General features: G+C 41.7%; 3 protein-coding genes across 6 annotated transcripts; all 3 read right to left on the bottom strand.

Annotated features, from left to right (window-relative positions):
- Window positions 1-8,091: 8,091 nt before the first annotated feature.
- Window positions 8,092-30,904, bottom strand: LOC128831597 (MARVEL domain-containing protein 3-like). The gene is made up of 4 exons (XM_054018174.1): window positions 30,698-30,904; window positions 28,543-28,703; window positions 23,483-23,652; window positions 8,092-9,004 (listed from the first exon to the last, which is right to left on the bottom strand). The coding sequence occupies exons 2-4, from the start codon at window positions 28,656-28,658 to the stop codon at window positions 8,307-8,309; spliced, it is 984 nt and encodes a 327-aa protein (XP_053874149.1). The 5' UTR covers window positions 28,659-28,703; window positions 30,698-30,904; the 3' UTR covers window positions 8,092-8,306.
- Window positions 30,905-66,265: 35,361 nt separating this feature from the next.
- On the bottom strand, window positions 66,266-194,703 carry BCL2 (BCL2 apoptosis regulator). 4 transcript variants are annotated; one of them, XM_054018173.1, is made up of 4 exons: window positions 194,397-194,476; window positions 194,104-194,136; window positions 192,979-193,728; window positions 66,266-71,718 (listed from the first exon to the last, which is right to left on the bottom strand). In XM_054018173.1, the coding sequence occupies exons 3-4, from the start codon at window positions 193,543-193,545 to the stop codon at window positions 71,584-71,586; spliced, it is 702 nt and encodes a 233-aa protein (XP_053874148.1). In that variant the 5' UTR covers window positions 193,546-193,728; window positions 194,104-194,136; window positions 194,397-194,476; the 3' UTR covers window positions 66,266-71,583. The 4 variants fall into 4 exon arrangements, with proteins under 4 accessions (XP_053874148.1, XP_053874146.1, XP_053874145.1 ...); XM_054018171.1 differs by having other exon boundaries at window positions 194,104-194,703; XM_054018170.1 differs by lacking the exon at window positions 194,104-194,136 and having other exon boundaries at window positions 192,979-193,525; window positions 194,397-194,703.
- Window positions 194,704-211,090: 16,387 nt separating this feature from the next.
- Window positions 211,091-246,385, bottom strand: KDSR (3-ketodihydrosphingosine reductase). The gene is made up of 10 exons (XM_054017532.1): window positions 246,168-246,385; window positions 240,797-240,886; window positions 238,960-239,016; window positions 233,986-234,051; window positions 233,728-233,823; window positions 229,691-229,882; window positions 228,690-228,773; window positions 217,539-217,622; window positions 215,095-215,196; window positions 211,091-214,769 (listed from the first exon to the last, which is right to left on the bottom strand). Exons 1-10 carry the CDS (start codon window positions 246,276-246,278, stop codon window positions 214,650-214,652), a joined length of 1,002 nt encoding a protein of 333 aa, XP_053873507.1. The 5' UTR covers window positions 246,279-246,385; the 3' UTR covers window positions 211,091-214,649.
- Window positions 246,386-276,479: the final 30,094 nt, after the last annotated feature.

The raw sequence follows: 276,479 nt of genomic DNA, 5'->3' as shown, positions 1-276,479 counted from the left end.
CTCTGGTTCTCAACCGTATGCAGCCCACAATGATAAATAGGTTGAGAACCACTGGTGTATATACAATACATGTGGGAATTCATGTTTAATTAAGGATACTTCATATATCTAATTTGCTTAAGAGTTGAGGTTCCAACTTGCATTAAGAGCAGATGGGCAAGTTTGAACTCTTACTGTTTTTGCTCATATTCATCCAACCTCAACTTGAAAGCCTGTATGGAATACAGGAAGCACAAGTTTTCGGGTATCTACTGTTGTCTAAACAATATTTTATTCATCACTAAAAGGAAGGTATTGTATATGAATAACGTAGTGTATCTGAATCTTAATTGAGTTACCCAAAGCACATTTAAAACATCTATGTCCCTTACCTATGTGTATCTCATGAGCCTCTCAGAATCTTTTTGAAAAATTATCTACAGACATTGTGTACACATTTTCCTCATTTAAGCTGCTCAACATGCCATGAGAGCTTCTGAAAGTCCAGTAGCAGCTGCATTTCTCAGTATAAATGGGATCAGTATAAATCAATCTAGACCATTTGTATTATTGAAGGGCATCCTCTGACTTGCTTGTCTTGCATTGTCACATGCCAAAACCAATCACATCAAATATGTTGACAATCTGCAAGGAGCCTGTTTTATTTATGATGGGTGATGGGGAGCATCTGCGACAGTTTTCATGCTGTGCTGGCATAATGCTTCTTAATGCATTGAATGCCGCCCTTTCTTAGAGTGATGCTGTGGAAGAGATGAGTAAAAATGAATGTTTGTCATGTCTGTCATGAGTAACATGATTTCTATTTCTTTTTTAATAACTTATCTGAGATTTTAAAGAAAATGTTCATGAAAGTTCAGTAAATACAATCAAGCAATACCAAAAAGACCGAATCATCAATATATGTTTATGTATTTATGTAAAACTAAATTATACAAAGAATAGAGAAGAAAAGCAAGAACAGAGAGACTAACTTAAATACAAGGGAAAGATTACAAGTGTGAGCAAAATACATTCTTTATTCATTAACATTTGTCCACATGTACAATCAAACTGTTCTTTAATGCATTAATCTATACAAACATTTTCATTTAAAGATGCATCAACGATTCAAATGGTAATCCAGAGTTTTATGTTAGGCTTTGAGTGTGATTTCCAGTGTTGTACAATTATTTGCTTGCATTCAGTACTTCTTCCACATTAAATGCAGACTATTCCAAAACATATTGAAACGAATGTATAGTACTCCAATCCTGACAACTTAGAATGCATACCTTGGTGAAAGAGACTAGGAAAACTTTTCTGTATTTATGGATCTTATTACTCAGAGAGGCAATTTTCAGGTAGATCGTTACAAGGGTACGTCTGCCTACTTGCAGCTTGGGTGGGGGAAGAGCTAGACCTGCAAGTCCCTGGTGGGAGGGGGAGTACCCTGCTTCCTGAAGTTCTCTTGAACTAACCTCCACAGTCAGGATAATTCATATCTATTTTTCTAGAGTGAGGAAAAAGCACAATTTCTCTTACTGCAGACCACAGCAACAAACCAAATCCAATTCCCATCTCTATTCTGGATGTTCCATATGTCTCCACGCTGGGGCAGACCTATGGGCCTTATTACGCAAAGAAGGTATATTTTCAGGTAAGCAGATGAATGTTCTTATTTGTTGTTCTAAGGCACACAGATTCATTGTCATGAGATTTTCACAGATGGGAAGCTTGGTCGTTCTTTAAATATGTACCAGCTGAGATATTAGTCCCCAGGGGAGGATATATAAAGTACAACACTGGGTGTCATCTGAGAAAGCTCCCAATTTAAATATTCATCTGATTGAAGACAGTAGCTATTGGGAGCTCTGCTTTAATGGATAGGAAGTAGATGCATTGTGTGCAGGAGTTTGATTTAGATAGATGCTGAAGGAGCAGAATGAGATTCTAAGGTTATGTTTTCTGACCTTTATTGGGCTGGAATAAGCATTGATGTCCTAAGGAAGCATTTAATGCTGGGATTGGTACCAAGCTTACTTTCCTTGAACATGAAAACATTATAGAGATTTACCTTTCTGCTTGGACACTTATACACCCACATTAGCCCTCCTGGAGGAATTCAAGACTATGTTTTACATGGTAGTTAAACTATGGGCTTTGCACCAGCCAGCAGAATTTGTTTTTGTTGAGTTACTTTGAGTCCATGAGAGTGATAATGAGTTCCTCCATTTTTAACCTGTCTGAACCCAGACGAATTGCTTTTTTCAATGGCAGACGGCCTCTGTGACATAGAGGCATCAGACGATCCAATGCTAGTTAATTGCCTGAGATCCATAGCCTCTTCATCCACAAAGGCAAAAACCGTGTCACTGCCATGCTCTCCTTCCTATCTTTTGTATGGTCCTGGGCAACAGTGGAAAGACACATAGCATACACGTTGCCCAATTTTGTGAGAGGTCATTCACCACCTCAGAATCTAGGTCCTGACACATGGAGAGGCCAATATGGCTTTCTGTTGTTTCTAGATGCAGATGTCAATCACTAGCTCACCAAGTTGACTGAGTGAAGCTATTTCTGGGTACACATTCCACTCTGCTTAATCCAACTTCTGTCATAATAAATCTTGGTATTTATCTTTGCTCTCGATGTGGAGTGGCCAGGACAGGATAAGTTGATTTTTTTTTTTTTCTTTCCTTCCTGAATTGGAATGATCATGTTCCCCCTAGTTTATGTAAAACTCCCTCAGACACATTGATCCTCAAGTAGAATAAGTCTTTTATCCTTGGAAAGAACAGCACTCTGAAACTTTAGTAAATCATTGTTTCAACTGGTGGATGCTCTGCACTCTTTCAATCCAGGGGAAAGGTACGAGAAGAAATTGAGACCTGAATGAGCCCCCTGCATTACCCCAGCTGGCATTTTGATATTAGGCTCACTCTTCCTGATGCACTAATGGGTGGATCCCTTAAAAAAAAAAAAAAAAAGTTTTGTCTACATTTGGTTGAGGGAGTGGAGAATATATGATAGGGCCTTGATCCCATCACATCCGTTGGCAGAGATGAGATGCAAGGGAATAGCAAGAATTACTGATCAGGTCTCATAGGAGCTCTGTTTCTTTGAAGCACATCTGTCATGAGATCAACATTCTCAATAGACTCCAATAAGAACTGGATTTTTTCTGAGACACCACTCATTTTCCTTTGTGGACATAATCTTCTGAGATGAGAGCTGGTACCTGATAGTATTCATAGTCAACCCTCCTCTTTGCTTGGCTTGCTCTGTAAAGCATGCATGGGCACCAGCCGTTGCACAAATACCTCAGAAGGGGGAGCGGAGTGGAGGAGACAATCACCCCCAGAAAAATCAAATGCAGCCTTTGGATACAGCTGGGAATTACAGAACCACTGAGCCAAACTGTTAGTCTAAACTTCTGAAAAAGTTTGGAGTTTCTGAGAAAAGCTCTGCAGCAGAGAGGCCTGCCTGAGCTGCCGGGCACTGGAGAGTGCCTGACAGGTCTTGGCTGCTGTACCCATTGTAATGTGCTAAGGTCCACAGATACAATGCATGTATTGAATGAAAAAAGTCTGTTGCTAAACAGGACAAGTAGGACAGTGAAATCAATATGAAAAAGGGGGGAGAAAAATACTAGCCAAACATATCTGAAGTTGGAACTAGCTGGGCAAGGAGACTGGGGCTGTGAACTAGTTTGGCTGAGGGCAGGAGGTGAGAGGAGCTAGATCTGGTAAGGAGTTGACATGCATGGGAGACTGGGACTGGCTGGGCAAAGAGAGTAGGACAAGTAGCCAGGCAAGGGGGGATGCTGAGATTGCATGATTCAGAGTGGTAGCCGTGTTAGTCTGTTTCAGCAAAAACAACTAGGAGTCTTGTGGCACCTTAAAGACTAACGAATTTATTAGCGCATAAGTTTTTGTGGGCTATGACCCACTTCTTCAGATGTATGGAGTGAAAAATACAGTAGGCAGGCATAAATACACATCAGGGAGGGAGATTGGGACTGAGCCAGTGGGGATAGGAAACATGGAAGTGGGTGAGATGACTGGAGGATAGGGCTTGGGAGAGATGGATCAGGTGAGGAGCCAGAAGAAAGGAGATTAGAAGTGGCTGGGCAGGGAGACTGGAATGAGGGGACTGGCATTAACTAGGTGAGGAGAATGGGTCTGGGACAATGAGCCTGGGGTGGGGAAGAGGAAGCATTTGAATACACAAGAGGGGACAAGGAAGAAAGTTCATGCTGTGGGGAGAGAAGGGAATAGACCACTAAGAGCGCACACTTCTCCAGAGCCTGGAACGAAACCCTCATTCCTGAGTCTCACCATTCCTCTGCTCTCAGCAAACAGCTGTGAAAACCACTGGCAAAGTGTCCCATTCCCTGTTAGTGTTGGTCCATGCAGAGGATGACAGCCTACTACTGCCATAATTTATTCCATTAATGCAAGTGATAGAGGTCTGTGTGGCAGACCTAAGGGTTCCAACACTGCTGGTGGCCCATGTAAGTGTCAATATGATGCCACATGATGGAATTTGCTGCTCTTTTTTTTTTTTTTTTTTTTTTTTAAACCTAGGAGATTACATACAAAAATCTGTTAAAATCATAATGTTGCAAAGTCAAGCTGTCAAAAGTTAGGAAATACCAGATTTAAGGTTGACTGTGCAATCTTAACTTGACCCCCTTGTGATTATGCATTATGATAGTCCTAATTCATTATTCTATTTTCCCCCCACAGGCAGTGCACAGGTGGACTTGCTCTGGGAATGAATCAGGGTTGTGTAATGGAGACTGTTGTTTGTAGGACCCCTGTTTCATTTATTTCAGAAGTTGGAAGATGTGTAGCGTGAAGGGATGGTCTCATGGTTAAGCCAGTTAAATGCTGCCCTGGAAAATTGGGTTCTATCCCTGCCTCTGCCACACAGTTTCTATGTGATGCTGGGTAAGTTGCTTAAACTAAACTTTTCACAGGTGGTCTCTATTTGTGTGTTTCTCATTTTCTGGGTGCCAGGCTTGAGACCCCGGGATCTGATTTTTGCAGAAGTGCTAAATGCTCACAGCTTCAAGTGAAGTCAATGTGAACTGTGCTTGGAACATATAAAGTGCTATATAAAGTACTCTGGAAAAAACAGGTCCTAGGCATCTCTAAATTAGTGGATACTTTTTGACCTTAAGCTCTTTGTACCTCAGTTTACTATCTGTAAAATGGGGATAATACCACCTCATGTCAGGGGCATTGTGAAAATAAATTGTTTGTGAAGCACTTGAATACTGCAGTGATAAGCACCATACAAAAGCTGATGAAGAAATTATTTAAATAATAATAAATATTTAATTAAGTAAATAGCCCATGAAGCCATAGATTTGCATGAAGAGAAAACAAGCTATTGAATAGCTGTTTCTTCAGTGAGCACTGTCCATTCTACGTACTGAATAAGGCAGAGTTTGGGTGGACAAAAACGTATGTGATTAGACTCTGTCATAGTACATATGCAGAGCAAGATCAAATTAAAGTTGCATAGATGACCTTAATTGTGGCATTTCCTAACTTGCCAGTGTTTGATAAGTGCAACCTTTGTTTTCTTAACATATTTTTTGTGTGTAATTTTAAAAGGTATAGAACATGATCATGTAACTACAGTCTGTACCACAGTTGATATGCACAATGGGGCAGCAGACTAAGAGAGCTTGTGCAGCCTTAAATTGGGAATATCCTGATTCAAGTGCAAAATTGAGTTGCTATGGGTATTATTCCTAGTAATAGCTTCGCCAGTGGTAGACTGTTATGCCCACACAGAACACCAGTGGAAGGCATTCTGGTCTGGAGCAATAATAACAGGGTTGGAGGTTAAGAGGTTCTGAGTTCTAATCCTCTTTCTGCCACTGGCAGATTTATTGAGGGGCTTGGTTAAGTCACTTCACCTATGTTTCCCAGTCTGTAAAATGGAGATTACATTTATCCACCTCATAGGAGTGTTCTGAGGTTTAATTTAACATCTGTTCAGTACTTTAAACACATACAGTTTTATATAAACACTAAATATTATTGCAAAGTCCATTCAAACACATCTGCACAGTCCAGAACTTAATATTAACATCTTGTTTGTATGGATTATACATCAAATATCACTATATTTATTGTAATTTATGGGGGTGCATATCAAAAAACTATTTCCAGTATGAAAAGAGGGCTTCATCTGAATGACTCTCATCCAGGCAAAACTGAAAGCAAAGAGCACAGCCAGGATCATAATAGCCTTTTCCACGTGTTGACATAAATCATGATGTGATTCAACAACGCTTTTGCTTAGCCTTTCATCTGTGCTGTACAGTGATCTGTTTGCTTTCTTCAAACAGAGGATTCTTGAAGATGTTTTCTTAACCCAGGGAGTGTCTGATTATTGCTGTGCATCAGAGCTTTTCATGCAAAGATGTTAGAGGGGCATGTGTGTTTGTCACTCTGTTACAGCTTTTTTCTGGGGGAAAAAACTGTTTTTAGTACCCAAGAAGAGTCAGTATGGTCAAGTGTATTTATTTGTCTAGCATTCATCTCCTCATTCCTGTGTTTTGAAGTTTGCAAACTGCTCCTTCATTCAGGGGAATACTGACTCAGACCTATCAGGCCCAGTTCTGATGTTTCACGGTTCGTAAATTCAGATCAACTCCACTAGGTTCAGAATTATATGGACATAAAAAACCAGTGTGTTTGGAACTGTAGTTAAGGCCTGTCTGCAAAATTCCTCAGGGAGCAGTGTGATCAGGGTGTGTAAATATGGGTGACTTGGGATCAATAGTGGGAGTTTAAAGCCTTTCCCTAGATTAGTAGCATGGTAGCAACCCAGGCAAGGGAGCTGAGTTGTAATTTAGGCCCTGATTCAGTGTGATCCTTAGAAACATTCTTATCTTTGTTAGTAGACCCACTAGGGTTACCATATTTAACAAATAAAAAAAGAGGACCCTCCACGGGGCCCTGGCCCCGCCCCAACCCTGCCCTAACTCCGCCCCCTCCTCCCTCCCACTCCCAGCCATTTGAAAAGGGCTGTCCGAGCACTACCGGCTTCACGGTTTGCCGGGCAGCCCCCAGACCCTGCGCCCCCGGCTGGCGCTTCCCCAGCGCAGCTGGAGCCCGGGAGGGGAAGCGCACAGCCAGGGGCGCAGGGTCTGGAGGCTGCCTGGCGAACCGTCAAGCCGGTAGCGCTTGGGCTTCGGGGAGCCCCTATGCCTCCGGACCCTGCACCCCCAGCCGGGCACTTCCCCTCCCGGGCTCCGGCGGCGCAGGGTCCGGATGCATGGGGGCTGCCCAAAGCCCATAGCGCTCTGCTCTTAAACAGAGCTGAAGAGTCAGGGGAGGAGCAGAGCCGCCACGGCTGGAGGCTCTGCTCCTCCCCTGACTCTTCGGCTCTGTTTAAGAGCCGAGCTGCCCGAGCACTACTGGCTTTGGGCAGCCCCCATGCCTCCGGACCCTGCGCCGCTGGAGCCCGGGAGGGGAAGTGCCCAGCCGGCGGCTGGGGTCCGGAGGCATGGGGGCTGCCTGAAGCCCATAGCACTTGGGCAGCTCGGCTCTTAAACAGAGCCGAAGAGTCAGGGGAGGAGCAGAGCAGACGCGGGAGGGGAAGTGCCTGGCCGGCATTTTCCCGGACATGTTCGGCTTTTTGGCAATTCCCCCCGGATGGGGGTTTGATTGCCGAAAAGCCGGACATGTCCGGGAAAAACCGGACGTATGGTAACCCTAAGACCCACTGAAGTCAACGGGAGTTACTCACAAAATAAAAGTTAGGCACGAGCTTAAGTACCTTTCTGAATAGAGGCCTAAATCCATTAGCTGGAAGTGTTGATAGATTATTAACCTCTTATATTGGCTGGCCAACTGGAGGGGAAGAAGAAATGAAATTCCCACACTCCTAGTTGGGGTTATATCTATACAAAGGAAACTAAAAAAAAAAAAGAAAATAATTCCCACCACTATTAACTAGTTCAGCTCCCCCAATATTAACGTGCTGGTGTTTACTAGAGTCAGTTGGACCTGCTTTGAGCAGGGCTGAACTGTTGAAACCAAATATTTTTACATTTGAAAATAGACTTAAGTAATTGGTGTAACCATCTAAAATTAAAATTTACTGTGACAAAGTAAATTTTATTACATTCAGGACTTTTTAGTCCATCATAAAATTGACAATTAATGCTGTACATGTGTACACTATGGTCCGTATGATACAGATGCTCTGTATTTAAAATAAAGCTAAAAATATCAGATCCAGTGCCTGCCCATCACCGGAGTTCATGCTCCCTGCCACTGCACTGAGTTCCATGACAGATTCTACACCAGTGTTGCTACAGTCTGTGCATTGTGAGTGCTTTCGGGGCTTCTGTAGTCCTTTTGGTATTCTCTCTCTCTGTAGCTGTTCTCAAGGCGGTATTGAGTCCTGGTCATCTGGCTCCGAAAGGCCCGTACGTTTCGAATGGTGAGCGCACAGATCACAGAACTTGGGAAGTACAAACAAGCAGCAACGATGCCAAACAGGCTGACAGCTGCATCACCCCCCTGAACCTCGCAGTTCATCCAGGTGTACCCACGGCGCGCATACAGTCTTTCCCTCTTCTTGCATGTGTCGGTGGAGTTCACCTGGATGATTAAGTGTAAGTAAAGGCCAACAGCTGCAATATACCCCATACAAGCCAGCGCATCAAAGGCACATTCTGCCACGAGCATCTTCACAGAGAGTCGATCAATGGGTTTTGCCCCAACGATGAGGAACAGGAGTGTAAATGCTGCTAATGTCAGGCTGAAGGCTACTCCCCCATACACACAAGGAGCTCTCATCTGGCTGTACTGCATGTCCAGGTCTCGCACCTCCTGGAACTCAGTTCCTTCAAATGGGCTGTAAAACGAACCAATGTTGAAAGAGCCCGTTCCCAAACCTCCCATAGAACTGTAGCCAGCAATAGCTGCATGGGAGGCTCCAACACAGATCAGCACTAGAATGTTGACGGTAATTTCAACAAACTTCAAAATACCTGAAGGAAGAAAAAGGTGAATGAATTAAATATTGGCTTAAAATGTATTTGTGCAAAAGGCGGGGGGAAGGGGAAAGAGAGAGAACTAACACATTTTAAACTACAGAGAGACCATATTGAGCTTTTCTCCTCGGGGAGGCTACAGAAAAAGCCCTCCTTTGTATACGAATCATCCGCTTTAATTAGTGTACTTCAGAGCCTGAGCAAGATGGCTTTTTCAGTAATATGACAGTGCACTTGATAAGTGGATCATGCAAGAAAAATCCATAAAGGTTTTTACAGTGTTGCTTGTGCTGTGATGAAGAAAAGCACCAACAGATTGTATTTGGTATTCCAGCTGCTTAACACACAACCACATGGAATGGGAGCTGTCCATCTGAACAAAACTGTGGACAAGATTTTTTTGTTTGTTTTAAATCTCCAAGCTCCTCGTGACTTTTTTTTTTAAATCAGGCCATTTATTAGATCCCTAAATATGCATTTAGTAACCTTACTTTAGGCACCTGTTTAAAAAAAAAAAAAAAAAAAAAATTTGGCCTCTTATTTGCTGGATCTAATCTAAATCAAACAAGGTTTTTAAAATAATAATTAAGGAGACACTTGTTCAACCTGTGTGCCTCGACTGACCTCCTTTTAAAGGGAAGTAAATCCTATGATTCCCAGCTTGTCTTGCCTAACCCCCACTTTCTAAAGCTAAAACTGTATGAAAAAGTTCTTCTAGGCTGACCATCTTCCTCCTCTTGTTTTAAAAAAAAAAAAAAAAAAAAAAAAATTGTATGGCATGGACTTTAAGCAAAGGAACAGCATTTGGATAATTGACTCTTGTTTGTCTATGACAAAGTAACAAAAGTAAAGCTGAAGTTCTTCAATTTCAAACCATCCACCATTACAATGGCAATTTTATGAAGAGATACCATTTAACATTTATCTTCCAATCCATCACCAAGCTGACAGGCAAAGGACCTTTTTATAGAAAGGATTTACTGACCTCTGTTACTAGTAGTAGGCCAATATCTGTATTCTAACAATCAGCCAGGTCAATGTTTTAAAAATCAGAATTGCATGTAACTTTTCTATAGCAAGGTTGTAGGGGTTGATGGCTGTCCATCGGATATCACTTCCTGGAGCATAACTGCATGTTAAGTGTCTGCAATCCAACTGAATGCTGGCATTTCAAAAGGGCATTTTAACCAGCTGGTTGCTCCCCAATGTAATACAAGTCATAAATATAATATGTAGCTCTTCATCTTAAAGCAGCTTACAAAATATATCCACACAGCAAACAAATACCTCCATCCTTGGGTTTGGAAAATGGGAACAAATTGGGAGGAGGGAAAATTTTGCCCAAGAACACCAAGGCAAAACCTTGCTGTATAAGAAAGTGTCATAGGATTTTTAATGTCCATCCAGGGAAGACAGTTTTCCTATCACACATTAACACCCAGATACCCAAGACTGCATAGAACTCGTTTTATCTACCTTGTATGTCAGGCATTGAACCAGTGCCTCCAGGAAATTCAGGTACTGTACTATCCCACCTCTCCAAACACGTATACAACAGGCCTGACCAAATATAATGGCCTGTTTTTATTAAAACTCCATTTTTACTACTTACTAATTCAGTCTTTGTACTGTTTTGTCTTACTCCATTAAAAAGGACTAAATGTTTATTTTATCTGGAAAAGTGCTGTAGTTTGGATCCTGCTCACTTCAAGCACTGAGCCTCCTACAATGTAAATAGTCTTAGAGGAAGCGACAGTATAGAATTTATCTTCAGATTATGTTGGACTAGAAAATCTAAGTGTTAATCTTATGTGATGACATCACCTTAAACAAGGAATTCAACAAAGTTACTGAAGGTCTTGTAAAGTGCTGGTTCTAGCCAGTGATGCATGTAACACCACTGTTTTATTTACTGTTTGATGTAGATGGTATTTTAGATCTTACTGCATATTTTAAAACCTCCAGGATGGTAAATGTGAAGTGAAGAATTTTTCATGGGTCGAAGTAAATAATTCTAATGTAGAATTTGAAAAATATTAACTACTTCAGCATAGTGTGTCTCTGCTTCTGTGCTATGCAGAGCTAGTCCTTCAATATGTAAGTAGTAATGATGATCACTTCATTAACCACTAGAGGGCAGACAAAGTTTAGTAAAGGTTTTATTGCAGTTATATTTGAAGCTTCAGGAGGCCAAACCTGTAGGGTAGCAAACATGCTGCACCTCCTTACTTCTGAAAGTAATTACCGAGTCCCTAAGGCTCTTCTTACCCCCGCTCCCTATTCTTTGCAGCAATAAGTGAATACAGGCTAAATGTAAGAAGCTTGCCAAAAGCTTGCCAAAATGGTCGTGCATTTACTGGCCATTACAAAGTGGGACACAAATCGCAAGAAGCCTACAGTCTTTCACTTTATGCTGCCAAATTCATCTGTTTTGCATTTCCCTGCTGTTATCTAGCCAGCTGCTCTCTGTTGCTGTCAGATCTGTCTGAGCTTGCAAAGAAAGGAATGAAGCAGCACAACAAAGATTAGACTATGGAACATCCTTCCTCTTGCTAGGCTGTGTTGTTCTAGAAACCTTTGTTGCACTTTGGAAAATGGGATTTCCTGGTGCGAAACCAACTGTGCTCTTCAATGGAGAGGTCTGAAAAACCCTGGAACCCGTATAATAGCATGAAAATTACTGAACCCAATCTACAATTTTGCAGTGCCCGTAGCTTACTATGTAATTGCAGTGGGCCTGATTCTGCCATGCTGATTTCAGTGAGACTCCTTCTGGAATAAGGTACTACAGCATGAGTAAGAGTAGCAGACTCTGGCCCTTAGCAAGCAGGAGAGGAAATAGATTGAGGTTACATGTGTAACCATCTTTGACAGTAACAGGAGTTGCTTTATGGCATGTTGTGAATTATATTTCCACAAAGGCAAGAAATTCAGGTTAGACGGGTTTGAGCGTCAGTAGGATTTTAACACTAAACTACCACAACGCTGACTTATTGAGGAATTTGGGCTCGGCTTCATTGAACCAAGTTCACTGTACTTGCATAAACAACACAGAGTCTTCCAGTGACCCTCTACTTCCCAGTGACTTGCAGCATATTCAGACTGATTGTAAAATGGGCAAACATCCACGGCTCTCCTAAATCAAAAAAAGAAAAGTCCGCTCCAGAGCAAAACCGGCAGCTGTGAATTACAGGGCAACGGGGCTAAGTTTTGTCAAAGTAATAAACCGCTAAAGCGATTAGAACTCTGGATTAAGAGCCCTTCTCAAAGTTTGACTTCCTTTAAAATATACACAATACATTGATCAGAGTACTGTATCCAAGCCCTGCACTGTTCTCTCAGCAGCTCTTGTTCCTTCTCCGATCTCATTTATTGCCGCCTCCTAGAAAAACTCCCAAGCTACTGCTCCTGCCACTATCCTCCAGTTCCACCCAGGGAGAAGTTTACTTACATGAGGTACACGTCTACCTCGATATAACGCTGTCCTCGGGAGCCAAAAAATCTTACCGTTATAGGTGAAACAGTGTTATATCGAACTTGCTTTGATCCACCAGAGTGCGCAGCCCCACCCCCCCGGAGCACCTGCTTTACCGCGTTATATCCGAATTCGTGTTATATCGGGGTAGAGGTGTACATTTTGTAAAATTTTCCCACAGCAGCCATACTGGTGCCTGTATGTTGGGAGCTCTAGTGTGCTCGGCTTACTGTCGGTTTTAACACACCATATCCATTACACTGAGCAGGGGTCAATGAACCTGTGGTAAGAATACCAGCTGCTGATGCACCTTGTCTGAACTAGGGCTTGCAATATCGCTCATACTTGTCGAGCTACACTATTCTGAACAATGACAAGAAATTTTTACAAAAAAATCCGCTATGTAAACACGGGTTGGCGTACGTTAGTTTAAACCTAGTGCCCAATTTTCTGCACCAGTACAAGCAATGGTGTAGACGCAAGCCCTGATACTGTTGCTGAGGAACATGCACTAAACACGACAATTTAGTGGGTCTTGCCCCTGTGTTCAGGCTCTAACTGATCACCATATACAGGGTCAGGAAGGAACTGTCCCCCAAGTCAGATTGGCAGAAACTCTGTGTGTGGCAGGGGGATGGTGGGATTCGCCTTCCTCTGCAGCATGGGGCACAGGTCATTTGCTGGTCTAAATTAGAGCAAGTGGTGGATTCTCTGTAACTTGAAGTCTTTAAATCAAGATTTGAGGACTTCAGTATCTCAGCCAGAGGTTATGGGTCTATTATAGGAGTGGGTGGGTGAGGCTCTGTATCCTGTGATGTGCAGGAGGTCAGACTAGAGGATCATGAGCATCCCTTTTGGCCTTAAAGTCTAAGCGTGTGGTGCAGCTTGAGTATTTCCTCCTCCAGCAGCAAGGCCTCAGGTTTTGCCTAGAGTAGGATTTACAGGCGTGCCTGTTAGCTAGTATATCCTACCCAACTCCTTCTAATAGTCTAGTGTACACAAAGCAGAGTTTAACTCGTGCTAAGATGGCAGAGTTAAAGCCTATGAGGCTTTGACATTCCACCTTAGTGTGTGTAAGTCTATGCTGCCTAGTCTACTTCCAGTGTGTGTTAGCTAGCACCTCCTACTACAGTGTTCTAACTTTTCAGTCCTAGTTTAGACAAAGCCTGGGGGGGCTAAGCTGGAGCTGCTGCCCTGAAGAGTAAAGTGCTTGTTCTTACTACGTGATTTCATAATTAATGGATATTTTTTTCTCCAGGGTTTTTAGCATCACTTTTAAGGACAGCACACAATGGTTACCGATATCAGTATCACAGCCCGAGTCCTTCCCCAGAACCCCACCCCCACCGCCAAATAGTGAGCCATGCAAAAACTCAGATCTCATCTCTACCACCCATGCAGAAATAAAAAAGTGGACTTTACAGTGTGCCCAGCAGATTGGAGGAACTGAAGCTTGTCTGACCTAAAGAAATTGAGTAATACACCTCTACCCCGATATAATGCTGTCCTCAGGAGCCAAAAAATCTTACCGCGTTCTAGGTGAAACCGCATTATATCAAACTTCCTTTGATCCACCGGAGTGCGCAGCACCGCCCCCCCGGAGCACTGCTTTACCGCGTTATAGCCGAATTTGTGTTATATCGGGTCGCGTTATATCGGGGTAGAGGTGTATTGGCCATTAAGTGAGGTTGTAGAGCAAGTTTGGTTTGGGGAGGGGGTGGGGGGAGGTCTGCTTATAACTCTGCAATTTAACACCAGAAACCAAACAATTTAGTGTAACACCACCATCACTCATGCACAAAACCGCTCCTTTGTCTCAATAATTTGAAGGAAGGAAGGCAATAGTATTTCCCATAACTTGAGGGTGAAATTTTATACACCTGCATAAAATTGAGACTGCTCTGAAGGAAACCTACATGACCAAAACATGTTAGGTTTAATTATTTTAAAATAAAACACACCCTGGACTGTATGGTTGCCTCCAAACTTGAATATGGGGGATTAGTTATCTATGGCTTTAGCTCGAGCTAAGTTAAGTTCATATAAGGACTAATTGTGTCATAAAAATAGTTTCAGTAGTTCATTCCCATGGCGATTCTGTCAACAGTGAGAAGTTTCTGATTGTGGTAGGTTAAACAAAGATGTATTGTTTGCAGTCTGTGGTGTAGAATATGAAGACCGTTCTGAGAGCCTTAAAGGAAAATGACCCTTTTTTTCTTTTAAACTTCAGAATAATCTTGGACTGTCTCAACTGAATTTTGTAAAAAAAAAAAAAAAAAGGGTAATAACATTCATCATGAAAGCTAAAAAATATACAGGATCTAAGCCAAAGCCCACTGAAGTCAACAGACTCTCCCTTGTGTTGCAAGGATCAGACTGTGTATCTTTGAATAGTAGTACCCTTATTGAAAAGTCCTGTAGAATTTAATAATGTAACTGTTTTATATTATTTTAATGGTACTATTTATACATGATGCAAAATTCCTGTAGAAGATGAATCTCTATTATACAGTTTTTAGAGTAGTTTCTGTAGATGCATATTAAATTTCTGTTGAACCCTGATAGTTTTTCCTTATGAAAGTTGGTAGGACTTTTCCGTAAATCCTCATGAAGTCTTGACCACACCCAGACCAGGTAAGTCTACAGCTCCCCCATACCTGAAACTGAACTCTAGTTACTATTCCACCTAAGTTCATCCCTTACATCATGTCCCGGGACTGTTGTCACTCACGTCCCCGTCTCTCTCCCTCTCTCTCTCTCCCCCCCCCCCCCCCCCCCGGACTCTTCTTGGTTCTTTTTTCCTTTTCTTGTTTTTCACTTCTGTGAATTATTTAAAAAAAATTGTGTTTTCCTCCTCTTTCCTTACTTGTCTGCTTACTGTGATCCTCACCTGAACAGTGTGTACCACTGTATTTGGGTTGGGCAGAATTCATGGTGGCCCCATAAGCGCCAAGCTATAAATGTGGTGGCTGACCTGAATGTGAAAACTTGTGCCAGTGAGCTACTGCATAAATCTGCAGCCCTGTGCACATAAGCTGTCCTTGTGGCAGGCTCCATTAGGGGCTGTTATAGAAGCAGGTCTGATATGAATTGGTCAGCTCAAGGGTTAAAGGCTGCACAGCCCATTTGAAATTCCCTGAGCCAGTGAGTCTCCCTCATTTAAAACAGATTTTTTTAAAAAGTCGGTTGGATTTGGGTTTTAAAGACCAGTATTCTGACAATATATAGTGACTTGCAGAAGCAGGAATCAAACAGTTCTGCAAAGGATTCCGTATGGAGAACTACTCTTGCCAATAAACATTTTGCATTCCACAGAGTAAAGTTACAGCTGAACTTGAGGCTTTACAGTCACCTCTGTGCTGCTGCAGCAGCTGGATTGAGAGAGGAAAGGGGGAGATGGAAAGCTAAGAAAATCTGACAGAAGAAAGGAAAGATTTTTAAAAACACCAAGGGAAAGAAGAAGAGACACGTCAGTGAAAGGAAAAACAGGTGAGGAGGATGAAGAAGAACAGAACGAAAGGGCAGACAGAGGAGAGAAGGTCATTATAAAAACAGGGGGAGAAGGTAACGAAGGAAAATGAAACAGCAGACATAGAAAGATAACATTCTAAAAACAATCTAATAAAGCTGGATGCCTCCATATTGCAATAAAGTTCCATGTTCGCAGGAGTGTGTTTTTTGTGTTGTACACCTCACGTGTACATATCCATGAGGTGTGATCCTGCTGCTATTGAAGTCAACAGAAAAAGTCCCTCTGTCTCTAATGGTGCAGGATCAGACCAATAGAAAACATACTATGTAAAAAACCACCCACCCTGCGGTTTGTATGTTCCCTTTCCAGTGGTGCTCTTCTTTCTCTGGATATTGCTAAAACATCCCTAATGAGGTAATACTAAAAAGCACTCGGGTTCCAGGAGTTAAGACAGGCAATGTAATGACAAAATTTAATCACTGAGCCTGGGAATTCAAGGGAGCCTAAGGGAATTAGGTACCTAAATCCCATTGAATTCAAATGGAATCCAGGTGCCTAAGTCTTGTGGGTTCCTTTGAAAATATTTTAATGAGAGAGAATCTTGTTGAATTAAAATTATTCAATTTGTCAAAATATTTTATGGCCCTAAGCTGGTCAAATGACGGAGAAAAATTAGTCAAAATTTTGAAAATATTACAAAATTGGATTTAGCAGCTCTAGTCAGAAGAGAAGCAATAGCACTATCCTTTTAAATATTTGTAAAATGTCCCTTGTTAGTGAAGATAATCCTGCTTAGAAGCCTCAAGTGACTCCTCCTGATATCTTGGTAATTGTCAAGTTCATGTGCAGGGGTTGTTCCATTCCCCACATCCACCCCACCCCAGAGACCATTTTCGCCCATAGGAGCAGTTTTCCCATACTGCCAAGAACTTACTCCAAGTCCTACTGTTTGAAACTCCTGCCTGTACTGCATCTGTGGCAAATTTGGGACTTGCAGGACTGTCCAGCCAAAATTGACAAACCTGATCCCTAAGTGATGGAGGGCAGCTAGCACGATATTAACTTCATGCTCCAGCACCACATAGCGTTAAGCAGTAGCTGCGTCATATGGGCTGAGAGCAATATGGCAAATAACTTCAGGCCACTTGAGGGATCAGGACATCTTAACCTTTTGCATGGTTATTGCCTGAGCTTATTTCAGGTCCTGCCTTCTACTTAGATCTGGTCTACACTGGGGGGGGGGTCGATGTAAGATACGCAATTTCAGCTACGGGAATAGCATAGCTGAATTTGACTTACCTTATTTCGACTTCCCTCCCGTCCTCACAGCGCGGGATTGACGGCCGCAGCTCCCCCGTCAACTCCATTACCGCCGCTCACCCTGGTGGAGTTCCGGAGTCGACAGGAGCGCGTTTGGGGATCGATATATCGCGTCTAGATGAGACGCGATATATCGATCGATCGCTACCAGCCGATCCGACAGGTAGTCTGCACGTACCCTTAGACTCTTTTCATCCACTATTTTCCTTGATTCTTCCTACAAAAGCAGGAACTGATATTTGCTGCTTCTGTGACTGCAAAATTCATCCCTGAAGCATTGAGGTGAAGCAGATAAGAAGCTGACACACCAAATCTTGGGCCCTGTAACAATGGGTCCCAATCTAATAACCTCACAGAGGGGCCTACATTTATTTTAACTGGCACTGGGCACTTGCAATAGTACTTCCTGTTGTGCGTTTCAAATACTGAGATTTTCACCTGATGCACCCAGAGCTTTCTAGAAGGTGGCAGGTAAATACCTCCCTGGTGCCGGAACAAATGTACTGAGTTGGTATGAGGAAGCCACCTTTCCCCAGCTCTTTTTACTATTACTCCTCCTTTATTAAACTGTCCTTCGTAACTAGAAGGTACTCTGATAATTACTGCTTTTGAATTAGCATCATTTGCAGAAGCTGGGACAGGCTAGGGGAACTTGTATGCTGGGACATTTTGTTAAATCAGGCAAACCTAGGCTGTAGAACCAATACGACAGCAGGGTCAGTGGAACCTGTTCCACAATATGCTTTTTTTATAATTGGTTTATCCTCGTCTCAGGAAAAATGTTATAGCTAAATTTAATAAATACATATGTAAGCTGACTGGGAACAGTACTAGTCTGTTGGGGGTGATTACCTTTGAGCATGATTACACTTGTTAAAGGAAATAATTATTTTTATTCTAATTGTTAAGAGTTTGGCTCCAGTGTGGGGAATCTCAGCCCGACATGGTCATAAAAAACAAGATACTCCTAAATGGGAATAACAAAAGTTGTGAACTTAACTGATCAATTCTAGTTTAGTCCATCAAGCATAATGGGCAGTGTCATTCTTCTCTTTTTAGAGGTTGTATACATTAGTGACATCATGGATTAGTATCAAATATCTACCTAGTAGATCATACCGGCTTTGCTACTGTCTCCTGCTCTGGCCTTGGGTAAATCACTTCAGCTCTTAGCCTCAGTTTTGCCATCTCTGAAAATGGAGGCAATACTCAGCACACCCTTGGAAGATCAATAATTTGAGCTGGGAGCCTCCGTGAAAAGTGGCTCATGACAGAGTGGCAAAACATATGATGTAAATTTCAAAATGGACATGAAAGAGGTTGATCCTATGTCTACTGGACTGATCTCTAATCATTGGGGTTGATTTCTATCTTAAAATTGTTCCCAAACTATTAATTCCACTATTCAGAACAACTTTCCAGAATTGGTAGCGGTGGTTAGAACTTCCAGTCACATTTTTGAGAACAGAGGCTTATGGATGCTTATGCTGTAATTAGTGCTGGTTTATTAATGCGTGAACATATCCTGGAGAAAATCATGTTAGTGCACTTTCATTTCAGCAGGAAATAAAATTAAATTTAATTTTATTTGCCTTTAGTAAAAAGGGTAAAACTGAAATTAGAAAGTTTCCTTGTTGCTGAGAGATGATACCACTCTCTTAGAAGACAGGGGTCTGAACAATTAGAGCGTTTAGGTTACATGTATGTTCTAGCAGCCTATTATACAATACATTTGAGAAATACAACACTGTTCACTGCATTTGCTTTGAGCTGTGTTCCTGCTGCTGAAAAATAGGATTTCTTTTACACTTGTTCCCTGCAAACTGTCTCTCAAATGTCTTTCTTTAATCTTGCTATTCATTTGGAGTTTAGAAAGTTAGAGACTAGGTAGTACCAGAATTAAAATAGATTACTAATGAAAGATTTTTTTTATTGAATAACTTCTTGAATTGTTGGACTGGGCTAGAGTAATGTATAGACAAAAGATGAAAGGACCTCATGGACTTTTACTGTATAAACAAAAGTACCATAAATAAATGTTGCCATGTCACTATTGCTTTCTCTTTCACACCAATAAAAATCTATTGAAACAAAACCAAAAAGTGTGTGGGGTGTCAATTTTTCATTTTGTTTTGGGGGTTTGGGGGTAAGGACACCCCAAACATCTCTACCCTATTTAAGATTAGAGCCTTACTCTCGGACTTGACTCAGTTTTTGCCCAAACCTAGGTGAAGAAAGTAGTGAGAGGCTCAATCCAGCACTTTCCACACCTATGATCTTCATTCTCCTACCTCCCCACATCCTCTGTCCTATCATTCAATAAGAGTAAAACTGCATATGAGCAAACGCATAAATTACAAGTTTATTTTCATTGTCACAGGAAAAGGACATGCAAAAAATTAATAGCATTAATTGTAAAGCAAATAAATGTAATGTTTTGTGAGTCTATTGCCAAACATTAAAAATATTTTTAACCTACATTTTGTTAGCATATTACAAATGCTGTGTGTTAGGTAAATTGTAAATAACTATTGCAAAAAGTAGTTCCTTAATTTACAGTAAGTCTTTTAAGTGTCACCATCATTGTAAATTTTTCTTTCATATCCCCATCTCAAATATGGGATTTTTAGAGGCACCATTACCCTTGAAATCTAGTCAGTTAAAATACATCAAGGTGAATAATTTTTGGTGTTAACACGAGCCCCCCAAGATCCCCTACTAATCGTTGTGGGATAATTTCACTTCCCTATTTTTTCAATGGTTTTCTCTCCTTCTCTGAAAGACCTTGCAAATTGACTATACAGGGGAGGACAGTAAAGTTATATACACACACTGCTATTAAGTGCACAAGATTTATAACAAAAGTAGTGAAGAGTACAGACTCTTCTAGTTATAGTGGTATTACGCATTACTTGTAACTACAGCAGATAAAAAAAATCAGATATGATTTCTTTTAAATAAAGTGGATAGTAGTATCTCAAGTCTAAATAAATTAATATATGAAGGTTTTGTCTTTTTGAAACAGTTTTTTACATTTTTAGGTTGATTATTTTTCACTTTAAACAATCAATTAATAAATGCTCAGCTAATGTATATTGTCACCAAATTCCTATATTCTAAAATAATTTGTCAGTGGCTAGTTCTATTGTATAGTTGTTTTGCTGCACCAAATCCACTGGTTTGTCAAGCCTCCAATGCTTTTCCCTAAAAATTACACTGGGAGTAATTAGTCATTAGTTCCTAGAGCAGTACCATCCTCACACTGGCAGTGCTAATTTGAATACCAATGATATCTAAAACTGAGGCAGGTAAACTTGATTGGAAGAACGGGGTACACAGGTAATAGATCTTGCCTTACTCAATATTAATCTGATTAACTGCATATAGTTAACTACCATAGTTTGTTCAGATAATTGTATTAATTCACATTTTGACTATTATACTTGACAGAATAATAAAAGCAATATGAAACAGATCTTGGTACAGATGCATTGCTCTGATAGGTTTTATATTTTAATAAAGTAGAAGAGGCATTGTTTTGTCTTGATAAATAATGCAATATCTGTATGGACCATTTTAGCATCACAAGGACCAGTATTTCTCTGCAGTAATTTTTATAATTTCTGAATTTTAAGAGACTGTTTTGGAATTAGATCTATTTGTTTTGCACAATATTTTTCATTTGACAGCTGGAAAGAGGCTAATAGATAAAGGTGGTTTGAAAAGGTCAAAGGGGTGATATAGTTCAGGAAAATTACTGTAACTGCAAACCATAAGTCTTGAAAATGAGAGATCTACAGGGTGAAAGATAAAAATGTAATAGGAAAAGGCTTGGTTTTCCAAAAACAAAAGTGTAAGGAAAGGAAGAGCCCTATCCTGCAAAAAAAAAAAAAAAAAAAAAAAAAAAAAAGACAAAAAGAAAACCACCAGGTGAGAGAAATTAAATTTAAGAGGATCCTCTTGTGTGCCTTGCTCCCACCTACACGTTAGAAATTGAATTTAAGGATGTTTTAACTACTTTTCTTATTTCTTCTGTCTCCCTCCATAGAGTGCTTCAAACAGAGAACTGAAAACTTAAGTGGCATTAAATGTTAGGGAAAAGTGTCAATTTTAGGTGGTAGCTTTCTTTTATTGAGTCCAGTACTGGGTGGTTGTCTTTTAAACAATGAACACACAAGAAGGAGAAAGACAGCAAGAGATGGAAAAATGCAGTTCCTTTCTCTGGTGCTTGCAGTTCAGTTTTTGGAAGGCTATAGCACAAACCAATTGGCCTCTTCTAGACCCCCGTTTTAATCCCCTGCCTCTGAGTGGGGTTGCCAATTTTGGTTGGATGAATTCCTGGAGGTTTTGTCACATGAAATTATCGTTAATTAAAGATTAATCTTTAATTCCTGGAAACTCCAGGGCAATCCTAGAGGGCTGGCAACCCTAGCTCTGAGGGCAAAAACATCTGTCTGGTCTGAGCATGGCAAAGATCTTGAGAGATCTGGTCATTTGGAAATCTTTTTGCTGTGAGTAGTTTGGCAAGCCAAGTGTGCAAGGATTAGCCTGATCATGGCTGGCTAAACAAAATAGAAGACACAGAGGAATAAGGTGCGAGTAGAAAGTAAAACAATAGGATAGCAGGAGCCCTCAATTCACACATCAGGTGTTGCTCAGGAAACAGCCATGGAGAAGATGTTATTTGGCTCCCTGTTCTGGTCTGAGCAGTGCTTATTTCAGAATCAGAGAAAAGAGGGTTCAATAGTGTGGTGCTAATTTCCTGGATCTCAACATGTGATGGTGGAGATACACCTCTACCCCGATATAACGCGAATTCAGTTAAATTCAGCGGTAAAGCAGCGCTCCAGGGGGGTGGGGCTGCACACTCCGGTAGATCAAAGCAAGTTCAATATAATGCAGTTTCACCTATAACGCGGTAAGATTTTTGGCTCCTGAGGACAGCGTTATATCGGGGTAGAGGTGTAATTCATGTGGTAAGGATACCTTAGTTTCTAGATATTCCACAGAAAATGTCCAAAGGGAGCAGCAACATCCCTAGAGAGAAACTGACTATTGTAAAACAGAAAGATACCAGTTCTGCTTGTCTGACAAGAACAGGAGAGATGAGGCTTATTCCAGACTGTCCAAGCTGTGTATATTTTTCATCATTAAATTCGTTTGGCTAGATTCATCAGGAAACTTAAGTACCTGGAAAATCACTGGAGTCACAAAACCTGAGTTCAGCTCCTAGGCTCCCTATACAACAAATGGGGAGACTCAAGTGCCTCTGAATGGGATTCAGCCAGCATGCTGGGAGGCTCCTTGCCTAAGAGAGCCAAGGTAAGGTGTGTGTGCACTAAGGCCAACCCCTTTTGAAGACAGGCATCGAAGTCCTGGTTGCAGGGAGGTGCCTAGCTCTGCTTGGGATTCTCAGCTGCAAAACCGGTCTTGGTGTTAGGCACCTAATATCACTTTTTCGAGAAGCTCAAGGGGAAGAAGAGAAGAAAGTGGCCCTCCCTCAGAACTTTTGGCCTAGGGTCAGAGTACCCAAGTGGAATGTGGGAAACCCCCGGTTCAAATCCCCCCACCCCACCTGAGGGGAGAAGGTGAGTGCCCTGACCACTGTGCTATAAGCTTCTCCAGAGCAGGGCTCCCTCAAGCTCTCCTGTTGAAGCTGTTCCACTGCAGATAAATACTTAAGTCATTGGAGCAGGGGACCTGGACCCTGGGTCTGCCAGGTGAGTGCTGTACAGTCACTCATACTTGCTCTGGCTTTCTATCTTGGGCCCAATGATTCACAGTGATTTCTTAATGCAAAATTCCATGTTTTAAGGTGGCATATAAAGGCTTAGGGGCCTAAAAATGCGAATAGGTGCCTTGAGGAATTTACAAAAGCATCTAAGCAGCCTAGAGGCCTGAGTCCCATTGAAAGTCAGTGGGAGTTTGGTGCCTAACTCAGGCTCCTAGTCAGATTCACAAAAGCACCTATTTGCATCTTCAGGCATATCTTTGTAAATCTGGCCTGTAGACATTTAATAAGAACAATAACTGAATCGTAGCTATGCCATTCATGAATTAGTCTCCCTGGACATTGTTAGTCAGTCCCCTCCCTCTTTTGTCTCTTAGCCTGATTTTTTTATGTTTATGAATCAGGATGTGTAATTGAAACAGACTCAAATCTGTGAAGTGACACATGGATGGTAAACCCAAATAAAAATCCACATACCTCTCCTTGAGCATAGGTTATTACATTTCTCTGAAAAGGTCTCTTTCTTGGGATCATAATTTGGTGGAGAATTGACATATCCATGAGTTGGTAGTTTGTTTTTTTGGTACAGGTCTGAATTCGCACTAGAAGGTCTTGAGTGTTGGTTGCCAGGAATCCCTTGTGTTGACCTACAAATGGGGTAGGAGTAAAGGATTATCTATAGGTGACAGCACAGTCTAATATTTTTTTGACAAGTGCACCAAAACAGTATTAGTTTCTGGAATTTTTGCTAACTGACTTGCTTCACTGGTATGTGTGATCTTTCGTTTGCAGACATTTGGTCAAATGAGATCTGTTTGCAAGAATGTTCATGAAAAGCAAATCTATCACCTGCTTGCATGAATAAATATTCACAATGTTTTGTGAATATCACAGCGATTTTGAAAAACTTTAATTATTTACATAAGTCCATTCAACTATTGCTAATTCTTTTGTGTAATTTGCCCCCCCCCCCCCCAAAAAAAAGTGAGTGGGTGGAACTCTTATTTATAAATACCATGTATCCAGTGATCACTCATCTGTCATGAAAAGCAAATATTCCACTACCAGCCCATGGACAAACCAGACGCTAAAGTTTTCTGTAACTGTTGCACATAACAAATAAATCTGTAAATAACCACCACCAATTTGTGGATAAGCAATGTATTTCATGCATATTTGAAAATTTTCTGCATTTCACAATGATTCTTTTACAAGAATACAAAAGCATGGAATTAAAACCAGAATATAAAATATTTCATGACGGTAACATTGCATCTACACTCTCCTTTTTAGAATTTTACAAGATCTGGTACAATCTAGTCTTTCCCCCTTTCTCTGAACTCCCTTCTAGTTTAAGAATATCTTTCTGGTGATGCAGTACTACAGCAATGAATGCAATATTCCAGCTGTGGTAGCACCAGTGTCAGTGTGTATAATTATTGCCTTTCTGCTTGGATACCCAAAATTGCACTGGCCATTTTGTTGCCTTATCATACTTTAAACTCATCTATGAATAATGCTTTTTTACCATTTATGGTGGATTAGGAAACTATTTTCTCATCCTGGCAGATAATGGCCTGACTTTAGTTAAGCATACCTTCATTTCCTCAGTTGAACTACAGCAATGCAATATGCTTAGGGTTATCATACGTCCTCTTTTTCCCGGACATGTCCGGCTTTTCGGCACTCAAACCCCCGTCCGGGGGGAATTGCCAAAAAGCCCAACATGTCCGGGAAAATGGCGGCTCTGCTCCTCCCCTGACTCTTCGGCTCTGTTTAAGAGCCGAACTGCCCGAGCACTATGGGCTTCAGGCAGCCCCCTTGCCTCTGGACCCCAGCCGCCAGCTGGGCACTACCCCTCCCGGGCTCCGGCGGCACAGGGTCCGGAGGCACGGGGGCTGCCCGAAGCCGGTAGCGCTGGGGCAGCTCAGCTCTTAAACAGAGCCGAAGAGTCAGGGGAGGAGCAGAGCCTCCAGCCGCGGCAGCTCTGCTCCTCCCCGACTCTTCAGTTCTGTTTAAGAGCCAAGCGCTACGGGCTTTGGGCAGCCCCCATACCTCCGGACCCTGCGCCGCCAGAGCCCGGGAGGAGAAGTGCCCGGCCGGGGGCGCAGGGTGTGGGGGCTGCCCGGCAAACCGTGAAGCCGGTAGCGCTCGGGCAGCCCTTTCCGCGTGGCTGGGAGTGGGAGGGGGGAGGGGCGGAGTTAGGGTGGGGAAGGGGCGGAGTTGGGGCTGGGGGTGGGGAAATGGGCGGGGCCAGGGCCCGTGGAGGGTCCTCTTTTTTTATTTGTTAGATATGGTAACCCTAAATATGCTGGGGCACGAAACCATCAGTCAGTTTAGTCCACCTAGTGCAGAACATTGCAGTACATCTCCTCAGTAACAAACTATTATTAATACACCTGTCCGCCACTATTCCCATAGAATAGCAAGTTCCAGGTCTTAGTTCTTTATCTTCAGGGATCAAAATGGCTTGGACCTCGGAGAGCTAAAAGATTTCCTGAAGCTCTGGTATGAGGACAGTGATCAACAACTCCACCCCTTAGTCACAACAGAACTTTTTATCACAAGGGGGGAGAGAAAATGTATCTGTGCAGGAGAGAGCTTTCTTGAGGGCAGGTTTGAAACTGTAGAACAAATCCCTACAGGAACTAAGGATCATCACAAGCCTCACATTTTCTGCTCCAAGTGCAAAGCATGCTTCTCTGATCTGCGTTCTCTAGCATACAGACATAGCAGCGTGAACATAAAAGCCCTATCAAACCAAAACACAAAGCTGCCCTACAACTAAAACACAGTTCTCCCTCAGAGGAGGAGGAGAGAATGGACTGCATGTGACAGATGTCACAAACATTTCAATGCACGGCTGAAAGGCTCTCCATCTCTATAGTTATGAGGATGGAGTAAGAAACTGTACAGAAGAGAGCATGTCTAATATGGTGTCTTATTACTCTTACATTTCCTTCAGCACTATTACTTTAAAATTTCTCCTTCCAATTGAACATCTGTCTGAGATTACTTATCCACAGATCTATTAGCCTGCATTTTTCCTCAACTGAATTTAGTTTCATTTTCTGATCTCTAGGTTCTTTTGCATTTCTCTGTCCTCCTCCAACTCCATGAATTTAACATAATCCACAAATAGTTAACCTGGGTGAGTAAGCAAAAGCATCCTCACTCTATAGAGAATTAAGCGATTTTTCTCTCTAGTTCTTTAACTTTAATCAACATTTTTCTGACTTTTGTCCTGGGTCTTGGAGCTGCCTGACAAACTAAACTGTGATTTATAAAATCTTTCAGCTAACTTGAAATCAATCCCTTTAATACTCCTGATGCAGCTGCTTCTCCCTATTGTACTGTGCTACTTGCCAGGAATGTTGATGCTCAAAAAAAGAGTATGATACAAGTTCCAAACAAAATACAAACGCTCCCCGGATTACGCAAATCCGCACTTATGGAAAAAGTTCCGTAAGCTAGAAATTTGTGGAGTTTTTTTTTTTTTTGGCGTAATGGTCGGGTATATGTTCCCGAGTTACGTAAGGCATTCCGGAATAGAATGCTGGTGTAAGTCCGGGAGCATCTGTATGGCCTCTTTCTGATACTGCTAGAAAATTACAAAACTTTCTTTTCCTGGCCACTGTGCTCCCATTCTCCTCTGGGGGTTGGACTCTCAGTCAGGACTACATATTCAATGACGCAACACTTTCTCCCATCTTGGTGAGGGGAGGTGGTGTGTTTATAGGAGTCTATGGCCATGGGGCATCGTCGGAAATATAGACTGGCCAGAAAGCGAAACCCATAGAGAAGAGTGGGATCACTAGGCATCAAAACTACACTCCCCATGATGCAATGAAGTGTCACTTTGTATCAAAGTATTTTGCTTTATAGATGAAAACTGTTTCCTTCCCAATTTTTCATATCCCTTCAAAAATTGTCTGTGGTACAGTATCAGCAAACTTTCTTAATATCCTAAAATTCACATCAGCAGGGCCTGGTGATTATTTTTAAGATTTCCCTGTATTCTCTACTCTGCTCTTTACCATTGGTTACAGGGATTGTCTTGTTGGAATATTTTTTCCCCTCCCTCTTAAATATAGATTTTAAGGACTTCAGTATTTCAGACTTTTAAAATCATAATTACATTCATTCTGCTCCCCTGCATCCTCCCCATGTTATTAATTGTCCTGAAAATTCATTGTCTCCTCCTCTCTCAAATGCAGTCAAACAAACCATGCTGCATCCTAGTATGGTCTAGGCTGGAAGGGCTGGACAAGGAGAGCAAAACACATGTCAGTTTCTGAAGCCACCCCAAACCTCTCCATTAGTTAGGGTTGCCAGGCGTCCGCTTTTTTACCAGAATGCTGGGTCAAAAAGGGACCCTGGCGCTGCCGGCCAACACCACTGACCGGGCTGTTAAAAGTCTGGGTGGCAGCACAGCGGGGCTAAGGCAGGCTCCCTGCCTGTCCTGGCTCTGTGCTGCTCCCGGAAGCGGCCAACATGTCCCTGTGGCCCGAGGCGCAGGGGTGGCTGGGGAGGCTCTGTGTGCTGCCCCCACCCCAAGCGCGAGGTCCACAGCTCCCATTGGCTGGGAACTGAGGCCAATGGGAGCTCTGGGGGCAGCGCCTGCAGGTGAGGGCAATTCACAGAGCCCCCTGGCAGTCCCTCTGCCTAGGAACCACAGAGACATGCCCACACCCCTCACCCCATCCTGTACCCCAGACCAGAGCCCCCTCCTGCACCCCAAACCACTGGCCCCACCCTAGAGCCTGCACTCCCAGCAGGAGCCCACACCCCAACCCTCTGCCACAGCCAGGTGAAAATGAGTCAGTGGGCAAGGGTTGGGGAGAGCGAGCGATGGAGGGAGTGGGAGAGGCAGTGAGCAGGGGACAGGGCAAGGGTGTTCAGTTTTCTGCAATTAGAAAGTTTGTAACCCTACCATTAGCTGCTTCACATGTTGCACCACATCTACCCCAGACACTGAGACCTTGCTGACACACTAACACTGTTTTACTAAAAAGTGACCACATGTGTTTACACCAGTTTATTTTGGTTTAGCTTAAACCTGTTCCTAGTTGAAAAAAGTGTTTATTCAGCCTTAGCATCTGTTCAGCTAAATGGCATCTTCAGTTAAACCAGTGCAACTCTGCATGTAGACAAGCCTGCACCAACTGTCACCTCTGGGAAGACTAGGACATAACCACTCCTTGGTCATATGACCCAGCCACATCTCTTCATGCCCACAACTCAGCTCCTCCCCTCTTCCTTCTCTACCTCCATGACTCAGCCTCACCTCCTTCCTATCCTCCCAGCCCACGTGACCTAGTCTTCCTCAATGTAGTTCTTTAGTACAAAGAATGTTTAATTAGACTCTTTAAAACTTCCAGTAGCAAAATAACTCTGCCACAGTTCTGAATGTGGCATATTCACATTTCTGATTTTCAAAGCTGAATATGTCTTTCCTGGTATTGTAATAACCACAACATGAATGTAAAAACACAAACAAGCTCTGCACCCCATAGTGAGGGACAAAGGAGACATACCTTCCATTGGATGGGTATGGCTTTTTAGCCCTTCTCTCCTCATGGTGTCTGTCAGATCCGTGGCTCTCATAATATCGGTGTTGCTTATTGTGGTGAGGTCTCTCAGCATGAGACATCTTGTTTCTCACATGTATTTCTTCTTGCTGAAATAATCTTCTGAACTAGAGAGAGAACCAATTCAGTTTATAGTTCTAATTACTCATTGACCAGCATTTGCACAACACGATCACCCTGTGCTAGTTAAGATTTCAGTAAAGGTGATTGAGAAGTACAGCGGGGGGGGGAGGGGAGGAGAGGAAAGCAGTACTTCGTCCATGAGTAGGATGTAGCTTCTCAAAAAGGAAGTAAGTTCTCTTTTTACTTTTCCATTGCCAAGTAACTTTGCCTTTTCTATGTTCAACAGTACAGGTATTTAAATGGATTTGTCTTCTCGCCTAGCCTGATTACAAGGACAATGCATAGCATCCTCCTGTATTCTTCTATAAAGCATCTCTTAAGACTCGTGTAATGGTGTCTTTTTGTATAAGACATTAAGCATAGAAAATGCCCACCTACCTATTTAGGTCTGCATTGTGTGCATGTGTGGTTTCCACTGACTTTACTAAGAGCCATGTACAGCTGAGAGCAAAATTTAGCCCTTCTAGTACGTTTAAGAAAAGAACAGAAATTAATGCAATGCCCTTTAAATAAAGTGTTATAGTTCTGGCTATAGCTTAGGTTATGTGCCCAGCCCTACCCCCCAAAAAATCCCAACTATTAACATGGAGATAAGATAGAGAGTACATTATCCTCCGGTATTTAGAGTAAAATACATTAGAGGTGTGGTAATTATCCTCCAACAATCAATGTTATTCAGGAAATTCAAATGTAAGGTTAACAAAGGAATCACAAGGTGTTAAGGCATGGAACTATGCAGTTACTTCACACCAAACAACCTTAATGCTGCCGTGTAGGGATACCATGTAACACCTAGACAATTGTGATTAATGCATAAATGTTTACAGACCCACATTAGATGTAACTGATTTATAAAAATTTACCCTCTGGCCTCCCCTCCCCCACGTTTTTTCCCTGGTGGTGGCAGTGAAGGGAGGAGTTAAGGTTGTATGGCTGACAAATGGGGAACCACCATCTTCCCTGAAGGCAGGGAATGGCTTCACTTCCATTTTTCTTGAAGGAATGCTATGACCAGTTTGAAAGTGGGCCATTGTCTTTCCTGAGAGCAACTCGTGGCCTCACTTTCATTAAGAACAAAAGGAGATTGCAGCTAATTTGAAAGATGGGCCCTTTGTGGAATTCTTTGCTGAAGGAGAAACAGTTATAAAGTGGCAAAAAATGACCACAATTTCTTCTAATGTAGCCAATGCATGAGATTTCAACTTTTAATTATGAGAAATTTGCATTCTTCCATTAAGATTATGCAGGCTGTGTGCACACACTCAGAGAGACACAGGATGATAAATGTAAAGTTCTCACTTGAAAATTAGTTTTGTCAAACTAATTACCTTTGTGTACATGTACAGTTTCAGAATATTAATTCTATACTCCGCCTTAGTAGTTTTGGGGAGCATATACTGTGCCTGAATCCTTTGCTGTGGACCTACAGTACCCTACTACCCTACCGTGCCCTCTTTCCCAGCTCTGCCCAGTTCTGACTGTGTGATCTCGGACAGTTGACTTACATTTCTTGGCTCTTTAATTTCCTCACCTGGAAAAGGGATATACTAATTTTCACATCTACTAGTCTGGATTCCTAGTCCAAAATTTCAACCCCATAAGCCCCTTTGAAGTGGAAAATGCCCCCTCTCCCCCTGCATGCCACCGGTTTAGCCTGGTCCTCTGGTAAACAAACAACACAAAGACAACAGGTGCAGGACTTCGAATGGGTCACACCTACCTCTTCCCCAACCAACGAGCAGGGGCCACTCTCAGAGAGATTACAACCCAGCCCCAGCTCTCCCCCCGCCCCCAAATCCCCACCATATAAGACCCCGGCCATGCTCTAGTCCACAAAACCCCCAGCCTCTAGATCCCTGTCTGCACAGTCTCCTTAGCCCAGAAAATCCAGACCCAACCCCATGCACTTCTCCTGACCCTCCCCCCCCCCGATTTCTCTCCCTTACCCCTCTTTAAAAGAGTATTTAAAGCGCCTCACTTGTCTGGCGGCGGCAGCAGCACCAGGGGCCTCTGAGCGAGTGGTTTTAGCTGAAGTTTCCTCCCTGGCTGCTCCCCTGGGCCTCCCTGTTTTCCACTGCAGGCCCGTGGAGTTGCATTTCCTTGTGTGTGCAAGGCCGGGGGAGGGGAGGAGGACGAGTCTCCCAGGTGGAAGACAGGTCACCGCCCCTCCCCGCGGCTCTCCGCTCTTGCGAAGGCTGGAGTTTGCTCACCGGGGAGTTTCGCTTCACACCGCGCTGGCTTCGTGCCCTGCGCGAGGTCACAGCAGCAGGGGAGCTCGCTGCTGAGGCCAAAGGTGGGTAGTGAGGAGGGACCAGGCAGCCTGAGACTGGGGACGTTGTTAATCTGCCAGGGAAAGCAGGAGTAAAACAGCATCCTACCTGTGCAATGTGCTGCCACCCAATAATTAGGACACAAGTGGCTGTAACCTGGGTGCTTAATTAGAGTGTAGTGTAGTGCCTTAATTGATATTTATACCTTCTCTCGCTAGTATTTATACAGCGTTTGGGAGCGGCTGCTATGCAGTGATATTTATGCCAAATATGTGGGGATATTCCTTCATTTTCTCAGCAGTAACTAATGGGGGGGAGACACAACAGAGCAGGCCTCAAGAGTTGGGAGTAATTAATTCCCCATTTTTACCCCAGCTCTGGCCTCTATTGCTTTGCACATCTAAACAGTCTCTTTTGGGGCAGTGGGTCTCAACCAGGGGTACGTATACCCCCAGGGGTACGCAGAGGTCTTTCAAGGGTACAGCAACTCATTTAGATATTTGCTTAGTTTTACAACAGGCTACATGAAAAGCACCAGCGTATCAATACAAACTAAAATTTCATACAATGACTTATTTATACCACTCTATATATAGTACACTGACATGTAAGTACAATATTTATATTCCAATTGATTTACTTAATAACTATATGGTAAAAATGAAAAGTAAGCAATGTTTCAGTAACCGTGTGCTGTAACTACTTTGTATTTTTATGTCTGATTTTGTAAGCAAGTAGTTTTTAAGTGAGGTAAGAACATAAGAATGGTCTGACCCGGTACGGCCTAAGGTCCATCCAGCCCAGTATCCTGTCTACCAACAGTGGCCAATGCCAGGTGCTCCAGAGGGAGTGAACCTAACAGGCAATGATCAAGTGATCTCTCTCTGCCATCCATCTCCACCCTCTGACAAACAGAAGCTAGGGACACCATTCCTTACCCGTCCTGGCTAATAGCCATTAATGGACTTAACCACCATGAATTTATCCAGTTCTCTTTTAAACTCTGTTATAGTCCTAGCCTTCACAACCTCCTCAGGCAAGGAGTTCCACAAGTTGACTGTGCGCTGCGTGCAGAAGAACTTCCTTTTATTTGTTTTAAACCTGCTGCCTATTAATTTCATTTGATGACCCCTAGTTCTTGTATTATGGGAATAAGTCAATAACTTTTCCTTATCCACTTTCTCCACATCACTCATGATTTTATATACCTCTATCATATCTCCCCTTAGTCTCCTCTTTTCCAAGCTGAAGAGTCCTAGCCTCTTTAATCTCTCCTCATATGGGACCCGTTCCAAACCCTTAATCATTTTAGTTGCCCTTTTCTGAACCTTTTCTAGTGCCAGTATATCTTTTTTGAGATGAGGAGACCACATCTCTACGCAGTATTCGAGATGAGGGCGTACCATCGATTTATATAAGGGCAATAATATATTCTCAGTCTTATTCTCTATCCCCTTTTTAATGATTCCTAACATCCTGTTTGCTTTTTTGACCGCCTCTGCACACTGCGTGGACATTTTCAGAGAACTATCCACGATGACTCCAAGATCTTTTTCCTGACTTGTTGTAGCTAAATTAGCGCCCATCATACTGTATGTATAGTTGGGGTTATTTTTTCCAATGTGCATGAGGTGAAACTTGGGGGTACGCAAGACAAATCACACTCCTGAAAGGGGACAGTAGTCTGAAAGGTTAAGAAGAGCCACTGCTTTGGGATTTCTAAGCAGAGCAGGGGAACAGATAAGTGAGACAAAGTCACAACCAATTACAGCCCACACAATTAGCCAGTGCCCCTCCCCCTTAAAAGTGAAAGCTGAGTGGAATGAAGTAGCAAGCAGGAGTCAGAGAGATTGAGGTGTGAGGTACTGATGCACACTCTAGGACAAAAAGAACAGTCCTTGTGGCACCTTAGAGACTAACAAATTTATTAGAGCATAAGCTTTCGTGGACTACAGACCACTTCTTCGGATGCATACAGAGTGGAATAAATATTGAGGAGATATATATACACACATACAGAGAGCATAAACAGGTGGGAGTTGTCTTACCAACTCTGAGAGGCCAATTAAGTAAGAGAAAAAAAACTTTTGAAGTGATAATCAAGATAGCCCAGTACAGACAGTTTGATAAGAAGTGTGAGAATACTTACAAGGGGAGATAGATTCAATGTTTGTAATGGCTCAGCCATTCCCAGTCCTTATTCAATCCTGAGTTGATTGTGTCTAGTTTGCATATCAATTCCAGCTCAGCAGTCTCTCCTTGGAGTCTGTTTTTGAAGTTTTTCTGTTGTAATATAGCCACCCGCAGGTCTGTCATTGAATGACCAGACAGGTTAAAGTGTTCTCCCACTGGTTTTTGAGTATTATGATTCCTGATATCAGATTTGTTTCCATTAATTCTTTTGCAGAGAGACTGTCCAGTTTGGCCAATGTACATGGCAGAGGGGCATTGCTGGCACATGATGGCATATATCACATTGGTAGATGTGCAGGTGAACGAGCCCCTGATGGTATGGCTGATGTGATTAGGTCCTATGATGATGTCACTTGAATAGATATGTGGACAGAGTTGGCATCGGGCTTTGTTACAAGGATAGGTTCCTGGGTCAGTGGTTTTGTTCAGGGATGTGTGGTTGCTGGTGAGTATTTGCTTTAGGTTGGGGGGTTGTCTGTAAGCGAGGACAGGTCTGTCTCCCAAGATCTCTGAGAGTAAAGGATCATCTTTCAGGATAGGTTGTAGATCTCTGATGATGCGCTGGAGAGGTTTTAGTTGGGGGCTGAAGGTGACAGCTAGTGGTGTTCTGTTATTTTCTTTGTTGGGCCTGTCTTGTAGGAGGTGTGGGCTGTAGTCCACAAAAGCTTATGCTCTAATAAATTTGTTAGTCTCTAAGGTGCCACAAGTACTTCTGTTCTTTTTGCGGATACAGACTAACACGGCTGCTATTCTGAACTCTAGGACAAAGGGGTGATACAGCCTGGTAGGCAGTACTGCCAGCATAAATCCTCTCTGATTTCTGCATGAGACACGAAGTGGGTGAGGTAATATCTTGAGCAGTTGGACTGCAACCTGTAGCATATGAATTGGTCCAGGTGTCAGAAAATAGAGAAAAAATGAAATGGAAGAAAAAGAAACAAGCGCATAAATGACCACATAAACCTATTGCTCCCAACTCTCACGATTTGACCATGGGCCCTGCAACATTTGGTGTTTTGCTGATAACCCACAGCTCCTAGAACTGTGTAACTATGTGAGAACCTTTCATTTATTAAAAAGTGAGTTCTAGCCCTGCTAATTGCCAAGAAAAGCTGGTAAATGGACCCCTAAGGGCTCAAACACCAGAAGGCAGATAAAAAGCCCCTAAAGTAGTTGCTGTATTTTAAGATTATCTCATGTATTTTGAATGTTTAGGGTTGGCAATTCTGTAGCCTGAAATCTCTGAAAACAGAAAACCAAAGAAGACAGAGTAAAAGAGGAGAGATCTGGGCTCAGGAACTGGAAAGGTAGGAGTGGAGGATTGAAAGATTGATAAAGGGGAAAAAAGAGTAGTCTAAATCAAGAGGAAAATGCATTGAACTTTCATTTGATATAAAATAGGTGTTAATTGCCCATTTGTATTAATAGCCTTCTAATTTCTTTGACCCAATGTAATTCTATTTTAGGCACTACAAAAGTGAAAAACAGGGCATGTACCAGACCAACTTACTTTGGTAACTTACTGGAATGGTCTTGTCAGTATTTTACGCTACATTTTACATCTACAATAAATGCAGTTCATTTATACTGGAAATTTTCACCAGCATAGCTAAAACTATAGTGTATATATAGAAAAACTATAGTATAGCCAGGGCAGTAGGTGCTGATCCTGCAACTGGATCTACATGGAGAGAGTTCTCCCTCCATTAAGCTCCTCATTGAGGTCTATGGGGTTCCATACAGCTGCAGGGGTCTGCCCATGTGGATCCAGTTGCAGAACTGAGGTTGAAGACGCCTCTTAGTTGTGTCTAGCTCAGGGGTCTGAAACATGTGGCCCATGGGGTTCTTTCATGTGGCCCGCCAAAATTCCCGCTGCCTCCCCTCCCCCCCCCGTGTCGCCGCGAACCCCACGCCGCTCCCTGAAGCAGCTGAACTACTGTATGTCCCTGCAGTCCCGGGCAGGGGGTGGGAGGCAGGCAAATAGAAGGCTCTGTGCTCTTGCAGCTCCCATTGGCCGGGAACTGGGAACCGCGGCCAATGGGAGCTTTGGGAGAGGTACCTGGAAGAGCAGCAAGAGCAGCACATGGTGCTGTTTCCCCCCAGGGACTCCGGCCGCTTTCCTGTAGCGGAGCGGGGCCAGGGACAGGGCAGGCAGGCATGGAGCTTGCCCTGGCCGTGGTGCGCGGTGCTGCCACCCCGGATCCACTCTAGGTAAGCAGTGCCAGGCCGGAGCCCGTACCCCGGACCCCTTCTGCACCCCAACCCCTTGCCCAAGCCCCCTGCCATATCCCACACTTCTCCTGCACCCCGACTCCCTGTCCTGAGCCCCCTGCCACACCCTGCACCCCTCACCCCTCCTGCACTCTAACCCCCAGCCTGGAGCCCCCTGCCACACACTGAACCCCAATCCCCTGCTGCACCCCTCACCCCTCCCGCACCCAGGGCCGGCTCCAGGGTTTTTGCCGCCCCAAGCAACAAAAAGAAGGGGGGGAAAAAAAAAGCCGTGATCGCAATCTGCAGCACTTTGGCTCTACCACCGCCACTTCAGTCTTTGGTGGCAATTCAGTGGCTGGTCCTTCACTCCGAGAGGGAGCGAGGCACCGAATTGCCGCCGAAGAGCTGGATGTGCCGCCCCTCTCCGTTGGCTGCCCCAAGCACCTGCTTGCTGTGCTGGTGCCTGGAGCCGGCCCTGCCCACACCCCAACTCCCTGCCCTGAGCCCCCTGCCACACCCTGCAACCTCCTGCACTCCCTGCCCTGAGCCCCCGCTGCAGCCCTCACCCCTCCTGCACCCCACACCCCAATTCCCTGCTGCACCCTGCACACCTCCTGCTCCTCAACTCCCTGCCCTGAACCCCCGCCACACCCCGCACCCCTCCTGCACCCCCTGGGGCAGGGAGGGGGTAGAGTTGGGGTGAGGACTTAGGGGAAGGGGTGGGAAGAGGCAGGGCAGGGGCAGGGCCTCATGGAAGTGGTGGAGTGGGGGCGGGGCCAGGGGCAGCAAGTGGGGGGTGTCAGTGATGTGGCCCTTGAGCCAATGCACTAGTCCTCATGCGGCCCTCGAGGTCATCTGAGTTTGAGACCCCTGGTCTAGCTGGAATGCTGCCCTCCTAAGGTCAACATGACTAACATTTACATTGACATATTTCTTTTTTCTCTTCTTATAACTGGAATCTCTAAGTTTATCATTATTATGAATAAGGCTGCGAGTTTGTCACGGAGGTCATGGAAGTCACAGATTCTGTGACTTTCCGTGACTTCTGCAGTGGCTGGTGCAGCTGGCCCGAGGGCCACCTGAGCAGCTGGAGTAGCCCCTTGGCCAGCTGCACCAGCTGTTGCTGGGGTAGTTTTGGACCACCGCCCCCGCAGCAGCAGCAGGAGTTTGGGTGGGGGGCTCAGGTCTGGGGGTTGGGGCACGGGGAGGGGTAAGGGCTCTGGGCAGGGCTTACCTCGGGGGGGGGGGAAGGGGGAGGCTCCTTGGAAGCGGCGACATCCCTCGGCCCCTAGGGTGAGGCACGGCCAGGGAGCTCTGTGCACTGCCTCCACCTGCAGGCACTGCCCCCGCAGCTCCCACTGGCCGTGGTTCCTGGCCATTGGGAGCTGCGAAGCTGGTGCTCAGGGAGGAGGCAGCACACACAGCTGCCTGGTTGCGCCTCCACCTAGGAGCTGAGGCATGTCACAGTTTCCGGGGAGGCTTGGAGCTGGGTAGGGAGCCTGCCAGCACCACCAACCCCGGCGCCCTAGCATCAGTGGGGGGGTCCTGGGTTGTGTGCTGCTGCCCCTCCCCCCATAGCACCCGTGACACCCCCCGATCACCCGCAGCACCCCCAAGCTGTCCCTCTCCCCAAGATTTAGTCAGGGGTAGGTATATAGTGCAAGTCATGGACAGGTCACGGGCTGGGAATTTTTGTTTACTGCCCGTGACCTTTACTAAAAATACCCATGACTAAAACGTAGCCTTAGTTATGAACAAGTGACTAATAGAAGAATTAATTTGGTTTGGGGGTGGTGTTTTCTTGTGGGGTTTTTTTTTTAAACAGATTTTGAAAGATCCAGTCTTGTAGAGTGGGATGTAAATTGAGTTTTGGAACTAAGTAATTGATTATGTCTCAGTCAATTTTCTGTTCTAGTAGAAAATAAATATAATCACACTGGATATTGTCTAGGGAAAGGAAGTAACAACCACCAGTTTTATTAATACTGCATCTTTGAGATGTTACACATACACACTTTATTTCTAAAAAAAGCAAAATCATCCTTAGACATCTTATTTTTGTTGTATTTTTCTGTCCACCCACTTTCCAAAGTCAAGTTCTTCCCACCTTCTACTGAGCAACAAAAAACACAATCTCTTTCCTCAATAGATCTTTGAGGGTGAGGAATCTGCTCAGATCATGAATCCAGATCCTAGACTATGGAAGATCCTGGTGCAGGGAGTCATCCAAAACCCGTTGAAGGCCATAAGAGTCTTTCCATAGACTTCAGTGGGCTTTGGATTTCAATTCTCAGCATGTCCCTTCAGAAATCTTATTCCTATAATTAATATATAATTGAACCTTAACTATGCAACCTCCATAACCTCTTTACCACCCCAGTTTTCCACTCTCATGTTGACCTTCTTCAGAACTGTTGTTATTGACTAGTTAGCAGGTGTTAAAACATTTTCATCCAGTCTGTTTCTGTTTTCCTGAATCTGAAAACGAGTTATTTTCAGCTGAAAGCATATGTTTTTCCCTTTCAAAAGTGACAAAAGGAAACATGCATACATTTTTCTACTTTTGAAAGCTGAGAAACTCTGTCCCATTTCTGACCGGCACCCTGCTATTGTACCGATGTTAGGGGAAGGTACTTTCACAGTAAAAGTCTCAAACTTGATAGCACCAATTCTATATTTAAGGTCTTTTAAAAAAATACTTAGCACTTTATATATAACCCTAGTATTTCAAAATAAGCTGAATATAAAATGTAATGTGATATTTTGACACTTATTCAAAGATATCTGAAACTAGCTTGGATCTTCAGAATCTTTGATTTTTTTTTTTTTTTTTTTTCAGAATCTATGGCCCCAGTTCAGCAATGAGCTCCTTACAGATGTACATCCTCGATTTTTGCCTGCATGGAGCTCATTGCAGTATTGGGGCATAAGGTCCAAAGGCAGGTGTTCTCGAACCTTTTATTCATAAGATAGACCATAGCATAACATAGAAATTGTCTAATGGAATCTTCTCCCATGCAGTTGTGTGAACCACTTTCTCTCCCATTGGTGAGCATGTTACATCCTAGACTGCTTACATGGAAAAGTTATATTAGGAAAATATGGATTTTTAGTTGCCTTTAGTGTGCTAGATGCTCTGTACTTTTTCAAGAATTAATCACGCAAGCTACTTTGGCTCTTCATTTTGTTCCCTCTTCCCTGAATTCTCCATCTCTGAGCTGGAAACAGGTAAAATCCACCAGAAGGTATTTATTTTTTCTTTTGCATTCACTATTATCATAGCCAGTACCCATGGCAATCAATGAGCAGACTTTTACTTAGCAGTACCCCCATTTACTTCAGTGGGCACTGGATTTGGACCATAGTGCATGGGAAATTGTGTGCACATAAAAAATGGCTAGAGGTACCCAAACATTTTATTTCTGGCAGATATTTTGTACTGTGATACTGAGCTTTTCACATCAGGTATTGTCTGCAGTTGTATTGCTAGTGTAATACAAACAACAAACAAAAATTCATTCATATGAGTAAGTTTTTCTTCATTTATTTTGGCCTACTGAAAAAGAAAAGAAATAGCGCCATCCTGTGGTCTATATTGTTAATGGCATGTGTATGTATTTTCTAGAGCAGAGGCAATCTTCCTTTGTGGAATGGTAGGAAATTTGAGTTATTTCGGGGAACTTTTAAGTTTTTTTTGTACTCACACAGTACAAATCTCAGGGCTTCCATCAGTTTATTTCACTTTCACTTTTGATTTCTTTAATGCTTTTAAGAACCAGACAGCATATACTGTGCTTGTGCTGCCAATACTCCAGCACTCTAAGAAGAAAGTAGCTCTACCAAGTTTCACAAAGTTTAATCATGCTAACTGTGCCAGGAAGGTCTGTGCCTGGTCTGTGGTATATTATCATTATACAGCCTGGGTATCCAACAGCAGACTCACAAATACAATTACCTGAAGTATCATGCCTTTTTCTTATCTTCTCTCCTATGATTTTTTTTCTAACAGAAAAGAAAAGAAAAAATATTAATTCAGATACTTGATTTAGTGATCCAGAGTAAGACTGATACAGGAACATTCTCGCAGGTTGTATGTAGGATTCAAGGGGGAAAAACTGTGTTCAGGTTAAGGTTGCTTGGTGGTAGGTTGCCCCTTGCACAACATTATGTTGAGCAAAATTCAAACTTCTAAAAACCAGGAAATGCACAGCTAGGGTTGAGAGATTGTCCTCTGAGTAAGTGTACGGCAGTTGTAAAAGTCTGTGAAGTGGTTGTTAAATTGTACACGTGTGGTATTCTTTCTGGGGAGTTGGCTAAGGGTGTGAATGTATGCCAGGATCTAAAATCTCCTGAATCTAAAATTGCTAAGGGCCAGTGTGAGTATGTGGATATTGAGTTATTGCTTGAAAAGGGTAGAGGGAAGGTGGCATGGGCAGCCTTTTTTTTCTTTCTTCTTTTCTTTCCTGTTTGTCCTTTATTAGTGTTGGATGGAATCCTGTGGATGACCGTTAATAGGTTATAAAAGGAGTTGGCTCATTAAGCTCTAATCAACTGGGATAACAATAGACCATGCAAACTGGATAAAACTCGAACAAGCCTGGTGCCCAAATATAGTTGGGTTAAAAAGACATTTAGGTCACCAAAAATTTTAAAAAAAAATCACTCATTCATCCAGAACACCTTTGGACAATTTTTAAAAATTCCTGTTGCCAAGGCCCTCTTCCTGATTATTAATGAAAGTAGTTAAGGGATTTATCCCTAGGCAGTACTGTATCAAAGTAACTATTCGTTGGGGGTAAGAGGTGAGATTACTTGATTTGGACAGCTGTTTTTGGGTCCTGATTTGAAATCCTATCAAGAGATATGTAATAATCTAAAGATTCCATATTTTCAATGTTTACAAGTCAAACACTTTATTGTGAAATCTGGATAGAAGGCAGATCTATCTAGACCTTTAACCAGATTTGAGGACAAAAGGTTTAATTTCTAAAATGTATACAATTTGATTGAAAAATATGTTGATAAGAAAACACCTCATATGAAAAGATGGCAGACAGATTTGGACAAAGAAATTGACCTGGATGAGTGTCTCTCTCTATGAGAAATTACTGTATAGATGGCATTTGACTCCAGTTAAGATCCATCATATTTTTTTGCTACTGGGGGGATGCTGTATTGGAAGGGATGGGTGGAATGGGGAACATACTTGCACATGTGGTAGTTGTGTCCAGGAATTAGACAGTTTGGGGATGAAATTATTAAAGAGATTCATCTTATGTCAGCTTCCTCAGGGATTCCCTGACTGGTTACTTAATGCTCCAGTAAAAGATCTACATTTTAAACAGAATGATAAATTAATTTCTTTTTATTGTTAGTTAGCAAGACTTTGTATTGCATATTATTGGAAAAATGTGACTTCCTCTATGTAATTGTGGTATAGTAAAATATGGACTGTCCTCATAACGCAAAAGCTTTCACATCAAGTCCACATGCAAGAGAAAAGCCAAAAAGAGGATAGATATTTAGAAATTTGGTTACCCTTTTAAGCGTACTCAGAGGAGGAGGGCTTCCCAGCCAGCAAGCCAGAATCTTTACCCAGATTCTTTGAACATTAACCTGATCCTGAATAAGTAATGTACGATGGGTAGTAAATTAGTCTTTTATTGTAGCTTTGTCTTAGTATTTAAGAAAATGTACATTTAAAAAAACCTTTTTATTATTATCAGTTTGGGTCCCTAAAAGATTTAGTGGGTGTCCTGCACTACCTTCGGTAAAACTTCACAAATTGAGACCATTTTGACCCACATTACATCAATAGTTTGATCTCTAGCTATCTGAAGAAAAAAAAATCTAGAAACTTTTTAAAAAATGGCTAGTTTTGTCAGGGCTTATATCTTTGCAACTCTTAGCTCAAATGACCCCAAATTTGGTTCAATACCCCTACACAGTACCCTCCAGAGGGAAACCAAATTTCAAAGGCATCTAATTATGCATGTCAATTTTACAGGACTTAGAAAGATCAACCTGTAAACAGAAATCAGGATGCAACCTTAACTATAGTGGTGCTGCTGTGCCATAAGTACAGGTTTTAGTGTAGGAACAAGGTTCCTGAGTATCTTCTTATGGGGTAGCAGTAACTGAACCTTAAAGTTGAGTCTTGCTTTCCATTCTAAGCCTGTTTTAGCCCTTCAAACAAGCAGTGCAATCGATACAAGCGCTCCTGGTGAGGACACACATGGCCAACACAAGGAGCAAAGTGTAGACACGCACAAGTGATGTAATTACCATGGCAGTTATATGCTGACCTAAGTTAGGTTGACTTAATTTTGTGGTGTAGACATTCCCTCAGTATGTGGTTTGTGGCCAGTATAAAAATACTTTACTAAATTTGATGATGTTTGAAGCAGTCAATTTTAAGATATGGGAGATAGGAAAATATTGTTGTTAACTATATAGCTTGCACGTTCTTGTAATGCTTCATGTCACATCCTAGCTATACAATGGGTTGTCTAAATAAAGCTTTTGAAAGATCTTGGTGCGTACAAGAGCAAATCTGACATGTTGAAAATCATATGAGACCTTGGTGTACATGATAATTAAGTAATGAATGAAGCAGAGGTTTACAGGACCCCTGCCTAATTTACAACTAGCACTGATTGATTGAATGGCAAGCATATAAATAAATATGGCTGACCTATATTGTTCACTGTGTAGCATTCATCTATGTGCTGAAAGAGGCAGGAATTTTGCTGAGAATCTATGATCGGGTGACCAGATGTCCCGATTGTATAGGGATAGTCCGATTTTTGGGTCTTTTTCTTATATAGGCTCCTATTACCCCCTACCTCCTGTTCCGATTTTTCACATTTTCTGACTGGTCACCCTAATCTATGATTATGTAATTAAAGATTGCAAGCCAGATTCTCCCCTCTTCTCCCTCCCCCCACCACCCACAACTGTCTTGGGCTGCATTGGCACAAAGATAACAAACAGCTGCTTAAACAGAGGTGATACAGGTAAGAGAGTGGCCATAGAAAGAAGGAAACATTCTGAGGAATTAGTGAGCTTAGAGCTCTTGCACACTGAAGGCAATTATCTGCCTTTTAGTGTCCAAAAGAATGCACAATGTTGGAATCTTAAGGGATTTATCACCACTCTAGATACTCAAATAGCAACAGTTGCCAGAAATGCCACCTTTCACCACTGACTAGCAGTGAACCTGTGCCCTTTCCTCTCAGATACATTCTCAGCCGTGGAGATTCATCTCTCCACACTGAACTACTGCAACACACTCTACCTGGGGCTAACAGTAAAAGTCACTTGAAAGTTCAGTGAATGGCCGACCAATAGAGACGCATCATGCTTGATTTCTGCAATACACTTAGGCTCTCTGTCCACTAGGGTGACCAGATGTCCCGATTTTATAGGGACAGTCCTGATTTTTGGGTCTTTTTCTTATATAGGCTCCTATTACCCCCCAGCCCCTGTCCCGATTTTTCACACTTGCTGTCTGGTCACCCTACTGTCCACTTTCAAAGTTGTTTCAATGTCCTAGTCTTTACCTTTAAATCCCTAAATGGGCTATGGTCTAACTATCTAAAAAACAGCCAGTTGTCTCCTCTACAGCATACAGCAACAACTGTGATCAATAGGTATTCTTTAGGCCTCAACTGGAGTATTGTGTCCAAATCTGGGAGCCAGATTTCAGGAAAGATGTGGACAAATTGAAGAAAGTCCAGAGAAGAGCAACAAAAATGATTAAAGGTCTAAAAAACATGACCTGCAAGAGAAGATTGAAAAAAATGGGTTTGTTTAATCTGGAAAAGAGAAGATTGAGAGGGGACATAATTTTCAAGTACACAAAAGGTTGTTACAAGGAAGAGGGAGAAAAATTGTTCTTGTTAGTCTCTGAGGGTAGGACGAGAAGCAATGGGCTTAAATTGCACCATGGGTGGTTTAGGTTGGACATGAGGAAAAACTTTGTAGTTGTCAGGGTGGTTAAGCACTTGAATAAATTGCCTAGGGAGGTTGTGGAATCTCCATCATTGGAGATTTTTAAGAGCAAGATAGACAAACACCTGTCAGGGATGGTCTAGATAATACTTAGTCCTGCCATGAGTGCAGGGGCCTAGACTAGATGACCTCTCGAAGTCCCTTCCAGTCCTATGATTCTATAAAGGGTTTGCAAGACACAGCCTGTGAGGACCAGGGGAAGAGTGGTGAGTGGCTATGGAATTCACCCTCAGTGGAGATCAAGATGAGCCTGCCTCAGTCAACTTTACAAGGTGGTTGGTGACAGGCCTTCCAGTAGCCTAATCCCCCACAACCCTCTTTTTAAGAGGATAAAGCAAGAGATGGGGACTTTCAAAGCCTATCCTTCCCCTCTGATCCCCTCTACATCTGACCTAGAGGTGAAAGCTTCTGCATACTTATTATCATTCACCTGAGCTACCCAATCCCCAGCCCACTTCGCCAACAATTGCATCTTAAATAAGCAAAGATAAGACTGGAAAAAATATGGTTATGTCAAGGTGACGGTGTTCATATTAAACCTATTTTGTACTGTGTTCTAATGGGACTAACCTTCACAAGTACAAAATAAAGCGACTTTGACTGTTCTTATTTCATTTTCACCAGTGTCCAGAAGGATATTACATTTAAGGTTCATCTGTATTTCATGTGATTCTACCTTAATGGGTGAAAAGCAGATTCCAGTGGCCAGAGTGGTTTCCTACTCTCCATGCACTGAATTTCTTGTGGGCATCAAGTTTTCTGTTGCACATTACAGTCACAGCAGTCCTCTTCCTGGAAGAGTCTGACAGGGATAAAGAATAGGGGCTTAACATCTTAATAAAGAGACAAAAGTTTAAGGAACACTTATGAAAGCAAGTGTTTTGCAGAACATGAACCTCAATCTCTTGTCCATTCAATCATGGGCTACCCCCTGAAATAAACATGCTTGAAAAATAAACGTTTAAACATATTGGAGCTGCAGTAATGTTAAAACAAGCTCCTTTTTGTCAGTTAAACTGACAGCTCAGATAAGAGGAGCTGGTTTCAGTATCATCTGTTGCACAACAAACCACTCTTGAAGAAAGAAACAGTACCCTGTCAAATGAATTTCCTTTTAACTGTCAGAAGGGCTATTTTTAGTTTGATCTGCCATCTTTTAAATTTTTTCCCTTAATCATCTCTTTCAATTTTCTCTCAGTTTGTAGCCTCCTCTTTTCTTGTGGTCTGCTTACAGATTACTGCTAGAAGCAACCAGATACCAGCAGGTATTTGTCTCATGTCTCTCAATGTATGCATTTGCTGGGACTGAACTACTGTAGTGCTTGCACAGAAGTGCAATTCTCACCTGCCCTGCCACACCCAGGCCAGTCCCTGATTTGCCAAGGGAGGGAGGCCTGGATCCACAAAGAGGCTTATGCATTGCGATGGCTAGAAAACCACAGGAACCACAAAGCCTGAATTAGGCCCCTAGGCATGTTATACGCTAAACGGGGAGAGAGAGGCACCTTAGAATACAATCTACAATAGCCAGAATACCAGGTGGAGCCTAAACTAGCCAATGGAAGTTGCTGATGAGAGGGTCCTAAGCCCTGCTGCTCTCGGTGAGATAGGTGCCTAAATCTAGGGTGCAGGGAGGCACTTAACTCTGCTAGCGATCCACAACTGGGTCCCCCTCTACTGGAAGCAGGTGGCATAGACACCTAAGTCATTTCTACAAGGGAGGAGTTAGGCACGTACATCACTCTACACAAAACCCAGGGTAGGCGAGGGGGTGATGGTGCCCACTTTAACTTTGAGCCCTGTGCTTAAAGCACTCAGCTGGAATTTGGAAAACCTGGGTTCAGTTCCCCCTTCTGCCTGAGGAGGGGAGAGGATTTGAAGAGAAGTCTCCCACACCTCTCAGGAAAGTGCTGTAACCACTATGGGATATTCTGATGTGGGGCTCCCTAAGTCTCTCCCGTTGCCATCTCTGTCTGACTTCCTTTCAGTCTGTGTCTCCTGGTCAATCGTCATACTATTCTCCCTGTTTGGCATATTGTTGTTCTGTTCCATCTTCTTGTACAGCACACAATGTCTCTTCTGGAGACTAAGTGACATGATGTAGAGAAGTAGCAGGGAGCATGAGCACTGGCTGAAAGCTTCTTCTAAGTTAACTTAGGTTCCACTGGGGGCCTGACCTTTCAGAAAGTTTCTCCTTAGGAGATTCTTGGGCAAAAGCATCAGAGAGAAACTCAAACTGTACTTCCAAAATGGACCTGAGACCAAAGAGGCAGAATGCTTCCTTTGGCAGATTTTGTTCTTAGACTGCAGAAAGGGCCTCTGTCAAAGACACCACCAGCTGAATGGGTACAAGAATTAGCCTTCATGATCATTAAGCCCATTCCTGAAGCCACAAGAATAGCTGTGGATTATTTAAACAAAGCAGTGAGCAAGAATGAAAGGAAAAATTAGAGAAGAGAAGCTGTGCTATAAACAATATTGTCATACACAACACACCACAGCATTGCCAAATTACTATGCAACATGGAGAAGTGGGTCAGAGCAACCTCTTTCTCTCCACCCTGTCAAACTGATTTGAGCTTCTATTGAAAACATTACAATGGGAAAGCTTGGCGCTCACATTCACTAAGCAACACTGATCCGTTTTCCACAATTTGGACAAAGTTGCTGGATATTGCATGCAATTATAATGCAGCAGTTCAGCTGATCATGGAGAGCTGACCGTCTAGTGATTTGCTTTTATTTTAACAAGACCCATCTTGCTTTAGGTTTTAAAATTAATGTACACTTAAGATCTACATGGACTATCCGAATCCCTGTTTGCTTGCTATATCAGCCTATACAGTTGCCCACCATCCTTAGTTTACAGGTGGATGGATTGTTTTAAATTCATTGAGCTGCTAATTGCTATTTTATGTCACTGTTGATATGAGTCTGGTCTAGTTGGCTTATTTACTTTTGGGAAAATAGAATTAAAATATTATTAATAAAATGAAATGAACAGGGGTCAGCAATCAGGGGAATTCGAGAGGGTGAAAAGGAGATCCCCTGCTGAACAAATGCAACTGCTAATCTTGCAGTGAGTGAGCTTGTTTGGCTGTTTGTTTGTTTTTCTCCTTCAGCTTAAAGTTAGTGTCCGTTAGGATTGTGTGTTTGGGAACTGTTTGAGCCTTTGTTCCCGGATCATCCTTGATCAGCCTTGTGATCACCCTCCCGCTGCGTGATTAATGAGGGGATAGGGCTGACTTAGGAGAGAAGGGCTTAAAAGCCAGAGGCCAAGTGACCTAGCAGACAGCAAAAGGGAGTTTGTGGGATGGAAACCTAATATAATTATGATTAGGAAAGGCCTCATTGCCAGTGCCAACACTGCTCCTGTCTCCTCCTCCTGCACCTGTATCCAGACAGAGAATCTGACCAGGGATGCCTCCACACCTGGTGTGGATTTGCAGAGACTGTGGCCTGCATTTCCCTGTCACAGAAAGCTAGGCTGGGGGGTGGCATCCAGTGTGAGAGGTGCCTGCTGTTGGAGTCTGTCAGGAAGCAGGTGGGAGAGCTACAGGAGGAGGTGGCGAGACTGAGGAGCATCTGTGCACACGAGGAATTCATCAAGAGTATTCATATGGAGACTTCCAAGGCTGAGGAAGCTATCCAGCTAGAGAGGACTGCTGTCATGCCTCCAGGGGAGGTAGATATGGCTCTGCCACAGGGAGGACACTGGCCACTGGTTACTTCTGGCAGCAGGCAGTGCTCCACCCCTGCTCCAACCCACCAATCATAGTGATGAAGAACCGTTATGCTGCCCTGGCAACGTGGGATGAGGATTCGTCCCCAAAGGTGGTGGAGGAGAAGCTTTTTACCCTCAAGGCTGGGAGGACTGCCACCACTCCGAAGCACCCATCTGCAGGCCTGACATGACTTCTTGGGAGGTGTGCTGCTTACCAGGGACCCATCTACAAGATGTTACAGAGGGATTGTCGAGGAACATCCGGCCCTCTAATACTACCCTATGCTGCTCATCCATATGGGCATTAGTGATACTGCGAGGTATGTGCCTGAATGGATCAGAAGTGACTATTGGGCTCTGGGAGTGAAGGTGAAGGAGTTGGGGATGCAGGTGGTCATCTCTTCAATCCTTCTGTTCAAGGGAAGGGGCCTAGGCAGAGAGTAGAGACAGAGGCATCCTGGAGGTGATTGAATGCATGGCTGTGCAGATGTTGTCACCAGGAGGGTTTTGGCCTTCTTGACCGCAGGATGCTCTTCCTAGAAAGACTGCTGAGCAGAGATTGGGTCCACTTATTGAGGAAGGGAAAAGCATATTTGGATACATTCTGGCCAACCTAGTGGGTCAGGCTTTAAACTAGATTTGATGGTGGCAGGAGACAAAAGCCCTGAGGTAAATCAAAAACAAGGAGACCTGGATAAAGAGTTGGAATCTGGGAGGAGTATGGGCAATTATAACAAGGACAAGGGAGACGAGGGATTATAGAGGTGAAATCAAATCAGTATCTTAGATGTCTGTATACTGATGCAAGAAGTAGGGGGAATAAACAGAAAGAACTAGAAATGCTAGTGAATAATCACAACTGTGACATAGTTGGCATCACAGAGGCTTGGTGGGGTAATACACTTGATTGGCATATTGGTATAGAAGGGAACATCTTGCTCAGGAAGGACAGGCAAGGAAAAAAGGGAGGAGGTGTTGCCTTGTGTATAAAAGATATACACTTGCCTAGAGGTTGAGATGGAAATAGGAGACAAACTTATTGAAAGTCTCTGGGTAGGGATAAATGGGGTAAAAAACAAGGGCAATATCATGGATAGAGGTCTACAATAGAACACCTAACCTGGAAGAAGAGGTGGGTGTCACCCTACCTCAGTGGGTCACAACTGAGAATACCAAATTCAGGACAAACTGCTGAGAAATAGGGCAGACACACCCCAAAACTGGTGGTTGTTCTTCCATAAGATATACCAAACCATCAACAAAAGTAAACTGCTGTCTCACCACACTGGCTAGCAAGAAGTCAGAAATGCAGCCTCCTGAGGTATTCCTGTCCTTGCAACATCCAGACACTAGACTTAATGATGAGTAGTTATCTAAAACCAATTTCATCAACCAAAGGGTTATTCTGATCTCAAAGAACCAGCCACATACCCAGGCCAATATATAACTCAGATCTTACCCAATAATCTTGCTGTTAGTATCTAATATCTAAAGCTAAAAGAAAGGTGAGAGTTAAAATTGGTTAAAGGAATCAAATACATACAATAATTACCAAGTTCTTGGATCAGGCTTGAAGCAGTCATGGAATAAACTGCTGGCTTGAGTCTCTGGTTGCTTCCAAATGATTGGAAGGTCCTCAGTCCCTTGTTTAGAATATTCCCATAAGTATAAGTCCATAGTCCAGAGATCAGAGCAGGAAAGAGACAAAATGGAGATGTTTCCAGGCCTTTTTATAGCTTCTGCCATGTGGAGGGAACTTCATTGTCCCAAGCAAAGCCATCAGCACAGTTTGTGGAAAAGTACAGGCACAAGACGGAGTTCAGTACCACCTGCCCTTGCATATTTTGAGTCATAGCAAAGCCATTACCCTTATTCTAGCGAGATCATCCACAGGAAAATCCACCAGGTGGGATAAGCTTCTTCCATGGTCATTGTGTTTGTTGATGGGTCATGATCTAGAATAGTTCATTTACAATGTGCTGGCTAGATTGGATGCAAACTACCTTGTGTGTGTTACCACAGGAGCAAATACAGGTACACAGACAATATTCCTAACCTCAGATACAAAAATACATGCATACAAATAGGATAATCATATTCAGCAAACCATAACTTTTCCATTGACACCTTACATGACATACTTTTGTCACAAGATTTGTGGCAATTATACAACAGTGGTAGCAACAATGGTCATATTTTAATCATATAATACCACAGTGGGTGAGGCTTTTTTAAAATAAGTAACAAAATCATCCAAAGCACAGGACTTCAACTACCCAGACATGTGTTGGGAAAATAATACAGAAGGGCACAGCTTATCAAATGAGTTCTTGAAATGCATTTTTATTTCAGAAGGGTGGAGAAAGCACCCAAGTGAGAGGCTGTTCTAGATTTAGTTTTGACAAACAGGGAGGAACAGTTGAGAATTTGAAAATGGAAAGCAGCTTGGGTGAAAGTGATTGTGAAATGGTAGAGTTTGTGATTCTAAGGGAGAGTAGGTAGTAAACAGGAAAAGAAAGATAATGGATTTCAAGATGGCAGACTTTAGCAAACTCAGGGAGTTGGTAGGTAAGATCCCATGGGAAGCAAGTCTAATGGGAAAACAGTTGAGAGATTTGGCAATTTTTCAAAGAGACATTATTACGAGCACAGGAGCAATCTATCTCACTGCGTAGGAAAGATGGGAAGTCGGGCAAGAGACCACCCTGGCTTACCAGGAGATCTTCAATTATCTGAAACTCAAAAAAGAGTCCTACAAAAAGTGGAAACTAGATCATGTTACGAAGGATGAATATAAAAATAACACAAGCATGTAGGGACAAAATTAGAAAGGCCAAGGCACAAAATTAGCTAGAGACATAAAAGGTAACAAGAAAACATTCTACAAATACATTAGAAGCAAGAGGAAGACCAAAGAGGAGGAGAACAAGGACAATAACAGAAAATGTGGAAATGGCAGAAGTGCTAAATGCCTTTTTGTTTCAATTTTCGCCAAAAAGATTACTAGTGATTGGACATCTGTTGTAGAGAATGCCATTGAAAATGAGGTAGGATCCGAGGCTAAAATAGGGAAAGAACAAGTTAAAAATTACTTAGAAAAGTTAGATGTCTTCAAGTTGGCAGGGCCTGATGAAATCCATCCTAAAATACTCAAGGAGCTGACTGAGGAGCTATCTGAATGATTCATGATTATCTTTGAAAACTCATGGAAGACAGGAGAGATTCCAGAGGACTGGAAGAGGGCAAGTATACTGCCAATCTATAAAAAGGGGAATAATGACAGGACGGCAGGTTTGTAGAAATTTTGGTGTTGCCCAGAACTCCCACCCCCCTGCAAACTCACTCCTCCACCTACCTAAGGCTCTGGGAGGGTGTTTGGGTTGGGGAGGGGGTCTGGGGTGCAGGCTCTGGGAGGGCGTTTGGGTAGAGGCTCTGGGCTGGGGCAGGGTATTGGGGTGCAGGCACTGGGAGGGAGTTTGGGTGCAGGAGGTGTGAGGGGTTGGGCTCTGGGAGGGAGTTTGGTGGAGGATGGGGTCTGGGGTGCATGCTCTGGGACGGAGTTTGGGTGCAGGCTCTGGGCTGGGGCAGGGGATTGGGGTGCAGGAGGGGTGCAGAGTGCAGGCTCTGGGAGGGAGTTTGTGTGCTGGATGCAGGCTCTGGGCTGGGGCAGGAGGTGGGGTGCAGGAGGGGGCGAGGGGTGCAGGCTCTGGGAGGGAGTTTGGGGGCAAAAGTGGGTGTGGGGGAGGAGTGGGGGTGCAAGAGGGAGTTTGGGGGAGGGGTGCAGGCTCTGGGAGGGAGTTTGGGGGCAAAAGTGGGTGTGGGGAAGGGGTGGGGGTGCAAGAGGGAGTTTGGGGGAGGGGTGCAGGGGGGGGCAAGGGGTGCAGGCTCTGGGAGGGAGTTTGGGTGCTGGGTGCAGGTTCTGGGCTGGGGCAAGGGGTGGGGGGTGGAGGAGGGGGTGAGGGATGCAGGCTCTGGGAGGGAGTTTTGAGGTGAGAGGGGGTGCAGGAGGAAATTTGGGGGCCGGAGGGTGTGTGTGTGGGAAGGGGGTATGGGTGCAGGCTCTGGAAGTGGATGGGGGGTTTGGTGCTTACCTGGGGCACCCCCTCCGGCAGCGGCTCCTAGACGGGTCAGGCCGTGGGGTCTCCTCGCGCTGCTGTCCCCAGGCACTGCTCCTGCTTCCCATTGGCCACAGGGACGTTTGGGGCAGAGGCAGTGCACAGCGGCAAAGCCCCTCCCCCCCATGGGCTCTGGGCTGCAGCCATGTGGAATGAGCGCACAGGAAGCCACTCAGCCCTGCTATGCTGCTGGGTGGCAGCCCCGGCTGTTTTAAATCACCCAGGTGCGGCAGGCGGGGTCAGGGGACGCACAGGGGAAGTGCGCAGGGGGACAGGCAGGAAACTTTGCTGGAGCTGCCCCTCCCCCCCCCCCCCCCCCCCCCCCCGGCACCACGGGCCCATAGAACTCGCCGCCCATGAATAAGGACAACCTGGGGAATTACAGACCAGTCAGCTTAACTTTAGTACTTGGAAAGATAATGGAGGAAATAATCAAACAATCAATTTGCAAACACCTAGAAGATAAGAAGGTGATAAGTAATCGTCAGTATGGATTTGTCAAGAACAAATCATGTGAAACCAACCTAATAGCTTTCTTTGACAGGGTAGATAGGAGGGAAGCGGAAGATGTGGTATATCTTGACTTTTCGTAAGGCTTTGATACTGTCTGGCTTGACCTTCTCATAAACAAACTAGGGAAATACACCTAGATGGCGCTACTATAAGGTGGCTGCACTCATTGGGAAACTGTTCCCAGAGAGTAGTTATCAGTGGTACTCAGCCAAGCTGGAAGGACATAAGAGTGGGGTCCTGCAGGGATCAGTTCTGGGTCTGGTTCTGTTCAATATCTTCATAAATGATGTAGGAAATGGTATAGAGAGTAAACTTATAAAGTTTGTGGACAATCTCAAAATGGAAGGGGTTGCAAGTGCTTTGGAGGATAGGATTAAAATTCAAAATGATTTGGACAAACTGGAGAAATGGTCTGAAGTAAATAGGATGGAATTCAATAAGGACAAATGCAAAGTACTCCACTGAGGAAGAAACAATCAGTTGCACACATACAAAATGGAAATGACTGCCTAGGAAGGAATACTGTGGGAAGGGATTGAGGGCTTATAGTAGATCTCAAGTTAAATATGAATCAAGAGCATAACACTATTGCAAAAAAAACCCCATCCAAACATCATTCTGGGCTGTATCAGCAGGAGAGTTGTAAGCAAGACACAAGAAGTAATTCTTCCGCTCTACTCTGCACGCGTAAGGTCTCAGCTGGAGTAATTATGTCCAGTTCTGAGTGCCACATTTCAGGAAAGGTGTGGACAAATTGGAGAAAGTCCAGAGGAGAGCAACAAAAATAATTAAAGGTCTGGAAAACATGTCCTCTGAGGGAAGACTGAAAAACCGTGGGTTTGTTTAGTCTGGAGAAGAGAAGACTGAGAGTTTTGAAGTACACAAAAGGTTGTTACAAGGAGGAAGGGGAAAAATTGTTCTCATTAACCTCTGAGGATAGGACAAGAAGCAATAGACTTAAATTGCAGCAAGGGAGGTTTAGATTGAACATTAGGAAAAATTTCCTAACTGTCAGGGTGGTTAAGCACTGGAACAGATTTCCAAGAAGGATTTTGGAATCTCTGTCACTGGAGGTTTCTAAGAACGGTTAGACCAGGGGTTGGCAAACTTTTTGGCCCGAGGGCCACATATGGGAATAGCAATGAATGCTCACAAAATTGGGGTTAGGGTGCAGGATGGGGCGAGGGCTCTGATTGGGGGTGTGGCCAGAAATGAAGAGTTCAGGGTGCGGGAGGGGGCTCCGGGCTGGGGAGTGAGGTAGTGAGGGCTCTGGCTGAGGGTGTGGGCTCTGGGGTGGGGCTGGAGATGAGGAGTTTGGGGTGTAGGAGAGTGCTCTGGGCTGGGATTGAGGGGTTTGGAGGACAGGAGGGGGATCAAGGCTGGGGCAGGGGGTTGGGGTGCGGGAAGGGGTGCAGGCTCCAGCTGGGGATGTGGGATGAGGGGTTTGGGGTGAAGTTCCTGGCCAATGGGAGCTGCGGGGGCAGCGCTACATGTAGAAGAGCTATGCTGCTGCTTCTGGGAGCCGCATGGCCCCAAACCCTGCACATAGCTGGAGCGTTGGAGCGGGGCAAGCCCCAGAACCCGTTCCCCAATGGGAGCTCAAGAGATGGCTTAAAACGGCTGGCGGGCCGTAGTTTGCCCACCCCTGCCTTGATTGGAGGGGACTGGACTAGATGACCTACTGAGGTCCCTTCCAGTCACACTTCTATGATTCTGTGACTCCATACCTGAAAATTTGGGGCCTTTCTTACTTTCATTTTGAGTGGCCATATAGGTAAACTCTTTTTTCATCCTTTTCAACTAGTCTCCCATTTGTGATCTCAATCTGCTTTCATGCTCTCTCTTTGTTTTGTTTTATTTTCTCACCATTATCTTAGTAGCTATTTAACTGCCTGCACCACCTTTTCCAGAAAGGGAAGACAACCTACACTTTATGCATATGTAATGCCCATCCACCAGAGACTGCCAGTAAAGATACAACCTGAGACCTTCTCCCTTGAGCTACTGGCAGGGCCGGCTCCAGGCACCAGCCGAGCAAGCTCGTGCTTGGGGCGGCAGATTCCAAGGGGCAGCTTTCCTCCAATCCTATTTTTTTTTTTTTTTTTTTGCGCTTCACTGCTTTGGCCGCCTCTGCAGGTTTTTTCTTTTTTCTTTTTGGTTTGCTGCTCCCGCTGCCCTGTAGGGGGCAGACAACGGGAGCGCCCTGCAGCAAGCCCGGCAGGGCAGCCCGCGTTCTTCCCTGCCTGCCGACCGGAGTGGCGCAGAGCCCTCCCAGCAGGCGGTGCAGCGGGAGGGGCTGCATGGCGAGCACCCCACTTAAGGAAGCCCTGGCCGCCCCTCTTCTCTCTCTCCCCCCCCAGCTAGCCAGGGTGCACATTCCGCTGCCCAGGGTCTGCAGGGCTGGGAGTCCCCCTGCACCCGTACTCCCACCGCCCCGCAAGTATTTTTTTTTTTGTTTTTGTTTTTTCTTTCCTTCGCCGCTCCGGCAGTTTGTTCTCTCCCCCCCCACCCCACTGCTCCGGCTGGGGGCAGGTTTGTTTCCCGCCCCCCCACTTCGCTGCTCCAGCCGCCCGGTTTGTCCCCACCCCACCTTTGCTGCTCCAGCCGGTTTGTTCTCTCCCCCTCCCCCTTTCGCCGCTCCGGCCAGGGGCAGGTTTGTTTTCCTCCTCCCCTCCCCACCCCCTTTGCTGCTCTGGCTGGCCGGGCATTTTTTGCTTGAGGGGGCAAAAAAGCCAGAGCCGGCCCTGGCTACAGGAAATTACTGTAGTAGCTGGCAGTGTTAATAAGCTCTTCTCATTCAAAAGTGCCATTTCCAGGGTATGAAGCTGTTTGATAATCATATTTTGCCTGCACTGGAGTAATTTATCCTCTAATTTCACTATGCACCCAGGGCATGCACTTGTCTCAAAATAAGCACATGCTCTGTCATGTTTCATTCCCTACATAAGGTGTCTTTTGTTTCTCATAAATTCGAGCTTGATGAGCAGCAGTGCCAGGAGCTCTCTAATGGAACTACCCAGCCATGAAGCAAGGAAAGCTGTGCAGGCCACGCCTGTTAAGTTATATTGCAACTTGTGAATATGTGCAGCAGCAAGTTGTGATGGGGATGTCAGGATCCTGTTTCTCTAATAGTTAAGCCGTCTCTCTGGATGGTGCTAAACAATTTAGTTTTTAAATACCAACGGTGTGACCCATTGCTACCAATTTGTCCCCAGCTCATAACTATGCTTTTGAAGTTTACACCAAAGAATGTGCTCCCAAAAATATTCTTCCTGTGGGGAGGATGACTTTCATGTCTGGCCCACCCCTAGGGTGACCAGACAGCAAATGTGAAAAATTGGGACAGGGGGTGGGGGTGTAATAGGAGCCTATATAAGAAAAAGACCCCAAAATCAGGACTGACCCTATAAAATCAGGACATCTGGTCACCCTACCCACCCCTGGAGAAGGGCTCCCTCTTTTCTCTGCAAATGATTCCGTTCAGTCGGGGATTGACATTTGGAGAAGAGCTCTTACTTTTCCCATTAGTCACATTTAATTAAGTCATCTGAGTCCGTAATCTTTCCTTGGATCTCTCAGCCAAAAAGTCCATCAAAAACGGTTAAAGAAAATCAACAAAAAACTATCTTTGGAGAAACTTAAAAAGAGAAACCATTTGGAAGTTCGACTGCGGGAGACTGCTCAATCTGTTGTCAAGCCTCATTGCTTCAATCTCCCCACCCCACTCTGGCAACTATTTTTTCTGTAAGAATGAAATCCATGCATGTGGCATGAATTTTTGACAAGACAATATTTCTTAGTTATTTAGTAACAGCGCATGCACACACAAATACATTTATAATTAGCTCTTGTCTCAAAAATTGGAAGAGCTTTTAGATTCATTGGAGGCTGGCAGCCAAATTTGTTATCTAATTGGATGAAGCTCCTACTTTCTTCAATTTGGATGATGTCTGCTTTTGCCCAAACTCATTAAATGCAGCTGTACTTAAAGTTTATAATGACAGCCTCAGTGAAGACTAGTCTGAAGTTAATAACTGCTCTGTTTTCTCTTATATGTCTGATCTTAGGCCCCTTTGATGGTAGTTGAAACATGTCCAAATTTTCTCGCCTTTCACTCACCCCCACCCTTTTTATTTTTTGATTCAGGATTGTCTTGCTAATTATCAAGTATACAAATTACACTGGGGTCTCGTGTCTCTTTTGAAACCAGAGTGTTTACAGGGCACTTTCAAAGAAGAAAAATTTTAAAGCAATTACTCACTTCCATGACACACACAATGATGATTTATATTTTGTATTTCAGCACTGGGGGATAAGCTGCAAAGCTGTCAATCCCAGAATCATGGAAATCGTCACAGATGGGTAGCATGACCAGATGTCCCAATATTAAGGGCTTTGTCTTATATATGCAATTATAACCCCCATCCCCAAAAAGTCTCCCGATTTTTTGCACTTGCTATCTGGTCATCCTACTGATGGGCCTCTGATTATGAAGGTGAAACAGTGACTCCACAGTTAAGATTGCATTAAGGTTTTGCATTTAACTGGACTTTAAAAGCCTTTCTGTTGGCCAGAATGAATATTTTAATCCAACAGTGTAATGTAATATTTCTGAAGTCTCTGACCTTTTCAAAGTCTGCTTTGGAGTTTCAATTTCTTAGTAACATAAATATATTCAAAAAATCTCCGTTTTCTAAAATTTGGGTTGGTGTCACTTTATTTCTAGTGTGGATTCATTTCACATTTACTAAGCTACCACACAGCAGCCCCATCTGCAATACAGATGTATCCATATTTTAAACGATTTGGTATCTTTTATAGATTCCTCCTCCCCCCCGCATAGCTGGGAACTATGCCAAGATTTGCCAGAGAATTTCCAGAGCTGTGCAAGAGACTTCCTCTAGCCAACAGATGTATATTGGCTATACACATTGCTTCAGGGACAAGCCTCCCTCTCTTCCTTCCCTGTGCCATGTTCCATCTTCCTACCAAACAAGGGCAAGGAAGCTGCATGGAAATGGGGAGTTGTCTTTCAGGAAGAGCCATTAGCTCCTGTCCTGAGGGCACTTTCCCTTGCCAGTGAATCACCTGTAATTCACTGTCAGGGAGACCTGGTCTTACAAACCAGAGGAGGTGCATGAGACCAGGACTCCTAGATGGCAGTGGAAATATGGTGGTGGTGGGGAATGGAATTATGGGGCATGGAACAGTTGTATGGGAAGGTTCACAGAGGCTACCTACATGGCCAAAGTCCCAAAGTGATGAAAATCTACTTCTGACAAAGGCCAGCAGGAGAAATAAGTGTGGGAGGGTCTTGATTAGAGGTATTTTGGTTGGAGTTTTCATGAATTTTTTATTCTGGCATTCATAAAGTTACAGATGCTGAGGTTTATCTTCTAGATGCTGAACAGCATTCCTTGATGAAAAGTGAAATATCAAATTGCATAATAGTTATTGTGTATGTTATGTTATTAAAAGGCATCCATTAATTTTAAAACCATACTAAATTTCACAAATCTTAATGATAGTTGCTATAAAGGATTTTAATCCGATCAGGAAAGTAATTAACAAACTACTTTAAATTATGCCTGTGGTGGTACTAAATCATTTCAGATAATAGATCAATAATATAAATGATCATTAATAAATCAGAAAAAAAGGAGACTGCTTCAATATTTATTTATGGGCAACTAACATTTTTCAATTGCATGTTTAAAAAAAATCATGTCTATTTGTACTTAAAAACAAATTGTTGAATTATTTTATTGCAACAATAAAATGTTCACCAACTACACTTTCATTATTTGTGTATGCAGACAATAACTGCACAGAAGCAGTTTCATTTGAAAAAACAATCGTACACGGTGGAAAATAAGACTGTGAAATCTGCAGCCCCTTCACAAACTTCTTGCAGAAGGAAGAGGCTCACAGAAGAAGGGTATGACAATAGTCCTTGGAGGTCTTCCATCCATAAGACATTAAGATATTTTTCATGAACATCTTCGTATTAATCCTATGGTCTATGTCAGATGCTCCTCTGCTACTCTGCTACCTACACCTACGCTGCTTAGTGTCTGTATTCTGAGGGTTGTTGTGCTTTTTTGTTTGAGTCCTTAGCTCGGGAAGGGCTTGATGCTGCAAGGTTCTGGCTTCCATGGAAGTTGTGGGATCTCAGCACCTCATAGGATTGAGCCCCTGGGTGATGAGACAGTGTTGGGGGGAGGGCATGAGAGGTAATGTCTGTATCTTATGTGAACATACCCTTGGAGCTCGTACTGTAAATTCCCCTCTCCCCTTCAAATGAACATAAGAAGATACTGAGAAGCACTATAACTGATTTCTTCTGTTGATTGTGATAATGAAGCATTTTTATAGCAAAGCTCATGTTGTGGATTGATTATTGATTCTTTTTAATGATGAGGTGTACACTTGGTAGGTTGTCTTATGTTGGAAAAAAGTCAAGCTGCAGGGCTGAGTCTGATCCAAAAATAGTTTTGAATGATCTGTTGTCCTAGGCGGAAGAGTTAAACCTTTACGTCTCTGTGACTTAGCACAGTTGTGCCTGTCTCCAGATTTTCAAAAGACTTCAGCAGCCACCGCTCCCATTTAGGCAACTAAGTGAAGTGGTGAAATTTTCAAGAGGGCCTCACACAGCAGCCCCCATTGTTTTCATGGGTGGGTGCTGACCATTTCAGAAAAGCTGACCCTGACTAAGAACATAGAATGAGAAGACTGTCTGAGGTCATTACAAGTTAGACAAGTGTTATTAGGTCTCTCCTCAACAATAAAGGTAATTCTTATATCTGACCTCTACCATACCGTATCTTCTAAATGCACAAATATATTTGATTATCAGAAATGTTGGTTTATATATGAATTCACTTAATGCTGGAGCATTTTTTCTATGGTCATACTTAGCTATGGCACGTCATGAAAATGACAACGCTTGCTACTCTGTGTTGTCCATTTTTATTATGTTTTGACACGATTTGTGATATGAATGTGTGTTTGTCCCAGAGTCATTGATGACTCAGACTATTTAATTTGTTTGGTCAATGTGACAAACAGATATGGTGTTCTGGGAATGAAAAGCTTTTTCGTGTGTGGTTTTGAGCTCATGGACTGCTTTTCTTTGGATGTGATTAAGAAAAAATAGTAAGTTCTTTCACTAACTTTTGAGTGAGTGGTGGCAGTTGCAGGATTTCATGACAGAAACACATTTGCTTTTTAATATTTTTTAATTTTTGTTTTTATTTGTATTTGGAAGGAGAAAAAACAAGACGCATTAATGAAGCGATGTTGACAACTATTGATTCATAGAAGTGTGAAGTCTTTCATGCATCTCACTGCCATGAATGTGTGTCATTCTATGCAGGCTTCAGCACTGGAGAATTCTGCAAAATGCCAGTTATAACCAAAGACAGCTATAATTTGGACAACAGGCAGCCACAAGATTTAAAACGGGACATCAGATAGGTCATTTATATGGCTTCCTCAGGAAACAAGGTAACTATTCTTTCAAGACAGTTTTAAATAACAATTGACAAAGTTTCAGCTTCCGGTTTTTTAAAAATACGCCTCAATGAAAAAAATAAATAAAAAGGAATAAAAGATTTTCAAAATCTTTTCCTTCCACTAACATCTCCTGTTGTGATGAAATTTTAAACAGATTGATATAGAAAAGACAATGGTTCTGCAAATATTTAAGAAAGTGTGAGGTTAAATATCACCCAAGAACTAAGCGAGGAAATAGAAATATCTAGTTAAGGGGAGGGGAGGAATGTGTACACACGTAATGGTACACGCACCACACTTACATGGCATGTTCCCTTTCCCTAAAATCTACATCAGTTTGTCATGGATGTTGGTGCTGGTCCAACTGCAGCATTAACTCTCCCACCTTAGCATTAAATCTCCCTGGAAGTTATCTGCTGCATGTTGGGGGAGCCAATGGCAGCCTCAGGGGTAGGGTGGAGCTGGCAAGTAGTGAGAAGGGGCATCTGTTTTGTAGTTGTGACCAGGGATTCATAGGGGCTGGGATCAGCCTCGGTGTTTCTCTAGTTAGAAAACCCCAGTCATGGTCGATCTTTGCTAAAACTAGGAGAGATTTGAGTAGACCTACAATTTTCCTAGCGGTTGTTAAAGCACACCCAACTATTAGAGCTATTTTGTGACCGTAAATGTTTCCATTGTTGGATATGAAAATAAAGGAGCTGCCCCTGCTCCTACTGAGGTCAATGGGAGTTTTGCAATAGAATTCAGTGGGAAGAGGCCCCACATTTGTGATATGTCTTAAGAAAAAAATGGGACTTTTCTGAACCACAGGTATTACCCCAAATAGTCTCAGAGGTGGCCCCACAAATTATTCTTTCCTTTCCGTGTTTCAGGGATTTCCTTTGTGATTGGTCTTTCTTACTTTCCTCTTGACAGAGACTCCAGGCTTGTGACCTAGGCCCACAACTGGTGTCTGTGACTGTTTAACTGGCATCAGTACTTCCAATCTGTGGATGAAGATTGATTTAAATTAGAGAGAGCGGTTACACTGGGTTTTGTTTTACATTTTAAGCAATGATATCTTAGGGTGTTGGGCTTGATACAAAAAACCTACACAGATAACACAGATGTTACTTAAGGGTCAAAAGGAGTTAAAAGTAAGTACATTTGTTTAAAATGAATCTGTGCCTAATGCTCACCCGTGTTTTAAAGTGTAAAATACAAGAACTGGTTTTTTTTTTAAGAGCTGCTTGTCAGAGAAGCATTTGTGTTAACAACAGTTGAATTACAAAATGGGAGAAATGGTTACAGAATTTACATGTTACTTTAGAGAAATAACAGCTGCTTTTGTGAGTGCAAAAAACCTGGAGCATTTAAGGGCGGGGGGGCCACGGGGAACTGTTGTGAAAGTAATGAGGAGAGGATCCAAACACCTCACCTGCTTTATCCCTAGGTGTAGAGGGAATTCAAAATTAGACTCCAGATGGCGAACAAACTCTGAACCATGTGAGCTTCCAGCCAATATCCCTCTGCAATGTTAATTTACAGCCTTATGAGTGAGCACCTTGGTTTTCTGCCAGTCCTAGCTAAAAGCACATTATACGAGGACTCTGTAACATAGTCAGCAATCCGTTCCAGGCCAGAACTTGGGCCACATATCTGTGCGGTGAAATTAGACAGCGCAGCCTGTTAGCTGGCCTGGGAGATACAGGACGAACTAACGGATTTGTCTGTGTTCAGAGTCCTCAGTGAAAAGGTTCCCTATGTATTCATTACAGCCAAGTACCGTTCCTGCTCCACTGGCTGTCGGGCACTACAAATACCAGCATTTGTGTTTCATAAAAGTTGGTTTGTCAAAATTGTCGTTCAGGTTATTAGGAGGGTTTTGCATTATTAGATTTAGATGCTGGGTTGCTTTGTTGTTGGATGAAAGACTAATCAGGGTGTGGCTAACAGTTGAACAAATCAGAAAAAATTAGAAAACCCTCTGAAAGAGGTTGTTTAACTGTAATAATGTTGTTTTTCCTTATTACAGTGCAAGATACAAAAGTTGTCACAGTGGGGTTTATATATATTATTAGATATGGAGTTGTAGCAGGGATCAATGATACATTTTCAAGGAAGGATAATTCATATTTCCTTGTCAGATATAAAAATTATCTTGTTCTGGTAATTAGATCTTCAGACTCCCCCTGCACCCTGCCAATTTTTTTCCAGATTACCCAAATATCACAAAAACTTGACTTCATCCTGAGAGATTTTCATCACTTCTACAGCCTGATAACTTTGGGATTTTATCAAAATTGTATTCAGAGTCCCAAGGCCAGTGACACATTCTGCTTCTCAGTCCTGCATGGTTCTGTGCACTCGTGTGGGATGACTGCTGAGTGCACTCTACTGCCACTGATGTCAATAGGAGTTTGCAGGCACACAGCACCTTTAAGTGTGAGTCCTGACGGAGACCAACAAGCTTTTTTATGTTACACTATTGGTGAGGTATTTTTAATTGTTTAGGTAATGGTCAGTGTTTAAATGTTTGTGGGTTTTTTTATGGATTGTTTTGCATTATTATTGCAGAAGTGGGAACTCTGTAGCTTTTTAATTTAATTAGCAGGAAGGGAGGGCAACTTTCCTTCCCTTCCCCCCTCACCCCCCACTTCCTTTGCAATATCTGAAAGAAGGATCTTAATGTAAGGTTGCTAACTGTCCTGTGATTTTGTCCCTTACATTTTTAGAGGGTGTGACAGACCCAGACCAGTGGGGTACAGGAGTCTGGTAGAGGGCAAATATACTGATCACTGGATGAATAGTTTTCTGTTCCCTGAGTGACCAGAGAAGGGGCTGCACTAGAGTAATCAGGAACCTGCTAGAACCAGTTAAGGCAGGCAGGCTAATTAGAACACCTGGAGTCAATTAAGAAGAAGCTGCTAGAATCAATTAAGGCAGGCTAATCAGGGCACCTGGGTTTTAAAAGGAGCTCACTTCAGTTTGTGGTGGGAGTGTGAGGAGCTAGGAGCAAGAGACGCAAGGAGCTGAGAGTGAGAGGATGTGCCGCAGGTGGACTGAGGAGCACAAGCATTATCAGACACCAGGAGGAAGGTCCTGTGGTGAGACTAAGGAAGGTGTTTGGAGGAGGCCATGGGGAAGTAGCCCAGGGAGTTGTAGCTGTCATGCAGCTGTTACAGGAGGCACTATAGACAGCTGCAGTCCACAGGGCCCTGGGCTGGAACCCGGAGTAGAGGGCAGGCCCGGGTTCCCCCCAAACCTTCCCAATTGAGCTGGACTGTGGGTTCTTCCAGAGGGGAAGGTCTCTGGGCTGTTCCCCAACCCACATGGTGAATCTCTGAGGCAAGAAAATCCGCCAATAAGCACAGGACCCACCAAGATACAGGAGGAACTTTGTCACAAGGGCCATTTTATATCTGCTTTTACTACCGACTTCTTCTACTCAGGTGTTTCAATCAGCTCATTGACAACAGCAATCAGATGTTCAAAGAGTTAATTTGATCTTTGTTGTCTACCCAGCTTGCTAAACAAACTTCTTGCACTTGTCTTATCAGTAAGTAGGGTGACAAGATAGCAAGTGTGAAAAATTGGAAGGGGAGGTAATAATTGCCTATATCAGACAAAGCCCCTAATATCGGGACGTCTGATCATCCAGCAGTAAGGCTAGGTAACACCTTTCTAGAAGAAATTCTTGCTAGCATGTAAAGGTGGAATTCACTCCTGTGAAGAAGGCCAATACGTGGCTACTCTATTGGTACAGTAGTGGCACAACTGTAGTGCTGTGACTATACCATTATAACCCTGTAGTGTAGATGCAGATTATAGCAACAGAAAGGGTTTTTCCTTTGCTGTAGAAACTCTACCTCCCTAAGTGATGGTAGCAAGGTCCACAGAAACAGTCTTCCATTGACCTAGCTGTATCTACTCGGGGGGTTACGTTGGCATAGCTACTCTCAGGATGTGGATGTACCTCTTAGGGCTTAAATGAGACACAGTGGTACATAACCTTTGTTCTGCTCCTCTGAGCAGGGGTGAATTTCACCCGGTATGATTGTTAGTCTATTGATTAATGAATGCACAAGCTTAAAGGACAATACAGGGATTTAGCCTTAAGGATCATAACTATGGGTATTGAAAAGGTTAAAAAGCACTTCAGAAAAATGAATGGAAGGAGAGAATCCAGTGACTCAATGGGGTTGCAATACTCTAGGATTATTACAAAGTTTGTTGAGGAGCTGGGTGTGAGAAGCTGCTCCTTCGTGTGGATTCATGGGAAAATTTAGGGCAGGCAAAATTAGAGATCTCTTTTTATAAATGTAACTTGTTATTTTCTGTCTATTCAAGGTTTTTCTGAGGGGACTCTCACCACGGTATCTAGTGCACATTTTGGCTGTCAGGTCCGAAATGCATTCTGACTCAAGCCAGGCTTACTTCCCCTTCATCTTGTTCTCCTCCTCTTACTGCACTTCTGCCCAGGTCACTAGTGCCATTACAGATGCTCATCTCTCAACCTTTCAGAAAGGAACCAGTGCTCGCACTCAGTGACAAAAGGGAAAGGAGAGTCTGTGGAGTGGGCAGGCACTGGGCTTGTTTGCATATGTTTTTCCTCTTTGGTGGAGAAACTTACATGATCAGCTCTCCACATGTCAAATGTCATTCTAAAAAAGAGGTGCCTCCCTAACTCGCCTGCCACCCCTTTTAGGGCCAATTGAACTAAGTCCTTAAGATGTAAAATATCTCAATACCCATGAGAACTGATGATAATGGCAGAAAACCTGTAAGAATAACAGAAACATAATATTTCTTATTCTTAGTGTTGGTTAATTTTGCTCTTATAATTTCTCAATGTCTTTATATTAGAGTAAAAAGTTGCTCAGCAAAGAAGCAGTTAGTCACATCAGACAGCTAGATAAATGGTAGAGCCAAAATGCAGTCATGGCCTAGGATTTCCAAAATCTGAGGTGCATCTGCCTCCTATATTTCATATAATGATATCCCATCAAACATTGGATGTTACATCTTGATATTTGGGGCCCTTGCATGAAAATCCAGACTCTCTAAAATATGACCTTGAACAAACGTCCTTCTCTTTTGACGAATTCTGTTCAATTCTGGTTCTCTATATTGTGCCTTTATCACCATGATACCTGAGCAGCAGTGACTCAGGTTTGGGCTCCAGAGAAGAAAGAATTTTGGTAAAAAATCTAAAGTGTTTGAATAGGGTTACCATACGTCTGGATTTTCCCGGACATGTCTGGCTTTTGGGGGCTCAAATCCCCATCCGGGGGGAAATCCCCAAAAGCCGGGCATGTCCGGGAAAATTGGGAGGGCTCGGTGGTGCTTGGCCGGGGCCGGAGGTGCGGGGCCGGGGCCCGTGCGGGGCCGGGGGCATGGTGCCGGGCTGGGAACCAGGGGCGCAGTGCCGGGCCAGGGTCACAGTGCCGGGCTGGGCGGGGAGCCGGGGTCACGGTGTCGGGCCGGGGTCCGGGGAGCCGGTCGGCCGGGGTCCGGGGAGCCCAGGGCCGGGAGCCGTGGAGCCAGGCCCGCGGGGCGGGGAGCCGGGGAGCCGAGCCCGCGGGGCTGGGAGCCGGGCCCGCGGGGAGCCGAGCCCGCGGGGCTGGGAGCCGGGCCCGCGGGGAGCCGAACCCGCGGGGCCGGGGAGCCGGGTCGCGGGGCCGGGAGCCGGGGGGTGCGCCGGGCCGCCGGGGGCCAGCAGTGCTGGGCGGGCCAGGGGTGGTCGGCCGGGGCCGGCACCCCAGGGCCCGAGCCGACCCAGGCTGGAAACGCCGGGGGGCCAGCCTGGGCCGCGCCTCCTCCCCCCACACTCCCCCTTACCTGCTTCAGGCTTCCCGCGAATCAAATATTCGCGGGAAGCAGGGGAGGGGGCGGAGACTTTGGGGAAGGGGCGGGGTGTGTGGGCGGGGCCGTGGGGCTGTGGAGTGTCCTCCATTTGGAGGCACAAAATATGGTAACACTATGTTTGAATGGAAGTTCAATTGCAGAATCCTGCTTTTGGGCATATAACGCTACAAGACTTGCTCCTAGAAAAAGAATGCAATATAAGAATTTTCCATAAGAATACTAAAAAGCATGTTGGCAGCTCATAAACAATTTGTTTATGAGCTGCCAACATGCTTTTTAGTATTCTTATGGAAAATTCTTATATTGCATTCTTTTTCTAGGAGCAAGTCTTGTAGCGTTATATGCCCAAAAGCAGGATTCTGCTATTGACAACACTAAGAGACACCTCTAGCTTAAAAAAGTGGATCTTCGCTTATATGGCCCCTTTTTGACATGGCTGTTTTCTAGGTCTCCTCTGGAAGATTCCCAAGCTACTTGGTACTTGATTTATCTACTTTGGAAGGATGAAACCTGAATTAACTTGCTTGCTGGGACCCGAGCCCATAATTCCAGAAGGCCTAGGTATGATAAAATTAAAGCTCAGACCCCTTGGCCATACCCTTTGAATAATCTTATCTAAGGTCCAGTCCTGCAAGCACTTAGACCGCAATTCTGCAATAATATCTGTGTAGGCAGACACTGAACTTAACAAGGCACTAGGTGTGGGTGTAGGAGTCCACCTCAGTACTGTCAATCTCAGGTGTTTAAAAACCAAAAGTTGGATCCCCAAAAAATCATGACATTGGCTCGAAAAAATCACAAGATTTTTAAAAACACACATTTGAAGTTCTGTTTATTTGCCTTCTGGCTTTGAACCTTTCAAGCTTCTCTCTGCAACGATGAAGGCTAAAAACCCAATTCACTTGACTCCAATATCTAGGACTTTAGGAAAATCATCAAATGTTAAGAGATTTGCAATTAAAATCATGTGAGTTGGCAATGCTTCCACAGAGCTCATTGCAGGATGATGGGTTTATATGCAGCCTAGTGTGTCAACAGAACTATTAAGTAGCAAACTCTACACTCTAGTATTTACAGGATCACACTCATAAGATGTTTGCTAATAGAGGGAAAAGTAAAATGTTACTAACAATTCAAATTCATAACAAGTAACTCACAGTGTACTTTATTATTTCTTCACAATATTAACTAGACAGACATAGAAAGTTTAATGGCAACATGTAACAGTTTAAACACAAAGAACAATGTAATCATATGAAACAATAATAAACTGGCAAACTACCTTACATACATCATCCAAGATAATGGATAAATGATACCTGCTTATATACAATGATGCTGGTGATATTTAAAAGTCAAATATTCAAAAGAAAAAATGCTATTTAAATAAAAATATACATGATTTTTTATGTGTGATGGGAGTTCTTAATGCTTTATAACTTGGTTGTAAGGATTTCAGTCCAGGATGAAGCTGCATTAACTTTTAGCACAGGAGCACATTTCAAAAACCATTTTAGATTAAATTGATTCCCTTGCCTCCCTGTTGCTTAGTTTTGTTTTAATGATATATAGGAATGCAAAATAAAACTTAATTTTTCTGGTTTTAGAGGATATTTACACTCCAAAAGAGTGAATCCAAAAAAGTTTAACTTCTCAAACATGGTATTAGGAGTCATTAACAAATAATGTGAATGAATCCACATGCTATCTTGTTTAAAAAAAAAATTAGAAATGCAGGCTCTTTGCACCTGCAACTTCATCACGTTTTTCATCAACATTTAAAAAGATTTTTAGGATATAAAATTAGTGCAGATGCATGGCCAACCACATCACCATGCAGAACTTCCACTGAGGTGAATGGGAGGTTTGTGTATGCAAGGACAAGAAGTTCTGGGCCCATAATCTGCACCTTATAGCATCCCATATTGACCTTCACACGCAAAAGTCTGTTTCCAAAGGAATTATTCCAGTCTATAGCTGTGTGCTTTATTAAAGCATCCCATGATTTCACAGATCACAACAGGAAACTAAGAAAATGCACAAACATGTAGATGGTTATGACTGAAATTTATTTCTTGGGCCATTGTGGCTAAGTTTCTGCATCATACAAGACTCTGTGTACAAACCCCACTCTAATCACCTTTCAGCCCTCACTAGCCCACTTCTCTCGGTAGCTTCAATTACCACAACAGACATGTTATTCCATTGTCCGATCCAATGTCTGGACTACCAAGACTTATCCTCTGTCTCTCCTCTGATGTCTCAATACTTAGTTTTAGGCTCTTTCCCCTTGTTTTAGAACTCTTATTTACACTGTACATACAGCCCTTTGTTTTCAGTTTTTATTTTATTTAATTTCCCCTGGGAATTTATCAGTGTTTATAAACACAACCACAAAAACAGGTGGGAAAATCAGTGCAAAAAACTATTATTAATTTTTTGGGGTAAATATCGGGGCTTATTTTGGTGGATGAAAAGACGGGCAGGGGGAAAAAGTATTCAGTAGATTAACGCTTTGAATTCCGTTCATCAATGTGGTTTGCTGAACTAAAACAGAACTCAAAACACAATGCTACCTCTGAGTTTAAGAAAACAATAGATCTCTAATCCCCAAATAAAACTTTTCACTTGAATAAACAGTTTACTGTTGTAGACTTATTAACCTATAAACGTTTAATAATTGGGCCACACCATTTGCAGCACATACACTCAACTTCATCCTTGTCTCCTCCTGTTTTTGTTTTTTTAAAACTTTCGAATATTTCCTTGTGTTCTGAAACATATTTTCATTTTCTTCCCATTTTAGTGTGTCAGATCTTTAAACTGTTATCTGCTAACAGCTTGAAATGTGTACATGGTGGGTGAGATTCATCAGTACGCTTAATGCGCACGCACTTCAGAGCTTACGTGTGTACTTGTTTGTATGTATCTTCTAGACTAATACATAGCCTTACTTCAACAGGCAGCTTTGCATATACACACAGACAAATGCATTATCGTAATACATATATCTTATACAATGTATTGTATTTTCCTAATAAAACTAGTTATTTTTTATATATTTGAATGATACAAAAGTAGGGTGAAAATCAGAAAAAAAATGAATAATACTTTTTGTAAAACCCAGGAAATTTTTGGTAAAAAATCAGTTAAAACTGAAAACAAAGGGGCTTATCGGTACATTGTGGAACTATGACAAATCGTAGATGATCTTATGATGTTTTCCTTTGTTTAAAAAAACAAGACTTTTTTTATTATTTTATTGAAAAACAAAGCCCAAAAGACTTAAAGGACCAAAAAAAATTGTGGTACAGTAACATCAAATATCTGATCTGGTTTGTAGATGATTGCTGCTAGAATTAACAAGGCTTTACTTAAGTACTTTGGGGGGGAAATTTTGTAACCTTTTGCTCTGTTTATCGTCACTGCCTATCATTTTTTTTCTTTTCACCTAGATGAAACATGGCCAAATTTCTCAGGCACTTTTATCCTCAGTCATGGAGATATATCAATGATCTATCTCCTCTCTACACTTCTTAACACCTCTTCCCGTGTTGTCCCTTGGTTCTCCACAGCCAAGTAACTTTAGAAGTGCAACTATTTATATGTTTAGCTTCTTTTTATAGATTGCCAACAGGACTGATCGGGGTGAGAGAAGAAGTGATTTTTAACTGAAATGTAGTTTTGGAGCATGATAATAAGGCCTTGCATGTTGTAGGGAAAGTTCTGTTTCATACGGTAACAAAGAAAATGGAAGTGACAGGAATCACTGGGAAAGCAAGAGGATTGGGGGGGAGATTTTTTTTAAACAAGTTCAAGCTTTTATATACATTCAACGTTTCTAGTATGGTGATTAATAATAAATGCATCATCAACTTACAGCTAATGCAGCCACAATATTGTACAATTCTGCAGTCAGAATGGGAAAGCTCCATTATCTGTTTAATAAAATAACCATTAACAGTTGCCTTGACTTTTTTAACTTATTAACTAATATGCTGGGAATCCCAGTGAATAGATACAACAGAACACAAATTGGCAGCATCTACATAATCATCTCTGTAATGTGACTACTTCATATTACTTCTAAAGCAGCTTTGAAAAATCTTGCCACTGGAGGATAGTCCAAAATAAACTCTATCCAAATTATCTTGGTAGTATAGCAGCACAGGAATTTATAGTTACTCTTTTTATATTTTTTGATGATGTAAACCGTCAATAAACAATTCAACATTGAAAAAGTTCAAGGTCAAATCATTCATTATTTTTAATGGGGGGTTAATGGGCACAAACTGAAATGAAGACTAGATTGTGAAATGTGGATTGAAACATTAGTACAGTGCCAATTCTAGTTCAGCTTTGTACCTGGCTTTCCATAAATTAAACCTGGTAGGTGGAAAAACCAAGACCACATTCAATTCCTAATATATGGTTCCCTATTATTTTTAAATATTTTTCATAAGTGCCTTGCACAGATGCATACAGTTCTGACATTTCAGGTGTTTTTACTCAGCAGAGTTTAAAAACAGATCACATTTGCTTTAGAAACATTCATTCCATTAAATGTTTCTGTAAAATTAAAATAATTTCAAATTTGAAATGCAGCGCTCACTCAATCTTTGCCCATAGAAAGTGTAGGTGCCGTGACAAAATAACAATAAAAATGCTGAGATGCACAAATCTAAAAAAAGCAGCTTTGAAGAAATCACATCAATTACAGCCTTAACAATGAACATATTACATTCCTAAATTACTGCAGATATTTTGCATATAATGCCACAAAGTTATATTATTGAAATCTCAAGGTTGAGTCTGCATAGTTTTTCATTGTATTGTTTTCACTCTGAAAGTACTTGTCTGTTGTTCCTGTCCTTTTATCCAGAGCTTTCTAACTTGTCCCTGGATGTACATTTAGCCACAAAGTTCATATTTTGACAGTTTCATAGTAAAAAAATAAAAACACTTGACTTAGAGGTTTTTAAGGTGGAATTCATAGAAGCGAAAAGCTTGTTAAAGCCCACCTTAAAGTATGTTGACATGTCTAAGATATATGGTTCCAGGATTTATGCAGTTGTTATAAAGCTGTATATTAAGTATTCTGAATTAATCTTATTTAAATTACATTTATTATTCAAGAAGCTGACTCAGTCCATCCTTTCCCACTCCTTATTCTCCCCTGAAATGACAATAGGCATCTAAGGAATCTGGATGTCAGTGAGTCTCTGTCCAGCTAGAGGATTAGGACAATTTCTTCATCTTCTTTATTTCTGTAGAAAGTCTTAAGAAATTATTAGCATGTAATACTTTGGCTGGGGGTGGGGGCGAGATGGGGGAAAGAATACAGGTCATCTGACTTCTTTGTTATGAAAATGAACGTGATTTTGGTGTCCAGTTTGATAAACAAGCATAGTTCGAGCTAATCTGGAACTCGGATGAGGTCTGTTTCTTGCCAAATAAATTTAAACCTTTTTCAACTTTCAGGGATTTAGAGACCAAACTTAATTGGTTTCAAAACCCTAGAGGAGCTCAGCAAGTAAACAGGATCAGTTGCAGATATGAGCCCACTAAAATGGGACACAAGTCAGGACTCCAGCCTCCAGCTGTGCTCTGTAGAGGCAGGCACTGACGGTCTCACGGTTTCTGCGTGTGTAGCTGTAAAAGACATTTTACTGCTGAGAAAATCATTGAAACAGTAATTTCTTGCATGTCCAAAGGATTTCATTTCATGCGCTCATAAAGAGTATCTGAATTGACATATCATCCTTTTAAGGCATCAGATGATACTGTTATGATTATGATGTATTGGCACAATTTGGTAACTTAAAAATACTTTCATAAAATATATGCAATCGTATTTCAAACTGTTGTCCTGCCAGGAGACTCCTATAGATAGCTGTCCTTCGAGAAGTTGCTATTCTGACACCAAGTATGTACCATATTGAATTGTATACTAATGTCAGTACTTGCCAGCTGGAAATAATTCTAACTTCACTCCCTCTGATTTTTTTAGGATCCCATCTCCTTGGATCTGTGAGAAATTGTAGTAAAATCAACACAATTACACAGTCTGAAGCAGCCCAAGTAACTGCTCCCCCAAGAGAAAGCAGGTAGGTCTTTGTCAGTATATTTAATCCATCCAGCTGCATTAATTTATTTTAAAAAATAAAAAAAGCTCAAGGTGTTGGGGGCTCATTACAATTCATAACAATATTATGTGATACTCGGATATAAACTGTTTGTAGAGTTTCTGAAAATAGCAAGTTAAATGTAAATATCTTTAATAAATAACTTTGTTTCCTGCAATGTAAAAAATAAATGATACTTCCCTTTGGCAGTAATAGCTGATTTATATTTAGCCAGGAACTTCTGCTCATAAAACTAATATCATTGTGCTACTGGAAAAAACATATTATTTTATTGTTTCGTAAGACTTTTGTAATCCATGGTTAGATAGTTGACTTCACTTATGTCCCAGATAAGCGCCAAGGGTGATGCAAGCTCCCACCAGAGCCAGACTTAGGATAGTCTTCAAAGAGATCCAGGAGAAATCAAACAAAGGCCTCATGTTGCTGCCGTACAACTCCACAAAGGCATCCTGGGTTGGGAGGAAGGGAAACAGGTATATGAGATTCCATAGCAATATGATATGCAGACAGGAACAAAAGACATTTGTTCATTAAAGCTACATTAATGATGATAAACACAAATTATTCAAAGAAACTAAGAAAAGCACAAGAGTGAGTTCTTTCATACAGGCAGGTAACTCCGGAACCATTTTAGCATACAAACTACTACTAAAATTTTAAGTTCCTTAGGTGAGGAATCGTCTTTTTGTACAGCACCTAACACAATGGGCTCCTGGTGCTACTATAATGCAAATAATAATAATTAATAATAAAATGAGTCTGAGCACCTCCAGCTCCTATTGATGTCACTGGTATTTGTGGGTGCTCAGAACTTCTGAAAATGAGGCCACTTTTGTTTAGTTTCCTAAATATGGATTTAGGAACCTAACTTTAGGCAGACAGGTTTCTTTTTAATGAAAAGATGGCTTTTGATGGCTTTTATTTTGTGACCATTTTACATTTTCTTATCAGAGGGGTAGCCGTGTTAGTCTGGATCTGTAAAAAGCAACAGAGGGTCCTGTGGCACCTTTAAGACTAACAGATGTATTGGAGCATAAGCTTTTGTGGGTGAATACCCACTTCGTTTTGGTGGCAGGGTTTCAATTTGTTGTAGAAAATAAACATTCCTTTTTTTCAGTTGCACTTCCTGTAAAATGTCTTCAGGCATTTATAATGTTACATTTTATACAAGGTGAATAGCCTCCTAAAATACACGAGTAATTCATGAATTACAGCAACAGAGGGGGAAAAAGCCACAGTGTAAATTACATGAAATAACAATAAACCTTTCAACCATGCTGTGTGTTTCCCATAAGATATAGACATATTATAGTACTTTATGCTGTCCTTTGTCATCTGATATCACTAGCTATTGTAGGTCAGAATGGAAAGTTTAGTTTTTGCCACAAGAGGGCGTGTAGGTTTTTTACATTTTGCTATTCAAATCCTGTTCAGTAGAAGTTCGGCTCTGAGGGAGATGAACTTAAATGGAGAAATTGTGTCTACTTCCACAATTTCTCTTTATAATAAGTGATACTGGACCAAATCCAGCACCCCTTACTGAGGCAAAACTCCTGTTGATTTCAGTGGGTGTATTGCCTGAGTTAAGAGCTATGGGGGTTCGCCCATAGAATGACTGTGTGCAGAAAATGCATCTCTCTTCATATTGTTTTTTGACATTTTGTTCCTTTAGGCCAATATTTTCAAACTTGTGTTTCTGAAGTTAGGTACTTAAATCCATATATAGGCACCTAAATAAAAGTCTGATTTTCAATTATGCTTCCATGGAAGCTCTGAGGGCTGAGAAAATGGCGCCACTTTAACTTCAGAAACACAAGGTTAATAATGCCGTTCTTAATGTTTTGTTGTGTTATGTTGGGTTGTAAAACACATTTGCTGTGCTGTTTTTCAAAAAGCACCTTTTACTCCCCTCCTTACGGCTATGAGACAACACAGACTGCAAGCAAATATTACAGACTGGGCTGAATCTTGCAATCCCCATTGCAGACTCTCACTGATTTCAGTGGGAATTTTGTCAGTGTCAGCGGTTAAAGATCAAGCCTTATAAAAATACGACAAGGACAAAGTTCAATATACAACAATAAAACTATAGGAAAGAATAGAGGAAATTTGAAGAAAAAAAAAAGTATTGAGAAAATGCAAGTCACATGAAAAGTTTTTAATGTTAAACTTCAGTGACGCTCTTTCTACAGTCTTGATCCTACTTCCATTACACCAATGGAAGCAGAAACATATCCTGTATCAACCCACCCCTATCCCCCAGGTTTAGAGGATGCTCAGCCCAATTTATTACAAAAGCTATTGTTAGGAATCCAATAGAGAGAGCTCTTGGTGCCTGGCATGAAAGTAGGTGAGAGTAGGTTGCATTAACACAACGCAAAAGCCCTGACTAATGGTTCAAGAAAAAGAATGTCAGCACAAAACGTTCTCCATGAAATAGTTTTTGTTATTGAGACTATTATAATAACAAGATGAACCCAACCTTTTGGTTTCTGTACTATATATTACAAGTAGCTACTTTATGGGTGCCTTTTTATTGCGCTTTTGCCTTCTCAAACATCCTGATTAGGCTTATTTCCGAAGCCTGTTTGAACAGCCTGTCACTATTTGTTTAAGTTTCAAACCTGTTTTAAATAAACACATGCCCATTTTATGTATTAAAACAACAGAAGAGGGGGGCCTACCCCCTCCCTAGTGAAAACTGCTTTTAATGCCAAGAGAACTCTAAACTGTATACAGAATGTTCCATAAGTTAGGTCTCTTCCTATGTATATGTGCATTAGTACTTGTAATTGGATTTTTGTAATCTAAATTGATCTGAATAAAATAAGTGTCGGTATAAAAAAAACCCCACACGTGACTTGACACAAACTGCCTGAAGCGTTTGAAGTCCTCTCAGAAATATTCTCCCTCGGTAAAAATGCTTTGCACCCACACAGAGCCTCAGAGCCTGGATCCTGTGTACAGCCTGATGGGCCTCTGCAAAGCTGCCATGCTTACTGAAAAGGCTTGTAGAATTTGAGAGAATGGTAACTCTTGTAGGGTTTTATTTTCCACAGAACTTCACAGAAAGTTATGCCCCAGTATAGAATTCTCTAGGACAGTTCAAAAACCTTAGAGAAAGAATTTCCTTCTCTATGAAACTCTATAGGTTTTTGAAAGTAATTTCTATAGAACCCTACTACACTCCTATTATAATAAAACCCACCCTTTTACTTTAATCAGTTTAAATTATGTTGGACTTTTCCATAAGGGAAGGGGGTGGTGAGGGAGGGATGGAATCCTCATGTACCTGCTGCATTCTCTTCTACAGTAGGAAAAGGACTGGCTGGTGGATCTATGGAGCTGTGTATACATCACTACCAAACTGCCCAAGCTGCATGGAAGTCTTGGCCATGATGTTCTACATGGCCAGCCTGTGAGGGCGCCCCATGACAGTTCTGCTCCACCATACGCACCCACAGGAGTTGGAGAGAGGATCTGCCCCCCAATAACCAGCCACCTCCAGTTTGCCACCCAATCATTATTGAAGGGTAATATTGCTGCAAATTTATAAAGGCTCAGTATCATTGCTACATAATCTGCCTCTCTCGTACAGTTCAGGCTGGGCCCAGCTTTTTTAGGCTGTGTAGAACTAAATATTTCCCATATGCTGAGCCCAGTGATGCATTAACAATGTGAGTTTTCTTCATTGAAAATATAAAGGGAAAAACCAGCTTAAGTGCCACACTCTGCATTTATTAGTAAGGGGGTGGTGGGCAGAGCAAACATGAGGAAGTAAAGACTTCCTTTTTCTACCTGAATCAAACAGCTGGTGAGGAAGTGACTTTATTTCCCTTGTTATCATTGGTTGACAGGATATCCTCTTGAGCCACATTGTATTGAATGAAGTGCCTATGAGACTTCCATTTCACTGAACGGGAATTGCCTTGTAGCTATTTTATGCTGCCCTCTCTGTGACTCCAAAATAAACAAACAAACAACATTAATTCTAGGCTTTTGAAGAAACTTTCATGACACAGCTTTACAGAGAATGACATAACTGCTGATGCCGAGAGTGAGTGGATGAATGACTCTTCACTTCTCCCTTGCCTTGATATGAAAAGCCTAAATTTTCATAAATCTCTAGCTTTAGGAGAAGGATTGAGAATTGTCTAAATCAGCCACTGTCTTATAAAATAAAACCTCATTCTGCAAATAACAAGAATGCTCCTGGAACATGAAAAAATAGACAAATGTCTTGCTGTTTTTCTGAAGAGTTAATTGTTATTTTATGTAAATACAGACTGAGTACGTATGCAAATAAGAGCAGCTCTGATCTGCAGTACGTTGTGCCTGGTTTTGGTGTTTCATGGTCCTGACATTTACAGAGGCCAATATCTTTACACGGGGAACGCTGAAATGTTAGCAGCCCACCAGGGTATGCTTTTCAAATCTTCCTGCAACGGAGCAGAATTGTATTGCAATAAAATCTGTGTTGAGTACCAGCAGGGAAGCATCAGGGGCTGGACTTGGTTCATTATGTTAATCATTGTGATGATAGGGTTTTTATGCCTACATTTCACATCTGGGCAACCCACTGTGCAATACATCAAAGCACTGTATTAGTTTCCAATCTCCTATTTTCCAGTAGTGGAACTGGACTGGATTTGACTCTCTCTCACCTTTCCCAAAAGGTTAACCTGAGGCCTACCGGTGGTGTACTGTTCCCTTCAACGAACTGTAAGACTAACACTTTTCAACCCATTTGGACAAAGTATCTCTCACAATGGTGGCCTTGCTAAACTGTTCCTTATTTGTACTACCTGTTAGTGCAAATACCTGCCTTAACAACCCCACAATCTCAGGGGCAAATCATACGATTCTTATTCAGGGAACACTTCCATTTAAGTCAATGGAAATATTGCCAGACTAAAGACTGCAAAATATGGCCCTCAGCGTGCAAGATCTATGAAAGTTTTGATTTGTACATGCCAGCCTCTGTAAAGTGCTGAATACACTTAAAGAGCGATATTAATAATAATTATAGTAAGTATTGTCATAAGTATGAGTGTTGTTGTTTTCTCTTCTGGAGGCTGAGCCTATCAGAAAAGGGATATTTCACCCACTATTCTGAGAGACCAGTAAATAAACCTTGGTTAGAGAGAGTGATTAATTCAGTCTGGTTAACCACATGATTGGTAAGGTAGTGTTAAGTCAACTTGCACGGAAATCTATACAATGTTCAGTCTAGGCTGCATGCTTGTTAAACCAAGTCAGCATGTGAAATGTTTAAGCAATGAGACTTAGTGTTTTCAGCTCATTAAGTTATGCATGGTTCTGCAATTCCCCCCCAAAAAACCCAGACCCAGTGGAGGCTGCCTTGTTTTGCTTTCATTCCTGGAAAATGAGATACTTCTGGAACCAGGATACCAGCTGGAATATCATTGCAACAGCATTACCCAATCAGTGGTATCTGATGATGTGATACCTCTTCTCAAGGAGCAGTATTAAATGATGGAAAAGATTACAATAATCACTGGATTTAGGGAGTACACTGAGTGGGTAAAACCATAGACCTACAAACAATAGTGGTGCTGCTTGTGTCTACCCCCTAACTGTGAGAGCTCCAGTGCAGTTCATTTGGGGGAGTAGATTTATTGGAAAATGAGCAGAGTGTGGGGGGGACGGGCTGAGGGAGCAAGATCTGTATGTCCAAGCATTTCAATTCCACAAAGATTAATTCAGTTTTAAGCCCAGCTTCCTGTTCTAGCCAAATTAGGTTATAAAATTAGTTTTGAGGAATTTAAATTGGGTGTAGCATGATAGTCTAGGCAAATACATGTGTCAACATTTTCTATTGTTCCAGCTGTGTAACTGCTAACTGAAATTTCACATTACATAAATTAAGTAAAATCTTATATTGGTACCAGTACACTTTTTATGGTTAGAAGCTGGGTTAAATCTTGTGACGGGACGAATCAAACTGATGCGTGACTGTGCCTTCACTTATGATAGTTATAAGAAACACTTAAAGGGGCCCAACTCAAAACAAGACCTAACAGAATCTGCTCAGAATCTAGCACCAGGTGGGCGGGGGGGTTCCAAAGGGTAATGTGGCCAGGTGAGGGTGAGAGGGCAGAACACATAGAAACTCAGAACAGATAAGAACTGAGAGAGAGGCAAAGGCAAAAATGAATAAAGCCAAGCAGTAGCCTGTGAGCAGAGTGTGACTCCGGGAAAGGCTATATAGAGAGCTTTTGGGTTTATTGGCTTAAAGATGCTTGGGGCTGTAAAATAAGAAACCTCTCCTTCTTGTTGTTGGTTCCTCCTGCGTTCAGCAAAGCAGGACTTTGTGTATTAGGGTTACCATATTTTGAATGTCCAAAGAGAGGACACTCCACGGGGCCCTGGCCCCGCCCCCCGGCCCCGCCCATGCCCCAACTCCACCCCTTCCCCAAAGTCCCCGCCCCACCTCCGTCCCCTCCCCTGTTTCCCGTGAACATTTGATTCGCGGGAAGCCTGAAGCAGGCAGCAGGTAAGCTGGGCGGGTGGGGAGAGGAGGCGCGGCCCAGTCTGGCCCCCCCAACCGAGCGGCTCCCTCCAGCGGCCGGCCCCGGCCCCAGCGTCTCCAGCCTGGCTCGGCTCCTGGGGTGCCGGGCCAGCCCCTGGCCCCGCACCGCCCGCTGGCCCCCGGTCGAGCACCCCCGGCCCGGCCCAGCACCCAGCGGCGCCGGCCCCTCCCTATTTTCCCGGACATGTTTGGCTTTTTGGGATTTCCCCCTGGACGGGGATTTGAGGCCCAAAAAGCCGGACATGTCCGGGAAAATCCGGACGTATGGTAACCCTATGTGTATATTCCTTGAAAGTAAACAAGAGTGCATCAAAGAGAATATCAGACTCCATCGATTTCTACTTCCAACGGGAACATCCCTAGGACCTTTAAATGTCAGGTTGAAAAATGCCATATCTTTCAAAGTGGAGAAGTTAGATGCCTTATTGGTCATTACATTCTCAACTCTTTACAAATCACTTTAAAATAGAAATAAAAGTGACAAAATGAGTTTGAAAAAGTCAGCCTGGACCCATTTTCAAACTTGCGTACGTAAGGGCCCAAGCCTGCAAACACTTTACTACTCTGAGTGGTCCCATCAGAGTTTACTGGGTTGAGGCCTAAACGAGGCAGTGGTGCTGGAATGAGGGGTGCTGCTGCACCACCGGCTTGCAGTAGTAATTACAAACACCAAATACATAGTTTCCATCATCAGTACCTGCCCCCCGCACTATAAAAAAAATTGTTCCAGCACCCCTGCAGTTAGGGTGCTTAATTCTGTACTTAAGCACTGAAATGCTGTTCTCATGTTAGATGCCTGACTGTCAATTTGGAACTAGACCACGTAATTCAGGAGCCCATGTTTGAAAACTGGGCTCCCCTTGAGTGCTGTAGTAATACACAAAAATATTAGCACCTGCCCCTTACATTCCCTGTGTGTGTTCCAGCTGCGAGTGCCTATTAAAAACTGCTGCAAAAGAGTTAATTCATGTAAGTGTGAGAAATGGGAACTGAAAGTAGCTGCTTGTTACATGTTCAAAGTAGCTTGGCCTTAACTATTGTCATCAACACACTGCATCCAAGGTGGAGGGCCTGGTGTTTTATTACAGCTGTTCTGTTAGACTGGATCATGGGTTTGATCCTTGCTTGTTTTAATCAGCAGGTGCTGACTGAGGTAAAAAAAAAATACACACAAGGAACATTAGTTTCCTAAAAGGAACTTGCTCAGAGTGATCTCACCACTAGCCAAGGCAGCACATCAGCATGAAGAGGGCGAAATGGAACTAGTTTGAGCAGGCTGCATCATCAGCTGAACACCACGAGGGTCCAGTCATGCATTCTCTCTAGCTTTTCCTTTTTAACACCTTAGGAAAATATGTGATCCTGCTCGTTTAAACTAGACATTAAGTTTTGATCCAAATGCCTTTGGCTTGACTGACCTGCCCTCCCCCTTGAGCAATAGCTATCCAGGACTGGATTTGAACTTACAGGGTTCTAGTCCAGCGCCTATTGTATTCTCTGTGTTATTGCAGCACATGATGTTAAAAGTTCACACAGTGCCACTGGCACCTTCTTCAGAAATGCCACAAATTCTTCACATGGCCTACAGCAGACTTTCTTAAAAAAATAATCTTGTGATTGTCAAGTGACTTACAGAAAGAACTCACATTTGTAATAAAAAGGCTGCAACCAGCGTAAGAATGCTTGAGCCAAATAAACAGCCCCGAAGACTGTATTGGACAAGTACACCGCTGCCTCCACCACCACCTTGGAAAAATAATATGAACTTGTGCGTGTGTGTTCTTTGGCAACCACATTTTTACTGATAACCCAAGCCGTTTTAGTTTACTTGGAAAGACTTGATATAAGGAAAAGGAGCGGCAGCAGGGCTTTAGGGAAGCATGGTAGAGTAATGTAAGCTCTCTTGTCATGACTACCCAGCATGCAATAATGGGAAGAATGAAGGCATCAGTTTGCAAAGTCTCTTCTTCATTACAGCAGATTCTATGCAGGCCACTACAGTGAACAGCATAGAATCTGCTGTAATGAGGAAGCGACTTTACAAACTGATGCCTTCATTTTTCCCATTATTGCATGCTGGGTAGTCATGACAAGAGAGTTTAAATTACTCTATCATGCTTCCCCAACATAATGTCAGCACTTCTTCGTTTTCTGTATCTCCTGCCTTAACGTATGCTATATGAAGAGATTGACTTGTGAGGGGGCAAGGGAAAGGAATTGCCAAAAACTAAAGCCCTGTGTCACTCCTTTTCCTTATATCAAGTCTTTCCAAGCCATAAGGGGAAATGAGATGGGGAGGTTTCCTCATCTGCAGCTGGTTGGAAGGTAGATTTTCTTTGTCCTAGTGCCTCCCCTCTGCTCCCAGCTCCTGTTCTTTTCATAATATAAATGACTCACACAACTGGAGGAGCCAGGAGATAAACAAAAGGAGACTCAGCTGGCTCATGCACCTGCACAGCAGTGTGAAGAAAAATCACGAGTCCTGTGAAATTAGGCACATGGGAGGGTAGTAGTTAAAACAGATTTAATGGGACAAATGGAAACTTCTTCCTGCCACAATGAACCAAAGTCTGCTCGTATTCACTTCATCCTAAAATGTCCCCCAGATTCCATACAGTGTCACACACCCACTTCACCCTACTGACTTCACTGGGTTGCATGCGGGTTATTAAGATAGACTTTGGCAGACACAACTACATTCCTTTTGTTCACTCAGTTAAGCCCTTGTTAAATCTTAGCAGGTAGGAGCTAGCAGGGACAATATGAAAATCCAGGGCAAGGTCAGTGTGTAAGAATATGATTAATATACAGATTGAGAGACTGCATTTTGTTATTCAAATCAGCTCCTTCAAAGTTCATTTGCATAGATAGTTGTAATCCATTAACTATGACAGTTAGGCTTGTTCAAGTACCACAGCACAGAAACTAAAAATGAAGACTTAAAAAAAAACAAAACAAGAGGCACCAAAGTGAAAAATAGCTGAACTTCCCTCAAAATAGACAGTTCCTGCTGGGATGTTTGAGAGAGTAACACTTTTCTTATCATACATGTATTTTTATTTTTCGGTACAAAAATAGTCTGCTAGTGCTAGAAGCAAAGGCAGAAGGTCCATGTTTTAAAAGGTGTTCCTATACTGCAATTAAAAACCCGCCGGTGGCCTATGCCAGCTGACTCAGGCTCCAGGAGCTTGGGCTAAGGGGCTGTTTAACTGCAGTGTCGCCATTCGGGCTGGAGCCCAGGCTCTAGGACACTGCGAGGTGGGATGGTCCCAGGATCCCGAACATCTACACAGCAATTAAACAGCCCATTAGCCTGAGCCCTGTGAGCCTGAGTGACCTGGCATGGACCAGCTCCAGGTTCTTCTCTGCAGTGTTGATATACTTGTAGTCACAAAACTGAACTGATGTTAAAGGTGAATAAGAAAAAAAATTAGTATCTTTATTTTCAAAATCAAACCATTTAACTAAATGTTAAGCACTGATCTCTTCATTAGTCTGAGTATTAATTTATATCACATTCTTCCTAGCAGGCTAACTAATTCTCACTGCAAATGAAATGCACCTTGAGAACCAATACATTTCCTAACACACTGACTATACCAGAAACTTAGGATATGATTTTCCGGGTAGCTGAGTACCTGGAGCTCCTGCTAACGTTGTGAATGCTCAATCTCTCTTGCAAATCAGACCCCAGTATGAGTCCTGTAAGTTCCGACATTTTTCATGCAGTTCTACCAGTTTACCAGACATAAACATTGCTAGGGTGTACACAGCTGATCACGTGGTGAAGTGCTGCCTATTGCAATTTATCAATGGCTCATGCAGAGTGCACAGAATCTTTCTAGATTGAGCCATTAGGTAGAGTGGAAGCTTAGAGTGCAAGCCCTTTGTGGCAGGGACCATGTCTTTGTTCCTTAATCATATAGTACCGAGCACTATGGGGGTCCCGACCAGGGATCCTAGGCACAACCACAATACAAATAATAAATAGTAATAATAATAATGAGTCCCAGTAACGAAGTACCACTGACTCCTGAGGTACCGCTGTTGGCAAACTGTACACACAGGTCTTTGGGAACAGCTGAAGTAAAGCACAGCAACAGCACACTGAATTCCTGTTGTTAGTCACAATAGAAACTAAAAGGAACATTATTGAGTTAACCATTTTTTTTTTTGGTAAACTTGGCCGCTCAGACCTTAATAGGCCTGAGCTTCAAAAGGGCTGAGCAGCTGTATTTCCATTTGTCTTCCATGGGAGTTGTGGCTGTCCAGCACCTCTCACAAACCAGGCCCTAGGTGTATAATTTCTGAGAATAACAAATCAGATTCAAGTTCACGGAGTGCTTAAACCTGTCACAGTGATCTTGAGTTCACAGCACTAGGAAGGAGTGGGCTGTGATCCCGACAGGAAAACGCTTAATTTATTTACTTGTCTGGCTTTTACTACAATGAATAGGAAATTCACACAACATTTCAGATAATCAAAAGGAGAGTAGGACACACAAACAGGACCACCATCCAAGACAGCAATAAAAATTAAATACAATTCAATATACATCAAAATTGTGCTGGAAGGCATTACTCTATTTCTGAAGTTAATATTACTTCAAAAATTGATAACTGTCAACCAAAATTGGCATGAGGTAAGCGTATTGTAGAGCAAGTAAAGTGTACTGTAGCACAAGTAAAATCTTCTGTCTACCTAGGAAGCTAGGTCAGTGCTAACGGTTCCATCCAGAGTGAGGTTAAAAGGGGATGTGCTTTAGCTATAAATGCTGCACAGAAGTTGATGAAATCATGGATTGATAAAAACATTATGTTTGGTACCAAAGTGAAAGTGTATCAAACCAGCATACTACCAGCATTACTCCATGGTTTGGAAGCAGCTGCATTAAACGAAACAGACATCAACAGTCTGGAGGCAGTAGAGATGAGAGTTCCTTGGAAAAGGGGCAAGACAAAATGAAGAAGTTAGAAGGAGAGCAGGATGTGAAATCAGGGTACACCATTGGCTGCAATCAAAAAGATTACGATGATGGGGGACTGCAGAAGACAAACAGATGATAAAATAATGCAACCACAACTGAGGTCACTCCCCAACACCAACTAGGCAGCGAAACATTGTGTGCCGGGGAACAACCAGGCTGGGCTTAATGAAGGAACAAGCCAAGGACACGAATGAATGGCAATGCAGTAACTGCTCCCTCTGTCGGTAAAGATGCTCTGGGGTGAGAAGAAGAGAAGTGTACTGTGTGCTTCCTTACATCTATTCATGTAATTCTTATTAATTTTCATAAGTAAGTGTCCAAAAGTGATCACTGCAAATATTACAGATTCTTCTATATGGAGAGAACCCAAAATATCCTCTTCTCTGTATACATCCCACACAGTGAACTCTGCACTAGCAACCACCACTGGAAGGCAAATCCCTGTCTTAAGTGGCCACTTCAAGTATCTACAAGAATGTATTAAAATGCTATCCACATAAAGGATAGCTAGGCACAGAGGAAAATGAATACAGGACCCTTGGGATCCACATCTGGTATAAAGAGAGGACCCAGATGCAGCAATGAGGCACAACAGCTGGCCCTGGCACTGCACACAGGGTGACTCCTGCTGGCAGCCACCCTCTAGGGCTGCCTCAGTTGAGAAGATGATCAAGGTCTCAATTCTCCTCTGCACTCAAACTCTGCCACACCCCCACTTTGCCCCATGCCCGCAAACCTCCCATCCCTAGTGTGCCTCTCCCCCCACCATCAGAGGTGGGCTGGTGCAGGAGCGGTCTCTGTTCGCGTTATGCCCTGGGGTAGTTCATCTCTGCAAAGAACATTGTCTGGTGGCTATTCACAGCTGCAACCCAACGACAAAGTGACATAAGCACCACTGATATGTCTAGGTTCTTATACCACACACACTGCTGTGGAATCTGAGCATCTAGTGATGGATGCAATTTAGTTAGACCTTTTGCAAGCTGACAGTGGAAGTTGCAACCCAATATCCTGTTGCTCCTAAATGCAGCCAGCTGTTTGCCAGAAACCAGCTCCAGTGAAGCTGCCTCAAAAGTTCTCAAACTTAGCAGGCGTTCTGCTCGGTTATGTTCCCAGATAATGCACGAACACAGAATGGGAAACTTGCCAAGCATCATGCGGAACCAAAACAGAAATTCAAAGTGCTGCAGGTCTGAGAGCCAATGGAACATACCAGCCTGCCAAAATGCTACTGTAGCATTCCCAACAAGGTTTTACTTTGAACTTGATTTTCTTTGTATCTGTCTGCATGGGGAATATGTCTACACATCAAGTAAAGTGTAGCCACGGCAGCCTGGTGGCAAAATGGGCTAGCCACCCTGAGTGCATACCCACTGGAGACATTAGGCATGTACGTGGGGTGGCTAACTCCTTCCACCACTCGTGCCATGTGGATATGTCTTCTCACGTGGGACTCTCACCTCCAACTGCAAGTATAGACATACTGTAAGAGGCTCATCCATCAGAGGCCAGGAGCATCACTGCTTCTTTAATTCATAGTAAATAAAAAAGTCACAAACAATTACAAATCGTTCCTTAGTTTCAAAAGTTGGAATCGGCCTTCAGATTTTGTGACTACTTAAGGCTTGATCCTGCTCTGATTGTCAGTAGGAACAGGATCATTCCCTGAAAGAACAGTTTTAAATGCCCCTTCTTCTGATTATCATCTGAGTCAAGACAAGAAGATAGAGAAGGACTGGAGGTTGGGGGAGATTAAATTGTACTAAATATTATTCAAAAATACTTTCTATATTAAATTGGAGGACTGATTTGTTTAAGGGAAGAGGAGACAAGAGAAGAGAAAAATGGAGGGCTTGTCTACACTAAAAAATTTGCTGCTTTAAATATCCCAGTATAGTTAAAGTGGCAACCCCTAGTGTGGGCCTGATTATACTGGTATATGAAGCAAAATAATCTATAGTGATATAAGGCATCTTTATACCGGTATAAGTGTGTGCACACTGGGGCTATGTCTGCACTACGGACCTTACGGCGGCACAGCTGTATGGCTACAGTTGCGCTGTTGTAAGGTCTCCTGTGTAGCTGCTCTATGCTGGTGGGAGAGAGCTCTCCTTCCGGCATAATCAAATCACCCCCACCGAGCAGCCATAACTATGTCGGCAGGAGAGCTTCTCCTGCTCACATAGCGCTGTCCACACTAACGCTTTTGTCGGTGAAATTTATGTCGGTCGGGGAATGTTTTTTTCACATCCCTGAGCAACAAAAGTTTTACCAACAAAAGTGTTAGTGTAGACAAAGCCTAGGGCTTATACTAGTATAAATAATCTGTAAAAAAAAAAAAAAAAAAACAAAAAAAAAAACAAAAAAAAAACAATCACACCTCTAAATGATGTAGTTATACCAATATAACTTTTCTGGTGCAGACCTGGACCTAGTAAGCCAAGAGGAGGGGGCGAGGGAGCAAGGGTGGAGGAATTATTTGCAGGTTACTGATTTATTATAATTTGTTCTTTAAAAGATCTTACATGAAAGCAGATAAAACAAAAACAAAGACCCTTTTCCTTTCCCCTACTACTTAATCCCATAACATTAAAGTTAGATTTGTTGATTTGTTTCTGGAAAGCAAACTGAACTAAGTCCGTGACTGCAACACTAAGTTAATTTGGTTATTTGAGAAACACTTTATTTTAAATGTTCCCCACAGAGTCTTTAGTATTTTTTTATATTTTGTTTCCCGAGTCTGTTTGACCTGAAAGGAGAGCATTTTTTACAAGCCACAGGATTGAAGGATCAGAGTAGTTAAGAGATGGAACAGACCTATTGGAGCATTAACTTCATTCCTCTGAGAGTCCCCCACATATTGGGGAGATAATAAAGATAGCATCTGACTGGAAAAAAAAAACCCTCTGCTGCACTGTTTCCATCTTGCCTAGCTCTTTTCTCCATACATTTTGGGACCATAATTTTATAATAAAAATGTGGAAGACTTTATTGTTCCCCCCGTGTCTGCCCTGCCTCTTTCCTATATTTTCTCATTTCATTTTAAGCTTTATTCTCTCACTCAAATTCTCATTGCTTGCACCCTACTTTCTTTTTTGTATAGTTTGTCTATATTTTGTGGGTTTTGTTCTTAATTTTGTTCATGTATTTCTTTCAGATCTTTAACCTCCATTTCCCCCCGCTTTTATCTTCTCCCTCCCAGTGCTACCCTAGGAAATTTCTGCGAGGCACTAGTTATGCCTTTACTAATAAATTGGCTACTCCCAACCACAAATTGCAGTGAATGTAGAAAAGGACAAGGACATGTTTAGCATCATGTTTGCTAATCATTGTCAAACCCTAGACCCAGTAGGTTTCAACCATGACCAGCTGACACAATGCTGGACATAATGTATCTGTGCCAAATGCAAAGTTGTGAGTCGCATTGTGTTAATGAGACTCTTCAAGGTAATGTTTTAACATAATATTTGATCATGAAGTCAAGCCCCACGTGTGGCTCTGTGAAGAAAGTATAAACTGGTTTATAAAATGTGTAATGCACATTCAAAATATAAAGTCAAGGTTATTGGAGAAGCCAGAAGCATGAGGGGAAACTTGTGTTATATGTGCTTTCCTGATATAGTTTACACCCCCCATTGAAACTGCGATTGGGTTAAAACATTGATTTCAATACAGTTATATGAAATGCTGTGAAGCCAACACAAAACCATGACAGCAGAAATGGAAGGTATGGTCACCCTATCCATGTGGCTCAAATTTTAGCTAAGAGCATTTGTCTTGTTGCCTGAAGAGAGGTTTTTCCTTCCATTCTGCAGTCTCCTCAATGGTCAAAGAGATATTAGCAGCTGGGCTGCATGAGAAGTTCTCTGAAGGCTCTGAGACTGACATGGAGGAGATGCTCTTGAGCATATATTTGGCATCCTTCTCCTCACCTGTGCATCTGGCTACCAGAAAATAAACTGTTCAACATTTTAAGAAGATTGCAGTTATCTTTCCACTCACCCTTTACACAAGAAAAAAATCCCTCTCAAAAAAGTGTTGTTAAGCCTTTCCCACCAACCAGAAGCAGAAAGAATTCCCTGTTTGTATTTTAAAAAAAAAATTAATACAGGACTGATCCTCTCTATTGAATTTCTTAGATGTGTGTCTTATCAATCTCTTTGGATACAAGTAAAATAATGTCACCTCATGTAGATAAAGAATCTAATATTCTGAACACAGAAACTGCCATACTGGATCAGACCCATTATTACTAGTCATTATTGCTCAGTGGCTCAGCTACTATCACTTCTTGAATTAACTTCTGTTTGTTAGTTAAGACAAACTCAAGAATAGCTGCCCTGTCCTCTTGTGTGCTCTAGAACTAGCTGTACCAAGATGCAATCATTTAAAGTGTCAAGAAATTGTTTAAACTTTGTCCTGTTGTGCCGTTTAACCAGTTAATATGTGGGTCCTACATTATCATTTTGTTCGAGTTTGCTGCCTCTTTGATTTCTCTCAATGTTGTGCACTCAATTTCCTTTTCTTGATCTCGAGGTTGGTAGTATAGCCCTACTAATATATTTAGATTCTTACAGCTTGGGATTTGTATCTTTGTATTTAGTGATTCAATGATGTGGCCCTCTCCACTCAGAATTTTTTCTCTCACTAGAGTCTATCTCAGGGGTTGGCAACGTTTGGCATGCGGCTCGCCAGGGTAAGTACCCTGGCGGGCCGGGCCAGTTTATTTACCTGCTGATGCGGCAGGTTTGGCCGATCGCAGCCCCCACTGGCTGCTGTTCGCCGTCCCGGGCCAATGGGGGCGCGATCGGCCGAACCTGCCGCGTCAGCAGGTAAATAAACTGGCCTGGCCCGCCAGGGTGCTTACCCTGGCGAGCCGCGTGCCAAACGTTGCCGACCCCTGGTCTATCTAATCCTTTAGTTACAGTGGTGGTACTCTACCTTTTTGGACTAGTCTGTCTTTCTTGTATAGGTGTAATTAGGCTCTGCAGTATCCCATTGTTTTTTGTCATTCTACCACGCTTCCATAATGTTTATTATATCAAGGTCCTCATCCATTGCAAGGCATTCTAATTTATAATTTTTTTTATTTTTAAACTTCTCACATATATGTATAGATATTAATAGATGTTTATTATGGTTTATTGTTGTCTGGGTACCTTTTTTTATTTAACTCTAATCTGACATGCTGCTGGTTTTATAGCATTTACCTGTGTTTTCATCCTGTCCCTGTTCTAGTTCAGTTGTAATTTGCATCCTATCCTTGGTTGGATACACAGATATTGTTGTATTACCAACGTCTTTAACAGATGTTTCTATCTGACTATGTGCTTCTCATTCCTGCTGGCTCCTGTCCCACTCTTAAACACTCCTCTAAAACCTTATTTGATTTACATGGCAGCTGTTGGTTTCATTTTGATCCCCTCTGTATAGGGTCCCCCTTCCTCAAAATGTTTCCTGATGCCTAATAAACCAACACCCATCTTCTTTGCAGTTTTCTCTATGAAGCATTGAGACCCCGAAGGTCCCTCTGTTCGCTGGACCTGCATGAGTGACTGGAAGTATTTCAGAGAAAGCTACCTCTCAGGCCTTGGACCTGTAAGCCTTCTACCTAGTAGTCTAAATTTAACTTCCAGGACCTCTCTTCTAGATCTCTGGTACCAAGATGTAACATGACCACAGAGTCCTCTCTAGCTCTTTCCAAAAAGGACTTCATTGGGAGCTCCTGGGAAAATCAGGCCACTTATTTAGGTGCCTATTTTTGCCATTAGGAGTGTTTGAAAATCTTGGGTGAAGTAATACGTTACAAAATTACAGTATGGATGAGGATGGGGAACCTAACTTTACGCTCCCATTTTTGAAAATTTTGGCCATATCACTTTCCAAAACTATGATCACTTGGGCTAAAATTTGCTTGGTTTTTGCTTAAATGTGACTTGTTTGTAAATTCTGAAGACATCTATTCACTTAGAGTTGAATTTTCTACTACACTGAAGAATTTGAGGGGGTTCAGAGAAAAGCAACAAGAATGACTCGGAGCGTGGCAAAAACACTCTCATATGAACAGAAATGGAAAAGTCTGGGGCTCTTTATCTTAGAATGGAGCTGAATAAGAAGGGACATGACAACAAGTTGATAAAATAATGAATGATATTTAGGTTAAATAGGGAGAAGTGAAGCTACCTGTCTCATAACACAAGAAAATGAAATCAAAAGGTGGCAAATTCAAGACTGATAAAAGGAAATATTTTTTCACACAACATATAATTAGGCTGTAGGATTCATTGACACGGGCTACTGAGGTCAAGAATTTTGCAAGACTCAAAGAGTAGATTGGATGGTTATAGGGAAAACAAGAATATCCAGAGTTATAATAATTAATTGGAAAAAATATTGGAAGGTATATTCAACCTCATACTTCAGGGATTAAGCCAATGTCTAACTAGTTAGAATTCAGAGGTGACTGTGGGTGCAGATTACCCGATATCTGCCTACTGTGCCTGTCTTGCGTAAAGGGTGAGTGGAAAGATAACTGCAATCTTCTTAAAATGACAATGGCCAGCACCAGATGCTTCAGAGGAAGGTGGAAGTCTATCTACTTTCCAGCTGCAAGGTAGCCATACCCTGTATTTCATTTCTCACCCCTCTTTTTTAAATATGTGCACACAGGTTAAAAATGGCATTTATGGAAGAGAAGAACATCCTCCACACAGAGGTGCCAGCTATAAATCTGCCACTGTTAATATTTCTCAATCTCTCCCTCATGATCAGTTGTGCCTCCCAATCAACCCTCTCCATCCATTCTATGCTTTCACTCACTTCTCTCAGACCACTAACCCACCAGTGATTCACCTCTCACACCTTACCCACTACTTTCACTCTCAGTCACTGGCCCGCCAGTGTCACTTTATCAGTCTTGCTCTCATCAAACCATTTCTTTCAGACACCCACCCCTCTTATCCACCTCTCACACCTGATGCAGATAGGGACTTTAGTCAACGTTCAGTCTGAGATTCTTGGGTCAGAAGATGCTAAGAGAGCGATGACGGCAATGGATTGGAAATCCTACTGTCAGGAGATGTGGCATGTGTTCCTGGTGTTACATGTTTCCGAGTTCCTGTGTGAGTTTGTGTCAAGTCCTTAGGCCCAGATCCTCAAAGGTATTTAGAGACTTAATATCGCAGAGGGTCTGGGCCTTACTTACAACAACCCTGGGGCTAGTCAAGTGGGATTTGTTAACCCTTCCCTTGCCCCCCCTTGACATTCTGTACCCCAATGCAATACCCTGAGACCTTCATATTTACCATGGTGATATGATTATGATATGTTTTCTACAAAGTATGTCATGTAAGGTATCAATGGCAAAGTTATGACTTGTTGAATATGATTACCCCATTTGTATGTATGTATAATTTTTGTATCTAAAGTTCTGAATATTGACTATGTACCAGTATTTCAAATGCATCTGTTCCTAGGTAACACCCACAAAGTAATTTACATCCAGTCTAGCCAGCACATTGTGAATGAACCATTCAAGATAATGTCCCATTAAGAAACACAATAGGTCTTAGAAGAAGCTTATCCCCACCCAATGGACTTCCCCAGAATATAGGTAATGGCCCCTGCTATGATTCATCGAAGTATGCAAGGGCATGTGATCAGATCATGTGATACTGGTCTCCATCTTGTGCCTGTTCTTTTCCACTGATGGTGCTGGAGTCTTTGCTTGGAACAATGAAGTTCCCTCCGCATGGAAGAAACTATAAAAGGGGGAAGTGACATCATCAATTGGCCTCAATCTCCCCATAACTCAACACCTGGAAACATCTTAGGAACAAAGACTGGACTGGGGAGGTGGTCCCAGGCTGAAGGGATTTCTAGCCTGTTTATGGAAGATTGGTGGATTGTACCATCAGGGTGAGAGACTGCTTGATTCAAATCCTGTCTAGTGTATAGACCTGATTGCAATTTTGTTTTATTTCTTAGGTAACTAACTTTGATCTGTACGCTATTACTTATAATCACTTAAAATCTAGCTTTCTGTAATTAATAAATCTGTTTTATATTTTTTACCTAAAACAGTGTTGTTTGAAGTGCAAAGGGACAGTACAGCTCTGGGGTCCTAGGCTGGGGATCTGGGGGGGACTGGCTGAAATCTCTCTATTGTTGGTTCCTGGATGGCAGGCAAAAGCATTCATGGACTTCAGCTGGGTGTGTCCCTGTCTGTAAATGTTTGTGTGAGTGCAGGACTCGGAGAGGTCTGCAGCTTGTCACGGCATCACAGTGCCCCAGGCTAGTGAGACAGAGGGCTCAGCAGTACCCCAATTCCAGAATGCACCCTGGGGAAGTTCATCACACCCCCACACAAGCAGGTTGAGATCCATCCATGTTCAGATCTGGGGCGAGGATTCTTCCTTCCATAGTCACTACAGAAAGAGGTTGCTCACAGCAAATCAATTTTAGTTTGTCTTTTACTTTATCTAGCTTTATATTCCTGCACTTGGTTACTATAGAAAATAAAAGTCTGAGCCACATTTGTTTACCATCTTAATTCAGACTCTACGAATACACAAAATAATGAGAAAAAATTGTTATTATTTTTCTCAAATATTCTTCAATCTCTTAGGTATCTGGTGAATTCACTGGAATGTTACAGGACTGTTCTTGTGGCCTAGTCCTCAATGACTTATTTTATCCTTTCAATCCATGTATGCACCATTTATTGACAGAACAATAGATGCCTGTCAACACCTGCCACCTTACAGAATGACTAGGGAGTGTTATAGTCTGATTTAGAATATAAATCAGCTTTTGTACAGTACCCAAAACAGTTTTTCTGTAAACAAAACCTCAGAAGCAACACTAAATATTAGTGTAGTAGGAGGCAGACCAGACATCAAGAACATTACAAAGAAATAAAATTCAGTTCCTAGTGACATTTTTTGGCAGTTGGTGACTATCCACTAGAAATTATTTAACTAATCAGCAGAGTCCACTGCTCACTAGCTGGACTTGTGCTATATCTATCCTGTACGTTTAGAGTCGATGGCCAGGGTCTTCATCAAGGGCCTGATCTACAGTCCATTGATGCCAGTGGAAGATTCCTATTGTCTCAGTAGGCTTTGGGACGGGCCCTTAAGGAGTCATGGCTGAAGAGGTCAGGCAGAGCATCCTCTCCAGAGCCGCTCTGAATGGGGCTTGATAGGCACATGGGGCTAGATTTACAAAAGAAGTTAGGTGCCTAATTGCCACTTTAGATATCTGAATCCCATAATCAGGCCCCAGTGGGATTCACAAAACCTCTGCTCAGCTGCCCCTGAGTCCTGCAGGCGCCTAAACACACTCACGCCTTAGCTTTTGCAGTGAAAGTTCCCTATGTTTCTGCCTCCGAGCATGTGCACTGTATCCCACACCAGGCATCTGGACACCTGGGCCCCAGTGAGATACACAAGCCGGGGAAGAGCAGGTGTTCCTCCACCTAATGTGCATGTGGGGCCCAGTCTGGTAGTCATAGTTCACCTCCCAGATAGGGCCCCTCTAGGGACATGGGTTCAAGTCCCTCCTCCATCTGAGCAGGAGAAAGGATTTGACAGGGCTCTACCACCTCTCAGGTGAGTGCTCTAATCACTGGGCTATAGGATATTCTGAGGTGGGGCTCTCTCAGTTTTCACTCTTTGAAGCTGTTCCACTGGCTTATTCAAAAAAAAAAAAAAAAAAAAAATCATTGGCACAGGGGGACTGGATGCTGGGGCTCTCATCTCCTGTGTGCTCTACCCACCACATTACAGCATCCTTCTCCTACTTGCGTTCATTCATTCTCTCTCTTTCCCCCTTCCTCCCCCCCAAATTTTTTCCCTTAGATAGCCACAGTGGAACAGCTTCAACAGGAGAGAATGAACTGGCATCTCCCATTGGCTAGATTAGGTGAGGAACTGTCTCACGTGCTGGCCTTTTTGAATCCCATTCTGAGGTGACGATCTCCCCGCCATTCATTGTATAGGGAGCCTAGGCACCTAACTTAGGCTTTGTGAATCACAGTGCTTTTCTAGATGCCATCACGATGCCTAATTTCTTTGCGAATCCAGCCCATGGGCAGTGGGTGTGCGATTCTGAGGACCAGTTGGCCCAATGACACATGGACAGCAGGCTGCAACGCTGACTCTGGAGGGGGCTTTGCAGGCATTCTGTATAGTTCCTGAAGGATTCCTACCTTTTCAAAGCTTGTACCGTTCCCATGCCTAAAACGAGTTTACTTGCATTTTACATGGGACCCTGACTTGGCCCTAAACCATTAAAGAGCTGAGCTCATGTCTGGTAGAAGTTGCCCTTGTTAGATTATGCAATTCTTGTCTTTAATAAATACTTCCTAAAATCTTAAGTTTTTAATCAAATCACCCTACTGTATGGCAAAGAATGATCGACAACATTTTGTGTGTCCACACATTCCCTAGCCTGATAAAATGCTCACTGTATATTAAGAATCAATGTGGAGTCAGTACCCTCACAACATATATTAACTATACAATTCAATTAATGAACACAATTCATATTTCATTAGAACAAAAGCTATTTATGACCTCAAATGGACAACAATTTGATGGGGGCACTGCAGAATTTAAATTAGGGAAATAACAAAGAAAAACTAAACCGAGGGAGGGTGGAAGATCTGCCAGGCAGAATTGTTCCAAAGAATTTAAAACAAAAGATGTATTTGTTTTACTAAGTCTTTCTCCTCCTTCCCCATTAGCAATGGTGCAGAGAACAAAACATTGTTGGCTTTCTTTGACTACGATTAACCATTTACAAGGAAGGCTATCTCACCATTTATACTGTGTGCCCCTGTAGGTACAGAGAGACTAATAAAATAAAACTCTGTGGGTATCACTGTTACTTTTTTGCACACACTAGTACAAATTAAGAGCAACTCCACTGAAGGCAGTGGAGTTATGTCAGTTTAAAACCCGAGTAACTCAAAGGATAATCAGGCACTATAATTATCAATAAAGTGGGATAACAAAAAGACACTTAATTGTAATATATTTGATCAAATACAGAATGCCACATATCTGTACACAATCACTGACAGGGTTAAAGTAGAGATGAGCTGAGAGTGAACTACCAAAAACTTTTGTATGTTTGAATTTCCATCTAAAAAACACATGTATTTTTACAGGTATGTTAAAAATTGGGTGGGAATGGAGTGCGGGAGCATGTTGTTAATTCACTACCCAAACTACTGCTTGTTTCAGTTGCCATACAACATTTCTTTATGTGCTGCTTTGGGAAAAGGAGCAGTGGTGTAGTTACAATGGTGCAAATGATGCAGTCATGCCAGGGTCCATGGGGTTACAGAGGCCCAATGAGATGGAGTGGTGCTCCGGCCTTTCAGTTGGTGCATGGGATCAGAATGCCACTCATCCCTCCCAAATCTGAGTGGAATTGAAACTTGTCACACAGGGATCGCCACTCAGGATTGGCCCGGCCACCCCCACCCCATGACAGAGGAGCAGGTGGGCCAAACCTGAGTGGAACTGTGACCCCATGCACCAGGTTGTAATGCCACTCCTCACACTGTGTGTAAGTGGGAAAAAGCAGAACCACTGGGCAGCTGGGTTCAGGAGGAGCCACCATAGGCAGGATGGGAGTAGAGCGCTGAGCTAGAAGTGCTCCTGTGAGTGACCAGGAAGGATCCGGGGTGGTGGCTGAAGGGCTGGGGGAAAGTTGTTTGTGGGCTATGGGATGAGGGGTTGGGGCAGAATTGGGAAGGAGACCCCAGCCCTTACATATTCTTGCACCAGGGTTCTCTGGGGTTTTGTTACACCAATGAAAAGGAGGAGAAATAAGTAGTTTACATACTTCAATCTATCTAACACCTTTTGGCTAAGTGCCTATTTGCTAATTGGCTTTTTAATATCCATAGTTTCAACTGACCCAATGGGCATTTCAATGGTTTGACTCAACTCTCATCAAAATCCCACAAAACTCACTATTGCTGATTTTATAAGAAAATAACATCCTCTTGTCAGAAATTTGATTTTTTTATTATTTACTTCTATAACGCCAAAAGTGTTCCAGGCAAATCCTAGACATGTAAGAAGAGAGATTCTGTTCCAAAGAAATTACAATATAAACAGACAACATAAGAATGGGAAACTTATACAATATTTTTTTCTTTATCCTTTTTTTCCTATTTACCATTATTTGTTGTTTCAAGCTTATTTTCTTTTTTAAGCTTTTTTGTTTTGTTTTTAACCCTTGCTTTTTTCTTTTAATATAGCCCTTTTAAGATTTAATACAAAATTAGTAACTAAAATCATAAAAAGGTTCCCAGATTTTGCATTATAAACAATGTATCGTATAGGAAGGAACTGGGTATGTAGCAAGATGCATCTGTTTAATCTGGATATTTGTTGATCTGGGTCAGTAACTGGGTGGGTGTTTGTCAGGGGCCAGCGGGTGGTAATGGCAGCAAATGGCTTATAATAGACATGGATTATTTTTAATTTTGGTAAACATATCCAGATGGATGTGATTTAAATTCATATATGGCAAGGCAATATATTTATTAAACAGATTTTAAAACTAGTTTCATAACATTGTTTAAAATAAAACATCTCACTATTATTACATAGTACTTTTAAGTAATATTTGAAACCAGGTTACCATATCTAAAGAAAAAATATTTTACCTTTCACCATGCAAACATATCTGACATTGCTTTATATTAGATATAAAATGTGTATTTTTTCATAAGAGTAGGGCAAAAATACCAGTACAGTTTAATACTGATTCTCTCAAACTTACTGTAAGTGAAGCAAGTTTTACCAGAATAGACCAAGTTATTTTATTGTCAAATAACTTTTTTTTAACACAAACAGAAAAAGTACAGTTACTAAATATGAGAGACCGTACATGGGGAATTTCCAGAAGTCACTGATATTAGCAATTCACCTCTACATTCCCTTCCCCTCTAGTTTCAAGATGGGATGATTATAAAAAGGCTGATTTGTCAGAAAAATGAAACTGTGTAAATTTGCAAACTGACACCAACCAACCTGGGGAATTCCCACGCCTGCACGTCTGACATGCATCCAAAGAAGCAACAAACCCGAGACAGAATGATTTTATTTGTGAAGCATAACTCTTTCCCCCATTCCCTATTTCTAAACCTCAGTATTAATGATGATTAAAGTTTTACTTTAACTTTTGTTTGGTCCAAACTATAATAGTCCTGTTTAGAGCAAAAGACAGTAGGTTTTATTCAGCCTTGCCTTTCCCCTTATGTATCTATTTACACCTGTTCAAGGTGAGTGTAAACACTACCTACTCAGAATGGTAGCTTTTCGTACATCCACTTTGCACAGGTGACCATTTCTATGCCAGAGTGCAAAGCAGGGGAGAATCTTGCCCTGGGTATTCATTTTTAATAGTTCAACTAATAAGAACTTTTTATGAAGCTACATTGCATAATTTCCTTTAACTTTTTTTCCATTTGTTTTGGCTTAACTGATAGGGGATGAGGAGGAAATGCCTGCCTAGAACAATCACCTACCTCATTATCATTAGAAAGCTGTCTCTGGTGAATCTTACGGTCTTATGGACACATAATTTGAGATATCCTATAAGTTATGCTAGTGTTATCTGTATGAGTATTGTTATTATCATAATAGAATATAAGTGTAAGTTAATATGGTCAAGTCTTCTGCATTGTCTTTTATGCAACCGGTTGTACAAATCTGACAGCAGACTATGCTCTGTTACAGTACTGTAAATCCACTGAAGTCAATAGAATTACTGTGGATTTAAGCGTGTGTAACTGACAGCAAACTAGCTTTTAGATGGGGGAAGTTGAGGTTTAAGAGTAATACATACTTATCTTCTTGTATTGCTCTTGGAGACTATTTTTGGCACTCAGGAAGGATTCACAAAAACTGATAATACCTATTTTGGTCAATTTCACATAATTCTTACTTTTCAGTATTCCAGAGGTGTGCAACAGGCTTTAAAGAAATGAGAACACACTACTGTCTCACCCTATGCTTATGTAAATAGAAGTACAGCATTCCTTCTATCTGATTGGGAGCTGTATGTTACAATAGATGAGAACTGTGTCTTAAAACAATATTTGAGACTATTCACTGGGATTGGGTCCAAATATTGTATTCTAAAACGAACACAAAAGTCTTTCTGATGATCATAACAATGTGGTTTTTAAAGTATCACTTTAAAAGGTCAGCTATACCACCCTTCTAAGAGCACAAAGTATAGCGGATATATTGAGTCACACATATTGTTCATTGTTCATTTGCATTTGGTGAAATCCCTGAGTTGGACCCAATTTAGTAAGCAAGCACAGCCTTGGACTCCCTTGGCAATACTTACCTTGTAAATATAGCCACTGTGTTTCTCTAAAGCAAAATATTATTCCATCCTGCACTGCTAAATCACTTTGATCTATCATTGTTGTTGTTCAAAACATGTGGGTTATGTCACATTGATGGAGAGAGAGACTGAGGGATCATGGGTATTTTGAGATTCACATCTTGGACACATTTTCTGCTTATTCTAAACAAAGTCATCAACTATATCAATATGCAGATAACTACTAGTACATGACAAGATGTTAATCTGATCTAATATTGCATGGGTGAAGAACTATTATATCCATTGAGCTTGATCCTGCAATCACTTACCACTGAGCTTAGTGCTAACTATCATGGATATCTTGTCTTCAGTAGGCTCTCTGTGCAGCAGCATGTGTAATAAGTGTTAGCAAGATTGGGCCCCATGTTTCTGTCCTTGTTTTTGCATATTTCCTCTGATGTGGACTGTTGTGCTTTCCAGTTGTCATGTGGGCAACATTTGCAACCTGTACATCACATAAGTCGCCCTCCCCCTTCCGGGAGCTGCACTTAAAGTGTAAGCAAATTATGTGGGTATTTTCTAAGACTTCTATGTTGTATGAGCAATGTTAAAAAAATGACTCATTCTCAGCTCTGCTAGTGTTGTAGTTGGTACGTACTGGTGCGGAGTGATCATAACTCTAGATTTGTAAATAAAAACAGTTCTCACCGCACCGATTTTCCTGCCGTAATATTGTTGGTTAAATTTGACTTCACAATGAGAGAAGGAGGATATAGATTAGTGTAATGTAGATGGCCAGTTCTGCAGAATGTGTGTTTGGGGAGGAGGGGAGAAATCATCCAAGAAAACCATCCAACAATAGAGAAATAAAGGAGGAGGAAAAGAACAGCTGATAAACTTTAATATCAGTAATACGGATGTAACACATTTGAAACCATTGAATGAAGACCACAGAAAAACAATGTAATGTTGGCCAGCTCCAAAACCCATTGAAGTCAATGGAAGACTCCCACTAATTTCAATGCACTCTGGATCAGGCCCTGATTGAGGATTAATAAGAAACAACAACCGACTAACTTACAACTAAATGTCCTTGCTGCATTGAGAAGCATTTGAACACAATAGCGTGAAAGCACTTAGATACTGAAAGAATGGCATAAGAAAGAAACCACTCCAAAGTGGGTCTTAACTGTGTCCTTATAAATAATTTCCTAGCACCTTTTATCTAGGAATACTAATATGCTTGGTAAAGATGAATTATTTAGTCTTCACAGCACCTCAGGCAGTTACTGACAGGGAGCCTGGGGCCCAAAGAGGTTGGTTAAGTGACTTGTCCAAGGTCACCCGGTAATTCAGTGGCAAAATTTGAAATTGAACCCTGCAGCCCTGACTCTCAGTCTCCTGTTTTAGCCAGCAGACAACATTACCATTTGCGATCATTACCATTTCCCTAGTTTTGATGACTTGTGTCTGCCCAAGCATCTAAGGGCTTGTCTATACTACCACTGACTTCGGTATAACTTACGTTGCTCAGGGGTGTGAACAATCCACACCTCTGAGTGACGTAAGTTACACTGACCTAAGCGCCGGGGTAGACAGCCCTATGTCAGGGGGAGAGCTTCTCCCACCGACATAGCTACTGCTTCTCACGGCAGTAGAGTAATTAAGTCGACAGGAGAGCGCTCTCCTGCCGGTTTAGAACATCCTCACCAGATGCGCTATCGTGGCTCGGCTGCACTGATGCAGCTGTGCCGCTGTAGCACTTCTAGTGTAGACTAGCCCTTAGTGTGGCCAATCCTCATGCCTGACTTTCCGGTTCTGAGTCTTGTCTGCCTGTCACCATCACACTTCCACTTCATCTGGGAGCACTAAAGGTATGTGAGGTTAATGCCCTCTTTTTAGAGACCCATCGTGTCCCTTCCCCTGTCACCTGGTTAGGGTTGCTAATCTGACATCTTTCATAAGCACTGAATTTAAAAAAACAAACAAACAAACAAACAATGAAAATCAATTAAGCTAGAAACAAATACCATTGAACCTCCTGCAAGGCTTACGTATGTCATATAAACAAGTAACAAACGATATTTATATTCACAATTGTTTGCTACTTATATAGCACATTGTGTTAAAAAAGGGGAAACCCACCCAGGAGGAATGAGGATGGGACAAGATTATATTGGACCCACATGCATTTTAGCTACTTAAAATGCTATACTATGTTGAGGGGAGGAAATATCATTGTTAACAATATTAGAGCCACTCAGCTGGACTCAATTAAAAAAAAAGTCTGCCCAACATTTTAGATTGTGGAAGGCTGTGTAACTTGCTCCAGAAGTTTTAATTGAATCCAGCCCTTAAACACAAAAAAGAATTCTTTCGAACTAGTTCATGATATAAAGTAGGATTAAAAACATCATACTGATTCTCCAAAATGAGGCTTTTGCTGTACACCACAAGCTTAACGTGCACTCAGGTCTTCTCTGATCAATGTTTAGTACAGAGTAGTGTTTATAAAGATTAAATATTTCCAGTCGGCACATGCTGCTCAATGCATAAGTAAGTCTGTCCTAATTTTGGCTTGATTCAAAACAATGCCCCTGATTCTGATTTCACAACAGTGTAAATCAGAAGTAATTCCACTAAAATCAATGGTCCTAATCCTAAAATGAGGCAGAGGAGTGCATTGGGGAGTGGGGTGACAAAGATGGAATTAAAAAGAACTTTGCGCTCACTAGATCATGGGACCACTGTATGCTGGTGATCTCGGTGACTTAGAGGAGCCCGAGCCATGCTTTTCCCCAGCCACATCCCATATACCCACGACAGGGAGCATGTGGAAGGAAAAGTCGTATGCCAGTCGTATGCCACACAGTAATACTGCATGGCTGGATATGCTGATTTCAAGGCTGTTTTGCATCAGTCAGGCAGTGTTAACAGCAGAAGATCAGGGACAAACAGTTCTACCAGTGTAAAAATGGTGAAAATGTAGTAATTCTCAAATGCATTGTGTTATGCACGGAAAATAATATTTTAACTATAGGTTTCAGCCCATTATAAGACTCTACCAAAAGACACTAAGTAAGGGTATTTTATCTTTGAAAATATTCTATGTTTATTTGGAAAAATTAGGTGATGGGAGAATCAAATCTGAGTTTCAGAATTGAAAGCATCTTCTGACTGTTTTAAGATTTCCCTTTTGTATCATAAATTTTCCAGTCTGCATTTTACTTGTGTATGCACACACACAATGATCACAGCATACATTTATTATATTTATAGATTATGCTGCCCTACTGCATATAGATTACTTTTTTCATGTTCTGTCCATCACACTGACTTAATGGATTAAAAAGGCTGCTGATGTCAAACACATAGCTTTTTAACCTCTTAGAAAAATAAAAGAGGATTCAATCAAGGTGTCATAAGGTTTTAAATGGCCCATTGATACAATTCATATTGTAGTATCCATTCAGCTACTGTACAATCATAGTGTGAATGAAACTGACTCATTGCTGAGCAAACAGATAAGAGTTTGGAGGAACTGATCAATATGTTCAGATAAGGTGTAATGATAATACCTAGCAACCTGTGCCTTTGTCTGTACTTGGAAAATTAAAGATTTAAGGCAGAAAAAATATCCTCTATATTAGAGACTTCAGGCCAAATTATTCTCTCAGTTACACTTGTGTACATCTGGAGTAGCTAGGCTGAACCTTCTCTTCAGTAAATGAACCCTTTGAACTTCAGTTTGCCCACACACACTCTTACTCACAGTGTGTTTACAGAGTAGTCTGAAGTTTTAAAAATAATCCAATAAAACTGTCAAATTGGGAATGGCTAAATGCAGATAAAAAGCATAAAACTATAGGTTTGTTAGATACAAGAAAACATTAAAATTTATGCAAATACTCATGTATTACTACTAATAGTAAACTAATGTGTTGCTCCTTTGCCTGCTTCCCCTCCCACTCCAACCCTTATTAGCTGGAATTCCATTAACTGTGAATGGGATCTTTGTAGTAATTAGTACAGGAAAAACTAGGACAACATTTAGTATGAAACAGCCTTTGATACAAGAGCTAGTTCCATTACCAAGGCTGTGTTCAATTGCCTTCTCTGTTTTCTTTCAGACAGCAGCTGAGTAATTTTAAATAATGGAAAAAGAGAATCTGTTTTTAGTACAAACTGGAAATTAGACTCTACCTGAATATTCCATACAAGTTTGCTTCACTTGTCTGTTTTTCTTAGCAAAACTAAAAGTACTTTCCCTCGTCTATATTATATAATAATTTGGTGGAATACTGTACAAAAAACAAGCCTGCAGAAGAGTATTTTGAGATCTGTTCAGGAGGAGGGGGAAGGGGGAGTTACTCACTGTAAATAGACATGAAAGAACTAAACTTATCTGTGCCTACTGAAAAAGCCTGGTACACTTATTTATACATGTTTGCATGGACATGTTTACTATGGGGCAACCACCAGATGCAAACTCCAAAAGAGCTGGTGCCCACCAAGTTGTACATAACATAAATTTGCTTAGAGAAAAATGACACTAACTTATGTCTCATGTACCTCAATACCACATGGGCTCCTTATATCCATGATCATTTACTGTTTAGTGTATATGCTGTATTATCCAACAGTAAATACCTCTCACATTGTGCCCAAACCTTTTGAGAAATGCAGAGTTACCCCAAATCTGCCCCTCCATTGCTTTAAAAAATAATTTCAATTCAGTCTGTAGGAGAAATTGCATTCAGTGGGAGTTCTTCAGAGGTGTTTAGCCTCTTGCAGGTTCATGTCTTTTATTAGCTAACTCTCCTTGGTGCTGGTGAAATGTATACAAAGTACACAGAACATAATGCTCAAATGCAACCTGCCTGATTGCTATGAGGCTATGTCTACCTCTCTGATGACTCCCACAGCAAGAGGTTCTGAATTTAAACAATCTAAGGCCCCAATCCCCAATGCTTTCTGATCCATACCTGTGGGCTGCTGCACCTGTGATGAGCCCCACTGAACTCACTTGGACTTCATTCAGACACAGCAGTACACCTCAAAGATTACAAAGCAAGATCAGGGACTAAATTTCCACACAATAGAAATGGAAAGTTGTTCTTGGTTTATACCCTATCAAAAGAAACGTAATAAATAACAATATTTTTGCCCTCCGTATCAAACTTTTTCTTGCTAATTTCACAAGTATCAAAATTTTGGGCAAAACTGCATTGGATACACTAAGAATTACCGTAGTTAAGCCTATAAGTCTGATGAAACATAAAGGATCAGCATAATTTGATGACAATTCCAGCTTGTGTGTATATTAACTGTACTGATGGTTATTGTGTTATGGGCACACCCTATCACAAGCACTGTCCCTATGCCCATAAGAAAAAAATAATTTTAAAAGAGCCAGGGAAATGTTTGCAAAATTATTTCTTTTTAAACGAAATCATTTTGATTTAATATAAACATAATGGGCTTTATTCTCTTCTCACTACCCATCTTGCACTAACGCATCTCTAGTAACAAAAGGAGAGTTACTGCTGATCTATTTTGGTGTAAGTGAGAAGAGAATCAGGCCCAATAGTCAGGCTGCACATTTCAGCTAGGACTACAAACTGTTAACTTCAGCCCCAGCTCATGGAGCTCAAACTTTGCTTCAGGCTAAGACTGTCAATCATCCTGATTTTAATAAGTGGGACCTACACACTGCTAACTAAGGGGCTAAACTCGGTAAGTGCTGAGAACTTGAAATTCCCATTTATGTCCCAGGGGAGTTGAGGCACCTAAATATCTTTGAGGATCTGGACCACAGTGCTGGTCAAGATGAGGCCTCTTGATTGCAGGAAATAGTATTGAAAGTAATTCAAATATCAAACATTTGGATTCCATAAAAGGAAGAAGCATAAAGCTGAAATCCTGACAGCCTGAAAAATCCCTCAAAAGCATGAGTGTCAGTACAAACACCTGAACTGAGATAAGAATGCCCATGATCATCTTTGACTATATTTAGAGGCTGAGGGCCAGCCAAACATTTATTTTCTAGTCAATGTATCAGAGACTAGGGTATGTCTTCTTCAAAATAACAGTTAATATCGTTACTTCTTAGAGTATCCATGGTGTGCGTATAACTCTCAATGAGACTGCATAAGCAGTCCGTGTTATTGCTTACACAGTAAAGAACACTGTGCTTACGTGTATTTAACTGCACACCCAGCATGCTCGACATTTGTTCAGCATGGATGGGCTCGGTGGTTCAATTAATGTAAGCTTAGGCTAGTCTGAACCAGTTAAGTGTTCAATTAAGTACGATCCACTGCATCTCCCCTCTTTATTTTATACATATCCAGATACTACGTTTTTTTCCGTGACACAAGTACCTCTCTAATCCTTTTGGAAAAAGGCTTTTGGCAGACGTGCCTTGCATATATAAGACTGAGGATAGGAAATGTTTTTTATCTCAACATTGTGAAGGGGAAAAAAAAATCATTGAATGTGACAGATTGGCACTGACTAAATGGAACTTATTTTCCTGAGATATCACATTCTGCCTCCAAAATGAGGGATATAACACATCAGACAAAAGCACCAACAGCAGCACCAAAATTCCATTTTAATTTTCATTTATAGCAAAATAAATGCCCATAAAGAAAAGCTTTAGAAGATCTTTCTGAGCAACACGAATCTCCGTAAACAACTGCATGTCACAGTGCAAAGCAATGATTATTACACCGGGTGGAAATTATTAATCTGCACTGTGATAACTCTTGAATGTATTTAAAATTAAATAACAGGCCAAACCCTCTACTGGTGTAAATCAGCACCACTTCAGCAGGGGCGGCTCCAGGCACCAGTGCACCAAGCGCGGGAAGCTGCAGGCGGTAGCCTGCTGGTTGCCGTTAGGGGGGCAGTCAGGCTGCCTTCGGTGGCATGCATGCGGGAGGTCCGCCACCACGGTTTCGGCGGCAATTCGGCGGCAGATACGCCGAAGCCGTGGGACCGGCAGACCTCCCACAGGCATGCCGCCCAATCCGCGTTACCAGCAGACCGCCCGCAGGTGCGCTGCTGAAAGCCGCCTGACTGCCATGCTGGGGCGCCAACTACATAGAGCTGCCACTGCGTGTTAGTGACTTCACTAGGGTCTATGCCAATTTACACCAACTGAGAATCTGGCCAATTACATTCTGTAAAAATGCTTCGTTTGCTGTGAGCTATTGCACAGGATAATCAAAATCTTTCATTTAAGCATTGCCATAGAGGACTCCCCTCAAAATAATTTAGCTTTTTCCCCTGTAGATATAAAAATGAAACAGTTCTCTGCTCATCTGGCAATGGCTGGCTGATAGGCCAAAATTAAAGTTCTGCTCAAATTTGGGAAAGAAAGGACCTTCTCCAGGCAAAAATAAGCCAATGTGGCAGATTGCCTATAGTAACTCTGCAGTGGTCCTGTGCTCCACAATGACAGAGACTAATGGAGATTCTCAAAGCCAGAGTGAGGGGAAATCCTGTGAGGGATGTAGCTGGAAATTTGAACATGCAGTATGATTAGACAGTCTGTAAACTTGCTCTGAAGGGTTCCCCATCATTGGCTTGGGCAAAACTTTCCAGAGACTGTCCCAGTTGTAGTCATGCAGGTAGATTTCACCTCTGGGGCAAGGGAGATCCCTTTAAAGGTCAACTTGAAGAAAGACGAGCAATTAAAAAAAAATCCTTGCACATATAGAAAAAACAAAATGTTTCTTAAATTACCCAGCCACTCTTACTTGCCAGGGCTCCTAGAAACAGCTGTTCTACCATGCATATATCTCACTCAGCCTCTCTTGTTAAGAGCTGTCACTAAAGTCATACATAGCCTGTGAAGGCTGCCCTTTATACAGTTATGCTAGACTCGTGATTCCCTAGCCTTTAAAAGAATATACACTGCTTTTTTAATGATAAAAATAAAAAGAATGACTCCCCAAGCTGTAAGGCAGTGTGGATGATCAAATCTGTGCAGCCTAGAGCTGCAGTAGTATATGTAGGGTGACCATATATTCTGTTTTGGCCAGGACAGTCCCCTTTTTAAGCTCTGACCCAGAGGTCATGACTTTTTTGGGAAAACTGGACATTTGTCCCATTTGCTCTTGCCCTGGGGGGGTGCAAAGGAACGCTGGGCAAGAGAAAATGGGATAAATGCCCAGTTTTGCTCAAAAAGTTGTGACATCCATGATGTCGGCTTGGGGCGGCTCTGTGTGGCAGGAGTTGGGCGAGCGGTGACACCAGGCGGCTCAGGCAAGCGGCGACACCATTTCCCAGTGTCCTGTTTTCATTTTAGGGAAATATGGTCACCCTAAGTATATGTTCACTGTACAAAGAAACCTCGTATCTGCACAGCTGGCAAACTATGATTTCAGATGGGCTGGGTTTTTTGCAAGGGCTCAGGGGGCTTTTATGGCCGGTTGAACATTTTGCAGAACAAGTCCTCCTGCAGATCTTGTGCTTTTGGGAATAGCATGCGCTAGCAGCTTGGGAATATATTTGGGTAAACTGAGGCGAGTACAAAACAAAGAGTAAAATTTAAATGATCTTAGTTTAACCACCCTGGGTGGAATGCCTGATCCATAGCAGAATTGGAGCTCTGACTAAGGAGATATTGGGAGGGGGGAACACTCTATTAAAATAAATTAAGTAGCTTAATATATACAAAAGATATATGAAGACTGAACAAAAAAGAAGGGGAGAACACGGTCTGTCAAATGTTCACCATTCAAGCTCTTCCTATCACACATGCCCTTATGAAGAATGCAGTTGTTTAGATGGAAGGGAATCTCTTGGGTTTATTTCATTTAGAATTGCTAAAACCTTGCCCCATGTTGTACATTTGGTTGGAGAGATGAGAAACAGCAACAAGATTTGGCAATGGCTTATAATAATTACAAGATTTGGAGAATACTATTATTAATATATTTACAACATTAAAAAAAGGTAAAAGTGTAAAGTCATTATATATTTCATTTGACCATGCACTTTCTGCTAGTTGTATATGGTGTAACAACTGCTGTTCCTAATGTGCTAGTCTGGCATGATTTTCTATTCCTTTCCCTAAAATTTCCTTTTATGGCTGCCGTGCAGTAGATCTGTTATTTTTAAACTACTGAGATTTTTTTTCCTAACACTCATCTGACTGTTCAAAGCCCCACCATGGAGTCTCAAAACATACAGCTGCATTTTTCCACAGTTTCACACTGAGTTCATTTCAGATTTGGATCAGCACAGGATTTCAGTCTTGATTTTTTTTTAGATTTTTGTTGTTTGTTTGTTTAAACTTTTGATTGTTACAGGTGAAAACTGTTGCAAAACAATCATTTTACTTCTTTGGCAGCAAAGCTGTATTATTATTTTGGCTTCCAGGGCCCTATGCATTTCAAAACCATCAGCAGTGTTGAACTGCTGACTATCATGATTACAGGGTATTTTATAGGTCAGCCCATACTCTCTTCCCTCTAGCCTGTAGCATGCAGTTCTGCTCCAAAAGTGACTGTAAGGAGAGCAAAATTTCTTTAGACATCTGCTATTCAGACCAGATTCCCAGCTGGCGTAAATTGGTTTAGCTCCATTGATTATCATTGGAGCTATGCCAATTTACATCTGTTGAGGATCTGGACCCTTGCATTTTCCAAGTCAGAGCTATTGAATTTAGTAACTAAAATCAATAATAACAGCTTCTTAATCCTATCAGCACTGCAAAGCAAGCATAGCAACGCAGAAAATTCTATTGCATTTTCTGTCTCACAACCATAACTGTTAACCAAGTTCCAATTAGTTATACCTGTGCAAACCCACGGAAGTCAATGCAGGAGTTGCACAGGTTTTACTGAAGGCAGAATTTGATGGCAATGGAGTTGGACAGGTATCTCTGCAGGACTAATTTGAAGACAATGGGGTTTCACAGGTACTGCTGAGGACCTAATTTGAAGAGGGAGCTAGGAAATATGCGCACACACCTGAAAGTGTGAATGAAACAGATATTAACAATACAGCATATTCAAATAGAGCTTGCTTTGTTTTTACAAGGTTCTGTGTGAAGATAAGTTCTCAAACAGACTTACTCACACAGTATGCTGTAGGGAAAGGAGAGTTTAGCCACTGGAGGTGGGATTCACAAGGGGGACATGAGCATTTAAATCTAAATTGTAGATTCTCAAAAAACTTTTTCTCAACTCCCTAGGCATCTGGGTTTCCACAGGCAGAGTACCCATGGCACCTGAATTTTTGCCACTGGGTACACACAGCTGTCTCAGTCCTGACATCTCTGAGCAGTTCAGCACCTATCTCATGCCTAACCCCTAGCAGGATTCACAAAATAGACGTTCCTCGCCTACGTCACCTGTGGGACCTGATTGGGAAGATGTGCTCAGAGGCTGCCTTAGAGCATGTTTACCAGATCAGGCCCCACACACAACACAGCTGGAGGAGGAGGAGGAAGATGAGGTGCCCTTTTACCTAATAGTCCAGTAGCTAGAGCACTTACTAGGAGAAGTGTTTGTGAGGGAAGCACTTGGGTGCTAGTTACTATCAGAGTTTCCATAATTGGGATTGGGGCTGCTGTCACCAAGGAAAATATGAGCTAGGGAGAGTTTTGGCAACCAGAGACAAGAGCGGGGTTTCTGTGAGTAGGCAGTGTTTGGCAGACACTGTGGGAGGAAGAAGCTGGGTTAATTTTCAGGGGGCAGGGAAAGTCATACGTTTTGGCAGTTGAGAGCTAGGGAAGTGAAGGGGGTTTTGTAACCGAGGTGAAGGTTTGGCAGCTGTGAAGATTGCGTGGGCTCTTCTGGGCCTGCTACTGTTCATTAATAACCTCATGCTGGTACCGGGATGGATTCCTAGAGCATGGAGGTCTTTTAAGTTGGCAACTTCCTTGCATCTAGCCTAAATCCCTTCTCTGTACTCTTAAGACCAGGGTCCCACAGCAGAGACTTCTAGGCTTATTGCAATGAGAAGTTCTGGCCCTTTGTGGCATCCAACCTCTCAATCTCAAAATTTATAAGTAAAGATAAATGTGATAAAAACCATAACCCATTAGAAATCCTTTGGTGGTATATACAGTATATACACATGCCCATGTTGTTTTACACAGAGGAAACTACAGAACTTCAGTGCATTCAAATGCTGGCCAGACATAAAACTAGCTCAACTGACATTAAAAGTGTAAAAATCACCCTATTTATGTGTTGTCAGTCACAGAGCTCTGTTCTCACTGTTGCTTTACTCCTTTTTGTTTTTCCTCCTTATGCAAATAAATCTTATCTGAAGATCCCGCTATAATTTAAATTGGAGTTGTTAATATAAAGATATGTGCAGAATAGGCCCAAATAATTAAAAATGTTTTGTCTTCATCTCATTTCCATACCGTGAAAGTAGTCAAAAAGCTATAAAGGCCTTAAAAAGTCAATTTATCATATGCTTTTACAAATATGAAATATCTTGCATGCCTAAAGCTTGGTATAGACAAAATACATGGTCTTGGTCCTTCAACATGTGTGATAAATGACAAACATGGCAGAACTAAAATAAAAAATAGAAATAAGCTGAAAACTTGATGCAGAATTAATCTTTTAAACATGTTTCTCAGAACTCGTTTTTTTTTCTTATAATCACAAACATGTGTTATGAACCAATGGGTATGAATAGTTATTTTAAAACTATTTATTAACTTATATCCAGAGCATTTTAATTTTCACGCTGCATACGTATTATTGCTTCATTTGGTTTAAAACTGGAACGACATGAACTTTGACTTAAAGATTGATTAGCTTTCCTAGACCATTGTCCTAGATGTGCTTAATACAATAATCCAGGTTATCCAATATCTAATTAAACACAGGTGGAACCTGAATTTGTTATGGGACAAGAGGGGTAACTGCTTTGGGTAGCTTGAAAAGGAAAGAGGTGCTTAGCAGAGAAGCATAAATCGAAGAGGCTATCCTGGTCAAAGCACAAAGGGGCTGGTTCCGTTCCATCTGGAGTTAATAGGAACAATACTAACAACTTTGAAAGTTTTTAATACATTTAACCATTGGTTTCTACCAGTATATGCTTTCCTCAATACTAAAACTTTGCCTAGGACTTTCAAACTTAAAGAGTTTCCCAATGATTCCTGGCCTATTTTGATAGTAATGTTTTGCTGGTGTCTAATTGCAGTGAGAGTTTCCCTGTGACTGGTCTTGTCTATGACCTGGAAACTCCCCTCCAGCCTCTCATTAGAAAAAAACAAAACAAAAAAACTATTGGATCCTCTCGCTGTAGCTTACCACAGTGTCAGTTCCTCCTGAGCTGAATGTGCCTTTTTGTATAATATTATTACTTATTGTATAAATTAACTCAATCTCCCACCTTCTGCTGACTGCAACTTTGACTTCAACGAAGCACATTCTTTTTGTAAATAACACAATATATAAAACATGTACCATTCTTTTAGTTTCGCTTAAACATGCAACTACTTCTGACTGAGCAGAGCCTTGCTGACATGAAATAGGTCTGTCTCAAGAGAACAGAAATTGCCATTCTAGTTCCCAATGAGCCACAACCTGAATAACTGTGACTTTGCTCTATAAAATTACAATCCAAACAAGCTTACAGGTTTAAAAGTGTGAATCACTGGCACCTATATCAGAAACTTGGATTAATATAATTACATCTTTAAGCCTTGATCCTCTCCTTCAACACTAGACGTTATATCTTTTTTAAAGTTAGCTATTGTAAATGTACACGGAATCGCAACAGTGAATTTTCCAAGATCTACATTGATAAATGCTGTGCTTCACAGAGCCAGACACAGCCCAGAGAGTTTAATATCATACCGTAGAGCTCCTTGTAGTTCCACAGAGTACACACCAGTAAGGCTAAATGGTGATCTGGCCTTGAGTAAGTGCATAGGAGTGCACCCAAGGAGCACCCTCGTCACCAGCCTCCCGCTTACATGGACGACTGTTGGTTTGTCTACACTACAATTAGACACCCACGGCTGGACCATGCCAGCTGACTTGGGCTTGCCCGGCTCAGACTAAGGGGACCCTCCTACTTCACAGAGTTCTAGATCCCAGGCTCCAGCCTGAGCCCAAATGTCTACACTGCAGTTAAACAGCCCCTAAGCCCAAGGCCCGTGAGCCTGAGACAGCTGGCACGGGGGTCTAACTGCAGTGTAGACATACCTAAAGAGTCAGCGCACAATAACTCACAATAACTCTCTGAGGAGCAGGGCACAGGTGAGAGGCAGAAGTGGCAGACAGGGTGAACTGGGTTATAGAGTCTTTGACATAAAGATCATCTGTTCAAATCTGGCCCTGGTCAGTACTGACCTCATGCTTTTAACCATCTGATGACTGTCCTGTGTGAAATGAGCTAGGCAGGTTCAATCCAGTTCCTAGCTGCCAAATGTCTACATCATAACTAGTACCCTGCTCTAGCAGTTTCAGAAGAGGCCATGTCAGCCAATTAGACATACTGGGTGAACAGTGTTGGGTGGCCTGCCTTGCCCCCACTAATGCTGTACCTGTTTTTAGGACAACAGGACGTCAGTGCCAAGGGCTGTCTATCTAGGTCCCTAGATTAGCATTATATTCACTAAGGGAAAATACATGCTATGGAAAACATTGGCAATAATATCCAATACTTATACAGACAGAGTTTATTTAATTCTGGATTAACAGTCCTGGATTAACAGTCCTGGAGGAGCTGGATTAACAGTCCTGGATTAACAGTCCTGGAGGAGCTGGATTAACAGACCTGGAGATTCAACCATCAGGTCAAGCACCGACAATCCCAGCTTTCCCCCACTGCCCTGCCAATGAGTCTCAACCCTTACGTAGAGGGACTATTTATAAGGAATGAGAGGGGCAGGTCAGTCTTCATGCCCATTTGGTCCTTAGCCTCTGTGTTAAGAGAGTCATGAAGTATGCTGTGTAGGTCTCTGTGATATGGAAAGCCAGCCATATGGAACTTGACTATGGCCATCAATTCAGTTCACAAGGACTCACTCAGATTGTAATCAGTTTAGATCACTAAGAACTCGGCTCAACACAAAACAGTGACTTAGATTTGAGAGGTTCTGCATCTTATTACCTGAGCCATCCTAGCTTCTTACGTAATATTTTCAAAACATTACAGCAGAGGACACATCCTCTTTGTTTCTCTGTATACTTCCTTCCCTCTGCCTCCTCTCTCTGAGAGGGTGTTACACTAAAATGAAGTCAAGTTTAATTACAGACCGGTTAAAAGATACGTATGTGTGTAAGAACAGATTCAGTAAGAAGGTCTGTGTGCATAAACTGCTCCTTTTAAAATGCACATAAACATATAATGCAGAGCATGCAGACAATGCAGCCAATAAGTAGGGAAAGGGAACTATTTGTAGAAAATGAATTAATGTTGGGTGGGAGTAAAACTGCCAACTTTTCACATCATATCTCAAACCAGATTGTAAACTCTTTGAGGCAGGGACCATATCCTTCTATATGCACTGTAAATCACCTAGCACACTCTGGTTTCTGTAAAAGTAACACTAAATATGGGTCTGAAATCTTATTTCTCTTATCTGTGCTCTCCTCCCTGCTACCCCTTTTAGAGGTATGCTGAATGGCATGTATTATTTTCTATAATAGAGAGCTGATTCTATAAATAGGACCCCATTTTTGGTCAATTTCACAGTCAAAGGGCTTTAAAAATCATAAATTTCACAATTTCAGATATTTAAATCTGAAATTTCACAGTACTGTAACTGTAAGGATTCCAACCCAAAAGAGGTTGTGGGCAGGGGGTCCGCAAGACTATTGTAGGGGGGTCGTGGTATTGCTGCTGGCCGGGAGCTCAGCTCTGAAAGCAACACCGCCAGTGGCAGCAGCGCAGAAGTAAGGGTGGTATGGTATGGTACTGTCACTCTTACTTCTGCGCTACTGCTGGTGGGGAACTGCCTTCAGAGCTGGGTGCCCGGCTAGCAGCCATCACTCTCCAGTCACCCAGGAAGGCATGACCCCCTTACAATAACCTTGTAATCCTCCCCCCAACCCTCTTTTGGTTCTGGACCTCCAGTTTGAGAAACGTTGGTCTCCCCCCATGAAATCTGTATAGTACAGAGTAAAAGTTCACAAAAGACCAGATTTCATGGGGGAGACCAGATTTCACCGTCTGTGACACATTTTTCATGGCTGTGAATTTATTAGGGCCCTATCTATGAGCAATGACACAAGGATCCAAGCTCCCTACACTAACTGCTTGGCTGTGCTATCAAGTTACAGTTTAGAAATGATGTCGTTGGTGAAACACGTGCAATTATTTCTGTATCAGACATTTTCCTTTTGCTGCAGGAAGCCTCTTAGATGTGACAGGATGATTTAATTCTGTACAAACCTCACCTCCCTGAATTCTTAGAATGTAGATATATACCACTACCGGTATTCTTAGAGTTAGGGCTCTACAACCTCACTGAGCAAATATAGTACAATGGAACTCACAGTTTCACTGGAATCCCTAACTTTTAGCTATTACGTACTTTTCTTAGAGAGAGACGGGAAACCAAATAGATCAGAGAGATCTATAGATATCTCTGCATTTGTCAATATAATGTTTTCATAGGTTAGCAACACACCCTGGAACCTGCTTGCAGTGCATTCAGTAAAGGTGAAACTCTACTTTTAGTGTGGTGGAGTGAAAGTCCCAAGGTGCTTCAGTGTATTCAATGGACTATAAATATTATCTTCACTCCAGTTTGGTTCCACTGTGCTAATCCTTTCGGGGATATCCAACACCAAGGTGTTAAACATTGGGCACACTCCCAGGAGATTACCATATGGAAGCTGCCGCTACCTTGTGTGGTGAAGAGTAAGGAGGAATTCCTGGTCCCGGGCTTTGCTACAGCTGCGTGCAGTGTGGAGGGAAGAGGAGCCAGACTTACTATACCAGTAGCTATTTCCCATCAAAAGTGAAAATGGCAATTCCCAGAAATCCTGATGTAGCTGCCAGTCCCCAATGCAACGGCAGAAGGTGAAGTGAAGACAGGTTCCCATGGTGACGCAGACGGGCTATTTTTCACTCTTGTTACAGTGAAACTTTATTTCTAATGGAAAGATTTTTTTCTGGGTGTGAAATAACAAGCTCTGCTGCAATTAAGACCTCTGGGGGAAGGCTGCTGGTGCCTGACCCCCATCCCATTTGGATATGCAGATTATGTGGAGAGTGAGGGGGAAGGGCAGCTTGTAACCCATTCCACTGTCACATTTGTAAAGCAGCAATCTCTCAGGGAGGAGCAGCCTCTTCTCTTACATGTATCAAAAATAGGCAGAGTTCCCCATGGCGCTGTTGTGGTTTCTGGTTTTTTTTTTAAGATATAATTTTTTTCCTGCCCATCAGGTGTCAGAACCACCTTTTGAACTGAAATCATGTATTTAACAGTGCGAAGAGCACCCCCAACATTGGTGAATCACTCCAACTGCCATCATGTACTCATCCTAGCATGCACATATGTTTTATTTGGGTTGCCTGTCTAATCTTCCTCTCAAATAATAAGAATACCTAGCTCTTATATTGTGCTTTTTGTCTGTAGCTCTCAAAGTGCTTTACAAAGGAGGCCAGTATCATTATCCATGATTTATAGATGGGGAAACTGAGGGACAGAGAAGTGAAGTGCCTTACCCCAGGACACCCAGCAGGCCAGTGGCAAAGCTGGGAATAGAACCCAGGTCTCTCTTAGGTGTTTCTATGGGGTTGGACACACTAGAACCGAAGTGCCTGTTTTCACTATGAAATTCACAATTTTATAAACAGATAGGAGTGAAAAGATGAGAAAGCAAAGGAATGTTATTATCCTAACAGGAAAACACTGAGTATGTTCACAGTAGGTCTGATCTTGCACCACTAGAGTCAATGGAAGCAAGATTGGGCCCACAGCTCATTAAGTGAGCAGGTTGGATGCACAGGACTGCAGGATTGGATGTTGTAATTCATCCCAGCCCAAGAGGCCAACCCAGGTCTGTGCACCACTTAAATTCTTCTTAAGTCCTCACAATATGAATTATGTGGACCTTAAGTGGTACATAGGTTTTGTATTGGTCTCCACACAGGGTTGAATTTCACGCAGTGTGAACCAAGGCCATCCAGCACTTCACAGCACTGCTTAAAGGTGGCTGGAGATAACAAATGGAGAACTTTCTCAGCCTAAGGGGGCATGGTGGAGCAGAGCTTTAGCATGCCAGATACTCCACGGGCACTGGAACCCTGGCAAACCTTATGCCAGTGGCAGAAGTTAAGGCTACCCCGTGCAGCTCTGAATCAGTGAAGCACAACCAGCTTGCTCCAACTCCCCCAATCCTGTCTGAGCTTTGATTGGACAGTGTGGAAATGCAAGCCTGGAAGTTTATACCAGTTTTACGTCAGTGTAACTCCACTGATTTCAAAACAAGCAAGCACTTCACTATAAAAACTGTAAACAACAAAATGTATAAAAAGAATCATATATTGACAATCCCTTGTATGGATGGATTTCAATGGAATTGCAGCAGCTTAAAACTAGATCAACTCAATTGTGAAGCAGGTTTTAGACCTTTACTAAATGCATACAATGGATTGTCAACATATGATTTTTTCCCCCCTCAGCATTAAAGATACCAAAATGATATTATTTAGGTTTGGCAGTCATTTGTATTTCTGTATTGCTGATGCGGTCATAACAGACTATGCTATAAACTCTTCAGCTACTCTACTAACACTGAAACCAAAATATTCTGGCAACCCAAACTTGTTTCTCTTAAATCATACGACATCATAGCGTAAACACCCTTTATTTCCTTAGTCTAGTCTAGACTTACCAAAAATCTATTTAATTACAAGAGCCACTGGTTTGCAATTTAAAAGAAAATGTGTCACCGTGTCTCTTAAGAAAATTTCACATTTTGAAAATGAGTAAAAGGAAATTTTTTGGGAGGGAAGTTTTTAAAAGTTTAATTTATTCTGTGGTTTTGATCAGTCAGTTTATCTTAGGGTATGTTTTATTACAAAAACCAGCATGCCGATAGTGCTAGAATTAAAATCCTTGTGCTCTTTCACTGCTTGGAAGAATAGCTGCACTCCTGATCTGCACAGAACTCCAAACAACCCACATATTTGAAGCAGGACATGTGAATAGCAGGTATATAGATTTGTGCTTACTCTATGCAGGCAGAGGGATTTTTATTTTCTTTTACCATAAACAGACTGTGTTCATGCTCTCAAATGAAAAGTGCGTCTGAGAAACTTATTTACAGACCCAAAAGTACAGGCTAATCCCTTGTCCTTGCAGCCAGTTTCAGCCACCTTTAGGTTTTTCTTGGCAAATGTTCAACTGTAATGCTGGTGTCATATGCTTAATACTGCTTTAGTCAATATGATTTCTGTTGAAGTCACCTGTCGTGTGAATTGGGCAAATGTTTAGCCTTATTACTACCAAATAGTTATTTTGAACTGTATCCTACACAGAAAAGGCCTTGGCTTAGATATGCACCAGGAAGAGACCATTTTCTTAGAAAAGCATAGTTCTCAGTAAACCACAGAAGTACTGAGTTCAGACTGTTGTACACATTAAACCACAAAAAACTATGTTTGTATATTTTTAAGGGTCTTCAACTCCCCAAAACTAAGGATTCTCAGATTGAAGTCTGGAACGCAATCTTTTAACTCACCCCACTGGGTCTCAGTGTCCCAGCCCTGCTCCTGTGGGATGTGAGTTCTTTCTCTATGTGTCTATTTAATTGAAGGAATCTGCAATGTCTCCACCATTTATTATTATTGAATTTGGGGTTAGAGTAGTGTCTAGAGGCCCTATTGTACAAACTCAGTAATAAGGTAAGAGTCCTTGCCCCAAAGAGCTATAGTCTAAATAGACAAGACAGACAAAGGGTGAAAAAAAGGAAGTGTTGTGATAATTGGGCCTACAGATGTATCTTACTTGTGAGTTCAACTGTAAAAAGTGAGTATGTTCATAAGATGTCAATGGGAAACGGTACAACAGGGAGACAGAAAGACTACATTAGTCCAAACAAAAAGGTCTACTGGCATAACTCAAGGACTGTGTTACGATCATGCTTGGTAAACAAGAAAAGTGTGGACCCAAAAATCAGTAAACCAAAATTGGTGTGTTGGATACTAGGCCTAATTGGTGAAAAAAATAATCAGAGGATGGGCTATTCCGCCTACCACTCCTTTTGTGGGTCCTTAAAGAGATTTTGGGGAGAAAAACTGGCTACTGGACAGAGCTTCACCATCATGGCTACCACCCCCATCCTCTCCTGGGACCCAGTGCCTTCACTGTCCTGATCCTGAGAGATGTCTGGACCATAACAGGCCAGAGAGAGGGACCCAGACACAGGGCCAGCTCCAGACACCAGCTAAGGAAGCAGGTGCTTGGGGCGGCCAATACAAAGGGGCGGCACTCCGTCCGCTATTGGGGCGGTACGTCCGGGTCTTCAGCGGCGGGTCCCTTGGTCCCTCTCTTTCTCTTTGAGCTGCCGCCGAAGAGGAAGAGAGGGAGTTAAGGACCTGATGCCGAACTGCTGCCGAAGAATGGAGCGGCGCGATTGAGTTGCCGCCGAAGTACTGCCAATCGGTTTTTGTTTGTTTGTTTGTTTTTTCGCCGCTTGGGGCGCAGAAAACCTGGAGCCGGCCCTGCCCAGACAACACTGCCACCTCTATTGGCTTCAGCTAAATCCATAACATCGCCTGGGATGAAATGGGATTGGACTTTAACAATGACATCTCCAGCCCAATTCAACTAACTTCTCCAAAAAGGACAGTTATTACCATCTTTAATACCGTCAAAGAGACTGTCAAACAACGGGGTTTTGCTTGTAAACTCTCTCTCCAGATAAGGGGAAAGGGAACAAGGGAAGTTGCTAAAATGAAAACCCGACTTAATACTTTACATTTCAAATTCTTTAACTGTTTATTCCTTCTTTTCTTTATCTTTAATAAAAGGTTAAAAAAAATTTTGACGGTGCGTTTGCCATAATACTATGCAGGCTGAGGTGTCTGTATACCAAACTCTGATCCTTTTTAACACTATTTACTGGTTACTAGTGACTGGGTTATGTTAACATCTTCAGCCCATTTATTCCATTTAAATTAATACAACAGTGTTACAATGACCCCCAATTTATAAAAGAGGAAATCAGTCACAGAGCCTACAGTGCAGGAAAGCCTCCCTATTCAGAAAAGCAACTTAAGCTCTAAGCATGGGCTTATTTCCCACTGAAGTTGTATAGTCCCATTGAACTCTGTGATTGGGCCAAATCTTAACTAGGTAGGAGCAGCAGCTGTTTCATTCTGTTCTGCTATTACAGACTCTAATCTGGTGAGGCCATCTCAGAATCTGCTAACGCTTTTTCAGTGGAGAAACATGGATGAAGTAGGGTCTGAAATTGGGCCCAATTAGTCTGTGTTGTTTAGACATTTCACTAGCTGGGATAGTTCCACTGATATTGAGTTAGGGGCTTCTATAGCAGAGAATCTTGAATTAGTAGCTTCTAAAGCAGGGAAAAGGTAGAAATTTAGAGATTTCTTCTTATGCTTAACTGAATGAATTAACCTGAACTTTTATCCTTGTTTTTCTGGGCTGGAGTTAGACTCTTAACAATGCAGTATTAATGAACTGGAGTTATCCAGCCATCTGATTACACCCAATCTTCTTTATTTTTGACATAAAGAGAACAACAACAGGCAATTTTTAAGCACTGTGCTCTGAACTGGCGTAACTCAAACTCTGTCTAATCTCTAGTGACACAGAATTCCACAGCTGAGGGTCCTCACTTAAGAATGCCCTGATTTCGTCCCCTAAGAGATTCACCTGGGGCTCCATCAGCAATAATTTCCCTGTTGATTACAGCATTTTAATAGGGCCTGGTCTACACTAGGAAGTTAGGTCAGTATAACTTTGTCAGTCAGGGGGTGAAAAGTCTATACCTCTGAGCAACGCAGTTAAACCGACTTAAACCCTGGCATAGACAGTGCTATGTTGATGGGTGAATTCTCCTGTCAACCTAGGTACTCCCTCTTGGGGAGGTCGATTACCTACGCTGATGGGAGAAACCCTCCTATCAGCATAGGCAGTGTCATCACTGAAGTGCTATGGTGCTGCTGCAGCATTTTAAATGTACACAAGCCCTAGGAGTGCAGTGAGATTGTCATGGAGATTAAACACATCTTGTATTGGGGGGAGGGGGGCAGTGTACGATGCAGAGCAACAGTATGTTTTGCCTTTGGTGACTCTCTTTCTAAGAAGCTAGGTTGCTGCCTGTTGTAATGGAAGAAACTTCTGAGTGGCCTTCCCAGTCAATCCAAGGTTGCAGCTAGCCCAGAGGTGACAAAGCCACAGACTAGCATGACAAGTCCACATCTAAAACAAAGGAGTCTAGCTGAAGATGGAAGAAAGGCAATTCTGGTCTCTGCTGCTATTTAGCTGTCAGGATTTAGCAATGAGCCCAGCAGAATTGCATAGACTGCTCCCTACCTTGACAATAAAAAGATGCCTTTTACACAACCGGTGGTAATCAATTCAGCCAAAAATGATGTCTCTGAGTTTATACATTTGGGAAATGTTTGCTTTAAAAACCCATGATCAAACAGAGGAGAATTTAAAGTACAGCTATGGACAGAAAAGTGACCGTGTCAAAATGGCACTTTCTAACTCATTATATCTGCTCATGTGTTTGAGTTACATGAGCTTACTATATTGACAAAAATAAAAGCAAGCACTACCTATTCCACAAAGCTATGGAGGGACAAGTCGGATTATACTCTGTTTCATATATCATCTACAAGAGTGACAGCTAAATTTTAATTATTAAGCATAAAATCCTGGCCCCAAGGAAGTCAATGGCAAAACTCCCATTGACTTCCAGGGGACCAGGATTTCACCCCAAATCTTTACGGCTGATGGTAATCTGAGAGTGAGGCAGAAAGAAGACAGTTTTAGTATTCAGACTCCAGGGCTGGCAGAAAGAAAAATCATCCTTTGACTCTTAAACTGAGCAAACCTGATATTTATTCTCTTAGCGAGTTCCATATCAGTTTGCTCAGTTTACAAGCTAACAGAAGATTTTTCTTCCTGTCATCACTCAGTCTGGTATTAGCTTGGTATTCAAAGCCAGGACAAATACATCTGGAGTGGAAAAAAAGGATGGAATGGGAGGTTGAGAATGCTGATCAAGATCAAATAAGACATGGTTCCAAATATCAGAATGGCAAATTGCTGAGAAAAGGAGAGATTGTAGATAAAAAGTTTATTGTGTTCAAAGTTTTTAAAGCAGTAGCAAATTAAACTACTGTGGAAATTAAGGGTATAATAATTCTAGCACCTAGTTACCACATGTGGGGAGGACACCACTAATCAGTTGGTGGGTGAAAAGCAATGCCCACATCATATAATTAAGAGACACAGAGAAACTAAGGGACCGTCTCAAGAAAGTAATGCTGTTCTTGCAGTACAAATACTGCATAAACAGGGCCTGCTGCATTTAAAGAGCATTTGGTAAATGTTTTAAATAAGAAGGAAATGGTGAGTGAAACAGTCTTTATGTATCAACGTTATGTGCTTTAAAGCTTCCTACTCCAGTCATTTGGCCAAAGTTTACCCCCTGCATGTTGCATGGTCAGCTCCCACTGAAGTCCAAAGAGAATTTTGGCCATAGTGTTTAAATATAATTACTAGGTATATAAATACACATATTTAGTAATTTGGTCACTGAAAAATCTACTAAGTAATCACTACAGGGCCTAAATATAAAAAAGGGGAACTTGGGGAACAAAGAGTAGAATCTTCAGGTTTAGACTAGCAGAACTGTGCTTACAGAAATAATAGTTTGCATGGAGGAAAAACAAAAGCAAGTACATCTATCTTTTGTTTATCTTGTTGTTTTTACTGGGAAAGCAGACAAATGAGAGAGACCATATCCTCAGCTGGTATAATTTGGCATAATGCCACTTAAATAAATTGAGCTACACTGATTTACACCAGCGGAGGGGCTAGTCTGCAATGTTTTAAAGTACTACTAAAAGGGTGGATGGATTTATAACTTACCAAATTTTAAGCGAAGTGTTCTAGTAATCCTAAAAAGTACTTCTCTTTGTGCTGAGTGTTTGTTTCTCTGAGAGAATCCACTGGCTCAGTTCATTCAGAATAAACAATTAAGGAAAAATGGGGATGGGTAGGAGAACAAAATCTTGAGCTTCGAACTGAAAATGTGTTGAATAGTGCATGTTGGGGGAGTAAGGGTGGCTTCTGAGGCTACGTCTACACTACTCACCGGATTGGCGGGTAGCGATCAATCTATCGGGGATCGATTTATCGCGTGTAGTGTAGACGCGAAAAATTGATCCCCGATCGCTCTCCCGTCAGCTGCTGAACTCCAGTTCGGCGAGAGGTGGAAGCAAAGTCGACGGGGGAGCTGCGGCAATCGACCCTGCACCATGAGGATGCGAGGTAAGTTGAATTAAGATACGTTGACTTCAGCTACGCTACTCGCGTAGCTGAAGTTGCGTATCTTAGGTCGATTCCCCCCCCTCCTCGCACAGTGTAGACCAGGCCTGAGAGCAGTCTCAGTTCTGGATTAAGCAGTTGGTGCTTACCATTTTGACTCTCTGGCACCTTAGAGGAAAAGTTTCATTACTGCATCCAATGAGGACTTTTTTTTTTTTTTTTGGTTGCAATCTTCAGAACCAATAATGATATTTTAATGGCATTTTTATGGACTACAAATGCACCCAAATATAGGTTTACACATTTTTAATCAAGCCAAATACACGAGCTTGTCTAAGCAACAACTGGAGGTGACTTAAATCTGTAAATACTTTTAAGTATAAATGCCAGAGGGAGAGGAATTACTAACCATAATAAGAGGGAAATGTGGGATGAAATTAAAAAAGGAAAATATCAATGGAATATCATGAAAATTTTCCTGGAAAGTTCTAATAGCCAAAGAAAGAAGTTGAATCCCTGTCATTTAGCAAATCTAAAATATTACTGAACTGGTGGAGAGGTGGACTTAAGATGATCTAAAACAGCAACTCCCAACATTTCTTGTTGAATCCTCCTTGTAATAATTTGGTAGGTGTAACGGAGTGGAAAATCAGGTCCAAACACTTTATACCAATGGAAAGCTAGGATTTAGGAAAATAGAGGACCATAAAACTGTCACAGGTCAAGAGCCTGAGTACAAGACCCAGATCTTAACATTCTGCACCTTTTCAATGAACTATATCATCAGTTTGGTTCCTAAATACTTTAACTCTTTTTTGGGTATCAGAAGAGGGGAGTATTGTGCTGGGAATTTTAGTGGCAGCATCAAATTCTCAGATAGTTAAAGAGGAGATTGTTTGGGAATTGGAATAGTGGGCTGAATCTATGTTGCTGGATGTCCTGCAAAAATTACATCTTGAAACTATTGCAATTGAAAATCCCTTATTTGGATTTTTTTTTTTTTTAAACTCCACTTTGCACAGAGAATACATGGCTTCAAGTGTGTACTGTTCATGAAGGGTTTTTTTCTTTTTTCTCCTCCCCTGGCTTGAACAGTGAATGGCAGAGCTCCGAGTCTGAATAAACAGTGTGGGTGGTGACTGTTCTGTGAGGCCCATGTAAAGGATTCAGACATTTTGTTCAGCATTAAATCATGTGAAACTAGTTCAGTTACAACAAACAACATTTACTCCATAACAGTGTAACATACTGAGTACTCTTTCCTAATTTTGTACAGAAAATAATAATTAATTCTCCTAGCTTCAAGCATTTAGCTGTGTATAAAGTTTATTGACCTCACTGGTTGCTGTCAGATGATCTTGCTAAGGCCTGTGAAAAACATCCCAGGAATGCAGTGATGTGGGCAGAAACAAAGTGAGTTCATGCCACAAAACGCTTTAAATGGAACAAAATCAGCAACCATCCAGAGAGAATGCACTGAAAACAGAACTTTAGAATAATCACTGGTTTAACATCACCTAAGCACAGCTAGTCCTTCAAAATAACCAAAAGTGATTATTATTAAATCATACTTAAAAAAAAAAAAAATTCGTAGGCATCTGTCATGTGACTATCTGAAGTAACTGCTTAGTGGTAATCTCTGCAGTTGAGTGAGAAGGAACATAATGGAATGACTGGAGGGGCTGAGATGGCTAGGATATAAGACTGGGAATGAGGAGACCTGGGTTCTGTTCCCAGATTCCATGTCCCATCAATGTGAGATAAAATGTCTCTTTTGGTAGGTCCTTTAACTGCTACGTGACTCAGTTTCCCCTTCTGAAAAAAGTGAATAATGACACACCTACATTTTTCAGTGCTTTGAGATCTTAGTAATGATCACATATTTTGCATATATGTGAGTTTTATCTGCAGCACTAAAACCAATGCTGTCTGAAACGTCATTTCTGCATTACGTTAACTGAAATCTCTTTCTGACTAGTAGCAAAGGAATACTTCAAGCTACTATTTCAGATGCCACTGTTAAATTAATAAATTTAGCATGAATCGGCTGTTATGTTTATTGTAAACTCATATAAAGAGAGCAGCTGATCTTTTAATATAAACCTATGTGATTCAAAAGGGATGTCACAGCCTATTTTTATTAAGCAGCACTGCATAAACTACTGTATAAACAAGTTTCACTAAATCTTTAGTGTAGGTAAAAGCTGAAAGCGTATGCACCAATCTACATTAGATTGCAAGGTCTTTAGGACAAGAACAGGTTTCAGAGTAGCAGCCGTGTTAGTCTGATATATGCATCCGAAGAAGTGGGCTGTAGTCCACGAAAGCTTATGCTCTAATAAATCTGTTAGTCTCTAAGGTGCCACAAGTACTCCTGTTTTTTTTTAGGACAAGAACTGCACCTTTGTATGAGTTTGTACAGGACCTAGCTCAATGGGGCCCTGATCCTGATTGGATATTAAATAATTAAAGGCCTGGAAATATGTGTAATCAGGAGCAGCGCCAGGGTTTTTGGCGCCTGAGGCGGGGGTCCTTCTGCGCTCCCGGTCTTCGGAGCACTTCAGCGGCGGGTCCCAGAGCAAGTGAAGGACCCACTGCAGAATTGCCGCCGAAGACCCGGAGCGTGTAAGGACCCCCCCGCCGCCGAATTGCCACCAAGGGTGACAAAATGCCACCCCCCCCCAAATTCTGGTGCCCTAGGCGACCGCCTAGGTCACCTAAATGGAAGCGCAGGCCCTGTGTGTAATAGGACATAAGGTTCTGCAGTCTCTCCAATGGACTAGCTACAAAGTTTGCCTTGTTTCTTTCTTTCTTTCTTTCTTTTTTTTTTTTTTTTTTTTTGGTCTATGTCCCCTGTGGAGTCCCACAATACAGTTGGCAAAGCATGATGTGTTACTACTTGGCATGCCTCTTTCAGTGTACTTTTTCACAGCCATTGCTCCATGCTGATTTGTGAGAGTAAACGAGTATGGTTTATAGACAATAAGAAGGTGATGCAAAAGCTAGTTTGACATTATGACATAGGAAAATGGCCTGCATCACATTGCAGTCTACTTCCTCACCACTACTCCTCAGCCTATTCTTTGTGTACTCCAGTCATGATTATCCAAATCCCTTTTAATATACTTCTGACATTTTGAATGTCTTATGACAACAGCATCAGCGGTGTTCCTGAATAAATAACTCTGGTTAAACTATTTTCTATTCAGTTATTTGGTACATTTTGGGCACTATAACAGGCTTGGATTATAACTTCCACCATCTGGAATGTAATCTTCTTCACAGACAGATAAAACCAGATCATCACCATATTAAATTTTGGATTATGATTATGATCTCTCTTCGTATTAAATGATAAAGCCTTGCCACAAAAGAGTATAAAGCTTAAGACTATCTATACTATTAAATGTATTGGAAAAGATGTACTTCATTATTTGTATATTTTAGCCACACATTGTGGATCATAATAGTGCCCTTAATCTTTTGTGAAAATAGTTCAGTTAAACTCTTTTTCTCAAAACGTGTGTTTCTTAAAATAATTTTTGCTTTTTATTTTCTGAGCTAAAAGTATCAGGGTACAGGAATTAAGTGCAGCAAGCGCAATGCAACTGTATGTTTGTGAGGAATATAAGTTGAAGTATTCTGAGGGCAACAGACCTATAAAACCAACCAGTACCAAGGCCTATGTCAGACACGTCATGCTTTTCATAGATTTTGTTGTTTACACAAAAAAAAAAAAAAAAAAAAAAAAAAAAAAAAAAAGGTCAAACAAATGCTTCTAGAATTGCAAATATATAAGCAAAATATGACTGAGCTGCCTTAAAGTTGTGAAACATCAAGAAAATTGACACCAAACTATACGTCTTAAAGAAATATGTAGTACTCAGCTGAGACATTATTCTGATTTTATAGAACTGGAGCAAAATATGTGAGCAGATTTAAGACTGAATGGCTATCTGAGCAACATACACTTTCATAAAAGCTTCACCCAGTCTTGGGTTTATTACAATATCTATCAAAGTTAATGATAAATATTCTAAAACTGGGGACCATAAATCAATACAATCAATAGGTCTGAATAGGTGAAATTGATAAGAGTTTGACCACATGAGTTCAGAGGGTTTGTTGCTTACACACAACTGTGAAAAGATAAAACATTGGTAGAAAGATGCTTTTTTTACCTGAAAGCCCCATTCTATTTTGTTAACTCCTTAAAAATACAGTAGTAAAAAAATCTAAAAGAAGCCACTGAAAACCAAAGATGTCTAGAAAAAGATAATGAATGAATTGAATTAATGGAGATATCCTATCTCCCAGAACTGGAAGGGACCTTGAAAGGTCATCGAGTATACACCAGTTCAGGGATTCACTATTTATTTTTGTTTAAACAATGTCTGAGAAACTTAGCTAGTCCTGAAAGTCTTGGTATTGCCAAAAATAATGAGCATTAGTCGCATCCAATACTGAATAATATCTTGGATTGCCACCACCACCATTTAAAGTATGTTTTTAGCAGCCAGTAGCTAAAGGTTCACTAGACTATGAGAGTATTCCTGTGTGTCACTCGAAAGCTAGGCATGCAAACTTTCAGATAGTATAAATAACTGGTTAATATATTTAACAGTTCTTGACACAGTGATCCTCATAATCATGTTGAATCTGAATTAACAATCATTATCAATATAAACATTTTAAGGTTCAGTATCTTGTGATACAGCAGTACTAGAAACAAATGCCTTACACTACTGGAACAGTAACACAACTGACTCAGCATTCCAACGATATAATGCGTTTGTTTCTAGCCTTAGTGATTTATGAGATATTAGACCTTAAAACCATCACTGTTTCTTTGCTCTAGCATTGCTTTGTTGACACTGGTCCCGATCTGAATATAGCAAGTCCAAGAGCTCAGACTACTAAAATCTTCAATCCCTGTCCATTTTGAGATAAGGACTGAAAAAGACTCCATTCTATGAAGATACAAGTGGTTCTTTAGAGACATAGGGCCAGATCCTCAACTAACCTAAATGGGTGTAGCTCCATAATCATAGCCAGAATTAAGAAAGCTATGGATTCTCATTGAGGCATAGTATTTAACAAAGAATATGAAATCACAATAAAAAGAAGAGAGATACAACTGTCATTTCAAGGAGAGAGGATTAAAGGACTCATAGCTCACTGGATAAGGCCCGGATTTTCTTGTCTAGTACTCTTGTTTTAATCCATTTTCCACTTCTATATGAAGTGAGTTATGAGATCTGAATAGTGTTCAAGGGCATAAATCTATTCTACAATATAGTCACATTTAAAAATATACACAATTCAACACCCTTCATATCTGAAGAAAAAAAAATCGGAAGTAAATTTTGAAGGGGAAGAGGAGCAATTATCTATTTCAGCCAAAGATTAATCAAATAAATTGGCCAACAGGCCAACCAACTGGAACTATTAAACTAAAAGCCCACTTCTGAATACTTGTATTACATCGTACATGGGCTGGAACTGGTTTAATCTTTCTTGACTGCTGCAGCAGAAAGTGAGATAAGACAGGCCTAGCCTACGGTGGAAAATCTTGCTGATATTTTTCTTCCCAAGATGCTAAATCATATGAAAAATACATAATTGTAATTATTTTCCCACCCTTAGCATCTTTCCCCTAAGGATATGAAAATGCTTTACAAATCTTGATGAATTATGCCACACAATGATCTTGGAAGATGGTATATATTACTAGACCCACTTTACAGGTGAGTTTACACACAGGCTCCTAGACTGACCCAAAGTCACAAGGCAGGGTTCTCATTCACTGTTCCTTGCTCTAACTCAGGGGTCTCAAACACGCAGTCCGTGAAGTTATTTGCTGCAGCCCGCCAAGCTCCCCCGCCCCCCAGGAGTTATTTCCTGTGGCCGCCAAGCTCCCTTCACCCCCCCGTCCCCCACGGAATTATTTCCTGTGACTGCCAAACTCCCTTCACCCCCCGCCTCCTCCCAGCGAGTCGCATCCCCACTCCTCTGCCTACCTCCAGACGGGGGTAGAAGGGGAGGGAGGAACGGGGAGCCGCACGCTCAGGGGTCGAGGCGGAGAAGAGGCGGGGCAAGGTGGGGCTTCATGGAAGAGATGGAGTGGAGGCGGGGCTGGTGGCAGAGGTGGGGGCTTTTGTATGTTTGTCTGAAAAGGTGTCAATGATGTGGCCCTCAGGCCAATGTACTTGTCCTCATGTGGCCCTTGTGGTGATCTGAGTTTGAGATCCCTGCTCTAACTACTAGGCCACAATGTCACTCAGAGAAGGAGTCTAAAGAATCACAGGACTATGTTAGGGTAGAAGCTGAATTACTCCAGCTACTAAAAACAGGAGGACCCTTATATAAGCTCTATCTTGTTATATAGGGATTATATTGTAACGTTCTGTACTGTATTTGTTGACAGCAGATTGTAAACAATATTCAGTTTCTAATCCCTAATTTTTCTTAAATATTGTCCATAACAAAGAAACAAAAACAGTCACTAGATGTTAACAGAAAATTATTAGGAAAAAATTAAACTTTATTATATCATGTACAGTACACAGCAATTTAAATTTAATCACTAAAGCAATATGAAGGGGGAAGAAAAACAGAAAAAAACATAACAATATAGCAGATACAAGCCTTCTTCTGTAGTTCTAGTGGTCTGAAATCTGTACTTTTCCATTTTTATTTTTTGTGATGGATTGACCATGAGCTGCTAGAAGATTTGATTCTGCCTACATCAACACTGGCAAATCCTTTATATGAGCAACCAAACTGAAGGTAGGACAAGAAGTTATGGGCTTCACATGCAGCAACAGAGATTTTAGGAAAAGAGTTTCTAACGGCAAAGGTAATTAAGCTCTGGAACAGGCTTCCCAAGGAGGCTATGGAATGCTCTAGGTTTATTTGGTCCTGCCTCAGAGCAGGGGGCTGGACTTGATGACTTCCCAAGTTCCTTTCCAACCCTACATTTCTAGGATTCTATGAAAGGCTGGTCATCTATTTATAAAATACTTCAAGATTTTTATCTACATGGGACATTTAGACCCTCTTCCTGAAACTGGATCTGCTGATGCAAATCCCTGGACTGGTGTGACTGTATTGACTGCAAAGAGGCTCCACCCAGACCCCGTAGTAAGACAGGGGCTTCGGAGTGTTGACACTCTGTGTCATTTGGAAAAAAGTTAGTGGAGGAATTATCCTGTATTCCCTCTCACTGGAAACCGCGCTCTCAGAGCTCCACTGAACACCTGTGTGAGCCATTAAGGATCACGCTCTGAGTTTAAACCACATTAGCCAGAATCCCACACAATTAGATGTTCAGTGCAGTATTGCCAACCCCAGGCATTCAAAAATCATGTCAGGCCCCCAAAATCATGAGTTTGGCTTAAAAATAATTTTTTTTCTTTGCACCCTCAGCAAGTTCGCAGATGACACTAAGCTGGGGGGAGATGTAGATATGCTGGAGGGTAGGGATAGGGTCCAGAGTGACCTAGACAAATTGGAGGATTGGGCCAAAAGAAATCTGATGAGGTTCAACAAGGACAAGTGCAGAGTCCTGCACTTCGGACGGAAGAATCTCATGCACCGCTATAGGCTGGGGACTGACTGGCTAAGCAGCAGTTCTGCAGAAAAAGATCTGGGGATTACAGTGGATGAGAAGCTGGATATAGTCAGCAGTGTGCCCTGGTTGCCAAGAAGGCTAACGACATATTGGGCTGCATTAGTAGGAGCATTGCCAGCAGATCAAGGGAAGTGATCATTCCCCTCTATTCAGCAATGGTGAAGCCACGTCTGGAGTATTGCGTCCAGTTTTGGGCCCCCCGCTACAGAAAGGATGTGGACAAATTGGAGAGAGTCCAGCAGAGGGCAACGTAAATGATCAGGGGGCTGAGGCACATGACTTACAAGGAGAGGCTGAGGGAACTGGGATTGTTTAGTCTGCAGAAGAGAAGAGTGGGGGGGGATTTGATAGCAGCCTTCAACTACCTGAAGGGGGGTTCCAAAAAGGATGGAGATAGGCTGTTCTCAGTGGTGGCAGATGACAGAACAAGGAGCAGTGGTCTCAAGTTGCAGTGGGGGAACATCTAGGTTGGATATTAGGAAACACTATTTCACTAGGAGGGTGGTGAAGCACTGGAATGGGTTACCTAGGGAGGTGGTGGAATCTCCATCCTTAGAGGTTTTTAAGACCCGGTTTGACAAAGCCCTGGATGGGATGATTTAGTTGAGATTGGTCCTGCTTTGAGCAGGGGGTTGGACTAGATGACCGCCTGAGGTCTCTTCCAACCCTAATCTTCTATGATTCTATGACAGGTGCCTTAAACAAGAAAGTCAACAAAGAGACTATCAAAATCCAGACTGTTTCATATTTATTTTATCACTGATTTTACTCTTCTGGGTAATTCCCAATGTAAAAGTCTCTCTGTGTTTAATAACAAATAGTTGACAATATTTGGTTGGGAGGTTCAGTATAGCTTGAAGATTCTTCTTTAAGTATTATAAAGTCAGATAAGCATCCATGTGGGTAAAAAACAATTACTAAAACTGAAAGCAAAGGCATTCTATGCCTGTATGACATTGCTCTGCCTTAATTTCAAGTAGAACATTTTAGATTTTAGGATTAGCAGCTGGTAAATGAAAATAACCTTCATACTGCAAATGGCAAATTGCACATACCCTGTATCAATTTATGCTCCCTTACTTGTTAGTTCTTTGATTTCACAAGCAGAAGGAATTGAGGGTTTTTCCCAATCTGTATTAAAAAACAACAACTTTAAAACCTCACTGTAAAATATATAATCAGAATTTGAATTGAGCAGGAATGCAGTGGTTTTCCACAGCAGCTCTTCTCTGCTGGTCTCAAAGATTAAGATTTCATTGTTTTAAAAATTAAGTTTCTAAACTTTAGGATTACAAAACAAATCTCTGGCTGCGGCTTGATGTGATACTGAAACTACAGCCAGACAGATTAAGACAGCTCCTATGTGAATCTGATGACAATTTAAATAACACTTAATTATTTCACTGCTGATCTTTTTAATTGTAATGTGGAGTTAGTGATTGTGTGTAGTGTATGACCACTTTTCCCGCACATCATCAGTAATTTTATCCTTATATGTAAGCAATGAAAACGTGGAGGCTCTTAAACCTTTATCTATTTAAACAAAGATTGACGGAAAACATTATGTTATATAGAGAGTAATTGTTTTCCTTTGTGATGTAATAATTTTATTATATGTATTCTGATGTCTGGTTTATGAAATATACTGCAATAATTATAAAAAGGATGTAAAATGCAAAAATGTGAATAATCATGAAAGCAAACAGTTTACATAGGACAGTAGGGTAGTGTGGATGATGAAAAGTTCTAAAATTATAAAAGTTGTACATTCTATTAAAATATGAACAACAGTACAAAATGAATAAAAAAATGGTAAAACATGGCATTTTCACTGTTCTGAGTGATGAGATTATTCGGGATTAACTTCTGCATTGGAAAGATGATTCTTAGTATACTGTGGGCAAAAAGGAAATAATACACATATTTGTGGCTATGAACACTAACCAAAAAAAAAAAAAAATTGTCGGGGCTTACTGTTGCTTAAAAACATGAAGCAATTGTACTAGTCATGTCTCCTATTTAGTTTCTTGGGACTAACTTCTGACTTTTCTTTCTCTTTCTTCTTTTTCTCTTTCTTTCTCTTGTCCTTTCCTGTACAGAAAGGTCAGAGTTTCTTTTTTTAAGACAAAGATGTGTATAAATACTTACACCTTCATTATCCTCTTTAATTAGTCACAGTGGCTATTAAAAATAATGTCATTCTTATTAAATAGCTTCTATGTAGTTTAGATTTCAATAGCCTAGTTTTACTTTTTTGCCTAATAAAATTCTACTTTTCTTTTTCTCTGTCTCATATAGAGAACAAAATAACTTGTTCTTGAACATCCTTAGTCTTTTCTAAGAATGATTCACCAGCCAGGGTCAGACCAAGGTGCAGCGCAGAGACAGCTCTAGTGGTATTAAAACATGACTTCCTCATGGCCATGTACACAGGTGAGATCTCTATGCTGGATTCTCTGCAGCCTTTGACACAGTGGACCACAAGGTAATACTACATACCTACATGACATAGCAGGCAGAGGGGATAGCTCAGTGGTTTGAGCATTGGCCTGCTAAACCCATGGTTGTAAATTCAATCCTCGAGGGAGCCATTTAGGGATCTGGGGCCCAAAAAAAAAAAAAAAAAGTTGGGGATTGGTCCTCCTTTGAGCAGGGGGTTGGACTAGATGACCTCCTGAGGTCCAATACAACCCTGATATTCTATGACATTACAGTGGTTCCATTCGTTCCTCTGCATCAGAGAATGGTGATGGCTAACTGCTCCTTCTCTCCGAAGGCCCTCATTTGTGGGGGCCTGTAGGGATCTATACTATCCTCACTTCTCTTCAATATCTACATGAGACTACTGAGAGAGACAGACAGATGCACACGCACCATGGCCACAGCTTCCAACAACAGACGGATTACACTCAACTATACATCTTGCTGTTTCTGAAACCAAACATGAAATTGATGCATAGCCTCCAGCTGGTACAGAATGTGGCTGTCCCACTCCTGCATGGCTCAGGCCCCCCGTGAGCACACCAGGCCTGTGCTCATGTCACTCTGCCGGTGCCCAGTCAGCTTCTGATGCCAGTTTAAAGCATTGGTCCTAATTTTCAAAGAAATTAATAAATCAAGCCCCCGCTACATCAAAGACCAAATTTCAATCCCTCAACCCTCATGTCACTGTGCTACCCTGGGGCAAGTCCAGAAGAAAGCATGTAAGAGCTTGAGACAAAGCATTCCTTGCTGAGGGGATCTGGCTAGGGAATAAGCTCCCAGCAGAGATCAGGAAAATCCAAAGTCTAACCAGCTTCAGGAAATGTTGCAGGGCCACCATAAATGATTTTCACAGTTTGAAAACCCCTTTTATTCCCGAACTCCTACCAACCCCACTGTTCTCTCCCCGCCACCCTCCCGTCCTCTCCTCCATAATCCCCTACTCCAACCAGAGTTCTGACCCTGAAAGGGGAGTGTGCCTGACTCCATGGAGTCCACTAAGGAGTTCACTATTGCTATTAATTTTATATTAAAAGCACTCAGATACTGTGTGATGGTCAGCAGTATAAAAAACAGATAGATAGACAGGATCTACGAGACAAGAAGTTGAGAGACTGATTCCCTATTTGATACATGGGGAAGCTATCTGCAGAACACCCTTCAGCATTAATAGGAATTACCTGTGTAACTCTCCCACAAACTGTACAGCAGTCAAGAGTTATACTTCCATCATGGCATGACTGAAGGAGAATTAGCTGAGGGCCGTAGCCTTGATAGATATTTAGTCCCAAATTTTCAAATGTGGCCTCTAATTTTGGGTGTCCAACTTGAGAGTCAATGGACCTGAATTTTTGAAAGGCTGAGGCCCCACACCTCAAGGGGAATGGCTGGTCTTAAGTTGGATTTTGCCTTAACCTCTCTGCTTGCATTTCCCCATCTGTAAAATTTTATAGATACTAATGTCACCAACAAACAAGAAACCAAAAGCGACATATACACATACACTGGGCCTGCTTCTCCACTGTCTCATCTCTTGCATAGTCATTTACACTTGCACAAAGTGAGTGTGAAATGACTTGGGCCCTAATTCAGCCAGATACTTAAGCATGTGCCCTAAGTTTTTTGAAGTTTAATGGGACTACTCACATGCTTAGAAGTTAGGCATGTGCTTAAGAGGCTTGCTGAATTGCAAGATAGGTGGGAAATAGCGTCCACTATCCATGCCATCATCATTAGCTGGATACGGTCCTGCAATGGCTGCCTCCCAAAGCAGCTACATTTTTAGAAAACAAATGTACTAACTTTTCACTGGTAACTTTAGGATGGATCTATTAAAATAAAATAAAAAAAAGTCAGAATTTCCTAAAGCATAGAAGGACAATATTATAGTTACAGTACAAAGAAAAGGAATCTGAGTTCTAGCCCAAGCTAAACGAACAGGCCAAAATTGTCAACATGTCCACTAAATTTGAGTACCTCAGTTTTTGGCTGCCCAAAATGAGATACCTATGGTCTAGCTGAAAGCGGCACTGAGCACTTGCAACTCTAACTGAGACATATGAGAGTCAGGCTTCAGGTATCTCAAACTGAGCACCCAAAACTAGTGGACACTTTTGAAAATGTTGGTCTTATCTTCTCTGTCTCTTATTTTCCCCATCTGGAAAACAGGGAGTCTTACTCATCTCTCACAGGAGTATGGAGTGGTCGATAGCAATGTTGAGACCCTCATACACAAGATAATACAAATAACCATCCTTCCATCAGGCTCCTGCCTCCCACTAAAAACATTTATAGAACAGGGACTTCATAATCTTAAAAATTATTATTTAACAAAACAATTTATTAACATACATTTATCTAGATCTGAAAATGTATACAGTGCTTCACAGAACATAGGACAGACAGAACCACTGCCCTAAAGAACTTACCATTTCTCTAAGTCAGCCACGCAATTCAATAAACACGCTATTGTAAATGGCGGAGTTTTGAGTAATTAAACAGTCTAATGTCAGACACAGACTCATAAAAGAGCCTGATATGAGTTATGTAGTGTCTCATCAAATACACTCATCCTGCCTTATTAAAATGAGCATATTCTGAACAGATGCTGAATGAGGTTTCCTTGGCTTATAGCATGATTTGTAACTTATACAGCCTTAATAAGCCCGGTGCCCACTGAACACTTCAGGAATAATAACCACATTGATTAGAAACAGCTAGAAATGTTCTGTGGCAAAATGTTGTTGTCCTCTACAGTGTGTCTGAGAAGGGACTTATTGATGAATGAGTAAGAACATAACGTGAAGGAACAAGCAAACACTACAGATGGCTCATTGGGACAATGTATCAGTGTTCCCAATATATCCTAGGAAAGAGAAACAAAGTTTGCATACAAACTGTGCTTGCATTTATTTAATGAAATTTTACACACAGAGGATTAAGCTGCCCTAAGACAAACAAGAGGCAGTGTTTGGTATCACAGAGGTGTGGTCTACACCTAAAACTTAGGTCGATCTAACTATATTGCTCAAAACTGTGAAAAATTCTACGCCCTGTGCGATGCAATTATCTGGACCTAACCCCTAAATACAGACCCAGCTAAATTGACAGAATAATTCTTCCATCAACTTAGTTACTGCCAAGAGGGTGGATTTACTACAACAATATAAAAACCCCTTCCGTCCCGATTAAGTATCTACTCTAGTGCAAGTGGAGTAGATGTATCTGAAAAATAGCTAGAATAAAAGAAAATAGAGTTTCAGAGTAGCAGCCGTGTTAGTCTGTATCCGCAAAAAGAACAGGAGTACTTGTGGCACCTTAGAGACTAACAAATTTATTAGTCTCTAAGGTGCCACAAGTACTCCTGTTCTTTTTTTAGAAAATAGAGTGCAGCTTGCACTACAGAATGCATGTGACAAAAACAAAAGGTGTGATATTTTACTATGCAGCAGAAATTGCCAGGAGTAAATGAATTCAATGTACAGTAATCTCAACTACAGCAGTGGACAAGAGACACATTCAATTTTCATTCTACTCTATCCTGTTTCCTAGAGCAATACACTTAAAGCACTGGAGTGATCATACTATTAAGATATCCGGTTCTCTGAAGTCTAGACTGAGCAAGTGTTTTTCCTATTCAAAAGTTGCAGATTTCCAAAGATCATTTGTCTTCCAGAACCCCAAGTCTGTTAAAAATCTTTCTCCCAGTACACTTTTGTATGGTGCTAATGTCAAGCCACATCAAAGTCCATAGGAATCCTACACATGTGAATCCAAGTTTAACCAAGAAAAAAAAAAAAAAAGGGCTCAGATTTTTATTATGTGAATTTTATTGGAACATTCCCTTCATCTCCCTACATACAAAAGAGCGTCTGGATTCACTTACGGCTACACTGACTCCCACACATCTGCTTTATTATTGTTATAGTTACCTTTTCTCACAGGATACCTTCTTTTTTTCCTCCTCCCCTACTTCACCTTTGGATACATGATGATGATGATCAAAAACTCAGGCTTCAGATGTTCCAACATAACGACATTAGGTATCAGTTATGCTTTGAAGTTGCTTATATATTTTCCCTAATCCGACTTTGTTCTAAAATCAATAATGCCAATTTAAAATCTCTGATTTTAAAATATCTACAGCAGAAACTATACACAGTTTTGCTCACAATTACATTTATGCAACAGTGGTAGAGTTATAGGATTGTGTGGGGTGTAACTGATGGCAGGGTCTTATTTTAGTGTGTGTGTGTGTATGTATGTTTACAACACACAATTTGTCCAAGAGCCATGTTTCACTTGAACAGACATAATGTAAGGTACAATGTAGTTTCCTAGCAACATAACCAGAAACATTACAATAAACTTTGGATCTGCAAGGTTCACGTTTATTACATAAACTGCTTAACAGGCCGCATGACTGAAAGCAGTACATGTCTGACCTTAAATGGTGCTCAGTGTTTGCAGCAAGTACTGAGCATCCTTAACTCCAGCTGAAGTCAATGGGATTAAAGGTTCTAATTTTGTCGAAATCTTAATTGTAAAAAGGAGGCTTTACCAGTTGCCCTACTATGGAGTGAGGTGTTTATATACTGAACAGTCCATAAATTCAGACTTTCTGCAAAGCTTTCAAGAGTAGATCTTATCATGGTTTTTACTATAAAGGCCTAATCCTGCTCCAGTTGAAGGTAATGATAAAGTTTCCATTGACTTTAATGGAAATTAGATTGGGCATTATATACATATAGTGATGAACCACAAAGACTGATAAAGATTTACAGGCCCTCGTGTAGGACAAAACATTTTGGGTGACGAAGTTTCAGGTATTTCTAAAAGGAATGTGGCACAAAAGGAAGGAAAGAAAACAAGATGTAGCTACAGAGCTGATCTAGTGCCTACAACTGAGAGTGTTATTACTAAGATGAACATACAAAACTGACCTATTTTTGATTCCTCCAAGCGGGTGACAAGGATTAATTAGTGCATATTTGTGTCAGGGTCTTAGGCCTGGTCTACACTAGGCGTTTATGTCGAAGTTAGCGCCGTTACATCGAATTAACCCTGCACCCGTCCACACCGCGAAGGTATTTAGTTCGACATAGAGGTCTCTTTAATTCGACTTCTGTACTCCTCCCCGACGAGGGGAGTAGCGCTAAATTCGACATGGCCATGTCGAATTACGCTAGGTGTGGATGGAAATCGACGCTAATAGCTCCGGGAGCTATCCCACAGTGCACCACTCTGTTGACGCTCTGGACAGCAGTACGAGCTCGGATGCTCTGAACTGCCACACAGGAAAAGCCCCGGGAAAATTTGAATTTGAATTCCTTTTCCTGTCTGGCCAGTTTGAATCTCATTTCCTGTCTGGACATCGTGGCGAGCTCAGCAGCACTGGCAACGATGCAGAGCTCTCCAGCAGTGATGGCCGTGCAATCTCAGAATAGAAAGAGGGCCCCAGCATGGACTGATCGGGAAGTCTTGGATCTCATCGCTGTGTGGGGCGATGAGTCCGTGCTTTCCGAGCTGCGATCCAAAAGACGGAATGCAAAGATCTACGAGAAGATCTCTAAAGACATGGCAGAGAGAGGATACAGCCGGGATGTAACGCAGTGCCGCGTGAAAATCAAGGAGCTGAGACAAGGCTACCAGAAGACCAAAGAGGCAAACGGACGCTCCGGATCCCATCCCCAGACATCCCGTTTCTACGAGGCACTGCATTCCATCCTCGGTGCGGCCGCCACCACTACCCCACCAGTGACCGTGGACTCTGAGGATGGAATAGTGTCCACGGCTGGATCCTCGGACATGTTAGCGGACGGGGAAGATGAGGAAGGAGATGAGGAGGACGAGGCAGTCGACAGCGCTCACAACGCTGATTTCCCCGACAGCCAGGATCTCTTCATCACCCTTACAGAGATCCCCTACCAACCCTCCCCAGCCGTTACCCCGGACACAGAATCTGGGGAAGGATCAGCCAGTAAGTGTTGTAAAAATCTAAACATTTATTTGTAACAGAACAGGAATATTAACAATTTAAAAAATGGGTTTCTCATGATTAGTTTGATTAGCTTAACGATTCAGTCATGGGCAGTGCAACTATTGAAAAAAAATCTAGCAATGTCTGGTTTTGCATGATTGTCCTGCCCAAGCCGCTCTACTGGTTAGTCACTGCTACAGCAGCTACAGTAAAATGCGGTCTATATGTCCGGGGATGGAGCAGAAATCCTCCTGTGACATCTCGAGGAAGCTCTCCTGGAGGTAATTGGAAATCCGCTGCATTAGGTTCTTGGGGAGAGCGGCCTTATTGGGTCCTCCGTAGTAGGACACGTTGCCACGCCACGAGACTATCAAGTACTCTGGAATCATTGCTCTGCACAGCATGGCGGCATACGGCCCTGGTCTTTGCAGGCTTTCCCGGAGCATTCTCTCTTTCTCGCTCTCAGAGATCCTCATGAGGGTGATGTCGCTCATGATGACCTGCTTTGAATGAGGTAGGGGAATGTTAGTGTTGGGACTGCTTTGCCGTTCCTTTACAGAACTGTAACCGCTGGTTTGCAGCCACGCGGTGGAGGCGGGAGAGGGGCAGCCGAAAGGGATCGTTCCCGGGGACAGCCGCGAGGGTGTGGGACAGGAGCAGACTTCCTGCTTGCCGAATTGCTGGCAGCAGGGACCGACATTGATTTCAATGTGAAATGAGGCCATTGCTAATATTAAAGTTTTAAGCTGCCACAAGTCTACGGCTTACCATGTCTGCCTGCAACAGAAATTCCGTTCTCCTGAGAGGCTTCTCAAATGTGCTGTAGAAGACCCCAGGCACTGAATGCAAAGGCCGAGAATTCGACCTTGTGCTGAGTGCGCATGTGAGAGGTGCTGTGCATGGTCTTGTTAACAGAGAAAGACTATGTTCTTTGTTCACAACTACATTTATCTTTCTGAGGAATTCACTCCCTTTTTCCCATTCCCACAGCCCCATCTGCGACTGTCTCACAACCTAGCCTGTCATCACACTCCCAGAGGCTAGCGCGGATTAGGCATAAGAAGAGGAGGACACGGGAGGACATGTTCTCGGAGCTTATAGCCTGCTCCAGAGCCCAGGCAGCACAGCAGACCCAGTGGCGGGAGAACTTGACCCGAATGCACCAAGCCAACATGGATCGGGAGGAGAGGTGGCGTCAGGAAGACCAGCAGGCGACTCAAACCCTGCTTGGACTAATGAGGGAGCAAACGGACACGCTCCGGCGCCTTGTGGATGTTCTGCAGGAACGGAGGCAGGAGGACAGAGCCCCGCTGCAGTCCATCTCTAACCGCCCTCCCCCGCCACCAAGTCCCATACTCCCCTCACCCAAAGTGCACAGAAGGAGAGGCGGCAGAGTCCCTGCTAACTCTCACTCCACCCCTGCAGAGAGCTCGAGCAGCAGAAGGCTCTCATTCCCCAAAATTTGACAAGTTCTTTCCTTCCCGCCTGACACAAGCCCCCGTCCAAGTTTCACTTTCCCAGTTCCATGTTTGGTTGATAATAAAAAATACGTTTCTGTTAACTACTGTTTCCATCATGTTCTTTTGCAGGAGGGGGGGATAGGTGGTTGGTAATTCGACAGGACAGTCACCTTTGGCAGGGTATATAGTCGGGGGCAGGCACAGCAGCAGGGCACATACATAGTGCAGTGATGCAGTGACTAGTTACCCTGGTTAGTCTGGGAGGTTGTTTTCATGTTATGTGGTGGGGGGTGGGTTGCTCTGTGACTTTGTGGCAGGGGAGGGCAGTTACAGATCTTAAGCGGCGGTCCTTAGGCAGGATCACAGAGCCACACAGCAGGGGATCTGTAACCGTCCTCCCCCTGCCACAAAGTCACATAGACCCCCCCATACACACAGTCCCTATCAGGAGGGGTGACAGGCTCCGTTGAAACAACCATCCCACCGCAGCGGAGCCTGTCAATCCTTGAGTTTAGAAGCTGCATTCGCGCCACTACAGTACACCCGCTCCGCACCACAGTCTGCGTCCCAGTTTTAAAAAATTCCCGCGAATACAGTATTAAAGAAAACGGTGTGCTTTAACAAAGTAGAACTATTTTTATTTTGAAACGTGTGTTGGAAGTGGGGTGAAGGGGGTATGTAACTGGATAGGATAGTCAACATTAACTGGGCAAAGAAATGGGGGCAGGTTTAGCTTCTCAATACACAAACTTTAAAGTCACAGGTTACCCTGCTCACTCAGGAACTTTGCTTTCAAAGCCTCCCGGATGCACAGCGCTTCCCGCTGGTCTCTTCTAATCGCCCAGCTGTCTGGCTGTGAGTAATCAGCAGCCAGGCTATTTTCCTCAACCTCCCACCCCGCCATAAAGGTCTCCCCCTTGCTCTCACAGAGATTGTGGAGCACACAGCAAGCTGCAATAACAATGGGGATATTGGTTTCGCTGAGATCACAGCGAGTCAGTAAGCTTCTCCATCTCCCCTTGAGACGGCCAAAAGCACACTCCACCACCATTCTGCACTTGCTCAGCCGGTAGTTGAAGAGTTCTTTTTCAGTGTCCAGGGCGCCAGTATAGGGCTTCATGAGCCAGGGCATTAGCGGGTAGGCTGGGTCCCCGAGGATGACTATAGGCATCTCCACATCCCCAAGAGTTATTTTGTGGTCCGGGAAGTAAATACCTTGCTGCAGCCGTCTAAACAGACCAGAGTTCCTGAAAACACGAGCGTCATGAACCTTGCCCGGCCATCCCACGTAGATGTTGGTAAAACGTCCCCTGTGGTCCACCAGTGCTTGCAGCACCATGGAAAAGTAGCCCTTTCTGTTAATGTACTGGCTGGCCTGGTGTTCCGGTGCCAGGATAGGGATGTGAGTTCCATCTATGGCCCCACCGCAGTTTGGGAATCCCATCGCTGCGAAGCCATCTATGATCGCCTCCACGTTTCCCAGGGTGACTACCTTTGGCAGCAGTACATCAACGATTGCCTTGGCTACTTGCATCACAACAACCCCCACGGTAGATTTGCCCACCCCAAACTGGTTCGCGACTGACCGGTAGCTGTCTGGTGTTGCAAGCTTCCACAGGGCTATGGCCACTCGCTTCTGGACAGTCAGGGCTGCTCGCATCCGGGTGTCATTGCGCTTCAGGGCAGGGGACAGCAACTCACAAAGTTCCAGGAAAGTTCCCTTCCGCATGCGAAAGTTTCGCAGCCACTGGGATTCATCCCAGACCTGCAGCACTATGCGGTCCCACCACTCAGTGCTTGTTTCCCGTGCCCAGAATCTCCTTTCGACGGCATCAACATGACCCATTGCCACCGTGATGTTCTCGGCGCTGGGTCCCCTGCTTTCTGAGAGGTCTGTGCTACTCTCAGACTTCAGGCCATCACCGCGTTGACGTAGCCTCCTCGCCTGACTTTTCTGCATCTGCCTCAGGGAAAGGTGTATGATAAGTTGCGAGGCGTTGAGAGCGGCCACAACTGCAGTGATGGTTGCAGCAGGCTCCATGCTCGCAGTGCTGTGGCGTCCGCGCTGTCACTGACTAGAAAAGTGCGCGAACTGATTTCCCGCCGGCGCTTTCAGGGAGGGAGGGCGGGAGTGATGGACGGATGACGACAGTTACCCAAAAGCACCCTGGACACCTTTTTTTTACCCAGAAGGCATTTGCGGCTCCACCCAGAATTCCAATGGGCAGCGGGGACTCCGGGAACTGTGGGATAGCTGACCACAGTGCACCACTTCCAATGTCGACGCTTTCCCCGTTAGTGTGGACTCACAAAGTCGAATTACTGTCCTTAGTGTGGACACACACGTTCGACTTTGCAATATCGATTCCAAAAATTCGATTTAAGTAAAATCGAACTACTCTCGTAGTGTAGACAAGGCCTGAGGCACTTACATAGATTCAGTGACAGACATTGGCAGGATTTCCAGTGCAGGATCTCAAGCATTTTTTGAGTCTGACTAACAGCACGATATCAGGAAAGGCAGTAAAGAAAAGTATAGATGGGCAGGAGTGAGCAGGGCCAAACTTCAACATGAAAAGCTTGTACATGGCGGGAATTAGGATTAATATAAGAAACGGCAAAAATAAACCGAAGTGATAGGAAATATTTCTAACGTACCCCATTATTTAATAAACAAAGAATTGGGATTTAAAAATACGTGGGATGAATTCAATGCAGTAGAAATGAACACAGGAACATTAAGGCCCAGGGCAGAAGAACTGCATTCTCATTCAAGATACTTCCCCTACCAAAGTGCTGATCGACCAATAAAGGTACTACTAATTAGTTCAGGCTAGAATTTGCACATTACCATTCCAGTTTTCTTGATGGTACAGAAGCACCCCATCTGAGAGTTGTAAGTGAAAGCTGAATAGGAAAAGCAGCGTATTCCTCTGCTTGTAAATTATTTTAATTTCTGGAGTGCACTTACAGAGTGAGGCTGAGGCTTGTAATGGCAGAGTGGAGTTAGGGTACGTCTTCACTACCTGCCGTATCGGCGGGTAGCAATCGATCCCTGAACGCGCTCACCGTCGACTCCGGAACTCCACCAGAGTGAGCGGCAGTAGCGCAGTCGACGGGGGAGCCGCGGCCGTTGATCCCGCGCCGTCTGGACCCCAGGTAATTCGATCCAAGATACTTCGACTTCAGCTACGCTATTCGCGTAGCTGAAGTTGCATATCTTGGATCGATCCCCCCCGCAGTGTAGACCAGCCCATAGATATGACATATTATTCTCCTGAGAGATATACTAGCTGTTCCTACTTCTAGCTCCTCTGACGGGCCTAGGGAGGAATGCAGTGTTGTACATGGCCTGTGCTATTCCATTTGAAACTGGGTTTCCTAATGTACCTCATCATTTAATAATCAAACCATTGGGAGAAATGTAGGGCAGATGCTACTTTGCATAGCTGCAAAACATTGTAGTATACCACTGGGGTGAAGCACGGAAATACAAATGCTAGTCTGTTCCTGTCACAAAGCATTATTAAGACCATCATTTTCTACACAGCACTGATTGATAAAAGAGAAGATTATAAAAGAAATTAAATTGCAGATAATGTCAATGGTAGTGCAACTGCATTGTTCTGTAAATAAGCTAATTGAACCATCCAAATTAGGCATAAGTACAGAAGAACTGATATTGACCTCTGGGGAAATTTTAACACTAAGAGAGAAAAATGATATAAACCATGATGAAAGCCCTTTTTAAAAGTCACTACCCTCTGAAATCATAGATTATTTACTATGATGCACAAAAGGGTTTGTTAAAAATGAATGATTGCTTTTCTTAAATTTGACTTTTGCTTTTCAAATAAACAACTTAACCTCCTCCCTGCCAAATACAGGGTACCTTTAACCTTCAACAATAAAAACTTTCTACATAGCCATAACATTGAACTGGGGACAAAAAAACCCCACAAGTGTTATGTTCCCCCTCCCCCAGTAGTTTTTCCTGTTTTCATCCAGAGGAGTGAGAAATAGGGGAGGTATTACTACGGCATTATCCACTTACACTCCATCCACCCTATTTGAGCAGTGCATACAGAGAACGATGAAACACGATGATAACTGCACTGTCATCCTGGATTCTGGATGTGGAACAACTATAAAACATGGATCTAAGACCAATCCTCTCATAAGTGAAACAATCTGTGGACCAATGACTGGCAAATTCATATCTTCACTTTTAAAACTATTCAAAGTAAGCCCTCTGAATTCCCAGTGGTATTAGAAATCAGTAGGGATGGGCCCAAACCCAGGACACAAACACTCCTGAACTCTGGATATTTAGATCTAGATCCAAACATCATGACTGCCCTACATCTTTATAACAAGCCAGATCAAAATCCTGGATCTGAACACCCTGGAACTTTGAGATAAACTAGAGATGGGCTCCAGATCTGAACTTAGTTTCCGTAAAACAGCCCTTTTTAAAAGCTTACAATTGTTAGTAGGCATTTCCATCTGCTGCCTGGCATTTCTTTCTCACACAAACAGGGTGGTTAGCGCTTAATACTGAGGCATCAGAATCTCTTTCACAGCTAGAGCTCAGCTTGAATCAATGCATTTGATAGGCTAGTGCATGCAGATACAATATCCCAGAATAGCTCACAGAATGTTGCGATTGACAAAATGGGAAATGCTAAAAGTAGTAAATTAAAATATCATAAAACATTCTTTTTACAGGATTAGAGAAACCAGTCATTAGAACTTTTCTTTTGCCACTAGTTCTAGCTGCTCTCTGCCAACTTCATTCCACAGCGATTATTGCCAGCAAAGATAAATTTGGCATTCTTTTCATGTCTACTTTAAAACCTGTTCTGTAATTTGTCAACTAATCAGGCCTCAAATTATTAGAGGATAAGTGCATTTTCCCATGTAGTCAATCTATATTCACACTAAACTCCAATCACTGAATACTGCACAGTAGAAATGTGTTCATCGTATAATAAACTAATCACACAAATTCATGCATCCTATATTAAACCAGCTGTATTTGTCCAGAGCTGAAGTCTTGACTAAAAATATTGACTTGAGAAACTTGACTTAGGGGGATGAAAACATGGTGATGCCCTACTTAAATTCCACCAGCAATCCAAGAATAGCTGGATACTGTTGCTGATAACATGATCAGCAGTGAAATAATAATGCAAACATTTTAAATTGTCCCTATAATGCTTCAGAGTTTTGCTTGCCCCATTTGCCACTTATAGGTAAGGACAGGAAGCATGGCCCAGTGCTAGCCTCTGATTCTGGAGACCTCAGGAGTTCTGTTAAAACTTCCTGTGTGACCTTGGGCAAGTTCCTTAGGGAGTTTACCTTTCAAGATCTTTGAGGATTCCTTATCTGTAAAATGGGGTTAAAAAAGTATTTCCTTACCTAACAGGGTTATTGTAAAGATAAATACATTAAAGATTGTGAGGTATGCAGATTCTATACTAATGGGGGAATCTAAGTAGCTAAGATTGATAGATGCTTCTTGAACTCTCTTTTTGTGTTGGGCTTCCCCTACACCAACTAACACAGCTACACAATGGTTCAGCATTGTTCTCCTTAAAAGCAATGATCCTATTAGGGACAGTGGTTGGAAAAGGGGAGGCGGAGTCTTGATATTCACGTGCAGTAGGCTAAGGGACAGGAAAGGGATCAAGACTGAGACACTAAAATAATCCATCCAAGACATTTGTATCTAGTTTTAAATATCCCTAATGCTGTGATATACATCACTTCCCTTGAGAGACAATTTCACAGCCTAAGAGATCTCAGCCAAAGGGTGAAGATTTTCCTGTTTTCAGCCTAAATTTTACTGTCTTAATTTCATCCCATCACTCCTACCTGAATTTCCTGCAACCACCTTAAATAATTCCTTTGCTTTATATATTTCTGATAGTGAAGTGCCAAGAAGTGAATGACATTTTCCAAATGCAATTGCACTAGAAACTTTATAGGAAGAGATTATTGCCTTTCATGCCTCCACAAAAGCAGCCCAAAACTATATTGGCCCTTTTTCCCCCTGTCAGATGATGACAAATTAATTTCTAAATTCTTGTTTAAATACAGAGAGTGGCAAAATATTCATTTACACTGCATGTGGATAAGGTACTCCTTTAGTACTTCAAACCTGGGAGCGAGTATTACTCTATACCTCCACACTTCTGGTGCTATATAAATACAATTAATATAATTGCTAATAAATGCTTCTCTTTCTCTTCTTCTCTGCACAAGTGTCGTGCAATGTTGTAAAAGACTCCTTTTTTAAAAAAAAAATGGTATTGGGCTTTTTATTCACTGTGGTACACAAATTAAAAGAAACAAACATAAAGGGTAATTGGTTATATGAATGGGGAAAAAAAACACAAAGTACACATTTCTGTAATTAGTAATTGATATGATGAGGAACCAGGATAGCTCAGGGAGTGTGGTGTGGGACTATTAACTTCCTGGGTCCCAATTCAAGTCTGGCCAGGGTCAGCACAGACCAAATGCTATTTGCTGCTGGCTTTTTGATGCAAATTGGTGGTCTCAGTTAATTTCTAAGGAGATAGGGGTCCTCATCACAAAACCATCACCACAGTTCATGAAGATGCCAAGGGCTAAACAGAGATACAAATTAAGCTGCCACTAAACCCTGGAAATGGTCCTTTTATGTCCAGGTTCAGGACCAGTGGAAGGTAAGTATGGGGATGTCTGAATTATCACTGCCTGTGTTGTATACAGTTTGTGAATAAATAGAGCATTTCAATCTGAAAAGGTATGAATCCAGCAACTTTCACCAGTATAAAAGTCACTAAAGCAAATATGACAACTGATTTTTTTTTAACTGATAGCTTTCCCTAAAATACATATGTATTGGGCCTGATTTTCAATGAGACCTTAACCAGGCTTCCACAGGTACATGTGCAACTTTGCAAATGCACTTTTCATACAGTGTCACCTATGTGCACACAAGTAAGAGATGCCATCACCTGCATGCTCACAGGATCAAAAGTACACTTGCAAAACCCATCAGTAACATACCCAAATGATACATCAGATCATTTGAGCCTGGCAAAAGGCACAAAAAGTGCATTTGTAGCGGTCTTTCGCCCCTCACATCTAAGCCACCTTTTTAAGATTCAAGTGCGTTGTTTCCATTGGGTCAACAATTTCAGTCAAACACGAGGACATAGTAACTCCAACATTTTTAGGGATAAAACCATCAGAAATGTCGAGCTTACAAGAAGGGGGCGGGGGGGGGGGGGGAGAACAATGGACAGCTAAAATTCCATTCACGAAAGTTTCTGTATGACATGGAGTTAACATTTACAGTTTTTGATACCCTGATCTAGAAGAAATTAGCATAAATGTGGATCTTGTTTCAAAGAAATGTTAGCCTGTTATTTAAGATCACGAGACGCCTCATATTCAGCTCAAAAACTGCCATAGAGCTCTTTTCATACCAATATGTTTAGAAAGGCCTTGTTATATTTTGGTTTCTGATTTATTTATTTTCTTATTGATCTCACTAGCACTTTAGGCAATAAATAACACAGCAATTCATATCCAGAAATATAAATAGAAACAAAACAAAGAAGGTATAATGGGCTACATTTTTATGGCTCACACAATGAGTAAGCCATGCCAAATGTGAAGAGCGGACAAAAAATAATCTGTTTTTATACCACAAACAGGTATTAAAATGTGCATATTAGATAAAAGCTTGTGCCCATTTATTTGGGAGGCCTGGATACCGTATGCATTCAAGTACATTCCTCTTTAGGCAGATGGCTGTGAGGCACACAGAAGATACAAAATGTAGGGTACCCAGGCACTGAGTCCAGCTTTAAAAAATAGGTCCAGTATTATATTTAGACATTTTCAAAATCACTTTTCATAAGACTATGTCAAAGATCTGGTTCTTTATTATTCTCTTACTCTTTTTGTTGAATGGGACTTGTGATAAATAACAGGTTTTTTCAATGTCTCATCCAAGTAAAAATGCTAAAGGGTTTCTTCTAATCGACTACATCTTGTAGAGGGCAGATCTATCCAAGAAAGATCACAGGGTTTTAACCCACCTCTATTATGCTAAACTGCCATTCTCATTCTCTTAATCACCCTTTCTCCTTCTCCAATAGCTATGTATGCTGAATATGGACCAATACAAAGTCTTCCCATTAGATGAGTTACTTCGTAAGAACTATAATGGTTCCACAGCCAGTGGCTTATGGAAGCAGATTGGGTGGAAATGAAGATTCATGACTGATACTTTCTCCAAAGTATATTGTCTATGATGCTCTTAGCTTAGCTGGTCAGAGATAATGAAATGCTAAAAGAACTCCCAAATCCAGGTCTCCTAGACAATACCATTTTGCATAAGCACCAGCCAAGCCTTTAGACTGGTCACACAGAGTTTATCCTTGTTAACAAATTGTAGTGCATCTCCAATTACACAGCATTGCTTTGGTCCTTGCCTAAATGTTAGGTCAGGGAATAATTATTTCAGTGAATACTCCTACAAAGTGCTAAACGATTTCCACCCCCACAGGCCTCAGAATTAAAGGAACCGAATACAACATCCGAAATATTCATCATAATGCAGGATTGGACCTTATGTAAGAGACATTAATTACAAAACTTCCACGGACAATGATTGAGCACAAAATGCTTTTCTTGCTTCCATTCCTCTTTAACACACAGGATTGGCATATTCTGTAAACATTTTCAATCCATTGTAATTCTTTTTGTGCAATTATAAATATTTTAATGTCTGACATCAGTACTGAATGTTTTCATTGTGCTTAGAGCTCTTCAGTTAGGATGGGGCCTGTGTTCTTCCTCATTGCCTTTGGTACTTCAGACTTGGCAATCAACTTTGTTCTGTATCAACATATTCCTTTTTCTTCCAATGGGAAGAAAGCAATATGCAATTCTTTTTATTTATTGTTCTTGATAATTGGCTTCATTTTCAGTCAGAACAGATCTGATTATCGTGGAAAAAGAAATAAAACACAGAAAAAACCATTAAGGAATTTTTATCTCCAAGTTAGAAGGGCAGTGAAAATAACCAGAAGGATGAGATAAGTGGTAATGTTAATCTGAAGGCTAAACTCCTCACTTAAATGTCTCTTGAAAATGATACTGCTCACAATTGCAAGTATTTATATCCTTTTATTCCTGGACTTTTCACTTATTACAGAGGCTAATTTATAGTAAGTAAAAGCATAAAATTTACAATATTTCCACAGCTTAGAGGCTCAATCCTGCTTCCAACAAAGCCAGTGACAAAACACCCACTCACTTCAATAGGAGCAGGATGTGGCTCCAAATTCAGATTCAATTAAGGCTGGACTGTGCCTTGAGCAATAGGTGGGGCATATACTGCACCCACTAGCAGAAGCACCAGAAAGCATTATGCTGGCTGAGACACAACTCCTTCCCTACTTCCCTTTGCTCTATTGAGGTGGAGTAATAAAGGGCAGTCATTTTGCTACTGGCCTATTCTAACAGCAAATTACAGCTCCCCACCCGCTATTTCAGATATACTGGCAAGCACGAGGAATGCAGAATCTTTGCCCATTCCGTGCCCTGCCTGCTCCCCATATCCTTATTCTGGGGAGATGGGTAGCAGCCCCCACCTACTCCTGTGTGCCCAGAACCTAGTTCTCACTCCCTGTGCAGGCATGTAGCTCGAGTCACCATTTAGTCCCTTATTACTGAGTTTCTCAATCAAGTAGGAGTTTAAGCACTTACATTGTTGTTTAGTAACCATGTGAAGTACTAGCAAAAGGTACTTTCCAAGCTTTCTATGCCAGTAATCACACATGCATATATAAATTACAAATATCACTGACTTGAAACTACGTCAAATGTATTAAGTAGCTGGGGGTAAAATGAGAGAACAGCAAACACTGTGTATTTCAGAGTTCGAAATTCATACTTGGGTATATCCAACTATAAGTATTAGTCCACAATTTTTGATTGCTCATTTGTGGTCAATAAATCCTGCAGTGCTAATCCGTATTATTAGTCAAAGCAGACACTGAAATGACCAAACTGATCACATACAGAGATATGTTAACTAGAATGAGAGAGTACAGACTACCAAGGCTATGTGGAGTAAGAATGCAAGCCTCTTTATGAACCAATAAGTCAAGGGCAGCTTGTTTTGAAGCAAACTAATTAAAGGTGCATAAATCTGTCCTCAGTTCTCTCTGTAGGCAAGTGCTTTTTAAATAGAGATAAATGTGTTAATTAACACAGCGAGATGTTTTATGAGGAGTCCTAGCAATAGAATTATATATATTGACAGTAAACTCAAAGAGAAAGATTGTACCATGACTAGGACCCTGTGTAACTCCACTGATTTTAATCAGTTATATGAGATGTAAACCAGGGCAGAATTTGTCACATAAGATACAAGGAATAAACACACAAAAATGGTTCAGGGGGTTTGGATTTTTGTTTTGGTTTGTTTTGGTTTTTTTGGGTAAAGGTAGGATAATCTTGTGGCTAAGGCATTGGTCTAGATCTTAGAAGATGTGGGTTGAGTTCCTGGCTCTGCCACCTACTTTCTATGTGATCTTGGGTAAGTCACTTTGTTACTCTAAGATTTCCACTAAAGTGAAGCATTATGTGGAAGGATTGGGGCCTTAATTTTTCTGAATCTCCATTTTCTGCACCACATCCTAAAATGCACCATGTTTACCCTTAGTAGACAGCTAAGTAGAGTGGTCATTGGGATGCTACCCCGATCCTGAACTGACCAGGGGCCTAAATGGCCCCCAGAGTAATGTAGAGCAGTTTAAGGGACTACAGTAAACAACACTGTGTATGCTCTGTCCTATCCCCTCCAACCCATAATGAAGGGGGCAGGGAAGTGAGTGGCACAGATTCAGTCTAACCCACCTGAGGACTGCCCTCTGCCATAGGGAATGCGCAGGTACACATGTAGGGCTGCTTTACAGCTGCTTTGTGCAGCTGAGACAGCACAAAGTAGCCAAAGCTGGAGATGAGGATCTGGCCCTCCATCTCTAAAAAGGAGATAACAGCATTTCTGTTATCTTCCTTACCTCACAGAGGTGTTGCCAGGCTAATTCTTTGTATATGAGGTGCTCAGATACTACTGTAATGAGGCCTGTAAAAGTGCCTTGAGAGACAAAAGCTTGCACTGAATTCTCTTAACACAATCAATTACATCTCTTCAGATGAAACAAAACTATATTTCAGTTTTCTTTGGGGTTAAAATGTTTTTCTATTTAATACACAATGTTAAATCTACTAATATAGTATATTCTATTTGTGCATTAGCATGAAAAGAGAATTATATTTATATAAAACCTAAGGTTGCCTACAACTATTATGTATCTATCAGCCTTTAAAAAATATATATACAAACACACAGAGAAAGGAAGAAAAACTATGCTCCCAAAGGGTATCAGTACTGCATAGAAACTTTAACAGAAACTAGTAAGATACTACAATCAAAGTCTCCAATGATATTGTAACTTACATAACAGTTCACATCTTTAAAGTACAGTACAAACACTGACACTCATACAGCACCTCTGAGAAAGTATTGTCCCTGTCTTCACACAAAGTATTAAGGTATTTTTTTAGACATTTTAGGACAGCATTGACCTACAATGCAGACTGAACTCAATGGAAGCTGCAGGTGAAAAACACCTCTGGCAATCAGGCCACTTTAATTAGGTTATTGAATATGGATTTAGGAGCCTAAAAGGCATTGTGGGTAAAATACTGACACCACTGAAGTCAGTAGGAAAATTGCTGTTGACCTCAATCAAGACAGGATTTCACCCTCAGTTTTGACAGTGTTGGCCAACATAAAATCCAAAATAAGAGGCTTTTAAAGTTCCAAAAAAATCATGCAAGAAAAAAAGGCAGATAGACTGCTAGGCGGATGAGCTACATTGATAAAATTTAATCCTTTTATCCTGGAATTTAAAAGGATTCAATGATTTATTCTGTCTGGTGCTTTGATCAACATTTATCATAAATAAGCCTAGAACAGTATATAAATGACAGTCTGTTTGGAAAAATATACAGAGCAGTCCCTTTATTATTACTATTATTACTTTCAATTAGGGTGCTCAGATTCTAACTCAATTCCTTTATCTGTCAGAGACAGATGAGCCTTCTGGTTTGGGATTTTTTGAAGTATAAAAACCAATTACTCTCCTTCACTGAAGGTAAATTCAATTTCTTTTTTGATGCTCTGTTGTGCATCTCAGAGTAGTGCCTTCAAATTATGACTAGTGCACAGTATTCTCACTCATATGAAAGAGAAAATATATTTGTAAACTGGTTACTACTGGAATAACAGCATGAGCACAGTCTTAATTCACTCATCCTGTGGTGAAGTGAAAAAAATTTCCCTGGTTAACCAGGAGGGCTAAATCTAAACTATGAATTTATGTAGTATTTAAGTTTCAATTGTTTTAAGTTTCCAGCTGTGACACTGCCTTGATAATGTGAACCAATGAAGCGCTGTCTTCCTGAGTCTGCAAACAAATGGCACTAGTGCTGCTGCCATGGTTTATAACTTTTTGAAGCAGCAGCAGACTGAAATCACTAAGACTGGTCATTTTCCCACTGCCATTAAAAATTCCCTGGGAATCAGTAAGACTGACAAGAATCAGATCAGTTTCACTCTACTTGGGAAAACTATGAGCCTTAGCAGAGATGAACACTAAAGCTATTAGTAAAGGAGGACGGTATACAACATGGAATTGGGATAATCTCTTTTGTAAAATGGTGCCCGTCTCACTGCATAAGTGGTCTCAGTCCAGGTCAAAGAGGACACGTCCACAGTTCAAACCAATTAGCACTTTGCTGGCAGTTTTAGTAGAGAATCTAAAGTTCAGCATGAAATCTGAATTACCCTCAGTCCCATCTAGGGGTGAGGTCCGTTAATGGGACAGTGTGCAGAAGTCTGTAATGTCACTGCCCTGCTATATACGTTCTGAGGATAATAAACAGAGAACTTCAATCTCCAAGCTATCAATCTGTAACATTTAATAAGGACTAAAAATCACTTCTTTTTTAAAACCAAACCCCAAAAACATTGACATATAGTTTGTAATCTTTTTAAAAAATGAAGCAATTTTTTTGTTGAATAGTACAAGGGCAGCCTGGATTTTTCCCATTCTTTTCTCCTCAGGCTCAATCATGCTCACATCACACCATCTAGTCTGGTATCTTCTAAAAATCATTGGCAGGACATGTGTGTTCAAGCTTAGTAGATAGATGCACAAGCTCAAACAGATGTCCATCTGTGTATCTAAGAGTAGAACTGAGACCTAATGTGAGGTAAATTTGTCTGCGCTATAATATACTGTTCCACTAAAACACAGCAAGCTGCTTAGGTTAGATGCTGAATGGAAAAAATGCACCACTGAGCTTAGCTATTAAATTAATTTCATTATTGTTAAAAAACAGAAAAGAAAAATATACTTAAGTTTCATATGAAAGCAAACATCCCATTTTGGAGAGCTTCATTGACCACGTACAGTACAATATGTTTTCTTATTATTGTTTGTAGTTTCCAGTTTAGGATTTATCCAATTATATATCTATTGTGTGACAGGCCTGGCATGAGAGATTCCATTTACAGGAAATATTTCTGAGATCACAGGCCCTGCAGGCTAAATGCAAACACTGGAGCAGATGGTAACTGATCCAGTAAAGCTGTACCTTGGGGTGCTGGAAGGGGGAAAAGACTTGGAAAGTAAAGTCTGCTAACAAAATAACTTCATATTATTACAAAACACAACTTCATCAGTCCAGCAAGCAGCTAGGGACCTAATTACAAAACAACTCCTACCACTTCTGTTGACTCATTTTTCAGGGGAAAGCAGGGAATGCGTAGGAGAAGTTGGTTGTATTGTAAAACAATTCTTTACCAGTCTGCTAAATATAACATTATGGAGAAAATGTATATTATAATTATTGGATTGAGATAACACCTAGAGGCCTCAACCAATATCTGAATACTGACACACCTTTTCACATAATCATTCCCAGTCCCTCCTTTTGGTACCCATTGCAGGCTTTTGAGACTAGCGCTCTTAAGTTCCCTCTCTATCTTAACAATAAACCTCTGTGCTGGGGCCTGGTACACCAATGCTATTCTTCAGCTGTATGCCCTCTAATCTGTAACGTATCTTGTGTTTTTGGCAGCCCAGGCTGAGGCCAGCTCTACACTAGAAAAAGTTTGTTAGCAGAGCTATACCAGCAAAGCTTCCTAGAGTAGATGCAGGTTATGTGCTTTTGCTGATATAGCTTATACTACCAGTTTCCCACGTGACATAAGCTATAGCCGCAAAAACATTTTTTCCCAGTATAACAGCATCTACACTAAGAGTTTTGCCAGTATAAAAAAAAAAAAAGAAAAAACCACCCGAGTGATACTACTATACCACCAAAAATTTCTAGCATAGACCTAACCTTAAGCTCTTCAGGACAGGGACTGTCTCTGCCTGTATGTTTATCGGTATATGTTAACACAATAGGCTACCAATCTTGTCCGGGGCCTGTATGCACTAGAGCAGTGGTACACAAAAGCTTTTCCTATTACACATCCCCTTACCAGTAATCCTGTGCCCCCATTACTGCCCAGTTGGCTCAGCAGAGGAGCTTGGGCTGATGGTGGAGCTGGGGGCAGAACTGGGGATGAGGCAGGAGCTGGGGCTAGAGGCGGAGCTGGCCTGGAGGTGGAGAGGAAATGAAGGCAGCACTGGGCTGGGGGCGGAGCAGGGAGCGGAGGGGAGCTGCAGCTGGAGGCGGAACTGGGCTGGAGGCAGAGCGGGGCTTGGGTGACCAGATGTCCCGATTGTATAGGGATAGTCCCGATTTTTGGGTCTTTTTCTTATATAGGCTCCTATTACCCCCCACCCCCATCCCGATTTTTCACATTTGCTGTCTGGTCACCCTAAGCAGGGCTGAGTGGCACTCTCTCCCCGCCCCCTGGGAGGGCTGGCCTGGGCCCCACCGTGTACGCCCCGAACTTTCCTCTGCGGACCCATGGAGAGCACTCCCCACAGTTTGGGGACCACAGCACTAGAGCGGTGGTTTTCAAACTTTTTTTCTGGCAACCCAGTTGAAGAAAATTGTTGATGCCTGTGACCCAATGGAGCTGGGGATGAGGGGTTTGGGGTGTGGGAGAGGCTCAGAGCTGCAGGGTGGGGCAGGAACAAGGGGGTCAGGGTGTGGGAGAGGGCTCTGGGCCGGGGAAGGAGATTGGGGTGAGGGAGTGGGTCAGGGCTCTAGGCTAGGGGTGCAGGCTCAGGTGGGGCTGGGGATGAGGTGTTTGGGGTGCAGGAAGGGGCTCTGGATTTGGGGGGGACTCAGGGCTGGGGAAGGGGGTTGGGGCACGGGCTTACTTCCAGCAGCTCCTGGTCAGCAGTGCAGCCAGGGTGCAGAGGCAGGCTTTCCGCCTGTCCTAGCGCCACGGACCGCTCTGTGCCCCGGAAGCGGCCAGCATCATGTCCAGCTCCTGACCAGAGCTGCTGTGACCCAGTCCCTTCCATTCCGCGACCCAATTCTGGGTCACGACCCATGGTTTGAAAAACCACTGCACTAGAGCACCGTAAATAATAAGTAATAATAATGTGAGTTAGGGTATACACAAATGAGGGGAACATAGGAAGAACTGGGTGAAAAGGTGAGGTTTTAAACTGGTAAACTTGTACAAGCTTGAGTACACTGGGTTTTATTAAACTCAATTCATGTTTTAAAATTTGGTAGTAGTTACATAATTTCATAAGTCAATCAGTGTGAAAAAACTATTCAGGCCACTTTACATTCTTTATTTATTGGAAACGTATGGGCCTAAAGGTCCACTCACTCACTCAGTTTTTATTGTCTCAACTTTATTGAGCATCTACATAATTTTTAAAAAAGGCAAAAATCATACTGACTTTTTGGCCATTTATATAGAAAAATAAACCTTGATGTGTAGTAAAGGCCCAGCTGCATTGGGAGCCGTTAATGTGAACCCTTGTGCCCCCTGCAGAGTTCTGTCAGAGTCAGGAGGCGCCTCCACATGGGTTGGGATTTAAATCAGCCACAATTGCTATGATTTAATAACATTTAGTGGCTCTGTTATTTTGCTGTAGACATCAAGTATTACTGCTGAAACGGTTAGCTAAATATTCTTGTAGAAATTAAGGTTTTTTGTTTCTGGGACTTCTAAACTCAGGCCTAGTGGACTCAACAGCATTCCTGTAAACTGCAAATTAAATGCTAATTTTAAATTCCATTTTGAGCTCAGTGAAGCTTTTAAAAATGCACCAAAATTTTATGGTCAGAATTTCTAAATTCTCATATTATTTACAATCTTGGGATAACTTACAATAAACTACAGCTTCCTAATAAAACTTCAGACACAGCACTCTTATGCCTTTAACACATTTTAATGCTTTTCCCACAAATCACACAAACATGGCCTGAAAAACTCCAGGTGTCAAAATAAACATCACCTCAGAGTTCTAAAAATCATAAGCCAAAAAAAAGAGAGGTCCCTGAAAAGGTGCCTTGCTGTCTCCAACTATTTTGTCACCATGATGTTAAACAGCATGTTGGTCACCTTTGACTTCATTCTACATTTCAGGCAAAACACAAAGGCCAAATTCATGACCAGTAAAAGAAGCAATAACTCCACTTCTGTAATGCAAATAATAATAATAATAATGGATTTTTTACTTAAGTGCCTAGAAATCCTAGTAGTGATTGGTGTGCCATTGCACTAGACCAGGGGTTGGCAACCTTTCAGAAGTGGTGTACTGAGTCTTCATTTATTTACTCTAATTTAAGGTTTCGCGTGCCAGTAATACGTTTTAACATTTATAGAAGGTCTTTTTCTATAAGTCTGTAATATATAACTAAACTATTGTTGTATGTAAAGTAAATAAGGTTTTTAAAATGTTTCAGAAGCTTCATTTAAAATTAAATTAAAATGCAGATCCTCCTGGACCGGTGGCCAGGACCCGGGCAGTGTGAGTGCCACTGAAAATCAGCTCGCGTGCCGCCTTTGGCACCCGTGCCATAGGTTGCCTACCCCTGCACTAGACACTCTCTATATACCTGTAGTGAATCTGATCCTAACAGAACACATTTTCTATTCTTCCAACATTCAAATAGACCTCTGTGTACATTCTGCATAATTAATTTGATCAAAATTCATTCATTTCAATTGAATTGGGTTTATTCCATACTGTTGAACCAAACTCCAGGAGAAATTACTTCTTACTAAATGCACTATATTTTCCAGCTTTTAAAATGTTTCATAGTACATTTAATATAAATGTTAATTGCAACAGATGGGATCCTTTTAGAGTCTACCACAGCCTTTTTGCAAGAATGGATTGCCTTGTTTTTGTTGTTTCTATCAATGTATTTCACAACTAGTGTTTTGGCTGTATATTACTGGTGGATGAAATTTAAAGGGTTGATAGTTTGGTCAAGTATCTAAAAGTCTGGACACTCACTGATCATTTATTTTGCCCCACTATAGATATACATGAATGCCAAGTTCTTGGCTCAGGGTTATTTATCTAGTTACAGAACTATATGAAAGATTGCAAATATAATATCATACTGAATTCACAAAGGCGGTAAGAAAGGAAAGAGCCAGGTCAAGTTTTGTGCCTCCACAATTTATTCAAATCTATGTCAATCACTCACTTACAATGAATTTTAACTCTGTGGAGAGTGTGAAGGATAACAAAGCAGCCATTTGTTATCAAGAAGGATCAGAAAACAGGTAATACACAAAGCAATTATTTTTCCTTAAAGGTCTCATTTTAAATTAATTTTAATTTGTATACTAAGTACCAGATTGAGCTGAAAATCCCCATAATATTCAGTATTTATCCTCAGGTTATATGCTGGAAATTTGAGGGAAAAACACTCTGATTCATGCCAAACAAACATTGATTCTAAATTCTGATATGTCAACATCTGTTTTTGTCTTGAATTGGGACAAAAAGTTGAATTATTATTGCAGAACAAAACATTTTGAAAATTTTGAATTTGGAAATGGCAAAACATTTTGTTTTAGCATTTTAGACTGAAATGAAACATTCTGAATTGAAATTTTGAAGTGTTTTATTTTAGTTTGTCTGTTCCTCAGTTTTCTCTTCTGTACAGTAACAGTTACCGCCCTCCTGCCTCACATGGATGCTACAATGATTAATTAGTGTTTGAAATACTGAACATGACAAGTATTATCATCCATGGATAAAATTTTCAAACGCACCAGAGCGTCCCATTTTCAAAAGTGATTTAGGCTATCAGGAACCTCATGCATTGAAAGTCAGTGAGACTTAAACACCTAAAATCACTTTTGAAAATGAGACTCTAAGGTGCTTTTGAAAATTTTACTCTGGGATAATAATCCTTCATACTTTTCATTTTTAATATTTCAAAGAGCTTTCCAAACACTAATTAATCAATCATTGCAACATGCAGGTGAGGGAGGGAGGTAGGTAACTATTACTCCCATTGACCAGAAGAAGAAACTGAGGGGGAAAAAGGTAAGTAACTTGCTTAAGGTCAAACAGTGAGTCAGCGTTGAGACAGGATTGCAGGGTTCCCATTCATGTGGTCAACTCAACTCATCAGTATAAGTCACCCGAGGTATCCGGTGTAAACTCCTGAATGAAAAGTCAAGTGATAGAGCCAACAATAAACAGGCAAGTAACCTAATCTGAGTAGCGTACAAATCAAAGAGAAAAGAAGCAATAAGCCTACTGAGAAGGCCATTGCAATAATCACACTGTGAATTATCTAGAGCATTTGCTGTAGACAGATAAAAACTCTTTTGGAAATATAGGGCTAGATTCAGATACTTTTACTCATGCTGAGTAGTTATTCTTCAAATAGCCCAATCAACTCCAGTGATACTACTTACTCCGAAACACCCTGGCTAACAGGGCTCTGGCCAGGTGGACCAGGGTCATTAGCCTGGGCAACTAGTCTATGAGAAGGTCACTTCAAAAATAAACCTGGAGCCAGCAAGTCTTTCAGTTGTCTCAGCTCACCTTGCTGCTGGAAATGGTCTCATTGGCCAAAAGCGCGTGCAAGTTGGTGCGCAATTGCTTGTCTACTTTTAGCTAATTCTCACGCAACCTTCAACAAGCCCCACGGCATTGAGGGAAATGGTGAAAGTGATAGGTGATGAACACTGCTGGGAGTCATAGTTGTGAACCTGCGAGTGGGCAGGTCAAGGCTCTGGTTGCCCTGCATCTTGATCAGCTAGGCTGCTGTATTCAGGAACAGTACAGCTGACCACAATCCAAGGAGGAGGCTATAAAAGGTGCCCTAAAAATTGCTCATCCCAAGAAGCCCTGACCAGCTTACGGTGGCCATCCCATCATGTGGTCAAAATTGAAACAAGCCTTGAAAAGTTTCTTTTTATCTCTGTGTTGTAATGTGTAAAGTTCTTACAATCCTTGATCATCCAAACCAAACTGATCATCCTGCCAGGTGGACTGCTGTGGTTGCTCAAGAACTTGAAAGATATCATATTGACATTGTGGTGCTGGAGTGAGATGAAACTTGCTGAAGAGGACCAAATGATTGTGCCTTGATGGTGCGCTCTGATGCGGCGTTATAAGATCTCACAAACAGCTTTGCTACAGCGGCTCGTAACTTTAGCTGCACCATCAGCAAAATGAAAACAAGGTTATGTACCAGACAGCACCTCAACAACCTTACCACACTCCAAGCCATCAAACAGTTTACTTATCTTGGCAGCATGTTGAACAATGAAACAATAATCAACTATGAAGTGGATGCGTAAATTACAAAAGCCAGCACTGAATATTGTCTCCTCCATCACTGAATCTGGAAGCAACATGGACTCTATCTGCAGGCAAATATCAAAGTCTGTAATGTAGTCGTCCTCACAACATTGCTCTACGGGTACGAAACATGTTATTGTTATTGACCGCACATTAAAAAGCTTGACAGTTTCTATTTGCGACAAATAGGACGATTGCTCGGCATCAAATGGCAGAAATGGGCTTCCAATACAGAAGTCTTGGTGAAAGCCGGTTTGGTCGGCATCGAGGCTCATTTGATCTGCACCTAATTGAGATAGCCTGGCTATGTAATTCATATGCCTGATATCTGTTTATCAAAACAAGTCTGATATTCCAAAGTAAGCGCCGGCAATCATAAACATGCGGGGCAGATGAAATGCTTCAAAGAAACCCTGAAACAAACATCTGCACAGAATGAACATTTCTGACTCGAATTTGAGCAACTGGCAATTGATAGTAATGCATGGCACCATACCATAAGGGTAGGTGCCCATGACTTGGAGAAGAATTGCGTTGAGCAACTAGAAACACAGAGCCAGGCATGGAAACAACGCACAGCTCAATCAGCGCAACTAGGCACATGGTTCTGTGGCCAGTGCAGTAAATGTTGTTCTTCCTAAATTGGTGTATGGAGTCATGTGAAGACCCATCAGTCAACATCCTCCTCAAAATCGAGGTGACTATCAAGATTATCACTAGTTGTAGAATAAGGTACTACTTGGCATGAGTAAAGGTATCAGAATCTGACCCTTAAGAAGGAAATAATAAATCTTATTTAAAAAGTTTTTCACTGAGTTTCTTACTGCTGAAATAGAAATCATGCTGATAAACTGTCGGGGGAGGTGGGGGGCGGAGAGGAAGCACCTAAAACAAGAAAAGAAAGAATCAAATAAAAATATCAGTTTAGTCCATGTTTTAAGGTGGACTGAAAAGCTTTTAAATTGCTAATACCTGACTCAGGGAATTGAATTTCTCGTGCAAGTGCTGATGGGGTCTTTAACATCCAAACAATGCCAGTAGCTGCCCATGTTTTACACTGATTTAGGTGTTGGTGATTTTAGTAACTCTTACTAGGGGAAATACAGGCCTCTGCCGGGCCAAATTTAGTGGCAGTATTGCCCTAAGCAAACTGGCAAGTGGCTGACCCTGACAAGTCACAGCTATAAATTAGCGACCATTTCATTCCCCTGAGAAATTTGAGTCTCTCTATTCGTGTACTGGCAGACAAATAAAGCTGGAAACAACTTTCAAATATGTTGCTTAAAACCTGAATTATTATTTTAAAAATCAATATATATATATATTTTGTTGATGATTGGTGCCATCAAAACACCTTTCTATATTTATTTAGTTTAAAAAATGTATTTCTAGTTCACTTTTCAGAAAAAAATATTCTAAGAGTCCAGTCGTAGACAGTGGCTAAATATCATGAAATGTGTAGACAGTCTTCAGAAAAATGTAATCAAAGCACCAACTGGCAATCAATGTAAATAAAACTGCACTTGGCCCAACTCCCAAGTCCTGCAGAACATCATTGTGCTAATTGGAAGAACAAAGAAACTCTTATCGCCAAAAACTTGAAACAATTGACTAGTGAGGTATGAGTCAGCCATGTGAGCACAAACCCTTAGATACCAAATGTGGAGGACAGATGTTAAATAAATATCCTGTAAATTGTATCAAAAGCTACTAATAAATCAGAAGTAGAACATCTACTAGAAGTACCTTAAGGACCAAAGGATAAATTCTCTGCTGGCAGAATGCCACTGCTGGAGTTCTGCCAACACAGAATTTGGTCCCAAATTTTCAAAGGAATTTCAATCCAGCCTCCACCTGCACACAACAAAAAAATCACTTGCACATGTGATTTTTGTACACTGCCACTCTGCACACAAATAATAGCATTTTACATGCAAAAAATTCTATGTTTGTGTGTTAACCAAATGAAAATGAGGGGAGAGGGACGTTGCATGTAAAATTCTGTTTGTGTCTACAAGTGACTATGTGCATTACTATGAACGGAGGCCGTGTTCTGAAAATTTAATTCTAGAAGTAGATTGTATATAATAACAAGAATATATGCCAAATATTCCAATTTAGGAAGAACAGTTCCTATATTTTAGCATAATAGTTACTGTTTTTCTACTTTGTCCCTTCAAAGACCTCTGCTAGTTCAATGGAGTTAATTATGTACCTGCTTTCCTCCAAATATCCCTATTTATGCTAGCAGGTATGTAGTAAATACACAAATAGAAAGAACATAATCACCCTTTCCCTGTGGCCTAATTTAGATTGACCATTAAAACGCATACAATTAAACATGGATGGATACCTTACTGCTAAACGTGTATTTTACTAACACACTGGATCTATTTTAAAGAAACAATTTCAAGTTACACCATTTTCTATATGTGTAGAAGCTTTCCTTCCTCAAATGGCAATTAACTTTGTCAGCGATGTAATGAACACTTATGAAACCTCGTACACTTGAATATTTGCAAGAGCACAGCAAGCGGGACACGGTGGCTTAGGACCTGACACAAAATGCACTAAAGTCATTGGGAGTCTTATGGAAGTTGGATCATGCCCATAACAACTGCAAAGTCACTAAAACAAAATAAGTACTTTACAGAAGAGCATGAGGAAGCTAGTCCCCATAGCAGGTAGCAGGTAACAGACACTGATATTTCTCTGACTATGAGTAGCAGTTGGGGCCTATGCTGGCAGCCTATTTCTACTTATTGCATAAGTAATGAGAATTTCAGAGTAAGAGGTTTCAGTATATGCTTAGTACTGGGTATATTATGGTAACAACACTAATTACTTTAAAACAAACAGAAAATGTCAGAATTATAATGGTGACCACTGCAGTTGTGATATTCTTGTTGCATAACTTCAGGTTCCATGGCCTACTCAACCGATGTTACGAGCTCCATGTAAAGAACTGCACGGAAGAAGCCATCTACAATGCCCAAACACATTTTATCAGTGCTACAAAACCCAAGAACTATGCTTCATATTCTTCAGCACCATCTACTGGTACCATATCTATCGGCTATCTATTTACATACATGCAGGCAACTGTCACCTGCCAAAGTGTCAGTATCCTGTTCCTTTTTTATAAAAAGAAGTGACTATTAAGTCAAAACTCCTGAAGCCCCTATTGGTAGGTTTTCTCTTGCGTGTGGATTGGCCATCCAAATCAAGCTTTGGGGGCATATCACCGTACACTTCCTGATACACTTGAAGCTTAAATCTAGCCATAAATCTGAATCCAACTCGTATTACATAGGTGAATAGAATAACCTCAAACAATCAAATTAAATGCTTTCATAACCAAGGGCCTCCTGGTTTGAGTGAATTTACTAATCTTTCCATTTAAAATATTCCTGGGTCCACTGAACACAGAAAATCAGCTGGTTCTCTTTCCTCTTCTTTATGTCTCCTCCACCTTCTCTTCTTTCGTGCTTAAATGTTCTGTAGGTTGCATCCACACAATTGAATAAATTTGACAATAACATTCCATTCATTTGAGGATAGCATTTGGAGACAGACACAGAAATAGCGAAACACACACAGCTCTGTCATCCTGTAAGTGTAATAGATATGCTAAATACACACAAATAAACTGCACTTCCCTACAAACCTAGAACATTAATTTGAGTCTCTCTAGAACAGTGGTCACCAACCAGTCGATCGCAATCTCTGGTGGTGTAGCGTGGCTGCCGCTAAGGCAGACTCCCTGTCCCAGCCCCACGCTGCTTCCAGAAGCGGTCAGCATGACCCCGCGGCGGGGGGGGGGGCAGGGGTCTCCCTCTGCGCACTGCTCCTGCCTGCAAGCACTGTCCCCGAAGCTCCCGTTGGCCAGGAGTGCTGCGGGGGTGGTGCTTGCAGAGAGGGGCAACGCACTGAGCCACGTGCCCCCTCCCACCCAGGGGCCACAAGGGTGCGTTGGCCTCTTCCGGGAGTGGTGTGGGGCCGGGGTAGGCAGGGAGCCTGCCTTAGCCCTGCTGCGCCCGCCTCTGACTGGGAGCTGCTAGAAGTAAGTGCTGCCTGGCGGAAGGCCACACCCCAACCCTGAGCCCCCTCCCAGAGTCAGCACCCCATATCCCCTGCTGCACCCCGAACTCCCTCCTGAACCCTGAACCCCAACCTGGGCCCCCTCTCAGAGCCAACACCCCGACTCCCTCCTGCACCCCAACCCCTAGCCCGGAACCAGCACCCCATATCCCTTCTGCACCCCGAAGCCCCAGCCCTGACCTCCCTCCCAGAGCCAGCACCCTGTACCCCCTCCTGCACCCCAACACTCTGCCCAGGCCTGGAGCCCCCTCCTGCACCCAAACTCCCCCCTAGAGCTTGCACCCCTCCTACACTCCAACACCCTGCCCCAGGCTCAGCTCAGAGCCCCCTCCCACACTGTGAACCCCTCGGCCCAAGCCCCGAACCCCACCCCCCTATCCCAGCCCGGTGAAAGTGAGTGAGGTTAGGGGAGAGAGAGTGATGGGGGGGGCATGGAGTGAGCAGGGCGGGGCTTTGGGGAAAGGGTGGGGTAGATCCTGGGTTGCCCTTAGATTCAAAAAGTGATCTTTGGCATAAAAAGGTTGGAGACCACTGCTCTAGAATATGAAGCACAACTTGTTTCTCACGACACAGGCTTTCAGTAGCACTTGCAAAGTAAGAAACAAGAGAAAACCGGAAGAAAATTAGAATCTTTCATTGTGCAAAAATCAATTCCAACTGATTTCAGTTCACAATTTGTATTATAATTTATTAACAGGAAGATGCTAGCCCAGGCCATTCATTTCCTTTTCATGGTGGTGGTTATCTGACCGCACAAAAGAAAGGAAGGGAAGTAGGAAGTAAAAGCCCTGGCTGCTGTACATTTTTGTCAGGTTACAGGGTCTATCACAAGCTTTAAAAATCCATAACGACATTGTCGTTTTGGAATTGATACTTATATTAACTATGTTCACTTGCTGACACACGAAGAAGATTCCATTGTCGTTCTTTAAATATCATACCACCATATTGGTTAGCACTCTTTCATTTTGTAAAGTTACAATTACAAAGAATTTGATTAACACCTCAACTATCTTAAGATGTAGACCAAACATCCTGTAAAATAGAGAATGGTCTCTCATGTCTGTACAGTGCATCCCAACATTCAGCTGAAAATAGTGGAGGTCTCTCTCAGATGCTGCAACGGGGACTAAGTAAAGACTAGCAAGACGTGCACACTGGCAAGAAAACACTGGGCCAAGAGGAGGAGGAGAAATTAAAGAGTCCTTAAATTAATGAATTAATTAATGTAGTACTTCTATCTTGTTTTTGGAGGTCACAAATAAATGAAGTTAAAATGCAAAAAAAAAATCACATTTCTTAGTTACATTGTTACATTTTTCTTAAATTCATCTGTTAACTTTAAAATTCAAAGGAAAAACATTTTAACTAACATTCCTGAGGAGAGAAAAATTGGCATTCCAAGGTGTCTGCATAGTAAAAGAGCACTTGAGAAATTCACTGCTGTACAGAGGGCCAGCATGAGGCCTACGTAGGGCTTCAGGTTTATGTAAGCCGTATTTTGAGAGCCTAAATTGGAATTAAGATGTACATAGACTTCTAAGATGGACATTCTCTACATGAAAACAAGTCATTTTGAAATTAAAATACACCTGTTGTGTTTTTACAATCAAATTCTCTCATTTTTATACAGAGTACTATCAGATACACACAGTAAGCAAAGTGGGGCAAAAAGAGAAAAATATTTTTCTTATCTTTTTCCATTATAATAGTTTTAGGTGTTACTTATGGCACCCATAATTGAAACATTTTAGACCAGTGGTTCTCAACCTTTCCAGATTACTGTATCCCCTTCAAGAATGTGATTGGTCTTGCGTACCCCGATTCACCTCACTTAAAAAACTTACATAATCAGACATAAAAATACAAAAAAGTGCCACAACATAGTATTACATAAAAATTGCTGGCTCTCTCATTTTTACCATATAATTATAAAATAAATCAACTGGACTATAAATAGTGTACTTACATTTCAGTGTGATACTTGAGCCTGTTTTTCACTCATGAGCCTTGTCTGAAGCCAAAGCCCTGCCGCCCGGGGCTGAAGCAAGTAACTTAGCTTTGCAGGGCCCCAGGCAATTGCCCTGCTTGCCACCCCCTAATGCCGGCCGTGCACTTGCAACCACCACCCCCTAAGCCTATCCCCAGGTTGATAAATACTCATCTAGATGAGTTGAGTACCCCCTGGAAGATCTGAGTACCCCCAGGGGTACACATACCCCTGGTTGAGGATCACTGGTTCAGATTACTTGTGATAATTTTAAGTTGATAGTGTCTCTTTAAAAAGATACTCACACACATCTAAAAGTAAAAACTAAACTGCTTTCCTGCTAGTTTTGCATTTCATTTCCAAAAAACAACCTTCAAAATGATATCTAACTAGTATTTCTTTTGACTGAAAATAGGATCTGGATTATAGCTATAATTAAATACAAGATACTTTTCAGAAAAGAAAATTCATGTGATAGAAAAATAAAAAACACCTGAGTTTTGCAATTTCAAATATTTATGCAGGACTAACAACCTTTTCCTGTTGAAGTGAATTACTAATGTACAGTGCTTTTAAATGTTCAATTACAGTTGGCATGGAAAAAAAAGAAAATATGTCTGCTTTTTCTCAACATAGTACTGCTTATATCGACAAAAGTACAAAACCTATGGCAATAGATTTTCACTGAATCTAACTTATAACAGGAAAACCTGTTTAAATTGCAATGATGGTTGGTCATATATATGTACACACATACAGTATGGTCTTTAACCAACTGCTTGCATATCGCATGGGGAATAGAACTCGCAATTTTTTACACCAAAAAAGCCACTCATCTCTACCACTTGAACTTTAGGGCATAATTACCATTAGCTCTCACTAGGAGAAGGGCTTTTCTATCTTTCTTTAGGCCTGTTAATGGATGAGAGATCCAGGCACATAACCTCAGTTTTTACTGCTGCCACTTACAAAGTGACTAAAATGTACAAAGTGGAAAAAAGCGACTTGAGTGTGGCTGGCTCTACATGCTTATGAGGTGAAGTACAAGAAGTCTTCCTCCCTCATACCCCTGAGTAAAGCCTGGGCCCCAACCACAGTCCTTATGCTCAGGAAACACAAGGACCACGCAAGTCTAGTGCTGTTGTCTATGAGAGCCTCTAAAGAGAAGCCAAAACTAACAAGCCCCTTTGCACAAGCCAGCACAACTTGTCAGACCCCAACATCACTCCTTAACAAAAGCTGTGGACTAAATTGTGCTTTTCAGGAAAAGTATGGCTCACACTTTGGATAAATTTCAGGAGTAGCAGCCGTGTTAGTCTGTATCCGCAAAAAGAACAGGAGTACTTGTGCCACAAGTACTCCTCTACTTTGGATAGAGTTAACTCAGTTCTATGTCCCTTCTACAAAACAATTTTTGGTTGTATTCTTCCTATGAATTTCTGTTAGGGGATATATATATCTGATAACCCACACACAGGTCTGTGTTAGACAATATTCATTTCTCATATAACTCTCTTGTTAAAAAATAGGAGACTAGCGAAGAACTAACACTAACACAGGAGCTGCTTTAGTTGCAGGAAATGGCAGACCCATTTAAGAACATGGGGTCAAGACGACTTAAAACAAAAATAAAATCAATATAATATGGCTATCAAGAATGCCTGCTTTAATGTTAATGGCACAAGCAACTACAGATTTAACTCTTACTTTGTTGAACTAATATTTTCTACTACTGTCATTTTAAGTGACTATCCAGATTATCATCAGATTGGAGGTGTAAAGCTCACACACACACACACAGAAAGGGCCAGCACCAGGCTTAAATATCACTTATATCCCACTTATTCATTTTGAGAATTTAAATGCTGCCTTGATCTTGTGCTTGACCTCTGCACAGGGGGGAATCTAACCCTAGTAAATAGTTATTGGAATTTTTTTCACCATTATGAGATCATGAACCAAACTATAAACATGATCATGCACATTATTCACTGGTGGCACATCATATACATACATCCTATAAAGTGCAAGTTCTGCAGTCTCTAGTGACTTTGACTCCCATTGATTGATTGCAGGGATGTAGACTGTAGGACTGGGTCCTAGCATGCTACATCAAATATTAACATGCACAACTAGAGGTCTATGCTTGTCATCCTGATTTAATTCCCATTACATCATTTACTAAGGTACTAATGTTATCATAATCACTGAAATGAATAGGGGAAGAAAGATCAAATGCATTTTTTATTCCTAGGCTTTAGGGGTTGAATGTACCTGAATTCCACTCTGCCCTGAAACAAAGTGGAACTACTAATTATGTAGGTACTTTTGTTAGTTTTCTAAATTCTGCTAAAAAGATTGTTGTTCATAAAGATCAAGTTAATTCATAATTTGAAAATCATTATAGGCCTGATCCAAACCTGATAAAAGTCAATGGAAAGTCAGGCCCTAAATCACAAACTATTTAGCTATAACTAATAAACATTTCATACTCTAAATCAGCTGCCAATTAGGGCAAGACCCATTTCTACTATGTTAGAACCCTCCTGTCCAAAGCATTCAGCTGCTTTTCCATTCAATTTGTGAGCAAGTATGGTATTCTAACACACCACAGAATAAATGCAGGTATTACAGGAGCAGAACTAGTAAGAATGGTTAGTCCCCTAACTGCTATCCCACAATTACTGCACATAATGTGCATGTTACCCAGTACTTCGGTACCATCCTATTGTAAAATGTAAAAGGTTAAAGTTACACTCCATGAAAATCTCTTGTTTGTCTGGTTGTCATAAACATGTAGAGGGAAAAGGAAACACTTCACACATCATGTTTTCCGCTCCTAATACATTTTCAGTTTTCTATGGCAGTCTTTGTTTGGCCATGTATCACTGATAAAGGGTTACTATAGTCCCACTATGCTGCATAATACTTTCCCTTCCTTTTTCTGTAAGCTTCCTCATGACAGAGAGTACGTCTTTGGCCTTAAGGAGAGAACTTAAACGTACTGTCTCTAGGAAAAAAAGTCTTTAAAATGTTAAGAACTGTATTTTTTTTCATAATCATCATGACCCCATGCATGTATGTATGCATGCACACAAACTCACACACAAATTAAATATAACTATTTATAGAGCTGTATGATTTTAATTGGCACAAGTTTTGACAAAAAAAACCTCTCCTGATAGATTAAGTTTGCATGGTTTCATATCCCTTAGTTTTGCTTTGAGTTCCATGGTTGTGTAATACCCTATTATTCTTACCCCACCTCTCAAAAAAATCCAGCTCAACATATCACTAATTAAACTGGCTGGTTACATTACTGAATTCATCAAAAAATCCTGTGAGTTTTGCAAAGAGATTGATGAATTTTGCCAGTTTTGTAACAAGCCCCTAGCAATACAAATCAGACTGGTTTGGGTGAAAGCTTTCACTAAATGCCCTCTTTTTGCTGTCTATGAGGTTCGACATGCTTTGAAAAGGAGAGGTGAAAGCTCCTCATGAAGTGCAGCAAGTTGTACTGTTGGGGCCATAGTTAGGCAAATACAAATTTCAATACAAATTTGTACATAGCACTAGTCACCTAACCTTCCTAGTTAAATACGCGTCAGTGTCTACGGAACCGATGCTGAGTGCCTTCTGTGAGGTGCTGATTGTACTCAGATCCCAGGAAATGAAAGCGCTCAAGGACCTCACAAAGTGAGACATTCATTACCTCACAGATCTTGGACCATGTATTTGTTCTGTTTATACAGCATCTAACGCAAGAGGGTCCTGGTCCATGACTAGGGCTCTTAGGCACCATAATAATTCAAATAATAATAGTAATAATAAGACCCTATGGGCCAGATCCCTATGCATCACTTCCAAGTGGACTACCCCTAGGGCAGGGGTCGGCAACCTTTCAGATGTGGTGTGCCGAGTCTTCATTTATTCACTCTAATTTAAGGTTTCGTGTGCCAGTAATACATTTTAACTTTTTTAGAAGGTCTCTTTCTCTAAGTCTATAATATATAACTAAACTATAGTTGTATGTAAAGTAAATAAGGTTTTTAAAATGTTTAAGAAGCTTCATTTAAAATTAAATTAAAATGCAGAGCCCCCCGGACTGGTGGCCAGGACCCAGGCAGTGTGAGTGCCGCTGAAAATCAGCTCGCGTGCCACCTTCAGCACGCGTGCCATAGGTTGCCTACCCCTGCCCTAGGGAATTCCTAGCTAGTTTAGAGCTGGTATATCCAACTCTGCTCCACCCCTTTTTATCCCCCATCTGGCTTAGTGAGAATGCCAGGGTGGGAGGAGACGTGGCAGGAATGCACTGAGCTCCAGCAATCCCTTGCTGGTGTAACAGCCTTTATAGAGCTAGTACAAACTGGTATAATTTTAAGCAACCCAGAGGCTGCTCTAATTTAAGCTGGGCCCAAACCAATCTCCAGCTACATTAAGTAACAGAAGAACATAAAAGTGGCATACAGCCACCTTTACTCCCTCTCCTCTCTTGAGTCCTGTAGTGAGCTCAGTTGAGTTGGACCGGAGGATCAGAATGCAGAAAGGGTATTACTTATATCAAGTAAAAGACTAGTAAACTGAAAACCCACAAGGCATATAACAGCTTACTGCCAGACTTTTCAAAATTTAAGTGTTGATTGTTCAAATTTATGTCTAGATTTTCCTTAAGAATGCAATTTCCTGGCACATGGTAAAACTCACTTTTAGACCCACATGTCAACAAAGCAGGCATCCTGTTTCAAATGTTATTATGGAAATATTACAGTGTTCTGTGCCAAATTTGTCCAAATTAAACCAAGGGGAATGGAAATACTCTCCCTGGATAGGTGGTGGTTGCACTAGGTGGGCTTGTTTATATGGAGAGTAAAAGTTACAGCTAAATATAAAAACAGATACATCATAATATTGTAGAAGAAGTTGAATAACATGTCATTCAGCCTGTGTACTGTGGAAAGAACACTAAGGTCATGTCTAAAATAAGACTAGTGACTGTTTGATAATAGAAACAAGTAGGAGGTAAAACTGGAGAATTTTCCATCTTTTTTTTTTTTTAAGTGACACTGTCAGATTAAAACAAGTTTTTGTTTTGGGGGTGGGTTTTTTTTGTTTGTTTGTTTGTTTTTTTGGTCAAAGCAAATGTCCTTGAACGTGTTACTATGGGTCTGATGCAAAGCCCATTGAATCTGTGGGAGTCTTCCATTGATTTCAAAGGGCTCTGCATCAGGCCTTAATGCCAATACAATACGAATACCTATACTAGCCAATATTATTGGTTGTTTATGTTTTGCCTCATGCTCAGTTTGGAAAATGAAAAAAACAATACTCCGCTGAATTTTTGTTTCTAGACAGTTTCACTTTCTGGTTCAACTGCCTGATCCTGTTCTCACAGAAGTCATTGACTTCAAAGTGTCTAGTTGTGTGCATAAAGGTAAGTATGTGTGTTTGCAGGATTGGGGCCTAACAAAATTCAGGGGTTGAATTTAAAGTTACATATATTGTCAATACATTTTGAAACACAAAGTTTGAAAAGTATTTCCGGTTCGTTTATTCACCAGGTATTAGGTTTCCTCTGCAAGGACTTGACATCACTAACACTGAAAGCACAGGGAATGCAGCTTCCTGCTCTGCTGTAAGGGTAATCTGGTGTCAGCAATTCTCCTAGGAGAAACACAGAACGCTGAACTCAGGCCATGACAGGTTGAGTTTTCTTATTTATTTGTGTGTTTATTTGTTTAAGAAAACAATTCTTACATTTTTAAAGTAAGATGAATCTGTTTGTAGTTTTAAGGCGACATGTGTTTGAATAACTAAAGGTCTTAATTTTTTTTCCTTTTAAAAATTGTTACTTTAAAAGCATTTCCTATAAGTGTTAAAGGTTTGAAACCTTTGCCAGTGGGAATAAAATAATTAGGATTCATATACTGTAACCTATGTACACCGCAGGGCCAGCTCCAGCATTTCGGCTGCCCCAAGCAAAAAAGCCGCAATCCTGATCAGCGGCGGCAATTGGGGAAAAAAAAAAAAAAAAAAAAAAAACCGCGATCGGCGGCGGCAGTTCAGCAGCAGGTCCTTCGCTCCTAGAGGGAGTGAGGGACCTGCCGCCCCTCCCCCTTGGCCGCCCCAAGCACCTGGTTGTTAAGCTGGTGCCTGGAGCCGCCCTGATACAGCGGACTCTCGCTAGAATGCGTGTCTATATAGCGCGAATTCGCATAGAACGGATCCCAAATTTAATTACTTTAATTGCAATTCATTTTAACGTAGTCTCCGCGTTAACGCCGTACCACGCATGGATCACAAATCCCATGTTCTAGCAAGGGACCGGTGTGTGTGTGTGTGTGTGTGTGTGTGTGTGTGTGTGTGTGTGTGTGTGTGTGACAGACACAGACACACACACACACACACGAAAGTATTTCAAATGTTACAGGATATGTAAATTCATGCATTTTTTATTATATTTTATTCATCCTTTTGATAAAGTTACAGTAAGATATCTATAACAAAAAGGGTTAAACTCAAATAGGCAAGAGTTATAAAATTCTCATAATGACAAAAAGCTCAATTTGAATCCCTAACAACATAGTTGACAATAACACCATAAGGACAAAAAGAAGAAAAGAAATCTTAGCAATTCAAAGACAAAGTCAAAAGGTAGTCACAATTCATTTGGGCATACAGATACATAGATAATCAATTTGGATCATGGATTTCAATGTTAAAAAAAAATTAAAATGCTAAAACCTCATACTATCAAGTCCATGTGCTAGAGACTCTCAGGTGCACCCAAGGAGGGGGAAACCACAAAGGGGCTTGTTGCAGCTCCCTGGTCCTGAGGCTGGTTCTATGCCAGCCCCAGCATACTTTAGAACAGGGGTGGGCAAACTTTTTGGCCCGAGGGCCACATCTGGGTAAGGAAATTGTATGGCAGGCCATGAATGCTCACGTTCCTGGCTAATGGGAGCTGTGGGGGCAGCGCTTGGGGCAGGGGCAGCATTTGGAGCCCCCTGGCTGCCCCTACACATAGGAGCCAGAGGGGGGACATGCCGCTGCTTCTGGGAGCCACACAGAGCCATGGCACGTGCAGAGCAAGGCAAGCCCTGGATCCCGCTTCCTGTCGGGAGCTCAAGGGCCAGATTAAAATGTCTGAAGGGCCGGATGCAGCCCCCAGGCTGTAGTTTGCCCACCCCTGCTTTAGAACCTTGTGGACTGCTCTAAAGTATTCTGAATGGTAACAGTTTGCAAGAGGCATCTGCCAGCTATGGGCTACAAGAGCTTTATATATCCTGACCATGCCACTGACACACCCCTTATACCAGACACTGCTTCAGGGAAAGAGACATAGGATGATAGGAGCCAGCTATGCCAACTTTCCAGCCCTTTTGTGCCACCAGAATAGTGCAAGGACTTGGACTGTAGCATGTGTTTTACTTCTTTTTTTGATAAAAAGAATTAAATAAATTTTTGACTTCTGCTTCACAATGGCCACCTGTTATTTTCACACCTGGGGCTTGCATGTAATAGCATATAATGTTACTAGCCCTCAAGAATAGCATAGTATTATTTTGGGACAACACTAAAGATAACTTGAGTCTTGACTAATGGCAAAAAAAAAAAAAAAAAAAAGTGGGGGAAGTCTACTGCCATTTCTTTCCGAGTGGGAAGCTGTAAAAGCAAGAAAATTGATCTTATGGGTATGGAAGCAAAAGTAAGCATTATGGCATTATTTAATATCTGATTAACAAACAGTGGTTCATCTCCAAGACAGGTCACTGAATGCAAGGCATGTTGTTAAAAAACAAACACCGAACTGGTTGGTAAATCTGATCACAGGGGAGTTACTCAGAAAGGAACCTCAGGTCTATTCTCGATAGTGATAGCTGGTGTTTATTTATTGCATTCTAGCTATTAGAGGCTGCAAACCAAAAAGCCTGCCTCCCATTGTCAGTTTTATCTCTAGGACACTTATTAAAATTAATAGACTGGTTTGAGCACAGGATAAACATATAGTCTGTATGAGGAAATATAGATAAAATAAAATAAAGAACAAATTTTCCCCAGCTAAACCATGAACCCATCCCATGTATACAGCATAGCAGTAAGCCAACGTTGCAGTCTTTACTGGTCCAAATAAGCTGGTTGCAGAGGTCAAAATTGTGTCAAATTTGTTATCCTGTACTTTCAACCAGTGTTCTGAGGTTTTTTTGTTGGAAAACAAAGAAATGAATTGTGATTAAAATGGCTCCTGAAAAAGATACATTTCTCTCAGTGGAAGCAATCATCCTGGGAAGATTAGAAAAAGGTAAAAGGGGAGGACTTGACAGGTTCTCCCATTGCTTGCAAGGGGCATAATGAAAAGCCGAGTGAAGAGCAGTCATGAGCTTCTGACTCACTACAATAAAGCACCAAAGAATTTCATCAGCTGATTATTAACTGAGGATGAAACATGGCTTTAATGGTGGAATCCTTAAACTAAATAAGAGACACAGTGGAACCACAAAAATTCTAAAACAACAAAAACCTCCCAACTTTCATGCAAATGGTCACTGTTGAATGCATCTGTCTGATAGCTGATGTAGGTGACTCACTGAACATGCCGGCTTAGGCCAAAATTTTAGAACCTCCAATGTTGTCTGCCACTTCTGCATAGCAATGCTATGTTCCACAGCTAAACAATTCAGGACGCTTTTAGGACTCCCTATTTAACCATAGCTACCAGTAGTCTTAGAATCCTAGGGTGAAATCCTGGACCCACTGAAATCAATAGGAGTTTTGCCACTAACTTCAATGGGTCCAGGATTTGATACTCTAGTCTAAAATAGAATGGTAGAATCCTCTGCTGAAGCTGCTCTGAAGCCAATGATGAATTATTATAGCATTCTGGTGGAATTCCAGGGTGGGTCATTTATTTACATTCTGCCTGCCACCTGAAGTTTCAAATAAACACAATAATTTTCATGTCCTGTCCTAAACTGCTGTTTAGTGATGCTGTGTACGGCTAAAGGATTACCACCTTCCATTCTAGAAGCAAATGAATTTAAGAGGTGAACAAATTAGTTCTCTTATAAAATGTAAAATAGTATTACTATTTGTTACTACAGAGAAGTATATTTGGGACAATAAAGAAATGGGACAGGTCAAACGATAGTTTGAAAATAATGACAGGTTTCAGAGTATTGAAAATAATGGACACACTAGTGCTGATTCTCAGTTACACTAAGGACCCTTTACACCATTTGGGGAAGAGATCAGATCCTTAGCTAGTATAAAATATTATAGCTCCTGACAATATATACCAGTTGAAGATCTGCCCCTGGTAGTGTAAATGACATTTATACTTTACTGGCTTCCTATTCATTTCCAAGTGCAATTCAGGCTTTTGAATTTGATCTATGAAGTGTTATATGGCTTGAGTCCTGGTTACACGACAGACTGCCTATGGCCTATGAATGTACCACTGCAGCAGAGATCAGCTGACGCAACTGAGCCAACAGTCCAGTTGTGGGCAACCTGTGGCCCATCAGGGTAATCTGGTTGCGGGCCACGAGACATTTTGCTGAGGTTGACCGTCCATAGGCATGGCCCCCTGCAGCTCCCAATGGCCACGGTTCACCGTTTCCGGTCAATGGGAGCTGCGGGAAGCGGCAGGCCGTAGGGATGTGTTGGCCGCCGCTTCCCGCAACTCCTATTGGCTGGGAACAGAGAACCGGGGCCACTGGAAGATGCGAGGGGCAATGTCTGCAGAAGGTCAATGTAAGCAAAATGTCTCACGGCCTGCAATCAGATTACCCTAATGGGCCGCCTGCGGCCTGTGGGCTGCAGGTTGCCCACCACTGCAATAGTCCCTAAACTGAATGTCAGAGGTGAGCAGTTCCCAGATGATCTCGGTGGATAGTTCTTGACTTTGTCTGACCTAACTTACATTTGCAGATTCTTGAGGACAGTCCACAGCTTATTTTTATTCAGAATTTGGCAGTAGAGCACCTTAGGGTGTTTTTAATTTTGTTTTTAAATGTCATTCATTGAATTTAACTCTTTAGATCCACCCTGAGATGTTTTTTCTAACTGGGTACATTTTATTTAAGAAAAAATACATAAATCAAGACTAAAATGATTTGTAGAAGTTTTTTTTTTAAAGGAAATAATCCTTTAGGTTTTTTTAAAAGAAGAAATAACACACTCTCCTACATTCTGTATTGCAGTCTCTAAGTATTCTCATAGACTTTAAGGACAGAAGGGACCATCATGGTCATCTAGTCTGACCTCCTGAAAATCGCAGGCCACAGAACCTCCCCCACCCGCTCCTGTAATAGACCCCTATCCACTGGCTGAGTTACTGAAGTGCATAAATCATGGTTTAAAAAGACTTCAAATTACAGAAAATCCACCATTTACACTAGTTTAAACCTGCAGGTGATCCATGTCCCATGCTGCAGAGGAAGGTGAAAACCCCCCAGGGTTTCTGCCAATCTGACCTGGGGGGAAATTCCTTCCCAACCCCAAATATGAGTGCTCAGTTAGACCCTGAGCATGTGGGCAGGACCCATCAGCCAGACCCTGGGAAAGAATTCTCTGTAGTAACTCACAGCACTTCCCATTTAGCATCCCATCACTGGCCATCAGAGATATCTGCTGCTAGCAATTGCAGATCAGTACATGGCATTATTGGCAGTCTCATCATACCTTCCCCTTCATAAACTTATCAAGCTCAGTCTTGAAGCCTGTTAGTTTTTTTGCCCCCACTACTTCCCTTGGAAGGCTGTTCCCAGAATTTCACTCCTCTGATGGTTAGAAACCTTCACCTAATTTCAAGCCTAAAACTTGTTGATTGCCAGTTTATATCCTTTTGTTTTTGTGTCCACATTGGTGCTTAACTTTAATAACTCCTCTCCCTTGCTGGTATTTATCCCTCGGATGTATTTATAGGAGGGCAATCATACCTCCCAACTGCCTTCTTTTGGTTAGGCTAAACAAGCCACGCTCTTTTTGAGTCTCCTGTGAATATGGTAGGTTTTCCATTCATCAGATCATCGTCTGCTTTCTCTGCACCTATTCCAGTTTGAATTCATCATCTGTCTTAAACATGGGAGATCAGAACTGCACACAGTATTCCAGATGAGGTCTCACCAGTGCCTTTATAACGGTACTAATACTTCCCTATCTCTACTGGAAATACCTCGCCTGATGCATCCTAGGACTGCATTAGCCTTTTTTCATGGATACATCATACTGGCGCTTAGTTATTCTGTGATCAACCAATACACGCAGGTCTCTCTCCTCCGTCACTTCCAACTGACACATCCCCAGCTTATAGCGAAAATTCTTGTGGTTAGTCCCTAAATGCACGACCTTGCACTTTGCACTATTAAATTTCATCCCATTTCTATTACTCCAGTTTACATGGTCATCCAGATTGTCTTGTATGATATTCCAGTCCTCCTCTGTATAGGCAATATCTCCCAATTCTGTGTAATCTGCAAATTTTATTAGCACAAGCCCACTTTGTCAGTATTAAAAATGTTAAATAAGATTGGTCCCAAGACTGATCCCTGAGGAACTCTACTAGTAACCTCTCTCCAGACTGACAATTCACCTTTTAGTATGACCCATTGTAGTCTCCCCTTTAACCAGTTCCTTATCCATCTTTCAATTCTCATATTAATCCCCATCTTCTCCAATTTAACTAATAATTTCCCATGTGGGAACTGTATCAAATGCCTTACTGAAATCCAAGTAGATTAGATCTACTGCATTTCCTTTGTCTAAAAAAAATCAGTTATCTTCTCAAAGAAGATCAGGTTGGTCTGGCACAACCTACCTTTGTAAAACCATGATGTGTTTTATCCCAATTACCATTAACTTCTCTGTCCTTAACTACTTTCTCTTTCAAAATTTGTTCCAAGATCTTGCATACAACTGAGGTCAAACTAACAAACCTGTAGTTTCCCAGATCACGCTGTTCCCTTTCTGAAAAATAGGAACTATAGTAGCAATTCTCCAGTCACAGGATACAACCCCCGAGTTTACAGATTTATTAAAAATCCTTGCTATTGGGCTTGCAATTTCATGTGCTGGTTCCTTTAATATTCTTGGATGGAGATTATCCAGCCCCCTCAATTTAGTCCCATTAAGCAGTTTGAGTTTGACTTCTACCTTGGATGGGGTAATTTCTACCTCCATATCCTCATTCGCCATCCTGCCACTACAGGTCTGTCGCATCTTACGCTGGGGTTGTGTTCCGCAGTCAGCGCGTAAAGCGAAAATCACGCATAGTCAAAACGACCTTTGAAAATCCCTTAAATCACCCAAAAAGTACAGTTGTGTATACAACCCTGTACAGTACTATGTATTGTATACAGCAATGTACAGTACAGTATATAATAAAGACTACATATGCAAAATATAATTTTACAGTATTTTTAATAACAACTGAGAGACAGAAGAATGAAAGAATAAAAAATGAAAACAGTACAGAACTGTAAACCTGAACAGTCACCAGTCACCCTAGATATTCTTGCTAGTCTTGTACTGTACACACTCCAAAGATTAGTCTTCCTCTTCCCCCAACAACACTATCATTGAGTCATCAGGGCTTGATGTCGCTCCAGGAGATGATGGACCAGGCTTAGGTGACCGAGAGCGAATCGTAGACCAAGTGGTTGGCTCCGGTTCAGCTCGAGAAGTTGATTGTGTAGGCTCTGCTGCTGCTGGTTGTTTTTTCTTTAAAAACATGGCGATTGGCAACTGTCGCTGTTGTCTCTTGAGCTTCTCAAACATTTCTTGATACGGTCTCAAATCATCCGTAATACTACGTGTGGTTTTGAGGCTTCGTTCCATAGAAGGATCATATTCAGAAATTAAATCATTCAAGTGTTTCACTGCTTGGAACACTTCAGAAAATTTATGAAGATTCCAAGTTGCTGGCTCTTCCTGTCCGTCATCATCTTCATCTTTGTAGACGATTTTATCAGTTCCTCTAACTCTTCATTAGTCAATGTTTCTCTATGGCTCTCAAATAATTCCTCAATTTCTTCCTCGAGGATGTCGATGAAGCCATCACCACCCACTTGCCTGGCCACCTGAACAATGAGTTTCACTTCTTTGTCAATGATTGGGAAACCCTTAAAATCATTCACACAGTCTTCCCATAGGTTTCGCCAACATGCATTGACTGTTTCAGGCTTGATTGCATCCATTACCTGTTTAATATAAGTGATGCAATCAGCAATGTTGAAGGACTTCCAACACTCCATCACATTAACATTGGGATCAGCATCCATAGCGGTAAGGATCCATGAGAATGTAAGCCTGTACATGGCCTTGAAACAGCTTGGTCGAGAGGTTGGAGAATGGAGGTGGTTTTGGGGGGGGAGAAAGACTACTTCAACGTCGTTATGCGCAAATGGGAGTGCCGCAGGGTGACCAGGAGCATTGTCTACGATCAGCAACACTTTAAAGTCAAGTCCTTTCTCTTCAAGGTACTGCTTGACCTCCAGAATGAAACACTTGTGGAACCAATCCAGAAATAATGCTGCCGTCACCCAAGCCTTTTTATTTGATTGCCAGAACACAGGCAGGAGATTTTTGTTCTTGCCTTCTAGGGCACGGGGATTTGCAGCCCTGTTGAGCAAGCCAGGCTTTATTAAATGCCCAGTCGCATTGCCACAAAGCAACACAGTCACACGGTCTTTAGCTGCTTTGAAGCCAGGGACTTGTCCTTCTGATTTCGAAATCTAAGTGCGGGTGGGCATTTTTTTCCAGAAGAGCCCAGTCTCGTCAGCATTAAAAACTTGTTCTGGAAGATAGCCCCTTTCCTCTATGATTTTCTTTAATTGTTCGGGCTAGGCTTTTGCTGCCTCCTCATTGGCAGATGCAGCTTCACCAGTAGTCTGCACGTTTTTGAGGTTGAAGCGGTTCCTAAAACTGTTAAGCCAACCTTGGCTGGCTTTGAATTCCTTCTTATCAGAAGGCTGTCCCTCTTCGACAGGAGGTTTGAACAGCACATAGATGCTAAAAGCCTTTTCTCATAACATGTTGCCATTGATAGGCACACGTTTACGGTTCATGTCTTCCAGCCATAAGTTTAATGCCTTTTCAGTCTTCACTAAAGTCTTATCACACACTTGGCTCGTCACCTTAGCAGTTACTGGAGCACTTGATGCCATGGCTTGACGAATTTCTCTCTCTCGAATCTTGATGGCACGGATGCTAGATACGTTGCGGCCGTATTTACCCGCCACGTTGGCAATGGACATACCGTCTCTCAATAAGTCCAACACAGCCAGTTTTTCCTCCAGCGTTGGAACAGATCGCTATTTCTTCAGTTGAGCACCAGATGAAGTAGGTGGCTTGCACTTAGGGGCCATGTTATACGAAAAAATATGTACTGTATCTTTAAACAGTACAGGCACAGTAGAATCTCACTCAGCACAGTGAGATGCGCACAGTATGAGAGGCACAGGGGGACTGAGTACTGTAATGGGAACAGCAGATTCGCTTCTCCCATCTCACACTCACTCCGGGGCATACGCACTATTTAAACTGTTCGGTTTTTTTTTCCCCCCCCCCACCAACCCTCCAGGGTTATTATAGGGGAGAACCTTATCACAGGCCTAAAGGCATGCTGTTGCTGTCAAGTCCCCCCAAAAAATATTTTAATGGGAACAGCAGATTCGCATCTCACGCTGGTGGAATCGCCGGCACTTCCCCCCACCCTCCCACCGATCACGTAAAGCTGAAATTGCGCATGTTAAATACGCCTAAGATGCGACAGACCTGTACCCCTAAATTCTTTATTAGCCTCATTAAAATCTGAGGCAAAGTATTTGTTTAGATGCTGGGCCGGGCCTAGATTATCTTTAATTTCCACCCCATCCTCAGTGCTTAGCAGTTCCACTTCTTCTTTCCATCTTATTTATACGGCTATAGAACCTTTTACTATTGGTTTTAATCCCCTTTGCAAGGTCCAACTCTGCTTGGCTTTTGGTAGTTCTCACTTTATCTCTACACTTTCTGACCTTCAAGAGGTAGCTTTCCTTGCTGATCCCTCCTATCTTCCATTCCTTGTAGGCTGTCTGCTTTCTCTTAATCACCCGTTTGGGATGCTTGCTCATCCAGCTTAGTCTGCAAATTTCCCTACACATTTTTCTCCCTTGCTTGGGATGCGGGCTTCAGATAGCTTCTGCAACTTTCAAAGTAATTCCAAGCCTCCTCCACATTCAGATCCTTGAGTTCTTCAGTCCTGTCCACGTCCTTAATTCCCTTAATTTCTTAAAGTTTGTCCTTTTGTAATCAAAGACAGTAGTTGCAGATCTATTTTTGGTTATCCTTCCACTTAGTTTAAACTGAATGAGCTCATGATCACTCAAACCAAGGCTGTCCCCTACAACCAGTTCTTTTATAAAGATCCTCACTACTCACCAAAATCAAATCTAAAATGGCATCACCTCTTGTTGGTTCAGCTACTATTTGGTGAAGAAATCTGTCAGCTATCACATGCACGAAAATCTGGGCCTTACTATTAGTAGTAGCACTTGGCCTCCAATCTATATCTGGGAAGTTAGTCTTCCATAATCACACATTTCCCAGTAGTATTTATTTCATTAAAAGCATTAGAGGTCTCTAGCCATAGCCAAATCTGATCCAGGGGGCGGAGAGGGGGGTCTGTAGCACACCCCGAGCACTGGCCCGGGGACCTTCTAGTAGCTTTCTTCCCCAAAGTGATTTTGGCCCAAAACAGACATGGTCTTATCCATTCCAACACTTCTAATTTCTTTACACAGTCTACCTCATCATTAACATACAATGCTACTCCACCACCTTGGCCTTCTGTCTTCCCTGAACAGCACATACTCTTCAAAATCTGTACTCTAGTCATGAGAACTATTCCACCATAGTTCTTGTTATCCCAATCCCTGGTTTCACTTCCTGCACTGGTAGTTCTAGTTCCAACATTTTGTTGTCCAGGCTCCTTGCATTGATCTACAATCATCTTCATTGTTGCTGCTTGGCTTCACCCACATTCCTCGCCCGATTGGGTACAGTCATTCTACTGCCAGTATCGCCTGACTGGTATCAGCACTATCTTTCCTGGTAACGTCCATTCTCCTACCCACTGCTCTTCCTTTCTCCATTGCTGTATTCTTTCTTACTTGATTTTCCTTCCTCTCAATGTTAAATTCAGGTGTGGAGATCATACGAGCATCTCCCAACCATCTGCTCCAAGTTCCTAGTTTAAAGCTCCTTTAATGAGTTGTGCCAATTTCCGTCCCAGAAGTCTATTTCCCTCCCTACTCAGGCAGGAGGAGTCCATCCCATGAGAACAGTCTTCTGTCCATGAATGCCTCCAAGTGGTCGAACATCCCAAAGCCCTCCTTATAGCACCACTGCTTGAGCCATCTGTTGATTGTCATAATCTTGTCTTGCCTTCGTTCTCCTCCTCTAGAGACAGGCAGAATCCCACCGGAGATACCTGAGCCTCCATTTCATTAAGCATCTTCCCCAGCTTGGCATAATCTTCCTTGATATGTTCCAGTGAGAATCTAGCTGTATCATTTGTTCCCACATAAAGGGCAATCAGTGGATTATTTCCAGCTCCCATTAGGATTCTCTTCAGCCTCTTCTACAGGTCCACATACTGTATCTTAGCTCCCGGAGACAGCACACTCTGCTGTTCTCCAGATCAGCTCCGGTGACAGGTCTGTCTGTTCTTCTCAGTAGGGAGCCCCCAGTCACATAAACCTGCCTTTTCCTGGTGATGGTGTGATTTTCCAGCCTTCTGCCTGTTCTTTCTTGCTGCAAGTCATCCAGTATACTCCTGGGGTTCTGAACTCCGAGTATCTCCCCTGGCTCTTCCCCTCTTCTTACAGGAATAGCCGCTCATCATTTCTTCCTTGCCCGCCCACCTTTAGTTACTGCCTGCTGTGCCCCTTCTTTATTTTCCAACTCAGCAAACCTGTTCCTGAGCTCTGTTTCTCCTTTACTTACTTGGAATCTGTTTCACAGGTTCTCCTAAGGAAAATGACAACTTAAGAATAAATACTCTTTCCTCTAGTACGAAATTGATAAAAAAAAGTTACTTAACCGCAGTAACACAATACAAGCTTTGCAATGTACAATATATTGCTGTAAAAAGGCATTTCACTGGACTATAGCCATAGGACCCAATCCTAATGTCATCACACAGGCAAAAGTCCCACGGGGTTAAATAGGAGTTTTGTCTGTACCAAGAACAGACAGGTCCCAATTCAGCAAGGTACTGAAGCATGTGCCTAATTTTAAGCTCATGAATAGCTCCACGGATTTGGTAATTAGGCATATCTTATTTGAGTGAATATGTCTTCATATTTTATCTAATTGTACCTGAGATTTACTTATTTAGGAAGCAGATTTGCACTAGTGGAGGAGCATGTGTGAGCGTGCATGCAGATGTATTGTGTGTGTACCGCTAAAATAATGTAATTAGTTTTATACATGTGTATAAGGCGAACTGAAAGGAAGGAGAGTTTCCTTTGTTAAATGTTTACCAGGAAAGGCCTACTCATGCACAAGGGAAAGGCCTAAAGCTGCAAACTATAGCACTAAACATTTTCCATGGATTTTCCAAATAAAAATCTACAAAACAGCAAACCAACCTCCAAATTGACCAAAATAACTTGTTTTTCCATTCGTTGGTAATTTCCTCTACCTGCTTTGCTAAACACATTACATTATTAAGGCTGGAAGAATTTAAATATAATTATATTGAAACAGTTAACCTTTTATTTTTCTGCAGTTCACTGAGTTAAACTTGGCCAATGGTCACTTTCTAATCTGTCTAATTACTTTCTGGTTGTACCTACTGGCCAACTGCGGCAATGATGAATGTAAGCACTACAGAATATTGTTTAACTCCAAACCCAAAACTGCCATGAAAACCATTCTGTTAATATTAGGTCTTGTAAAATCTTTTCTTTTTAAATAAAAAAGTAGACCTAAACTGCCTGGTAGCCTGTGCTTCTCAACATTGCTACAAGGCAGGCATATCAAGTATCCATTTCACGGTTGGGTAAACTGAGACAGAGAGAGAGATTAAATGACTGGCTCAAGATCACACACCCAATCAGTAGTAGAACCAAAAAATAAACTAAGGAATTCTGGCTCCCAATCCCCTTCTGTAATAACTAGACCACAGTGCTTTAATATCTCTTTGGGGGAAAAGGGGATCGTTTTCCTGGATTACATATGATTTCTGTACATAAAATCATACATATTACTAGGGTGAAATCCACTCATACATAGTGGTGATGAGTTATCTTTTCTTATTAACAAAACATGGTAACCGACTCTTCACTCATTTTATTTCTAACATGGAATGATACATTAAAAGAATGCTATCACTATTCCTATTAATTTTATTAATTAAAATTTAAATCATAAATACATGTGTGAGTACAACAGCAAATTCAATAGTGTAGATGCTCTTACAAAAGAAAATGCCTTTAAAATTACAATTTTAATAAAATTCTTTTAATGCCAGTAAAAATCTCATCAAGATGTAATTCAATAGCTCACAAATACAATACTCCTGAAAAGAAGCCACAGACTCATCCCCACTTCTTAACATAGTTTCAATAGAAGAGTTGCTATAGCAAGGCCTCATATTTAGAGATTAATACTTTTACAAAATTCTATATTTGAGTAAACTATGAAGTAATCATAGTCATTCCCACACCATACCAGTGGTCTATCTAGTCCAGCATCTTCTCTCTGACAGTGACTAGTACCAGTTACTTCAGAGGAATGTACAAGAAACCACATAATGAATAATGATGGATTAGCCTACCAATAGAAGTTTTTCCCAAACTTCATCAGTTATTGTGTGATTTACCCCGATTCATATGGGTTCATATCGCTTACAAGCAATTTTTATCCTGTCTAATGTAAGTGTGGATGTTCTCATTATTCATATAAATCTTTATTGAATCCAACTAAGCTCTTAAACACACGGATATCTTGTGTAATAGATTCACACATTTTAAGGCCAGAAGGGACGATTGTGATCTTCTAGTCCGACCTCCTGCATGAACACAAGTCATAAGACTTTCTGGAATTAATTCCTGCTTCAAGTCCAATAGCCGTGGGTGAAGTAGAGCATATCTTTTAGGAAAACATCCAATCTTGATTTAGAAATGTCAAGTGACGGAAATTTCCCTGGTTAGTTGTTGCAATGATTAATTACCTATACTGTTAAAAATGCATGCCTTATTTCTAGTAAATTTGTTTAGCTTCAACTTCCAGCTATTGGGTCTTGTTATACCTCTGTCTGCTAGATTGAAGAGCCCTCTATTATCAAATTTCTGTTTCCCATGTAGGTACTTAATAACTGTGATCAAGTCACCCCTTAACCCTCTCTTGGTTAAGGTAAATAAATTGAGCTCCTCGGGTATCTCTTTATAAGGCATGCTTTCTAATCCAAGCACCAGACGTTAATTAAGCGTTGTATAAAAAGTATTTGGTTAAAGTAAATGGTTAAATTTTGCTGTATCGGAAACAGTTAAAATTTAACAATTGCTTAAATAAGGTCTACTCATGCTCTCACTGAAGTCAATGGAAAACTCTAAGTGACTTCATTTGGAGCAGGATTGAGCCCTAAATGAACAGGTGCATTATGCAATGTATTTTTTCTTCTTCTTCAAATCATGTTTGTTTGATACTTGCTAATTTGTAAAATACAGTCAATTACAGGGAGCTTCCCAGTCAGTGTGAATTAGCAAGATTCTTCTGCATACAATTCAAGTTGCAAAACAACAACATTGGTAAAAAACAGCTACAACTTGGACATAGCACACCTTTCAACAGGAAAAGGAGGAGGAATGCTAGATTCCTGGGTGCACTTGGAAAAGTTATCAAGCTTCATGTTCTTTTACAAGCCAAATAAAAATCTGATCATTTATGAAACCAAATGCCAGAGCAGAATAAAAATTCTCCAAACTGGTTATCAGTGTCTGTGTGCGCCAAGAAGGTCTAGATGTTATCCTGCTGTGGAACAGATTTATAGCACCACACTCCTTCATTTATCCTATTATTGTGCATGGAATGAGAAACACCATCCCAGTACTGCCCTCAAAAATAATTGTATTTTGTTGTCACTGAGTAACAACTGCCTTCTCAGTTACAATATTTATTAATATTTGATAAGGGACCAGCACCCACTACCTTCAGAGAGAAAATGAAGAATTAAGTTTATATTCCAACCAGTGATGGAAAATAATAGAGAAAAGATTAAGAGCCTGATCCAGGGCCCACTGATGTCAACTGGAATCTTTCCATTTACCTCAATGGGCACTGAGTTAGGCCATAAGTGCCAAGTGAATTAGTAAATGCTAATTTTCTGGCTGTCTTTGTATGTTGTTGCATGATGAATAAACCACAAGCCAGCTTGGTGTAAAACTGATGTGTGACCAACATAATGTAACAAATGCAGTTACTCTTAATTTATACCATTGTGAATAGAAAATAGGACCCATGAGTTTAGCACTCCATGGACCTGGTCCAATGACCACTAACATCAGTGGAAATGTTCCCATCAACTTCCGAGAACGTTAGACACGTTCCATGAGAATGCCGTACAATTAGATACTCTAGCTAAACCTTTGAATTTCAAAATACACTTCATAGCTGAAAAAGTCTTCCAAAACATTTAATATTAAGACAGTTCTGTTTTCTATCTGCAGTGTGCTTTTGCTGTTTCTTTGTTTAGAGTTGCTAAACTACTGCTACAAAATGATTCACATATTTAAGAATGCTTCTGTGCATGTACTCAGAGGTAAAAACCTCTAAACATGCGCCACCCACACACACAGTTTCCCAGGGGGTTCATCATTCAGCTGTCAAGCTGTATGAACTTAGATGGGAAAGACTAAAGGGGGCGGGGGGGGCGAAAGGTTATGGCTGTGGCTTTTCTAGGGCTCCTGCTACTTTGTGACTGTTGACACTTAAGAGACTGGAACTGCGTCTGTTTAAGAAACGATTACTAGAAAGCGTGACTATAAATCACTACAGAAAGTTGAAGACTCTGACGAGCAGTCAATTAGAGCTAAAGAGGAGAAAATACAATTTACTAAAAGCAGAACAAAATCATAATCAAAATACAAAGCTCTCACTAATAGAAAATTGCTCCAACACTTGACAAAATGGACTTTTATCAATATGCAGCTTTACATTACGGAATTAGTAAAAGGGATGAAAATATAAGATTAAAAAAATCCACTTTGCTAAAGAAGATGTGTTATTTAATCAGATTTCTCACACTGTTTTTGATTATTGTTTTATTGCTACAGCTGTTGACTAAATTTAGGCAGCTATGGCTTATCTGCACAAAGCACAGGCCAAAGATTAATGTACTAGTAGTACATTAATTAGTAGGAGTAGTAGTAACAGTTCATTACTGTAACATCTAGAGATGCAATGACCGGGGCCCCACAAAACTAGGCATTTTACAAACACAATGGTGAAAGATAGTCCTGAAGATCTTATAGTCTAAGCCAGTGTGACGACTCACCACTGCGACACCTCCTGCTGGTTATCCAGGGAATTAGCTTTTCCAGTTCTGGAGCACCCTCTGCAGGCCAGTGTCTCGCTGCCACTGGCCCCCATGTTCCTCCCGGACCCCAGTGCCCCTTTACCCAGGGTTCTTCCCACTGCAGCAACCCCCCAATCTGGGTCTCCCCACTCAGGGGAACTCCCAAGCCCTTATCCCCACCTCGTCTCGGTGGCTACTGCCAGTCACCATCTAGCCCCCGTTCACTGGGGCAGACTGCAGTGTACACGCCATTCATCACTGGCAAAGGAGAGTTTGGACCTGCTGCCTTTGCCTACCCCAGGCTACCCCTCTGTAGCCCCAGTATCTGTCCTGGCCTTAATCAAGGCCTGCAGCCTGGGTGTTCTCCAGGCTGGAGCTTCCCAGCTCCTCTAGCTTTTCCCCAGCCCTGCTCCACTCTAGGTACCTTTCTCAGCTTCTAGGCAGCCAGTCCCTTCTCCCTCAAAAGCTAGAGGGAGGGTTCTCTCAGTTCCTGGCTTCCCTGGCCTTTATAAGGCCACCTACGCTCTGATTGGGGCATAGCCCCAGCTGTGGCTGTTTCCCCAATCAGCCAAGGCTTGCTGCTCTCCCTAGCAGCAGCCCTCACGCAGCCTCAGCCCCGGGCTGATTTCAAGCCCTTCAGGGCAGGAGCAGGTGACCATCCTGCTACAGCCAGCACTTCTCAAATACAGTCACTATCAGGGCTGGCTCTACCTTTTTTGCCACCTCAAGAGAAAAAAAAAAAAAAAAAAAAGCCAGCTGACGAATTGCCAAAGCAAAAAAAAAAAAACGAACTGCCAAACTGCTGCCCCCCGAATAGCCAGAATGCCACCCCTTAGAACGTGCCGCCCCAGGCACCTGCTTTCTCAGCTGGTGCCTGGAGCCGGCCCTGGTCACTATGAGGCTTTTCTTGTGACCACAGCCTCCTGGGCAGTGCTTCGGGTATGTGGGGGAGCGCACAAAGCAGAGCCTCTTCCCCAGGGTCACCAGAAGGGATTGGGCCCGCCCTCCCGCTGGAGCCACAAACGCCAGAGGAGCAGGCAGCCAGCGAGTTCTGCACCTTCCTGGGGATGGTGAGGCTCAGGCTTCAGCCCTCGGGTGGCAAGCTCCAGTCATGGGACTTTGGGCTTCGGCCCTGGATCCCAGCCACACAGCGGTGGGTGCTGGCTCTGGGCTCCCCTTCCCCGTCACCATTGTCCTTGATCTCCTGCAGCCTCCTCTAGCCCCGGGCTCTGACCGTGCGGTGGCAGGCTCCAGCCCTGGACCCTGGGCTCACCTCCCCCCTTGTCTCCCTACCCACCTTCCCATCCAGTGCTTAATTTGTCCCCTAGCTTGCCAGGGCTGAGTAAGTCTGCTCTGAAAATTGATATTTGTACGGTAGTTAATATCACTTTTCACAGCCTCCCAGCTAGCTAGTAAATCTGCTATGAAAAGTGATATTAACAAACATACAAATATTTTTTGCAGCAGCAGACTTACTAGCTAGCATGCCTTTTTTTAAAAAAGGCAACCCACAACAACAACAACAAAAGACCAGAATGTGCAAAGCACCTTATTTATGTTTCTCTTCTGTTTAGGTCAAGTAAAGAATAGAGAACTGTACATTATTTTTATTATTGAGTCTGAAAAAAAAAAAAAACCCTACATAAATAAATTAGAATGATTTGGACATGTATATGTGCATATTTATTTGTTTTTCCTAAAGTTAATAGAAGTTTAAGAAAAATTGTCATAGCGGCCACCAGCAAGAGTTGGTGGCCGCACTCTGAGGCCACCAAAAAATGTATTGTGAGAACCCCTGGTCTAAACAGACAAGTCAAACTAAAGGTGGGAAAGAAAACAGAGGCAATGGAGAGGAACTGATTTGACCAAGGTCACACAGCAGATTAGTGAATAGAAACCAGGTCTCCTAACTTCCAGCCCAGTGCCACATTCACTAAGCAATGCTGCCACACACACCTCTGCACTTTCCTCATCCTGGCCATTCCCTCTGTTGCATCATAGGATCCCAAGATTTGCTATAATTTATACCAGTATCAAGCAACTACAAGAGACCAAAACCAACACAGAGGGTTAAAGCAGTATTCCAGGCATGGCTCCCACTTTTCTCTGATCGTATCCCCTTTTCCCAGTTATCCCAGCCCTGCACCACCAAAATGATCCACTTTATGTTGAGGTAGTTCTCCCTGGGGAGTTTAAAACCCCCTTTAGGGTCAGATTTCACCACTGATGCAGTGCAAACAGGCTGTGCCACACTGGAAAATCTGGGCCCTGATGTTTGGCTGCTGGGAAAATGTTCCTGCTTGACACAATTTCACATATCATTGATTGGGTCCTGTGACTCTTCTGCTGAATCAGTGCATTTACATTGCAGTATGTTGGCAAAGCAATTTGATTGGATTTACCATGCATTTGTGGATTAGCAAATTGTAGTCTCAATCCACATACTAAAAAACCACCAATTTTAAACTAGATATTTTTAGTTTACCACTGAAAACACAGCATCTCCAAGGACACATGTATTAATGCAAACACAGAAAAAATAGTTCTCAATATTGTAACTAAGAATAAACCCATCCTATAAACCAGCTGTTTGAACACCACATTACTTTGCCATATGAAGGCAATTAACTACAATTGGCAATATAGCCATTTCCTAGAACAGTAGTACTCAACCTTTAAAAAGACATGATCAAGTTAAAAAATCAACCATTTCTTTCAGAAAATATTTCACCTAGCATTGTATTAAGTATAGCTATAATTACTATACATGAAAGAGATGAGAGAAAATTCTGTTTTTTCACATTGTTTACTTGTAGACAGTCCGTTTCACTGTTTCTCTTACAGAATTAGTTTCTTCTGTTATACAGGCCTTAACAGGATTAGTTTCTTCTTCAGCAAGAGAATTGAGAAAAATATTGTGATAAATAAGAAAATTTGATTGTAAAACCACAAAACCTGGCAAAGGACTCAGAAGGTTTTGTACCTGAAACTACTATTAATTTTTTTTTTTTTTTTTTTGGTGGACCACATTTCAAACTGACAGTGTCCCTTTAACAGTCAAATAGTGATTTAGTCATTAAATGGAGTCAAAGCGAGGCTCAGAAGAACTCATCATATATTAACATTTCAAAAAAAGGATATCATAAATTGAGCAACAACTAATGCACTCATCAAAACAGCAAAGGGACAGATTTTGATAACCCTACCGCATAAGACCTTATGTTGCAAATTGTCTCACTGAAACCAACGGGACTTCTAAAGGACAACTCAAAGTAAGAATATCAAAATCTGGCCCTAAATAAATTACCTTCCAGTACAACATTTTTTTTAAAGTAAATCATCAAAGTAACATTTTCCCCACCTACCTGAACTAACCATTAGCGCAAATAAGGATTAATCTCTCTCTCCCTCCCACCTCTCTATAATATGTGTGTGAGAGTGCCTATCTCATTCCATGACCCTCTGTTCTTTGTTTTTAATTCCTTCTTTCCCCAAAAAAAAACCCTCAGACCCAAGAAGAGAGTCACCTGCTGGGCTATAAAAAAGATTGAGCACCACTGATCTGTAATTTAGTCTTTGGGCTCCATACTAGCCTATTAGAAATACATTATTCCAAAACAAATATGGTTATTTCCCAAAGGTACATCTCATTTAATATTCCCTAAATCAGACTCGTAACAAGCTGTGCTTATCAGTATTCCACAGCAAGAATAGCAGAGATTAAAAAATAAAATAAAGCCATAAATTGGGCAATCGGAAAAATATATATTATACTTAATACCATGAAATTCTAGAGATGACCTAGTTCTCTTATTTCTTTTGTAATATTATTAAGATGTTTTTATCAAGTCACAACACAATACTGTAGCATCCTGACCTGTGTTCAAATCTTTTAGTCATATTTATGTGCCACCAGAATAACAAGGTAAAACTACAACCTAATGTAGGCAGTTTGGTTGACTTATATTTTTAAGTCTTGAGTATCAAAGCCATTAAACAACCTAAGCATTAAGACATCTAACAATCATTAAAAATTTGTAGTCCACAAGTTATATCCATTCCTGACTCCTATGTTTGTTTGGGTTTCTCTCTTTCTTTGTTTTCCTTATGAAATAATACACGTAGGTCCTTTTGAAGATACTTGCTGGTGTTTAATAGCTGTTTTTTGTTTTTTAAAGACATTTGCAGCCAAAAGCTTTCAGACCTGGCTACCAGAGGTACACTTACAGAATGGAGTAAGTGCAAGTTGAGCAACTTGTTTGCTGCATAAGACAGGTTTGTGACTGATCATTTGACCCTTACAGTTTGTGACAGTCTTCATAAACGATACATTGTAGTATCATAATACTACATATTGGACCACGACACTGTAAAGCAGAAGGCTGTAAAAATATGCATCTCATGTCCCCATGTGGTTTAGAGATGTGATACACAGTTATGCTTAGACCACATGAAGTGCTCATATGTCTGCATGTGAGTAATTATTTATAAAGAGGCATTCATTATACTGTAATAAGGACATATGTTGGGTACATTGTGAATAACTGCCAGGTTGAATAGAGTGCTTCCAGCACCTGGCAAGTGTCATCACACTATAAATTATGCCATGAAGCATGTTTTTCCTTTTACACATTTTGAAAAACAAATTCTATGAGAAGTGCCATCTTGGATTTCCTCCATCTGAAATGAGGATCCCAAAAGCTGCATTTGAGCCTAGAAATTTCTAACGATGTTGTTAATAAACATAGGACCCAACTGGTACAACCTATTTTACAGAGATACAAATGAAAGTCTATGGTGTAGTGATAATTTGCATATCTTTTTACATATGTACATTACCAATATATACACACACAATAAATGGTGCCACATTTATCAGAAAAAAAAAAAAAATCAGCAGTCACTACATGAAATTTTGATAAGAAGCATCTTTCCTTTTAAAGGCTACCATTTGAGTACTAGGTTATTGTATTTCTATATGTCAAGAAATCACATTAGTATGTTTGCATCATCTGGCCAAGATTTTTCATTCAAGTTTTCATTTGTATTCATTATTTATATTTTTTAAATAGACAATAATATGCACACACTATAGCATTAGGGCTTGATCCAAAGCCCATTGAAGTCAATGGAAGTCATTCCCTTAATGTTTGGCCTAATTTTTAAGATCTAAAAAATTCTAAATGTTCTGCTATCCTATGCACAGCATAAACAGCTGTCCCAAGGAATGCTAAAGACTTGTTTAGAGAAAAGTCATCTTCAAAGGCTATCTTTCAGGTCCCTATTGCAACTTTTTATACCATATTTATAACATCCAAAGCAAGTTGCTTTTCTTCACGTTTCAGTTAACGTCATTGTCTTAATCACTTGCCCTGAGAGAGTTTAACTTCAGAAGTAGAACACAAATGTGGTAGAATGCCCCAAATTCCTACTTTACCCACCACGCATGTTCCCTAATCCCTTGGATGTAAAGCCCCTTGAGCTGAGAACCAGGTGTGTGCATGGGAGAGAAGGGAAGCGCTCAATAGTTAAATGGAGAAAATCACTGCAGGTAGCAAGCTTCAGAATATAACACTAAGTAATGAAAATGATGGCTGCTGAAAATTAAGTACAGTAACAGTTTATACATGTTTTTAAAAATGAGTTTAATAAACAAAATGCATTAAAAATTGTTAAACAGATTTCTCTCATAAATATACCTCATAGAAGAAAGCACTAGGACCTATAGCTCCCCAGAACTATTATACTTTCTCCCTTAAAATGATTTATGGCAGCCCCTTGACCCATATGTTAAGTTTTCTGTTGCAATGTGTCTTTTGCTCAATTACACTCCTCCGATTCAGAAATATATTACAGGCATATCATATAAGATTGGGTTTATGCACATTGCAGGAATGAATTGAGATCAGGTGCTCGGGAACACAATTTAATACAGAAAATAAGGAGAAAACAACTTTCAATTGATAAAACTATTATTTGAGACAGAAAGAGATGAGGTTTGATTGTAAGGATGAAAATGATAGATTTTCCTTGCCTATAGTTGAATTTATCCCCATCTAAAACCACCTCAGCCAGAGATTTTTTTATCCCTGGGACTCATAAAATACTACTTGCCTTTGGAATACACCAGGCTACAACAAATATCATGTACTCTCCAGAAAATTGTCACAGAAAGTTCCTCCCCAGGTCTCCTAGGAGGGCTTTATTCCTTCTAGCCTGAAAATGATTCAATACAAGCACTAGAAAGAGAATTTTAAAATTATTACTTTTAGTGTATGCCGTAAAATCTCATTCTAAATCTTTGCTGTTATAAACATGAGATGATACTCAGTTTTGAGCACTGCTCCATTTGATTGTCTGTAAAATCTGCTTATAGCATTCCGGACTAGAATGTTATTCCTAACATGCGCATACACACAAAACACACATGCTCTCCTTTGACCTACTACCTGCAACCTCATTCAAGCATTAGGCAGCACATGTCAGGCATGTCTATAGCATCGTTCCTGGATATAACGTCATTACTTTCCTTTCCCACACTGCTCTGTGACCCCATTCTACCGTAAAGAGACATGTATGTATGATTTCAATGGTTAAAATACATTGAGACAGGAGGGAGAACTCTCACTGCACCAGCCAACAAAAAAGTGTGCGGGGGGTGGGGGGGACTTTCACCATCCTCTGCTAAAAGCTTGATTAACTGTGACCACTCCCGCACCTACACTTTAACTCCTGCATGACATGACATTTCAGAAGGCCCATACCAACAGACATGCTGATAAAACACTACAGCAGGGGTAGGCAACCTATGGCATACGTGCCGAAGGCGGCACACAAGCTGATTTTCTGTGGCACTCACACTGCCCAGGTCCTGTCACCGTTCTGGGGGTTCTGCATTTTAATTTAATTTTAAATGAAGCTTCTTAAACATTTTAAAAACCTTATTTACTTTACATACAACAATAGTTTAGTTATATATTATAGACTTATAGAAAGAGACCTTCTAAAAACATTAAAATGTATTATTGGCACGCAAAACCTTAAATTAGAGTGAATAAATGAAGACTCGGCACACAACTTCTGAAAGGTTGCTGACCCCTGCACTACAGTAACACAAGCCAGACTACTGCCTTACTTTCATTGGGATGAAGTATACTATGATTTTCATATTCTGTTCTATATAGGTGTCTATACCGCTTGCATCACTATAGTATGTGACCCCATTGATGCAGATTTTACTGTAATTTAAAGAGAAAGAAATACTGGACACATACCCAGCCTCCGTTGTCTTGGATCCAGTTGTGTAGGTGTCTGTTCAGGTACTCGGTCATCCACACAGCAATGCTGTCCACAAGAGGCGACATCTCCCGATTAACGCTCTCCACGCACATCACGCCACCGAATTCAAAGAAGGCCACGATCCTTCCCCAGTTAACCCCATCTCGGAACAGCTCCTCCACCACCGCCACAAAGCGCCCCCTGGCCGTGAATGGGGTCAAGTGCAGCTGGCCAGACATCTGGGCAAAATCTCTGTGGTAGCGGCGGGAAAATTCATCTCCAGCTTGGCACAGAGTCAAGAGAACAGCCTGCGGTGCTGGGCGCAGCCCATCACCAAGGGGTACGTTACTAGCAGCAGCCGAGCCAGGGGGCTCAGGAGGCAGAGACACCAGCCCAGCATGGTCAGATGAGGTCCCAGCAACAGTAGGGGGAGAGAGATTTGGAGAAACTGGTCCTCTGTTTTCATTGGCAGCCCAATCGTATCCCCTCTGTGACAGTTTGTAATGGATGTACTTCAGCACTATCTCCCGGTTATCATAGCCTCTTCTCCCAGGATGAGCCATAATTTCCAACAGGGAGCAGCAAAGAGGAGGGAGAGAGGAAGAAGAGGAGCAGGATGAACCCAAAAAAGTAAAGCAGCCAATAATAATAATAATACCACCAAAAATTATAATCCAGTTATTGTATTGGATGCGGTTTCATTCATGATGGTATGAGGAGCTCTCAGGTCTCAGAGGTACTTTCGTCTTCTCGGTTTGAGATGCACAGTATAAATAGATTTAAAATGCTGTAAGTATTTTATTTCCAGAAGCACATTATTTATTAGATATTTATTTTAGAAACATTTTCTTCTTGATGCTGATATATATATATATAAATATATATATGTATTTAAAATCTCATACTTATTCAAAGCCAAGTGCATATTTCCCCTAGGTGCTGAACTAACACATGTGAATGAAGGAGCTGAGGAACATATACTGTAAAAACTGCAATTCAAATGATTTGCTCAACAGCCTTAGATGAACGTTAATCCAATGGACTTTAAACTAAAAATCTCAAAATTCTTTCTTTTTTGTTTTTTAATTACACAATGTAAATTTCCTGTGTAAAGTACTTACTTGGACTATAAATATGTTCCTCTGTCAAGTTTCCTTTTAAAAAAAAAATCACAAGTCTTCAAACACGTTAAGTTCTGGTTGCTTTCATGCTTCAAAAGATCAAATCTCCAAGGGGACAGGACCAAAAAAAAAAAAAAAAAAAACCCACTATGGATTTTAAAATTTATTTCCCCGACTTCTGTTAAACAGACATCTCCAAAGACATGTCAAAGATCAGAATATCCCGCCTCAGAGCCCAGGAAGGAGAACAACCCAAACCAAAAGCAAAATTATGAAGAGCAGATGAAACACACCTTTGACTCCAAGCTCTTGCAGAAGTGCTGTGCTTTTCCCTCCAGTGCAACGTACAGACACATGCAATTAAATACATGTAGTTTCATTCAGACACTGATCTCTAGGCAGAGCCCAACGCTCCCCCCTCCCCCGACACACACCCACACACACGAAAAGGGAGCATCAAAATCTTGACTTTTGCCTAAACTCCAGGGAACAAATGCATTTCCACAGCAGCTTTGTTTGTATAAAAAGCAAGAAACCCCCCCAGGGTGCAGAGGAGGGAAGGGGATGGGGGCGTGTGTGGAATATTATTCATACAAATTAGGACCGCTGCTAGGAAGTTGTTCCCCCCACTACCCTCCCGCCCCAGCACCCCCAGCGCAGACAGCCGTGCAAACCCCCCAGGCAGAGCAGCCCCCTCGTCTTTCTGCAGTGGTGCTGCTGAAGCGCCAGTCCGTTCCGTGTAGCTGTGGCGGCCGGGGAGGCAGAGTCACAGCGCGGGTGCAAGAGAAGGAGGGAGGAGGAGGAGCAGAGCCAGTGGCGGGGAGGAGAGCGGCCGGGAGAGGCCCGCACAAGAGGGGCGGGTTCCCTAGAGCTCCACCTCGCTATTCATTCAAGAAACTGGGGAGAGGAAGGAGAGCCCGCCGCCTGCTCGCCACCATAGCCGTCGATGTAGCCCTGGCGGGGCCACATGCCCCGTGCGTGGCCGGGGGCTGCCTGCTGGGCTTGGGCATGCTCAGCTCGCCCTGCTGCCGGGCAGACGCTGGAGAGGACGCACCTTGGCTAGGAAGGGGCTGGGGGGAGAAACGCACCGGGTGGCTCCTTGCTGCGGGGCTCCCGTGGGGCAGATTCATGCCTGGGAGGCCGATGCTTCGCTGGGCTCCGTGGTGCGGCGCCCTCCCTGGGCCTGCTCCCCCTCACACCAGTGCCCCTGCAGCCGGGCGGCTCCCCCGCTGTGAGCGCAAAGCCCGGCCCGCTCGCGCCTTCCCAGCTTCTCCTCCCCTGAAGCCGGCCGAGGCGGGGACAGACGGAAGACGCAGGCCGGCTCCTTGCGCGCCGGCAGCTGCGGCTTTTCCCGCGCCGGCAGGCGGGGGACGGGATGGGAGGAAGCGGCCGCTGCTGCAGATGGAGCCAGACGGGACAGCGGGGCCCTAGGAGGCTGTGGCAGGGGCTGCTTCCTGCGCAGCCCGGGACGCCGCGCTGAGCCCCGCTGCGAAGACAAAGGCGGCTGACTTGCTTTGAGATAGGTTTAAATAAAATAGGTACAAAAATAGTCCGAACCAGTTCCAAAGTTGTGGTGCCGGCAGAGATGAAAAGAGGCCAGTTTGTTATTGAACACCCCCCCACACACACCCCAAATCCCAGGCTAGCCATGTGATTAGTTCAGGTGTAGACGCTTCTAGTGCTTCATTTGTAATGAAAGCGAGAGGTGCTGGGGCTCAAGCAATTTTTTTATTTTCATAACTGACACTGCGAGCCCAGAGGCAGAGGGCTACGAACTGCCAAGCCTAGAGGTGCCCAGGCTCAGCCCTGGCACAAATTAAGCATTGGACATTTCTTTCCTCACTAATTTTTGCACTTTCCACTTGTACTAGGATTGAAGGGGAATTGCATTTCTGAAGCCCTCGTTCAGAGGGAAAATAAAGTAGAGTAGACAATCCTGTGATCATTTTTGCTCATGGTGCCCACTCATCAGGATTAAGGGCTGCAGAGTGGGTGGTAAAGACTCAAGATGCCACTAACAAACCGGGAGAGATAGCAACATGGGAAACATTGTATTGCAAAACACTCTGTCACATAAAGAAAACCTTTCAAATTATTGAAATGTTCATTGTATTGTATGGTACTTATGACCTTTTTGACCTCCCTTTTCACTGGCCTGTATGGTTTTCCTTTATTGCTCCTTTGGAAATATTTTGGGGGCTATCAGATCTAATTTTAGGCCCCTGATGTACAAATCCTTAGTCCTGGATGTTGTGCTTACTACTCTAATAGTCTGGTTTAATGTACTTACCATCACCGTTAGCATTATGCCCTATAGTAAAATGTTGTTAGCTAAAGCCTGTAGGCCCTGATCCTGCAGAGATTTACACACATGCTTCATTTTGTGCACGTGAATAGCTCCACTGAGGTCTGTGGGACTACTCACATATATAAAGTTTAATACATGCATAAACCTTTGCAGGATTGGGGCCTTAGTTTGTACACAACCTAGATTCTTAGATTGGGGGGCAAGGGAAATTAAAAAAATTGAGAATAAATTAATTTAGAGGCTGATCCAACACACACTAAAGGCTACAGGAATCCTGCTGGAAAATGGGATAAGATGCACCAGTGAAAAATCAACACTACTGTTTTTTTTGTCTATACCAGTGCAGCTACATTGTTGGCTGGACACTGATGGTTGAAATTAGGATAAATTCCCAGTGTAGACAAGGCCCACGTTAAATCAGGATTGAAGGTACTCAGCATCTCTCAGTATCAGGCCATTAGCATCAAAGGACAGAAACTGATTGCTAGAATTTATAAAATGTCATTTTAAAGGATTTTCATGTATCTGAATGCAAAATCTTTTTTAAATGCTGAAGAATTAAATGCAAAGTGTTAACTGGAACATTACCCACTGTGAATCTAGAGGGGGAAAATATTTGAAATTTAAGATGAGAATTTGAGAGTATTCTTCCCATGGATAGGGAGTAGAAAGTACATTAATGCTTTAGTCACTATGAGGGACTAAAATGCAAGGCTGCTCATAAAGGTTTACCTAAATTCCAGGGGGAAAACAAAGCCATACCACACATAATTATTTTAAAATTAGGGGAGGATTTTTATCATTTTTCCCTTCTATCAGATTCTGAAGCAATGCACTATGATTCTTTAAAACTCACCTGTAAATTCCATTGTTTTGCTTTCCTTTCAAAGCATGCTTGTCTTACATACTCACAATTCCACTGAGACTACACACGAGTAAGAAGAGAAATATTTCACTCCCATAAGTGTAGGACCTGCCAGTGTCATAGTAGATAATTTCTTTCATTGTGCACACCTGTGTGTTAGTAATGTGCATTGATTGGCTTATTTTTGCAAAAGATTGTGCATGGATAATATGTTATAATGCACTGAGGAGCTTCTGTAGAAAGTTACAAAACAGCATCATGCAGATGGATTCAGTTCTGTCAGTTGCTAAAGTGAAAGAAACTAGATAATCTTTTAGAGAGACAAAGTGGATGAGGTAATACCTTTTATTGGACCACTTCGGTTGATGAGAGAGACAAGCTTTTGAGCTTGTACAGAGCTCGTCTTCAGGACTGGGAAACGTACTCAGAGTGTCACAGCTAAATACAAGGTGGAACAGATTGTTTAGCATAGGTAGTTAACACATATTTCAAGGGACCATTCAAAGTGAAATGGCTGGTTAATACTGATCCAATCGTGGGAATGCAACGGGGGGGGGGGGGGGAGACAGCTGGAGGAGAAGGTTGTTAATGGGTTATAGATTGTTGTAATAAGCCATAAATCCAGTGTCTCTGTTCATTTTTAATTATTTTTAATACCTAGCAAAGTTATGAATTTAAGCTCCCATGCTCATCTTTTGAAAGTGTTATGCAGTTTTCCTTTGAGGATGAGGACTGATGGGTCAAATATAGAGTGATCGCTTTGAGAAAAATGTTCACTCACATTGATCCACTTTAAATTCACTTATGTAAAAAGTTTTCTTACCACTTGTTGCCACCTAGTGGCTGCTGCTCACTTAACACATTTTGAAGTCACTGTGGCTCTTGGGGTTTATTTTAAAGGGACACTATCAAATTAAAATCTGGTTTCAGGTACTAGCCATGACCCTGACCACCTCTGCTAAGTTTTGGGCCTCTACAATAACATTTTTCTTTATTCTCTCTGGAACTGACTATATAAGAGGGTCAGTGATGCTGTCTATGCACAAAGTGTGGTCAAATATACAAAGTAAACGGGGGGAAAATATAGAAATTTTATTTTCTTTAAACTCATTTTTAGAATATTTATTACATTTAAAATAGTAGGTTAAACAAGTCAGACTGCTGGTGGCTTTTAAGCTGTTGCATCCCTCTAATATTAGTGTTTTTCAGAATAAAAATCTAGGAAGAAATAATATTATTTGGGAGAGACAATCAGTTGTGTTTTTATAATTCTTAATTAGCAACAAAACTTGAGAGCCCTACATTCTAAACTGGTAGCTAAAGTGTTATAGCAGTCTAGTATAATTAAGCATTCCACCGATATGGATTCAAATCCTGTTCAAGAGAGAAGTTGGATGACTGCTGGAAAGTCACAGGATGAGTAAAACTGTTAATTTCTTTTAGGAGGATAAGTTTGTTGTGTTTATTATCTGAAGGAATTTTAAAAGGAAGTAGAGCATGTAGTAGGTCAAGTGAACTGAAGCCAAATGGACAATGACAATGCAGAAAAGAGTGACTGCTGTTGGATTATAAAATGAAACCCTGCTCCTTCATGGTCTTGTGTATGCTGTCAAAAAGGGACTCATAATTTGCTAAGAGTGCAGCTCCATTTATGGTATGAACAACTCCCAGCAGGGTTAGATGCCAGAGAGGTAAACACATCTGATCCCCATCAAAATGAAAACCACCAACTGTGGAGCTGCATTAGTGATGAATCACAGGTCCCATTTCTGACAGTGTAGTTGCAGTCTAAAGGTCTCAGTTCTGTAAACTTTGACACGTACATAACTTCACTCACATAAGTAGTCCTATCGAAGTCAAGGGAACTAGTCAAGGGAGTAAAGTTATGGACATTACATAGATGTTTTCAGAAATGGGGACTACAAATGTACTACGTCCTCTCCAATATACCAGGATATTTTCCTTTATTACTATGATAAGATCAGAAAAAGATTAAAATTGATTAAATTATAGGAAAAAAAGTAGAACTTCCTTGTCCTGACAGAGAGAAAAATAGTGATGATTTGGAAACACAAAATACCCTCACATTTTCTTGCAAACAAACTGATTTTTTTAAGGAACAGGAGATAAAGAAAGTGAGAACAGCATTAACCAACGGCATCAGCTACTAAAAGCAGTTGCTTCTGCAACAGCAAAATATAGAAGTGTGCCAACTACAAGCAATCACAGAGGTTAAGTGATATAAAACAGATGAGAGAATATCTCAGAGGCTGGAGAAAACATGGGTAAAGAGCATAAAGATATGGCTGAAATTCATTGTAGGATGAGATTTATAGTCCAACAGGAGGTAAGTTAGTAGTGAGATGCTGATCCAGAAAATAGAGATTGGAGAAAATGTAAAATTGATGGAATCCTGAGAGTGAAGAAAATCAAAGATGGAAATTTAATTTAATTTGTTCAGAGTATTTCAGTATATTTTGTATGAGGAGATAAAAAGACTTATCTAAATGAACAGAATATACTGAGGGAATATAAACAAGTTAACAGAATAAAGTCAGCTATAGAGTTCATAACTAATTTCAAAAGGAACAGATACTACAAAGCTGTATGAGAATTGTTCTCTTCAGAGTGGAATGGGTTAACAGTGATAATGATATTTTAAGTACAGGATCTAGACTCAGAGTCCCACCACAGAAAAATATAGAACCCACGTGGGGCGTTCCTTTAAAAATGTTTTTGAACTTTAAAAGGAAAATGTTGTTTAATTAGAGGTTGAAAAGAAGGCATCTTAATGTTGGAAGCAACTGAGATAGAATTTAAATTGCGAGCAATATAAAAACCAAGATTAATTAAGATCTGGAAAATCCAGATAAATGTTTGCTTAAAGCAATATAAGGAGTAAGTCACAAGTTGTGACTTGAAGAACAACAAATTGGACTCTGTTTAAAAACCAAAAAACCCCTCCAAACCTAAACTGGGTGTGTTTAAGGGTTTTTTTCTCAACTTGACATGGTAGGTTACTTTGTGTCTAAGGCACTTTTAACCTTGCCGGGTGAGGGAGTGGCATTTTAATACGATTATTAAGTTATGCGAGTGGGCGACAACTGTGAAGTCAGCTGAAGTTTCACAAGTTTGTACTCTATATTGTTTTTGAATCATGTTTCTTGGTTGCTGTTTGCGAGGTAGGGATTTGGGGAGAGAGGGAAAGAAAAGGTTGCAACAATAGCTGTGAGGTTGGATAAAACAGGAGTAAAAAAGTTTCCAGGACAAGAACAGTATGGTTTTGTGCAAGATAATACAGTGGCAGATAGACATCTAGGAGTTTAGGATTTATCATGGAATGTAGGAGTAAATTAATAAACCCTAATAAGAAATGTATCGCTGTAGCTCTTCTAGATAGTATTGTGATGTCTGTCTTCTACCAGATACAAAATCTGATCCTGCAACACTTCTATGGATATTTAATTTTATGCGTGTGAATTGTCCCATTGAAATTAATTGAGCTAATCATGTGAGCAAAGTTACTAGTAGGTAGGAATGGGATTTAATTAAGGAACAACAAGAGAAATTGGAACATCCAAGTGGAAGGTTAAAACATTATGTACAGGGCCATTCTAGAAGAGACACTAGTTAGCAAGCAGACAGTTATGGAGCAGAAAATAGTGTGAGTCTGATTTGGCAGCCAGGAAAAGAAACAGAAGTAACTTAATGCAATCAGTTGACAATTGTACCAATCCACATGTTATTGGGTTTATATTAAATTTCAATATCTTCTAATTTTAGGGTGAGACTTCAAATAGGTATGAAAGATTGATTTATATAAAATGATTCCTGAGACCGGGGAAAAAAGCAGAACTTAAAAGAAAAAATGTGCAAGTTAACTTGAAATTCACATGTGGCATAGACCGAATTGATGAAAAGCTTGTTTTTTTCTTCAAAATTTTTAAGAATGGCCACTGACTGAAGGTGGCTTTCTTTTGGGTGCCCAGTTTGAGCCTCATTTCCAGAAGTGCTGAACACCATGGTTCCCGTTGACTTCAATGGAAGTTGTGGGTTCTCAGCACTTCTGAAAGTCACTGGCTACTTTTGAAAATGTGGGTATTAGTAAGCTATTCAGCAGTTCAAAAGGTGTAGTTGTGTATAAAGGTTGAAAAGATTTCTGACAAATTGTTCCCACAATTAATATCTACAAGAGTCCTCCTGCTGTTGTCAGATCACTTTCCTCTGCCAATTAACTAGATGCTATCATGCTGTCTGGAGTGGCTCACAACTGTGAGTGCCTATCTCAGGGCAGACTGTCAGAAAACAGGGCAGACAGCTCAAACTGGGGGTATGTTCTATACTGAGATTTCACCAAGCCAGTCACAAATGTGAACTCCTGGATCACTATACCAGTCTTACTGTGGAGTCACAGACAGTCCCTTAGACTCCCCAGTCTATCTTGCCATCCAGAAAAACTGAATTTCGTGATAATGGTCACATACACCAAAAATCACACCACATCAGGTTGCTCCCAGTCCCAAAGGGCCAGCCACTTACTCTCAGGTCAATTGGTACTCTGGATCTCACATCAAAGACAACGCTGGCAGCCAATTCTTTAGTAAATTAACTAAAGGTTTATTAGCTAAGAAAAAGAAATGAGAGTTAACGAGACGTAAAAGCAGGTAAAATACATTAACAGGTGAGTCAAACTCTATAAATCCAAAATGGTAGCGGAGATATGGTAATCTGTTTCACAAAAGTTTTTCATGGCTACCTAGAATAACTCTGGGGATCTCCATCTTCTTGTTTAGTCATTCCACTCTGTTAGAATCAAAACAGTCGAGAGATACAGGATCTCTCTTTGAATCAGTACTTATAACTTCTTTTCACACAGAAAGCAAGCTGACAGTCTCTCTACCCGCATGGGCATTTTCCTTTGATGGGAGTGAGCAATGCATTTTGTGTATCTGAGTCACGTCCTCGCCACAATGGCCACTGGTTATGGAATTAGCATCTTTTCTGATAAAGTCCTTCATTAGCATCTCACAAGATTTCTTTGATGGGTAATTTAGTTGCAAGGGTATTTACCATGTAAATGTTGTCAGTTACATTATGACAGGAACAGATAAGCAAAAACTTTATATAGAAGGGAAATGATCAGGTATTGTAAACATGAAATGATCTTATGTTGAAAAATTGGACTCTGGCATTTATAAATTAGGGTAAAGAGATACAGAACACCTAAAAGTATATATATAAATTACATCCTTTCAGAGAAGTCTCTTGTTCCTGAGATTTGGGCTTTGACACTAAGTGAACACCAAGGCAACTGGAACTGAAGTGTGTGGGAGCCAACAGTAATCAGCATTATCTGCTAAAACACAAACATCACCTAGCTAATACCACTATTTGTGAAAGTCAGCTATGTAAAATATTAAATTGTATGATAAGAGTTGAAAATATTGGTACTGGACAAAAAGCATTTCTGGCTTTGGCAGATCATGCAATATTGGCCCTTCTTGGGGGAAAATAATTTCCCTAACATTAACACTTGTCTGTCTTCCCTGATATCTATATCTCTAAACAATCCTTGGTTTTCAGCTTTGTGGTAGCAGACTCTGTGACATGAGGATAGAAAGATTGTTTTCCCCACCACCACAAACCAAATTCAGATTTGCTACTTGCAGATTTTAGTAAGCTCTTTTTATAACCCATCCTAGGAAGGTCTAAAAACAGTAATTTGGGATATTGCATTTAGTAATTAGGCTTATTTGTTCTCTGATTTTGGACCAGGAGATACTGCTAGAAGGGCACATCCACCATTTGTGGATCAAAGTTCCAATTTCTCCAAATTCTCTCCAGCAGCAATTTTTTCTTGCTTTGAAAATATTCTTTAACTAGAGTTGGATATAGGCTTTCTAAGCAGCTTTGCCTACTGGTATTGCAAATTGCAGAACTTGTCTCTGTTTCATATTTGCAGGCACTTTTTGTGGCATTTCCCCCTCCCCCCCATTAGTATCTTTATTCCATCTACTGATGAAATGTGGGTATTCCTTCATGTCAATTTCAAGTACTATTCCCTATGGTTAGACATTAATCCTTATTTCACTGTCTATTAATCTTAGTGATTCCATCGCAGAGCATTGTAATTGCAGATATAGATGAAATGTAAGGGAAGGGAAATAATATTTAGTTTTGATCTCATCATAAGACATAATAGTTTCACCTCCAAGCAATTGGTTCATTGACTTGATTCTGGCCACATTTCAGTCTTTAAAGTCCCACAGAACTCTGGATTACTCACAATTGAGGACAATGGGGATGGACGTGAAACCTTGAAACCTTATGTGGGATCTCTAGAGTCACTCTTTTAAATGAATAACTGTAGATATTAGAGGGTCTCCACTACTTTGGTATCCATGCGACTACATTCAGTCCCACATCAGTGCATTCTGGTTGCTGTCTTTGGGCCAACACTCATCTTAATTTCAATGCATCCAATTTACTAGTCATCTCAGCTGACATGCCTGAAAGTATAATAAAGCTGGGAGAGAGGGTTGTCTCTTCTTTTCTTATTCATAGATTCATAGATTCTAGGACTGGAAGGGACCTCGAGAGGTCATCGAGTCCAGTCCCCTGCCCTCATGGCAGGACCAAATACTATCTAGACCATCCCTGATACAAATTTATCTAACCTACTCTTAAATATCTCCAGAGATGGAGATTCCACAACCTCCTTCCAGTGTTTAACCACCCTGACAGTTAGGAACTTTTTCCTAATGTCTAACCTAAACCTCCCTTGCTGCAGTTTAAGCCCATTGCTTCTTGTTCTATCCTTAGAGACTAAGGTGAACAAGTTTTCTCCCTCCTCCTTATGACACCCTTTTAGATAGCTGAAAACTGCTATCATGTCCCCTCTCAGTCTTCTCTTTTCCAAACTAAACAAACCCAATTCTTTCAGCCTTCCTTCATAGGTCATGTTCTCAAGACCTTTAATCATTCTTGTTGCTCTTCTCTGGACCCTCTCCAATTTCTCCACATCTTTCTTGAAATGCGGTGCCCAGAACAGGACACAATACTCCAGTTGAGGCCTAACCAGCGCAGAGTAGAGCGGAAGAATGACTTCTTGTGTCTTGCTCACAACACACCTGTTAATACATCCCAGAATCACGTTTGCTTTTTTTGCAACAGCATCACACTGTTGACTCATATTTAGCTTGTGGTCCACTATAACCCCTAGATCCCTCTCTGCCGTACTCCTTCCTAGAAAGTCTCTTCCCATTCTGTATGTGTGAAACTGATTTTTCCTTCCTAAGTGGAGCATTTGTCTTTGTTAAACTTCATCCTGTTTACCTCAGACCATTTCTCCAATTTGTTGCATAGGTTGAGATAGCTGTTACCAACCTTGCAATTGTTTCTCTGAAACCATAATTGGTATTGAATTACTCATATACCTTACTGGATTCTAAATTAACTATCAACTCAGGAAAGAGATCTGGGCCTTGTTGTGTACACTGAAGACTTCTGCTCAGTGTGTTGCAATGTCAAGAAAGCAAATGAATTTTAGGGTACATATATAGGAATGGGGATGGAGAACGTATACTATTATATAAATCAGCAATCTCATCTAGAATATATTCAGTTCTGGTGAATCTTTCGTATATATATATAGTGGGGGTTCAGCAACAGGCAAGGAGAATGACAAATTCTTATGTGAAGAGTGAAAAAATTAAGAAAGTTTATCAGCATAATGCCAACAACAAAACTATTTTGGGGGAGCGTATTCACACTTGACTGCTTGTGCTGATGCATTGTGTCCACATGCCATCGAAATGCATTAGTGAAAAGCATTTTCCACTGTTGGTAGGCATTACAGTGTCCTCCACATCACCTTCAGATGCACTGCCTTGTTAGAAATGGTCATTGTGTATTGTGGGCCTCTCAGGGAATTGGGCGCATGGGGTGAAGAGCCCACATTTCCTTCTGTTCTCTCAGCTGCTGTTGCACGCCATTTACGAACTGTCTGCTGCAACCATAGATGTGGCACAGAGGAACATAGCTCTGTTCTCTATTGTAATAGAGGCAATAGCAAGCCTCATAGCACAAAAACAACACAATGAAAGTTTTCCTTGCAGTGTAGAAGCAGGGCAATTGCATATGGAAGCATGAAACCCAGAACATTATTGAATGGTAGGAAATCAATTTAATGTTGGAAAAATCAAGTTGGGTCAGTCATTAGCAAGGTATGCAAAGCAGTAGTGTGTCCTGCTGCTCAGATTAATCAGGCTAGGCAATGTGCAGGAAATAATTGTAAGGGAACGTTAATCTGTATTACACCGTTCAGCCATGATGTGGCACTGTGTGTAAAATATCTTATTTAAATGAACCTCAGCCATAGCTGGCAGAGCATCAGAGGATCTTATGATGAACACACCTGGTGTATATAAGCAAGTGCTGGGACTGGTCCATATCTAGTACAGAAGAACATGACAATAATCAACGGATTCAGTGAGCTGGACTTCCCAAACTGCTGGGGCAATAGCACAATGGGATCCTGATCTATTGGGTTTCTATGCACTATGGTAATAAACAATGTCCCCATTCTGTGTACTCCTCCATCCCCAGGCGCGGGGGTACTTCCTGATGGTTATGTTGGCCTTTTTATATATCCCCGTGGTTGCATACCTGACAAATACTGTCTGCTCTGGAAAAGTCCACACTACATGCATTTTTAGAAATACTGCATTTCTTCCCAAGGTGAAAGCACTTTCCCCCTCCTTTTAGTTGACATGCTTAGAAACCCCATCTTGGTTGTTGGTGACAGTGCCTAGCCTTTATTTCCCTGGATCACACACTGGTACACCTTTCCATGCTTCTGGGCTGCTTAAGTACTGCCTGGAGCAATTGCAGAATGACCATGGAGTGTTCCTTTGGGAGACTGGAGGGCAGGTGGAATGTTCTGTGAGATCACAACATCAGTGAGGAAAACCTTCCTTGCTATATAGTATCTGTGAGACCAAGAGCGAGCCCCTATTTTTAGGATGGATGTATGAGGTGGACAGGCTCTCTGCTCAGTTCAAACATCCGGAAAGTGATGGCCCTAGAGGTCTCGTCTGATGGTCATGGGAACATCTTATCATGGTGGGCTGGCCTAAGCATCTTTGACTCAGTGTCCAGGCAAAGCTTAAATATTACTTGCTGAAATAATTGTGAAAGGGTGCCCATGCACTGGAAAATTGTGCTTAAAAATTAAAAGGCTGTTCTGCCAGTATCCCATGGCACCATAAATGGATTTTGGTGATTGTGCATAGTGGTGTTTGTTTGGCTCTGTGTTGTCCCCAGCCATGCTGCACCATGCTTTTTAACATTCAATGTGTCTCCCTTCTGTGCCAGCTGTAACCCATGCACATGCTGTGTGCATGCACAGTACATGCTGCCTTTTCAAAGTGAATACAATGCCTCCAGCTCAATGATTGCAATGCTACAGCAACTGTAGAAGGAAATGTATATTGTGTGATCTTGAATTTGTAAACTGAAGTGTAGCATGTTTCTATTAATGATTTATGGTGTCTTGCCAAGCTGCCTGTAATGCCTTAAAAGCACGGCTATTAAACAACATGTAAGGACATATGTGTGTTCCCCTATGATGTCAACTACATTAAACCATTGTGACAAAGTTCCTCCTCTATCTTGGTGGGTCCTGCGCTTATTGGCAGATTTTCTTGCCTCAGAGATTCACCATGTGGGTTGGGGAACAGCCCAGAGACCTTCCCCACAGTCCAGGTCAATTGGGAGGTTTGGGGGGAACCCGGGCCCGCCCTCTACTCCGGGTTCCAGCCCAGGGCCCTGTGGACTGCAGCTATCTACAGTGCCTCCTGTAACAGCTGCATGACAGCTACAACTCCCTGGGCTACTTCCCCATGGCCTCCTCCAAACACCTTCCTTAGTCTCACCACAGGCTCTTCCTGCTGGTGTCTGATAATGCTTGTGCTCCTCAGTCCCCCAGCAGCACTCCCTCTCAGCTCCTTGTGCCTCTTGCTCCCAACTCCTCACACTCACACCACAAACTGAAGTGAGCTCCTTTTTAAAACCCAGGTGCCTTGATTAGCCTGCCTTAATTGATTCTAGCAGCTTCTTAATTGGCTCCAGGTGTCCTAATTAGCCTGCCTGCCTTAACTGGTTCTAGCAGGTTCCTGATTACTCTAGTGTAGCCCCTGTTCTGGTCACGCAGGGAACAGAAAACTACTCATCCAGTGGCCAGTATATTTGCCCTCTAACAGACTCCTGTACCCCACTGGTCTGGGTCTGTCACACCATTTATTAGTGTTGCCTCAGTTGAGGTGCTATACACTTGCTTAGTGCTAATATTGATACAGTTATGGCCTCTGCAATTAAAAAAAAAAAAAGCTGTTTACAATTTTTTTTCTGCACAGACAACAGGATGGGGGAAAGGAGAGGTTTTAATAAGGTGAGTATGAGATCTGGGTTTATGCTTGCCTCCTAACGTCAACAGAGGAAAGGGGCAGGTTGGTGTGGATGTGAAAACATGCACCATAAAGTATTTTCAGACCTATTGGGGAGAAAGAGGGTAGTGTTAGATGCCATCTCTCCCACAGCAAAGCCAGCATACAGGAGTATATTTGCCAAAACTTTGGGCAGATCAGCCTACAACAGGGTTTATTTAAGGAGCATTAATGATCACTTCCATCTACCAAAGTCTCTCTCCTCCAGGGATAACATGGGCTAACATGAGACATTCACAATGAAAGGCAAGGGTCCAGCTGCATCCCATGCCAAAACACTTCTTCCTCATACATCTCTCTGGGGAGAAGAGTGCCTTCCTCTCCTTCAGATGTGAAGTGTACACAGTAATTACAGATATGGTGGTAGGGTCCCTGCTGCATTTAACATTGAACTTGGTATAAAAGATGCAGGAACCCTTGAACTCCTCATTCTCCTTCACCTTTTGCTGCCCTTGCCTCAGTTCCATTTACGCCATCTTGGGCCTCCTCGCAAGAGTATCAGGGTTCTGCCATCTCCTTCAAGTTGCTATATTCTTATATCTCTCCGAGTACCCTAGTTGGGCCTGGACACACTTCTCTCCCGCCCCTGTACAAGGAAAACAAGCACTGCTCCAAAGAGTAAGGAGCCATGTTTGCATCAAAAAGGTAGCAGGTACCAGGAACTGATGTGGTTGTGAAGACCAGGCTGGCCATGAAAAGAGCTGGAGTACCGGTCCCTGTGAGACCTGTACAACAGCGTTCAAAAGTGCTACCTAATCAGTCACTCCTGAAGGGAATGTTACACCATGAAGGATTGCTTGGACCAGTACACATATGCCTATAGTGCCACTGTGCCAACAATAACAGGAAACAACTATGGTGGAAGTGGAGAGTTTTCTTGATATGAGACAAAATTAAGTGGTATAAATTTTATTTAGGTTTTAAAAATATATTTTTATACCTACCAAGTTATTTTGGTAATTGCTATAAAACTTTTGTGTTGGTTTTTTTGGTGGGCAATCTAGAAGCCAAACTTATTAATACTCCCCTTATTACTGCTGCTGCAATCCTGAAATAGATCAATATTTAAAGTATTTCCTTTTCAATATTCACCCCCACTTAGGGTTCTTGCATCAAGAAATTAATGCTGCAGTTCATTTAATGGGGCCACACAAACCAACGATTTCAAACGTGGCTGTCTAAAGTTAGGCTCTTAAATATACATGGGCTGATTTTCAAAGGTGATGAGTAGCAGCATTGCCTATGACTACAGAGGAAATCATGGATGTGCAGGCCTTCAAATCAGGCCATAGATTTAAATGCCTAGATATGGAGTTAAGAATCTAAATTCAAACAGGCAAGGTTGAAAGTTTTGGCCACAATCTTGCATGGGGGCACAGTGAGTGTAATATTGCTGATAACGGAACACAATTTAATCTAATATATAATTGATGTAATTGTAGTCTCCCTGTATTGAGTCAATTATAAATTAAATGGCTTTTACTAGCACCATTATCTTAACTTTCCCATCAGATAATGTAGTGTAGGGTTTAACAAATCTCGAAAAGTTGCATACAAATATGTATTTTGCCCTAGATTTTGGCATACAATGAGCTCGCTATAATCTCACTTCTACTCTTACCCCACATGTTTTTTTTTAAGTAAAAAGAATATTTTATCTTTCAGTTCTCTCTAAAACAAAGGGGATGGGTAGCTTTTAGACACTCCCTTTCATTTAGGGGGCCATGAAGAACAATATGCCTTGTTTAACCAGTTCTCCCTGATTTCTTGTAACATCAGGATACATCTCTGTTATGGACAAGTTATCAAGAGCAGATCTCAAATTCATTCAGGTCTTACTCTCACTTATGCTATTAAGCCTTTTCCATTTGATATGCTAATTCCCAAATAAATCAGTGAGGATTATATTTCAATATTAACCCTAACACCAGTATTATAAGCCCATATTATCCTCACCTCTACACCTTTGTTTTTATTTACATAGAAATTCCAGAATTATATATTGACTATTCATTGTTTTAATCAGTATCCATTATGGTTTTTACATCACAACATAGATGGAGCTTCACAATTAGAACTTTAAAGGTTTAAACCTAAGGGAATTTCCCTACCAACAAAACAAAGATGTGGTCTCAGTTCATTCTACCCAATTCTTCAGTATCTTGGCATTGTGGAGCTTTTTGTCCTTATTTGTTAGGTTTCACCAGCTGCCAGTGCTTCATTGTGGCTTCTTGTAAGCCTATGTCCAGAGACATCTGGAATGTTTCTTTGTTGCTAGAGCTTGGTATCAATTTCAGGATTTTTCTCCTGAAATATAAGGTAGTATCTGAAAGGCTAGAATGAAATTCCCAGCAGTAAAGGATTACAGATCCTTTCAAGACCCTTTTTATTTAAACTACCTCAAAGTACCTAGAGTGTAGGCAAACAGATCTTTATAAGCGTATATTGTTTCCTAGGAAAAAAAAAAAAAAAAAAAAGCCTTTAGGTCAGTCATCCAGCTTTTCTCATGATGACCTCTTTCTGATGATAGCAGTACAGCCTCACTATGAAGTCTCTTGCCATTGCTAACCTCGGGAGAGGATAGAACAATGTCACTTACAATCTCATCTGCTCTCTGCCAGTTAAACTCAATGGGATTACCACAGAAGAACCTTTAATTCCCATTGCTCTTTCTTTAAATCCAATTTTGCTTTCGCCTACTACTTTGAAGATCAGTTCCAACTGCAGTGTTTTCCTGCTCCTGTCTCCATGACAGACTTGGAAGGTAGAGTTTCCAACTTTTATTTATATAAAATATTTGGGAATTAATATCAGTCCTCATGGCTTTAAAACTCTGCCAAGCAATTTATCTTTTGTTAGCATGTTCTTTTCCCAATCCAGGCTTGCTTTGGGTGTCCTGGTAGCCACGTTGTCTTCTCCACTTGCAGGTGAGAAGCTCTGAGTTCACAAGAGTAGGTTTTTTTAGAAAGCAACTTCTCAATTTTGAATTTATTTCAGGAGTAGATAAAAGAAGGCTTACTTTTTGTAGAGAAAGAAGGGGATTTTTCTCTTCGAGATCAGCTGAGGCAATCCTAGCCCATGGATATCACATGGAAGGCTTTCTTGCCCTTAGAATGTTCACTGCTACAATGCAAATTTTACTTTAAAAAAGTTTTCCTTCAAACTTTGCTCCTAGAATAACACCTCGTGTTACTGTAAGTTTAGTTACAATAAAAGTTTTACAAACCCACTGAAAAGATGACAATTGATTTCCAAAGTTTGAGTGGAACACTAACAACTTAAAAGGACAAAAACTTGTAAACCATAGGCTCAGGTGGTATTTTTAATATGAAGAGACTTATTTAAAACTTCAGAATAAGCATTCTTGTTCCTCCATTTATTTTGAGAAATACAAAACAACATGAAAATTAGTTTACAGTTCTGGCACAAAAGCTTTTAAAGCAATAAACTGGAGATGGGATAGGTTTTAAAAAACAGCCATAAACATTGTTACCATTTAAAAGTGCCTAGAGTGTTTCACAGCAAACTAACATGTAATTTACATATTTCCTTCTTAGTAAATATTAAACCTACTTAAATTGCACATAAACCAGAATTTTAATTAGAAAAGTATACTGTACAATAAGTCTAACATTAAAGCAGTAACTAGAAACTAAATGAAATGTAAGAGAAACATTTTGGCTCAACTATCAAAACTTAAATTGAATGTTTAAAAGAATTCAAAAAAGTCATAAAATTTGAGTCTGGTTATAGCATCGATTACATATTGTTAATTTGACAAAACGGTGGTAAAGAGAGTGTTTTGTTTTAAATTCTTCAGAGATCTGTGGCTCTACTGAAAAAAAATTAGATGCGAGTACATTGATTAAATTTAGCTGACGACAATCTGTAGGCTGTCAGTCATCTTTTCCACAAGATTACAAAGTATTCTTGTTTTTAGCTCTCTCCTGATGTTTACAGCTTTATGGTAAGCCTTATTAGAATCCCTTAGCTCTGATTATTTCCAGATTAAGCTCTTTTGTCAAAAGTAATGAACAACCGCAAAATCCTAATGTATATGAAAGTGTCAATTAGTTAACTAAATGCACTAGCTTGCACCAACAAAACTATGACATTTAAAGATCAAATTCTTTACTTACCTGGTTCACACTACTAAAATAGATATAGGGTTAAATCTGCAAAGCCTTACTTAGCTATGGTTGTAACTCTGCAATGTAGATGCAGACTATGGTGACGGAAGGGTTTCTTTCATTACTGTAGGATCTCCACCTCCCCTAGCAATGACAGCTAGATAGATGGAAGCATTCTTAGATCTATCTACATTTAGGGGTTAGGTTGGCATAACTACAAACACTCAGGGATGTGGCTTTTTCACACACCTGTTTGTCGACCTAAGTTTTAAGTGTAGACTAGGCCATAGTCAATGGGACTACTTACAACGTGCAAAGTTAAGCAAATGCACATCTCTCTGCAGGATTTTGGCCATGGTATGTTAGATAAGACTACTGATTTAATTTAAGTACAAACTTTAAGAGCAAGCACCAGACTTAATTTGGAATCTTCAACCAGCATTTTCAAAACTGGCTAGTGACTGGCTACCCAACTTATGATATTTTAAACAGGGCCCAATTTTCAGTTTGGGTACTCAGCAGTTTCTGAAAAAACAGTCCTTGAGACTTAAAAGTTCACCCAGAAATTGAGGCACCCAGAGTCCCTTGGTGCTTTTGAAATCTTGGCCTTCAGGCTTTTGATACAAGTCAGAAACTTGATGTTATTTTTAGCATTTTGTCAGAAATACTAACTCATTGACTTGGTATCTGGTTTGAACACTTTTATTTAATCTTATTCTTGATTTATATCAAGGTTTGGTATAATATACACACTAGTAAGATATATGAGGTCCTGAGAGAATGGGCTGTGATGACTTTCAGTAAACAAAGCAAACAATGACTCTGGATGTTATTACAAATGCTCCATAATACACAATCCATAAAAAACAGCACAGAGCAACTAATGTATATGCAAAATAGTTTCTTCTGCTGTGAAACTCAGCTGTTTAGAATTGTAAGGATGCCTACTATGCTCAAATCTATGCATTCTTCTGATAATTAGAGGCATGCAAATTTTACATATTTAAAGAGGCACTCTGGTAGGTTGGCCCCCAAACTTAGGCTTTGTGAAGAGCATTATAAAGCCTAGTATAAACACTCAGTCTCTTAATGAGAAACTGTTTAGACGGTCAGTTTGAATACTCCCCTATAGGGTTTACATAGCAAACATTGCAGCACTGTGCTAGTGCAAAAAAACCCAGTAAGTTAAACTAATTGCACGGGGGGAGGGGTAATAGTATCAATGAGGAGTTAAGTTTTTGAAGTTATTCCAGTTAATGCAAGATAAGAAAAAATATTTTAGCATATAGTGTCCCATTAAACCATTCCTTAGATGAGGCATATAGAAGACTAAGAAACAGTATCAATTTCACCCAATATTTGATTAAAATTTATTCCTGTAGAGGAAGTGAGCATGACAGATTTTACCAGTTAAGGTTTAAACTTTAAAATATGGATTGAGACTAGGAAAACCTGACATCTAAAAATGTAGGAGTGCTAACAAATATTAAAGATTCAGCTTTTGCAAAAGAAGACTTATAGGCACTTACTGTAGTAGTCCAACTGAACAATAGATCACAATCTCTTTATGCTATCATTGTTATGAACTAAGTATTTTCAGTGTTAGAAACTTAAAACTGTTAGAAAATATTGGGTTCAGTGTAGTCTGGCATAGATGTGAAGCAGTCTTGATTCATATGTGCATCTAATAAAAAGCAAAAGAGTGGAGTGTATTTTTAAACCAGACCTTGTCATCCTAACAAGTATACTCACATCCAGGGATAAATTAACCTGGAATGCCATTTTGACCCTCCTGAAAGCTACATTCCTGCTACTGGAAGAGCCTAGCATTTTAAATTAACATTTTAATTACAACCCATTCTATTAACTACTTGTTTGGCTCATCATTTGCAGTTTTTAAAAATGTGCATAATGGCAACATTAAGCTACCTTTACTGTCAGTTGAGCTGAGGAGAGAAAAGGGAATAAATTAGAAGATTATACATCAATTTAAAATTAGATTGTGGCTTTCAGCAATTTTAAACTACTTGTTGTTCTAATGGTTTGATTTGTTTAGAAGGTATTTCAGAAGGCCAAAAAAAATATCTCCCAGCATTTCTCAGTGGAGAATGGGTTCTTCATCTCCCTTTAGAAGAGTATGTAGCTACTAAAGCATATCTCAACTACTCCCACACTGAGAAGCTTTGGATCATATAGGTATGGTTCTCCCACCTAACAATCCCACAGCCATAGTAGTGCATGATGAAAGCCACGGATAAGTCAGTAAATCGGTAAACAGACAATGGGGAAAGTAATCAGAACATTCAAAGTTAAAATATGGTTGTGGAAATCTATTAGGAGCCTAAACTCTCTTCAAGGAGAGTTCAAACTTCTTAGGTTCAATGTGTGATGGTACTTACCCTTATCTCTGAACACACCATCAAAGAAAGAAAACTTAAGTATTTGTCCAGAATTACCAGCAAATAACCCACTTAGAAATTTTACTCTTCACACTTACAGTCTCTAGATTCACAAATGTTTCTCCAACTCACACCAATGAAAAAAAACTAGTCTTCATTCATATTTTTGCATAGTTTTGGTATTTCCTGGGGTTGTACTTTTGTTCTCTATTTCCATTTCAAAGGAACTCATCTGTCACATATCCAAGCATTTAAATGAAAGTCTTCAGGTGAGAAACTAAGTCCCATTTAGCAGCAAGCTGTCCAAAAGTAACATTCTTCTGATTCAGTGAGTAAAGATTATTTAGTTTTATCTGTACTTTCAGATTTTTCCCTTTGTATCATGCATCGACGAACTATGCTGTCAAAACTTCCTAGGTAAAACAAACCAATGATGCGAAAAATGCCCATGAAAACAACCTGCAAGCAAAGAGAAAGAACTTCAGCTATTTCAACTTTTTTTTTTTAATTATAGTCTATACAACATGACTGTTTTTACTTAATAAGTGAACACAGCCTCACGCAGGTAAGCAATATAAATTCAGTGAATGAATAAAAGTTTACTGGAGACTTTTCTTGGACAAATTAGTTAACTTATCTATGCCACAAAATTCCATATCTGTACAATATCCTCTCACCTCATGGAGGTGAAGGATCAAGGTTTGTAAAGTATTTGAAAATGTAAAGTATGACTAAATCTTTGTGAATAAATATGGTTAAAAATTACAGCCTCTCCAGATCTTACCTGCTGAAGACCTTCAGTAATAGCAGTGACAGGTGACATTCCACTGGTCAGTATTGATAACATGTAACCATCTGAGCCCATAAAACTGCTAAAGTTTCCTTGCTGGGAAAGAGGGGAAATTAAAAAAAACAAACAAACAAAAAGGTTACCAAATTGCAAAATTCTCTTTTAATTGTTTGAAAGTAATATTATGAAACAGATTGGTTAGTTTAAGGCTCATGCTGTCCTTCCATTCCCCTTAATTCAGTGGGGACAAGTACTGTGAAATAAAGTGATACCAAAAGAAATGTAAGAATTAAAAAAAAAAAAAAAAAAATCATTATTTTAAAAAAGTGTTAGAGAATCTGAAGAGAATGAAATACTGCTTGTTCCTTATCAAGGTTAGCTTGCTGAAGGTAGATGCTATTTATTTGGTACTTCATTTAAAGTGGGGTTAGAGACTTATTCCTTCATCTGCACAGTATGTGTCAAAATGAGCAACAGTTTTTAGGTACATGTGGAAAATATACCAGCTTTACTTTATGTTGGGTGATAGTGACCCAAAACACATTTTTGTTTTGAGCTGTAGATTGCTTAAGTACCTGAATAAGGTGTTCAAAATCAAAGTGCACATGGAAGGTTGAACAAATCCAAGGGTTAATGACTAAGGGCAAGAGCCATCTTTTTTCATATGTATGCACGCATAACTGGGCACCCACACCCTCACCCATCATCCAGCACAATGGGGATCTGATTCCCGAACGTGGTCTCTAAGTGCTAGAAATACAGTAGAACCTCAGTTACAAACACCCGGAGACTGGTGTTCATAACTCTGAAATGTTCTTAACTCTGAACAAAATGTTATGGTTTTTCTTTCAAAAGTTTACAACTGAACATTGGCTTAATACAGCTTTGAACCTTTACTATGCAGAAGAAAAATGCTGCTTTCCCGTTCTTTTTTTTTAGTAGTTTACGTTTAACACAGTACTGTATTTGCATTTTTTTTTGGTCTCTGCTGCTGCCCGACTGTGTACTTCCAGTTCCAAAGAAGGCGTATGGTTGACTGGTCAGTTTGTAAATCTGGTGTTCGTAACTCTGAGGTTCTACTGTACAAACGTGAAATTAAGCATGCGGAAAGAGATTTAACATTAGCTAGAAGATATAGCCTCTCAAGTAAGTGTGAGTAGACCTGTCCACCTAGCAGTCTTTAATCGGTATGATTTGTTTTTACATATGGCACATTATGAAAAATGGTATTTGGCTTCCATGAACAAGAATTTCTCATTCAACAAAATAGTGAAATTGTCCCCAAGAACATTGCTGCACAGATAGCTATTGCAAATTTTCTTAATTTTCAGGCAGCCCCCCGGTGAAAATACTGGGAAAATGGAAAATAAGTATTTCCTTCTTATTTATCATTGTTACTCTGGATAACCCTTATGCACGTAACAGAAAGATAGCTACCTGTCATGATAAATAAATAAAAGGGAGGGGGTCAAAATTATTTTTTTGGACATGTTTGGACATTCTGAAACAGTGTTCTGTACTGCATTCTCTTGGCCATAGGGTTTACTTTTTTATGTTATCTGGAAATAGCCAAGAACAACTATACAGCATGTGGGTGAAGACTCAAAAAAACCCAAACACACACTTGGTGAAGGTTTAGGTCAAGTTTTTAAAGTAAGAAAGGGATAGCCTCGCCCTGTCTAGGGCTATAAAGTATGCAACTGGGTTGCAGTTGTCAGTCAGACCATATAAATAAATTAAGAACTGAAACAAAATTTGACAGTATGTGGCTGCAAACAAACGTGATGACACTTTATTTTCATGACATGCTTTAAGGCACTCCCCCTAATGTCATTTCTCTTTGTGCTTTAAAAATGAAGATTCTATAGCACAAGATCTCTGAGAATAAAGAGGTGCTGGAAAGGCTGATGTCTCCATTGCTACAACCAGTGGGATTTTCTGCACTATGATTATTCACAAATCAAATACTCACACACACTAGAATACTATGAATTTTTGTATAGTTATTTCAGTGTCAACTGATCTCGACCAGAGAAATTAAAGGCTTTCTTGGATCTTTTATAGGCACTAGGCAAGTAACCTTTTACTAACCATTTGATGCCTGGAGAACATCTTTAATATTTTAAACATTCATAATTTTTGTTTGTGTTTATTCTGACATGACATTGCTGCATTTTGTTTTGTCTTAAGAGTAGACGCTCCAAAGACATGTTAGCTCCACGAGATTAAATGAAAGATGTTCGGGGGCAGGGTGACGAAAGGGAAATAAAGAAATGCTAAAGAATAACATTCCTGTACAAAAAATACAAGTAACATTCCATGTAGAAGAAATGTTTTTATACTTAACAATTCTTATTTACATCTTTAAACAAGTACTTCATGCAATCATTTCCCATCCTATGCCTCCCCTCAAAGACCTTATTTTAAAAATTACTTACTATGGCATCTTTAACAATAACTCTGGCAACCTGTTCTGCTTGGCAAACAGATGAGGCTTCTGAAATTAGTTTAGTCTCTAAAGGCTTTAAAGGAAGATACAGAAGTATTATTATAAATTTGATTATATTGACAACACAGAGAAGACAAAAAATACTCTGTTACCATTATTTCTTGTGTCATGTAATTTACTTGTCTTTGGCTTTAAGTCAGTAGTCTCCAACCTTTTTACACACAAGATCACTTTTTGAATTTAAGTGCAACTCAGGATCTATCCCGCCCCTTTACTGAGGCCCCACCCTTTCCGAGACCCCACCCACTCCATCCCTCGCTCTCTCCCACCCTCACTCACTTTCACCTCGAGGCACATATAACTTGGCATCTATCATTTAGATCTCTTCTAATCTAACAGGTCTGTTAAAAGAGCAAAAACAAACAAGAATCTGGCATGCCTAGCTCTCAGGCAGATGGGCAATTTTATATCTCAAGCATACTGCTCTGAGAATTGCCGCTGAAGTTTAAGCAGCCAAGACTGAAAACTCCAATACAGAAACTACTTTAGTGTAACATTGAGGTTGCACAGTCAAAACTTCAAGAGCATGAAATACCTTGTTAAGATCATATACACGAACTCCATTATGCATTTCCATTATAAGAGAATCTTTAGTTGCATCACAACAGCCTATTCCAGATTAATAAACAACTTTAACACAAGAACTCCAGGCCTGTAGTGCTCAAGTGCTCTGTAAGAAGTTAACTATACATTTAAATTAGCTGGCATGTGCACATAAAATGCATTTAACTACATGCACAGCTATAGAGATTAGCAAAGATTCAGGGTGGATAATTTTTTTTTTTAAATCAGATTTTTTTAAATTTAAATACAAGGCATTATTTTTTAAAATAAACCTGTTCAAAATTTAATGTCAAATTATGACTTCCTATATTAAGTCCTAAATTTACTGTAAACTTTAAATATAGAAACAAAAAAGTTGATTCAATGAGCCTTCCTCAAATTGTAATGATTTAAAGGGTGTGGCTTTTTTAATTCTATAAAAAAAAAATCACTAGGAAAAACATCTTTACTTTTGAGGTCATCTCAAGCTTTGGAAACATCACAATGCCACATACCACATTAAAAATTAATATTACTTTCAGCCTTTACAATGAAGCTGCTGTTTTACATTTTTCCAGATAGAAGTACTTCCACAGATTCTGTTGTGCAGAAAAGGTTTGGATTACTTTTGGTTTCAATTTAGCTATCAGGTGCAGAGAATATTTTCTTCATTTGGACTAGTTTATTCAAAGTTGAGAAATTGACTGGGAACAAAAACAACCAACCAGGTGGGAGAGGATGAGATCTATAAATTTTAAAGCTTTGAAGAACATAGGGGCCAGATTTTCAAAGGTATTTAGTCATCTAAAGATTGAGATTTCCAAAAGTTCATAAGGAGACTAGGCACTTAACGGCCATTAATTTCAATTTGCAGTGTTGCTGTAGCTGTGTTGGTCCCCCAGTAGAGAGAGGCAAGGTGGGAGAGGTGATGTCTTTTAGTGACCAACTGCTTGTGGAAAGGATCTCAGGTCTCAGGAAGAGCTCTGTGAAGCTTGAAAGCTTGTCCCTTCCATCAACTGCAGGTGATCCAATAAAAGACATTACATCTCACCTGCCTTGTGTGTCTCAATCTCACTGGGAGGTAGGTATTCAATCAGTTTGGGCACTTCTGAATATCTGGCCCATTGTGATCAGAAAAATCTGTTAATTCACTAGCTACAGTTAATATTTCCTTTGTTTAACAAAGCAGTTGTAAATGCAAAAGACTTTTGAAACACAAGCTGTAAGTATCCAGCACATTTAAGGTAGTTTTATTTAAAAAACCTTTTAAAACGCTGGTTTTGTACATTTAATTAAATTCCCACTCCATCCAAATGCAGTTTGACACCAATCCTTAGTTTTTTATAAACTAACGAACAAACAAACCCCCTCTTCCCCCCCCCCCCGACAAAAACATAAAAATTAAGAATCTAAATAAGTGTATGTTAAGCTACATACCGGTAATTACTTATCTAAGTTTGCATAAATATATTGTACCCTCTTGATTAGCAAAGCGTGCCATATTTAGCATAAGCTATATTTGGTCAAAAATCAATGTTTTAATGACTATACCAACCAGGGAGAATGAACTACTCATTTGGAAAACAACCAAAATATTAATATCAATTATTTAAATTATTAAAATTTGATTTAAACTGCTTTGATTAAAATCAATTCATCCTGCAAAGACTACTGTACACATTCTACACAATTGTCACATAGTCATCACAACTTCATAAACCGAACCCAAATTTCTCCCAGTCCCATGAAGTACGTAACTACTTTCCACAAATTTCAAACTATTACCATTTTTGCTGAACCCACAGACATCTGCTCCTGCACAGATGTACATTCTAACTCAAGAATAGCAGAAAGGATTTTGCTCAAACATTAAAGATTCAGCTGTAGTCAAATACGAAACAAAAGGTGAATGTAAAGTTCTGAACATTAAGAAACAGGATGGGAGTGTCAGTAGCATCACGATTTTGCAAATTCAGTAAAAGGAGTAGTGACTATATGATTCTTTAAAAAACGTTTGTGATGTCAGCATTTAAGATTCTCAATCTTTGTTTGGTTACTTTTGTTTAACATGCATACCAAGGCCCGAGAAATATTTTAAGATACATAAGTATCTTCAACTACAAGTTGTGAAAAATCTCAGTGTTAATTTAAAACAGCATAGAAAATAAAGTCCAGTAGGAAGGAAGATACTCTATTTCCAAATATATAGCAAAGTATGCAAACTAGGGCTGTCAAACGATTAAAAAAATAATCAAAATTAATCACAAAAAAATAATTGCAATTAAATTAATTATTAAAATAGTTGCAATTAATCGCAGTTTTAAGAAACAAATAACAATAGAACACCAATTTAAATGTATAATAAATATTTTGGATGTTTTTCTATATTTTCAAATATATTGATTTCAATTACAACACAATACAAAGTGTACAGTGCTCACTATTTTTAATCACAAATATTTGCAAGATAAAAGAAAAAACAAAAGAAATAGTATTTAATTCACCTCATACAAGTACTGTAGTGCATTAAAAAACAAAAAAACAAAAAACACACAACTTCACTCAAAACAAAACTTTAGAGCCTACAAATTCACTCAGTCCTACTTCTTGTTCAACCAATCACTAAGACAAAACAAGTTTATTTACATTTAGGGGAGATCGTGCCCGCTTCTTATTTACAATGTCACCTGAAAGTGAGAACAGGCATTCATATGGCACAATTGTAGATGGTGTTGCAAGGTATTTACGTGTCAGATATGCTAAACATTCGTATGCCCCTTCATGCTTCGACCACCATTCCAGAGGACATGCTTCCAATGCAGATGACACTCATTGAAAAAATGAGTTAAATACATTTTTGACTCAACTCCTTGGGGGAGAATTGTATGTCTCCTGCTCCGTGACTTTTACCTGCATTCTGCCACATATTTTGTGTTATTGCAGTCTCAGATGATGACCCAGAATATGTTCTATTTAAGAAGACTTTCACTGCTGATTTAACAATGCGCAAAGGGTTACCTAGCAGGTCTGTGTTCTTGGGGAACCAGGGCGCAGTACCCAGCCAATCTGACTCACAAAAGACCTTCCCGCCCCAGCTTGAACCAAAACCAATCAGAAGAAAGATTTACAAAAAACAATGAAAAGGCAGTGGGAGATGCACCTAAACCCCTAGGATAAGGGTGACAGGATTAAGGAAACTCCCCTAGCCTCATTTGCATCGAAGATAGGACAGGGAGACATATCCATTGCCATACAGAATGGAGAACAGAGATTCCAAGGCAAGAACCGCACGGAATTCTGGGACCAAAAAAGCAGGGAAGCACTGCATGATGGAGGAAAATCTCTGCTCCAGATGTTAACGAACCCATGCCTGCACACCCCAGGTAGTTATCAGACCAAGTGTAGTAATAAATCCTTTTTTGGAATCCAAAATAGTGAAGCATTGCATTGTGAGCTCCCTCCAAGGAACACCGCCCATAGCCAGGAATGATCAGTTCCAATTGTCTAGCCCAGGGGTAGGCAACCTATGGCACGCGTGCTGCCTTCAGCACGCGAGCGGATTTTCAGCGGCACTCACACTGCCTGGGTCCTGGCCACCAGTCCAGGGGGAGGGAGGGGCTCTGCATTTTAATTTAATTTTAAATGAAGCTTCTTAAACATTTTAAAAACCTTATTTACTTTACATACAATAGTTTAGTTATATATTATAGGACTTATAGAAAGAGACCTTCTAAAAACGTTAAAATGTATTACTGGCACGCAAACCTTAAATCAGAGTCAATAAATGAAGACTTGGCACACCACTTCTGAAAGGTTGCCGACCCATGGTCTAGCCTGAACAAAACAACTTTGGTATACTCCCTGGAGCCATCAGTTTACACAAACAAATCTAGTGTTCTCCCTTGAACCATTGTTGTTTCCCTACAGAAACCCCTATCCATACTCAAAATCTGCATCAGTTCCATTGGGACTTCATCTTCTCCTGACTGATCGTGCTGGGGACTTTGCCTGTCTCCAGCACTCCGGACCCTCAGCTACCACCACCACGTGGGACCCCCGATCGATTTAAGCTTCGCAGAGTGGTGAGAACCTGTCGGTCTCTCTTGCTCTCTCTCTCTCTGTATAGCTTTCTGACCCTGACTTGTGTGATCAGTTATAGTTTTCTAAACCTGACTTTTATAATCAAATTTAAGTTAGATTTAATATTATAACTATTTTGTTTGACTCCCTTATGGTTATTTCTCATCATGTTCCTATTACGCCTCTGGTGTTTAGGGCAATGACGAAGCTCCACCACTTCTGTCTGTTTCTGGCAAGTCTTTCAATGGTTCCTCAGCTGTGCCCCTGGTTTTTCAGCTCAGCTTCCATAGCTCTTCGCCATGTTGTTTTCGGGCGCCCTTATTTTCACTTGCCTTCAGGTGTCCATCTTATTGGTACTCTGGTGATGGAATCAGTTTCCATCCGAAGCACATGACTGATCCATCTCCAATGCCTCCTGGCAATGATGGTGCTCCGATCCTCTTAGCTGCACTGTATCAACAGATCTTGGTTGAGATTGTTCTGGGCCAAAAGATACCGAGGATTTTTCTGAGGCAGGTTGTATGGAATGAAGACAGTTTGGACAGGTCATTGTGGAAGCAGAGAAGCATACTATCTCATTCCCCAGCATTATGCACTATAAAGTAGCGTTGAAAGTACGCAGCTCTGATACATCTTGCGTTTGGTTCTGGTGTCTTATTTTGATGATTTCCAGACTGTATCTAAGCTCCTGAAGGTGTTCTGGCTTTACTGATTTTGTTCTGTATGTCCTGGCTTGTTCCACCCCTGGCTTATTGTGCTGCCCAAGTAGGTGAATGTACTATGGTTATTACCTGGCAATAAATAACTTCAATGGTTAAGCTGGTTGCTTTTCTCCCCCTTTCCCCCAGTGGGTGTTTTTGGCTTCCTCATTTGCTCTGCAGGAACACTCCTCGTACCTAAGCTAAAAAGATCCCTGCAGCACCCAAAAATCCTATGGGATTTGCTCATCAAGTGGGTTACTACCGGAACAATTGTAATGTGAAAGTGGGGATAAGGACGTGCTGAACCTGGGAAATATGAGGATGGCAGTTTGGAAGTGCTGCTCGACCCAGCCTGCTCAGGCGTACTCTATTCTGGTGCGGTGCCTATGGCAAATGAGGGTGACAGCTTGGAGGTGCTGTTCAACCCAGCTTGCTGAATCCAAGGGCCTATGAGGGGGACACTTCGGAAATGCTGCTTGTCCCAGCCTACTGAGTCCAAGGACATATGAAGGGCCAACTTGGGAGTGCTGATTAACCCGGTCCTCTCAGACGTGTGTGAGTGTGTGTGTGTGAGAGAGAGATTCTGGGGCCGGAAGAATCCAACCCTGGGGAATCTAGGTCCTGCAGAATAGCTCCATTGGGAGGGAACTTGCAGCAGAGAGAAGTAGAGCTCCGTATGAGAACACAAGTGACACAAGCAGTACATTGACAGAATTACAGAATATCCCTCCACCCCAAAAGAATAACCCTAATAAATGAGCATACCCCCAAATAACAGGCAAATCTGGTAACAAAAGAAGGTACCAATAAGATTGGTGCTTGACCCCAGGTTTAAAAATCTGAAGTGCCTTCCAAAATCAGAGGGATGAGGTGTGGAACATGCTGTCAGAAGTCTTAAAAGAGCAATATTGATGCGGAAACTACATAACCCAAATCACCAAAATAGAAAAATCAACCTTCTGTTAGTGGCATCTGACACAGATGATGAAAATGAAGGGGCAATGGTCCACACTGTTTTGGATTGTTATCAAGCAGAACCTGCCTGTTCTTGCTTTCAGATGAAACTGTAAATAAGAAGCGGGTAGCATTATCTCCCATAAATGTAAACAAACTTGTTTGTCTTAACAATTGTCTAAACAAGAAGTAGGACTGAGTGTACTAGTCTCTAAAGTTTTACATTGTTTTGTTTTTTAGTGCAGTTAAGTAAAAAAATTTCTACATTTGTAAGTTGCACTTTCATGAAAAAGAGATTGCACTGCAGTATTTGTATGAGGTGGACTGAAATACTACTTGTTTTGTTTTTTTACAGTGCAATAAATAATAAAAAATAATATAAAGTGAGCACTGTATATTTTGTATTCTGTATTGCAATTGAAATCAATATATCTGAAAATGTCGAAAAACTTCCAAAAATATTTATATTAAATTTAAATTGGTATTCTATTGTTGTTTTACAGTGTGTTTAAAACTGCAATTAATCATAACTATTTTTGCGTGTTAATTGCTTGAGTTAACTTCAATTGATAGTCCTAATGCAAATCTATTTGAACAGAGTGAGATAAGGAATAATGGAAAATTGCATATTTAAGGTGTAGCTGAAAATTTAGATTTTAGATGCCAAAAATGCAATAATTTACAATACTAAATGCACCAGAAAAACTTCAGTGTCTTTTTCTATTCCATTATAAACCATAGGGGGATATTTTTGAAAACAAACAAATAAAATAAAGGTATTTTCTTGTAGTATTTGCAACCAAAACAATGAACATTATATGGGAAGTAAAATAGGCTATAAAAATTAGCTAAGTGACAGTAACATTAGGTGTTGAAACAAAAAATGCAGGATAGCATAGTGAAAAGAAATTTAAAGAGTTCTATCATTTATCTGCAGTGTTTTTTGTAACAGCTAAGTTTTTAAAATATAATCTTTCCCAAAAAAAGCTTAGAATGCACATTAAAGGACTGTCTTTTTGTGTATTTGCACAGCATCTAGCACAATGGGGCCCTAAACCTACCTAAGGCCTTTGGGCACTACTGCAATATAAATTGTTGGTTGTTTATTAAATGTGTGTGTGTGTGTGGGGGGGGAAAATCGAACTATTCCCTCTAACTTTCAGACACCCTACAATTACTCTGACTGTTCTTTGTTCGTAAGGCTGTCCAATGTACAATGGAGAAAAAACAGGCACTCATGTCTTCTAGACCTAAAACAGCATATAAGCAAGGATTACATTAAGCATTTGGCCTTGATTTAAAAACCACAAAGTTAGGGAACATCTTTATTTAGTATTTCTTTAAAAGATACGTTCTTCTTCCAGTTAGCATAAATTAGAGCAGAGACTGATTTTTTTTTTTTTAAACCATTAGCAGCTTCTCTCTGAATTCATTATTCATGAGCTAGAGCAGGGGTCTCAAACACGCGGCCCGCGGGCTGCATGCGGCCCGTGGAGTTCTTTTGTGCAGCCCGCCAAGCTCCCCATGCCCACCCCCCCCCCGCCTATCCCGTGCCTCTGCGAGCCCTGTGCTGCTCCCTGAAGCGGCTGAACTACTGTATGTCCCTGCAGCCCCGGCCAGGTGCATGGGAGGCAAGTAGAGGGCTCTGTGCTCTTGCAGCTCCCATGGGCCGGGAACTGGGAACCGCGGCCAATGGGAGCTTTGGGGAAAGTACCTGGAGAAGCAGCAAGAGCAGCACATGGTGGGTGTGCGCTAACAGAGTTTGCGGATGACACAAAACTGGGAAGTATTGCCAATACAGAGAAGGATATCAGACAGGAAGATCTGGATGACCATGTAAACAGGAGTAATAGTAATAGGATGAAATTTAATAGTGAAAAGTGCAAGGTTAGGGTTAGGGATTAATAACATGAATTTTTGTTATAAGCTGAGGACTCATCAGTTAGAATTAACAGATGAGGAGAAGGACCTTGGAGTATTGGTTGATCACAGGATGACTATGAGTCGCCAATGTGATATGGCTGTGAAAAAAGCTAATGCGGTCTTGGGATGCATTAGGCGAGGTATTTCCAGTAGAGATAAGGAGGTGTTAGTACCGTTATACAAGGCACTGGTGAGACCTCATCGGGAATACTGTGTGCAGTTCTGGTCTCCCATGTTTAAGAAGGATGAATTCAAACTGGAACAGGTACAGAGAAGGGCTACTAGGATGAGCCGAGGAATGGAAAACCTGTTTTATGAGAGGAGACTCAAAGAGCTCAGCTTGTTTAGCCTAACCAAAAGAAGGCTGAGGGGGGGATATGATTGCTCTCTATAAATACATCAGAGGGATAAATACCAGGGAGGGAGAGGAATTATTTAAGCTCAGTACTAATGTGGACACAAGAACAAATGGGTATAAACTGGCCATCAGGAAGTTTAGACTTGAAATTAGACAAAGGTTTCTAACCATCAGAGGAGTTAAGTTCTGGAACAGCCTTCAAAGGGGAGCAGTAGGGCAAAACACATATCTGGCTTCAAGACTAAGCTTGATAAGTTTACGGAGGCGATGGTAGGATGGGATAGTCAAAGATCAATTAATTGGCAAAATTAGGCTATTAGCAGTAAATATGCCCAATGGCCTGTGATGGGATGTTAGATGGGGTGGGATCTGAGTTACTTCAGAGAATTCTTGCCTGGGTGTTTGGCTGGTGAGTCTTGCCTACATGCTCAGGGTTTAGCTGATCGCCATATTTGGGGTCGGGAAGGAATTTTCCTCCAGGGCAGATTGGCAGAGGCCCTGCAGTTTTTTGCCGTCCTCTGTAGCGCGGGGCATGGGCCACTTGTTGGAGGATTCTCTGCACCTTGAAGTCTTTAAACCATGATTTGAGGACTTCAATGGCTGAGACATAGGTTAGGGGTTTGTTGCAGGAGTGGGTGGGTGAGTTTCTGCGGCCTGAGTTGTGCAGGAGGTCAGACTAGACCAGGGGTCTCAAACTCAGATGACCATGAGGGCCACATGAGGACTAGTACATTGGCCCGAGGGCCGCATTTACTGACACCTCCCTCCCGCTGCCCTCGGCCCCGCCCCCACTCCACCGCTTCCACGAGGCCCCGCCCCTGCCCCGCCTCTTCCCACCCCTTCTCTGCCCCCATTCCAACCCCTTCCCTGAAATCCCCACCCCGGGGGGGGGGGGAGAGCAGGGAGTTGGGGTGTGGGGTGCAGGAGGGGTGAGGGGTGCCGCAGGGGGCTCAGGGCAGGGGGTCAGGGTGCAGCAGGAGGTCAGGATGCAGGAGGGGTGCAGGGTGCACGAGGGGGGCTCAGGGCAGGGGGTTGGGGTGCATGCTAGGTGCGGCAGGGGGTTCAGCTGCAGGAGGGGTTCGGGGGAAGGGTAGGTTCCATAGCTGCCCTGCCCCCATTCTGCTTCAGGAAGCAGACGGAATCTGGGGGAGGAGGTGTGACTGTTGCTTCAGGCACCGCCCCCAGCAGCTCCCATTGACCGCGGTTCCCTGTTCCCGGCCAATGGGAGCTGCTGGGGGCGGTGCCTGAAGCAACAGCCACACACCCCCACCCTTCGCCCTTCCTCCCCCAGGTTCTGTCTGCTTCCCGGAGCGGCGCGGGGGCAGGGCAGGCAGGCAGGGAGCCTGCCCTGCCCCCGGTGCGCGTCGGGCCGGAGCCCCTCTAGGTAAACGCTGGGGGAGGGCGGGGGGGGGGGGGAAGGGCCCACAAGGAGCTCGCGGACCACAGAAAATAACCAAGCGGGCCGCGTGTTTGAGACCACTGGACTAGATGATCATATTGGTCCCTTCTGACCTTAAAGTCTATGACTTTATGTGGTAATAAAAGGAGCCTCATCTTCTCAGTATTCAGTTTAAACTTCAACATGAATTGTAGCCATGTAGCGCTTTAAAAACTTATGGTTTTGTTTGGTGATCTGTTCTGGAAGGTCTAGTGAAGAGAAGGAACTCATCCTATATTAGAATATTTAGGAATTTTTTATATATTTATTTAAATAAAAGCCCCTTGTTGGCAAACACACGGGTGGAAAGAGATACGGTAGAATTGCATTTAGGTATCTAATACCAAGAGAAAAACAAATACTTTCCATCGTACTTTAATATTACATTATGGTTAAGATTTTGTAATGGCAATTTTTCATCGAAGTCACGCACAGGCTGCAGCAATAAACAAAAATTCATGGAAGCCAGTGACCTGTCTGGGTGTGTGTATGTGGGGGTCAGGGGGGTTGACGCTGAAGTAGTCATGGAGTTCCATTAAAGTCATGCGACTTTGGTGACAAAATCGTATCCTTAATTATGGCCAAATCCTCCCTTACTTACACCCCTGAAAACAACTTCGTTCATAGGTTCATGAGTGTAATGGACAGCAAAATTTGGCCCATCTAAATCAAATAACTTCTAAACTTTAAATATTAAGCAGTTAAGTAAGACTTTTGTTTCTGTTAAACCAGTATTGAAGCAAGGTAGACAGGTTTACAATGGTTAACAATGGTCCCATTTTTATGACATTTTCAGCAAGACTTGGTAAAGAAAATTTACGTAGATTTTTACGTAAATTTCTTTGTAAACAAAATACTGATCTGAATAAAATGTTTTATTACAAGGTAATTGATTTTGAATGTTCCTGTTGATAAACATTTGACAGTTAAAGTTCAGTAGCATTATCTAATGACATTTAGAGGATATTTTGTTTTTTTAAACATATAATGCATGATGTTAATGAACACAGTGGACAATGCATTTTAATTTCAGAAGTGATAAATCCTGGACTTGTGTGCAAAATTTTTTATGAATTAAGTTACCTTTGTTTTGATTTCTTCTGCAAAGCCAGGTGTGTCAGTATCTGGAGGATAGGCAACTGTTACATAGATGTTATAAGGCTTTACCTGTTTTTTGGAAAAAACAATTGCATCTCTTAATATGGAGGGACATATTGTTAAGTTTCATATATTTATACTGACATTGTATTGCGTTGAGGAGATGTTTCAAACAGGCTAAAATTCTGCAAACATGTATACAGTCTTACAACCAGTTCCCGCAGGATCAGGCCTAGATGATCATGATGGTCCCTTCTGACCTTAAAGTCTGTGAGTCTTTTTAAGTACTGCTCTGCTCTTAGAACCAACTGAGAAAAAAAGATGCATTTTTATATATCGTGTGTGTGTGTGTGAGTGTGTGAGAGAGAGAGAGAGAGAATTATAGCATCCTAATTCAGTTTAAAATGGTTTTCACTGTTTTTTCCCCCTTCTATTGTAACTGAAGGAGCCTACATAACTAAGAATGAGCTGATTCTATGCCTTCTCATGCATCAGAATTCTTTACTGAGCTTCATTCAGTTATACCTGTGCAACTTTATAAACAGTAATGGGGTTTCACAGCTGTCACTGAGGGCTTAATGTGGCATTTAACTATTTGTCATTGGCAATGATGCACAAGATGGAAAGAACACAACTTGACTGTGAGAACAGTAGGCCTAGCAGTTAGAAAATTCTTTTACTTGTAAACTAAATATATTTGATACAGAAATTATTGACAAACATGGCTACTCAATGGTTTTTAACTGGTCACTTTCAGATCAGAACTGCACTTTTAAAAAAGACTGTACACAATCTGTTAGAACCATTTTAAGGGTCAGTTTCATTTAAATAATCATAAAGGCTGCTATCTTGTTCTTAACTGGGCTTGTTGTGCAGAGGCATTTTAGTAGTATGGTATATCAAATCATACATAAGGATGCAAGAGATGCAACATTTTTAATATCTACCAATTATGCTACAAGTAGCTGAGAAATAGATAATCATACCTCCATTTGCAGAGCTTCAGCCAATCCTCGAAGAGCAAACTTGGTTGGAGAATAAGCTGTGTAACCAAATAGTCCCACCTGTCCAGCCTGAGATGATACAAACACAATCCTTCCCATTCTTCGTTCCTTCATGGTAGCAATTACGGCATGGCTTGCGTAAACACTACCCAAGTAGTTGACTGCCATTAACCTCTGTGCAAATATTATGATCATATTTGAATTGTACATATACAAAATTCTTCGCGTTCAGCATCTCAAAAATCCATATTTATATCAGTCATAGCACAGCAACCATAAGAGGCTTATACTAACAGAACTAATTATAGGAAGGATAGTTATATCCAGAGTTTAGAATATTATACATGCTTGAGGTGAGAATCTTGACCACAAACACTTTATTTTTTTATATATCCTAACGCTATTTAGTGCATTTAATAATGCACCCAGACAAGATGCTTCAAAATAAAGTATGCTTAGCAACTTTCAACTATTGGAATCTGATCTGAAGATAGATAAGGCGTTTGGCACCTGTCAAGGAAACAATTAATTTAAATATTCAATCATATGAAAGAATACTGTGAAGAATAAAAGTTACTAAAAACTTTAGATAGTGCCATTGTTTTAAAGATAGGTAGCAGGAAGGTAGTTTGTTGTAAATAAGCAACAGATTTTGGAGATTGTCCAATGACTGGCAGAGTAGCAAAGGGAGAGAAAAACATGTTGATTTGTGCCTCCAACAGAGTGGTATTGCAATTAACTGACAGGAGACTGTGGAAGATACTGAATTAATATTTTAAATATCGTTTTACAACTGATGCCTAAATATCTTTGTAGTGCTTCACTTTAGAGTACAGAACAAATATAGACTATATAGGGAGGAACAAAACCATAAAGACGGGTTAACTTGACTTCAGTTTAACAAAAAAACTAGCCAACCTTTTCTGAGTCACAAGTATGAAAAGAAGAACAGGAGTACTTGTGGCACCTTAGAGACTAACAAATTTATTAGAGCATAAGCTTTCGTGGACTACAGCCCACTTCTTCGGATGCATGCGAAGAAGTGGGCTGTAGTCCACGAAAGCTTATGCTCTAATAAATTTGTTAGTCTCTAAGGTGCCACAAGTACTCCTGTTCTTCTTTTTGCGGATACAGACTAACACGGCTGTTACTCTGAAGTATGAAAAGATTTCTCACAAGATCAGATCATTTGTGACCCAGATCGTAATCAGTCACAGACTAAACTGTAGGATAATTCAATATTCTGCCCTGCTTGAGGGCCAATATGCAAAGTAAGGACCAAATCCTGACCCTTACGCAAAGTTCAAGTAAGCAAGCTTTGCGTGGAGGACCTCCACAGGGATCAAGAATGAAATCCTCTCACATAGCCACTGAGCTCCAGAGCTGCTACAGCAGTTTAAGGGCTGCTATCATAGCTGTAGTCCCCATTTTAGCCTGTATCAGAGGGGTAGCCGTGTTAGTCTGAATCTGTAAAAAGCAACAGAGGGTCCTGTGGCACCTTTAAGACTAACAGAAGTATTGGGAGCATAAACTTTCATGGGTAAGAACCTCACTTCTTCAGATGCAAGTAATGGAAATCTCCAGAGGCAGGTATAAATCAGTATGGAGATAACGAGGTTAGTTCAATCAGGGAGGGTGAGGTGCTCTGCTAGCAGTTGAGGTGTGAACAACAAGGGAGGAGAAACTGCTTCTGTAGTTGGAAAGCCATTCACAGTCTTTGTTTAATCCTGATCTGATGGTGTCAAATTTGCAAATGAACTGGAGCTCAGCAGTTTCTCTTTGGAGTCTGGTCCTGAAGTTTTTTTTAGCTGTTGCATTTTAACCTGCGTTTGCTTAGAGTGAATCCACAGGCCATGCTCTTGCCATTCTTGCATGTCATCCCCCAATAATGGTAACTCAGAGATGCCAGAGAGCCACATTTCACAACACACAAGGGGACCAGGGTCAACACTTGAACAGCCTTTCCATGACAAAAAAATTCTCCATCCACTTAGTACAGCAGAAACACACAAGTGACAATGCCTGAGGCCATCTACAGAGTGCAGAATTTGTCCCCATACATGTACACCCAAAGTTAAGTAATGCACTTAAGTAAACACACCCAAGTTAAAGTCTAATGCCTTGCAAAAAATAAAAAAGCTCCTAAATAAACTGAAACCTTCCCCTGCAGAAACAAGAGAAAGATATTAATAGTAAATTTAATACAACCACTATCTGTGGTGGCTATTGTACTACATGATTTCAAGAATTTGCCTTAACTAAACTGAAACAGCAAATTAATGTACTTGAATGATACTCAAAATTGCTGATCTGCTTCCTGCATGGCACCATGAAAAGCGGTGTCCGATTTTGCAGCGTGGTTTCAACTACTTTGATTAATAAGCTAGATTTCTTCCTGGGTAACTAGTAGTAAAGTGAAGTTTAGTTACAAGACATACTTTTGCAAATTTTAATTTAAGCTGCATGAGTCAATTTGGGTATTTACAGCATAACACAAGGCCCACTGAAGTTAAGGGAAAGACTCACCCTGAATTCAGTGGGCTCTTGTTCAAGTCCTTAACGTGGCAAAACAGCCTAATGAAATACATTCTTGGAATGTAATCGGAACATATGCAATTACAGGGATTGAGAGGAGATCATCCTCCTCAGCTGACATAGACATGCTGGCAACTATGAAGAAGACTGGTGCTGTCTGCATAGCTAATATCATTCAGGGAGGTGGTGTAGCTATGACGGCAGAAGGAGTTCTGCCAGCTTCCAATGTGGGGATCTGCCATCATAGCAATACTAGACAAAGTCTTATAGGGTAGACAAGACCCTGTGTGCTGCTTGAGGAGTATTTTGTGGCTGTTCTCACCTGTGACAGTCTAACTCTAAAGGAGTTAATGCAAGCAGACAACTCAAGTTAACTCAGCAGTGAAGAGACATAGCTTAAGACTCAAGGGTACAAAGTCTAAGGCCTTGGCTACACTCAGGACTTCCTAGCGCTGCTGTGGCAGCGCAGCGCTGTGAAGCGCGAGTGTAAGTACCCCACCTCTCCGAGGAGAATAGCTTGCAGCGCTGCGAGCGAGCGTGCAGCGCTGCAGGCTCCGATTACACTGGCGGTTTACAGCGCTGCACTCGCTGCGCTCGGGGGGCGGGCGCGTTTTCACACCCCTGAGCGCAGCAAGTTGCAGTGCTGTACAGTGCCAGTGTAGCCAAGGCCTAAAATATGATATTCTGCAAGACTGCTAACAGATGAAGGCTTGAATTCTGAGCAACATAGAGGCGGCTTATCACTTTTGTATCAATTCTGAATAAAACCTAAACATAGAGCTTGTCTACACAATGCATTAGTTTGCACTAAAAGTACCCTAATGTGCACCAGCCAGATCCACATGGGCCAGTTAGTGCACAACACGTTAGTGAGCACTAACATTTACACCTCTCTAGTGCAGAGTAATGCACCATGCAGACAAGCCCACAACTGTCAAGCTGAACAGAATAGTTAATAGTATCTTCTTGATAACCACTAAGTGATACTATATACCCAAACACTTAATGAGTGATATACTGATAAACTGCCTTTATAAATCTGTCCTAAATTTCTCAAATCCCTTAAAATTTCTTTTATCAAGTGAAGAATTTGCTTGTAATTATTTCATTCACAAAACATAGCGGTTTCTTGTTTAGAGCGAATGATCTTCAATTTTCAAACTCTTTATGGAGTTCATTAGGATTGTCCTAGTTTAAAAAAAAAAAAAAAAACCCAACACCACCACCACCACATTTTCATTTTTTGGGGGAGGAAGATGCTTAAAAAACACCACACATTAAGTGTCCATCCGTCTCCTCTATATATAAAAGAAAACTGTCACAGCATTCAAAGTTTCAAATTGTGACTTCAGTACATACATTTTATTTTCAGCTTCCAGGACCCCAGAATAGACAGTTTACTTGATATAAATGTTGGATTAGCTATTCTTTAGAAATGATGCCCAATTATTTGTTAAAGGGGGAAGGGGGAAAAGCGTACTCACTTCAAAACAGCTCACTTCAAGATCCTCAAATTTTCCTGTAACTGATGTTCCAGCACAGTTTATAAGCATGTCAACTGGACCCAACTTCTCTTGAGCCTATACAAAAGTTAGTATGCATATTGGTAACAGTGAAAATATTTTTCGTACATTGCAGCAACTTTAATGTTCAAAATCATGAAAAGAAAATACATTTACTATAAATATGTAGCATACAAGGAGAAAATTCCTGAAAAATAGACAAATTAATTACTTTCTTACTTGTTTAAGGACGTTCTCCACATGTCCATAGTCTTTAGACACATCAACAGATATACAAAGCACAACCTAATGAAGGAAAAGGGAATGAAAGGTTCAATGATGAAACAAAGAATAGAGTCCTATCTCTTTAAAATGCTATAAAAGACAAATATTTTTCTGCAAATCAAAATATGGCTTTGGAGAAGTCAATAAGAAGCTACTGAAGTGCAGGGTATTAATATTTCAATTTTACTTACAAATAATACTATAGGTCTAATCATTTAGGCTGAGAAAATTCACTTATAAAGTTAACCAGCTAAGAGACAGCAATCAAGTTTAATGGTTTCAAACCCTGTAATTCAATTTCAGCATTTGTCGATATTGACGGGCAGACAATCAATATGGCTCACTGATGTTAAAACTTGCAGGCAAACTTAACAAGTAGTTTTTGCAAGTCACAAAAGTCCCTGGCTTGTTCTGTGAAGCTCTTTGGAAATTCAGGATTAACACCTATTTTAAAATGCAATATAAAACAAAAAAGAGTAAAACAGCATTGTTTTACTTAATTCCATACTAGTGATGCAGTCTCTGTATGCTAGAAACTATGCTTTTCTTTTCCACAGGTTGTTTATCAACAGGATGTTAAGCTTGTAGAACAAGTTTTTTTTTTTTTTTTAAACTGTATGGTGGCATGCTTCTTAATTGGGACAGCTGCCAGGAACTGATTCCATGGAAAGCATTTAAATGAGTAATTTGTTAATCATACACAGTTGTGGCAAATATTTATGACAGGACAGTGTCTCATGTGGTCTCCTTGAGGGCACTCCTCTCAGGACTCTAGCTATTGCCTTTCTTGGGAAGGAAATCTGTGTTTCTCTCCCTCCAGATTAGGGATTTAGGCGCAATTTCCTCCTGCAGCTCACTTTGATCACCTTTGCAAGTCTGAGTTTACTTCAGCACCTGTCATCCTGTTTTCTCTAGGGGCAATGACAGGCTTAACCAGTAACCAGCCAGCCTTCATAAAGCAGAGTATTTATTTAGAAGGAAAGCATTACAGAGAAAACATATCTTGAAAGACAAACAGCTTATATGCATGCCTGTTTTACCAGGCATCACCATCTTACATATGGAGACCCTGGTGATTTCAAAGCCCTTCAAAATCCTTTCTGGAGGGTCTGTTCCTCTTTGTCAGTGTCATTTCAGTGTCTGTGACCCTTCTTCTATAGCTATGCATAAACTACAAGCTAGAAGTGTGATTTTCCTCCTCATGCACACCAGCTTGATAATAAATAGCAGCGTGGTCATGATAGCACAGTACAAACCAGCCTTGAACCAGGCTCAGCCATGCCTCTGCTGCTGCTACCTGTGCTACACTTTTATTTCTACTCATATTAGCTCAATGAGAGCTAGTGCAAATACATATACACAACCAGGGAAATCACATCACTAGTTTGTAGTGTAAACATAGCCTACATCAAGTTGATCACTTTACAGAAGTTTAGTTTTTTGTTTGCTGGACCTCTTGAATCTGGTCAAAACTAGTATATACACAACTTCCACCAGGGGGTGATACTTCTGAAGACTTGTTTACTTGTGTAGCAATTCGTCACCCCTCCCCCGCAATATTTATAAGTTCCTGATTGTTTATTCACACTTTTGGGGACTCTACTCCTCACTACCCCTAGCAAATGCATTAGTTGTCCTGTTCCAGGAAATAAGTTTACCTTTTCCCAGTTTAGCAGGTAACAATACAAGGTCAGAGGAGAAACAACATCAAACCCATTTTTCATAAAAAGCAACATAAATTTCTCAGTTCTCCACAGAAAGAGAACACCCTCCCATAAGAGGTGTGAAACAGCATTTGATAATGTAATTTTATATTTGTTTAACCCTTGATAGCACTTTTCTTTGGGGTCCATGAAGTCCACAACTCCTAATCTGGGAGACAGAGAAATGTAAATAAGAATCGTGGGTTAGGATTTTTTGCAAAGAGCAGTAAATACATAAAACTGATAGAAACCAATTGCTATGGTTGAAAGTTAGTCAACCAGTAACTCTCAGGAAAATCGGTATTTCATGGACCCCGCATTCCACCTTGTAGGCACTGGTTGTTGAAGGTCTTCAATTTTGGGAGCAACTCTTGAAGGGCAGCAGTGCTGTTTAGGCTCCCAACTGTCACACTTAGCCTGCTTCTTACAGCAACGCTAGTTCCTTTGCTGAACCGTCAGAGACATTCTAGTTCAACAACTTGAGACCATTCTGCCTCTCACATTTTAAGGATGGGACTGCGAGTAGGGACTTCTGCATTCTAGTTCTGATGTTGGCCCCCCTCTGTGGCTTTCATTGTCACCCAATGGTCTTTCTCAAACTCTCCCCAGGAGTTTTTAAACGGTTTTCAACAAGTTAACGTCATGACTGGCTCTAGTTATGATGTATGCAGACACACAAAGTTAACCTACCATAATTGTGGAAGCTAACCATGTGTCCAGTTGGCCAGCAGTCTAGATTGCATATGCTTGTCTTCCTGTGGCTAGACTGCAACATTTAGTTTTTCTGTGTAAACAGAACCTGCTAATCATTCCTGGGTATAAGGTTGGATTGTCTTTCCTCCCAGCATTCTGTGCAGCAGGACATCTGAGACACACTGCACCACAAGTTGCTGTTGGCACTATACACTTCCCGTCTGTGCATTCTATTTCCTAGTGAGGCAGTACGCAATGCATGCCCAGATATCCCCAGAAAGCATTGCTACAGAGTTAGGTGGGATGATAGGTGTGCACACAAAAACAAGAGAGTGACAAACAGGTGCGTTGTGGGGAAAAAAGGCACTGTCTTGACAAGTACTGGGTTTCTTACAAATGAGTCAGATGAATGGATTGCGTGGTTACAGAACACTTACAATTGTACTTTGTACCTTAGTTTCTGTATCTGTAAAATGGGGATAATACTTAACTATCTCACAAAGACTTGGGTGATGAGCCAGTTTATTTGTAAAACACCAAATATGTGCTAAAATCGACCAGTTGGCATACAAAATGTGCCATACCCTGTAAGAAGCCCTCGCACTTATTTGGACAAGTGTCTCCTGAAAGATTTTTTTTGAAATGTTAGCAATTATTACATTTTAATTAAATTATTAATTTTAGCAATTACCCCCACACAAACAAGTCTCCACTTCTGCTGCAAGAGGCTCTTAGGAGGACATAAAGGTACATACACAAGTACACTTTTTATATGAAGTGAGTTAACTATGTTTGAAATGCATCCCAAAAAGTTGTATTGCTAAATCCAGCCTTGTGGTGTGTTCACAGTGGACAAAAACTGGTTATAATATTAGGGAGGATAAAAAGAAGGTTGAATGTTTATTTGCAGGCCCACCCAAAAATTAGTAAGAAAGTCTTTTGACTATTGTGCTCTACACCATCCTGCTTTCTTAAAGCTGCTAATTCAATTTTACCAACATTTTTGTAATGCTTTTATACAACTTAAGAAAAAAGCAATTTTAAAAAAGACAATGTTGACTTGTAAACAGCTGAATACAACTGCAGGACCAGTCAATCTGTACAACCTTAATTCAGCCCTCTTGCACATACGCATTATGATCAAGGCCAGATTTAGGGGCAGGCAACCCAGGTGACTGGCTGGAGTGCCGAGCTTGGGGTGCTATTTTTGCTGTTTGAGACAAAAGAAAAAATAGAATGTTTGAAGTAAAACGTTTCAGGTATTCCATATGTGGATTCATTTTTCCCCACTAACCTCCTAGAATGTTCGGGACCTTTGTAGAATCTCATGGAGTTGAAAACTACATTTTCCTCGAATCTCCAAGAATGCTGTCAGCCATGCCCTTGTGGGTAAATATGGGGCAGCGGGTCGCCAGTCAGTCAGTGAGATATAAGAACAAACTGAAGTGAAGTGAGAGCCCGGCTGCAATATTGTGAACCTTTTGTTTTGTTGTGTAATTTTGAAAGTCTACTTGTATTTTAAGATTTGAAGAATGTACATAGTGACCACTAATTGATATATTTAATCAGATGACAGAGATATCTATCGAACCTCTATCTACACAACAATATAAAAGAAATAGTTACTTCTTTTGCCATACTTAACACGTCAGGTTTGATGACTTTCTAAGACTGAGGAACATAGACTTTTGCTCTCCTTAATACTGTCTGTTTTCCCCCATAGAAAATAAAAGATGCCCCCAAAAAGCCTTCAGGAGCATAGTATAGGAAGCAAAAAGCTCAATTACAATCTAGTTTGCAGCAAGGGACAAATCTGATGGGAAAATATCTGAAAAGGAACAACATAGATGGGGTTTTAGGCAGTAGCGATTGTCCCAGTGCAGAAGAAATTGAGACGTGAAGAGTAAATGATGAAGTCCCATTATTAAGGAATTAGCAGATTTACCTGAAGATAAGGAATGAAAATACAAGGAAACTGATGGAGAATCATCCAGTTTTCCTGGTAGCGTAAAGGAGAGTGATGATAAAGAAGAAGAATGTGGCTGACATGAAAAGGAGAGTAATGACAAAGAAAAATCTGGTTTACATGAAAAGGAGAGAAATGATAAAGAAGAATCAGACTTGCATGATGACAGAAACAGCAGTGAGAAAAATTGCACACCACAAATGGATACATCAGATCCTGCTTTATGACCAGCGATTCTAAACTCTGTCAATATTGATCGTACAATTTGGAATGGGCCGGGCAAAACAGGATGTTAGTTTGATGTTAGCAATATCAACAGCAGGAGAGAAATCAGAACCTTGTATTTGCATCTAAACAGGTAAAATGCCTTTCAAGTTAAAATGTATCATATATTAATTTGTAAACTTCAGTATTTCAGGACACAAGCACTTCTTTTTAAAAGCAAGACTAGTGAAACCACATAGTGGGGTTGGTAGGGGGAGCTTCCCCCCCCCCCCCCTTTTCTATTTTACTGTTATATAGCACAACCACTTGGTATTCAGTACACATTGGAGGCAATGATCTTACCTGTTTATCGTTAACGGAGTATTTTTCAATTTCTTTCTTTGTCTGCAACAGCTTGCTCTAAAATGAATATAAAGCACAATTAAGGCACTGCAATCATGAGAATTTACTACTTTCTGGTATTTCACTGAAGCTAAAAACATTTCAGCCCACTAACGACTGCTATTTTAATTTTGTAAAAACTTAATTTCAAAGTTTGCTATATGTTTCCTGATTTCTTTCCCCGGCCCCTATTTATTGACAAAAATCTGAAACCTGGAAAGTTTTCAGTTCAGTTTTGAAAAAAGCTAGATGTTTTCTGAAAACCTTTTTTTTTTTTTAATAAAAAAAATTAAATGAGCTCAAATAGCAAGAGATAAACCAATTTAAGGGAAAGATTTAATTAATTCAGGCTTAAATTGTTTTTTTTTTTATCTTAAAATTATTAGAGGCCTGACAGAAAGCGTTCTCTGAATTCTAAACATTAATTTGTCAAATCCACCACTTGTTGACAAGAATTTAAAAGGCAACAGCATAGGACAGACAAATCTGCATTGTATGATATAGCAGTGAATCATACTATATTATATGATACTCTGAAGGTCCTATCTTTTAGACTAATACAAACCGAGTCAGTAGACTTTATTAGAATAAATACAATAAAGGCTATTCCCCAGGCTGTGCCCATACCATCACTGACCAGTTGGGTCCTACCAAATTCACAGTCCGTTTTTGTAAATTTCACAGCCACAGCGTTTTAAAAATCTTGAGTTTCACGGTTTCAGATATTTAAATCTTAAAATTCACAGTGTTGTAACAAAACATAAATATGCATTTGAAAATGGCAAAATATAAACATGTAAAGCCCTTAAGACTCAACGTTTCTCACACTGGGGGTCCCGACCCAAAAGGGAACAACAAGGCTATTGTAGGGGGTCACAGTATTGCCACTCTTACTTCTGCGCTGCCTTCAGAGCTGAGCAGCTGGAGATCAGCGGCTGCTGGACAAGTGCCCAGCTCTGAAACCAGCACTGCCACCAGCAACAGCACAGAAATAAGGGTAGCAATACCATGATCCCCTACAATAGCCTTGTGACCCCCTTTTGGATCAGGACCCCTGCTTTGAGAAACGCTGTCAACTTTTGTATACTTTTACCCTATAGCAAGGGTACTTTTAAAATATAGTGTAAATAGGGTGACAAGAAAACAAATGTGAAAAATCGGGATAGAGGATCGAGGGTGGGGGTGGGGGGTGTAATAGGAGCCTATATAAGAAAAAGAGCCAAAAATCAGGACTGTCCCTATAAAATGGGGACATCTGGTCACCCTATGTGTAAAAATTACATAACAGACCATATTTCACGGTCCATGACACACTTCATGGCCATGAATTTGGTAGGGCCCTACTGATGAGAACAACCTACGACAACAGAAATGTTGGACTGTGTTCCATAAGAAACAGACACAGAAGAAACCAATCTTTTCCAAATGAAAGAAGAACTACCAGGGAGGAAAGAAATAACATGTTCTTGAAAGCAACAGTTACAGAAAACAAACAGCCTATGTAAATATAAAATTTTCTAGTCAATAACATTTCTAAGACACATTCAGAATCTGTTATAGTAACAAGCCAGTGACTCACTCACATTGCTTGGACAGAGGGGAGAAAAAAAACAAAAAAAAACAAAAAAAAAAAACAAAACTTATGGGATTTTTAGTTACTTCAATTAAAATATTCATCAGCAACACAGTATGAACAATTACTGCCAAACTATATTATTTTATAACACATCCCTATTTTAAATGAAACCTCTACTTTTAACACATTATTTAGTTAGTAAACATACATATAAAAGGTTACCTCATTTCTTGCAATCAGAGTTATAAACGCACCCTGCTTATAGCATTCAATAGCAACACATTTTCCAATTCCACTGGAACCTCCAGTTACCTAAAAAAAGATACATCATTTAGGTAATTTAATTATTACTTTGAACAGCAGCTTTACCAACAATCCATTATTTTCATCTCCCCAGCCCTACAAATCATATCTCAGAGTTCTTAATCATTCTCTGAAATATATCAAAGGTGACAATTAGCCTATCAAAGATACATTGTAGAAAAGTGAGTATACAAAAAACACACAAAGAAAAACCAAAACAAAAAAATAGAGCTATCTTACATCAAGGAGTTTTTCAAATTTTCTTTTTTAGTTCAGTATTAGCTGTATATACCATTTGATACTAATATGGAATGTCCTATTTCAACCTTTAATCTGAACAGATCTTTAGTCCCTACCGTAACCTCACTTTCATTTGGCCTGATTTTTTGCTGGTCTCTTATCTACTGCACAAGCATTTTATTTGTCAAACTCAGTTGTAACAGACTGAACTCTGTAAAACAACTGATACAAAGGTTTCTCTAAGGAGACAAGACAGTTCATAAACTTTAAATCAGAATGAATGCTGGCTGGCCAGCCCTTTAATCTTTTACTATTAACTAACTATTGGATCGAATCCAATGCTGTATATATGAAGTAGCAATAGAAATCAGTTGTACAACAAAGAACATAGTTCAACTTCGCTCAGTGAAGATGTAATCTTGACAAAAAGCCAAAGTTCAAATTTATAGCCTATGATTCAAAATTCCTTCTTCTCTGTTAAACAATTAGGCAATTCAACTAAACTATAAAATTGAGTATAACTATTGAGTATTTCTCTTTTGTGTTTATTTTTTCTAAAATTCAGTCTATTTCATAGAAATTGTAAGATATGTATTGTTGTTCTTATTGGTCAGATATATTGAAAATTAATGTCAGGATCAGTTGGGTATTTTACGGATTTTTTTAGATTAGTGTTTTGCCCAAATTTTCCTCCCACTGTAAAACAAGAAAACCGATAAGCTGTAAAACTGAGTAAAATTCAGCTCTTCCCATGTCTATATTATTTAGCTTTTCAATCCCGCAACTAGGCAATATAATTAACAAAAACTTGACATTTCGAAATAGCTAGGATCAGTTACTTTTTGTGGTTCTTTTGTTTTGTTTTAAAGGGACTATGGAAATGTCTTTGGGATTGTTTTAACAATTAAAGCCGAAACCATTTCCCCCTCACACGCCTCTTCAAAAAGATTTAAAATTAAGTATTATTAAAACTGGCTCTTACATCATTCTTTTCATCCAGAGATCTCAAAACACTTCAAAGAGAAAGAGGTGGTATTCTCCATATTATAGATGGTAAGATCACATCCCTACTTTAATCTACACCTTTGTTTTAAACAATTTAAGACATAATTTAGTTAGTAAACATACATATAAAAAGTTACCTAATTTCTTGCATTCAGTAGCAACACATTTTCCAAAACTGAGGCAGAGCTGAGTCAGCAAAAGAAGCAGAACTACTAGGACTCCTGATCCCCAATCCAGTGCTCTCTCCACTAAACCATGCTGCCTCCGCACCTGTCTCTACCACTATGTATAATTCCATGATTTTATAAAAAGGCTATCCTTGACTTGTGTTCCATCCCCAGAAGCAGGAGGGAATTAAGAGTAAGAATTCCTCGGTTCTGTTCCCAGCTCTGCCTCTTTTAGAATACTTAAATTTCTGTGCCTCAGCTTTTGCACACAAAGATGGCCATGGCCAAAGAAGTGTTAATTATCAGATGTAAGTCATACAACTAAAGGTACTAGACATGATATTTGACAAGACTGGGGTTGTGGTGGCTTTATTTTGGGGAGGGGTGTGAAGCAATCTCTCTATTACTTGGCTTGAAAAAAAACTAAAGAAAGAACCACTAGGATAAATATTATTCAAAGTTTCATTAAGTCCTACAAGGTTCTTCCTACAAGATAATACTTGAGATATTTTGTGTGTGCCACCAGGAAAAAGAGAGCCTCTGAATATGCTCCAGAATAAAACAGTTTTATCTACTGAGAGATATTCTAAACAATAATTGTATTTATTGTCAAATGGTGATAATTTATTAAAAAAAAAAAAAAGACATCTGAAAATGTCTAATTTGCAACAGTATTCCTTACTTCTGTGTGAAATATGAAAACAGGAAACTCTGGTATGGATCTATTAATGTACAGTTTACATTACTTAAATTAAATTGCATTTAAGCGCTACAGGATTACCAGCATTCCCAAACAACTTTATAAATTTGAAAGCTATGCTCAGTTCAGAACAGCCAAAGGTTGCTATATGAAAACATTAAACTAAAAATTTTCCTGAACACAGGTAGGTCTACAAATGTATCTGCTAAAATAATACCTTATGCAATGAAACATTGTTTTAAAAAAATATTATATGAACAATTTTTAGAACCCACAAAACCACCCTAGAGCAAATGTTCTCCTTCAATAATGAATTTTTAATTATGCAATTACATCTTATGAACTTTGTCATGTAATTCCTGTAATAACAAAGTACATAAATTCTAATGCTCTCTGAGTGGGGGAATGGTAATATAAACAGGATCCCCAGAACCTCCTCCTTATGGCACAATCAACTAAGGTTTGTTACCTAATGTACCACATAGCAGGTAAACATTGAAATCTAAACTTGTGAAATTTAAATGGCCATTATCAAAGTTCAAATGCCTAAAAACCGAGCTACCATAGAAAGGTTTGCTGTAAGTTTCAGTTATTAATCCCAATCAGTAATGTTTTGTGAATGAGTGTGACTAAATTCATGTTAAAGAAAACTGTAAAATGGGATTGCTTAAAGTTTGTGGGGCTTTTTCTTTTTAAAAAGGCCTTGATTTTTCCCATTTAAGAATTCTGAGCCATCAGAGTAGTTTTTAAAAAAAGTAAACATGTTGACAGCAACAGATAGACCTAAGGATGTAGGTGCTGTATGTATGAGAAATGGGAATACAAAATGATAAGTGGCTTTATAAAATTCACGACACTCTCTGTTCAATTATACCCGGGTCAAACAACACAAGTACAGTAATAGGGCAAGATCCTCACTCTTGTTCTAGCCCCTTTATGCTATGTGAGAGGGCCAGAGATGCATAAAGGGGCCCTAAAAACCCTGATTGTACCTGCTGGAGAATTTCCCCTGGTACTAGCACTGTGGAAATAGCTGCTAAGTTTGCCTTTGGATGACCTTATTGTAAGCCCTAGCACGCAGGGGTTTTGCCAAGACAGGAGGGGTCTGGGCCACAGTGCTACAAAGATTCCAGGTAACACTGTAGCCCACTGTATTGGGGATGCTGCTGTAACTTAGGCACATCTCCAGAGCTGTCTAGGTTATGCTGTTAAGTATCAGAGGGGTAGCCGTGTTAGTCTAAATCTGTAAAAAAGCAACAGAGGGTCCTGTGGCACCTTTAAGGCTAACAGAAGTATTGGAGCATAAGCTTTCGTGGGTGAATGCCCACTTCAGACGCAAGTAATGGAAATTTCTAGATGCAGGTATAAATCAGTATGGAGATAACGAGGTTAGTTCAATCAGGGAGGGTGAGGTGCTCTGCTAGCAGTTGAGGTGTGAACACTAAGGGAGGAGAAACTGCTTCTGTAGTTGGATAGCTATTCACAGTCTAATAGCCCAGTTTGGGAGGGTGCAAAGGTAGCTCTTAGGCCTGTGAGTTCTATACTGTGCCTCTTACAGGTGCAACACAAATTGACCCCCAGTGCCAGTGGCCCACTTGTATTTACAGGTCTGACCTCAAGAAATGCAGAGAACCTACAACTCCCATAGAAATCTATGGCGTCATGGATGCTCTGGCAAATGTAATTAAACTATAAGCTCCCTATATGCATTTAAAGCAACGTGTGGCTTTTTGTCCCTGCCTTCAAGGCCCATCTTTTTTCCCCATTCCCTACTTATCTGCACATACACTTTCACTATGCCCGCCTCATACCTTCTAAAAACTCACTATCTACATGATACCAAGAGGCAACCAATAAGCTTCTTATGAAGATGAGTATTTTTAAATTTGAAAAAAGGACATGCCACCTGACCACTTTATTATGTTGTCCCCATTTTCCTCCACGCTCTGATTTATCTTGAAAAGAATAAGCCTTGGACTATCAATTCTTTTGTGTTTATAAAACCTGTACCACACTGCAGATGCTACTGGAAACAATAAATATGAAGTATCCAGTAAAGCTAGGGTTATAAGTGTCATTAAAGACTAATAAATTCAATTTAACAATATAAAATACTGAAGGTAGTGTTCATTCCCAGTAATTCAGATGCATGTCTTTTGCCAGCTGAGATATGCAATGGTTCCCTAGAGAGACACACACAGAGCATCTCTCTCATTGCTTAGACATCCCCAGTGCACACAATACTATCTTAAACATGTAGGGCACTGATAGTGGCTCCGCAGTTAAGAACTACCTCTAGGTAGGTGCTCAGCTACTACAGTGAGGACAAAAATATAAATCCCCTGGGTTTAGAAATGTGAGGTCCCTTCCTTGCCACTTAAATTACATTATGTCTGAACAGGGCAATCAGTTATCATCATCACCACCACCTTGTCCTACCATAGGAGTGCTTTTTAAACTGATCCTCCAATCCCACTTAGTCCTGACACAAACTTATTTTGCTAGGTATTCTTGTTGGGGGGGGGGGGGAAAGGAGTCAAGGAAGCTCGCTGCTTTTAGAGCAAACAATACACACACACACACACACACACACACCTATATATACACACACACATACCTCACAGTATATGTGCATGTGTCTGTACATTATACATCCAACCCACTATGTGCATTTATATATAATAATATACACACACATGCACACAATGTAGCTATACACACACCTATATACACCCCACCGCCCCCACACTATATGCATTTGGATATACATAACGTATTTATACACACCCCATACACTCCATCCATATACTATGTGTATATACACAGACATGCACCCTAAGTATTTATATACCCACTCTCTGTGTATAGATGTGCGTCTACACCCAGACACAGGCGCACTACATCCCCACCTCACGTACTAATGCGTCCACACACACACTCCTCTGTACACCCCGCCCGCTGTGTACAGGTGTGCATACAGACATACACACAGCGATGTCCTCGCAGGGTCCCCATCTCGAGCCACCCGCTGCCCCCCAACCGGGAAACCAGGGCAAGGCGGCATCTTCGCCCCGACACCAGCCTGGCCCCAGGGCCGCCCACCCGGCAGGGCGATGGGGCCGCGGGGGAGGGCGAAGAAGCCCGGGGCGGAGAGAGGCGGCAGCGCCCCCACACTCACCACGACGTGGGCGCCGGGCAGCTTCAGCGGCTTGGGGCTGATGAGCGGCGACACCATGTAGAGCAGCAGCACGAAGGCCACGACGCAGGCGGCCGCCAGCAGCAGCAGCATGGCTCGGGGCGGGCGGGGCCGCGCGGGCTGCTCCGGGAGCCGCGGCCAACAGCACCAGGGGCCAGCTCGCTCCGCAGCGGCGACCGCTCTGCACCGCCCCAGTCCTGGCCCTAGGGTGCCGCTCTGTCACAGGAGGCGGGAGGGGGAGGGAAAGGACGGATAGCGGCTCCGTGATTGGCCCGCGGGGCGGCTGAGATGCGAGGGGATTGGCTAGCTGGGCGGGTCGGAGGTCTGTGGCGCGTGATCCTGCCCGGGGATTGGCCAGCGTGGCGTAAGGTGCGCGGGGATAGGTGCCCCATGAGTGTCTCCAGGGCCGCAGGTCATTAGAGGCAAGGGGGGAGGGGGCTAGCGCGAGCGCCCCCTGGGTGCGAGCGGGGAGTTTGCTCCTGGCCGGCCTTGGCCCTAGGGAACGCGCGCGCGGTGAACAGGCCGCCGCTGCCGGGCGGAGGAGGGTCAGGCCGGGCTCGCGCTCGCGGATCGCACAGGGCAGGAGCGCAGAGCTCCCAGCCTGCTCCTCCTGGTGGGAGTTTTGCCCTCTCTGGCAGGAAATGTGGGGACCGCCGGGCTCTGATTTGCAGAGGTGCTGCTGAGCACCCGTAGCTGTCACTGGGTCGCGGCTGGTGCTGCTGCTCAGCGTGGCTGACACTCAGGAAGGCCCACGCTTTTGAGTAGCTAAGAAAGAACATGTGGGGAGCTCAGAGAGCTAGTAGTCCTGGCTACAGAACGCGAACAAATTGTTTGCAGGACAGCAATTAAAAACACAAAACTGTCTGGGCAATCGGAATTAAACAACTCCTCCGCTTTAATCAAAGAATTTATTTGCTATAAGCATATAGGCCTCTGAGTTTTCTCAGCCTAGGATATAATTATTATCTCCTGAATGAGAAACACCCACAATTATATTATTAATAATAGTTGTTCTACAGCATCTTAAAATTGCACACGGCTATTTACGAAGTAAAAAAAAAAAAAAAAAAAGCTCCAAAGAGACTAACCAAGACAGAAAAAAAGAAGGGTGTGAAAATAATACTAGTAGGAGATCAGAGGTATAGAGATAGAGTGGGAGGAAACTGGAGCTGAGATGTAGGCAGAGATCATGCTCAGTTTTGAAGGTGAGGGCAAGGAGTCTGAATTTGATGCAGTAAAAGGTGGGAAGCCAGTGATGAGATTTGTGGAGCCCTGTAAATCCACAGATACAGATATCCACGGATCATTTTTGCGGATCAGATGAGGATACAAATTTTGTATCTGCACAGGGCTCTAGAGATTTGGCAAGGAGTTGGCAAGGAGCGAGAAAAGAAGAGAGATGATTTCAGCTTAAATATTTTGAATAGAATGGAGCAGGGAGAGAAATATGAGGAAGCAAGAGAGGAAGAATTATATTAGTTGAGAAACTACCAACATGATGGCAAGTGTTTTATCAGTAGGAATGGAAAGAAAATAATGATTGGTAATAATAAATATAGAAGACATTACAAGACTCAGGGAGAATATGGGAGAAATAGACACCAGCCAAAAGCTGTGTCTGAGCTTGTCTGACCAAAGATGACATAGGGGCCCCTTTGTGATCTGTATTCAGGACAGGAAATAGTCTGGAAACCACATGGATGGAATTGATGATCTCCTGCTGGAGTACAGAAATCCATTCTCTTATCCTTGGACAGTATCTAACACGGTCAACCTAAAGATACTGCTGTTCTGTCTGAGGGAGGTACAGTAGAATCTCAGAGTTACAAACACGAGAGTTACGAACTGACTAGTCAACCGCACACCTCATTTGGAACTGGAAGTATGCAGTCAGGCAGCAGCAGAGACAGAAAAAAAAAAAAAGAAGAGCAAATACAGTACTGTGTTAAACACAGGGCCGGCTCCAGGCACCAGCGGAGCAAGCTGGTGCTTGGGGCGGCAGATTCCAAGGGGCGGCATTCTGGCCGCCCTTTTTTTTCCTTTTTCTTTTTGGTGTGCCGCTCCGGTCGCCCTGTAGGGGGTGTTGGCCCGGAGGAGGGGAGCGCCCTGCAGCAAACTCGGCAGGGCAGCCTGCATCCTTCCCTCCCAGGCAATCGGAGTGGCGCGGAGCCCTCCTCCCAGCCCAGCTTCCTGCATCCTGCCAGAGGGGAGGCGTTGAAGTGCCCAGACGGAGCCACCAGCCGGCTCCAGGAGACGCGGGAGCCCAGCACCGTGGCGGGACGATGTGCTGAGCCGCCCCCAGAGGAGGGGGCGCTGCTCCCGCTTGGCCACATCAGTTTGCGCAGGTCAACCCCCAGCGTGGCCCCGGGGAGGGGTCACCAGCGGGCAGCCCCCTGGTGGGCACAGAACTGGCTCCAGCGTCTCGGCGCACCAGCCGCTGGGGGGGCACGGGTTGCTCTGCCACGCCCTGACTTCGAGAAAGTCCTGCTCGCGGCTGGTGCAGGGAAACTTTCCTGGGACTTCGGGGCAGAGCGGATGGGGTGGCTCCTGCTGCGCCCGGCGAAGTCCGCGGGGGACAGGACGCCCACAGATGTGGCCCCCACACCTGGCGCTGGCCTGGGCCTCGAGGGACTCGCTGCAGGCGGGGCGGGGGCAATTGGGAAATCAACAAATTTGGGACCCGCTCCCGGCAGCAGTTTTAAGCGCCCAGGGCCGGCTCCAGGCACCAGCTTAACAAGCAGGTGCTTGGGGCGACCAAGGGAGAGGGGCGGATACCTGCGGCAATTTGGGGGCGGCAGGTCCCTCACTCCCTCTAGGAGCGAAGGACCTGCCGCTGAACTGCTGCTGCTTTTTTTTTTTTTTGCTTGGGGCGGCAGAAATACTGGAGCCGGCCCGGTAAGCGCTCCTCCCCGCCCCTTGGTGGGGAGAGCTGCTTTGAAAAGCAGGGGATGGGCTGGCACCTGCTCCTCAAACTACCAGGCTGGGGCAGAGGTGTCTAGGTGCTCAGGACCCCAGCCTGAAGTTACTGAGAGTTTTGATTGAGAAACTACTAGACTTTGGCCCCAAATTTCCCCCTTCTCTGACCACCCCACTCCAGTAGAAATGGTTAATTGATTAGTCCATCGGGTGACCCAGTGGTATGGCGCTGTTTGATTTCTGTTCTCACTGTGGTTGCATTTTAGCAATGCAGCTTCTTGCATATGCGCATCTTTTTTTTCCCCCCCAGGGAGAACAGTGTAAGGATTTTTAGCAGGCAAATGTAGTTCACATTGCTCTGCAGCTGGGAGATTTGTGGGCTTGAGAATCCCTAAATCCTCATTGACATGAAAGACCATAACAACTCTGAATGAGCTGCTACAGTCTAGCTGGTCAAAACAAAACAAAAAAACATTGCAAAGTGAAAATGGCCAAAAAATTTTTTGCTTGGGGCGGCAAAAAACCTAGAACCGGCCCTGGTTAAACATAAACTACTACAAAAATAAAGGGAAAGCAGCATTTTGCTTTTGCTTAGTAAAGTTTCAAAGCTGTATTAAGTCAATGTTCAGTTGTAAACTTTTGAAAGAACCACCATAACGTTTTGTTCAGAGTTACGAATAACCTCCACTACATTCCTGAGGTTTTCTTAACTCTGAGGTTCTACTGTAGTAGGAGTCCAACCAAAATCTAGCAATAACAAGTTATGTTACAGGTTGAAGAACATGGAAATAGATAAGTTATTTGTAATGACCAAAGGCAGCTGGCAATTTTATATCAAAGTAATGGGATGGGGTAGCATATAGGTGATGCCACACTCAAAATGCCTGCCACCAAAAGTGTCCTTTTTACCTCTTTCTTGGTAAAAAAATATTCCCAAAGTACAACCAGTACCTGTGAGAAGATCTGCCCAATTTCAGATGCTTCCAGGTGAAGGAAAAGATCACTAAAAGTGCAGACAGGCAGGTTGCAGACTCTAGAAATAGTGCTAGTGCCTCTGTCTCTGCCTACCTCCCACTCCTCAATATGGTGCTGACCAGCAAATTAGAATAAACAGGGACCAGATAACTGAAGCAATAGCTCCGCTTCCCCTCCAGTGCGCACCATTGTGGTGAAAGTCCTTGGTGTGGCCTGGATCTAGCTAAGGCCCACTGTGCACAAGAAAACAAGAAATGGCATCAGCTACCATTGTCTCTTGGCCGGTTTTTGTACTGCCTTGCTGCTGGTTAAAAGATGTGCACATATTGTGGGTTGTTTTTTTGTAAAATGGTTCTCTAAAACAGTCTAGCAATTAGCTATAGTCTGCACTAGGACCTTTTTTATTGGTGGGACAGGGATGGACAGACTGACAGTGGCCGTTTTTTCTGGGTCTCAGAGGTGACCAGCAGCTGCTACAGAGCAATTTCTTGTTCTATTTTTCCAAAAGACTAAGGCCCAGATCCTCAAAGATATTGAGGCACCTAATCCCACTGATTTCAATAGGAGTTAGATGCCTCAATACCTTTGAGGATCTGGGCCTAAGAACTTTTTTCCCCCTTCCAAACATCCTCTCTGTTGTAATGTAATGGCAAGGATGTGACACACAGGAGAGCTGGTCTGAGACTGATGTTTGTTTCCTGTCTCCAATCACTTGAAATGTGTCAAGGTTATATGACATGGGTCCCAGGCCCACTCTGGGATTTTGGCTCCCACTGGAACCAACCAGTCTTGTAATGATGGGAAAAGCTCCAGCCTTCAGATAACTTCCAGCCTGCCCAGCCAGTCTGAGTCCCTGCCTTTTCTGTTCCTTCACCTCCTAGGGAAGAACAGTCAGTCAGGGCTGCTGCAGGAGGTAAGCAGATATTGTATCAACCAGAAACAACCAGCACAGATTAATGCTGCCATTTAATAAAATACATAGCTAGACACATCTGGGATAGAGGTCAGGGCAGAACTGTCCATCCGAATGGTCCAAAAATCATATGTCAGGCATCAAAAAAGCATAAAATCGGCTTAAAAATCACAAGATTAAAAAAGAAAATAATAAATGTTGGGTTCTTTTTATTTTTCTTCTTGTCTATGATCGTTTACATCTAGAAGCTTTTCTTCTCAACCATGAAGGCTAGAAACTTCTTCCCCGGGTTTTATTTAGGCATCTCTTGTCTCTCCCACTTGACTGACAATCAGGGATGGCTATGACATGACTTTGGTATTATCGTGGCAGGATGCTAACAGTTTGTTTTTAGCATCGTGTTCCACTTTTGATGGGATGAATGCTGGGGGGAGCATAAGTTAACAGTGAGAAGATACTGGTCAGCATGATAGAGAGTGGTTGCATCACATCCCAAGTTTCCTGGCATATAGCTACTTTTGAAACTACTTTAGGGCTAATTACATTTGAGTTAAGAAACCTAATTGATGTTGAAACCAAGGTTTTTGTTCTTTGGGCCATACATCTCTGAACTGGAGGACCTAGTAAATCTTTGTGAGATTTGTTGCGATATTCCAGCAATGTTAAATGTGCAACCTTGAATCCTCCAGGGCTTACCTTATTTACTACATCTAGTTCTTTGCTGTTAGCACCAGCTCTTCTACCAACTCTCATAACTGATCACAGGAAGGGCTTGGCATATTTTGAACAAATTTGCCAACAGGAATTCCCAAAATGAAAATGAGTCACTTATGAATGGTGGAACATTATTATCTGTTATTAACTAATCTGGAATCCCATAGTGAGCAAACTGTGATGTAAGAGCTCAATAATAATGAAAACAATAGCAGTCTACAAATAAGAGATAATCTTACCCCTCAAACTCAGATAGACAAACCAAAGTTGGAGCAAGATGATCTGGAATCCCAGTTGGATTGTGGGTTTCTTTTGCATTCGGTTTCCTGTATTTATTGCAGATTTTACACTTGGTTGCCTTGTTTTCAATAGCAACATTAAAGCCTGTTCATAATAGGACAACTTGGGTTCTCCTCTTACACTTCTCAATATCCACAGGGGCACAGGGGATTATGCTTAGCATTTCCAACCTCATGCTATATAGCAAAATGACAGAAAAATCCTTGGTACAGAATCCCATCCAATGGAGAAATTTAATCTCTAGAGTTCCAATATGTTTTTATGCTTCAAGTTGAAGGTGCCTGGGCTTCTTTTGCTGGCCATCCATCTAGAATTACTTTCTCAAGCTATTGTGAGGTTGGGTCATTATGGGCATCTCATTTGAGCTGGTCACATTTTGTTTTGTTATTGAATTGTTATTGAATTATATTTATTTCAGCCTGTTCCTCCATCTCCTTTCTTTGCTTTTTTTACAGGTGGTCTTGAAAGTATATTTACTATAAGAATCTCTGTGTCTGTATTTCACATTTAACAAGTACTTTTACAATTTCATATTGTTTTCTTAAATCTAGTGGGAAATTTTACACAATAGTTTCTGTAATTTGACTTCTAGTGGTTTATGGTCTTTTTTTTTTCTACCATGATCTATTTCTGTCCATAAGCGTATTCATTAAACTGCATGTACGCAAAGCCAATTGCCAGCATTTCTTTTTCAATCTCAGCACAATTCTGTTGTGTTTTAATCAGGACTTAGGACACATATGGCTCAGGAAGATCATCTTGAAAAATGACATCTGCCAACCCCTTGTGAGTTTGCATCAGCCAAGATTGAGTTATCAGTTATTATATGTATACCAGTTATAAGTATATCCTGCTCACACTCCCACTGGAATGTATTATACATCTCCAGTGCCTCTAGGCCTGCCCCAAATAGCCCTATGGAGGATTTCACTCTCTACAATTTCTCCATTGTCTTTGCAGTTGCTTGCAGGAATTTTGGAAGCACTGACTAAAACCACCTCCTCCAGTTCTCTGCCAGGTTCTTTTCCAGACTAAAAGATTCAGCTGACTTCATTTGATCAATTTTTGGCAAAGGTTACATTTTCTTCTGCCATCATGTAATAAGGGTGTGAAACACAGGAGTGCTGGCAAGAGAATTATGTTTATTTCCTTGCTCTAATTACATGACATAGGTCAGAGATACCAAAGGTTATATGTCAGGAGTCAGAATCTATTCATGAGCAGCAGCTGTTACCCAATGATAGTAGGAATTGCTTAAGAGGCTCTCCTGTACCTAGCTCAGTCATCCTCCTCCAAGCCAGGCCATAGGCAAAAAGCAACAAGTAGGAAGTAGGGCTGTCAAGTGATTAAAAATTTAATTGCGATTGATCGCATGACTAATTGCACTGTTAAACAATAATAGAATGCCATTTATTTAAATATTTTGAATATTTTTTACATTTTCAAATATATTGATTTCAATTACAGTGCTCACTTTATATTTATGTTTGATTAAATATTTGCACTGTAAAAAAAACAGAAGAAATAGTATTTTTCAATTCACCCAATACAAGTACTGTAGTGCAATCTCTTTATCATGAAACTTGAACTTACAAATGTAGATTTATGTACAAAAATAACTGCATTCAAAAATAAAACAAACGATGTAAACCTTTAGAGCCTATAAGTCCACTCAGTCCTACTTCTTGTTCAGCCAATTGCTCAGACAAACAAGTTTGTTTACATTTGCAGGAGATAATGCTGCCCACTTCTTGTTTACACCTGAAAGTGAGAACAGGCATTTGCATGGCATTGTTGTAGCCAGCATTGCAAGATATTTACATGCTAGATGCACTAATGATTCATATGTCCCTTCGTCTTCAACCCCCATCCCAGAGGACATGCGTCCATGCTGATGACGGATTCTGCTCGATAATGATCCAAAGTAGTGCGGACAGACGCATGTTCATTTTTATAACCGAGTGTAGAGGAGCGGACTCACCCCTGCGGCGCCTCCTGCTGGTGACTTACGGGAATTAGCTCGTTCCAGCTCCGGAGCGCCCTCTGCAGGCCGGTGATCCACCTGTCCTCTGGCCCCGTGTCTCTCCCAGGACCCCGGTGCCTAGTTGTCTGGGGTGCTGCCCCCTGGCAGCACACCCCTCAGTTCTGGGTCTCCCCCTCCCAGCTATCCCCACTTCGCCTCAGTCTTGGCTACTGCCCAGTCTCTATCTAGCCCCCATTCATTGGGGCAGTATCAGCCACTCATCACAGGCAAAGGGGTTTGGACTGGCTGCCTTCACCCACCCTCAGGCTGCACCTCTGCAATAGGGTTACCATATCTAACCAATAAAAAAAGAGGACCCTCCACGGGCCCTGGCCCTGCCCATTTCCCCACCCCGCCCCAACTCCGCCCTTTCCCCGCCCTAACTTCGCCCCCTCCTCCCTCCCACTCCCAGCCACACGGAAAGGGCTGCCCCAGCACTACCGGCTTCACGGTTTGCCGGGCAGCCCCCAGACCCTGTGCCCCCGGCCGGCGCTTCCCCAGCGCAGCTGGAGCCCGGGAGGGGAAGCGCCCAGCCGGGGGCGCAGGGTCTGGAGGCTGCCCGGCAAACTGTGAAGCCAGTAGCGCTTGGGCTTCGGGCAGCCCCCTTGCCTCTGGATCCTGCGCCCCCAGCCGGGCACTTCCCCTCCTGGGCTCTGGCGGCGCAGGGTCCGGAGGCATGGGGGCTGCACGAAGCCGTGGCGGCCGAAGGCTCTGCTCCTCCCCTGACTCTTCGGCTCTGTTTAAGAGCCGAGCTGCCCCAGCGCTACCGGCTTCGGGCAGCCCCCATGCCTCCGGACCCTGCGCCGCTGGAGCCCGGGAGGGGAAGTGCCCGGCCGGCGGCTGGGGTCCGGAGGCAAGGGGGCTGCCTGAAGCCCATAGCGCTCAGGCAGCTCGGCTCTTAAACAGAGCCGAAGAGTCAGGGGAGGAGCAGAGCCGCCGCGGGAGGGGAAGTGCCTGGGCGGCATTTTCCCGGACATGTTCGGCTTTTTGGCAATTCCCCCCGGACGGGGGTTTGAGTGCCGAAAAGCCGGACATGTCCGGGAAAAAGAGGACGTATGGTAACCCTACTCTGCAACCCCAATACCTAGGTGGGCCTAGAACTAGGCCCTGCAGGCTGGGGAGTTGCTGGCCTAGGGCTTCCCAGCTCCTAAGACCTTTCCCCAGCCCTGCCTCACTCTAGGTCCCCCTGGGTGAGTTCCCCAGCAGCCAGGCCCGTCTCCCTCTCCCGTCAGAGAGAGACTCCTTCTGGCTTCCCTGGCCTTCTGATAAGGCCCAGTTGCTTGGTTTGGGGTGTGGCCCCAGCTGCAGCCACTTCCCCCAATCACCCAGGGTTTTGCTCCCTTTCGCAGCCCCGGCCCTCTGCAGGGCTTTTCCAACCCCTTCAGGGCTGGAGTGGGTGTTCACCCCGCTACACTGAGTCAGATGCCACCAGCAGAAGGTTGATTTTCTTTTTTGGTGGTTTGGGTTCTGTAGTTTCTGCATCAGAGTGTTGCTCTTTTAAGACTTCTGAAAGCATGTTCCACACCTCGTCCTTCTCAGATTTTGGAAGGTACTTCAGATTCTTAAACCTTGGGTCGAGTGCTGTAGTTATCTTTAGAAATCTGATATTGGAACCTTCTTAGTGTTTTGTCAAATCTGCAGTGAAAGTGTTCTTAAATCAAACAACATATGCTGGGTCGTCATCCGAGACTACTATAACACAAAATATATGGCAGAATGCGGGTAAAACCATGGAGCAGGAGACATACAATTCACCTCCAAGAAGTTCAGTCACAAATTTAATTAACGCATTTTTTTAAACAAGCATCATCAGCATGGAAGCATGTCCTCTGGAATGGTGGTCGAAGCATGAAGAGACATATGAATGTTTAGCATATCTGGCACATAAATACCTTGCAATGCCGGCTACAAAAGTGCCATGCGAATGCCTTTTCTGACTTCCAGGTGACATTGTAAATAAGAAGCGGACAGCATTATCTCCCATAAATGTAAACAAACTTGTTTGTCTTAGCGATTGGCTGAACAAGAAATAGGACTGAGTGGATTTGTAGGCGCTAAAGTTTTACATTGTTTGGTGTGCAGTTATGTAATAAAAAAAAATCTACGTTTGTAAGTTGCACTTTCACGATAAAGAGATTGCACTACAGTACTTGTATGAGATGAATTGAAAAATACGATTTCTTTTGTCATTTTTACAGTGGAAATATTTGTAATCAAAAGTAATATAAAGTGAGCACTGTACACTTTGTATTCTGTGTTGTAATTGAAATCAGTATATTTGAAAATGTAGAAAAACATCCAAAAATACTTAATAAATGTCAATTGGTATTCTGTTGTTTAATAGTTTTAAAAGTTTAATAGTTTTAAAACTGCCTTAATCACGATTAATTTTTTTAATCATGATTAATTTTTTGTATTAATCGCATGAGTCAACTGCGATTAATCGACAGCTCTAGTAGGAAGCAAGGGAATCTTCACTACAATTCCCTCCCACACCAGCACTATCTGGTATCCTGCAAAGCAGCAGGAGCTGCTCACAATTATTTTTACCCTTCTGCCGCTACCCTGCAACAGCAGGCGCTACTAGCAGCCTAATCGCACAGGAGGAAGTAGAAATAATCATCTAATTACTGCTGTAAACAAGAGAAGGGGAGCAGATTTTAGATTCGTGTTTGCCCTGTAGTCTCTGAAGGAAAAAAGGAGTTAAAGAGACAGACCCCCCTATTGTTTTCTTCCTTCCACTCTCCTCCTGTATACAACTTCCTTCAACAGAAAAGATGGAAGAATGGAAGAAAAAATAGCTAAAGGAAAAAGAAGATAACTGCTGCTTTGAAATAAGAATAAAGCAACACAAAGATAATCTCTTGTCTTTTTTCCTCTTTAAAAGAGAAAGAAAGGTAAGGAGACAGAAAAGCAAGGAAAAGAGAAAGAAAGGGGGGTAGAAAAAGAGAAAATAAATGGAAGGAAGAGAGAAAAGTGAGAAAAATAAGAAAGAATGGGGGAACAGGAAAATAGCTTAATTGAAGGATTGTGAAAGAGGTAGTAAGAGGTTGCTGCTTAAATGTCAGCAAAGGGAAAATCTACTATCCATACCTTTTTTTCCCCAAAAGGCAAGAGATCTGTTGCCAATATTTATTTTGGCACAGAATGAGCATGCCTTAAACAAAAGAATGTAGAAACAGATAAGCATACACCTGCTAAATACTGACATTAAAGACATTTTTATTGAGCTCATATCTATGACAGCTGAAATTCAAGCCTCAGTCAGAGACCTACCAAATAAGGTGAAAGAGTTAGAAATCTAAATAGTCATACTGATGCTATTTCAGATTTGGAAGATCTGAAGTGCACACCTGATGATTTTGAAAATTGCAACATTCCTTACCTTGTGCACTGCTGTATAAAAGTATTCTCTACTCGTTCCAATCCCCATAGCAATCTGATTGACGGAGAGAAGGGGACTAAGCTGTTCATCAAAATACCATCTAAGTCCCAACACTGTAGCAGCTAACCCCCTGCTAGAAGTGGAAAAAATACAGAGAAGGACAACAAAAACAATAAGGGTATATGGAACAGCTTCCATATGAGGGGAGATTAAAAAGACTGGAACTGCTCATCTTAGTAAAGAGACAACTAAGGGGAGATATGATAGAGGTCTGTAAATGACTGGAGTGGAGAAAGTGAAGAGGGAAATGTTACTTACTTCTTCACAGAACACAAGAACCAGGGGTCACCCAACGAAGTTAATAGGCAGCATAAAACAAAAGGAAGTACTTCTTTATACTATGGACAGTCAACCTGTGGGACTCATTGCCAGTGGATGCTCTGAAGGCCAAAAGTATAATTGGGTTCAAAAAAGAATTAGATAAGTTCATGGAGGATAGGCCCATCAATGACAACTAGCGAAGATGGTCAAGGAAACAATCCCATGCTCTGGGTATCCCTAAACCTCTGACTGCTAGATGCCAGGACTGGATGAGAGGGGATGAATCACCTGATAGTTGCCCTATTCTGTTCATTCCTTCTGAAGCATCTTAGCTCTGGCCACTGTTGGAAGACAGGATACAGGGCTATATGGACCATTGGTCTGACCCAATATGGCCAGTCTTATATTCTTATGAAATTAATATTGGGTACCAATTTTCACCCGTTTAATTTTTGTAATAAACACCAATAAATTATTGGGAGATATAAACAAAATAAACCCCCAAAACAATGGGCCTTGATAACAATCTATTAAGAGATGCTCCACTCTTCCACTTGAGTAATTTGAAGCTCTTACTCCTCTTTTCCCTTTTCTGAGCTCCCTCCCTCTCTTTTCTAACCAATTACTGTTATGGTGCACACTGGAACATGGTGAGAACAAAATAAATGGGATGGAAACAGTTGCGAGACAAGAGCAGGAGCTATTCAGCCCTAGATTTTGGTAATTATCACTTGTCGTCTGACCGTCATACTGTTGCAGGCAGATATGACAAAAACAAATGAGTCAGAAGGAATTATTGTTTATGGAGGCAGATATGACAAAAACATGAGTCAGAAGGAATTATTGTTTATGGTTTAGAGATCACGTGGCTTTATAAACATGTGTGAAAGTAAGGTCCCTGCCTTGAACAACACACCATTTAAAGAGGCTGAGGCATCAGAAGGAGGTGGAGCAGACAGAAACAAATCTTGCTAATCTGTGACCTGGTGCCTTAATCCACTTGGATAGGTAGGGGAGAACAGAAGAAAATAAAATCATAGCCTCGCCCTCAAAACACAGGTACATACTCATGACCCACAGTGACATGTAGGTCAGGATAGCCTAGAGAATGGAAGTTCTTGTACTGGAGTTGAGCAGTATACTGATTCAACCCCTCAAAGCGTAGTAAGATTTCTGAGATTTTACCCCATTTTATACCTATGATACAACAGCTTAGAGGTTCATAGAAGTTAGCCCAATTTAGATGTAGTAAAAATGTTTCTGAAAAGGAATGCTATACCTTTGGAATGTAGACTTGTAACAGGGTGGATTACCCATAGGCTGGAGACCCTGGGGCTAAGCCAGCCCTGATTACAGGAGGAGACACACCTGGATTGTATCAAGTGATCCCAGGGTAAAAGGCAGCAGGAAGCTGCTGGGTGAGGGCACCTGGAGTGAGGGAAATGTAGAGCAGGTCTCCTGCAATGGTCCTCAAGGAAGGGATGCTTCCTTGGGGAGGAGGAGGGCTGTGGTGCTTTTTTTTTTAAACGTTGTCAATTTAATAAATAAAACTCAGACCCCCAAGTGTATTTGAAAGAGACTTTGTGGAGTTAGTTGAAAGAGCCCTGAAGGGAAAATAGGGGCAGAGCACTGCATCAGCATCCCCTGCCCTATGTGCTGGAACTAAGGGTGCGGGGGATGCTGCCGCACCCCTGGCTTGAAGTGATTTCCATTGTATACAGGATTTACAGTTTGATTCTGTGGCTCTCAGCGCCCCCACTACACAAATTGTTCCAGCTCCCCTGGCCCCGGGGGGTTCTTGGGTGGTGACCAGACCTCTGAGATGCACATTGTACAAAATGGAATTTATTCAAGCAATTCCCAAGTGAATACCCCCATTCTTCTATAACATTTAAATGTTGAGGTTGTATTGTGCCCAATCATAAATTCATTTTACATGGTACCCCTAAAAATAAAGGAACTGAGACTGGATGAAGGAAGAGACTCTGAGATTACAAATTACCATTATATACAGTCCCCCTTAATCTAACAGGCAACCCTATTTGGCCTCCTTAACCATCACTCTTAAAAGAAACAGAGTACTTTGTAACTATATACTATAACAGCTTTAAGGGCAGCAGGAGAGCAATTCTGTGCAGCCCAAACTATATTTAAGGACTAGTCTACACTACTGTGCTGCTGTAGTGCACCTGATGAAGATGTGCTATGCTGATGGGAGACCACTCTCCTGTTGGCATAATTACTCCACCTCAACAAGAGGAGGAAGCTATGTTGGCAGGAGAGCATCTCCTGCTGACATAGCGCAGTGTGGACAGGGGGTGGCTTTTTCACACCTGTGAGCGACCTAACTTACATCGACTTAAGTGGTAGTGTAGACAAGCCCTAAGATTCCGCCATACTTTTTCAGGAGGGAAAAATCTGTAAGGAAAGCTTTGGTATATGTACAGTCCTGAAATTCTTTTACAATACAGTGGGAGAGGTGGGAGAACTCTGCTAGCCAAAGCTTGGCTTGAATTTTTTTCAGTACGTGGTAGATGATAATTCAGTTTTTGATCCCCAAGATGATCATCTGTAAATTGCCACCCCCAAATGACCAAGTGCAACGGTATTTTAAACCAATGCCTAATTTGTGCCCCATCAATAAAAGGGTGTGTGGGGACGGATGGACAGTATAGCTGATGGTTCACTGTCAGAAGCAGAGGCAGCTGTCAATGTTTCTTGGCTGTATAAACAGAGAAGGACATGATAGGCCAACATAGTATAGCAAGGTCAAGGCCTAGCCTCCCTTAGGGCTGAATCAGGGTTATGATATTTTCCTTAACCACATATGAAAGAAATAAACAAGGTACAGCACAGTCCCCTTTAAAGGTGAGCTGCAGAAGAAAAATACTAGCATTGTGCCAGTAAGATATAGGAATGATCTATTTTTATTAGAAATTCCAGTCTTGTCCATCATGTTCTTTCCCTGGAACATAAGAACATAAGAATGGCCAGACTGGGTCAGACCAAAGGTCCATCCAGCCCAGTATCCAGTCTACTGACAGTGGCCAATGCCAGGTGCCCCAGAGGGAGTGAACCTAACAGGTAATGATCAAGTGATCTCTCTCCTGCTGTCCATCACTACCCTCTGACAAACAGAGGCTAGGGACACCATTCCTTACCCATTCTGGCTAATAGCCATTAATGGACTTAACCTCCATGCATTTATTCAGTTATCTTTTAAACCCTGTTATAGTCCTAGCCTTCACAACCTCCTCAGGCAAGGAGCTCCACAAGTTGATTGTGCGCTGTGTGAATAAGAACTTCCTTTTATTTGTTTTAAACCTGCTGCCCATTAATTTAATTTGGTGCCCCCTAGTTCTTATATTATGGGAACAAGTAAATAACTTTTCCTTATTCACTTTCTATACATCATTCATGATTTTATATACCTCTATCATATCCCCCCTTAGTCTCTTTTCCAAGCTGAAAAGTCCTAGCCTCTTTAATCTCTCCTCATATGAGACCCGTTCCAAACTCCTAATCATTTTAGTTGCCCTTCTCTGAACCTTTTCTAATGCCAGTATATCTTTTTTGAGATGAGGAGACCACATCTGTACCCAGTATTCAAGATGTGGGCATACCATGGATTTATATAAGGGCAATAAGATATTCTCCGTCTTATTCTCTATCCCCTTTTTAATGATTCCTAACATCCTGTTCGCTTTTTTGACTGCTGCTGCACCTGTGTGGACGTCTTCAGAGAACTATCCACGATGACTCCAAGATCTTTTTCCTGATTAGTTGTAGCTAACTTAGCCCCCATCATATTGTATGTATAATTGAGGTTATTTTTCCCAATCTGCATTACTTTACATTTATCCACACTAAATTTTATTTGCCATTTTGTTGCCCAATCACTTAGTTTTGTGAGATCTTTTTGAAGTTCTTCACAGTCTGCTTTGGTCTTAACTATCTTGAGCAGTTTAGTATCATCTGCAAACTTTGCCACCTCACTTTTTACCCCTTTCTCCAGATCATTTATGAATAAGTTGAATAGTATTGGTCCTAGGACTGACCCTTGGGAAACACCACTAGTTACCCCTCTCCATTCTGAAAATTTACCATTTATTCCTACCCTTTGTTCCCTGTCTTTTAACCAGTTCTCAATCCATGAAAGGATCTTCCGTCTTATCCCATGACAACTTAATTTACATAAGAGCCTTTGGTGAGGGACCTTGCCAAAGGCTTTCTGGAAATCGAAGTACACTATGTCCATTGGATCCCCCTGGACCACATGTTTGTTGACCCCTTCAAAGTACTCTAATAGATTGTAAGACATGATTTCCCTTTACAGAAACCATGTTGACTTTTGCCCAACAATTTATGCTCTTCTATGTGTCTGACAATTTTATTCTTTACGATTGTTTCAACTAATTTGCCCGGCACTGATGATAGACTTACCGGTCTGTAATTTACCGGGATCACCTCTAGAGCCCTTTTAAAATATAGGTGTTACATTAGCTATCTTCCAGTCATTGGGTACAGAAACCTATTTAAAGGACAAGTTACAAACCATAGTTAGTAGTTCCGCAATTTCACATTTAAGTTCTTTCAAAACTCTCGGGTGAATGCCGTCTGGTCCCGGTGATTTGTAACTGTTAAGTTTATCAATTAATTCTAAAACCTCCTTTAGTGACACCTCAATCTCTGACAATTCCTCAGATTTGTCACCTACAAAAGCCAGCTCAGGTTTGGGAATCTCCCTAACATCCTCAGCCATGAAGACTGAAGCAGAGAATTCATTTAGTTTCTCCGCAATGACTTTATCATCTTTAAGTGCTCCTTTTTTATCTCGATCGTCCAGGGGCCCTACTGGTTGTTTAGCAGGCTTCCTGCTTCTGATGTACTTAAAAAACATTTTGTTATTACCTTTTGAGTTTTTGGCTAGCTGTTCTTCAAACTCCTTTTTGGCTTTTCTTATTACATTTTTACACTTAATTTGGCAGTGTTTATGCTCCTTTCTATTTACCTCACTAGGATTTGACTTTCACTTTTTAAAAGATGCCTTTTTATCTCTCACTGCTTCTTTTACATGGTTGTTAAGCCACGTTGGCTCTTTTTTAGTTCTTTTACTGCGTTTTTTAGTTTGGGGTATACATTTAAGTTGGGCCTCTATTATAGTGTCTTTGAAAAGTGTCCATGCAGCTTGCAGGGATTTCACGGTAGTCACTGTACCTTTTAATTTCTGTTTAACTATCCCCCTCATTTTTGCATAGTTTCCCTTTCTGAAGTTAAATGCCACATTCCACCACAGGAATGTTAAAAGTTATTATATTATGGTCACTATTTCCAAGCGGTCCTGTTATACTTACCTCTTGGACCAGATCCTGCACGCCTAGGGTGACCAGACGTCCCGATTTTATCGGGACTGTCTCGATATTTCCTTGTTTGTCCCGCGTCCCGACCGACGTGCGGTCGGGACACTGGACAAACAAGGAAATGCTCCAGAGCCTGGAGCCCGGAAGTGCTCGCGCCCCCCCCCCGCCCCAACCCCGCCCCTCCTCCCCCGATTGGCTCCCTCCCCGAATCCCCGCCTCTTCCCCGGGCTCACCATTCCTCCCCCCCTCCACAAGCGCTGGAGGGAGGCCCGGGAGACTCCGGGGAAGCGCGGGGCTGGGGTGAGTGAGAGTCCGGCCTGGTTCCCAGCAGGCAGGACTCAGTCGGGCGGTAGGGAGAGGAGGGGGGCGGCCCGCGGCTGTTCTCCCCGCCAGGCAGCGGGACTCGGGAGCAGCCGCTGCTGCAGCTCCCACTGCCACGGGGGGAGGAAGCAGCCATGGCGCTCGGCGGCTCTGGCGCCCCCGAACCGCCCCGGACCTGCTGCAGGGACCCAGCAGCGCGTACGCTGCGCCCAGCCCCTGGCCAGCGTCTGGGCTGCTGCCCAGCTGGTGCTATCGTGCGGCGGCCCCGGGGCGGAGGCATCGGCCGCCCAGCCCCTTTCGTTCCCCTGCGGGACGGGGGAGCTGGGGCCTGCTGCCCCCACTCCGGGGCCGCCGCAGGATAGCACCAGCTGGGCAGCAGCCCAGACGCGACTGGCCAGGGGCTGGGCTGGGCGCAACGTGCGCGCTACTGGGTCCCCGCAGCAGGCCCCGGCTCGGAGGGTTCGGAGGCGCCAGAGCCGCAGCTGCCAAGTGCCATGGCCGCTTCATCCCCCCGCGGCAGTGGGAGCTGCAGCAGCGGCTGCTCCCGAGTTCCGCTGCCTGGGGGTGAGAACAGCCCCACCGCCTGGCCCCGCGGGCCGCCCCCCTCCTCTCCCTACCACCCGAGTCCTGCCTGCTCGGGACCAGGCCGGACTCTTACTCACCCCGGCCCCGCGCTTCCCCTGAGTCTCCCGGACCTCCCTCCAGCGCTTGCGGAGGAAGGTGTGTGTTTTTTTTTTTTTTTGGCCACGCCCACCCCCGCGTCCCGATATTTGACTTGGGTGATCTGGTCACCCTATGCACGCCACTCAGGACTAAATTGAGAATTTCCTCTCCCCTTGTGGGTTCCTGTACCAGCTGCTCCAAGAAGCAGTAATTTAAAGTATAGAGAAATTTTATCTCTGCATTTCGTCCTGAGGTGACATGTTCCCAGTTAATATGGGGATAATTGAAATCCCCCACTATTATTTACTTCTTTATTTTGATACCCTCTCTAATCTCCCTTAGCATTTCATCATCACTATCACTGTCCTGTTCAGGTGGTTGATAATATATCCCTAATGTTATATTCTTATTAGAGCATGAAATTACTATCCATAGAGATTCTATGGAACATGTGGATTCACTTAAGATTTTTACTTCATTTGACTCTACATTTTCTTTCACATATAGTCCCTTCACCCGCACCCCGCACGACTTGTTCTGTCCTTCCAATATATTTTGTACCTCGGAATGATTGTGTCCCATTGATTGTCCTCACTCCACCAGGTTTCTGTGATGCCTATTATATCAATATTCTCCTTTAACCTGAGGCACTCTAGTTCAGCCATCTTATTATTTAGACTTCCAGCATTTGTGTACAAGCGCTTAAAAAACTTGTCACTGTTTATTTGTCTGCCTCACTGTTTATTTGTCTGTTCCTGGAGAACTAGAGAGTTGGATGACATCTTCGGTATCATGAAAATGAAACCTGATTAAGAAGAAACAGAATTCTTATTTAGACTTGAAAAAAGTATGTTGATTTTTAACAATACTGATTTCAACCAAAGCATCCTATAAGCAGCTGGAAAAAAATTTTGTGATGATTCAAACAAGCCCAACCTGCAGTGAAGGGCTGAAAAAGCTTTCAAGTCACCTCAGAAGTCTTCCAGTGAGTCCTCCAGGAGATGAAACAGGCATGAGGAAGCTTGAAGTTCCTGATGTTTATATGGCAAAACAAATTTTATTTAAGTATGTTTAAGGACTTCTTAGACCTTAGACAAAGGGAGAAAAGTGTTTGTGCCCCCTTTCTCCTATGTAGATCACTTTTAGCTGTGGCATTAGAAGTTTTTCTTGTGTATATGGCCACCTCACACAAATATTTAAAATGACTTTGTATTAAGGTTGTAATTATGAATGACACCACACTTGATTCTACTCCACAGACAACATAATTAGCATGCTTGGTAAAAGATTTGGGTGTACCATTTTTGGAGGTTGCTCGTGAGTAGGACAATTGTAAAGCAACTTGTAGAATGTAACATGGTTCTGCTGTGGAGGAAACGACCTGAATCATACTTGTGCAGTTAGGTTGGCTGGTCTTTTGCATTCCTGTTCTCTGCAGATTCGCTAAAGTGCATTTCTACACATGGAAAAGATACCCACAAATCCTTAGCTATGACTACTACAAGTTAAAGTAGTATAAGAAAATTGCACAGATTTTCCCATAATGCCCTGAATGAAGGATAGTTGTGCAACACAGAAAAGAGACTGATGTGCCAGGAAAAAAAGGTTGCTATCAATATATATTCAGAGCTTGGGGACACTGAACATAATTCTATGTATAGATGAAAGCTTTCCAAGCTGTGTTACTAGGTTCAGACTGTGAAACAGATCTTCTGGAATTTAAACCAGTCACTGCAAGTTTAGAATTGTTCTATAAACACATTTGATTGTTTCCAAGACACTAACTTGTAAATTTAATGAAGCAATTTCTTCCCTAAAACAAAGTGTAGACATGTGCCTCAGAATTTAGGAGCCCTGCATCTGGCTTTCCTCATTAGAAGTTAGGATTCAATGACAAATTAATGCAAAAGATGAGTTGTTAGAAAATAAAATCAGAGCTATAAATATTTGCCTTGCGAGGGTTCCTCAAAAATGTGAAAGCTGGAACCATCTTTCTACAAACATCTTAAGTAGACCTAATCCAGCCAAGGTTGCTGTACTGAGACATTTGAGCCAGATAGACTAATGACAGGTGAATTTGTTAGGACTCCCACAAACCTTCTCTGATTTTTACAACTTTTTGTTTTAGTTTTTCTAACAATACCGTAAATAGGCAGTCCACTGTATTTGATACTCTAAGATGATGTATGTAAAAATCTGGAACGTAACAGTAAAGTCGAGCACTCAGGAGTTAGGAAATGCTTGCCTGTGCAACTTTAATTCGGACCCCTGATGCATATGCATAATGAGACAGTCTTTAAGTTACATGACCACTTACTATTTTTCCAAATATCAGGGGGTAGCCATGTTAGTCTGCATCTACAAAAACAACAAGAAGTCTGGTGGCACCTTAAAGACTAACAGATTTATTTGGGCATAAGCTTTGGTGGGTAAAAACCTCACTTCTTCAGATGCATACAGTGAAAGTTACAGATGCAGGCATTATATACTGACACATGGAAAGCAGGGAGTTACTTCGCAAGTGGAGAACCAGTGTTGACAGGGCCAATTCAATCAGGGTGGATGTGGTCCACTCCCAATAATAGATGAGGAGGTGTCAATTTCAGGAGAGGAAAAGCTGCTTCTGTAATGAGCCAGCCACTCCCAGTCCCTATTCAAGCCCAGATTAATGGTGTTAAATTTGCAAATGAATTTTAGTTCTGCTGTTTCTCTTGGAAGTCTGTTTCTGAAGTTTTTTTGTTCAATAATAGTGACTTTTATATCTGTATAAATCTGTTATAATGTTTTGTTCAATAATAGTGACTTTTATCTGTAATAGAATGACCAGGGAGATTGAAGTGTTCACTTACTGGCTTTTGTATGTTACCATTTCTGATGTCCGATTTGTGTCCATTTATTCTTTTGCAGAGGGACTGTCCGGTCTGGCCAATGTACATGGCAGAGGGGCATTGCTGGCACATGATGGCATATATAATATTAGTAGATGTGCAGGTGAATGAACCCTTGATGGTGTGGCTGATGTGGTTGGGTCCTCTGATGGTGTCGCCAGAGTAGATATGGGGACAGAGTAGGCAACAAGGTTTGCTATAGAGATTGGTTCCTGGGTTGGTGTTTCTGTGGTGTGGTATGTAGTTGCTAGTGAGTATTTTTTTTTTTTGCTTCAGGTTGGGGGGTTGTCTGTAAGTGAGGACTGGCCTGCCTCCCAAGATCTGTGAGAAGAAGAACTCTGCGTGGACTCCTCCTGACGGTTGAAATGACAGACAGGACCTCTACTTAGACTGACCTCTACATAGAGTGCTTCCGCAGACGTGCACAGGCTGAAATTGTGGACAAACAACATCACTTGTCCCATAACCTCAGCCGTACAGAACGCAATGCCATCCATAGCCTCAGAAACAACTCTGACATTATCATCAAAGGGGCTGACAAAGGAGGTGCTGTAGTCATAATGAACAGGTCGGATTATGAACAGGAGGCTGCCAGGCAACTCTCCAAGACCACATTCTACAGGCCACTATCCTCTGATTCCAGTGAGGAATACCAAAAGAAACTATACCATCTGCTCAAGAAATTCCCGGCTACAGTACGGGAACAAATCTACATGGACACACCCCCAGAACCCGACCAGGGTATTCTGTCTGCTACCCAAGATCCATAAACTCGGAAACCCTGGACTCCCCATCATCTCAGGCATTGGCACTCTTACAGCAGGATTATCTGGCTATTTGGACTCTCTCCTCAGACCCTACGCTACCAGCTCTCCCAGCTATCTTCGAGACACCACCGACTTCCTGAGGAAACTACAATGCATTGGTGTTCTTCCTGAAAACACCATCCTGGCCACCATGGATGTAGAAGCACTTTACACCAATATTCCACATGAGGATGGACTACAAGCTGTCAGGAACAGTATCCCTGATGAGGCCACAGCACGCCTGGTGGCTGAGCTTTGTGACTTTGTCCTCACCCACAACCACTTCAGATTTGGGGACAACTTATACCTTCAAATCAGTGGCACTGCTATGGGTACCCGCATGGCCCCACAGTATGCCAACATTTTTATGGCTGACTTAGAACAACGCTTCCTCAGCTCTTGTCCCCTAGTGCCCCTCCTCTACTTGCGCTACATTGATGACATCTTCATCATATGGACCCACGGAAAGGAGGCCCTTGAAGAATTCCACCTGGACTTCAACAATTTCCACCCCACCATCAACCTCAGCCTGGACCAGTCCACACAAGAGATCCACTTCCTGGACACTACAGTGCAAATAAGTGATGGTCACATAAACACCACCCTATACCGGAAACCTACTGACCGCTATACGTACCTACATGCCTCCGGCTTCCATCCAAGACACATCACACGATCCATTGTCTACAGCCAAGCCCTAAGATACACCAAATTTGCTCCAACCCCTCAGACAGAGACAAACACCTACAAGCTCTTTATCAAGCATTCGTAAAATTACAATACCCACCTGGGGAAGTGAGGAAACAGATTGACAGAGCAAGACGGGTACCCAGAAATCACCTATTACAGGACAGGCCCAACAAGGACAATAACAGAACACCACTGGCCATCACATTCAGCCCCCAGCTAAAACCTCTCCAGCGCATTATCCACGATCTACAACCTATCCTGGAAAATGATCCCTCACTCTCACAGACCTTGGGAGGCAGGCCAGTCCTCGCTTACAGACAACCCCCCAACCTGAAGCAAATACTCACCAGCAACTACACACCACACCACACCACAGAAACACCAACCCAGGAACCAATCCCTGTAGCAAACCTCGTTGCCTACTCTGTCCCCATATCTACTCTGGCGACACCATCAGAGGACCCAAGCACATCAGCTATACCATCAAGGGCTCATTCACCTGCACATCCACTAATGTTATATATGCCATCATGTGCCAGCAATGCCCCTCTGCCATGTACATTGGCCAAACCGGACAGTCCCTCCGCAAAAGAATAAATGGACACAAATCGGACATCAGGAACGGTAACATACATAAGCCAGAAAGTGAACACTTCAATCTCCCTGGTCATTCTATTACAGATTTAAAAGTCACTATTATTGAACAAAAAAACTTCAGAAACAGACTTCCAAGAGAAACAGCAGAACTAAAATTCATTTGCAAATTTAACACCATTAATCTGGGCTTGAATAGGGACTGGGAGTGGCTGGCTCATTACAGAAGCAGCTTTTCCTCTCCTGAAATTGACACCTCCTCATCTATTATTGGGAGTGGACCACATCCACCCTGATTGAATTGGCCTTGTCAACACTGGTTCTCCACTTGCGAAGTAACTCCCTGCTCTCCATGTGTCAGTATATAATGCCTGCATCTGTAACTTTCACCTATGCATCTGAAGAAGTGAGGTTTTTACCCATGAAAGCTTATGCCCAAATAAATCTGTTAGTCTTCAAGGTGCCACCAGACTCCTTGTTATTTTTCCAAAGGATCCCTGCCTGACTCAATGCAGGAATCCAAGACCCTGTGAAACGGTCACTCCCATTTAGTATAATTTTGTTTTGGATGCACATGTGCTTAATATGGATTACATGAGAACGAAATAACCTTATTTCACTGAGTGCACCTTCCCATTTGAGGGAAAGACATTCAGAGTAAATTTATTATTGTATTCCATTTAGATTTGACAATGTAGTATAGATTCTATCAAGTCCAGAAAAAAAAAAACTCTTGTAAGTAAATATTATGCAGCCAAAGTCAATTCACATTTCAGTCTTTATTGCCAATATAGGGCTGAGTATCTTTCCCAGCATCCATAGATGAACTTCTAATGGTCTAATAGAACAATTTACCAAGGGTGGATTCTCCATCCCTGAGAATTTTAAAATCAAGATTGGATGTTTTTCTAAAAGATCTGCTCTAGGAATTATTTTGGGGAAGTTCTCTGTATGGGCTGTGTTATACAGGAGGTCAGACTAGATGATCACAATGATCCCTTCTAGCCTTGAAATCTATGAATTCAAATGCTATCCTGTCCATATGTCCAAAAAATACAAGTTTTTATTTTGCAATTCAAGAATATTTAGGAGTACTGTGTAAAATTATATGATATGATAGTGGGTTTGTTTTATTTCTGTTCCCCACTCATGTACTCAACAGCAGGCATACTGTAGGATCAGCTTAATTATGAAGTTTTATGGGGATTTTATGTTTGTTTTCTCTAAGTTTCCCAAAAAAAGGCTGCATAACCAAAAACTTCTTTGTAGGTGGATCTCTGATTTTTTTTAAACATTGATGTTTATCAGCAATATATTTTAAAAAAATCCATTCTAGAAATAGCTTAAAATACCAATAAACAATGTGGGGGTTGGGTTTTTTGGTTTTGTTTTTCACCTGAGGTTGAGTGTCTAGAATTTCTCTTACAACAGAATATAGGAAAATATATTTGAAAATTTCCTTTCTTGGAGAATGAAGTCCACAGATCTATGACATTGTGTACTCTGCTCCATGCAGCCCTAGAGGCAGATCAAACCTGTCAATCAGAGGCAGGGAGGTGTGGCTTCACCACTGAGAAACTGCCAGTTGAGACACTTCCATAGTTTATGAAAATTTAAGCGCGCTATATCAGTAAGGAAATTTAAGCATTAAGACTACATAGAACAACCCTTCTGTAGAGCAAGGAATTCAATTAAAAATTTGAGTGCTAATTAATAATTCAATATCTTTTCCCAGTTAACAGCCCATTCAGGGTGTGTTGGGTCTGTGAACCTCATTACGCCAAGAAAGAAAATGTTCAGATAATACACAGATACATTTTATTTTTCTTCGAAGTAAAGTCTACAGATCCATGACATTGGGATTTTTATAGAGGTGACACTTAGAGGGGAACTATATGCTGTTATGTATATGTGAAAGGGGATAACCCTTTCCTAATAGTTACTGGGACCCTACAGCGAGGGGCACCTGTCTAATGAGGGTAGCGTCAGACTATGACTGGATGTCCAGCTTGTAGAATTTTGAAGGTGACATGAACAGGTGACCAGAGGTGGCTGCTTTACAGATTTTTTTTTCTTGTATGAGGCATGTGATCCTTCAAACTAGGGAAATGTGGTCTACAATAAATTATTATAAGGTGGGTGTACAACTGATTGAAAGACCACACTCAAAGAGTAGGTATCAATGGCTCACTGTCAAACTGGGAGGGCATATCTAGTGGGATCCTGCAGGGATGAGTCATGGGTCCAGCACTATTCAATATTTTCATTAATGACTTAGATAATGGAGTAGAGAGTATGCTTATAAAATTTACAGATGACACCAAGCTGGGACAGGGTTGCAAGCACTTTGGAGGACAGGATTAGAATTCAAAATGACCTTGACAAACTAGAGAATAGGTCTGAAATCAACAAGATGAAATTCAATAGAAACAATGCAAAGTACTACACATAGGAAGGAAAAAAATAGATGCACAACTACAAATAACTTGCTAGGAGGTAGTACTGCTGAAAAGCATCTGGGAGTTATAGTGAATCACAAACTGAATATGAGACAACAATGTGATGCAGTTGTGAAAAAGGCTAATATTGTGGGGTGTATTCACAGGAGTGTTGTATAAAAAACAGGGGAGGTAACAGTCGCACTCTACTCAGTACTGGTGAGGCCTCAGCTGGAGTACCTTGTCCAATTCTGGGCACCACAGTTAAAGATGTGGACAAATTGGAGCGAGTCCAGAGAAGAGCAACCAAAACAATAAGTTTAGAAAACCTCACCTATGAAGAAAGGTTAAAAAACTGGTCATGTTTAATCTTGAGAAAAGAAAACTAAGGGGAAGATAGACCTGATAATAGTCTTCAAATATGTTAAGGGTTGTTATGAAGACAAGGATCAATTGTTCTCCATTGTCCACTCAAGGTAGGACAAGAAGTAATGGGCTTAATCTGCAGCAAGGGAGATTTAGGTTAGATATTAGGAAAAACTTCCTAGCTATAAGGGTGCTTAAGCTCTGGAATAATCTGTTAATGGAGGTCGAGGAATCCCCACCATTGGAGGCTTTTAAGAATAGGTTGGACACCTGTCAGGGATGGTCTACTTTTACTTTATCCTGCCTCAGTGCAGGGGGCTGGACTAGATGACCACTTGAGGTCCCTTCCATTCTTACACTGCTATGATTCCATGAAGCTGCCATGACTCTGAGGGAGCAAGCTCTGATATTGGAAGATGGAGTTACACTTTTTGATTTGTATACTTTTGAGATATAATATCTCAGCTACCTGGAAATGGAGGATTTCAAAACCTTGTTTCCCTTTGGTGCTGGATAATAAAGCACAAACAAAGCATTTGTTCTTGTGATCTGTGTTAATTATATACTTTGAGTGCATTGCAGTCATCCAAAACATGCCACAATTTCTCTCTGGAGTTTGATGGAGCTGGACAGAAGGATGGAAAACAAATTTCCTGTGCTCTCTGGAGCCTGGAGTTATTCTTTAGTATGAATAGAGGATTGGTTCTGACTACCACATTAGCCTTAGGGAACATACAGTACTGAAGTTCCAGGAAAAGAGCTCCTAAGTCAAACGCCCTGTGAACAGACATGATTGTCATTTAAAAAAAATAATGTTGAGCAAGTAGAGAAAGATTTTTATTAATGGTTCAACTGGAGGGCCTGTAATGGCACATTGGCACTAAAAACTAAGGCCCATAAAGGAACTTTATGCATGTCAGGATAATGTAGAAGCAATGCTTCTCTTGTACGAAAAACACCGGACATCTGGGTGAGACTAAATTCACTATTTGTTTACTGCACAAAAGATGCTAGACAAAGCAGCAACTTGATCTTTGAGAGTCTGAACTGCCAGGTCATTTTGAAGAAATTTGAGAATCAGTGGTACCAATGCACATGGGGAGTGGAGGAGGAAGGTGAAACCCTTGTCCTGGTACCAATGGTTAAAACTTGATCAGGCCCTTGAGTATGCTTAGGACATTTATTTCTAGGAAGCTAAAATTGTGGATATCAACTCCCTGAATAACCTCTTTGCTTAAGAGACTGTTCAAGAACCAGGCAGCTAGGCTCAGACTGTCTGGATTTTGATGCATGACTGGCTCTTGTATTATCATTAGAGCTCTACCAAATTCACGGCCATGAAAAATGCATCACGGACCATGAAATCTGGTCTCCCCCTGTGAAATCTGGTCTTTTGTGTGCTTTACCCTATCCTATACAGATTTCATGGGGAAGACCAGTGTTTCTCAAATTGAGGGGCCTGATCCAAAAGGGAGTTGCCGTGGGGGATGGGGGGGGTGTCTCATACTATGGCCACCCTTACTTCTCCCGGCCTTCCGATCTGGGCAGTGGGAGAGCAATGGCTGTTAGCAAGGCACCCTGCTCTGAAGATGGAGCCAGCAGCAGTGCAGAAGTAAGGGTAGCAATACCATACTGACACATTGCATTCCATGTGATTTTATGAAAATATGCTAATGAGTGTGAATATAATGTAACTGGAATATACTTCATGCAAAAGGTCTCTTGCAAGGTATCATTACAAAGCTTATAATCTACTGAGTGTGTTGATCCTATTTGTATGAATGTATCATTCTTGTATCTGAAACTAGGAATATAAAATATAACTCTGAGGTCCTATTGTAGTTATTCAAAGTGTGGGCCATTATTGGTGGTTTAGAATCTTGATGGCTCCCATCAACTAGGACAACTGACTGTAGATGGCTCTATTTACTTGCAAGCCTTCCTGTGAGTCAGGCCAGGAAGAATGAAGGCTTGGGGTCTCACAGGACATGTGACCATGTCACCTGGTACTGGAATCCATCTTAAACCTGGTGCTTTTCCATTTGGAAGGAGGAGCGGGGACCCCAAGAGACAAAAGATTCCCATCTTATGCCAAAGGTATATAAGGAGGTGGAACAGAACAAAGGGGCTGCAGTCATGAGAAATCCCCTAGCTACCACCTGAGCTGGAACAAGGACTGTACCGGGTAAAGGATTGGGCCAACACTAGAAAGGAATCTAGTCTGTGAAAGAAGCTTACTGGAACATCTCTGAGGGTGATGTTTCATCTGTAATCAGTTTCTTACTGTATTAGGCTTAGACTTGTATGTTTTTGGTTTATTTTGCTTGGTAATTTACTTTGTTCTCTCTGTTATTACTTGGAACCACTTAAATCCTAATTTTTATATTTAATAAAATCATTTTTGCTTATAAATTAACCCAATGTAATTAATTCCTGGGGGAGCAAACAGCTGTGTATATCGTATCTATCAGTGTTAGAGAGGGCAGACAATTTATGAGTTTACCCTGTATAAGCTTTATACAGAGTAAAACTGATTTATTTGGGGCTTGGATCCCATTGGGAGCTGGGTGCTAGAGACAGAGCACTTCTTAAGCTGTTTTCAGTTAAGTCTGCAGCTTTTGGGGGACGTGGTTCAGACCCTGGATCTGTGTTTGCAGCAGGCTAGCGTGTCTGTCTCAACAAGACAGGGTACTGAAGTCCCAAGCTGGCAGGGAAAATGGGCTTAGAGGTAATCTCAGCACATCAGGTAGCAGTCCCAAGGGGCTGCTGTGACCCAGCCCGTCACACATACCATGCCACCCTTATTTCTGTGCTGCCACCTTCAGAGATGGGTGGCTGGATAGTGGCAGCTGCTAAGGGTCCAGCTTGGCAGGCAACAGAAGTAAGGGTGGCAATACCATACCATACTTCTGTACTGCTGCTGGCAGCGGCTCTGCCTTCAGAGCTGGGGTCCCAGCCAGCAGCTGCCACTCTCTGGCCGCCCTGCTGTTGCTGAACCAAAGGGCAAGGACCTGTATTGGAAATGTTTTGCTGCAAAATCAAAGTTTAGGAAATATCTGGGAGACTGTTGAATTGGTGTATGGAGATTGGCATCATTCACATCTACTGATGTCCTGCAGTCCCTTTGATTGATGGCAGCTAGTGTGGCTTTTAGTGTTTCCAGCTTGAATTTTGATTTTTCTTTTCAATGGATCTGTTCATTTCCTTGAGGTCAAGAAGTGCTCTGGAGCTTGGACTGTTTTTGGCGGTGGGGAATGGGAAAGAAGGAATAATATACAGCAAGGCCTGTTTTTCTTCTGAAGAGGTGGGACAGGTTCAGTTGCTCCCATTTATAGGAGATTTAGGAGGCTGTCTGCATGACCCGATTCCTCCTGAGGCAGAAGCGCTTAAGCTGTGTTTTTTTTGTTTTTTAAATAGGTTGAGCAAGACCATACTTGCAATACTGTCCACCCACCTTAGCACTGCTTGTGAAAGCATGTGGGGGCACTTAGGGTGTCAAATGACAATTCTCTCTTATTTACTTATTCTTGTTGGCTTGATGCCCTCAACAGTTTTCATGCCCAAAGGAGGGGGCTGCGCTTATGCTTACCTGGAGTTGGCTAACTGTAAAAGGCCTTTATAGAGAGGAGGCCACTCTTTCAGGTAAAAAAAAATATTTCTCAGTTAGAAATAAGTCCTTGACCAGTAGGGAAAAAGGCCTGTTTATCTTCAGTGGAGCCACCTGGATTAATTTTGATTGGTGCACACTAAGGAACCTTCTGGTCTTATACAATGGGATAGAAGAAAGAAGTGGCAGGACAAGAGGTCCATCAGTGCCTGCCAGTTCTTCCACGTCTGGACTGATGTCCTTCTTATTTCTCCATTGCTAGCTGCTGTGGGAAGGACGTAGTAATGAAGCATGGCAACCTGCAACAGAAGCTGAGAGCAATAACCAGGACATTAGGGCCAAGTGACCCACAGCGAGAGCTGGGAATGACAGGCCATTACCACATGGCAACCTGCTGCAGCAACTGAGGACAACAGCTCACTGCTTTTCCAATCTTTAGGTGTGGCACAATGTCCCAACCCCACTATTACAGGGTACATTGGGGATTATCTGCCCTGTTACATTCTGTGAAGGTAAGAGGAGTCTCCTGAATCAGACTCTTCAGAAGATGAATGGTGCTATGTTGGGGTGACTAGTGGGGTCTGAACATCTGTGAAACCTCTTTTTTATGCCTCATCTTGGTTCCTCCTCCTCAGGAGAAACATTTCAGACAGATGGTTCCCTGAAGGAAGGGGGATAGGGCCCTTGTGGTTTCTCTTTCCAGCAGCACTCTTTCCAGCATAAAACCTCTTTTTCTCAGGGCAAGGTTCCAGCTGGGGGCTTCCCAGGCTCTCCAGCTTTGTGTAAAGGAGATCCCTGGACGTGGCCTGGAGCGAGGCTGACGCCACCTCAGGGACACCAAGCTGAGCCACTGCAGGGCTGGGCAAGGGACCTGCTATGCAATGGAGGAAGAGGGGGGCCTGCTCTTTGCTCTTTTTCTAGATCCCCAGTAGTAACTCCCAGCCCATGAAGCCAGGCGGCAACGGATCTGTGGTCAACAGACATGGCTATGGGCAAGAGCTCCAGGGGCTGGGC

Source organism: Malaclemys terrapin, chromosome 2 (assembly GCF_027887155.1).
Source record: "Malaclemys terrapin pileata isolate rMalTer1 chromosome 2, rMalTer1.hap1, whole genome shotgun sequence".
Taxonomy (NCBI): domain Eukaryota; kingdom Metazoa; phylum Chordata; order Testudines; family Emydidae; genus Malaclemys; species Malaclemys terrapin.
This window is presented reverse-complemented; position numbering and strand designations above follow the sequence as displayed.

Bases quoted from the DNA above. Each gene is read 5' to 3' on its own strand.
- LOC128831597 (XM_054018174.1), bottom strand. From the start codon at position 28,658: ATGTCTCATGCTGAGAGACCTCACCACAATAAGCAACACCGATATTAT. The intron at 23,653-28,542 runs GTATGTCTCCTT...CCCCATTTGTAG, and splicing joins CCATACCCATCCAATGGAAG to GTCAACACAAGGGATTCCTG. The intron at 9,005-23,482 runs GTATGTGGATTT...TTCTTCCTTCAG, and splicing joins TAACCTATGCTCAAGGAGAG to GTATTTTGAAGTTTGTTGAA.
- BCL2 (XM_054018170.1), bottom strand. From the start codon at position 194,473: ATGTATTTAATTGCATGTGTCTGTACGTTGCACTGGAGGGAAAAGCAC. The intron at 193,526-194,396 runs GTGTGTTTCATC...TCCTGGGAGAAG, and splicing joins GCAAGAGCTTGGAGTCAAAG to AGGCTATGATAACCGGGAGA. The intron at 71,719-192,978 runs GTATGTGTCCAG...CTCCCAACCCAG, and splicing joins TCCAAGACAACGGAGGCTGG to GATGCCTTTGTGGAGTTGTA.
- KDSR (XM_054017532.1), bottom strand. From the start codon at position 246,278: ATGCTGCTGCTGCTGGCGGCCGCCTGCGTCGTGGCCTTCGTGCTGCTG. The intron at 239,017-240,796 runs GTAACCTTTTAT...TATTCATTTTAG, and splicing joins CTCTGATTGCAAGAAATGAG to AGCAAGCTGTTGCAGACAAA. The intron at 214,770-215,094 runs GTAAGATCTGGA...CTTTGCTTGCAG, and splicing joins TTACTGAAGGTCTTCAGCAG to GTTGTTTTCATGGGCATTTT.